The sequence below is a fragment of the Canis aureus genome, chromosome 23 (assembly GCF_053574225.1).
Source record: "Canis aureus isolate CA01 chromosome 23, VMU_Caureus_v.1.0, whole genome shotgun sequence".
Lineage (NCBI taxonomy): Eukaryota > Metazoa > Chordata > Mammalia > Carnivora > Canidae > Canis > Canis aureus.
In genome coordinates, this window is record NC_135633.1 from 24,378,486 (window position 1) to 24,666,843 (window position 288,358).

Below are 288,358 nucleotides of genomic sequence, written 5' to 3' on the forward strand. Positions count from 1 at the left end.
GCTATTCGGGGTCTTTTCTGACTCCACACAAATCTTAAGATGATTTGTTCCAACGCTCTGAAGAACGTCCATGCTATTTTGATATGGATTGCATTATATGTGTAAATTGCCCTGCGTAGCGTTGACATTTTCACAATATTTATTCTTCCAATCCGTGACCATGGAATCTTTTTCCATCTCTTTGTGTCTTCCACAATTTTTTTCAGAAGTGTTCTGTAATTTTTAGGATAGAGATCCTTTACCTCTTTGGTGAGGTTTATTCCTAGGTATCTTATGCTTTTGGTTGCAATTGCAAATAGGATGGATTCCTTAATTTGTCGTTCTTCACTCTCATTGTTAGTGTATACAAATGCCACTGATTTCTGGGCATTGATTTTGCAGCCTGCCACACTACCAAATTGCTGTATGAGTTCTAGCAATCTTGGTTGGAGTCTTTTGGGCTATCTATGTACAGTATCATGTCATCTGCGAAGAGGGAGAGTTTGACTTCTTCTTTGCCAATTCGAATGCCTTTGATTTCTTTTTGTTGCCTGATTGCTGAGGCTAGGACTTCTAGTACTATGTTGAATAGCAGTGGTTAGAGTCAACATCCATGTCTTATTCCTGATCTTAGGGGAAAGGCTTCCATGCTTCTCCATTGAGAATGATATTTGCTTAGATGGCTTTTAAGATGCTGAGGAATGTTCCCTCTATCCCTAGTCTCTAAAGAGTTTTGATCAGGAATGGATGCTGTATTTTGTCAAATGCTTTCTCTGCATCTATTGAGAGGATCATATGCTTCTTGTTTCTCTCTTGCTGATATGATCAATCAGATTGATTGCTTTACCAGTGTTGAAACAGCCTTGCATACTGGGGATAAATACCACTTGGTCATGATGAATAAACTTCTTAATATATTGTTGAATTGTACTGGCTAGTATTTTTGTTGAGAATTTTTGCATCTCTGTTTATCAGGGATATTGATCTATAATTCTCCTTTTTGGTTGGGCCTTTGTCTGGTTTTGGAATTAAGGTGATTCTGGCCTCATAGAATGAGTTTATTTTTTTTAATTTATTTTTTATTGGTGTTCAATTTACTAACATACAGAATAACCCCCAGTGCCAGAATGAGTTTAGAAGTATTCCTTCTCTTTTTATCTTTCCGAACAGCTTTAGGAGAATAGGTATGGTTTCTTCTTTAAACGTTTGATAGAATTTCCCTGGGAAGCCATCTGGCCTTGGACTTTTGTATCTTGGGAGGTTTTTGATGACCGCTTCAATTTCCTCCCTGCTTATTGGCCTGTTCAGATTTTCTATTTCTTCCTGTTCCAGGTTTGGTAGTTTGTGGTTTTCCAGAAATGTGTCCATTTCTTCTAGATAGCTTAATTTATTGGGGTATAGCTTCTCCTAATAAGTTTTTTAATCCTTTGTATTTCCTTGGTGTTGGTGGTGATCTCTCCTTTCTCATTCATTATTTTATTAATTTGAGTCTTCTCTCTCTTCTTTTTAATAAGGCTGGCTAATGGTTTATCTATCTTATTAATTCTTTCAAAGAAGCAACTCCTGGTTCTGTTGATCTGTTCCACAGTTCTTCTTGTCTCTATTTCATTGAGTTCTGCTTGATGTTTTATTAAATCTCTTCTTCTGCTGGGTGTGTGATCTATTTGCTGTTTTTTTTTTTCTCAGCTCCTTTAGGTGCAAGGTTAGCTTTTGTATTTGGGTTCTTTCCAGTTTTTGGATGGATGCTTGTATTGCGATGTATTTCCCCCACGACTGCTTTTTCTTTATCCCAAAGATTTTGAATGGTTATATCTTCATTCTCATTAGTTTCCATGAATCTTTTTAATTCTTCCTTAATTTCCTGGTTGACCCTTTCATCTTTTAGCGGGATGGTCCTTAAGCTTCACGTGTTTGAAATATTTCCAAACTTCTTCTTGTGATTGAGTTCTAGTTTCAAAGCATTATGGTCTGAAAATATGCAGGGGACAATCCCAATCTTTTGGTAGTGTTAAGACCTGGTTTGCAACCCAGTACGTGGTCTATTCTGGAGAAAGTTCCATGTGCACTTGAGAAGAATGTGTATTCAGTTGCATTTGGATGTAGAGTTCTGTAAATATCTGTGAAATCCATCTGATCCAGTATATCATTTAAAGCTCTTGTTTCTTTGGAGATGTTGTGTTTAGAAGACCTATTGAGTGTAGAAAGCACTAGGTTGAAGTCACCAAGTATAAGTGTATTATTATCTAAATATGTCTTAACTTTGGTTATTAATTGATATACTTGGCAGCTCCGACATTCTGGGCACAAATATTCATGATTGTTAGGTCTTCTTGTTGGATAGATCCTTTAAGTATGATATAGTGTCCCTCTTCATCTCTTACCACAGTCTTTGGGATAAACTTCATCTGATATGAGGATGGCTACCCCTGCTTTCTTTTGAGGACCGTTTGAATGGTAAAAGGTTCTCCAACCTTTCATTTTCAGGCTGTAGTGTCCTTACTTCTAAAATGAGTGTCTTGTAGACAACAAATAGATGGGTTTTGCTTTTTTATCCAGTCTGAAATCCTGTGTCTTTTGATGGGATCATTAAGCCCATTCACGTTCAGAGTTACTATTGAAAGATATGAATTTAGTGTCATCATAATACCTATTTAGTCCATGTTTTTGTGGGTTCTTTGTGCGTCCTCTTTCTTTTATAGAGTCCCCTTAATATTTCTTGTAGAGCTGGTTTGGTGGTCATAATATCTTTCAGTTTCTGCCTATCTTGGAAGCTCTTTATCTCTCCTTCTATTCTGAATGAAAGCCTTGAGGATAGAGTGTTCTTGGCTGCAGGTTCTTCTCATTTACGACCCTGAATATATCCTGCCAGCTCTCTGGACTCCCAGGTCTCTGTGGTGAGGTGTGCTGTTAATATAATATTTCTCCCCATAAAAGTTAGGGATCTCTTATCTCTTGCTGCTTTAAGGATTTTCTCTTTATCTTTGGAATTTGCAAGTTTCACTGTTAGGTGTCGAGGTGTTAAACAGTTTTTATGGATTTTGGGGGGGGGGGGCTCTCTCTATCTCCTGGATCTGAATGCCTGTTTTCCTCCCCAGGTTAGGGAAGTCTCAGCTATGGTTTGTTCAAATACACTTTCTTTCTGGTTCTCTCTCCCTTTGGGCTCCCTCGGGAACCCAAATTAAACGTAGATTTTTCCGGCATCCCAGGGTGGCGCAGTGGTTTAGCGCCTGCCTTTGGCCCAGGGCGTGATCCTGGAGACCCAGGATTGAATCCCATGTCGGGCTACTGGTGCATGGAGCCTGCTTCTCCCTCTGCCTATGTCTCTGCCTCTCTCTCTCTCTCTCTCTCTCTCTCTCTGTGTGTGTGTGTGTGACTATCATAAATAAATAAAAATTAAAAAAAATAAACGTAGATTTTTCCATCTGAGGCTGTCATTTATTTCCGTTAACCTATCCTCATGATCTTTTTCTTTAATTTTGATTTATTTATGATAGTCACAGAGAGAGAGAGAGAGAGAGAGAGAGAGAGAGAGGCAGAGACATAGGCAGAGGGAGAAGCAGGCTCCATGCACCGGGAGCCTGATGTAGGATTCGATCCCGGGTCTCCAGGATCGCGCCCTGGGCCAAAGGCAGGCGCCAAACCGCTGCGCCACCCAGGGATCCCGTCCTCATGATCTTTTAATTGTTTTTCTCTTTTTCCCTCAGTTTCCTTCCTTGCCATCAACTTGTAATCTATGTCACTCACTCGTCCTTCTACGTCATTAACCCTTCTCGTCGTTAGGACCTCCAGCTTGGATTGCATCTCATTTAATTGATTTTTAATTTTGGCCTGATTAGATCTAAATTCCGCAATTATGAATTCTCTTGAATCCTTTATGCTTTTTCCTAGAGCCACCAGTAGCTTTATAATTGTGCTTCTGAAGTGGGTTTCTGACATTGAATTTTAACTCTGTGACAGAGAGGACTATTTCTAATTCTTTCTTTTGAGGTGTGTTTTTCCTTCTAGTCATTTTGCTCAGTGCAGAGTAGCCAAAAACAAGTTGTACTGGAAAAAGGAGAAAAAGAGAGAAAGAAAGAAAGAACGAAAAAAGAAAATAAAGGGGAGGGGAACAAACAGAAAAGAAAAAACAAGGGGGAGTATCTTCTGATTCTATGTACTGTAAATCCCTCGACTTCCCCTGGAACTTTCCAGTGCTGCTTGGTCAATAACTTGCTTTTCCCTTGTCCTTCTAGCTGGCCTTCTGTGGGAGGGGCCTTCTGTGCTGATTCTCAGGTGTGTGCACCTGGGGGAGCTGCTCAGCCCCCTGCCAGGTGCACAGCTCAGTGGGTGCTGTTTATCCTGTGAGGCCCCTGCTCAATCCCAGGTACAAGACAATACCAGGAGGAACAACAGTGTCGGCGGCCAGTTGTCCATCCCTGGAGTCAACTCCTGTAGTAACTACCACAGCTCCCAGTCCACAGGGGCCTGGATGCTCCGGGGGCGAGGGGCGCCGATCTGCACAGCTCTGGGGCCAAACGGCAGGAGCGCCTTGCTGTCCTGTGTCCTCCCGGCCTCTGCCTGTGGAGCGCAGGATCCTGGGCTGTGTTCCCCGGCACCCTGGGCTCTGCAGCCTGTGCCGCTAGAATCGCGCTCTTGGGCCATGGAACCCCCTCTGTGTGGAGCCACCACCCAAGCTGCTCCTGGGAAGGCGGGCGTGGGCTGCAGCCCTTTAGGGAGCTCGTCCACAGGGTGTGGTGCGCTCTGCCCAGGGCACAGGTCCTCTGTTAGTGCCCCTGGGAGCCTGAGGGCATCCCTGCCCCTCCTGGGATCCTGCCTGAGCTCTCCACGAGCGCCTTTCCATCGGGAAGATTGGTAAAGCTCCTGCTTCTCATGGTAAATTTTATATCACGTGCATTTGATCAATTTTTTTTTAAAGGAATAAAGAACAAACCAAGTAGGCACTGCATTATAATGCTCTCACACAACGCTCCACCTATCTCCCCTTTTGCCACTTATCTTCAAGGGTCAGTGGAAATGCTGATCTTCATCTTTTTGAGGGCGAATTACTATCATGCTCCATAGTCAGCCACCTACTACTTTCTTAATGAGTTTTCTATACCAATTAATCTGTAGTGTTCTATATTTTCCATCTCTCACTATCTTCTATAACTTTTCATTTATCTAAGTCTGTTCAAGCTTGTAAAAATCCTTCATCCATCTATGGTCTTCTTAGTGATGGCCTATTTCTCTCCCTGCCTTCACTGAGGAGTTTCCAGAAATAATATACACTGTAGCTCTACCACTTATTTGTCCCTTTATCCTCAAGCCACTGTAGCAGGTTCTCAGCTTTCTTCATTGGACTTCAACTGTTTTTTCTAGGGCCACTATGCTCTTGGCTGCGTTTGAAATTTTTAATCCTTAGAGGACCTGGGCACTTCAGTAATTTGACATTGTTGTTCATGTAACACCCAGTCATTACACCACCTCTCTTGGTTTTAATAGTTTCTGTAAAGTTCTCTAGGTTCATCTTGCTTTAGTGTATGTAGTTCTTTCCCATAACTTCTACAGAGTTTGTCTTTATTGGTTTTCTCTTGTAAATGTACTCTCTGAGGTTGTTCACTCACACTGTTAGACTAAAATGGCATGTATACATTGATAACTTCAAAATGTTCAGGTGACTTTTGCCTGGAAATTCACACCTATGTGGGCACTTAAGATTCATGGAAATCTTTAGGTGGTTTTCCCTTACTCATTTCATATACAACATATTCAAAACTGAATGCTTTGATTTTTATTATTATATATTATCTATTCATAGAATCTTATGATATAATGGTGCTTAAAAGTCTGTCAGTGTAGGAAAAATTATCAAAATGTATAAGATTAGTTGAATTACTTTGAATTTGAGAGTAAAAATGTTTATATATGTGTGTGTGTGTGTGTGTGTTTTGTAGAGACACAGAAATGCTTAAAATAGAGTAAAATGTATAGAACTACTATAAATATTCTTTGACGTTTGGTGCATACTTAAAAAATTTATTTCAGGTTCTAACTAGAGGTGGAATTGCTATGTCAAAAAGGTGCTCACCTTTGTTAAAAATTGCCAAAAGGGTTGCAATGTGGCTGTACTCAGTCCTGGGTTCTCCAAATGACCCACATTTTCACCACTACTTAGTGTTGTTACTGTATTTGATTTTAGTTATACTAATAAGTTTTTATTAGTATCTCATTCTGATTTTTTTCTTATGAATAATAAGAAATTGTATTAACCATTAATGGTAATTAGGTAAAAGCAATAGATAAATGGTTAATACCCATGGGTTAATACCCATTCATCTACTGCCTTTAGTCAAGTGCTTGCTCATTTTTTTTTCTTTTTTTTTTTCAAGTGCTTGTTTAAATCATTTCCTTAAATTGTTAGTGAATTACTTGTCTTTTCATTAAATGATTGTGGGACTTTATTTTTCAGTTACATGCATTGTGAATATTTTCTCCATCTGTGACTTGCCTTTTCAAATATATAAGGCTGTCATTTGAAATTGATGTTTTTTATCTTGATGATCAATTTTTTTCTTTTCTATCTAATGCTTTTTGCAGAGTAAGAAATCTTTCCATTTCTCAAGTTCATAAAAATATTCTATTTTTTCTTTTAAAAAAATCTATACAGCTTTGGCTTTTTTTTCAGGTTATTATAACTCAAAGGTTTTTCTTTGAGGTAGGACTAGGAGGTGATACCCTTTCATTGAGGTAGGAGTTGAGGTGCATTTTGTTTTCATACAATTAGTTTAGTGCCATGACATTTTTCTGTCCCTTAATTTCATTGATCTCCACTGCAAATGAACTATGCTTGGAACTACTTCTGCTTTCTTTATCATTTTTCAATAATGTACTGATCTATCCTAATATAAAAACAAGGCCACAATGTAGGATGCTGCTGGATCCCTGTCTAGATAAAACATTTATTAAAATTATATTTAAAATCCATGGCTTATGTAGAGACATTTATAGATGAAGACTTGAAATAATGGATAAAAATGTGTTTAATGTTGTATTAGTTTTCTAAAGCTGCCATAACAAAGTACAACAAACTAAATAGATTTAACAACAGAAATGTATTGTGTCATAGTTCTGGAGTTTAGAAGGCCAGGATTAAAGAATCATCCAGGTTGGTTTCTTCTGTTGGCTATGAAGATGAATCTGTTCAATGCCTTTCTCTGCCTTCTGGTGGTTTGCTGGAAACTTGACTAGAGACACATCATCTTTTTTTTTTAAGATTTTAATTTTATTTATTTAATCATGAGAGACACAAGGAGAAAGGAAGAGACATAAGCAGAAAGAGAAGCAGGGTCCCTGCTGGGAGCCTGATGCGGGACTCAATTCCAGGACCCTAGGATCATGCACTGAGCTGAAGGCAGACAGGCAACCACTGAGCCACCCAGGCCTCCCTGGAGATACATCATCTTGATCTCTGTCTTCTTACCCTCATGGCATTTCCTCTCTGTTTATATGTCTCTGTGTCAAATTTGCCCTTTATAAAAGGACACCAGTCACATTGGAGTAGGGCCTACCCTACTCCACTATGACTACATCTTCACTAAACTACATCTTTAATGACCCTATTTCCAAATAAGGTTATATTCTGAGGTACTAGGGATTAGAACGTCAACATGTGAATTTGAGGGGGGAACACAATTCAAACCATAACAATTCTCCAATCAATGCACATACATTTTCTTGCCTTTATGTAGTGGTTAGGACCTTTGTTATAATGTTGACATCAGTAAGGTACTCCCTGAAAGATTGAGGAAGCAGAGCATAGACCAAATTATTTCCCCTCTACCCAGATTTGATTTCCTTATTTGAATGTGGTAATGAACCATTAATGCTGGAGCAACTGGCAGTGAGAACACCTGGCTCAGGTATGTAAGAAATGAGGCAGGCAAAAGCCATCTGGTGTTACACCTTCTGAGGCCCAACAGAAGGAGGTTTCCTCTTCAACATTATGGTTGGAAGTTCTGCTTCTTGAGGTGATGCAGAAAAGAAAAAAGATTTTAATTATAATTAGGGGGCAGAGTCTGAACTTAGGGAAGTCAGTTATTATAGTTTCCTAGTACCATGTCTCAGGACAATTAAAGTGAGAGAAATGTGAAAATAGGGCTGTTTTGGAAGCTCAGATAAAGTCAGTTACTATGAAATTTAGATGGCTCCAATCTGATTGTTACTACTTCCTGAAGTTGCTCTGTAGTGCAGGGGTAGCAGGAGACTATCACACTCGGAGTAGTAGCTGTGATGCATAGATAGGTGTTGAGATTATTCATATGAGTATGGTTGAAATGATGAACTATGAGGACTAGATTTCATAGAAAAGAAAAGAGGGCTAAAAGGATTGGAACAAATATATAGGGTTTAAAGGATTTGTTGATGTAGAAAATATGGAATGAGTTTAAAAAAAACTAGAAAGATAATGTGGTTATTAGATGCTCGAGAATTCAGAGATTGAGTAGCTCTGAGCTGTGACAAGGTACAGTCCATGTCCATACACGATTGAGTACTATGTAGATAAAGATCAACACAAGTGAAGATATAGAAGTTATGAAGTTATGAATGTGGATGAGTTTTCAACATAGTTATATTGAACTGTCCCAGAATTCTCATGTCTATATTCTCAATAAGTTTTCTTCCATCAAAACTTCCTTTCCAAACATTTTTCTCTGTCTCTCCCCTCACAAGGCTACCAAACATAATTCACATGTGTGTGCCTAGTTTATAGTAACCAACTGTAACTAGTCTCTTAATACAGCCCACAAAACTTTGCACATTCTACTGGAGACTGAGGTTTAGAGCAGGGCTATGAGTCAAGTGCCCAAATCTTCAATGCATCCTGCAGAGATACCAACTTTTGTGATAATAACCATGAGGAGAACTTTAAGAGGATAAATCAGGAAAGGACTCATCTGGCTACAGTGCACTCATTTCAGCAATTCATATCCAACTACACTTGATAAACAATGTAATTATCCCAACAATAACTTCCACAAGAGCTTGGATGTCATGTGTGTTTGGAGCCACCATGGCACTTGCAACTGGGGAAGATTCAAGAGATAATGACACACAGGACCTATCCCTAGATATCACATTTTATTTGAGGATAAAAGTTCCTCTAGTTAAGAAGGAGGAGGAGGAGGAGGAGGAGGAGGAGGAGGAAGAGGAGAGAAAGGAGAGGAAGAAGAAGGGGGAGGAGAAGGAGAAGAAGGAGGAGGAGGAGGAAGAGGAGGAGGAGAGGAGGAGGAAGAGGAGGAGGGGGCAAGGGGAGGGAGAGGAGGAGAGGAGGAGGAGGAGGAGGAGGGGGAGAAGGACCCAAAGGAGGATAAGAAGGAAGAATATTCAAAGGAGAAAAAGGAGGAAGTTGGGGATGAAGGGGAGAAGGACAGAAGAATAGGAAGGCAGGGGGGTAGGAGAGAAAGAAAGGGTGGAGGGAGTTGCAGAGGGAGAGAAGAAGAAGGAGGATAAGAAGCGAGAAGAAGGGAGACTGGAATTCTTTTCCACGTTCCTAAAACTGAATTTTTAATCTACGAGGAATAAAAGAAGCAGACAAAGAAAAAGAATTTGCAAGCAGAGATAAATCTATAATACCAGCCTGATCCCCCAAATAAAAAAAAAACCTTGAATCTGTCCTGTAAACCTGGACTCTCTCACAAAAACAGTTCTATCCCAGATTTTTGTTATGGTGGTATCTTAAAATAAATCCTGACTTTGTGAACATGATGATGGCAATTCACCATAAACAGATTACTATAAACCTAAAAGTCATGGTAAAATTCTGAATGATTTGTTTCCCTATAAATGTATGTGGGGTTGTGGATTTTGTGAGGCATAGCTTCTGAAATCTGACAGTTTTGAATTCTACACATAAATTCTTACTTTCTGTTTTTATATACTTTTCTTCTCAAATCTTCATTTGACATATCAGACATCAGGGACTGCTGAGAAAAAAAGAAGAAAGAGATTCCAGGAAGGCCCTATATGGGGAGTGAGTGAGAGGAAGCTCTGCATAAGCTTAACTGTTCAGGCTGAGTGAGGAGGGCCTTCCAACTTCACTAAGTTTCAAAAATAACTATGGCAAGTCCTCCATCTGGAAGTCCTCCTGCCTCTCCATGTTCGAAGAAAGAGGACATCAAAACCAGAGCTACCTAGGTACATATGATATCACCAACAAATTGTCAACACCTCTTCAAACCACACAATTTGTCTATACATGCCCATGTATATACACACACTGATGTATAATCTCACACTGTCAGCTTTGGAGCTCAGCATATGTCTTCACAAAGTATGTGTATGCAGTGGCCTTGTACTCACAGAGCCATGCTATCCCACTAAATGTGTATACTTACCACAAATGATTATTCACACCTGCACAAACACACAAGGTTATGCACATACATTCACAGGCAAATCCAGGCTTACACACATTTATTAATTTTTTTAATTTTTTTTAAATTTATTTATGATAGTCATACAGAGAGAGAGAGAGAGAGAGAGGCAGAGACACAGGCAGTTGGAGAAGCAGGCTCCATGCACCCGGAGCCCGACGTGGGATTCGATCCCGGGTCTCCAGGATCGCGCCCTGGGCCAAAGGCAGGCGCCAAACCACTGCGCCACCCAGGGATCCCCCTTACACACGTTTCTTAACACATCTCTCAGGTATACACATCAACAAGCATCAACATGCTTTCACATTGTATAAAATATCTCCTCAATTGTAAATACTCTTTAACAAAAATACATGCATAGCGATAAGCTCACAACTGTGTATTCTCAACAATACACATTCTTGGCCATGCGTTCAATTCCCCACCCTTTGCATTTGTGTACACAGAGGACAGAGGAAAGTTAGGGGTTAATGCTTCTAGCTTCACTCTCTGGTCTCAGAGAAAGCCAGAGTGGGAGGCAGGGGGGCGTAGCAGGAGGGGGAAAATTAATGCTTGGGGAAGGGAAAGGCCAGACTTTAAAGGTCTTTAAATAGGTCCTAATCTACAGTCTCTGCTAAAAGCTGAATCACAGGAGCCAGTTAGAGATGCTCATGGTCAGAGGTGAAGCAGAATTCAAGGTGAGTGCTTTCCCTGTGCCCCAGTCACTTCTGCCCTTCCCAGAGAACAGCAAGACTCACGGAGGTTCAAGAAGCTGGAAGACAAGGCAATACTTTGTGGAGAATGGCCTGCCTCCGTTGGCGCTCCAGGTCCAGAGATCTCTGACTGATGGATTTCCTTTTGAGATGGAGAGAATATCCGCTGTTCACACTGTGTCCTCCAGGGAAATTCTGGAAAAGTAAGAAGGCGGCCTCCACACACAGTCCCTCCAGGAAGGACACTGTATCTGAAACCATGCTCCAGCATCATTACTCTGTGCCTTGGGTTTAGATACCCCAAAGTGAGAAAACAGACTAAATGTCTCTGAAATATTCCTTGGCAAGCTCTCAGTCCACTTTATCCTCCACCCTTTCAGGCTTGAGCAACATGGTTAAAACGATGGACATAAATAACTCCACCTAATGAGTGGAGTACTTGAAGGCCAATAGAGCCAGTGGTACCAGCACTGGATTCAAACCAACACTCACAGATGAAATGAGCTCCTTCAGTGTAAGAACATCCTTCTTGCAACGGTATTTCCTCAACCAAAAGCTATGCCAAGTTTGCACAAGTTAGCCTGTACTTTGGAGAACAGAAAAATTGACTCTGAAGTGCAATGTGTGATCACCCTAGCTTTAAGACCAAAAAAAAAAGATAATTTAATTTTTCTTTCACTAGATATGGGACTCAGAAGTCGTCTAGCCCCTGAGGGGCAGGGACAGGTACATACATAAAAGCAAGGAAAGAGGGAAGGAATATTGGGCAAGAAGGGAAAGTATACTGCTCTTCTTTTCCTACTCTTTAGGGAATGCACATTTCCATCCCTCCCCCCAGCAGCAAGTTGATAACCTGTGCCTCCCTCAGAAATACTATTGCAAATCTCACACACTATAGAGAATGATCTAACATTGGTTAACTCCCTCTCCAAGCCACATGACTTGCAGTTCTTACTCTACACATGTTGGGTTCATAAGTCTGAGGGGGAAAAAGGCAAAAGGATTGCTGATAGTGAGGATACCATATTCCATGGTATTATAAGTGTAGAGAAGAAAGAAAGGCACCTGTCAAGAGCCCCCATCTCCTGTTTCAGACTTAGGTCCCAGCTCACCACCTACAAAGACTCATTACTCCAAAAGGAGTATGGAGAACAGGTGAGTTCTCCATTAAGGCTCATGGACAGAAACTTGGTGTGAGTTAAAAACAATAAATGTAAAAGCTTACAGTGTTATATTTACAAAAACAGCAATGTCTTCCACAATTAATTAAAGAGATTATTATGGACTTTGAGAAATTGTAGGTTTATCCAGCACCTTCACCAGCACCCAGTACAGGAACAAAGATGGTCTAAGTAGTTTTTCCGGTGCCCATGAGTCTCAGTGACCATGTCCTGACAAATGGAGGGTGACATACAGGGGGCAGAGGGAGATGAGATAGGAAGACTCTGGTTCAAAGGGAACATCCAATTAGAAGACCAAGCCAACAGAAGGGGTAAAGCTCAGCTGCAGACTCTAGATAATGCATGTCTGAATTTTCACCATATTCTAGAGAGAAGTATTTGTTTTGAACAAGCCTATAGCTATTTTCAAGATAGGATAGTAAACTTTCCAATTTACAACAAGATTGATAAAGCGTAAACTCCATTTCTCTCAAAATGTTATAGAGGTAGGGAAAATCAGAAAGAGGTCAGGTTTATTTGGGATCTCAAAGATAGCCATTTTAGGAAGCATTAGGTCTGGTTGGATGAAACATTTGTTAGTCAAAAGAGGTGATTTGTTAAGGGGGATTTGAAAAGATACTCCTCTTGTCTGAGTGTTTCTCCTATGGAGGAGACTCATACAAAGGAGTCAACTAAGATGACATAGTGAAAATGTGTTGAGTAAGAACCATGTAAACTTTTGTGTCATTGACTCTTACGTAAGTGATAGTCACCAGAGGGATTAGACAGGTTCAATCACGTAATGAAAGCATAGGCAGAGGAGGACTTTCATTTCTTTCACTGGCCAGCAGGGCAGAGTTTGGTATAAAAAATATATACAGTGGTCTAATGGCATGCCATCAAGGTAGTGTTTAGAGAGTTATATCAGGATATTTTTAAGATATGGCTCATCAGGGATCCCTGGGTGGCGCAGCGGTTTGGCGCCTGCCTTTGGCCCAGGGCGCGATCCTGGAGACCCAGGATCGAATCCCACATCAGGCTCCCGGTGCATGGAGCCTGCTTCTCCCTCTGCCTGTGTCTCTGCCTCTCTCTCTCTCTCTCTGTGACTATCATAAATAAATAAAAAAATTAAAAAAAAAAAAAATAAAAAATAAAAAATAAAAAAAAAAAAAAAGATATGGCTCATCAGTTAAAAAGTCCATTGCTACTGAACCATGACTTTTATTTGTTATTTGGTTCAACAAATATTTATTATATCCCTATTCTGTGCCAAGCACAGAGGTGCTAGGAATGGTGCACTGCTCAGGGCTCACCTCATAAAAATTATCATCTAGCATGGGAATTAGAAAACTATAGCTTGCAGACCAAATCCAGCCTGCAGACTTGTTTTATAAATAAAATTTTATTTACATATAGCCACACTCACACATTGCTGTATTGACTGTGGCTGCTCTCATGCCAGAGTGGCTAGGCTCACTAGTTGCAACTATAGTTCACACAGCCTAAAAAAATGTATGATATAACTTTTAACAAAAAGAAAAAAGTTTGCTTGCCTCTAATCTCGGAGGACATACACTAAGGATAGTAGGATTAATTAGAGGTGTACAATCGTCAGTTATCCTCCAGCCCAAATTCTCCTGGTAACTCCTAGAGTCAGAGCAAACTTGGCATCACTATATACATTATTACTATGAGCCTTTAAGACTTTGTCTTAAAGTGTTTTCCAATTGGCTTCCAACCCTGAAAAAATGCCTAACTGACTTAAACAGAGAGATGAAAAGAATCTATGGGAAGGTTAAACAAATCTCTTAGTTCTGAAGAATAGAAGAGCAAGAATGAATATTAGTGACTTAAGTGTCAGAATAGTTTTCTGTGGGAAGATTCTACTTTCAAGGAACATACTGATTGTTCCACAAAAATCACACAGCTAGTGTGTTCTGATCCTATTTTGATGACATAAATATAAATGAGGAAAAAAGTATCATAACTTTTGTTGTAAAAATTATTAATTAAAACAGTTGAAATTATTCCATTAATGTCAAATGCTTCACTGTTCAATTGATTCTTTCAAATATTAAAAATAATAATTACTTGCTTATTATCAATGACAGAGAGTAGATTGCCTTTGCAATGGAGAACAATTTACCCATCGTATGATACTGGCTTCAGGGAACAGCTCTTCACATCCTGTGTTCTTGATCCTACTTGGAATCCCAGGACTGGAGAATTACCAATTTTGGATTGCCTCTCCTCTATGTGCCATGTATTTCATAGCTATAGTTGGCAATATCATTATCCTTCATATAATCTGAACTGACCACACCCTGCTTGAGCCCATGTACCTTTTTCTAGCCATGCTGGCTATCACTGACCTGGCTCTATCCTCTTCCACGCAACCTAAAATGCTGGCTATACTCTTGTTTCGTGCTCATGAGATTGAATACCATGCCTGCCTCATCCAGGTGTTCTTCATCCATGCCTTTTCCTCTGTGAAGTCCAGGTTGCTCATGGCTATGGCCTGGACCATTATGTGGCTATCTGCTTCCCACTCCACCACTCTACTTTCCTGACCCCAGCTGTAGTGGGTAAACTGGGAGTAGCTGTGATGATGAGAGGATTGCTATGGGTGAGCCCCTTCTGCATTATGGTCTCCAGGATGCCCTTCTGCCCCAAACACATCATTGCCCAGTCATACTGTGAGCACATGGCTGTGTTAAAGCTGGTGTGTGCAGACACTAGAGTAAACCGTGCATATGGGCTCTTTGCGGCCTTCTCTGTGGTTGGCTTTGATATAATTGTCATCAGTATATCCTATGTGATGATTCTGAGAACTGTTCTGGGGTTGCCCTCTGATGAAGCCAAGTTCAAGGCTTTTGGCACATGTGCTTCCCTTATCTGTATCATCTTGGCTTTTTATATCCCAGCCCTCTTTACTTTCCTCACCCACTGCTTTGGACACCATGTGCCCCGAGTGGTACATATCATGTTCGCCATTTTCTATCTCCTGGTACCTCCCATGCTCAACCCCATCATCTATGGAGTCAGAACCAAGCAGATCAGGGACAGGGATATTCAAGGTTGTTGTGGAAAAGATCCCTAAGCCAAGGGTCACCGCATTACAACCAACCCCATCACCCCACTGATCTAGGAACCTAAACGCAAAAAGGTTGCCAGGCCATCGCATTCAGCACAAAGTCATTTTTGTGAACAAAAGGCCCAGAGGTTAGAAATCCCCACAGCAAAAGGAACAATTTTCAGAATGTCCAGAACAAGAGCTCTCTGAGGCATGTGACTGATCATAAACGCTGAGTGGACAAACGTTCATCATCACAAAAACACAATAAGAAATATGTCCATCTATCAAATTACTGAAGATTTCAACAGAATGCCATCTTCTACAGACTATTAAAGGGAAAATGATCTTTATGTCACCAGGAGAATTATAAGTTGCTACACCTAATTAAACAGGAGATTAGAACTTGTCACTAAGACAGCTAAAAAGTATACATATTTTCCCATCTTGGAAACTCATTATAAAAATAGAATTGAGGGAAAAAGTACAAAGACATGTATAGATTGGTCATTTATAAAAACAGGGAAACGTCCACATATTGATCTGTAAGACCCAGATGAAGAATGAACAATTGAGTATCATGTATCATTTAACTAATGTATTTGCAAAGAGTATTTATAGATGTGAAAGATGATCAAGATATAATGGTAAAGAAAAAAGACACATAACATTTGCCCATAATGCTGATAACAATTTGCATAGAAAAAGATTCTGGGAATACATCTAAATCGTATAATAGCAACTCAGAGTAATGAGATTTGTGGTATTTCAATTTCCCTTTTGCACTTTCATGGATTTTTTAAAAATTACCCTTGATTTAGCAAGTTTAATTTTTGTATGAGGAAAAAGTAACTGACACAACAACAAAAGTGTACAGAACAGGTTAACTCAGTGCCAAGGCCCAGGGGAACGGAGGGGGTAATCTGAGAAGATGAAGGACTCCTGAATACAGCAAATTCCAGAAAAGCTTGAAAATCTTGATTAAGAGTCCTGACAGAATCACAACTCCTTGAGACTGCTGACAGTGAGAATTAGGGATGTTGTGTGTTGATCTCTCTTTCCACAAATGGCCTATTCCCTGTTGCCAAAAAATTTCACAATGAAGAAGTTTTGGAAAGGAAATAAAAAGGAGATTGTCTTCTGAAGATATATTGTATGGTTACGGGTAGTGAGAAAGTCACTAGAAATTTGAGTATTTGTTAATATTTAATTTCCTTTTAAATTAAAAATTTAAGGGATCCCTGGGTGGTGCAGTGGTTTAGCGCCTGCCTTTGGCCCAGGGTGCAATCCTGGAGACCCGGGAACGAATCACACGTTGGGCTCCAGGTGCATGGAGCCTTCTTCTCCCTCTGCCTGTGTCTCTGCCTCTCTCTCTCTCTCTGTGTATGACTATCATAAATAAAAATAAATAAATAAATAAATAAATAAATAAATAAATAAATAATTTAAATTAAAAATTTAAGCTGTTTTATAAAACTGTATTTTTTCTTATTTTTTCAACTCTATTGAGGTGTCCTTACACAAAAAGTTGCACATGCTTAATGTATTCATTTTGATGAATTTGGACATATGCATACACACGATAGCATCATCACAAGCAAGGTAAAAACCTTCCATCACAATTGTTGCATTTGTCCTTTTATCCTCTTTCACCATTCTCCTGTCAAAGCCAATAGTGAAGAAGGTTCTAGACCTCAGGCTCTCATGTTAGTAAAACCAACATCAGATGAAGATGCTTGAAGAGGAATCAGGACCATGTTTGCTTCTCCCAGGAGAAACTATTAGAGCCAAAAAGTGTCCCCAGAAATGAATGGGTATTCTGAAGGAGCATTTTCATGATTCCCAAATATTAGAGATCTAAAGGGACCATGACCCTGTTATCAGCAAACCAGTAATGACTGTGACATCAGCAAATCTGTTACCGATTGTGAGGCTCTCTTTTTCTTTTTCAAATCATTTTGGTTGCTGCATAACTGTGACAATAAAATATAAATAGTTTAACACCCACTTTGAAGAGTTCTGATACATACAGCATGCCTCTGTAGCTACCAGCCCGATTAATACATAGAACATTGCCATCACTTCATGAACGTTTTCTTGCCTCTCTGGAGTCAAAACCCCTTCTGCACCCCAACCAGGCAAACCCTGATCTGATGTCTTTCACTATAGATTAATTTTTCTCTCACTAGCACTTTGATAGATGACAGAATAAGTAGTACATTCTTTGAGTCTGGTGTCTTCCACTCAGTATACAGTTTTTCAGATTCAGCTGTGCTGTTGCATGTATGAGAAGTAGGTCCTTTCCTGTTATTGCTGCGTAGTCTAGTCAATGTTTTCAACACACTCACTGAGGTATTGTTACCATACCAATTGTTACCTTTTTCCTTGGCTACAGCCCTTCTGGCCTTCTTCCAAACATATCCACTTCTTATCTGCCTACAGCTTTGCTCTACATCTTCCTTCTTTTCTCAGCTGTTATTTTCTAAAGCATACGATATTCCTCTTGACATCCTTTAGGTCTCAACTAGTACCCTCCTTTACAGCGAGATGTTTCTTAATTTCCTCATCTCATCTAGTTCTTGCTCCTGTAATTTTTGTCAACGCAAATATTTCATTTCTTCCCTCTCTTAACACAATATGTAATTATTCAAGTTACTTATTCACCATCTGTTCCTCTGACTTGAATATAACTTCCATAAAAGCATAGCACAGGTGTTCACTATCCAATACTCAACCCTAGCTCACTAGAAAACAAACAAAGAAAAACAAAACAAAACCTACTTCCATGAAAGAATGACTAAATGGTTACAGTTGCCTGGTACCATTGTCACAACAATTCCATTGCTGACCACAAGATGGCATGTGCAGGTATTGTGGGATGCCAAGTGGGATACCAGACTTTTTCATTATTTCATGGAAACTTGAAAGGATATTGTTGTCAAAGAAGGTAAATTTGATATATAAAAAACAATTTCTCCCTCACTCACTTCTTTTTATTAACAAATATCAAATATTTGGAACATTTTAAGTTTCTATCCAAGAAATATCTATTGAAAAATTATGTTGCACCAAACATTCTCTAAAAGTATGGGAGAGCATAGTGAACAAGAGAGACTGGCAGAGAACGTAGTTAGTATCAAATGACCAAAAGAAGGACACTGGACAGCTACGATTCCAGCTCTAATATGAAAACTAATTACTTAAGCCATGCAGCTCTGTCATGATTAGAAGTATCCTCAAGTATACTGAATCAGTGAAAACAATTGATTGCCTTCATTAAAACCTGAAGAACCAGAGGGCATTAGGTCCAGGACATAAATTCTGTAACTGACTCCATCATGTCTGTATTCATCTCCAAAACCTTTTAAGGGAGTGCTTTGAGTTGGGACTGGACTTCCCATTTGTGAGTTGGTCAGAGTCATCACAGTGTGTCTCTTCTCTCAGAGAGCACACACCTCTAGGTGACCTACTGACTAGGAGAGGCCAGGAAATATTTAACGAAATCAGGTTAGCTTCTCCTGGATTTTAAATAGTACTCAGAGTCCAACTATGCCTGCCTGGAGTCAGTTCCAGAGTAACTTCAAAAGGAGAATCATGCATTTTCAGTATGACTACTCTGCACAGAGCCAAACACCTTGTTATTAGTATGGCATTTTACACCAAAATTCAGCAAGCATTACTTCATCACTTAGTATGTGCCAGCACTGTGTTTGGTGCTATAGTTATGTACATAACAAGTTCATCATCCTAAAAACCCCTTCTCCAAGCTCTCACAGCACCTGCTACAATCTGCTATTATCATAAATTTATCCCTAATGATCTGATTGTGTTTATTGATTCTCAGTCTGCTACTCCTGAAGTTACTGACTAATGCAACTCTTTTTTTTTTTCTTTTTGAGGCTAAAACTCCCATGCCCAGAGAAAGAAGAATGGCCCAAGTAGGTATTTTGTCTTACTTTGCAGAGCCTTCACCTCATCTCCATTCCAGATAAACCTGGAGTCTCAGTTTTTGGGTTCCCAAAGGACCACCACAGAAAAGATACAGGATTCTCGGTAAATACTGGCCAGGATATTTCTTATAGGGTTTTGCATCTCTGCAGGTACATATGTACAAGTAGGTATAATTATCCGGTTACATTTTGTACATGAAAAAAACAGAATCCAAACAATCTAAGTAACATCTTGGGGTATATTTAGGAGCCAAAATATATAGCAGAGCCAAGAAATGGGGATGGGAGGGAATAAACAAGCTAAAATTTAAAAAAACAGATTCCTAGGTAGGAGTTGACCCTTTTTAAGAAATCACCTATAGGTCTTAGTCTGACAAATAAAGGGTTGTGGATTAGAAAACTCTAAAGAGGAATTTACATGATAATCCATATTATTGACAGCTTTGGAGTTGTACAAAACTACACCTTAAGAGAAAGATTTAAAAAGAAATTTGCCCATTTCCATTTCTTGAATGTGGCAGCTTCATTTTAAACCTCACATATTTAAAAAAAGACTCAGCCTGGAGGGGAGGGGATAGAGATAGGAAAGCTGTGGAGTAGTTCCCCATTTCAACTGGCTTCCTGAATGGAGTATAAAAGGCTCCATGGGTGTCCTAAACCAGATCTGTAGCAGTGGTTCTCTTACCACAAGAAACAGCAGTGATACAAGCACAGTGACTGGGGCAGGAATGGGTAGGCAAGACATCAAGAAGGAAAGATCATTGGGATGTCTGGGTGGCTTAGCAGTTGAGCATCTGCCTTTGGCTCAGGGCCTGATCCTGTGGTCAGGTATTGAGTTCTGCATCTGGCTCCCTGCAAGGAGCCTGCTTATCCCTCTGCCTTTGTCTCTGCCTCTCTGTCTCTGTCTCTCTCTGTGTGTGTGTGTCTCTCTTGAATAAATAAATAAAATCTTAAAAAAAAAAAAAAAAAGGAAGTTAAAACCTTTGAGGGAAGAGAAAGAATGAGTCTGAAAAAGGAATGGAGAAGTCTAGCATGAGACAATGTAGCTTCTGACCCAGTTGGGGTAGTGGCCTTAGTGTTGAAGTCAGTTTTTCTTGTATCCACATGGGAGAAGCAGTCATTCATTCATGGCCTTATTTATTCAGTAATTTTTCAATAGTTACTTTTCTCTGTCTTCTATCTTACTACTCCTCCACAGCTAGGTTTTTTATTTCAACTTTTAACTGATTGAGATTTCTTGAGGGCAGACACCAAATATTCTTACTGATGCAGGCCCAACACTCAGTTTCCTCCAAAGAGACAATACTTAAATATTAGTTAAATGAACAAAAAAGGGAATGATGAATATGCATTCTGAAAAGCCTCATGTTGGATTCTAAAACACTGTTTCATATAAACTGTTTTATGGGTTCTCTGGGAGTTCTCACTTTCATAAGGCACACTGGCTCCTGGCAATAACAATGCTTCAAGTAGAAGCTACTGAAGAAACTAGCCCTGAGGCAACATCCCTTTCCCTGAGTTTCCCAGAAATTAGGCCCTAGATTTCCCTTGAAATAACATGGGAGTGAGAGAAGCACTACCTAGAGTCAGTAGACCTGGGATCTTGACCCAGCTCTTGCCTCTTTCTTCAGGGTGACTGGGCAAGCCTCCACCCTTCCCCAGGTTAGAATAGGCAGTTAAACTTTAATAGGATACCTAGAGGCAAAGAAGAAATCATAATCTGCTATTGGAAAAGTCAGAAGGCTGTCTTAGTAGCAGTCCACAGGAAGCCAGATCAATCAGACCCAAGAAAGAGAAGGCCAGAGACCCTGACCAAAGCTGGGAGAAAAGGCGCTAAGCCCTGCTCCCAAGAAATCCCCTCCCCAAGAAATAAATATTCCACCCCCTAGTTAACAACTATCAATGAAAGACAGAAACCCAAACCCTGAGTTGCATAGCTGTCCCTTGAGAATGCCTATTCTCACAGCTGCAGAGTGTGCTTTCTTTCATAAACTGTTCACTTGAACCTCTCAACCACTGTGTCTGGTCAATCCTTAAATTATTTTCTTTCAATAAGACTAAGACCTCCCCCACTCACACAAGGTCCTGAGGACAAACCAGGCAGAGGCCTCAGGCCTCAAGGTCTCCCTAGTCAACCAGGCAACAGAAGGAGAAGGATGGGCAAGACTGATAGTTAGGTCTCTCTCTTTCTCTCTCTCTCTCTCTTTCTCCCTCTAAAGGGATATTCCATGGCCAAGTTCCAGCGTGTATGGGGTACACCACATCAACAAGTAATTTTCAGGACACCAGCTGGGTTTCCTACAATTCAGTTCAGGAGATGGCATAAGATTCCACAACTTAATGATTCAGATCTACAAGAGTGCACTCTCCACCACACTTCAGATACCAATCACGAGAACAAATTGTTGTTACCTGTGTTCCTTACTACTGGCTATAAATCAGAGGTTCCCATGTCCTGCTCCTAGTGCTCCATGAATTTGCTAGAACAACTCATAAAATTCAGATAAACATTTTACTTACTAGCTACCAGGTTATTATAAGGATATAACTCAGAAACAGTCAGAAGGAAGAAATGCCTAGGGCAAGGGATTGGGAAAGGGCATGGAGCTTTTTTGCTCTCTCCATTGTGCTAGGCCCCCCAGTCTCCATATGATCACTAACCCAGAATCTCTGGGAACCTTGTCCTCCTGGGATTTTTATGGAGGCTCTATTATATACCCATGCATTAATTAATCAAATCATTGGCCACCTGGAAGTTGATTCAACCTCCAACCTCTCTCTCCCTTTCCTGGGTGTCTGGGTTGAACTAAAACTTCCAACTCTCTTGTCACAAGGTTGGTTCCTCTGACAACCAGCCACCATCCTTGGGTGGGATACAAAAGTTACTTCATTAACATAACAAAGGACACCTTAATGGTTCTTATCACTTAGGATATTCCAAGAGTTTTAGGAGCTCTGTGCCAGAAAAGAGGACAAAGACCAAATATATATATATTTCTGATTCTAAATCACATCACACCCTCCCTCCCTCTCCCCATTCCCTTGATTTTTCAAATTTACCTCATTTAAACCTATGTGAAAGATCAATGTTCAGATACCTCCATAGGCATTATGAAGGAGTAATTTCTTTCTTTAGATGCAATTGACTTTTGGGAGTAGAAAAGGATGAAGATCGGGGGAGGAGCAAGATGGCGGAGGAGTAGGGTCTCCAAATCACCTGTCTCCACCAAACTACCTAGAAAACCTTCAAATTATCCTGAAAATCTATGAATTCGGCCTGAGATTTAAAGAGAGACCAGCTGGAATGCTACAGTGAGAAGAGTTCGCGCATCTATCAAGGTAGGAAGACGGGGAAAAAGAAATAAAGGAACAAAGGCCTCCAAGGGGGAGTGGGCCCCGCGAGGAGCCGGGCTGAGGCCGGGGCGAGTGTCCCCAGGGCAGGAGAGCCCCGTCCCGGAGACGCAGGAGCTGCACCGACCTTCCCGGGCGGAAAGGGGCTCGCGGGGAGTTGGAGCAGGACCCAGGAGGGAGGGGATGCCCTCGGGCTCCCGGGGACAGTAACAGCAACTGCGCACCCAGGAGAGCGCCCCGAGCTCCCTAAGGGCTGCAGCGCGCACGGCGGGACCCGGAGCAGCTCGGGGGGGCTCGGGCGGCGGCTCCGCGGAGGGGGCTGCGCGGCCCCGGGAGCAGCTCGGAGGGGCTCGGGCAGAAGAAGAGGCTCCGTGCGGAGGGGGCTGCGCGGTTCCAGGAGCAGCTCGGAGGGGCTCGGGCGGCAGCTCCGCGGAGGGGGCTGCGGGGCGGGAGCGCGAATCCACCAGCGCAAGCTCCGGAGCACAGGACGCCGGGACACAGCCCAGGATCCGGCCTCCCTCGGGACAGGCAGAGGCCGGGAGGGCCCAGGACAGCGAGGACGCTCCTGCCCCAGCTGAGCAGATCAGCGGCCCCGCCCCGGAGCCTCCAGGCCCTGCAGACGGAGTTCCTGCCGGAGCTGAATCCAGGTTTCCAGAGCTGCCCCGCCACTGGGGCTGTTCCTCCTGCGGCCTCACGGGGTAAACAACCCCCACTGAGCCCTGCACCAGGCAGGGGCACAGCAGCTCCCCCAACTGCTAACACCTGAAAATCAGCACAACAGGCCCCTCCCCCAGAACACCAGCTAGACCGACAACTTCCAGGAGAAGCCAAGGGACTTAAAGAACACAGAATCAGAAGATACTCCCCGGTGGTTCTTTTTTTGTTTGTTTGTTTTTGTTTTTGTTTTTGTTTTGTTTTGCTTTTTGATTTGTTTCCTTCCCCCACCCCCTTTTTTTCTCCTTTCTTTTTCTTTCTCTTTTTCTTCTTTTTTTTTTTCGTTTCTTTTTCTTTTTCTTCCCTTTTTTTTTCTCTTTCTCTTTTCTTTCCTTCTTTCTCTCCTCTCTTTTTCTCTTTTTCCCAATACAACTTGCTTTTGGCCACTCTGCACTGAGCAAAATGACTAGAAGGAAAACCTCACCTCAAAAGAAAGAATCAGAAACAGTCCTCTCTCCCACAGAGTTACAAAATCTGGATTACAATTCAATGTCAGAAAGCCAATTCAGAAGCACTATTATACAGCTACTGGTGGCTCTAGAAAAAAGTATAAAGGACTCAAGAGACTTCATGACTGCAGAATTTAGAGCTAATCAGGCAGAAATTAAAAACCAATTGAATGAGATGCAATCCAAACTAGAAGTCCTAACGACGAGGGTTAACGAGGTGGAAGAACGAGTGAGTGACCTAGAAGACAAGTTGACAGCAAAGAGGGAAACTGAGGAAAAAAGAGACAAACAATTAAAAGACCATGAAGATAGATTAAGGGAAATAAACGACAGCCTGAGGAAGAAAAACCTACGTTTAATTGGGGTTCCCGAGGGCGCCGAAAGGGACAGAGGGCCAGAATATGTATTTGAACAAATTCTAGCTGAAAACTTTCCTAATCTGGGAAGGGAAACAGGCATTCAGATCCAGGAAATAGAGACATCCCCCCCTAAAATCAATAAAAACCGTTCAACACCTCGACATTTAATTGTGAAGCTTGCAAATTCCAAAGATAAGGAGAAGATCCTTAAAGCAGCAAGAGACAAGAAATCCCTGACTTTTATGGGGAGGAGTATTAGGGTAACAGCAGACCTCTCCACAGAGACCTGGCAGGCCAGAAAGGGCTGGCAGGATATATTCAGGGTCCTAAATGAGAAGAACATGCAACCAAGAATACTTTATCCAGCAAGGCTCTCATTCAAAATGGAAGGAGAGATAAAGAGCTTCCAAGACAGGCAGCAACTAAAAGAATATGTGACCTCCAAACCAGCTCTGCAAGAAATTTTAAGGGGGCCTCTTAAAATTCCTCTTTAAGAAGAAGTTCAGTGGAACAGTCCACAAAAACAAAGACTGAATAGATATCATGATGACACTAAACTCATATCTCTCAATAGTAACTCTGAATGTGAACGGGCTTAATGACCCCATCAAAAGGCGCAGGGTTTCAGACTGGATAAAAAAGCAGGACCCATCTATTTGCTGTCTACAAGAGACTCATTTTAGACAGAAGGACACCTACAGCCTGAAAATAAAAGGTTGGAGAACCATTTACCATTCGAATGGTCCTCAAAAGAAAGCAGGGGTAGCCATCCTTATATCAGATAAACTAAAATTTACCCCAAAGACTGTAGTGAGAGATGAAGAGGGACACTATATCATACTTAAAGGATCTATTCAACAAGAGGACTTAACAATCCTCAATATATATGCTCCAAATGTGGGAGCTGCCAAATATATAAATCAATTATTAACCAAAGTGAAGAAATACTTAGATAATAATACAGTTATACTTGGTGACTTCAATCTAGCTCTTTCTATACTCGATAGGTCTTCTAAGCAAAACATCTCCAAAGAAACGAGAGCTTTAAATGATACACTGGACCAGATGGATTTCACAGATATCTACAGAACTTTACATCCAAACTCAACTGAATACACATTCTTCTCAAGCGCACATGGAACTTTCTCCAGAATAGACCACATATTGGGTCACAAATCGGGTCTGAACCGATACCAAAAGATTGGGATTGTCCCCTGCATATTCTCGGACCATAATGCCTTGAAATTAGAACTAAATCACAACAAGAAGTTTGGAAGGACCTCAAACACATGGAGGTTAAGGACCATCCTGCTAAAAGATAAAAGGGTCAACCAAGATATTAAGGAAGAATTAAAAAGATTCATGGAAACTAATGAGAATGAAGATACAACCGTTCAAAATCTTTGGGATGCAGCAAAAGCAGTCCTAAGGGGGAAATACATCGCAATACAAGCATCCATTCAAAAACAGGAAAGAACTCAAATACAAAAGCTAACCTTACACATAAAGGAGCTAGAGAAAAAACAGCAAATAGATCCTACACCCAAGAGAAGAAGGGAGCTAATAAAGATTCGAGCAGAACTCAACGAAATCGAGACCAGAAGAACTGTGGAACAGATCAACAGAACCAGGAGTTGGTTCTTTGAAAGAATTAATAAGATAGATAAACCATTAGCCAGCCTTATTAAAAAGAAGAGAGAGAAGACTCAAATTAATAAAATCATGAATGAGAAAGGAGAGATCACTACCAACACCAAGGAAATACAAACGATTTTAAAAACCTATTATGAACAGCTATACGCCAATAAATTAGGCAATCTAGAAGAAATGGACGCATTCCTGGAAAGCCACAAACTACCAAAACTGGAACAGGAAGAAATAGAAAACCTGAACAGGCCAATAACCAGGGAGGAAATTGAAGCAGTCATCAAAAACCTCCCAAGACACAAGAGTCCAGGGCCAGATGGCTTCCCAGGAGAATTTTATCAAACGTTTAAAGAAGAAATCATACCTATTCTCCTAAAGCTGTTTGGAAAGATAGAAAGAGATGGAGTACTTCCAAATTCGTTCTATTAAGCCAGCATCACCTTAATTCCAAAGCCAGACAAAGACCCCGCCAAAAAGGAGAATTACAGACCAATATCCCTGATGAACATGGATGCAAAAATTCTCAACAAGATACTGGCCAATAGGATCCAACAGTACATTAAGAAAATTATTCACCATGACCAAGTAGGATTTATCCCTGGGACACAAGGCTGGTTCAACACCCGTAAAACAATCAATGTGATTCATCATATCAGCAAGAGAAAAACCAAGAACCATATGATCCTCTCATTGGATGCAGAGAAAGCATTTGACAAAATACAGCATCCATTCCTGATCAAAACTCTTCAGAGTGTAGGGATAGAGGGAACATTCCTTGACATCTTAAAAGCCATCTATGAAAAGCCCACAGCAAATATCATTCTCAATGGGGAAGCACTGGGAGCCTTTCCCCTAAGATCAGGAACAAGACAGGGATGTCCACTCTCACCACTGCTATTCAACATAGTACTGGAAGTCCTAGCCTCAGCAATCAGACAACAAAAAGACATTAAAGGCATTCAAATTGGCAAAGAAGAAGTCAAACTCTCCCTCTTCGCCGATGACATGATACTCTACATAGAAAACCCAAAAGTCTCCACCCCAAGATTGCTAGAACTCATACAGCAATTCGGTAGCGTGGCAGGATACAAAATCAATGCCCAGAAGTCAGTGGCATTTCTATACACTAACAATGAGACTGAAGAAAGAGAAATTAAGGAGTCAATCCCATTTACAATTGCACCCAAAAGCATAAGATACCTAGGAATAAACCTCACCAAAGATGTAAAGGATCTATACCCTCAAAACTATAGAACACTTCTGAAAGAAATTGAGGAAGACACAAAGAGATGGAAAAATATTCCATGCTCATGGATTGGCAGAATTAATATTGTGAAAATGTCAATGTTACCCAGGGCAATATACACGTTTAATGCAATCCCTATCAAAATACCATGGACTTTCTTCAGAGAGTTAGAACAAATTATTTTAAGATTTGTGTGGAATCAGAAAAGACCCCGAATAGCCAGGGGAATTTTAAAAAAGAAAACCATATCTGGGGGCATCACAATGCCAGATTTCAGGTTGTACTACAAAGCTGTGGTCATCAAGACAGTGTGGTACTGGCACAAAAACAGACACATAGATCAGTGGAACAGAATAGAGAATCCAGAAGTGGACCCTGAACTTTATGGGCAACTAATATTCGATAAAGGAGGAAAGACTATCCATTGGAAGAAAGACAGTCTCTTCAATAAATGGTGCTGGGAAAATTGGACATCCACATGCAGAAGAATGAAACTAGACCACTCTCTTTCACCATACACAAAGATAAACTCAAAATGGATGAAAGATCTAAATGTGAGACAAGATTCCATCAAAATCCTAGAGAAGAACACAGGCAACACCCTTTTTGAACTCGGCCATAGTAACTTCTTGCAAGATACATCCACGAAGGCAAAAGAAACAAAAGCAAAAATGAACTATTGGGACTTCATCAAGATAAGAAGCTTTTGCACAGCAAAGGATACAGTCAACAAAACTCAAAGACAACCTACAGAATGGGAGAAGATATTTGCAAATGACATATCAGATAAAGGGCTAGTTTCCAAGATCTATAAAGAACTTATTAAACTCAACACCAAAGAAACAAACAATCCAATCATGAAATGGGCAAAAGACATGAACAGAAATCTCACAGAAGAAGACATAGACATGGCCAACATGCATATGAGAAAATGCTCTGCATCACTTGCCATCAGGGAAATACAAATCAAAACCACAATGAGATACCACCTCACACCAGTGAGAATGGGAAAAATTAACAAGGCAGGAAACAACAAATGTTGGAGAGGATGTGGAGAAAAGGGAACCCTCTTACACTGTTGGTGGGAATGTGAACTGGTGCAGCCACTGTGGAAAACTGTGTGGAGGTTCCTCAAACAGTTAAAAATATACCTGCCCTACGACCCAGCAATTGCACTGTTGGGGATTTACCCCAAAGATACAAATGCAATGAAACGCTGGGACACCTGCACCCCGATGTTTCTAGCAGCAATGGCCACGATAGCCAAACTGTGGAAGAAGCCTCGGTGTCCAACGAAAGATGAATGGATAAAGAAGATGTGGTTTATGTATACAATGGAATATTACTCAGCTATTAGAAATGACAAATACCCACCATTTGCTTCAACGTGGATGGAACTGGAGGGTATTATGCTGAGTGAAGTAAGTCAGTCGGAGAAGGACAAACATTATATGTTCTCATTCATTTGGGGAATATAAATAATAGTGAAAGGGAAAATAAGGGAAGGGAGAAGAAATGTGTGGGAAATATCAGAAAGGGAGACAGAACATAAAGACTGCTAACTCTGGGAAACGAACTAGGGGTGGTAGAAGGGGAGGAGGGCGGGGGGTGGGAGTGAATGGGTGACGGGCACTGGGTGTTATTCTGTATGTTAGTAAATTGAACACCAATAAAAAAAAAATAAAAAAAAATAAAAAAAAATAAAAAAAAAAAAAGAAAAGGATGAAGATCAACACAGCATTTACTGTGACTCATTCCCATTTAGAGATTTAATGCTTGAAATGTATATTCCTCATTCTATAAATCTGGGCCTGTGATGGATAAACACTGCCATCAGGAATAACTGGATATAACCCATTTTTTTAAGCGTACTTTAGGAGAAAAAGGTATATTTATAACATATGATAAGTGGGTTCTTGTTAAGACAATGTTCTGATCACTCAGCTCTCATAGTTCCCAGCCTTCTCAAAAACAGCACAGATTTATGACTTGATTAGACCCTTCAGAAGGTAGGTTCTTTCCCCAGGAGCAGTGATCCTCAGCTGCTACCACCAGGGACTGCCTCCCACCCACTTCCTGTGTCTTTCCAAGGCATGAGGAGTCACAATTCTGGATCTGGGTCCTGCTCTATATCAGCTATGCTGTGGCTGTTGTGAAAAATAGCTCACTTCTCCAATGTGGCCAGCTCTGACTACTTCTATGAGCCATGTATTTCTTCCTGGCCCTGCTAGCTTGCATGGTAAAGGGCCTCTTACATCTACCTCACCTAAGAAGTTGTCCATTTTACTGGTTGCAAGCCCATAAAATAAACCAAGATAACTGCCTCTACAATGCTGGTTGGCTTCGTCCATACTTTGTCATCTGTCACTCAGGGGTGGCCATGTGCTTTTGGGTACTAGATGTACCAATCTCCTTTCTACTCCACCATGTTCATTTTCTTCCAATAACTGGAAGCACAGCTGGGGGAAAACTGTGATAGCACAAAGCGTGCAGTATGTGAGCCCCCTTTTCTTCATGATCTCCTGGTTGCCCTTCTGCCTCAAACAGATCACCTCAAAGACATACTGTGAGCATATGGCTGTGCTAAAAGTGGCAAATGCTGACACCAGACCATATCTATGGTCTCTGGTGGTCTTCTTTGTGGTTGGATTTGATGTATTTGTCATTACAACACCATATATTATGACACTGCAAGCCATGTAGCTGCTCTGTGGAGAAGCCCTGCTCAGGATAGTTGGCATACATGCCTCTCACATTTCTGTCCTTCTGTCCCTGCATATCTATCTCAGTGCTCTGCTTTCTTTTGTGTTTTCACCAGAATGGCTCCAACATCATTGCTCAGTGCCTCCCCCTGGTGCCTTCCATTTCAAAACTATTCCATGTTGATTGGAATATGTTGTGATCTTGGAGTACCTCAGAATATGGCTTTATTTGCAGATAAGGTTTCTACAAAGGTACCTTAGTTCAAATGAGGTCATTTTAGTGTGCTCCAGCCCAATGTGACTAATAAACTTATTATAAAAAAATAAATTTGAACACGGAGACATACACACATGGAGAACATGTGAATACAAAGGCAGAGATTGAAGTGATGGTTCTGTAGGGGGAGAAGAAAGAACATTTCCTAACTTATTTTGTGAGGCCAAAAACCTTGAAAGGATATTATAAAACAAGAACAAATGAAATTAAATCTCTGCTGAACACAGAGACAAAAATACCAAATAAAATATTATTAAAAATAACCTAGAAAGAATACAGAACAATCATTTAATATATTTAAGCCATTAACAGAATAGAGAGAAAACAACTATGTGATTCCATAATAAATTTGTAAAAAGTGATAAATTCCAATAGTAATTCATGATAACTTAGTAAACTGGACAGAAATTTCCTATCAAAAATCACGATTATTGTGAACATACTGAAAATATTCTCTCTGAGTTTGGGCACAGGATGATGATGATGATAACTACCATCACTATTTTACTTGATTTAGTAAAGAGATGTTAACAACTACAATAAGGCAAGAAAAGTAAAAGACTGTTTAGCACTGCGAAGGAAACAAAACAAATTATTTGCAGATGACATGATTGTGCATTCACATAATCAGAAACAATAAGCAAGCACAGTATTATATAAAATAAGTGACATAAGTGATTATTAGTGATTAGTATTATAAAGCAAGATAACTGGATATAAGAACATTATTAAAATATTGATTGTATTTCTATATATCAACAACTATTAATTAAAAAGTAAAGTGCTCACATGATATATAATAAAATACCACCAGAAATCCCATAAGTTGGATTACATCAAAAACTTTGTGAAAGGTATCTATAGGAAAATGATTAAACATCAGCTGGAGATATTAAGAAATTAAAGATAATATCCAAATACAGGCATTTATCATGTTCATGAATTATAAGGTTCTATGGTTTAGTCTTCCAAAAAGAGCCAAGAGATCTTATTCGATCCTAGTGAACTCCTAGGAGGTGTTCCTGTGGAAATTATGCTAATATTTACATGGAAAGGTGAAGGATCTAGAATGTCAAGGCACTGTTGCAAAATAAAACTGAAGGACTGATACTACTGGACATCGAAGCATGTTATAGACAGTGACGTATCAGCACAAGGAGAGGAAAATGGACAATAGGACACAACAGAAAACCTCAAAGGAAACATAGTCACTTGACTTGTACTAAAAGTGATTTCATGGTGATGACATAAGAATACTTACTCCAGTAACTGCTGCTTGATCTCTGGAGAGCCATATGGAAATGAAAGCATGAATGAGTAATGAGGAGGTAAAAGAACATCACTGGGTAGAAAATAGGCAAAATATTTGGGAAGGCCAGGCTTTGGTCAGCAACCACAGAACAAGGAGCTTTCTGTTGTGGGAATAAGTTACAAATAGCACCTATCTCTTTGCTTTCTCACCATTCTAATTGGCCATTTGTATTGTTTGCAAGTATATCCTATAGAAAATTAAACTTGTCTTCACAAAAACACAAACTTGGAAGGGCATTTCCTAAAAGGAGATATCCAAACAAGACAATATATATCAGAGGGTCTACTTGATTAGCCACAAAGAAAATGCAAATTAAAACCTTAGTGAGGTGACACCTGGGTGGCTCAGTGGTTTAGTGTCCCAGGGCGTGATCCTAGAGTCCAGGAATCCAGTCCCACATCAGGCTTCCTGCATGGATCCTGCTTCTCCCTCTGCCTGTGTCTCTGCCTCTCTCTCTCTTTCCTTGTCTCTCATGAGTAAATAAATAAAATCTTTAAAAAAATAAAATAAAACCTTAGTGAGGTACCAGTAAACATCCACCAGAAAGCAAAACAAACAAAAAAATCTAAGCAGTTCCACCTATAGAGAAAAATGTGAATTAAGTTCACCTTCTTTGTCCAGCTGGTGCGGGTGCTAATGGCTAAAATGAAAACCCCTTAGTGAAAGGGAATAAAAGGGAAAGGAGAAAAAATGAGTGGGAAATATCAGAAAGGGAGACAGAACATGAGAGACTCCTAACTCTGGGAAAGGAACAAGGGGTGGTGGAAAGGGAAGTGGGCAGGGGGTGGTGATGACTGGGTGGAAGGAAGTGGGGAGGGGCAATTGGTAGGATGAGTGCACTGGGTGTTATGCTATATGTTGGCAAATTGAACTCCAATAAAATAAATAGATAAATAAATAAATAAATAAATAAATAAATAAATAAATAAATAAATAAAAGAAAACCCCCTAGTCATGTCTACTAGCACTTAGCTCAACAATTTCCCTCTCAGGCTTGCAACCATGGGCAGTGCATGCATATGTTTCCTGAATGCCAAGGAGAATGATGCTCACAGCATAATTATTGGCAATTGCAATTATTGGCAATTATTGGCAAAAAACAAAAAACAAAAAAACAGAAATCCCAACAAATACCCAGTAATAACCAATGGATGAATTAATTGAGGAGAAGTGAGGCCACAGGGTGGAACATCATAGAGCAACGAACATGAAAGAACTATAATTAGACATAACTGTATGGATAAATTCCACAAACATAATGTGAAACAAAAAATAACAATAAAACATTTAAAATCCAGATTTAAAAGATTACATTTAAATATAGTACTAATCTATTCACTTACAGTCAGAAACAGGCAAAATTAGTTTTTTAAATTTATTTCTTTATGAGATACCACCTCACACCAGTGAGAATGGGGAAAATTAACAAGGCAGGAAACCACAAATGTTGGAGAGGATGTGGAGAAAGGGGAACCCTCCTGCACTGCTGGTGGGAATGTGAACTGGTGTGACCACTCTGGAAAACTGTGTGGAGGTTCCTCAAAATTAATCTTTTTTAATTGAAGTCCTGATAGTGGTCGCGTCTGAGGAGAGAGAAAAAGACCTGAAAGATCTAGAAAGGTGGCTTCTGGGGTGTTATAATTTTCTATTTCTGTACCTGGCTAGTAGTGACACCGTTATGTTCAAATGCGCAAATCTCAGCTGTACAATTGTTAAGTGGTGCACTGCAATGTATATCACACTTCAATAAATGGTGTACTTAAAATAAAACCTTACCATTAAACTTTCAACCTGTGCAAAAGTTTTAGAATTTTTAGACATAGCTGTGTTCAAATTTTACCTTTGATACTATCTAAATAAACTTTGACAGGATCTTAATTTTTTGATTCTTCATTTCTTAACATATGAAGTGAAGATATTGCTGTTTACTTGCATGCAGCTATGGGAATCAGATAATTAAATCACTTTGGTGCTCAGTAAATGCAATTACTATTACTATGCCCTACCTTCACTTTAAGAAGGTAAGATCCAGAGAGGTAAATCAAGTTTTTGAAGAACTGCAAATAGCTATTGGAAAAAATCAGGATGGGATGTCCCTAGAATTCCACTCTGCACTCTTAGATGTTAATAGTAATTCTCTGTTTTTATTTGACAACAAAATCATACAGGGGTCACCAGGGTGGCTTAGTCAGTTAAGCATCTCCCTTTGACTCAGGTCATTATCCCAGGGTCCGGATGGAGTCCCAAGTCTAGTGTCCAGCTCCCTGCTTAGCAGGAAGTCTGCTCATCCCTCTACTTCTGCTCCACACCCCTTTGTCCCTTTCTTTCAAATAAATAAAATATTTTAAAAAATCAAATAGAACTCAGATCCAAAAGTGCCAGCTTCCCAGTTGATACTAATGTGAAGATTGAAAATGACTGCATTCTAATCAACACATTCTACTTTGCCAGTGTTAATACAGTTATTATGAAATTTAGAAAATTTGTAATAAAATTCTTCATTTGTAATAAAAGATTAGTATCCTTATTTGTAATATGTTAACATGAATTTGTTTATACACCTAAAGTGTATGAATTAAGAATGTATTTCACAATCAGCATATATAACCACTGTATGATTTTTCTTTTCCTAAAACATATTAATAAATCAATGTGTTTCTCATAATTGATTGCAGTAAATTCAATTACCTATGGTATTACAAGAAACACAAAGACACACACATAAACACATTCAGAGAATAAATAGAATGGAAAAATTACAAATAATTTTACTTATAGGAACAGTGATAGGTTATGCATAATATATTAAAAATCACAAACTTTTCAATTAAGAAAAGGATGTAGCAAGATTGGTAACACAATGTCACCATACAGATAGCTCTTTATATTTTTTAACAAACACTTAGAAGAGTCTATTTAAAGGGTTACCATTTAAAATACATAAAAATCTATTAATAAATTTTACAACGATATAAATCATCTCTACTCTGGAAACTGTAAAACGGTATTGAAATTTTAAAAATCCTAAAAAAGGGAGAGACAAAGTATAATCAATGACTGGATAATTTAGTATGTTTAAGTTTGTGAAATATTCTCCACAAGACAATTTATAGGTTCAATGTAATCCCATCAAAATCTCAGAATTTCTCTGTGGATTTGTGGGTGTGTTGCACGTGTATTTGTGAATTAACAAGATGATTCTAAAATTCATAATGAAATTTTAAAAATTGTTTGAAGTCTTACTCAATTCAGTAGAGAACTATTACAAAGCTACAATGATTAAGAGAATTTGATTTTTGCCTAGAATTAGACAAATGGAAGAAGCAGAGTAGAAAGTCCAAAGTGGACACAAGGAACATATGGACACTCTATAATAAATGTACAACCACACAGCAATGTAGGAAAGACAATCTTCCCAATGAAAGTTGGAGTTAATTTTATGTTCATATAGAAAAAATAAACTTGACCTCCCTATTATACCACAAACAAAAAGCTATTCCAAATGAATTATTGACTTAAATGTGGATAATGAAACAATTAAGTTCCCATTTGGACAATAGGTTCCTATTGTCCATTGAACAAGATATTTTACATTGTTGGAGTAAAGCAAACAAGTGTTTCTTAACCAGATCATAGAAGTCACTAAATATAAAGGGAAAACAGCTTGCTCTAAATTAAAACAGGAAATCTACTCATCAAAAGATACTTTCAAGAAAGTTAATATTAAAAAGAGGATTTGTGTCCTTTTATATACAAGGAAATCTATAAAAATCAAAAGAAAAAGCAAACAAGCCAGTGAAAACATGGGGAAAAGCCTGGAACAGGCTTATAAGAAACTACACTCAAAGTACCATTAAACATATGAAAAGGTATATGATATCATTAGTTAGGAAAATGCTAACTAATACTAAAACCAGACTACAAACTCACAGGAATGCCTGACTTTTAAAATACAGATAATATCAAATATTGGTAAAGATATGAATCAACAGAAACTCCCACATGCTGCTGCTGATGTGAGTGTAAACTGGTACAAATTCTTACAAATCCTGTTTGGTAGTACCTCAAACTTGACCCAGCAATTTAGCGCCTGGAATATTCACCAGCAGAAATGTTTATGCGTGCTCTGAAAGATATAATAATGTTTATAGCAGTATAATTTTTTATAACCAAAACCAAACATAATGAAAGTGTCCAGGAAAAGAACATTGATAACTCTTGGTATTGTTCATACAATTACAATAATTAAGAAGAATGAACAGGAGTGCCTGGGGGAATCAGTGTGTTAGCATCTGATTCTTGGCTTAGACTTAGACCATGGTCTCGGGGTCCTATGATCCAGCCCAGAGTCAAGCTTTGCACTCAGGGAGGAGTCTGCTGAAGGTCGTCTCCCTCTCTCTCTGCTCCTCCCCCTGATCATACTTTCTTTCTCTAAAATAAATAAATAAAATCTTAAAAAAAAAAAGAAAAAGAATGAAACAGCTGCCATATACAACATGGAAAAAATCTCATAAAGGTAATGTGAAATGACTCAGAATCACAAGTATACATACTGTATTATTCAATTCATATGTTAATATTATATTATAAATGCAAGTTCTAGGCAAAACAAATCTAGAATGTTGGAAGTCAGCATAGTAGTTACTTTGGATGTAGGAGGGGACAGTTATTGGGATAGGACAGAAGAGTATATGTAGTAAGGACCAAAATTAAACTATAGCTGGCAAGCCAAATCTGGCCTGCCACCTATTTTTATAAAAGAAGTTTAATTTGAACCCAGCCATACCAATTCAAATTATCTATTTCTATGCTACAGTATCAAAATTGTATAGTCAAGACAGAGAATATATGGCCTGGAAAAAAACTAAAACATTTACAATCTATTCCTTATATTAAAGAAAAAAACATGATGGCCTCCATTCTATATTATTATGTGGGTGCAATTATATGCGATAAATCATTGAGCAGTACACTCATATGGATAGTCTGCTGAATGTATGTTATTATCTTTATTTTAGACTTTCATCTCCAATTCAACAATCTATTATTTTCTTCCTGTGTGTAAACTGTAAAAAGCCCAAGCTTTTCCTCAGTAACCTCAAAACTTCCATAAAGAGTCATGCCATATCACTCAGGGGATAAGTAAATGTCACTCTATATGTTAGTGCTTTAATGCTCATGAGGAACCCCAAGATAGTAAAGCAGTGAAAAGCAACTGAAACAGATTTCTTTAGACCTTATCTAGAAAATATCTATTGCTGGGGATCCCTGAGTGGCTCAGAGGTTTAGCACCTGCCTTCAGGCCCAGGGCGTGATCTTGGAGTCCTGGGATCGAGTCCCACATCAGGGTCTCTGCATGGAGCCTGCTTCTCCCTTTGCCTGTGTCTCTGTCTCTGTCTCTGTCTCTGTTTCTCTCTCTTTCATGAATAAATAAATATAATCCTTAAAAAAAGAAAAGAAAATATCTATTGCTGCATAACAAATTACCACAACTGTTGTGTCTTCAAAAAACTCAAAGTATTTATCTCACAGTTTCAGTAAGTCAGGGGTCTAGGTACAGGTTACCTGAGTCTGTAAGACTGTAATCAAGGTAGGGTTGGATCAGGGTCTCACTTGAGGCTCAACTGGAGATGGATACACATTCAAGATCACATGGTTATTGGCAGGATTCAATTCCTTGTGGCCTATTAGATTGAGGGACTCAGTTTCTTGCTGGCTGTCAGCTAGAGGAGGCCACATTTAGTTCTTGGCTGGTTGTTGGCTACAGTTGGCCCTCAGTTCTCTGCTATGTGGTAAAACAACATACCATCATTTCATCAGAGCCACATCTTAGGTAACACAGGCATGAAAGTATATCCTATTACCTCTGCCCTTATTCCATTGGTTAGAAGCATATCACAGGCCCTATCCATATTCAAGAGCAAAGGATTATACAAGAGTTAAGGAGGCAATGATAATTGGGGACTATTTATTATTTTATAATCTGTCCATCATAGAAGAATTTGGATTGAAACCCTAATTAGATTGTAAGCTCTTTGAAGGCAGCAGTGATAAAACTAATTTTTTTTACACTGACTCATAAAATTTGGTGCCATGATTTGCTTATAGTTCACTTTTTGTGGTTGAAGTATCAGTCTAAGTATCAGACACTTGACAGGGCTTCCAGATAGAGTTATAATACTTGAATTGAACCCCTTACATTCTCTGTCATTAAGAGTCTCAACCAGGAACCATAGGTATAATAGAAAAATAGAATAAAGAAAAATGGCCAAGTGCATAGCAGATTACTGATTTTATTGATATACAGGTAAACACAAGACTCTCTTTGCCAATGTGGGACTTCTCTATAAAGGAGAAACATAATGTTCAGATCTGGGTCTTCTTTTTTCCCATGAATCTAGAATTGCTAAGTCTGAAAAGCAACCTTCCTCCATTATGCAATTGTCTACATTGACAACAATGGGCAAACTTCCCCAAGAATCTTAGGTCCTTGAACTTATTACCACAGAAAAATAGCAAGGTGAGAGCAAATACACATACATATGAGAACTTATCATTCACCCACAGTGACCCAGCCACTAGCTAAATAGGGCCCAATTAATATATAAGGAGCTGACCTATTTCTTGGGGAAAAGCTAGTGAATGACTGGACAATGATGGATCGGGGAGTAGATGTATCATCTTTCCCACGTGTCAATGTGATAATGTAGAACCAGGGGCTTGGAAGCTGGGGTGCATATTTTCTCTCTTCATTGTCACCATAATTATTATTCCAGTGAACACTGGTTTGCATTACTATCTTTCCAGTGAACTGATAATCCATAGCCCATAACATGCATCTCTCTATTCCACAATGTCTAGAACATATCTAAACTTTCCATTTATATGGATAATTTAGGCCTTTTGCTTTGCATTTAATGCCTGTGGATCACTAGTCACTTGAGTTAGTAACTAAAATCCTTCTGAGATTATATAGCATTGTCCTATATTTACAGATGGAGAAAGAGGGATTTCAATTTTTCTCTGAATATGGCCCAAGGGAGATGCACATTATAACGATGGCCCCACAGCTCAATCCCACTTTACTATAAAGTCCATGGCTCCAGATCTGTAACTTGTTCTCTCTCTGGTAGTATAGACAAGGAAGGCTTCTCTTTCCACATAAAGCTGGTAAGAAGATGGAGAAAATTGTTCATTTTGTTGACTTTATGCTTTGATTGTTACCTATTAACAAATATTCATATGAACTTCCAGAAAATCAGGTACATTAGGATTCAATGTCTTCAGGGATCCACATAACACAGATATCTGACTCTGACTAGTTTATTGTATATATTGTAATAGTTTTTCTCAGATTGAATGAAAACCCCAGAAGTGGAGTTTAAAGAGGAACTAGCCTAAAAGTATTGATAACATATATGCTAACTACAGGGTATTTACCCCCCAGGTAATACATTTTACCTAGTATTTTTAAAAGCTTGTTTGAAAAATATTAATATTACAATAACTAATATTCCCATTGTTTGGTTTAAATCTTTACAATATAAATGTATTGCTTTCAAAATTATTTTTAACATTTTACTTGAACAACACTTTATAACATTTATAACATTTCTGTTTGTACTTGGCTGCCTCTTTTGTTCCCTATAATATCTATTGAAAACCTCTATCATGTCCTCAAACCAGCATCCATCATCTCATACTCCTTGAACAGCAGTAAATTCCCCCTCTGAACTCATAAAGGGGCAGGAGGGAGGGAGGGAGGGTGGGAGGGAGAGAGAGAGAGAGAGAGAGAGAGAGAGAGAAAACAAAAGAAAAAGAAGAAAGAAAAAGAAAAAAGAAAGAAAGAAAGAAAGAAAGAAAGAAAGAAAGAAAGAAAGAGAAAGAAAGAAAGAAAGAAAGAAAGAAAGAAAGAAAGAAAGAAAGAAAGAGAGAAGGAAAGAGAGAAGGAAAGAAAGAAGGAAGGAAATTCTTTTTTAAAAATTTTATTTATCTATGAGAGACAGAGAGGTAGAGACATAGGCAGAGGGAGAAGCAGGCTCCATGTGGGGAGCCTGATGTGGGACTCGATCCCAGGATCCCAGGATCCTGACCTGAGCTGAAGGCTGACTCTCAACCACTGAGCCACCCAGGTGCTCAGTTTTGACATATCATATCAGTTTTGACATATCATACGACGCTGATGACTGTTGAGGATACTACACTAAGTGAAATAAGCCAGTAACTAAAGGACAGATACCGTGTGATTCTACTTATATGAGATATTAAGAGTAGTCAGAACTCTAAATAGATAACCGGGAATGAGGAATGTTTAATGGGTATACAGTTTCAGTTTTACAAGATGAAAAGAGTTATGGAGATGGATGGTTGTGATGGTTAAACATTATTTATGTATTTAATACCACTGAACTGTACACTTAAAAAATGCTTACCATAGTAAATTTTATATTAGTTGTGTTTGACCAACATTTTTAAAAAAGAAAAAAAAGAACAAACCAAGTAGGCACTGCATTCTAATGCCCTCACACAACTCTCCACCAATCTACCCATTTGCCACTTATCTCCGAGGGTCAGTGGAAATGATGATCTTCATCTTTTTGAGGGCTAATCACTATCATGCTCCATATTCAATCACCTACTACTTCCTTAATGAGATTTCTATACCAATTAGTCTCTAGTGTTCTATATTTTCCATCTCTCACTATCTTCTATAACTTTACTTTTATCTAAGTCTGTCCAATTGGTAAAAATTCTCCATCCATCTATGGTCTTCTTAGTTATGGCCTGTTACTCTCCTTGCCGTCACTGATGAGTTTCTAGAAATAATATACACTGTAGCTCTACCACTTATTTGTTCCTTCATCCTCAAGTCACTGTAGCAGGTTCTCAGCTTTATTCACTGGACTTCAACTGTTTTTTCTAGGGTCATTATGCTCTTGGCTGCATTTGAAATTTTTAATCCTTAGAGGACCTGAGCACTTCAGTAATTTGACATTGTTGTTCATGTAACACCCAGTCATTACACCACCTCTCTTGGTTTTAATAGTTTCTGTAAAGCCGTCTAGGCTCATCTTGCTTTAGTGTATATAGTTCTTTCCCATAACTTCTACAGAGTTTGTCTTCATTGGTTTTCTCTTGTAAATGTTCTCACTGAGGTTCACTCACACTGTTAGACTGAAATGGCATGTATACAATGATAACTTCAAAATGTTCAGGTGACTTTTGCCTGGAAATTCACATCCATGTGGGCACTTAAGATCCATAGAAATCTTTAGGTAGGTTTCCCTTGGTCGTTTCACATACAACATATTCAAAATTGAATGCTTTGATTTTTATTATTTATTATCTATTCATAGAATCTTATGATCAATATAGGAAATAATTATCATCAAAATGTATAAGATTATTTAGATATATTTTTCTTGAATTTAAAAGTAAAATGTATATGTGTGTGTGCATTTTATTTATATAAATAATTAAAATAGACTTTGATCTGTGTTTTCTCAATAATAGAATACTTATCCATGACTAGATAGCTCTCCTAACTAAAAAGAAAATTTCTCTGAATATTTATGTGTGACGATGTAATTCATTATCTCTATAGGATGTGAGAATAGAGAGGACAAATGCTACAAATCCAGGAAAACATGCAGATCTTAAGCAACCTGACATCTAAATTTCCAACCTTCTTGTTGGCTGGCATTCCTGGCCTAGAATCTGCCCATGTGTGGATCTCTATCCCCTTCTGTTGTCTCTATACCACTGCCCTCTCCGGGAATAGCATGATCCTGTTTGTCATCATTACCCAGAAGAGTCTCCATGAGCCCATGTACTATTTTCTCTCCATGCTTTCAGCTGCTGACTTAGGCTTGACTGTTTCTACAATGTCAACAACATTAAGTATCCTCTGGTTTGATGCAATTGAAATCAATCTGGATACCTGCATTATCCAAATGTTTTTTCTTCATGGATTTACCTTCATAGAATCTGGGGTGCTGGTGGCTATGGCCTTTGACCGCTATGTGGCCATCTGTGATCCTCTGAGGTACACTACCCTTCTCACTAATTCTAGAATCATTCAGATGGGCCTGTTAATGACTATACGCACTGTAGTATTAGTAGTACCACCACTTTTGCTCCTTAAACCCCTCTATTTCTGTAGAAAAAATGTCCTTTCCCATTCCTACTGCTACCACCCAGATGTGATTAAATTAGCATGTTCAGATACTTGGGCCAATAGCATCTGTGGATTAATTGATCTCATCCTGACAACAGGAATAGATACACCATGCATTATCTTGTCTTATATTTTGATCATTCATTCTGTCCTCAGTATTGCCTCCCCTGAAGAGAGACATAAGGTCTTTAACACTTGTATCTCCCACATTGGAGCAGTGGCTGTTTTCTATATCCCCATGATGAGCCTGTCTTTGGTGCATCGTTATGGTCCATCAGCACCCAAAATAGTCCATTCGATGATGGCCAATATATATCTGCTTTTGCCTCCTGTGCTCAACCCCATCATCTATAGTGTAAAAACAAAACAGATTCGCAAGGCTATATACTCAGTCTTCTCCTTACAAAATAAACAGATGATTGCCTGAGGAAAAAAGTGACTTTCACTGTAGAACAGCAACTCTGGTAGGTTACTGTCTATCAGATACCTTTTTTGTAATTTTATTGCTTTATTCAAAAAATATTTAGAGAGCATTTTTGTATTTTCAGTCATAAAATGTTATGTCTCAATAGTTTTATAGTCCAATAAGGGAAATATAAAAACTTTAATAATGAAATAATAAAAATATTAAGAGTAATTAACATTGAGCGACCACTTTATACTATGTGTTCTTTTTTTTATAATAAATATATTTTTTATTGGTGTTCAATTTGCCAACTTACAGAATAACACCCAGTGCTCATCCTGTCAAGTGCCCCCCTCAGTGCCCATCACCCATTCACCCCCACCTCCCGCCCTCCTCCCCTTCCACCACCCCTAGTTCGTTTCCCAGAGTTAGGAGTCTTTATGTTCTGTCTCCCTTTCTGATATTTCCCACACACTTCTTCTCCCTTCCTTTATATTCCCTTTCACTATTATTTATATTCCCCAAAGGAATGAGACCATATAATGTTTGTCCTTCTTCGATTGACTTAACTTCACTCAGCATAATACCCTCCAGTTCCATCCACGTTGAAGCAAATGGTGGGTATTTGTCGTTTCTAATGGCTGAGGAATATTCCATTGTATACATAAACCACCTCTTCTTTATCCATTCATCTTTCGAATACTATGTGTTCTATTAACAGCTTTTAAGACATACTCCATTTATTCTTCAAACAACTCAGTGAAATATTTTTCCATCTCTTTCTGTCTTCCTCAGTTTCTTTCAGAAGTGTTCTGTAGTTTTTAGGGTATAGATCCTTTACCTCTTTGGATAGGTTTATTCCTAGGTATCTTATACTTTTGGCTGCAATTGTAAATGGGATTGACTCCTTAATTTCTCTTTGTTCAGTCTCAGTATATAGAAATGCCACTGATTTCCGTGTATTGATTTTGTATCCTGCCGCACTCCCAAACTGCTGTAGGAGTTCTAGCAATCTTGGGTGGAGTCTTTTGGCTTTTCTATGTACAGTATCATGTCATCTGCAAAGAGGGAGAGTGACTTCTTCTTTGCCAGTTTGAATGCCTTTGATTTATTTTTGTTGCCTGATTGCTGAGGTTAGGACTTCTAGTTCGATGTTGAATAGCAGTGGTGAGAGTGGACATCCCTGTTGTGTTCCTGATCTTAGGAGAAATCCTCCCAGTGTTTCCCCATTGAGAAGGATATTTGCTGTGGGCTTTTCGTAGATGGCTTTTAAGATGCTGAGAAATGTTCCCTCAATCCCTAGTCTCTGAAGAGTTTGGATCAGGAATGGATGCTGTTCATTTTGTCAAATGCTTTCTCTGCATCTATTGAGAGGATCTTATGGTTCTTGTTTTTTCTCTTGTTGATATGATCTATCACGTTGATTGCTTTATGGGTGTTGAACCAGCCTTGCATCCCAGAGATAAATCCCACTTGATCATGGTGAATAATCTGGTACAACCACTCCGTGTTGTGAAAACTGTGTGGAGGTTCCTCAAAGAGTTAAAAATAGAACTGTTTTACGACCCAGCAATTTCACTACTGGGGATTTACCCCAAAGATACAGATGCAGTGCAAAACCAAGACACCTGCACCCCAATGTTTATAGCAGCAATGTCCACAATAGCCACACTGTGGAAGGAGCCTCGGTGTCCATGGAAAGATGAATGGATAAAGAAGATGTGGTCTATGTATACAACGGACTATTACTCAGCCATTAGAAATGAGAAATACCCACCATTTGCTTCAACGTGGATAGAACTAGAAGGTATTATGCTGAGTGAAGTAAGTTAATCAGAGAAGGACAAACATTATATGGCTTTGTTCATTTGGGGAATATAAAAAATAGTGGAAGGGATTAAAGAGGAAAGGAGAGAAAATGAGTGGGAAATATCAGTGAGGGTGACAGAACATGAGAGACTCCTAACTCTGGGAAACGAACAAGGAGTGGTGGAAAGGGAGGTGGGCAGGGGGTTGGGGTGACTGGATGACAGGCACTGAGGGGGGTACTTGACACGATGAGCACTGGGTGTTATACTATATGTTGGCAAATCGAACCCCAATAGAAAAGTATACAAAAAAAACCCACAACCCAATTGATATATAATAATATTAATATTAATTAATAATAATATTAATTACATTTTGGAGATGAAGAAACTGAGGCCTAAGGACATGTAGGCCATCAACCAGACATCTAACATTCATCTGAATCCAGGCTTTCTGCATGTTAGATGCCATGCTCTTCACTAGTGTACTAATACTCTAATGCTCCAAAAGCATCTAGGAAAAATGTTATGAGATCAAAAATAAGAACTGAGTCTTGTTCATACATCATGCCTTTTGAAAAAGTGTGTTGTCTTCCTAGAGAATACTTCAGCTTGTTTCTTCATTCACAGTTAATATTTCAAAAGGTAGAAATAGATATGTCATGCCATGTAAGCCACAGATCAGTATCTACTATTGGATAGTCAATAGCATGGCTTCAGTGATTAGGGGCATTTGCTAATTTATTATAGGAAATGGGAACTTTGGAGCACTGGAAAAAGTTTGAAGCAGAGCTTCTTAACCCCTTTTAAGCATAACAGTTCCCTTGGAATCTAATGAAATCTATTAGTCCTTCTCCACAGAAAAATCACATATAAACACATTTAATGTTTGTCCTTCTCCAATTGACTTATTTCACTCAGCATAATACCCTCCAGTTCCAACCACGTCGAAGCAAATGTGGGTATTAAAATAGTGAAAGGGAATAAAGAGGAAAGGAGAAAAAATGAGTGTGAAATATCAGGGAGGGAGACAGAACATGAGAGACTCCTAACTCTGGGAAAGGAACTAGGGGTGGTAGAAGGGGAGGTGGGCGAGGGGTGGGGGTGACGGGCACTGACAGGGGCACTTGATGGTATGAGCACTGGGTGTTATTCTATATGTTGGCAAATTGAACACCAATAAAAATAAATTTATAAAAAAATAAATACATTTATATTTTCCTTAAAATTTCAGAGGTTTCACAAATGCCACAGAGGACCTACTATAGCTATCTTAACCAACCAAAGAACAAAGTTAAATAATTCATAATGCTCAGCCTATAAATGGCTATACTTAGTGGGACCTAAAATATGGTTCCTTAAGAAAATAATTTTTTGGTAACCAAATCAAATTAAGAAGCAAGCAGAAGCTTAAAACTCAAACTTAAAACTTAAAACTTAAAACCAAATCAAATTAAGAAGCAAGCAGAAGCTTAAAACTCAAACTTAAAACTTAAAACTTAAAACCAAATCAAATTAAGAAGCAAGCAGAAGCTTAAAACTCAAACTTAAAACTTTTTTTACCGTATAAAACGGTAAAAAAAAAAAAAAAGCATTAGAAAGTGGAGGTTGTGGACACCTGGGTGGCTCAGTGGCTGAGCTCCTGCCTTTGGCCCAGGGCATGGTCCTGGAGACCTAGGATCAAGTCCCACATCGGGCTCCCTCCAGGGAGCCTGCTTCTCCCTCTGCCTATGTCTCTTCCTCTCTCTGTCTCTCATGAATAAATAAATAAATAAAATCTTTAAAAAAAGGAAAAGAAAGTGGAGGTGGAAAGCTGATGGTAATCACATCAATTATTTTGCAGTTGGAAAAGTAATCAAAAGGAGGGATATTTCACAAATCCCACAAACACTGGAGGCAGCAATGTGCTATAGCCAGCACATATCAGCTTTGCAAGTAGCCATACTGTGCATCTCATCTCAATTCTTATGTTCAATAATGTCATATTGGCAGCCTGAAATCACCATTTATACTTGGGAACTGACAAATGCTACAAATGGGGAATTTTTACTTTTCAGAGATTCAGTTTACCAGCATACCAGTGACTGGGAGTCAACTTTATGTTTGGCTTTGTGAGAAGCAACAGAAATTAAAAGTTCAAAAAAACATATTCCCCCTGCACTAGAAGCTTAAAGTCTAGTGTATGAAGCAATGACATAGACAAAAAAATTATAAAGTAATGTATTAAGTGTTGTGATGGTTGGTAATACAAAATTATACCCCTTGTTTTTGTTGTCATCTAAGTTGAAAATGTTCCCAAAGGTAAATAGAGGAGATGTGCATTTCGGAAGCAACTCTGTTCTGTAGAAGAATGTGAGAAGTACTTTATCACCATTTTACTCTTCACAGGAGAATACTCTTCTGAGTTTCAAATTCATTAGTCCAATCTGGATATAGTGTTGAAGAATATAAAAACACAAAACTTTACTTCCTTTTTTCCTCTCTCTTCTCTATCCATCAGATTCTTTTAAGTGAATTTAGACTGCAGAGTTTTTATTAGTTGCTAAAAGAACATCTTTTGCTTGAACAATACTATTTTATGAAGGAGTTGATTTGTAGATTTGGTTTAGAAATTTGGATGTGCTACCTGAATGTATGGGGGACTTCTGTTCTGGTAATTCCACATGCCTGTTAGGTGCTTAGAGCTTCAGAAAGATAGAATACATGATAATATTAAAGTTGAGGGACTTACATATTGAAATATTCAAAGGGCTACAATATTACAAAGCTTACTCCTAACAGTCTGCCCAAGAAAAGACTCTAGATATCTCTGGAAACCTACCTGCAATTGAGTAAGAGAACAAGGTAATAGCAAAAGGGACACATTTTGGGGGAACTTTATGAGGTCCAAGCAAAACATTGGATAATCTTATTTAGTTTGAGTTGTACTGTTGATCTCCAAAATGTCTAGGATACTACATATACATGTAACTTAGTGTAATTCATTAAAGAGGATAAACTAGTGCTTGGCTTAGTGTATAGAGTGGGATTTAGGTAAATTTATTAAATTAACATTCTAATAAAGTTCAGTAGTTCAAAGGGGAACTATTAAAAAGATTCTCATAGGATGGGATGCCTCAGTACTGCAGTTGGTTGAGCACTGACTCTTGGTTTTGGCTCAGATTATGATCTCAGGGTCGTAAGATTGAGCCCCGAGTCAGGCTCAACATCAAGTCTGCCTGGGTTTCTCTCTCCCTCTCTCTGCCTCTTTCTTCCACTCCCTCTCTCTCTAAAATCAATCAGTCAATCAATCAATCAATCAATCTTTTAAAAAGAGATTTTCCCAGGAAAGTATTGAGGATCTGAATAGGTCATCTTATAGGTTACATGTAGAAACAAAAGCGACTGGCAAGAAAGAAAAAAACAAGTCCTCTGCATGTGAAGGCATTTGATTATTTTCATTATGTTTTTCCATACACTGTATACACTGTATATGTCCTGATTCTTTCATTTGTGTACATCTACTGTGTTCCTTGCCTTTTTTTCTCTTCATTTGGTCCATCCAGTAAACTGTCATCTGTTCAATTATGGAAAAAATGGAATAAAAATATTTCCTTCAGAAGGATGGATCAAGTCTCTCAGTTTTGAAGTAAAACATGCTTGCTTATCTACTTCATTAGCCAGGTATTCCAACTGACTTGTATTCTTACCATTCGTCAAATTTAACTTCAAGTTAAATCATGCTTCTTCCCACGCTAAAATACCACATTCCTTCCACTTTTTCTTTTAATCCACATTGTATTCATGATTCTACTTTTATGAATAATTCTTTAGAATTATAAAGTAGCTGAGGAAAGTGAGCACATTGGGATGGATAAATCATACAAGGTCAGAAGACCTATCCTAGATGGCATTCCATAAGAAGCCTAGAGGATACAGTGGTCACAAAGCTAATTAGGAATGAGCTGCAAAAATGATACTAGCATCACTGAGAGTTGAAAAGTGGCTCTTCTCTGCTGACAGGGACAACAAGAGATGCAGTCACTGAGCCAAGCTTATTAGTATCCATACATGTGATGAGGTCTGGACATAACAGAGGTTATGTAACCACCAAACACTGGAGGACTGCAGTTATCATACAAACAAACAAGACCCAAAGGGCATGCAAGAGAGTTTAAACTTCAAGCAGTTATGAGTATGGTTAATAGAGCATGACATCCCTGAAGCAAAATAGACAAAGAGCCAACAAGGTGCTAGGTAACAAGGAGACAAGAATGGATAAGAAGAACTGTCATACATTGATATAAGCTTCACCTTGAGTTAGGGAGAAAATAAGGAAAGAGGTTTTGGTACAAAGAAACATCTGAGATTGTCAGGCAGTTCTAAACAGTTATTCAAGGCCGTTGGCTATCCTCAAGTCAAAGTCATCTATCAGAAGTGTCCTGCACCTTCTATGAATGGGCCTGCCCTAGTTTCCCGACTACATTCAGTCATTAGCTGAAAGCAGTTCATGGAAATGTGACCTCTGGGGAATGTGATGATGAATTAAGAGATGAAAACTAGGACCACTGAGTTAATCAGAAATTTGAAGGGCACATTTAACAATAACCATATCTATTAAATTAAGAGGAAACTATGTAGGGCAATACAAGGAGCCAAAGAATCACACCTTGAGACAGAGAAGCCAGAGCAGCTCTGGGCTGCTCAGGAGAAGTTTAACAGTCTGCCATTTCTCAGGATCATGGGCTTCCCTTGAAGTTTCAAATACTCAGAAAATTGAATACCAAAGTGAAGGATATGAAAATTTTAGTATTGTTTTTGCAGCTTTTCTATAACCCAGAAATTATTTTGAAATTCACTGTTAAAAATTCTCATAAGAAGGCATGCCTGGGTGGCTCAGTCAGTTAAGCATTTGACTCTTGATTTTGACTCATATCATGATCTCAAGGTCATGAGATCAAGCCCCATGTTGGCCTCCTTGCTGGGCATGGAGCCTGCTCAAGATTCTCTCTCCCCCTCACTCTGGCCCTACCCAACCCCTGCTTGTGCACTCTCTATCTCTCTCTATAAAATAAAAAATTAAAAATTCTCATGAGAAAATATTTGATTGACCCTTCTTGAGTCAGGTATCTAAGTCCCTAGTATTACTTAATCAGGTTCATGTGTACAGGACTATATTGGGCCTACTTCTATGTTTGGGTCTACCAGAAAAGGGAAAATATTTTACCAAAGAACTACCCAACACCACTCAAATACCTGCCTTTTATCCAAAATAGTGCATTAAGAACATTTGATTAATGACAAATATCCTAAGAATTAAATGGTTGACTAAGCAGAAGAATATTTTATTTTTTTTAATTTATTTTTTATTAGTGTTCAATTTGCCAACATACAGAATAACACCCAGTGCTCATCCCGTCAAGTGCCCACCTCAGTGCCTGCCACCCAGTCACCCCCACCTCCCATCCTCCTCCCCTTCCACCATCCCTAGTTCGTTTCCCAGAGTTAGGAGTCTTCCATGTTCTATCTCCCTTTCTGATAATTTCCACTTATTTTTCTCCTTTTCCCTTTATTCCCTTTCACTATTTTTTATATTCCCCAAATGAATGAGAACATATAATGTTTGTCCTTCTCCGACTGACTTCTTTCACTCAGAATAATACCCTCCAGTTCCATCCACGTCGAAGCAAATGATGGGTATTTGTCATTTCTAATGGCTGAGTAATATTCCATTGTATACATAAACTACATTTTCTTCATCCATTCATCTTTTGATGGACACCGAGGCTCCTTCCACAGTTTGGCTATTGTGGACATTGCTGCTAGAAACATCGGGGTGCAGGTGTCCCGGCGTTTCATTGCATCTGTATCTTTGGGGTAAATCCCCAGAAGTGCAATTGCTGGGTCGTAGGGCAAATCTATTTTTAATTCTTTGAGGAACCTCCACACAGTTTTCCAGAGTGGCTGCACCAGTTCACATTCCCACCAACAGTGCAAGAGGGTTCCCTTTCCTCCGCATCCTCTCCAACATTTGTGGTTTCCTGCCTTGTTAATTTTCCCCATTCGCACTGGTGTGAGGTGGTATCTCATTGTGGTTTTTTTTTTAATAATAAATTTGTTTTTTATTGGTGTTCAATTTGCCAACATACAGAATAACACCCAGTGCTCATCCCATCAAGTGCCCCCTCAGTGCCCGCCAACCAGTCACCTCCACCCCCTGCCCTTCTCCCCTTCCACCACCCCTAGGTCGTTCGTTTCTCAGAGTTAGGAGTCTTCCATGTTCTGTCTCCCTTTCTGATATTTTAAATGTGAAAATTTCCCTTTAGCAAAACTCCTCAAGGCAAAAGTACCAAGGATTACAAAATCACCGATTAGATGAATAACAAGACAGTTATGTAAATTTATAAAATGTAAGTACATATATTAGCATGTCATATCTTTCCTTCAGGGCAGAAGAGACAGATTCAGATATTCTGAAGCAATAATTAAAAAATGATCAAGATTAAAAATCTACTTTGTTAGACACAGAAACAATAAAATGTCCCTCATGTCTACATTTAGATTCTTCATGAAATTTTCATGTTTACTATATTAAAGAATTACTTATTCTGACAATTAGTGTTTTATAAATTCAATATAATGCCAGATGCTTTGCTATTAATAATAAATAATACTATATACCATTAAACCTTAAGAAAACATAATTCTTAGGGACACCTGGGTTGCTCAGTGGTTGAGCAACTGCCTTTGGCTCAGGACGTGATCCCGGAGTCCCAGGATTGAGTCCCACATCTGGCTCCCTGCATGGAGCTTGTTTCTCCCTCTGCCTGGGTCTCTACCTCTGTCTCTGTGTCTTTCATGAATAAATAAATAAAATCTTTAAAAATAAAAGAAAGCATAATTCTTAGTCTGGGAAAATTTATGAAAATTGAAGAAAATATGCAAAAACAATTACCAAATGTCCATAGCATCTTAACTCTATGTTTCTGTACTCATTGCCCTACATGAAGCAGACAGAAAAATCCGTTACACAAAACTAATTTCCACAAAATTGTAATTTGTTCATTATTAATTCAATGAATATTTATCAACACCTACTACATGTAAGAACAAATAAAACATGATCTCCAAGGACATATACTCTCATTAAACATTTCTTTTTTTTAAAGTTTGTTTGTTTGTTTGTTTGCTTATTCATTTATGAGAGACACAAAAGGCAGAGACATAGGCTCCCCTGGAGAGCCTGATGTGGAACTCAATCCCAGGACCCTGTGATCACCACCTGAGCCAAAGGCAGAGGCTCAACCACTGAGCCACCCAGGTGTCCCTCATGAAACATTTCTTCCTACCAAACTGATCCATGAGTCCTTTCAGTATCTAAAATTTAGCAAGTCCAAAGCCAAATTTATTTTGTTTCATTTACGATCTGATCCTTCTGTTGATGAGTGAAATCATACTTGATAGTGAAGAATGTAAAGTGACTAAAAGTTTTACTTTGCAAAAACCCTACCAGCCTCCTCCCACCCTTGGCAACATGTCTTTCCACACTGAAAGTGGTAACATAACATAAATGTAACTTCTTTGCTGCTGCACTTAGTATACTTTTCTCATTTCCAACTCCACTATTCAGTATCTTCAGAATCTGCCAGTACTATAAGCACACTCTACCAGGTGGCCCCACTTTCAATCTCCCTTGATTCTAATTTACCTTCTATGCAAATATCAGATCAATCTTTTTTTTTTTAAATGAAACATTTTTTTTTAATTTTTATTTATTTATGATAGTCACAGAGAGAGAGAGAGAGAGAGGCAGAGACACAGGCAGAGGGAGAAGCAGGCTCCATGCGCCGGGAGCCCGACGTGGGATTCGATCCCGGGTCTCCAGGATCGCGCCCTGGGCCAAAGGCAGGCGCCAAACCGCTGCGCCACCCAGGGATCCCCAGATCAATCTTATAATAGAATCACAACATTGCTTAAAATCTTCAATAGCGGGATCCCTGGGTGGCGCAGTGGTTTGGCGCCTGCCTTTGGCCCAGGGCGCGATCCTGGAGACCCGGGATCGAATCCCACGTCGGGCTCCCGGCGCATGGAGCCTGCTTCTCCCTCTGCCTGTGTCTCTGCCTCTCTCTCTCTCTCTCTCTGTGACTATCATAAATAAATAAAAATTAAAAAAAAAAAACTTCAATAGCTTCTCTTGCTGTCCAAGTTGTACATGAATTCTGCCAACCAGAAAAACATTATATTCTATTCCTGGGTACTTTTCTTTAAAATTTTCAAAGATAATCTAGTTCATCATTCTATGGTGTGTTTTTTTTTTTTTTTTTCATTATTAGCAGAGCAAAGTTTTCTGGTTGCATAATATAGGAGTTTTAGAACTCTACTACCCTGCTTCTCTCAAAAATGGAGATGCTTCAACTATTTGCCTGCCATATTTGATGAGTTTCTTTTTCCCCCTGTGTTTCCACTTTTCTAAAAATGTACAAAAAATTTTAAGTATAAAGATTTCTATGCAATAATTATGGGAGAGCAAATCTCACTTTGAGATCCTGATTTCAATTCCTTTGGATAAATACCCAGAAATGGAATTGTTGGATCATATACTAGTTCTTTTTAAGTTTTTTTGAGAATCCTCCATACTATCTTCTATAGTGGCTGTGCCAATTTAAATTCCCACCAATAGTGTACCAGCATTCCCTTTTCTCCACATATTCACCAACATTTGTTATCTTTTATTTTTTGCTGCTTTTTTCCCCAATGGTAGGCATCCTAATAAGTGTTAGATGATATCTTATTGTGATTTTGATTTGTTTTGATGATTATTAATGTCAAGCATCTTTTCACCCACCTGTTGTGAAAAGGTATTATGTGAAAAGGTAGGTATTGTGGTAAATGTTTTACCACATACATACATACACAAAATAATACTAAAAGGGGTGGGAGAAAACTTTTGGAGGTAACATATTTTTATGGCCTTTATGATGATAATGGTTTCATGGTTGTATACTTATTCCCAAATCCATCAAGTTATACATATTAAATATATACAGCTTTCTATATGTCAATCAAACCTCAATAAAATGGTTTAAAAAAAAGATTTCCACAAAAGTTCTACTGAATAAGATTGCTAAATCATACAGCAATATGTATTCCCTCTATAGAACATACTGAGTAATGCTAGTAGCCAGTTGAACACTCATAGCTCTTTCTCCAATTAGCAAGTAATATAAAATTGCAATTTGCAAAACTACATTGAAAGGCCCTAACTCTACATAAACAATGATGAATAAATTACACATTTAAGACTCAGGTTAAAATAAAATGTTTAACGTACTTTAAAATTACTTTTATGATTCCTATATTTAACCAACTTTATTAGCTAATTAGCCTAATCATCAATCAAAATAGAGTTGAATAACATGGCTTCTATTTTGCTTATTTATGATTCTTTTTCCTAGACTGTGAAATGGATCTGCAAGAGTGAGGGATAAATTAATTTGATAAACACTATTGACCACTGATTTTGTGTCAAGTACTATGTTTATCAGTATTTGTCAGATAAATTACAAATGTTTGTTTTAGACTGAACAACTAAGACTAAATAAGATAATGTACCTGAAATTACTCGGAAAAATCAATCACTATACAGATGTTAATTAACATAATCCCTGAAGAAGAGCCAATCTACCTTTTTTTTTTCCCTCAAATGGAGTTGCTTCCATTTGAGTGGTTATGCTGACAAATCTTCCTTCTATTGAAAGGGTAACCTTCATGGAACCCCTTGACTTTGCAATTCTATTTTACTGTTGGTTTCTGAATGGTAGGAATCCATTTACTCGTTTTAACAAATACTTCATTCATATGTACTATGTACTTGGCACTATGCTATTATCTGGAGATACTTTCAAAGTATTTGTTATTCCACTTAGTTGTACACAATAATCTATATAATAGACTATTTTCAAGAAACATAGAATAAAAGTCAAGAAGAAATATTGGATCCTCATCTTAAATGTTGTATCCATGTTCAAAGTAATGATTCAATTTCATTTTTTAATTAAAACACATAAACACAGAGTTACCATGTCAATGTTTATTTTTCTTTGGTTCTTTGCCTGTTGGAGCATCCACAGTCCCTGGTGCCAGTTAAATAACTTGGCGGCAGAGAGGTGAAGCATAATAGAATGGCACTGAAATCCCCCAAGGGTATATTTATCCTAGTTGGGTAAATTATTACACCATTAACGTTCTTTATAAAAATTTTCCATACATAGAGGTAAATAGGTGACCTTAATATACCCCACTCTATATAAGAGTAAGAGAAGCTCCTTTCCTTGTCTAAAGGCCAAGTCAAGCAGCTGCTCGGATCAGAACCAGTACTTCATTGTGTCTATAATAAAATATCTGAGGACTTTCAGCTCCATCATGAGTAATTTAGCTTAGATAAATATAAGGAAAGATTTCTTGGAAGTGAAGTTAAAGACAATAATTCATTTAGTCTCTGGCATTGCTCCTTCAACATCTTATTCGAATCCTTTCTAATTTTCCACATCTTGAAGGTAAGACTCTCCCCACTTACCCCTGGCCTCTGATCTCCAAACCCTCAGAGCCACTGATTACATTTACTCTCCAATGTTTGGCTCATTTCCAGGAACCTGACTGATACATATTCAGAAATTACAAATTCCATAAAGACATTTTGTCCTCATCTGTTTAGCTAATCATAGCAAAACTGAGCTTCTTCTAATGTATATATTTTCTGACACATATAATAACCAAAGCCCAAAATCACTGGTATATCTATTGTTTTACTTATATTTCTAATTGGTTTACACTTAACTATAACATGACTATTCTACTCAGTTTCTCAAATCTGCAGCAATCTGATTTGTTTCTTTTTAATTTTGACTAGACACCAGAAGCAGTATGACATGGTGAAATGAGTATACTTAGAGAATCAGACAGACCTGGATTAACACATAGGCCCTATTATCCTGTCTAGGGGAACCTTCACTCTGAACCAGTCTTCTCACCAAAAAGCTGAGAATGTTAGTTATAGTCTATTAATGGTGCTATGGAACTACAGCAACAACAGGCAGAGAACCTGGTTCAGTATTTTCTCTTCTCACTAAGAATACTACTAGGGCTACCTTCTCACTGGTCTTCCAACCTTTCACTTAGAGCATATTTCAGCCCAGGCTCTAGACATGGAGACTACAATACCTCTCAGGTCAGCATGTTCACAGGATACAGGAACTGCTTACTCTCTGTGTAAGTGGTTAACTTTGTAACATTCCTAAATTCAGAAAGATACAATGAAGGACTCTCTCAAATGGTTCTCTGAATGGATAAGTAAATTAACTGAATCCAGGCATTTTCAATGATGGCAAAGCATTTTGCCTTTCTAGGGATATTGTATTGTTATTCATTGTTTTTGACAGACCATCATGTGATGGTAACTGATTTTCCTCAGCAGCAGGATATAACTCCAAACTTTTCTTTATATGAAATGACTAGTACTCTAGAAAATCAGACTGTAATTTTCCTTCCTAAAAGAATAGAGGTGTTTTACTTTTCCTTGATTGCTTAAGTGCTGTCCTGCATTTTGACTCAATAGATCTCCATATTCCTCAGTTAGGAGTTAATCACCCTCAAAATATCTTGGATATAGGACTTCAGTTTTAGCATTTGTACTTCTTTGGTCTTTTATCTTTTATCTTTATCAAAAATGTACAGAAAGTTGGGGAAAACTGTTTCAGGTAATACTGGCTAAAATTACTTTAAAATGGAAGTGTATCTTAAATCTTTGAAAGAAAATTCTGAAATAAATGTGCTGTATAAATTACAAACAATTGCAGTACAGACAGAAATTGATGATTAACAAATGTGAGGTGAAAGCACATTTAGATTTCTGGGTCAGACAATCTGAAAAATCATGCTATCACAGATCTATAGCTCTTCTATTGAAATGAGGAAAACAGAACATACAAGTTGTGGGGGTTCTGGGGGCTAATTCAGACACAGTCATGTTGTGCTCAAGTTGACATTAAGCTATTTAAGCAAAGGGGATCCCTGGGTGGCTCAGAGGTTTGGTGCCTGCTTTCGGCCCAGGGCACAATCCTGGAGTCCCGGGATTGGGTTCCATGTCGGGCTCCCTGCATGGAGCCTGCTTCTCCCTCTGCCTATGTCTCTGCCTCTCTCTCGCTCTGTGTCTTATGAATAAATAAATAAATAAATAAATAAATAAATAAACAAACAAACAAACAAATAAAATCTTTAAAAAAAGATATAAGCAGAAAAATCAAAGAGATACATGGATCTAATATTTAAGGGATTAGCCTGGGATAAATAGAAGTATACTAAATTAGGAAAATAAATGAATAAAAACATTGTACATAGAATGCCTACAGAATTGAAAGAATGCAGAAATAGACAATATGTTTATTGAAATAGTCAAACTAATTTTTATCTATATCCATAAGTGAGTTATGTAGCCAATTAGATCATAAAATTGTAGATAAATGGGCATACTTAATAGAAATTATCATGGATGGCTTCTAAAGGAACAATGGAGATCCTAAAGAGGTTTTTTTTTTAAGGATTTATTTATTTGAGAAAGAGAGAGAACATAAGTGGGAAGGACAGAGGGAGAGGGAGAGAGAATCTCAAGTAGATCTCATGCTGAGTATGAAGCCCAAGGTGGGGCTCAATCTCACAACCCTGAGATAATGATGTGAGCTGAAACCAAGAGTTGGACGTTTAACTGACTGAGCTACCCAGGCACCCCCACCATGGGTTAATGTAAATTATAGCATCCAATGGATTAATTTAAATTAGCATCTGATAATATCCTTAAGAACTTACAATTTGCTAAAATTAAGTCTCATTAGTTTATTTATGTATCATGCAATATGTATGCTACTCTGAAATAAAATTGTTTTGACTCTGAACCATAGAAATGTTAAATAATTAGGAGATTTGCAAACATAGATATCTCTAACACATTTTCCTTATTTATTGCAAACATAGATATCTCTAACACATTTTCCTTATTTATTGATAGGGTATTATAATTATTATAGTAGAAATAGAAGTAGAATTATATCATTATTATTGTTACTATATCATTATTATTATTGAAAAGTGCAGTGTAGTTGCTAATAGCACAGGTTCTAAAGTCTTATTTTCTCTGATTCCCAACATCAGTACCTTCAAATTTTATGATCTTCAGCTATTTAACCAAACTTCTAAACTTCACCTTATACATCTAATAACAAATAAAAATACTTCTCCCTTAGGTTTTCCAAGAGTCAAATGAATTATCTAGCAAAATACTTAGAACATTATATGGAACATCTTATCATTCACATAATATATATATTTTTTCACATAATATATATTCAGATAACCCAATAAGAAATCAAAAGTCAGATTAAAGACCAGGGTATACAAAAGATCATCATTTTCCTCATTGATATTTACCACAACAGAGGCAGGTTACATTATGGTAAACAAGCCAGTATTTTAGTTTACTAATTAAGAAGAGTATTAAGCTTCAGATCCATAGAAACTGAAGCAACTTCCTTCACTTCCCTCTAGTAATGAGGGTGAGACAGCATGAACTGGCATTATCTAATGTGGATTTTTAGGTTATCCATGAAAAGAGATGTTTTCTGGCTAAGTTAAAATAAATTTTCATTTAGAAAATTGAGTTTAATAATTCTAAAATTCCAAGACAAAACTAATTACTTTTTTAGGATTGGACCTACTCATCATTAGAGTATTTAAGGAAAAGCAAATAAAACAGAAATTAGCAAAAACATATTTACTACCTTCTATGAGTAAATAATTCTACTAAGCAAAGATTAGCTAAAAATAAACTCTTATTCTCATAAGACCATATTAATAAGTATAAATTCATAATCCAGTTGAAGGATAAAAATTTAACAAAAAATACTGATAAGAGTCCAAATTAGTGATAAACAACAAATTTAGCTAAGTATGAAATTAAATTGAACTTAATTAAATATCTTATTTCAGTGATGAATCCTACAGACATAATATTGAGTGAAAGGAGCCAGATGAAATTAGTACATACTGCATGATTCTGTTTATATCAAGATCAAGAACAGGGAAAAGTAATTATGGTAATCGAAGTCAGACTAATGATTATAACAGCAGAGGATATTGATGAGGATGAGGCATTAGGAAGCCTGGGTTGCTGGTAATGTTCTATCAATTATCTTGAAAGTGGTTATACGAGTGCACACAGATACATTAAGCTGTACTAATTAAGCTGTATTCTAAAGTTTTGAGCACTTTACTAAATGTGTACTAAACTTTAAAAGTAATTTTAAAATTCTAAATTTAGAAAATCAAGATATTACAAGAGAATTCAGCTTCTGCAGATCATAATGCCAATTTTCTATAATTCTACTTTTCCTACTTTCCTCTTGACTGGGGTCCCTGGACTTGAGTGGGCCCATGCCTGGATCTCAATCCCCTTCTGTTGCCTCTATTTAACTGCTCTTTCTGGGAATACCCTGATCCTGTTTGTAGTCCTCACTGAGCCAAGCCTCCATGAGCCCATGTACTATTTCCTCTCCATGTTGTCCACCACTGACATTGGCTTATGCATCTCTACACTGGTGACAGTACTAGGAATATTCTGGCTCAATGCCCGGGAGATCAGCTTTAATGCTTGCTTATCACAAATGTTCTTCATTCACCTCTTCACGTTCATGGAATCTTCAGTGCTCCTGGCTATGGCTTTTGACCGTTTTGTGGCCATTTCCAACCCCTTGAGATATGCTACCATTCTAACTCATGCAAGGATCACACAGATTGGTTTGGCAGTCATTACCAGGGGGACTGTCATTCTGACACCACTAGTCTTGCTTCTTAAGCGTCTATCATTCTGCCGAAGTTATGTGCTCCATCATTCCTACTGCTTCCATCCTGATGTAATGAAGCTCTCGTGTTCAGACACAAAGATCAACAGTGCATTCGGACTAACTGCGATTATCTCTACTGCTGGAGTGGACTCTATCTTTATCCTACTTTCCTATGTCCTGATCATTCGCTCAGTTCTCAACATTGCATCCCTGGAGGAAAGGAAAAAGGCCTTTAGCACCTGCATTTCTCATATCCTGGCCGTGGCCATATTCTACATCCCTTTAATCAGCCTGTCTTTTGTTCATAGATTTGGAAAACATTCTCCACCATATGTGCCCACACTGATTGCTAATATTTACTTGCTCATTCCCCCTGTGATGAATCCCATCATCTATAGTGTGAAAACAAAGCAGATTCAAAAAGCTGTGCTCAAACTTGTATGTTCCAAGGGAACTCGTATTTAACAATTCCTGACCCATAAAGACCTATTTCAAAGTCTGACGGTTGATCATAAATTGGAGTTATAACCCATGCAATTTTAGAGTTGGGTTAAATTAGGTGCCATCCAATTCTATGAGTCCTACCTAAGGCAACCTTACCTTTTCTCCCACCAAAATACTAATTCAGATTTTCAGTACCTCTGTTATCCTATTCCTATAGATGACTGACTTCCTGTCTTTCTACTGTTTCTACCTAAAACCACACATAACTCACTTTGAATTAATTTTCCAAATATCCAGCACAAATAAAATTTAATCACAAATCAATAAGCATCTCTTCCATGTTTATTTCTCATACACCAACTACATGAAGTAACCATTCCTATCTCTGACAATGTCCTCCACAACTTGGATTCAACTTTCCTTTAAAACTTAATCTACCTCTTTTTCTTTTCATATACTCCACAGTCTAAGAAAACCAGTCTTCTACCTATTCCTTCATGAACATGCAGCTATCCTAAAAGCAAGCTTCACTGTTGACTACACTTCAACCATGACACCCACTTTCCACCTTGAAATTCTACTTATATGTCAAGTCTTGTCTTTAAATATCCTCTTCATTAAATTTTTCATGATTTCCCCAATGACACTTGACCTCTCCTTTCATATTTTGTCTTTTTTAAAAAAGAGATTTTATTTATTCATTTGATAGAGAGAGCATGAGTGGGGGGTGGGGGGAAGGAAGAGGAAGAGGGAGGAGGAGACTCCCTGCTGAGCAAGGAGTCTGATGCAGGGCTTGATCCCAGGAAACTGAGATTACGACCTAAGCTGAAGGCAAATCTTTAACCTTCTGAGCCACCCAGGTGTCCCATATTTTGTCCTTTATACTGTTTTGCCAAGATCCTTTTTTCCCCTTTATGTACTTTTGACTATATAAAGATATAAATAAATATAAATATAGGCTGTCACAAGCTTCTAAATTCCCTAATTAAAAAAGCCTTACAGATAGGTGGGCAGGGCAAAATGGTGGAGGAGTAGGGTCCCCAAGTCACCTGTTCCCACCAACTTACCTAGATAACTTTCAAATCGTCCTGAAAACCTACTAATTCAGCCTGGGATTTAAAGAGAAAACAGCTGGAATGCTACAGAGAGAAGAGTTTGTGCTTCTAACAAGAAAGACGAAAGAAAGAAAAAGAAAGAAAGAAAAAAAAGAAAGAAAGAAAGAAAGAAAGAAAGAAAGAAAGAAAGAAAGAAAGAAAGAAAGAAAGAAAGAAAGAAAAGAAAAGAAAAAAGAAAAGAAAAAAAGAAAAGAAAAGAAAAGAAAGAAAAAGAATCAAGTGGGGGAGGGGCCCTGCGAGGAGCCCGGCTAAAGCCAGGTGGCAAAAGCCTCCAGGACTGGAAAGCCCAGTCCCAGAGAAGCAGGAACTTTTAAAAATCCACACGAGATTCTTACAGGAGGGAAAGGCATTCACAGGGAACTTGGGCAGGATCCCAGGAGGGGCAGTGGAGCCTCCAGATTCCCAGGGTCACTAACAGAGGAAGTGCGCCCCGGAGGGGAACGCGCCACACACCCGCGGAGCAGGCTGAAGGGCTGGAGCGAGTGTCCCACGGGACCTTGGGAGAAGCTCAGGTGGCAGCTCCGGCCAGAAGGGGCTGCACACTCTGGGAGCACGATTCCAGCAGCACAGGCCCCGGATCCCAGGGGACACATACCAGAATCCGGCGCTGCCTTTGGGACAGGTGGAGGCAGGGAGGGCACAGGACAACCAGGACGCTCCAGCGCCCAGCGGCCCCGAGCTGTGCAGATCAGCGCCCCACCCCCCGCCCCCAGAGCATCCAGGCCAGTGCGGAATGGGACCTGCAGTATTTACTGCGAGAGCTGACTCCAGGGCTGGAGACCTGGCTTCCAGCACTGTTGTTCTTCCTCCTTGTGTCACCCTCTGCCTGGAACAGAGTGGGCCACCAGGGAACAGAGGCCTCACAGGATAAACAGCTCCCACTGAGCTGTGCACCTGGCAGGGGGCTGGGCAGCACCCCCAGGTGCACACACCTGAGAATCAGGACATCAGGCCCCTCCCTCAGAAGACCAGCTGGAAGGACAGGGGAAAAGCATGTGCTTGACCAAGAAGTACTAGAAAACTCAAGGGGAAGTCAAGGGATTTACAGTATATAGAATCAGAGGATACCCCTCCTTCTTTGTTTGTTTGTTTTTCTCCTTTTTTTCTTCCTTTTTCCAGTACAACTCATTTTTAGCCACTCTGAACTGAGCAAAATGACTAGAAAGAAGAAAACACCACCAAAGAAAGAATCAGAAACATCCTCTCTCCCATAGAGTAACAGAATTTGGATTACAATTCAATGTCAGAAAGCCAATTCATAAGCACAATTATAAAGCTACTGGTGGCTCTGGAAAAAAGCATAAAGGATTCAAGAGACTTCATGACTGCAGAATTTAGATCTAATCAGGCTGAAATGAAACATCAATTAAATGAGATGCAATCCAAACTGGAGTACCTAACGACGAGGGTTAATGAGATTGAACAAGTGAGTGACATATAAGACAAGTTGATGGCAAAGAAGGAAGCTGAGGAAAAAAGAGAAAAACAATTAAAAGACCATGAGGAAAGGTTAAGGGAAATAAATGACAGCCTCAGAAGGAAAAAATCTACATTTAATTGGGGTTCCAGAAGGCACCGAAAGGGACAGAGGACCAGAAAGTGTATTTGAACAAATCATAGCTGAGAACATCCCTAACCCAGGGAGGGAAACAAGCATTCAGGTCCAGGAGATAGAGAGATCCTCCCCTTAAAATCCATAAAAACTGTTCAACACCTTGACACCTAATACTGAAACTTCCAAATTCCAAAGATAAAGAGAAGATCTTAAAGCAGCAAGAGAAAAGAGATCCCTAACTTATATGGGGAGAAATATTAGGCTAACAGCAGACCTCTCCACAGAGACCTGGCAGGCCAGAAAGGGCTGGAAGGATATATTCAGAGTCCTAAATGAGAAGAACCTGCAGCCAAGAATACTCTATCCAGCAAGGCTCTCATTCAGAATAGAAGGGGAGATAAAGAGCTTCCAAGATAGGCAGAAACTGAAAGAATATATGACCACCAAACCAGCTCTGCAAGAAATATTAAGGGGGACTCTATAAAAGAAAGAGGACACACAAAGAAATAACCACAAAAACATGGACTAAATAGGTATTATGATGACACTAAATTCATATCTTTCAATAGTAACTCTGAATGTGAATGGGCTTAATGATCCCATCAAAAGACACAGGGATTGAGACTGGATAAAAAAGCAAAACCCATCTATTTGTTGTCTACAAGAGACTCATTTTAGAAGTAAGGACACTACAGCCTGAAAATGAAAGGTTGGAGAACCATTTACCATTCAAATGGTCTTCAAAAGAAAGCAGGAGTAGCCATCCTCATATCAGATAAATTAAGTTTATCCCAAAGACTGTAGTAAGAGATGAAGAGGGACACTATATCATACTTAAAGGATCTATCCAACAAGAGGACCTAACAATAATGAATATTTATGCTCCTAATATGGGAGCTGCCAAGTATATCAATCAATTAATAATGGAAGTTAAGACATACTTAATAATACACTTATACTGGGAGACTTTAACACAGCAATTTCTACAAATGAAAGATGTTCTAGGCACAACATCTCCAAAGAAACGTGGGCTGTAAATGCTACACTGGACTAGATGGATTTCACAGATATTTACAAAACTTTACATCCAAATGCAACTGAATACACATTCTTCTCAAGTGCACATGGAACTTTCTCCAAAATAGATCACATACTGAGTCACAAATCAGGTCTCAACAGATACAAAAAGATTGGGATTGTCCCCTGCAATTTTCAGACCATAATGTTTTGAAACTAGAACTAAATCACAAGATGAAATTTGGAAGAAATTCAAACACGTGGAGGTTAAAGAGCATCCCACTAAAAGATGAAAGGGTCAACCAGGAAATTAAGGAAGAATTAAAAAGATTCATGGAAACTAATGAGAATGAAGATACAACCATTCAAAATCTTTGGGATACAGCAAAAGCAGTCCTGAGGGAAATACATGGCAATACAAGCATCCCTCAAAAAACTGGAAAAAACTCAAATACACAAGCTAACCTTGCACCTAAAGGAACTGGACAAAGAACAGCAAATAAAACCTACACCAAGCAGAAGAAGAGAGTTAATAAAGATTTGAGCAGAACTCAATTAAATAGAGACCAGAAGAACTGTGGAACAGATCAACAAAATGAGGAGTTGGTTCTTTGAAAGAATTAATAAGATAGATAAACCATTAGCGAGCCTTATTAAAAACAAAAGAGAAAAGACTCTAATTAATAAAATCATGAATGAAAAAGGAGAGATCACCACCAATACCAAGGAAATACAAACAATTTTAAAAACATATCATGAGCAGCTAAACACCAATAAATTAGGCAATCTAGAAGAAATGGACGCATTTCTGGAAAACCACAAACTACCAAAACTAGAACAGGAAGACAGAAAACCTGAGCTGGCCAATAACCAGTGAGGAAATTGAAGCAGTCATCAAAAACCTCCCAAGACAAAAAAGTCCAGGCCCAGATGGCTTCCCAAGGAAATTCTATCAAACATCTAAAGAAACAATACCTATTCTACTAAAGCTGTTCCGAAAGATAGAAAGGGATGAAATACTTCCAAATTCATTTTATGAGGCCAGAATGGTCTTAATTCCAAAACCAGACATGGGCCCCACCAGAGAGGAGAATTATAGACAAACATCCCTGATGAACACAGATGCAAAAATTCTCACCAACATACTAGCCAATAGGATCCAACAGTACATTAAGAATATTATTCACCATGACCAAGTGGGATTTATCCCTGGGATGAAAGGCTGGTTCAACACTCATAAAGCAATCAACGTGATAGATCCTATCAACAAGAGAAAAAAACAAGAATCATAGAATCCTCTCAATAGATGGAGAGAAAGCATTTGACAAAATACAGCATCCATTCCTGATCAAAACTCCTCAGAGAGTAGGGATAGAGGAAACATTCCTCAGCATCTTAAAAGCCATCTACAAAAAGCCCACAACAAATATCATTCTCAATGGGGAAACACTGGGAGCCATTCCCCTAAGATCAGGAACAAGACAGGGATGTCCCCTCTCACCACTGCTATTCAACATCGAACTAGAAGTCCTAGCCTCAGCAATCAGGCAACAAAAGATATCAAAGGCATTCAAATTGGCAAAGAAGTCAAACTCTCACTCTTTGCAGATGACATGATACTGTTCATAGGAAACCCAAAAGACCACCCCAAGATTGCTAGAACTCATACAGCAATTCGGCAGTGTGGCAGGATACAAAATCAATGCCCAGAAATCAGTGACATTTCTATACACTAACAATGAGACTGAAGAAAGAGAAATTAAGGAGTCAATCCCATTTACAATTGCACCCAAAAGCCTAAGATACCTAGCAATAAACCTAACCAAAGAGGTTAAGTATCTATACCCTAAAAACAACAAAACAGTTCTTTTTTTAAATAAATTTATTTTTTTATTGGTGTTCAATTTGCCAACATACAGAATAACACCCAGTGGTCATCCCCTCAAATGCCCCCCTCAGTGCCCGTCACACAGTCACCCCCACCCCCCGCCTACCTCCCCTTCCACCACCCCTACTTCGTTTCCCAGAGTTAGGAGTCTCTCATGTTCTGTCTCCCTTTCTGATATTTCCCACTCATTTTTTCTCCTTTCCCCTTTATTCCCTTTCACTATTTTTTATATTCCCCAAATGAATGAGGCCATGTATGTTTGTCCTTCTCTGATTGACTTATTTCAATCAGCATAATACCCTCCAGTTCCATCCACGTCAAAGCAAATGGTGGGTATTTGTCATTTCTAATGGATAAGTAATATTCCATTGTATACATAGACCACATCTTCTTTATCCATTCATCTTTTGATGGACACCGAGGCTCCTTCCACAGTCTGGCTATTGTGGACATTGCTGCTGTAAACATCAGGGTGCAGGTGTCCCGGCATTTCATTGCATATGTATCTTTGGGGTAAATACCCAGCAGTGCAATTGCTGGGTCATAGGGCAGATCTATTTTTAACTCTTTGAGGAACCTCCACACAGTTTTCCAGAGTGGCTGCATCAGTTCACATTCACACCAACCGTGCAAGAGATTCCTCTTTCTCCACATCCTCTCCAACATTTGTGGTTTCCTGCCTTGTTAATTTGCCCCATTCTCACTGGTGGGAGGTGGTATCTATCTCATTGTGGTTTTGATTTGCATTTCCCTGATGGCAAGTGATGCAGAGCATTTTCTCATGTGCTTCTTGGCCACGTCTATGTCTTCCTCTGTGAGATTTCTGTTCATGTCTGTTGCCCATTTCATGATTGGATTGTTTGTTTCTTGGGTGTTGAGTTTTATAAGTTCTTTATAGATCTTGGATACTAGCTCTTTATCTGATACGTCATTTGCAAAGGTCTTCTCCCTTTCTGTAGGGTTGTCTTTTAGTTTTGTTGACTGTATCTTTTGCTGTGCAAAAGCTTCTTATCTTGATGAAGTCTCAATAGTTCATTTTTGCTTTTGTTTCTCTTGCCTTCATGGATGTATGTTGCAAGAAGTTACTGTGGCCAAGTTCAAAAAGGTTGTTGCCAGTGTTCTCCTCCAGGATTTTGATGGAATCTTGTCTCACATTTAGGTCTTTCATCCATTTTGAGTTTATCTTTGTGTATGGTGGAAGAGAGTGGTCTAGTTTCATTCTTCCGCATGTGGATGTCCAATATTCTCAGCACCATTTATTGAAGAGACTGAACAGAACAGTTCTGAAAGAAATTGAGGAAGACACAAAGAGATGGAAAAATATTCCATGCTCATGGATTGGAAGAATTAATATTGTGAAAATGTCAATGCTACCCAGGGCAATCTACACATTTAATGCAATCTCTATCAATATACCATGGTCTTTCTTCAGAGAGTGGAACAAATCATCTTAAGATTTGTGTGGAATCAGAAAAGACCCCGAATAGCCAGGGGAATATTAAAAAAGAAAACCAGACCCAGGGGCATCACAATGTCAGATTTAAGATTGTGCTACGAAGCTGTGATCATCAGGACAGTGTGGTACTGGCACAAAAGCAGACACATAGATCAATGAAACAGATTAGAGAACCCAGAAATGCCCTCCTCAACTCTATGGTCAACTAATATTCGACAAAGCAGGAAAGACTATCGAATGGAAAAAGGACAATCTCTTCAATAAATGGTGCTGGGAAAACTGGACAGCCACGTGCAGAAGAGTGAAACTGGACTATTCTCTTACACCACACACAAAGATAAACTCAAAATGGATGAAAGATCTAAATGTGAGACAAGAATCCATCAAAATCCTAGAGTAGAACACAGGCAACACCCTTTTTGAACTTGGTGACCGCAATTTCTTGCAAGATCCATCCATGAAGTCAAAGGAAACAAAAGCAACAATAATATTGGGACTTAATCAAGATAAAAAGCTTCTGCACAGCAAAAGAAACAGGGCAGAAAACTAAAAGACAACCTACAAAATGGGAGAAGATATTTGCAAATGACATATCAAGATAAAGGGCTAGTATCCAAGATCTATAAAGAACTTATTAAACTCAACACCCAAGAAACAAACAATCCAATCATGAAATGGGCAAAAGGCATGAACAGAAATCTCACAAAGGAAGACATAGACATGGCCAAGAAACACATGAGAAAATGCTCCGCGTCACTTGTCATCAGGGAAATACAAATCAAAGCCACAATGAGAGACCATCTCACCCCAGTGAGAATGGTGAAAATTAACAAGATAGGAAACAACAAATATTGGAGAGGACGTGGAGGAAGGGAAACCCTCTTGCACTGTTGGTGGGAATGTGAATTGGTGCAGCCACTCTGGAAAACTGTGTGGAGGTTCCTTAAAGAGTTAAAAATAGAACTGCTCTACGACCCAGCAATTGCACTGCTGGAGATTTATCCCAAACATATAGATGAAGTGAAACTGCAGGACACCTGTACCCCAATGTTTATAGCAACAATGTCCACAATATCCAAACTGTGGAAAGAGCTACGGTCTACTGAAAGATGAATGGATAAAGAAGATGTGATTTATGTATACAGTGGAATATTATTCAACCATCAGAATGGACAAATACCGACCATTTGCTTTAACGTGGATTGAACTGGAGGGTATTATGCTGAGTGAAGTAAGTCAATCGTAGAAGGACAAACATTATATGGTCTCATTCATTTGGGGAATATAAAAAATAGTGAAAGGGAATAAGGGGGAAAGGAGAGAAAATGAGTGGGAAATATCAGTGAGGGTGACAGAACATGAGAGACACCTAACTCTGGGAAACGAACAAGGGGTGGTGGAAAGGAGGGTGGGCAGGGGGTTAGGGTGATTAGGTGACGGGCACTGAGGAGGGCATTTCAGGGGATGAGCATGGGGTGTTATGCTATATATTGGCAAATTGACTTCCAACAAAAATATATACCAAAAAATCTCCTAGGATTCACTTTTAAATCCTTTCATATATACCATACAGCAATACTAACTATAGTTATCATTATATACATTACATCCTTAATAGCTATTTATCTTATAAACTTTGGATTCTAGAAGGTTAAGCACAAACTAAACAATGAGTATATTCTTTCAACTTTATAATTTTATGATAGTAAAGTCCAAAGAAGGAATTTTGGGAAATAATCAAAGCTTCTCTCCCCCTTCCCAGTCTGGAATTCTGGCTGTCAGACAGCAATCTATATATTTTGCACTAGAGAAAATATACCAGGTTGTGTACCCAGATTCCCACAGACCAGCCAGCCAATATGTCAGATGTCTACTCCATCCAACTTTCTGGTCCAGACCCTGAGAGGATGTAGAGGAAAATCCTATATTACCCTCTATGTCTAGGAATCACCATGGTGGGACTGGACCTGGTTTCTTCTATGTGTCTGAAGCAAGGCTCTTGGTACTAAGACCTGGAATGAGAGGCTCAGAAAAAGGCATTACTTTATGCCTCAGGTGACAAAAAGATTAATTAGTACCCATCTCATGCATCTCATACTCAAAACTGACTTATAAATGAAGTTCAAATAGAAGCAGTATATCCAGACAGATCAAGGAGCCATTATCTTCGCTCATTAAAGACTACATATCAGTTACAGAACCACCAGGAAACAAAAACTACATGGATAACTTAAATGAAGAGACTTTAATGAAAGTTTTAATTACAGAAAGGAAGACGGGGTTAAGGAGACAAACAGGGGATGCTGAGAGATCTAGAGACCAGGGAGAGTGAGAAAACATTACTAGCCCAGGAGCCAACAGGATAAAAGATATTTATCAAAGTAGGACCTCTCCTCTCACCCTTCCTTCTTCTCTTCATGCCCTCCATTTTATAACCCAATTAGAAGTCAGTATATAAGAGAAACTGGACCATATCAGCACATTTAAGTCAACATCTAGAGCATCAAGAAAAGCACAGAAGAATGAGCAGATCTATGTCACCGGGAAGGGAAGTGAGAATAATGAGCACAGGTTTCCAATCAAAATCTATCAATGAGAATAGATATGGCATATGCTCAGTCTTCAGAAATTATCCAAAGTTAACAGAAGTGAAAGTAACTGGGAAAAGATGACAAGTGTCCTAAAAACAAAGAGCATGTAAAATTTTGCAGAAAACTCCATGAGTAGCCAGCAAACCAAATTAGAAGCTGACACAGGCAAAGCCTGGAACTCTACTGTTCGTCATTGAACAAACACCTGGGTGGTCCTAGAAGAACTAGAAATTTGTTTTTTTTTTTAAAAGGAGCAAAAGCATCCCCCCTTTGTCACCTATCAGTCTTTCAGAAGATTGAATGTAGAAATACTTGGTGAATTGTGGAAGCACTTGTATAGCTTTTATTTACTAGACACTGTTGCTATGATCAACAGTCTAGATTAGAGCAACTAAGAAAGTCCTTGTAATGGCTATATAAAACTTAACTGTGTAACATGCATGTTACCCAACTGTGCTGGCTATGAAAATACTGAACCTCAGCTCTAAAATCAATATTCTCTACTCTGTTTTGATAAGTAAGCTGGGAATCAGGAAACACAATTATCCTCTGCCAGCTGTGTTAACTGAAATATTCGAGAAGGAAACTGGAAGCTACTGGAAGGATAAGTATCCCAGCATGTTTGCTTGCTATTCCTGTCATTGCCACATAACCATGCCAACATTACTGGTTCCACTTTCTACTTTTATTTTTTCCAACACTCCCAGGAAATTTTCATCATGCTCCCTTGGAAAAAACAGAACCACACACCAGTGGGATGCTTTTTCAGGGGTCTGACTTTCAGGTCCATGAGCAGTCCTCCTCTGTGCTCCAGTGGCATGAGCTCCAGCTACAAAGTGCCCCTTCCCTGAGATTTGGAGCTTGGATCCCTGTGGTCCATTTTCTCACTCCTTAGGTACTACAACCAGTAGGATAGCACCCCCTCATTATAGGTATGAGTGTCAGCTCTGGGAAGAGCTTCCACCAAGTTTCTAGATTTTCATAACATCAAACTCCTCTCTTCGTCCCACAGACATACAGGTGGAAGTGACATCCTGTAGTTATTATCTCTATTATTTCTGCATTCCATTTGTGCCATCAGTTCACCTAGACTTTATCAGATTCCTTGGATTAAATCCTCCCAGTGTTAACCACTGGTATGATTTGTCTTCCTATCTAGAGACGATTAACATACCGACTTTAACATTCCTTGAAGAGAAAGTCCAAATAAAGCATTGCATATCCAACCAGATTAAAATATCTCTGCATTTGGTTCCTGGTACTCTTGAATCTTCAAAGAAAAACTATTTTGAGTTGATATTTACCAAAACCAAAAACAGACTTAATAAGTGTTAAGCATGACATTAGTACTTCTGAAAAAAAAACATACAGATTGGAGTTGAATTAAGCAGAATCATTTTTCACAAAATGCTTGTGCTATAAATCTTCCCTGAAGAGTTGGGGGAAAGTAAGTATATCTGACCAAAAAGGGTTAGGTTGATGACAAAGCAGTACAACATGTATTGATGATGATACTACCAATTATATTAAAGGTCAGGGAGAGCAGAAGGCCAAGAGGAAAATTAAGAATATCTGGAACAATCCTAAAACCATAGAGAATGTGCAAATTTAGATGATAAAATTCAGTGATTTGCAATCAATACACTTTTTATTCCCTTTTTCAAAAAAAAAAATTCCACATATGAAACTGAAACTGGCTCACTGGTGTCTAGGTCACTGAAAATATTTTATCCTAAATGTGTAAATGTTAATAATATTGTGGCTATTGAGGAAAGAGAGAGCAAGAGAGAGAGAGAGAGAACTCATAGCTTATACTTAAAGCTAAAATGATCTTTTGGAATTCTTTCAGCTCAAGCATGAGTCAACATTTTAACTTCTCTGGATGGCATTGTACTTACCTACACAATGACCAGAATTGGAAAATTCAAATTTCTAGTCCAAAATTCAATCTACTTTAAATCCAAAACAAATTTCAAGCTTTTAAAAGTAGACTCCATCTATTTCTTTGTTGTACTGGGATGGAGAACTTTGAACACAGCTCTGCGTATCTGTTGGTCTTCATGCTATAGAGGATGGAGTTCAACACAGGGGGATTAGCAGGTAAGTGCAGGCAATAAGAGTACATACATAAGGTGGGGCCCATTTCCCAAACCTGTGAACAAAGGGCAGTCTAATCAATGGAATACAGAATACAGCAACAGCCTCAATATGTGAGATGCATATGCTGAAGGCTTTCTTCCTCTCTTCTGGAGATGCAATGCTGAGGACATCCTTAAAGATTAAAACATAAGAAAAAATAAAGAAGATGGAGTTCACTCCAGCAATGGTGTGAACTTCAGGGCTGTCAACCCAACTACACTATTGATCCTGGCATCTGTGCATGAGAGCTTCATCATATCAGGGTGGAAGCAGTAGGAGTGGTGGAGTACGTGGCTGTGGCAGAAGGACAATCATTTGAGAAGCAACACCATAGGAGTCAGTATTAGTGTCCCCCTGGTGATGACTGCTACTCCAACCTGTGCTATTTTAAGGTCAGTTAAGATAGAAGGATATTTAAGAGGACTAGAGATGGCCACAAAATGATCAAAGGCCATGATCAACAGCACTGAGGATTCCATGACAGTAAGGTGTTGAATGAAAAATATCTGTGACAAGCAGGCATTAAAGCTGATCTCCCTGGCATCAAACCACAATATACCCAACATAGTGACCAGGGTGGATATGGATAGGCCAAGGGGTAGACAGCATGGAGAGGAAATCATACATGGGTTCATGGAGGCTGGGCTGAGTGACAATGGCAAAGAGGATCAGACTGTTTCTCGAGAGGGTGGTTATGTAGAGAAAGCAGGAGGGAATGGAGATCCAGATGTGGAAGGCTTCCAGGCTGGGAACACCAGTTAGCAGGAAAATGATGGAAGAGGATATGATATGATATGATATGATATGATATGATATGATATGATATTCTGAAAGTTTGGCATGTTGAACTCAAACTGCTGAATCTTAAACTCAATATCCTGCAATGATAAACTTTATTTTTAAAAATATTTTATTTATTTATTCATGAGAGATACAGAGAGAGAGAGAGGCAGAGACACAGGCAGAGGGAGAACCAGGTTCCATGCACGAAGCCTGATGTGGGACTCGATCCCAGGACTCCAGGATCACGCCCTGAGCCGAAGGCAGATGCTTAACCACTGAGCCACCCAGGTAACCCACTATATTTCTTTATAATGAATTCAACCTGAAAGTAATTATTTCACTAGGTAACTATTTATAAAAACCAACCTCTGTAATATAGATAGAGTTTATGAATATTGGTTAAAAAATAAAGAAAACTAAAATCACATCTAATAAAGAAGAAAACAGGAACAATTATGAAGTTTGAACAATTATGTGAGGGTACAGAATTTATATATAAACAAATCTAACAATGACCATTTTATTTTAATTCATTGTTAAGTAGCTTGCACCCTTCATTTCCTCACTTTACATAGTAGGCAGTCAATAAATATTTTTTGAAATGTGTATATTGAGTTGTATGAAATCATAGATGAACAACAAACTATATGCAGGGATTCTGATAACTATATCAGTAAAGTAAACTAGCTTTGGAGGCCCAAAAACAATGCTCTCCTCTTTTCCTGGACACCTCCATTCAAGCAGGTTGAATATCTCCAGGCATAATAAATAACCTACATTTGCTGAGCGCCTACTCTTAGTAGCTGTGTTAATATCTTGTATGGATACAGTTTATTTGTAGTGTCATAACTTGAACTGTATCTATGTAACTTTCATACCACATAACGAGTAAGCCATCAAGACAATTACAAACAGAACTATTTGAGCATAAAGGGCCTCAAAAGTAAATATGGATATTTTGATGTTATAAATTTTTATTTGGCATCTCAAATCAATTTTTTTAGGATTGCATGTTCTACATGCTGATGCATTCAAGCATGGACTGATATATTTATTGGCTAAGTTACCCACATGATAAGTTCCTAAATTATGTGTGCCCTGAACTTCTCCATCTCTAAAGTAATAATGACATATAAAGCCCATAGAATTACTATAAGGATTAAATTAGTTAATGTATATGAAGGTCACTAAGTACTAGCTATTATATGTTTAAAAATAAATTTAAAATATCATAATTTCTTTTCCTTCCTTTCCCATATCTATTTGCATCCCATCTTCTAATTCACAGGTCTTACTGTCTGAGTTGAGGCAAAAGATGAAAATATGATATAAGTATGATTTGGGCAATGACTACTGGTTAATAACTTCTTCATGTGGTCCCTTCTTCCACCACAGCTGATTTTCTTCTTTATTCTTTCCTGATTCAGAAGAAGAACTCATGCTCACTTCCAAAGACAATGCAGCTTCTAAATCAATTATGGATATTTGTTTAGTTTAACATTAAATTACTGAGTGCATGCTGTAATACTACAAGGATACAGAACCAAGTTAAACATGGTACCCACCCTCAAATATATTCAGGAAAGGATAAAATATTTAGGAAATCAAACATGTAAACAAGCAAATAAAATGCAATCTTATATATACAATAATGAGCTTGTGTTTAAAATACACAGGTGGACTATACTAGAAAGTCATGTAGGGGGAAAGGTCAAGAAGGGCTTCCATGAGCACAGGAAGAAATTTTCTTGATCAGGGAAAGATAGGTAAAAATCACCATGAAGATACTCTAAGCATATCCAAGGTATATTGTTTCAGATATTTTGCCACTGAAGATCTGAGATAATACAAAGTGCTAAGAGTGTTTAAAGGTAACAGGAATCCATTATAGAATTATTTTATCACCATCAAAGGGTAAGGAATTTGGATGTTTTCTAAACACTGAAAAAATAGAGAATACATAGATATTTTTCTATACTGTGAAATAATACCAATGATTTTCCTTCTTTTTTTTCGATTTTCCTTCTTTATTAAAATTTAGACAATTTCATTTGTACCATAACCACCGTCTATAAGTATTTCAACTTCTTTCTCAACCTAAACATAACACTGCCCCCTTCTTGATGCACATATCTCCTTCATTTCACCAACAACTTACTAAAAATTTGTCTGTTCTCATTTCCCTCGTAAATGGTTCACAACTATCACTGAAATTTACTTCTTCTTGGTCTGAAGCATACTCGGTTGCATTAATTGTATACTTCTGCATTAAAAACTAGCACAAATTCATGGTTCAAAAAAACAAGACTGTATCTCATATTTCAGCAAGTCAGATGTCTGAGCATGGCAATAGCAGGATCGTAACTCAAGATCTCACGAGGCTAAAATCAGCATTTCAGCCAGGACTGTGCGCTCAGCCAGAGGTCAGTCCCTTCCAAACCCAAACAGGTTGTTAGCAGCATTGTGTTGCTTGCACCATAGAAGTGAGGTCTCCGCTTTCTGGCTGGCGGTAGACTGGACATTGCTCTCAGCTCCTGGAGACTGTCCTCTACCCAGTCACATGGACCTCTCACAACATGACACATGACATCTTCCAATCCAACAGAGGAATCTCTCTGTTGCTCCTTGTCTCATTTAAAAGCTCACATGATTGGAACAGGTCTACCCAGCATACTCTCCCTTTTGATTAACTCAAAGTCAATCATCACAAACCCTACTGATATCTGCAAACTCTCTCTGCCATACATACAATGCAACATATCCCATCACATTCATAAGTCCACTCACTCCAGGCTTGGGTTTCATACTGTACTGTGCTCATAGGGGACAGCAATCCTGAGGGCCCTTTTAGAATGCTGCCTACCACAGCTGTCTAGGTCAGCAAATTTACAAACGTTTATGGTTTGACTTCTAAAGTATCTTTTGACTGACCATCCTTACCCTCCACTTGTATCACCTCTATTTTATATAACATTAGTTTTTTGCAGGAACTACAGCAATCTTCTCATAAGTAATTTCCCTGCCCTGAGTTTCAAATGTTTACACACTTTCTCCATATGTATGCTAGCATGAGCTCTCAAAAATACCACTTCATGGCCCTCCTCACACAGAACTCTTCATTGCCTTCAGCATGAACTAAAAATTCTTTCCCTCTTTATTATAGCAGTCAAGGATCTTCCCAATCTGACAAAAATCTACTGTTCTTGCTGCCCAATCACCTACCCCAGGGACCTTTTGCCAGGGACCTTTTGATATGATCAGCCTGGACCTTTCCTACCTCACCAAACTATCAAAGATAGCAAGTTCTTTCACTGTGCTGTGCTTTGCTTATTAATTCATGTGCTTCCCACTCTTCTTTGAATGAGGCTACATTCTTTAGACTTATTGTTTGCTCCATGGATCCATTTATACATTCAACATTAATTTATTTTCTCTATTAAAAATTTTGTGGCATTTCCTTCTCCATGTCAAGTCAGAAGGAATTACTTCTTCCTCTGGAGTCACATTCTTTTTAATTTATACATCTAGAAGAGTGTTAATGCCATTGCATTGGTCATAAGTAATTGGTCATAAGTAATCCAAAAACATGCCTCTCCAACTGAAATCAGCTACTAGCAAGTGAATCACTGCTCAGTCATCATTATATTCCAAATGCTCTGTATTATTTTCTGTATAGTGGGAAACAATAATATATACTTACAGGTATAAATTAAATCTATGAGTTGTAAATCATGGATTTGGAAATATATCATTACCTAGTTTTGTCCATTTAAAGCATGCTGTGTTTCCTGAAATTACAATATAACTGTTGGAATTATCTTACTGAGCTCTCCCTCATTCCCACAGACTGAGTAATATCTGTGTTTGTGCCTGTGTATGTGTCCATGTGAGTGCATGTTAAATTGGGAAGTTTATTGTAGTTTGACAGAACACTGTGTCTTTTTATTGTAGGGTAAATGTTTGTATGCCCATCCCCACACACACATTCTTTGATAGTAGTTTTCTCCTTATGATATTCTAACTGCACTAAGAGCATTTGCAGGTTCTGTGTGGGACTCTACACAGAGTCACCTCTCTCCTCTGATTATGGAAATTCACCAGCATGGTTATAAGGTCCAGCAAAACTAGTTTCAAATGCTAGATCTGTCATTAACAGCTAGAGTTCTCAAATAATAATTTTACATTAGATTCTACTTCTGTGAAATTAGTAGCTCACCAATACCATTAATTTATACAGGTTAAATGATATATCATTTTTAAAGCATTTGTTATGTAAATGCTGTTACATAGGCAGCATTTAATAATGGTAAATAAGGATGAGAATGAGGATGATAGTGGCGGTGGGCAGTAGTAGTATGCCAGCTGACCTTAAGCAACAGTTTGAAATGTAGCATAGCTAAAACCCATATCCAATTCATTGCATAAGTATGCTAACAACCTGTCCAAGCTGCAAGACGTATGGCCCATAGATCAACTGTATCACATCAATTATAATAGAATGTTCACAGAAATAGATTTCAGGAAAGAGATTTCCACAATTTTCCTTGGGCTTTTTGCAGTTAATAAATCTTCCTCGTTCTCAAAAGAAACCAGATGTGTGTAAAGCTTGATGTTTTCCCTGAATGCAGCATTATTACTTACAAAACATGGAGATGTGTTCTTTCTTGCCCTGTTTGCCAGGAAGGGACTGAGGAGCTGGGGAGATTTTTTTACTCAGGGATATGTAGCATATATAAAGGAGCCAAGACCGAGGCTGCATAAAATCTGTACATCAGAAAACTCCTAGTGGATGTTTTTGTGGTCCCCAGAGTATGAAGTTTCTGAAGGGTTCATTCTACTTCATGATTCCTTCCCTTTTTCACTGCACTTACTTTTGTAGGGACTGATGCCATAGCTCACTGATCTTATATCTCTTTTCTTAAGATTTTATTCACTTATTCATGAGAGACTGAGAGAGAGAGAGGCAGAGACATAGGCAGAGGGAGAAGCAGGCTCCCTGCAGAGAGCCTGATACAGGACCGATCCCTGGACCCGGGATCACGCCCTGAGCTGAAGGCAGATGCTCAACCGCTGAGCCATCTGGGCACCCCACTCATTAATCTTATATCTTGATTAAATTTTGTTAAAAGTAAATTTGTAGGTATAAACCAGATAAAAATAATTATATATAATTATAATAATATAATTATATATAATAAATTATTATAATTTATAATTCCAGATAAAAACACCTGCTCTATGCATGAGCTCATTCCTCATCCCCACACTACCTCAAGCCAGCTGGCAATTCTATCTTCCACCAACATTATGATGAATTTTGTACCTTTTATTTTTTAAAAAATATTTTATTAATTTGACAGAGACAGAAAAAGAGAGAGCAAGCACAAGCAGGGGGAGCAGCAGAGGGAGGGGGAGAAGCAGGCTCCCCACCAAGCAGGGAGCCTGATGTGGGGCTCATCCTAGTACCCTAGGATCATGACTCTAGCCAAAGGCAGGCGTTTAACCGACTGAGCTACCCAGGCATTCAGAATTTTGTACTTTTTAAAGAAATATTTTCATTGATGCCCCCCAAAAAGGTTCATTGATTCTTTCATAAAACACTTTGATCATTGATCACATTCCAAGGGTTTTGCAATGATATTACAGAAAATAGAATAGTCACTCAAAATCCACTAAAGAAACACTCATAAAACTCAGTGATTAAAACAGGTCATATTTATGATAAGGGCATGTATTTATCCTGTAGAAAGATTAGCACCAAGAAACAAGGGAGCACAGAGCATATAAGGAACGGAGACTAATAATATATTCAGCTTGCCTGGAATCCTGGGTGCAAGTGGCAAGTGATGATGAAGCTAAACAGATCCATGTACCCAAGTACTGGCATTCAAAGACAAATGAATCTAAATAACAACAGAGATTGCTCAGCATGGAATTTAATCTTTCTCCTTTCTTAGAAACACACATTTCTGCAGCTTCTTGTGAAGCAACTGAGGGAGTTGGGAACCTTATTTGAGGGCCCATAAGCTATTGTGATTCCTTACTTGGCATCAATATAAGCCTGAATATTAATAATAGCAAATGTATTTTCCTCTCAGCCACAATACACTGATTATACAAAAATATCAATGCAGAAAACACTCTCAAACAGAATCTTGATGTACTAGTAAGGTCTTAGCAGATACTCTATTACCTACTCTTCCAAATTCTACATCAGATTGGCCAGATTTATTTTCAGCATTAGCTCAGACAGTCTTAAGCATTGTTTCATAGGTCTAGATATCTTTAAAAATGTAAAAATATATAGACTTCTGTAGTACAAGTCTTGACAGCTGTTTTTTCTTCTTGTTATGCAAGTGCCTGATTTAAGCTTTGATCACTGAGGCATCATCCACTTCAAGAGAGTATTTCAGAAAAAAATTTAAAAACACATTGCCATCTGTTTTGTTTCTTAAATTCCACATATGAGTGAAATCATATGGTATATGTCCTCCTCTGACTGACTTATTTCACTTAGCATAATACCCTCTAGATGAACATAGGTCAAGGGAAGGAAAAATAAAATAAGATAAGAACAGAGAGGGAGACAAACCCTAAGAGACTCTTAACTATAGGGAACAAACTAAGGGTTGCTAGAGGGGAGGTAGAAAGGGGGATGGAGTAACGGGGTGATGGGCATTAAGGAGGGCCCATGATGGAATCAGCACTGAGTGTTATATGCAACTGATGAATCAATAAGTTCTATCCCTGAAACTAATAATACAGTATATGTTAATTAAATTGAATTTAAATAAAAAATAAAAAATAAACACATTGCCAGCCACAGGACTAGATAAAGAGCCAGGCCACCCTCTCCACCCCCATATTTCCTTTGCTTTAGAGATCAATTGATTTAAACAATTGAATATTTAGCTACTTTTTTCTTTTCTTTCTGTGCTTTAGTTCTTAAACTTATGTTTTAAATTCACCAATAAAAAGTGAACCCACAAAACCCTAGGCCCTCACCCCTGACCTCAATAAAAGCAGAACCCCAGGCCCCTACTTTCTCTCTGTAATCTCACTGTGTGACCCCAGATGTGCCATGTACTTTCCAAGACTTGTAAGTAATAAACCCTCTCACTTTCTAAGTTTCCTGATGGCCTTCACTGAAGGATGCCTTGCAATCATAATAAAAACCAGTTTATCCATATGTTGGTTATTGACAGGTTCAGACCAGCATGAAACAACCTCCATAATGGATGGTGTTGAATTTACAGTGTAACACAGCTAGTGAGGAGAAGTAAAAAATATAGCTTGTAAGATTTAAAAAAAAAAAATTGCTTATGCACTTTCTGTAAATAATATCACTTTATAAAGAAGGAAAAAGGATGTATTTTAAAATGGCTTTTATTAGTGTATATGTGGCTATACTATGCAAAATTGTATGTAAGTGACACTTCATGAATCATCTTTCTTACTGCACCAAAAGTCAGAGGTGTAGCTTTCATAAGAATATTTGTTATATATTTATTTTAAAGCATATCCCAAAAGATAGTCGCCCCATCCTCAAAACCCTCCTTTTTCAAAACAATTCCTGCACATTCATGAAATTGGAATCATGTTTTGTTTGTATTGCTTATGTGTATTATACCTCCTCTGTTATTTTTTTTAAAGATTTTATTTATTCAAGACAGACACACACACAAACACACACACAGAGAGAGAGAGAGAGAGAGAGAGAGAGAGGCAGAGACACACACAGGCAGAAGCAGAAGCAGGCTCTATGCAGGGAACCTGAACGTGGGACTCGATCCCGGGTCTCTAGGATCATACGCCCGGCGGAAGGTGGTGCTAAACTACTGAGCCGCTGGGGCTGTCCAACCTCCTCTGTTAAACAGTAAATTTCTAGAAGCTATATTATTCTCACCAGGCTATGAATTTTTTAGGTTGATGATTTTCCCTTTAGTTCAAGCTTTGCCTGGAAAAGTGAGAAATCACCATCTATGACTCCTTTTAGTATCTGCCACAGTGTTTTATTGACTCTTATTCAAAAGAAACAACTGCAAAATATGTCAATTTAGATGTGTTTTGTCAGATTGTTACTACTTTTAAGAATAGAATCTATGTCATCATTGTTCACTCTTTCATCCCCAAGTACCTCTGACAGTGTTTGCCAAAATGAAGATGCTCAAATATTTAAGAATATCTGCAAAATTATGTAAACACACTGTTAATTCAATAAGCATATATTAAGTTAGCTATTATTAATAAAGCACAGTTCTTGGGTCTCTGCAAGATATACCAATCTCCCGAAAACACTACAGTGAGTTTACAGAAAGTTTCAAGTCAGTAGGAAACTAAGAGCCTACAATAAAAGATTCACTAAGGACTCCTAGTGAAATGAAAGCAAATAACAGAAGAGAAAAAAACAGGTAGATAATAAATTTATTTTTTATTGGTGTTCAATTTGCCAACATACAGAATAACACCCAGTGCTAAAACAACAACAACAACAACAACAACAAAACAGGTAGATATTTCAGTTAGAGAGGGCAAAATGATAAAAGACTCGGCAAGATATTCATGGTGTTTTTCAAATGTAGGTCTTAGCCTAGACCCCAGAAGAGTGTTACTCTAATCTGTACAATCTGTAGGTAGCTTGTTAAAATTCAAATTCCTGGGTTCCACCTAAAAAGTTTCTGATTAAGCAGTTCTGGGATGAAGTTGAGGAATCTGTGCTTAAGAAAAAAAAAAAAAATTGGGGAAGTCCAGGTGGCTCAGCGGTTTAGCGCCGCCTTCAGCCAAGGGCGTGATCCTGGAGACTCCGGATCGGATCGAGTCCCATGTCAGGCTCCCTGCATGGAGCCTGCTTCTCTCTCTGCCTGTGTCTCTGCCTCTCTCTCTCTCTCTCTCTCTCTCTCTCTCTCTCTGTGTCTCATGAATAAATAAATAAATAAATAAAATCTTAAAAAAAAATTACCAGCTGAGGTGCCTGGGTGGCTCAGTCAGTTAAGCATCTGCCTTCAGCTCAGGTGATGATCCTAGGGTCCTGGAATTGAGCCCTGCATTCAGGTCTCTGTTCAGTGGGGAGTCTGCTTCTCCCTCCCCTGCTCTTGTGTTCTTTCTCTTTCTCTCTCTTCCTCTCAAATAAATAAATACATATTTTTTTTAAAAAATACCAATTTGGATGTACTGGTGCTGGACCACACTGAGACCAGTGATGGATAAAAATGGAAAGAAGGTAGCATGAAGACTCAAAGAAATGAAGATCTTGAGGAAGGTGAAGAGCAAAACAAAGCTGGGGGTGGGGGAGAAAAGCTGTGTTGGGGAATTGAGGGGGTTATTAAATGGAAATTATTTCAATATCTGAAAAACAATTTAAGACATTATCGAGCTTTTCTTTAAAGACATTATTTAAGAGACATTATTATTTTTAAACTACAGCAAAGTATAAAGAAAATATAAGTGGGACTCCTGGGTGGCTCAACGGTTGAGCATCTGCCTTTGGCTCAGGTCATGATCTCAGGGTACCAGGATCAAGTCCCACATAAGGCTCCCAAAGGGGAGCCTGCTTCTCCCTCTGCCTATGTCTCTGCCTCTGTGTGTGTCTCAGGAATAAAATAAATAAAATAAAATAAAATAAAATAAAATAAAATAAAATAAAATAAAATAATAAAATAAAATAAAAATATAAGTAAACCAATATCTATTAAAAGATAAATGCTTTTAACATTTGGTTTATGTTATTTATCTTTTTTTGTATATGATAAAAACACTTAACATGAGATATACTCAACAAATTCCAAGCACACATTACTGTGGACTACAGATACAATGTTGTAGCACAAATCTATGTATAGAGTTTTATTCATCTTATTTATACTGAAACTTTCTGCCTATTGATTAATAATTCCTTTCCCCCCCTACTACCCATCAGCTCCTGGTAACCAGCATTCCAGTCTTTGACTTTATGAACGTGACTATTTCAGACACCTCATATAAGTGGAGTCATACAGTAGTTGTCCTTCTGTGTCTGGCTTGCTAAATTTAACATAATGTCCTCAAGGTCCAACCATGTTGTCATATATTGCAGAATTTCCTTTTTTAAAGCTAAATAGTATTCCCTTTTGTATAAGTCATCCAAATTGTAAAGGAAGAAGTAAAATTATCTGTTTGCAGATAACATGATCTTTTGTATAGAAAACCCCTCACTGAGGTGGGCACTTGACGGGATGAGCACTGGGTGTTATTCTATATGCTGGCAAATTGAACACCAATAAAAACAAATTTATAAAAAAAAATAAAAAATAAAATAAAAAAGAAAAAAGAAAACCCCTCAAAATCACAAAACTGTTAGAACTAATAAAAAAAAAGTAGGGGTAGTGGAAGGGGAGGAGGGCGGGGGGTGGGGGTGACTGGGTGGCGGGCACTGAGGGGGGCACTTGAGGGGATGAGCACTGGGTGTTATTCTGTATGTTGGCAAATTGAACACCAATAAAAATAAATTTATTATTAAAAAATACAGTGTTGTCTACATATCTGTTTGGTATTTCTTATAGTTCTATCTCTGATGAAATTCTCAGTTTATTCATGCATTATTCTCTAGATCTCAGTAAGCCTTTTTATGACATGTATTTTGAATTCTTTGTCAGGTAAATCATATAGGTCCATTTCATTTTGGTCAGTTTCTGAAGATTTTTTCTTGTTCCTTTGTTTGAAATTTCTTTGGCTGATTTTCCTTTTTCCTTGATATTTGCGCATTAGATGAAGCAGACTTCTTTCCCCGTCCTCACAGACTGGCCTTATAGAGGAGACAACCTCCACCAATATGCCTAGGGAACGAGTCTGGGGCCCTATCAGCTCTCCCTCTCTAGGGAGGAGCAGGTGGCTGGGGGACTTTTCATGTCACTCTGTGGGGAACCAGGAGGTGGAGCTATGGCCTCTAAGAGCCCAACCTTATGGCTTCCTTCTCCCCCATGCTATTAGACTCTGCAAAACCCATCTGAGTCCTAAGACTGACAGGACAGAGGGCAGTCCTGTGGAGGATCCCCTTAGAGAAGCTTGGACACTGTACGTACAGCTCAACTCTTCCCCAACCCAGAAGAATGCTGAGAGGTCCCTTTTTTATCCGCTCATTCTGTGATGAGAAGGATCGGGGCTATGGTGTCTTCGAGCCCAAGATGCTCTCTCCATTCTCCCCCCAGGTTATCAGGCTGTGGTCAACACATTCAGGTTCCAAGAGTGGCAAGACAGAGGCCAGTACTCTGGAAGGCCTCTTGGGGAAACTGCAGTGCTGTATGCATGGCTCTACACTTTGATTCCCCAAGAGGAAGCTGACAGCTAATTTTTTTCATCCGTTTTCTGTGTGTTGACCAACATGCAGAACTATGGAATCTGCGAGCCCAAACTGAGTTTCCAGTTTTCCACAGACTGCTAGCCTGTGGTAGGCTATAATTTTTTTAAAAAATATTTTATTTATTTATTCATGAAAGACACACAGAGAGAGGCAGAGACATAGGCAGAGGTAGAAGCAGGCTCCCTACAGGGAGCCTGATGTGTGACTCAATCCCAGGACTCTGGGATCACGACCTGAGCCAAAGGCAAATGTTCAACTTCTGAGCAACCCAGGCATCCTTAGACCATACTTTTTAATGTGTGTGTGTGTGTGTGTGTGTGTGTATGTGTGTATTCACATGAAATTTATATACAAACAGTATAAAGTACTCTGTATACTAATCTATCTCTTAATCATTTATCATGTATATTTATATCAGTTTTAGTTTTTTTGCATGATAGTTTATATCTTATTTAACCAATATCCTAAAAGTAATTGTTTAAGCAGTTTCCAAATTTTCATTACAATGTATAATGATATATTGAACATCATAATACAACTCTGCATTCCTGCCCATTTTCCCCTTTTAGACATATATCTAGATTATGAATCAATAGATATTGGATAATAAAATAATACATTTACCAAACTAATCTGTAGGACTCTTTAAAGAATTAAGAAAGTACCCTTTTCATTCACATTTCTTCTTATTTATTGTGCTTATTCATGTTCCTCAGCCTTGAATCATCTATTTTGGGGGATAGTTATCATTATGGCACTCCCACAAATAACTGCACCTGGCTTAGAATAAGGCCATGGGTAAAATATGCCTACATGCATAGACAAGTGATGTCTTTCTTTGGGATTTAGACAGTTTTGCCATCTCTAGCGTGTGTAGCTATCCAAGGAATGTCTGATATAAATATTTTATTATTTATCTATATATTTGAGAGAGAGAGAGTTCACGAGTGGAAGGGCAGACAGGGAGGGAGAGAGAAAAAGAATCTGAAGCAGACTCCCCACTGAGCTCAGAGTCTGATTTGGGGCTTGATCCCAGGACCTTGAAATTATTCCCCAAAATAGATATTTACGAAGCCTAGAATTTGCTACTGATCTAAATTATATCAGTGGTGACTGAGCCTGGGAGGTTTAGTCAGCTGAGCTTCTGACTCTTGGTTTCTGCTAGGCTCTTGATCTCAAGGTCATTAGATCAAGCCCCAAATCAGGCTCCGGATCAGTGGGGAGTCGGCTTCACATTCTTTCTCCCTTTCACTCCCTTTCTGCCCATCCTCGCTCATGCTCTCTCTAAATAGATAAAGAAAATCTTTAAATTACATCAGACATTCCTTGGGTAGGTACATACTCTAGAGCTCCAAGGAAAGACCTCATTTATCTATGCATGTAGGCATATTTTACCTATGGCCTTATTCTAAGCCAAAAGCAGTATTTGTGGGAGTGCTAGAATTACATAAGACATGATCTCTGCTCTCAAAATGTTCACACTCTAGAACTGTATGAGTCATAATTTTTTTAAATTTTTTTGTATGAGTCATAAATTACTGGACTATCAGAAAAGAGTGAAATCCTGTATAAACATGCTTTCTCATGGTATAGTTGTAACTCACACTAGTAGAAAATCAAAATGAGTGAGAAAGACTATATAAAGAAGAACGTACTGAAAATTTCCTAAATCAGCTTAGAAATGAAAATTTTGAGCACAGCCTTACGAATTTGCTTGGTCTTCACACTATAGATTATGGGATTCATCACAGGAGGGATGAGCAGGTAAACATTGGCAATAAGGGTGTGCACAAGGGGAGGGGCATGCTTCCCAAATCTGTGTACCAGTGACAAGCTGATCATGGGGATGTAGAAGATGGCAACGGCACTTATGTGTGAGACACAAGTACCAAAGGCCTTTTTCCGCTCCTTTGGGGAGGCAATGCTGAGCACAGAGTGGATGATCAGAACATAGGAGAGGAGGATCAAGACAGAGTCTATGCCAGCAGTAGAGATAACAATAGCCAAACCAAATGCACTGTTGATCTTGGTATCTGTGCATGAAAGCTTCATCACATCAGGGTGGAAACAATATGAATGGTGCAGAACATGGCTACGGCAGAAGGATAGACGCTTTAAGAGCAGGAGTAAAGGTACTAGAGCCGTTGTCCCTCTAATAACAATGGCAAAGCCCACTTTGATGATCCTTGAATTGGTTAAGATTGTGGCATATCTCAGTGGGTTACAGATGGCAATGAAGCGGTCAAAGGCCATCACCAGAAGTACAGAGGACTCCATGAATGTGAAACCATGGATAAAGAACATTTGGCTAATGCAGGCATCAAAACTGATTTCTTGAGCATTGAACCAGAAAATACGCAGCATGGTGACCAATGTGGAAAGGCACAGCCCTAGGTCCGTGAAGGAGAGCATGGAGAGGAAATAGTACATGGGTTCATGAAGGCTTGACTCAGTGAGGATGACAAACAAGATCATACCATTCCCAGAGATGGCAATGGCATAGAGACAACAGAAAGGGATGGAGAGCCAGGCATGGTAACTTTCAAAACCAGGGATGCCAGTAAGAAGGAAGACTGCAGGGTGGAAAATGCTTTGATTGAAAAATGGCATAATGAGTAAAGGGAGCCAACTTCCCTGGAGAAAAAGGACCATGTCCTGTAAAATAGGCAAAAAAGACGTTTTCACTCTCTTCTACATATCATATAATTTAGTATCACTAGGGAGCCTTGTCTTGTCTTCCATGGAAATGCAGGCCCAGTAAGTCCTTTTCTTAGATGTAGAATTGATCATAGTGAACTAGGAAAAGAGACAGAATATTAAATTGTATGAGGACAATTGTACAATTGTACAATATTTAATTGTATGAGGACACTTGGTTTTAGCAAAAGTAACATGCTATATCTAGGCTTCAGTATAGTCTCATATAAATGTATAAAACAGAAGGTTAGAATAGATAATGGTAACATATTTTCCAGTTCTATGATTCCTTGTACATGGACAGACAGGACTCTTCTGTGCAACCCTGCCAACTCATCCTGCTTTTCTTTACTTCTCAGTTGCCCTTAAGAGCCCTTTAAGACTTATAAGGCCTTATGCACCCAATGAAAATAGGATCATAAATATTAAATATTTTCTAGAAAAACACCACTCATTAAATTAATTCATAAAATTACTATTCATAAAACTAAATATTATAAAAGAAATATAAAAGAACAAGTTCAATCTGGCAAATAGACTATAATGGGTGACAGTTGGTAAAGTGTTTCATTATGCAAGTAGTAGTTACAAATCTGATACTTTTATTATTATTATTATTATTATTATTATTATTATTATTCATGAGAGAGATGCAGAGAGAGAGAGAGGCAGAGATACAGGCAGGGGGAGAAGCAGGCTCCATGCAGGGAGCCTGACGTGGGACCCGATCCCAGGACTCCAGGATCATGCCCTGGGATGAAGGCAGGTGCTAAACTGCTGAGCCACCCAGGGATCCCCAAATCCCCTTTAAAGGAAAGGTTAACCTTAAGAACAAAGGAACTATTCATTGCAATGAACGAACAGTTAATAACTGGGCAGGATTATCTGATTAAGATTCTTAATATTCCATTATTGCAAAAAGATAAGAAAATGAATGGAGGGTTTGGGGGTGTTGTCCCTTCAGAAACCCTCATGAGTCTGGATTTATTTCTGTTCAGCTGGAGGATGATGACTATGAACCATCTTCTCTCTGAGGATATGAGCATGTGGTCACCCAGATCAAGACATCTGTAGGATTAAAGTAGCTTTTCTGTACTGATTCTTATTCTAAGTTTCCTGACACCCCCTATTTTTGTATATAGAAATAATGCTTGGTTTTTAAGGTATGTGCTCCTTTTCTATTCATTCATGCATGCATTCACTCAACAAATATTTGAACATCTACAAAATGCCAATATGTGCAGTGAACAGAATTAGAATTAGATCTGGTTGCAATGAAACGCCAGGACACCTGCACCCCGATGTTTATAGCAGCAATGTCCACAATAGCCAAAGTGTGGAAAGAGCCTCAGTGTCCATCGAAAGATGAATGGATAAAGAAGATGCGGTTTATGTATACAATGGAATATTACTCAGTCATTAGAAACGACAAATACCCACCATTTGCTTCGACGTGGATGGAACTGGAGGGTATTATGCTGAGTGAAATAAGTCAATCAGAGAAGGACAAACATTATATGGTCTCATTCATTTGGGGAATATAAAAAATAGTGACAGGGAATAAAGGGGAAAGGAGAAAAAGTGAGTGGGAAATAGAACATGAGAGACTCCTAACTCTGGGAAACGAACAAGGGGTGGTGGAAGGGAGGGTGGACGAAGGGTGGGGTGACTGGGTAACGGGCACTGAGGTGGGCACTTGATGGGATGAGCACTGAGTGTTATTCTATATGTTGGCAAATTGAACACCAATAAAAATTTTTAAAAAAATAAAAAAGAAAAAAGAATTAGATCTGGTACACCAAGAAGATCTGTCTGTAACTCTGGGAAAGAAAATATCTAAGTGTAAGTCAACTTGGTGAGTTTCATTCTAACCACTATATGAACAAGCAGTAGCTTTGGCTAGAGTAGAAATAATTCATTACATGAAGTATGATGAAGATAAAACACAGCCCATGAAAAGAAGAAAAGAAAAAAATGTTCAATATAGGACACCTCTTGAGAACTCAAAGACACAAAAAAATTAATGACTGGAAAATCTGAATTGAGGAGCAATGGATAACAAAATTAAATTCATGAGTTTTGTTTCAATGCTTGGACCTCAGTTGGAAAACAAACCTTACTTTTTCACCTGTTACTTACATGCAATGATTGGAATATATATTTATCTTTGCTTTCCTAACAAAGAGACTCCTGCCTCGACAGTAAGGCTTATGACTTGTCTAACTGATGGCTGGTTAAAGTCACAGGAGCAGTGAAAAGGTCAGAGGAAAGAGCACTAGGGAATAGTAGTATTTTCAAAAAATACAGAAGAGGCACCTAGTGATGAGATGGCATAGGCCTGCTACTAAGGTGAAAATAACTCCCAGAAAAACACAAGGCCCTCATCAGTTTTTCTCAGACCTCTGATCTCAGAGCCAACATTGGCACAACATTGTCTAAGAATATCTGTTGAGTGAATTAACTCATTGTATCTGATAGCAGTGATAGACCCTAGACACTTAACTTCAGCCATATATTGTGATTCCCAATAGACAGCTCCTTCAAATGATGAATAAAGTTCATGACAATATTGCCATATATTAAAGTAGGAGATCAGCTAACATTTTTCTGATTAATCTGGTATTCATTCTTGATACTAGGACTTTGCTCAAAGATAGACTTGGTGACAAAAATAAATGTTTCTATGTGAAGTTGTAAGGACCTTTAAATCATATCCTCTTTAAAGATGAGAAAGCAGGCTCTCAAGTTAATGCTCTTTTTATCATAGTTAAATAAATTAAGAGATCCCAATGGATATTTAAGTATACAAACTAGCCTTCTATTTAATAATAGTGATAATGTATTAAATGCCTACTATGTAACAATTTACTTATATCTCCTTTGCCGAATCCTCTTTCCACTGCTTTGCATGCTTCTAATGGTCTCTTTTTTCAATCAAAGGGAAACTGAGTAGAACTATTCTAATGCAGGAAACTCCATTAGTAAAGCTTATGGGAAAAGAATACCTTTTTTTAAAATTCCCTTTTTTTAAATTCTATGATTCTTAACCCCCTTGGGTCTTCTTGCACTAAAACTACAAGCAATATTAAATAACTATCCATGGAAAGATATACTTAAATTTCTCTTTCTCCCCAATGGAGAATTCTAAGAAAAGGTCTATGACTTACACAACCTTGTAACCAGACAACCAAGAATATATAGACTGCTCCCACTATAAAGCTTTCCATCCATCACTATCACAACATGCACTGGTATTATGAGTTCCTTTTAACAAATGGGAAAATTGAAGCTAAGGTTAGAAAACCAAGGCTCAGAAGAATCATATTACTTTTTCACATTTATCTAACATGACAATGGTGGATCCAAGAATTAAACTTTGTTCTCTCTGACTTCAAATGCCAGGATTTACCACTACTATTTTAAAAGGAACTGAATTTTTAAAATATGTTGAATGAACACATTGTGATGGCTTTATGACTTTAATGTATAGCGTATTATATCAATTGTCTTTAAATTTATATAATGCATGAATATACATAGTATATGAATTTGTTGAATATATACAACTAAGTTTACCAATTTTCTCTGTTGGTTTCATAAACTATCTGAAGATTGAACAGTCCTTGATGTATTCAGAAAAGTTTTCAATGCACTAAAACACTGACCTCATGTAAAGAAGAAATCTTGAGTCTGGAAAGGGAGGTCATTTGCTCCTACCCCCTGCTCTTTGAAGAGTCATCTCAGCCAGCAGCAGAGTCTTTTAAAGCCAAAGGTAGAGAGATTATCTCAATTTCAAACTTACGGGCAGAAAGATCCTTCTGTCCTAAGGCTAGGGAAACACTCCCCATCAGTCCTGCCCCCTTAAACTATCTCCAAAGAGGTTCTCTTTTGCCAGGAGAACTCACAAAGACTATTTAGGTATCAGATCTCAAAAAAGAAGCCTATATAAGGGGCCCAGCAGCTGCCTGGCAAGAGCCATTTTCCCAATGGAAAATCAAATTCCTAAGAGAGAACTCTAGGCACCTGTGTCCCACTAACCCTTTGTTCTATGAAAGACAGACCAAGAGGGGCAATTTCTTTGCAGTCTAGCTTCACTCTTACAGGACCAAAATAAAATCCTGGAGATTCCAGGAGTCCAGTTCTCATTGAAGAGCTTTCTGACCCCTGAACAGCTAGCTATAAGTCAAAGCTTTCCACAGGGTAAAAGTAAGGGAGAAGTAGTATTAATGGATCACCAGTCATTCGCCAATATCACAGCAATCATAAGACATTGAACCAGGTAGGAAAAGCATTGCTGAATAACTATATTCACTGAGGCTAGTGTAATAGTATCTGGTTCAGAGCCCATGACTGTTCCTGGGCATTCTGAATATCTTGGGAGCTGTTGCTAACTTGTACGCTGGCATACAAAATATTAACTTAAAAGAAAGTGATGCAGCAAACAAGAATATGAAAGATGCTGTGAATCATATGTCATCAGGGTAATGCAAATTAAAACAATAATGACTAGAATGGCCCAAATCCAGAACACTGACACCACCAAATCCTGGCAAGGAAGTGGAGCAATAAGAACTCCCATTCATTGCTGGTGGAAATGCAAAATGGTAGAGACACTTTTGAAGACAATTTGGCAGTTTTTTATAAAACTAAACATATATTCTTACCAAACAATCTAGCAATTGCATCCCTTATATAACCAAAGGAGCTGGAAACTTATATGTACACAAAATTGCACATGGATATTTATAGCAGCTTTTATTCAGAACTTGGGAGCAACCAAGGTGTCCTTGAATAAGTGTGGATAAATAAAGTATGATACATTTACACAATGGAATATTTTAGGTGCTAAAAAGAAATTAGGTGCTAAGCCATGAAAAGGCATGAAGGAAACTTAAACACATATTACCAAGTGAAAGAAGCCAGTCAGAAGAGGCAATACACTGTGTAATTCCAACTATGTGACATTCTAGAAAATGCAAACTATGCAGACAATAAAAAATAAGTGGCTTGCCAGGGGCTAGGGAAGAGTGAAGAATTAATAGGTGGAATGTTAAGGATTTTTAGGGCAGCGAAAATACTCTATATGATACTATGATGTTGAATAATATAGTCATTATAAATTCATCCAAACTAATAGAATGCACAACACCAAGAGTGAACCCTATGTAAACTATGAACTTCAAGTGGTAATGATGTGTCAGTGAAGGTTCATCAATTGTAAGAAATGAACCACTCTAATCAAGGATGTTGGTAATGGGGAAGGCTATCGATATGTGGGCACAGGAGATATATGGGAAATCTCTGTCCCTTCCAGTCAATTTGCTGTGAATCTAAACTTCTCTAGAGAATAGTCTATTAAAAATTTTTTTATTTATTTTTTGTTTATTTTTTTATTGGTGTTCAATTTACCAACATACAGAATAACACCCAGTGCTCATCCCATCAAGTGCCCCCCTCAGTGCCCGTCACCCATTCACCCCCACCCCTCGCCCTCCTCCCATTCCACCACCCCTAGTTCGTTTCCCAGAGTTAGGAGTCTCTCATGTTCTGTCTCCCTTTCTGATATTTCCCACACATTTCTTCTCCCTTCCCTTATATTCCCTTTCACTATTATTTATATTCCCCAAATGAATGAGAACATACAATGTTTGTCCTTCTCCGATTGACTTACTTCACTCAGCGTAATACCCTCCAGTTCCATCCACGTTGAAGCAAATGGTGGGTATTTGTCGTTTCTATTAAAAGAAGCAATTAAAAAGACTACAGAGCTTTGTGAGTCCTTTGTATGTCCCTTGCAAGCTTACAAAGGCACGAGGCTGCTCTGATAACTGTTCTAAAATTGACACTAATCCATTCACCTCTGTGGTGGAGACATTAAATATGTTTGACAGATAGCTTCTGTTAAAACTGTGGATACTCATAAGTGGCCTTCAGCCTTTGGCCATTAATATAGCCTTTGACAATTAGTGGCAAATTGCGAGGGCTGGTAGTTTCAAGAACAATAACTAATTAAACATACTTCAGGCCTTAGCTGTCCTGTTTAAATTTTTTAAAAGATTTTATTTATTTATCCATGAGAGACACACAGGCAGAGGGATAAGCAGGCTCCATGCAGAGAGCCCGATGTGGGACTTGATCCCGGAACTCCAGGATCATGCCCTGGGCCGAAGGCAGGAGCTAAACTGCTGAGCCACCCAGGGATCTCCATCCTGTTTAATTTTTTTTCCTTCTGTCACAAGATTCTAGATCCCAGGAAAGCCTGGGAAGACACAGTTCTTTCCAGGAGTTCATCAAAAGCCTGAAAAAAAAAAAGCCTGATAAATATGCTATCAATTTAGATATCTTCAGAATTAAGAGAAACACAGTGTTCCCACAGAAGGCGCTTCAACAGATGGGGCAGACATCTTCATAGTGCTGGATAAGTCTGCCATGAAATGACTGAGACTCAATGGGAAAAAAAATGTACTGAAAATTCAAAGAGATGTTTCCAACATGTAGAGTTGACAAACATTAGTTAAAATCAAAGTATTTAGAACCAGATAGCCAGGCTCCAAAGCTCAGCTCTGTCACCAAACGTATGACCTTAGGCTAATTATGTAACCACTTCACTTCCATTTCTTCATTTTTACATGGGGAAAATAATTATATCCACCTCATACATTTACTTTTTGTAATAAACAAAGTGACTCAGTATCAATCCATAGAAAAGTCACCACAGTATAGTTTGTGCTCACTCATAATAGGTTATTAACAATTGTTAATATTGGGGCACCTGGGTGGCTCAGTTAGTTGAGTGTTTGCCTTCAGGGTCACGATCTCAGGGTCCCGGGATCCAGCCCCATGTCAGGCTCTCTGCTGAGCAAGGAGCCTGCTTTTCCCTCTCCCTCTGCCTTCTGTCCCCCTGCCTGTGCTCTGTCTCTCAAATAAATAAGCAAAAATCTTTTTTAAAAAAGCAATTATTAATGTTTATTGTTATTACTTATCATTACAATTATTTTTTCATTAATATCAGAAAGGGAGACAGAACATGAGAGACTCCTAACTCTGGGAAACCAACTAGGGGTGGTAGAAGGGGAGGTGGGCAGGGGGTGGGGGTGAATGGGTGACGGGCACTGAGGTGGGTACTTGATGGGATGAGCACTGAGTGTTATTCTGTATGTTGGCAAATTGAACACCAATAAAAAAATAAATTTATTATTTAAAAAAAAGAATAAAATAACTCTGATAAATAAAAAAAGAATAAAATATTTCAGGCCAAGATATTTTCTGTGGTGAAACAGACTGGGTAATAGGGAGAGAGAAGGATGGAATCAGGGAGAATAGTTAGGAAGCCACTGAAACTATCCAAGTGAGAGATAATGGATCCTTGGAAAAGGGAGGCACTCTTGGGGGTGATGAAGAATGATTACATTTCAGTTATAGTTTCAAAGATATTAAGATCTGCAGGCTTATATAAGAGTATAAGAGTCAGAAATCAAGGGTAGACTCTAAGACTCATATGCTCTAGAGTAGTCCAGAAATGGTAAAACATCTGAGGACCTAAAGAGTCCGTAAGTAGAGAATATGGACAGTCTATAGCAATCTGTGGGTACTCTATTTTCTCAAGACTAGGGGGAACAACTGTCACCTGTTTAGCTTGCAACACTGGCCAGATCCATCATCCACATACTTAAAGCCCTTGGTACAATGCAAGATCCTCAAAATTTAAACACAAGTGGAGAGAATCCCAAATTATTGTTGTTAGTTTCCTCCCAGCTAGTAGGCTTGGACTCAAAACAGAAAACAGGTTAAACTATGAAAAAGTAATTAAAAATGTATTTTCTGCACACCTAACTGTAGACTGAGATTTTTAACTATGATGTTCTCCAAGTACTTGGTTCATGCCGCTAGAAAACATTATCATTGATTATCAGTATTGGTAATTATCAGCTAACAGTGTGTTTCTAAACTAAACTAAGAAACCCTGGACAGTAAAAACTATGTTGTATCCCCCCCCCTTTTTATTTTATTTTATTTTTTTGTAAATTTATTTTTTATTGGTGTTCAATTTGCCAACATACAGAATAACACCCAGTGCTCATCCCATAAAATGCCCCCCTCAGTGCCCGTCACTCAGTCACCCCCACCCCCCACCCACCTCCCCTTCCACCACCCCTAGTTCGTTTCCCAGAGTTAGGGGTCTTTCATGTTCTGTCTCCCTTTCTGATATTTCCCACTCATTTTTTTCTCGTTTCCTCCTGTCATTATTCCCTGTCATTATTTTTTATATTCCCCAAATGAATGAGACCATATAATATTTGTCCTTCTCTGATTGACTTATTTCACTCAGCAAAACACCCTCCAGTCCCCCCCCCATTTTTTTAAATGTCCAGCACTTAGGATGATGTTTGGAATACAGGATACTCAAAAAAAAAAAAAAAAAAAAAAGGAATACAGGATACTCTTATGCAAGAGTTGAAAGAGACAAGCTGCTAAGAAGCATAGGTAGGTTAACGAAATAGGACAGTTATGAATAGTAATAGATGCTAAGGATCTATGGAGTAGAGTATGATTTACATACAACAAAGGAAATGCCTTTTACCAATTTAGCATAGAATTTCATTTTTTAAAATCATCTTCAGAGTGACTGCTCACGGGCATGAGATTTCTTTTTATGGTAATGAAAATTTTCTAAAAGTAAACCATGATGATGCTTGTACAACTTGGTGAATTTACTACAAATTATTGAATTGTACATTTTAAATGGGTGAATTTTATGATATGTGAATTATGTCTCAAAACTGTTTTTACAAAACACACTTCAATAAAAGGGCACAAGGACAAAAAAAAATACATCAGCCTATAAAGCACTTTGCTACAATAAGTAAATGCGTAATGGAACAGACAGACAAAGACTGTATAAGGCAAAAGAAGTCCTCTGGGAACCAGCATACCCCTGGAGGCACAGTGAGTGAAACCACCACCAGGAACGGGTCTCTCAGCTCTGTGCCTGTCTCCATTCAGGCTGGACTAAGTCTCCTCATAAGCTCAGTCCTCTCCTGGAATCTAAAATCTCCTCAGCCTTCTGAGTAGCCTGAGAGTGACAAGCAGAACTGCTGTACAAACTCTGTAAGTAAAACTTTTATTCAGTGAAAAGGCTTGACTCTAGGTGAGCTGAACTTTCTTATTCACAGGAAGACTTTCCTCACAATGTGCAGAATTAGGATAGATACCACGGGATGGTGGGCTGAGGTGGGAGGCAGAATTTGTAGAATTATTTGTTCTCAGGAAACCTGCAGAAAAGGGCATGTTATTCTGCCCAGTGTGGGTTGGATAGCCTATGGTTTGTTAAGAAAATGACTCAGGCTGCTATGTAACTTATAATAGTGGCTTGGTGCTTGAGAAAACCAAAGAGGTTAACAGGAGCCAAAGATCTCATTTCTAATCCCAATTATTCTTACTAAAAATTAAAAAAATACAAATTTGGAACACCTACTGCATGCCAGGAACTGTATTAGGTGCAGAATATAATCTACCTTATAGATAAGGAAACTGGATCAAAGAAAGTTTATACTACTTATACATGAAACCATAGTTTTGGGGATTATGAATGTGGGAATTTTTTTTAAGTTGGGTTTAAAATCTGACATTCACTAGCTGTGTGTGATTCTCAATATGTTTCATAATCTCTCTGACACTCAGTTTATCAGAAAAAGGGAATCAAAATGAATTTAATAATACTTTCCAAATGATGTTGTAGTGAGAATTTTTTTTTAAGATTTTATTTATTTACTCATGAGAGACACACAGAGAGAGAGGCAGAGACACAAGCAGAGGGAGAAGCAGACTCCTCGCAGGGAGGCCCATGTGGGACTCGATCCCAGGGCTCCAGGATCATACCTTGGGCCAAGGGCAGGCACTCAACCGCTGAGCTACCCAGATGTCCCCGTGTGAGAATTAAAAGAATGTTTCTCAAATCTTAGCTCTGTTCACAGAACAAATTCCAATAATTGGTAGCTGTTATTATGACTAATATTTTTTGATTATTATTGCTGTAAAAAGTCTCAAAACTGGTTAGTGGTTGAACAAGGATCTGAACCCAGATCAGTCACACATTACAGTGATGCCATTAGCAATGGTTTGGACAATATTGATAATGGTGTATAATCTGTTCAGCAGTAAAAGACATAGCCATGAACTATAGCTCATAACAGTGCAACGAAACAAGAGCATTATTGTGATCTGAGAGGACAGGAAAATTAATTAGGAGACTATACCTTATATCTCACAAGAGAGAAGAAAGGTTGTACACAGATTGGAAAGGATGGATTAAACAGATTCCAGGGTGATGGTAGCACAAAGAGTAGTTTGGGGAATTTTAGTACCTCTCCCTGATAAATCCATTAGCCCTTCTTTATTCTTTGATATGAGCGGGTATTTTTGTTTTCAATTAAGAGAAAGACAATAAAGTACAACTTCAAACACCCACTCTGAATCACATTGCTATTACTTGGTCCTCAAATAGAAACCTCCTGATTTTCCAGTTTTTGACACTTTAGAAGTAAATTAAAAAAATATTTTATGAACATTTGCATGTAGTAGATGAGAGAGAAGGAGAAGAGTGTATGTGTGTGCATGAAGGCAGTAACTGTGTTAGATGATTTGTTAGTTCGATGTAATTTACTGGAAAATGAGGCATAGGAGAGAGAGCCAGGTTTGGAATGGGAGAAGGAATGAGTTCTGTCTGGCTCATATTGAGGCTGAGCTGTCTGATGGATTATGGGTGGGAGTATCCCTCAGGGGTAGATAAAGTAGTTTATTCACCTTTTGTTCACTGGCACTAAGCAGAGAACTTTGTCCTGTTCTCCAAAGTGCTGCCTATTAGCTTTCCAAATTGTCTATTTGATCACCTCACTCTAGTTCCAGGATTCATTACTGCCTTCAAGTTTCATGCCAGACATTTTGCCATGGCTTCAAAGATCCTGTTAACTTAAAAAATAAAGAACCAAGGAGAATCTATAATTAGATTTCAGATTTGCTGTCATCTGAATATAAGTGCTATTTAAAGCCATGGGAAAAACTAAGATATCCCAAGGAGAGTATATCAGAGAGCAAAAACAACAAAACAAAACATCAAAAACAAAAACCAGGGGCTTCTTGAAAGAAAAAGACTCTTAAAGAATACCACAACTGAAAGACAGAAAAATAAATAAAAAAAAAACATAGAATAACCATCATTGAAATTAATGAAGGAGAAAGTTTCAAAGAAACGGTGCCTAAAAACTGCAAAAATTTGAAATGAAGGAGAGGAAAACAAATCTAAAGATAAACTTTAAGGCTTGGTATTTAGAAAGTCATTGGTGACCTAAGTTGGAGAATTTCCTGAGAGTCATTAGAGCAAGAACCCAGATTATTACCGAAGGTGAAGGAATAATAAACACAGGCAGACTGTCCTTCAAAGAATATTTGTTGTTGTTGTTACAAAAGAGAAGGCAGGAAATTGAGGGAGAAAAAATGGTTCGTCTCTTATTTTCCTTACTAGCAAAGCCCAGGGACCAATTAAGAAAGATGGTCAATATATCTTGGTTGAATTGAATGTGTTGAAAACATCTGTATAAATTTGTGGGAAGTTTTCATCAATGGTTTGGGGCAAAACCTGAGAATTGAAGCTGCAGAAAGGGAGCCACTGGTACTATCTAAGATACTAAAGAAGGAAAGGAATTTTGTTAGAGTTAAGGGAAAAGAAATGAAGAATGATTTGTTTACTTATTCATAAAATATTTTTGAAATGCCTAGCTCTTGATGCTCTGCAGCTAAAATTGAAGTTCCTTCTCCTTTCCATTGAATGCAAGATGTTCATGTCCTGGCTCTGCTGATTTCTCTAGATCATCTCCCATGTCACCCAGCATCATATTTAAGGCTCCAGTATTTAAATTTTATTGTAGCTGTCTAACAAACCATGTTATTACTTCATTTGGTTTCTGCTCACTTTTTTATTTATGTCAAGAACATCCTTTTTCTGCTTTTCATCCTTATAAACTTATATCCACCCATCAAAACATTACACAGTTCTAATTCATTTATTCAAGTAAGAGTTCTTGGAACTAATTCCTCTTGACACACAGGCACATTCATGTATACACATACTCAGAATCTGTCATTCCACACTATTCTGTCTTTTTAACTTAGAAAAACTTTATCTGATGTACTTTTATAGCTAGTGGTATTTCTTTATCTTTGATTCCTCTTATATGCAGTGCCTAGCATGTAGTAGGTGTTCCAAACTGGTAACTTTTCGTTTTCATAGGAATCACTGGGCTCTTATTAGAGATAAAGTTTTCAGTCTTAAAAAGATGAAGTGTTGACAACACTTTGGTTTCTCAAGCACCAAACCACTGTTATTTTATTTGCTTCATATCCTTAGTGCTGACACAATACCCAATCAGCTCCCAGTTTGATGATGAAATGAACTAAGTGTTGATGATGGATGATCAAGAGCTTAGATAGAGTTACTAGCTATGGAAAAGGAATAAGGAATATTCTACATCTGCACCCAGCATGGATGAGGAGAGGGTACAGGAAGACTCAGTTGTACAGCAATGGAAAGGAGGGAATTTGAGGGAATTCTCTTCTGCCAGACTCAGATCAGTTCAGCCTACAATTGTTTTTCTTCTGATCTCTCTCAACAAGAAAGGGAAGGGAAAAAACTGACAAGAATGAAAATGTGTAATGAATAAATTTCTTAAAATAATAAGGGAGCCATGAAGAAGTCAGGATGAAAGAGAAATTGTTCTGATAGCAACTTAAAAAAAGATTTCTTTATAAAATTTCCTAGCACTCAATAACAAAAGTTACAACTCAATCAGTGCATGTCATAGTGATAAGCATTGTGAAAGTCTTCATGATAGCCAGACTTAAGTGACACATATGGAGGCACTCTGTACCCCTAATAACCCTTTTTGTCATTCACCACTGTATACTAGATGTTAAAGTTATTTATAAATAACTATTTATAATTCTTTCTCCCTCACTTGATTTTAAACTAAGAAGGGTTTTGTTGGCATATGCCTTAGCTTCTAACACAACACTATGCCCAAAGTAGGTGCTCAGTTAAAGTTTCTGAGCGTATAAGGCAAGAACAAAGGAAGGGATATATATTACAGGTTCATTCTGGCTCAATACTTTCACATATACCATTCTAGAAGCCTTGGAATAATTTATTTCTATTTACACAAAACACAGCAATCTTTCAAGTACTAGTTTCTCTAAAAAGATACCTCAACCCTTTTAACACACAATTGAACTGTTCCCTTTTTCATAAATACTCTAGCTGCCATGGAATCCAGGAAGTTGTTAACTTCAAAAGCTGAGACCCAGGTTCTGGAAATTAACAGTAAATAAACAGATCAAAGACAAGGGGGACACTTGATGGGATGAGCACTTGGTGTTATTCTATATGTTGGCAAATTGAACACCAATAAAAAATAAATTTATAAAAAAATAAAAATAAAAATAAAAAAACTTATAGAGGGGGATCCCTGGGTGGCTCAGTGGTTTAGTGCCTGCCTTCGGCCCAGGATGTGATCCTGGAGACCTGGGATCGAGTCCCACGTCGAGCTCCCTGCATGGAGCCTGCTTCTTTCACTGCCTGTGTCTCTGCCTCTCTCTCACTCTCTCTGAATGAATAAATAAATAAATCTTTAAAATAAATAAATAAATAAAATCTTTTAAAAAAAGACTTGTGGAGAGATGAATCCATTCATTTGAGAGGTGAATCCATTTTTAAGTATTATAAGTACTATTAATTTAATAAGTAGAGTTTTTTTTTTTTTTTTTTTTTTATTTATTTATGATAGTCACAGAGAGAGAGAGAGGCAGAGACACAGGCAGAGGGAGAAGCAGGCTCCATGCACCGGGAGCCCGATGTGGGAATCGATCCCGGGTCTCCAGGATCGCGCCCTGGGCCAAAGGCAGGCGCCAAACCGCTGCGCCACCCAGGGATCCCAATAAGTAGAGTTTTAATTTGCACTTCTGATCAATATGTATTTTTAAAACTATAGTTACTAAAAATATTTTTCAGAAATCAATATATTTATGAAAAGGGCTAACAGAACTTGTTAAACATCAGATTTGTTAAACTTATCAACTCTCAAACTTTCATAATTAACTGAAATGCATGCCATTTGAGCAAGTCTGTATCGAATTCATTTCAGCATAATGTCAGTTGTATTCATGACAATCAATAGTCACTAGAAACAGTGACCACAAGAAAATATTCCCCTTTTTTTTAAGACTTATTTATTTTAAGGAGAGCGAGAGCCAGCACACACAAAGAGAGGGAGAAGCAGTCTCCTCACTGAGCAGGGAGCCCAAGGTGGGGCTTAACCCACTGTGCCACCCAGGTGCCCCAAAATGTGCCCTTTCTTAATGGTTCCTTTCTGTCAACTCTTACTCCCATTAGGAGGTTTGATTAAACATTTCTGATAGTAATTTAATTGGTTCCCTGAGGACATTCTCAAGACTCTAAACTATAGAGTCTAAAGTTATGGTTTACTTATTGGGTCAATTCATGTAACTTTGAACATCTTTTCCCTCTAATTTTTCATTGATTTCAATTTAAAATTTCCCAATTTTTTAAACTAAGATTTCTTTAGTGAATCCTTGAGGCACTTTATCTGGGTGAATTTGAGTGGTCTGGAAAATACTTAGGTTCTCCTGAGGAATAGTTACTTTGCTGACTGAACCTCTCCAGTCACAGCCCCAATGTCTGTTTTTCCAAGACTCCCTCTTCCAACTCATACATACCCATCTGAATAGTCTGTAATTCTGTACTCAATAAAAAACAAAGTGTGATGTTCCCAGAAAAGGTATCTTTCTCTCCAAGGCAAAATAGTAAAATTCTATTAAATATCTCCTGAGAAGTATGTCTTCACAACACGGAGAACAACTATTCTTTAGGCAGATGAAGAGCGAACTCTAACTGAATATGGCAGTATCCTATATCATATGGCAGGCAGAGGCCTCTATCCCTGAGGCAATAGGTCTGTGTTCTAACTCCACCTCCTAAATGAGACACTAGATGCTACATTGCAGGTGTCACTTTCAAGGTTAGATACCTTACACATCTGCACATGACTGTACTGGTGCCTAGGCCATCTATTAGCATTTCATATGTGTTACATTGTATTATAAGTATCCCTTTCTCAATATTTTCTGGCTTCCCAACTTGTTTGTAAGCTTCTCTGCTTTCTATACTTGAGGCTGATGTAATATTGCTGTTCCACAGTCCCAGTCTATTTTTCTCTGATGCCAACCATACGGAAAAAAATAACCTACTACCTCCTTATCACAATTTGAAAATCCGGAAAGGATGAAATATAATTGTCCAATCTCAGGTAAAGTGTTTTCACTTTGTCCAGTCATCTCTGGCTAGAGAAGTGGAAGGAAAGGTCACATAGTATAAACATAACTACCAGCAAGGGGTCACAGAAAAAAAAAAATGATGGGCTGGGGCACATATAAGAAGGAATGGTTGGAACGCCTGGGTGGCTTAGCGGTTAAGCGCCTGCCTTCAGCCTAGGGCGTGATCCTGGAGTCCTGGGATCGAGTCCCACATCAGGCTCCCTGCATGGAGCCTGCTTCTCTCTCTGCCCCTCTCTCTCTCTCTCTCTCCCTCTCTCTGTGTCTCTCATGAATAAACAAATAAATAAAATCTTAAAAAAAAAGAAGGAATGGTACCTACTACGGCAGTTGAAAACTTACAATTCCTTTATCAATTTAAATGAGCAATTCATTTTTACATAGCATATAAATATTTATCTTTGGTCAGTTTTTAGTTGAATAAAATTATTCATAATTGGATTAATACAAAAAATATAGTTTTGTTGTTGTTCCAGAGTTTCATCTTGGAACTCTATATTTTTAATCCAGCATGCCAAACTTCCAGAATACCACATCTACTTCCATCATTTTCCTGCTAACTGGTGTTCCCGGGCTGGAAGCCTTCCACACCTGGATCTCCATTCCCTTCTGCTTTCTCTACATAACCGCCCTCTCAGGAAACAGCCTGATCCTCTTTGCCATTGTCACTCAGCCCAGCCTCCACGAACCCATGTATTATTTCCTTTCCATGCTGTCTACCACTGACCTCGGCCTATCCATATCCACCCTGGTCACCATGTTGGGTATATTCTGGTTCAATGCCAGGGAGATCAGCTTTAATGCTTGCTTGTCACAGATGTTCTTTATTAAACTCTTCACTGTCATGGAATCCTCGGTGCTGTTGGCCATGGCCTTTGATCGTTTTGTGGCCATCTCTAATCCACTCAGGTATGCCACCATTTTAACCGATTCCAGAATAGCTCAAATTGGAGTGACAATTGTCATCAGGGGAACACTAATGCTGACACCAATGGTAGCACTTCTTAAAAGACTGTCCTTCTGCCGCAGCCACGTGCTCCACCACTCCTACTGCTTCCACCCTGATGTGATGAAGCTCTCGTGCACAGACACCAGGATCAACAATGCAGTTGGGCTGACAGCCATGATCTCTACTGTTGGTGTGGACTCAATCCTCATCCTCCTTTCTTACATTTTGATTATTAAGACTGTCCTCAGCATTGCATCCCCAGAAGAGAGGAAGAAAGCCTTCAGCACATGTATCTCCCATATTGGGGCTGTTGCTATTTTCTATTTTCCATTGATCAGTCTGTCCTTTGTTCACAGATTTGGAAAACGAGCTCCAGCCTATGTTCATACAATGATTGCTAACACTTACCTCTTGATCCCTCCTGTAATGAACCCCATCATCTACAGTGTGAAGACAAAACAGATACGCAGAGCTGTGATAAAAATTCTCTATTCCAAAGACATGTAGAATCAGAGAATTCTAGAGATGGCCTACGTTATCAATTTAAAAATAAAACTGGTGACATAAAACAAAAATTTTAAATTAAAGCTGGCATATATTTAGAACATCAGTTAGCTTGACATTTTACAGATGAGATAGAGACATAAGAATAGAATAGAATTTGGGGAATATTAAAAAAGAGTGAAAGGGAATAAAGGGAAAAGGAGAGAAAATGAGTGAAAATATCAGTGAGGATGACAAAACATGAGAGACACCTAACTGGGAAACAAACAAGGGGTAGTGGAAAGGGATGTGGGCGGGGGGTTGGGGTGACTGGGTGACGGGCACTGAGGGGGGCACTTGGTGGGATGTTGGCAAATTGAACTCCAATAAAAAAATTAATTAAAAAAAGAAGGGATGAATAGAAGAGATGAAGACATAAGAATAGAAGGATGAATAGTATAAAGCCCCAAATCTAGCATTTATCTCACTCATCATTGTTTATTCTAAACTGTTATTTATCCTGCCAACAAACTGTATCTCCTGACTTTGTCCACTTTAGATCAGTTAGAATGACACATTATGAGAAAGCCACTCCTTTAGTTAGTGCAGTTAGTATTTTTCTAGCTGCAATAATTATTTTTTCTAGCATGTATTACTTCCTTTGACTAGCCATGGTTCTTAGTGTTTTTTACATGTATTAACACATATCTAAAACAACATTGTAAGGTAGCTTCTTCTTTGATAAATGAGAAAATTGAGGACAAAAATGTTAAGTTACTTGCTTAAATAGCTCATAAACAACAGAGCCGTATTTCACATGCACGCAAACTGACTCCAGGGTCCCCCAACACTCTTAACTTTAGCTATATTGCTATCTATAATGTAAACTATGTATAATTATACATGAATATAATTTGTATATATACATATATATGGGTCATGTAATTTGTACTAGGGAATATAAAGAAGCAAAACAAATAAATAAACAAAAAAACCCACAACTCTATCCTCTAGAAATTTTTGACCAAATTATGGAGAAAAAGCCCAAAACAGAATTTTCAGACCTGAAAATACAAGTGTATTTCTACCTGATGTTCTCTCCCAACTAAACATATTCTAGAATTTCTCTCTGCCTTCCATGAACTTTCTGTCCTAGCAGAAACTCAAAAATGATTGAGAATTGCAAATGAATTTCACCTCATGTCATTTACTTGACAATATTTAATCTGTGGCATATGCTTCAGATAATGGCTTAATCCAGCAAGTAAATTATTTTTTTCCCACCTGCGTATGTCCATTAACTCTCAAATATTTAAAGTACGTATTTCAATGACATATTGATATCATTCAGTAAAGATGGACCCTATAGGTGGTATCAGATCCAGCAAGGAAGGAGTAGTAGTCAGTCATATCTACAGGAAGTTTATTAAGCGACAATAGTACTAACTATTTAGTAACCAGGATGACATCAAAATTCTCAGTTTGCTTGACAATAACATTTTCGTCTCAATACAATAGTTGGTCTTCCTTTCCCTGATCTTTGTATGTTGGAATGTTCCACAATTTTGTTCTCAGACCTGTTTTTTCTTCATTATATTCTCATTTTTCATTATCTCATCTAGCATCATAGATTTAAATCTCATCTACGTGCTGGTAAATCCCAAACTAATATTCATAGTCCAGATTAATATATTATGTATCAGTAATCCTACTCGAATGTTTAATAGTCATCTCAGACTCATCATATCCAAAAACATATCCCAGGGATCCCTGGGTAGCGCAGTGGTTTGGCGCCTGCCTTTGGCCCAGGGCGCGATCCTGGAGACCTGGGATCGAATCCCACGTTGGGCTCCCAGTGCATGGAGCCTGCTTCTCCCTCTGCCTATGTCTCTGCCTCTCTCTCTCTCTCTCTCTGACTATCATAAATAAATAAATAAATAAATACATACATACATACATACATACATATCCCAATATTCATATCAACCATGTCTTCCCTAACTCTGAAACTCTATTTTTCATGTTGCTGAGATAGAACTTTTGGAGTCATTACACACCTGTCTGTCTCTCCCACTCCACATTCAACCTATCAGCAAATCCTGATGACTCTTTCTTTCAGATATTCCAGATATTGATACCTAGAATTTAACTTTCTATCACCTCTGCTGCTACCACCATGTGTCAAGCCATCATCATCTTGAATCTGAAATCTAATAGTCTCCTGGCAGATTTCCTTCATCTACTTTTGCTTTACTTTCCCCATGGCAGTTAGAATGATTATTTTAATACATAAAACAGATCATGCCACGTCATTTGTTCAACATGTTCCAGTGTCTCTGTCTTGCCCAAGGAAAATTCACAGTCATTATAATATCTCACAATGATCTACGTGATTTAACTCCCCTCTATCATCCCAACTTCATCTCCTACTTCTGTCCTCTTTATTCATTCTACTATACCTGCACCAGCCTCCAAATATTTACTTAAACTCACTAAACCATGCTTCATCATCAAACCTCACACTTTCTGTCCACCTTACTTTGATGTTCTTCCCCCAGACACCCTTGTGACTTACTCCTTCACCTTATGCAGGTCTCTGCCTAAGTGTTACCTTATTTCAGGGCCCTTGACTTAAAAATAACAACACCTCTCCTTCAATTTCTGTCTGCATTCACTGTCTTCCTTACCTGTCTCATTTTTAATATTTGGCACTCCCTTTTCCCATCAAAATATTACATACCCATTATTTCTTCCCTAGTTTCCCCATTACCAGATAAGTTCTTTGAGAATAATTTTGTTTCATTCATACTGTCTTCCAGACCCCAAACTGGGGTCTGCCACATAATAAAATAATAACAACCCTGAATGAGCTGGCTCTCTGTACCTCTCAAGCCTCATTGCTTGCCCTCTGTTCAGTTCTCCAGACACAACTAACCACTTGCATTTCTTAGCTGTGATTGCTCTGGATCACCTCCCTCTTCAACACGCTCACTATCTCCCTTCTCCTGACTCAGAATAGAAATGACTTTCTCTCAGAAACATCTCCTGGCTTCTCAGTCCTTTCCAAGTGCTTCTGCAGTACCTAGTGCTTTTTTCTCAGGACATCCCATTTCAGATTCTCCTGTAACTGTTTCCTCACCATAGACTCTTATTCCCAGGATCAGGGAATGTCTATGACTCATTCATTCACTGTTGGAAAGAAGTGAAAAGTTAAGATGCTGTAGATTTACAGTCTAAATATTTGTGTTTTTTTGTGGGAGAGAAGGATAAACATAGAGAAAAATGTTGGGGAACAGAGTCCTAAAAATCAGAATAAGAAGGAACTTTAGACTAAAGAACCAGACAGCCAAGATGTTCATACTACTTCTACAGATGTTTCTCTCCTACCTCACCACCCCCTACACACATCCTAACCTATGGGTGGCCCCACTATCCTGAAAATATGCAAGCTTTCCTCATGAGGGAGTGGGTATTTTGGACAATTTTGGAATGGGTGGTTTGCAGGATGGATGTCACCTCTCACCAAGGTGGACAAGCTTGCAATGCCTTGGAGACTTTCCTGAAAGCCAGAGCAGTAGTAGAAACATGGCTGCTCTTGTAGCTACCTGAATGCAGACTCTAAGTAAATCCTTAACTGTCCTGTATAAAGTTCCATAAAGCCCTATATGATCCAATTCCCTATTATGTATCTGATTCTCTCTATATATTACTCATCCCTTTTTTCTCTCTACTCAGGCACACTGGCCTCCTTGTTATTCTAAACATCCAGATACATCCCTTCTCAGAAGATTTGTAGTTTCTGTTCTTCTTTCCTTGAATTGTCTTCCTCAGTGATCACATGGATATATTTGTTACTCCCTGTAGGGCTCTCAAATGTCTCCATTATGTGAGGCATTCCCTGGCAAGTTCATTTAAAATTTCAACCACCCACCCCAGGATTTAGTTGTTCTCTTCTTACCTCTATTTTTCTCCTTAGGTAGTCATAAGGAGAAACTATTGTTTCTCATGTTAACCATGGACTGTGTGTTCCTCTCACCAGGATGTATAATCCATGAGGGTGAGCTTTTAAAAAAATTGCATATTTTATTACACTGTAGGTCCCTAATAATATTTGTTAAATGTTAATAAATATAGAATCAGAATACCTAGTTCTCCAACCAATATTATCACTAATAACTCTGTAACTGAGGCAAAGAGCCTTCATGTTATCCATTCCTTATCTGTAACACAGGTTACAGAGAGTGGCTTTCCTACCTCAAAGTCTATTTCATCAATGGAAAGTAAAGCCAAGAATGAGAAACTGAAGAAGTGCCTGCCCTTTTTCTGAGTTCTGGGAATTACTGGTTTTGTGTACCTATCTTGTTTTTTTTAAGATTTTATTTATTCATAGAGACACACACACACACAGAGAGAGAGAGAGAGAGAGGAGGGCAGAGACACAGGCAGAGGGAGAAGCGGGCTCTATGCAGGGAGCCCGACGTGGGACTCGATCCTGGGTCTCCAGGATCACGCCGGACTGCAGATGGCACTAAACCGCTGTGCCACTGGGGCTGCCCACCTATCTTGATTTTTAAAAAGGATGTGAACTTCTAGAGCTCAAGGACATAACTATACTTCCATGATGTCTGTCATGCAAAGTGGCTAATGATGAAAAGCTCTAATCACTGTTGCTACCTGGGGAGTTTGAGTTATATTTAAGAGTGGGGATAGATCATCATAATCACCCCTCTACAACACATATACCAGACAGAAATAGTGAGAAGCCTGTAGGAGTGACACACAAGTGAACATAGAGATGCTGTCCCTTGCCTGTCAAGCCCCAGGGGCCTCAGTCCATAGCTTGTTCCCAGGGGCCTCCTAGGCAGTGTTATAAATAGGCCTGTGCTTGAAAGGATAAGCCAGCTCCAGCTGCTCTCTCTCAGTAGGACTGCATGGTTTGCAAGTGAGTGCAACTTCACCTAGGGCTGGGAAAGGCAAATCCCTGCCATCTTAAGAGACCTTGAGGACCCCACAACTGTCTCATGGCAGGAGGGAGAAGCCCCCTTGTGTCCCACACACATCTTCATGGGCTGAGAAGAAATGTCCCAGAGTACTAGTGGACAGTCCAGAAAGGCAAGTTAGAATGAATGCAATAGCCACATTTAGACCCAAAGAGAAGCTGAAATTTGGTCTAGCCAAGAGTTACTTTAGGTAGAAGGCTGGACAACATGGGATAGAGACTTGAGTTCTTCTGGGATAGGTGACTGGGGAGACAAGATAATGGCCCAAAATCTTAGACTGCTACCAGCAAAGCAGAAAAAGGTGCTTTGCAGAAAAAGAAGTGGGGAAAGAGTCCAACTCTGTGGCCAAAAGAGACTCTTATATCTGTGGGTACTCATGCAATATAATGGGTGAGAGGCTTTGGGAAAGGGGGAATACATTACTGTGCTCTCCCTGTAACACCCCTCCCCACATCTTTTCCTTCATTCTGGGCCCCATTTCTCTTGGACACAGAGATCCAGTGAGCTGGCCTCCCTCCGGGGAACTTTCCTTAGCATTACTCATACCTTTCATCCTGACTTGCTTAGATTTCTGACTCTCCTCAAGCTACCTATGATAGATACATGGATGGTTGAATGGATGCAAGACATAAGTTATTTTTATCTCACTGAAGGATGCAATTATCTGCCTATGAAAAGGGTTTTTCATTCTCTGATGGCAACTTGGGGCGAAATTTGTGATATCATATTTGTCAAGGAGAGTAACTATTTTCTTTGCATAAGATCTGAGGATAGGGAGAAGAGCAAAGAGTGGTCAAAGGTGTGAATTTTGTTACCTTTGAATCTTAGATTTATTCTTCCTTGCTTATCCAATGATGGGGATAGTCCAAGTCAAATCTCTTAGTTCCCATTTTATCACACTATATTTTAAGACTGCTGGTCTCCAACCCCTCCCCCCTCTAAAGTCAAATGAAAGAGCATCTTCTAGTTGCAGTAAGGACCCAGATTAGTAGTAAAGAAGAATCCTGGGGAGTTGAACAGGTTTACCTTACCACCACTAATGAAGACACATGCAGATTTATTTCCAAGATTCAGAGGTCCTTCTTATTAAAGCCAAGCCTTTGGCTCTTTAGAGACAATTAGCTCTAGAGACCAGAGCGCTTAAGGAGCCTAGCAGGGAAAGTGTTTGATGAAGTCAAAGCCTAAGTGTTTGGGTGGGAGGGTGGGAGCAGAGTAATGCTGGGCTTCCAAAAACAAAAAGCTTTCCCTAACATGAATGGCTTGTTGCCAGAGATTCCAGAAAAGAGAAAGCCCTGGGAGTATCAGGACTCGACCCAAGTTCTCTTTGGGGTAAGGAGTGTGGGCTTGGAGGCAGATTTCAAGTGTGGAGAAACATCAGGAGCAGAGAGAAGAGCCTTCACAAGGGACCATACAATGCAAGTAGGATCTGCTGGAGGCCACACACCCTGCCAGCACCTTCATCTCTGGATAAGTCACTGGAGAGATCTACTCTCTTTCCTCAGAGGACCTCAAAAGAGTTTCTTTTTTTCACTTAATAGATTGACTTGTCGCTTTTTTTCTTATTAGTTTTTTTTTCCTCTTTTAAAAATTGTTGTTTTGTGTTTCTTTCTCCCCTTGCTAGGCCTGGAGACCTAGAATCCTGAAAATCTGAAGGAAACAAAACAAAACAAAACTCCCTAGCCCCACTGGCTCAGTATACCCATTTTCCCTTTCTCTAATTCCTACTTATGTTTGAAGACTGAACAAAAAATCATTTCTGTCAAGAAGATTCCTCTGATCATGCCTCTCCCTGGCCCATGCATTAAATGCACACCTTAGGCTAACACTTATCCCAAAACTCAAAGAATTTGGTTACTTGTCTATCTTCCACCACAGGTAGGGCATCTGAAGGGCAAAAGATGTGTCTTTCATCACTGTATCATAGATCATATAAGTAAATGCTTATAAAATGGCAGCCAATGACTTGGCCTTGTCCACATCCACCATGCCCAAGATCCTCGCCCTAACAAATAGCCTTGTACATAGATCATATAAGTAAATGCTTATAAAATGAATGAATAATTGGAGGAAAGAAAGGAAACATACCTGGAAAGGGTTTTCAATAGGGTATCTCATACCTATCTGAGAAAAGCACCACCCAATATCCAGGTAATGAAGGTGCAGGCCAGGCGGAGTCTGAAGGAATTTGGAAAGGATACATTTTTCGGATAAGCACTATTCTCCCCAGCTTCCCTTTTAAAAATGTAAATGGCAAGGGGTACCTGGGTGGCTCAGTTGGTTGCGTATGCAACTCTTGGTTTTGGCACGGGTCATGATCTTGGGATCCTAAGATTGAGCCCCGAGTTAGGTTCTATGCTCAGGGCAGAGTCTGCTTCTCCCTCTCCTCTGGTCCTCCCCCCATATAAGCTCTCTCTCAAACAAATATAAAAAAATTTTTAAATGAGATAGATCTTGAGAGTAGCAATTGATAAATGAATTTGAGCTATCATTTTCCCTTTGGAAGAGGGCTTCAGAGTTTATGAAAGAGCTTAAATGGCTTACAAGAGTGGAAAGAGAGAGTAGGAGAGGGAGAGCTAAGGTTCATCCAGTTCCTAGGTTTCCAGGGCTGGCCTCTCTGATTGTGCTCCATGTCCTAGCAGGCTAGCAGGCTGCCAGGGTGACCTCACCCTCACCCCTTCTCGATGCCAGCTATGAGTTCCTGCAACTTCACACATACCACCTTTGTACTTATTGGTATCCCAGGATTAGAAGAAGCCCATTTCTGGATCGGCTTCCCCCTGCTTTCAATGTATGCCGTGGCACTATTTGGAAACTGCATCGTTGTCTTCATCGTAAGGACAGAGCGCAGCCTACACGCTCCCATGTACCTCTTTCTCTGCATGTTGGCAACCATTGACTTGGCCTTGTCCACATCCACCATGCCCAAGATCCTCGCCCTCTTCTGGTTTGATTCCCGGGAGATTACTTTTGATGCCTGCATTGCCCAGATGTTTTTTATTCATGCTCTTTCAGCTATTGAGTCCACTATCCTGCTGGCCATGGCCTTTGACCGTTATATAGCCATCTGTCACCCACTGCGCCATGCAGCAGTGCTCAACAATACAGTAACAGCCCAGATTGGCATGGTGGCCGTGGCCCGTGGATCACTCTTCTTTATCCCACTGCCTCTGCTCATCAAGCGGCTGGCCTTCTGCCATTCCAATGTGCTGTCACACTCCTATTGTGTGCACCAGGATATGATGAAGTTGGCCTATGCAGATACATTGCCCAATGTGATCTATGGTCTTACAGCCATTCTGTTGGTTATGGGTGTGGATGTCCTCTTCATCTCCTTGTCCTATTTTCTGATTATACGAACAGTTCTACAACTGCCTTCCAAGTCAGAGCGGGCAAAGGCTTTTGGAACCTGTGTGTCACACATCGGTGTGGTATTAGCCTTCTATGTTCCTCTCATTGGCCTCTCAGTGGTACACCGTTTTGGAAACAGCCTTGATCCCATTGTGCATGTTCTCATGGGTGATGTCTATCTACTTCTGCCTCCTGTGATCAATCCCATCATCTACGGTGCCAAGACCAAACAGATCAGAACTCGGGTGCTAGCTATGTTCAAGATCAGCTGTGACAAGGACCCTCAGGCTGTGGGGAGCAGATGATCCTTACCATTCTACTTTACCTTATCTTTAATGCCTTCACATAATGGTTTCCTAATGCTAGCTTAATTCTAGTTGCCTATCATATCAATGATTTTCTCTGCTGTGGCCTCCAAAGTCTACCTCTGCTTGGGGTGAAAGTTTGGAAGCGATCATGATTTCCTTCCATAGGTCAAAATGTTATTGATATTATTATTGTGCAAAAAGGTTAAATTAGAAAATCCATCAATGCCCCAGTATGTAGTAAAAAGAACATAAAGAAGAGTGACAAAAATACAACTGACTTTTTAACAAGGGAAAAATTATTCTACCTGACTAGTAATCTGAGATACCATTTATTAAAATAATAATTAGGCAGCATTTTTGTCTATTAGCAGTTTTTATTAATGAAAATTCATAACGTTGAAATATAAATTCTTGACCACCACAGCTAATGGTGTAATTGGCAATGTGTAGCAAGAATTTTTTGAAAGTTACATGCTTTAATGCTATATTCTCACTTTTGGAAATTTATCCTAACAAAATATCCCTAAGTGCCGAAAGCAGGTTTTTCATAAAATATGTTGTTACATAATCATTTAGAGAAATCATATATTAAAAATCCTAAGATATAATATACAAAAGTAAGGAATAGTAAACTCAAGTATGGTTCACTTATGTAATGGAATGTTATGTGGAATAATCTACATAAAAGGATTATGTGACCTTTAAAGAATCTGCTATAAAATGAAACATGCATATAATGTTAAAAATAAAACAATAAAGACACATGATTGGAACTAACTTGAAAAGCACCTATGCCTTGAGGGAAATGTGCTCAAGTTAGTAGTGACTCATTTTTGTTTTTACTTTCTAAATTTATTTATTATGATCTTGTTTAGCTGATGTGTGACCTTCAAAATGAAGAAATGAAATAGATAATTTACATAAAATGAAGCTTGTCACAGACCTCACTGTTGGTTTATTATTCATTATCTGGGAATTTATCTACGTCCTTGCACATAATGCCATGGAACATGTGTTGAGTGCTTACCATGTTCTAGGCACTATGCTATGTGCTTTAGAGGTTTTATCTGATCTTCACAACAATTTTTTGGAGTAGGTACCACTTTTGTCCTCCATTACAAGTGAGAGAAATGAAGCTTTCATTAACAAGGTAACTAATCCATACAATTTGTGGGTGCGGTGCCAAGATTTGAAATTGAACTTGATAATCAAATACAGTTACTGAATTTCCACGTTATATTGCTTCCTGTTTAACATCTGCCATTTATTTCCTCAGCCTGTGCAAATCCTCTGTTTTCTCTCTAAAGTGTGCCTTGAAAGATGAATAACTATATTTGTGTTGAGAGATAACCCTGCCTTCATGGGCAACAAACCCTGATTACTCTTTATGTTTTATAGTCACCTTTCATGTTCTACAGCCTGCTTCTTTCCAGATTAAGAAAGAATATTTTTGCCTATTTATCTCTTACATCTTCTCAATCATATCTTTTTCATATTTTTTAAGTATATTCTGTACCTGTCAAACATTTTGAATGTCTGGGTTTTAACTTAGGTATAAGATATAATAAATTTTTATTTTAAATTTTGCTAAGTGTTATGCCTACTGCTTTTATATTTATAAAATCCTATAAACTCAGATTTTAAAATACAGAAGGTCCTGTAGCTACTTTTCCACCCCAGCTATTGTTTATAGCTTTGCAAAGAGGCTTAATATGTCAAGGTGAGCTATCTCCATTGTACAGTTGAAATCAGATCTCATGAGAAGCTAAAGTCATTGTGTTCCTTTAGTAGTTTCACTGAACAAATATTGGTGGAGGACTTGAGAAGATAAACCATGGGGAAGACTCTCCAACCTGTGGGCTCTTCTTAGGAAAGTAAACCTCAGACACTTAACCTTTCCCCTGGAGAAGTGTCCTCCTAGGATATGTATCTGTGAACATTCAATTGTGATTCCCTGCTCAGAGGTAGTAAAGTGGCTTCCAAAGTTGGAGCAAATCAACACACATAAACTAAGGCTGAGAGAAAGAGATAGAATGTAGGAAATAGGTGATTTCCTTAAAGAAACAAAGAGATGCCTATATTCTGCAAAAATAGAGATCCGGGTATTAGGACTACCCAAATAATGAGGTCAAGAGTCTCATTTTATGAAACTGAACCTCAATATATCTCTTCCCACAACCTCCATCTTCTTCTATCTTCTGTGCATTACTTAACCTTAAATCACATGCTCCTGCCTACCTCCATGTCTAAAAGCATAGCCAGATCAACAATTTAACAAAGCATGTATCTTTTCCTTTCAAATCTCACAGTATCCCACTGTAGCCCAACTTGTTCATATTCTATTGCCATCTCCCCCACCTTTCCCTGTGCCCTAAGATTTTCATTTTTTTTCTTTTAAACCTCATTTTTAAGTTATTTATTTATTTACTTATTTATTTAATAAATTTATTTTTTATTGGTGTTCAATTTGCCAACATACAGAATAACACCCAGTGCTCATCCCATCAAGTGCCCCTCTCAGTGCCCGTCACCCAGTCACCCCCACCCCCTGCCCAACTCCCCTTCCACCACCCCTAGTTTGTTTCCCAGAGTTAGTAGTCTTTCATGTTCTGTCTCCCTTTCTGATATTTCCCACTCATTTTTTCTCCTTTCCCCTTTATTCCCTTTCACTATTTTTTATATTCCCCAAATGAATGAGACCATATAATGTTTATCCTTCTCCGATTGACTTATTTCACTCAGCATAATAACTCTAGTTAACATACAGTGTAATATTGGTTTCAAGTGTACAATGTTGTGATTCAACAATTCCATATACCACCCAGTGCTCATCATCACAAGTGCACTCCTTAATCCCTAATACCTGTTTCACCCATCCCCCACCCACCTTTCCTCTTGTAACCATCAGTTTGTTCTCTATAGTTAAGAGTTTGTTTCTTGGCTTGACCCTCCCTCTTTTTTCCCTTTGTTCATTTGTTTTGTTTCGTAAATTCCACATATGAGTGAAATCATGGTATTTGTGTTTCTCTGATTGATTTATGCTAAGTGAAATAAGATTTTCATTTTTTAAAAGTAGTTCAGGGGCACCTGGGTAGCTCAGTTGGTTAAACAACCCACTCTTGGTTTCAGCTCAAGTCATAATATTAGGGTCCTGGGATCCAGCCCATGTCTGCTCATCCCTCTCCCTCCCCCTCTGCTCTCTTCTCTTTCTCTCCCTCTCTTTCTCTCTCTCAAATAAATGAATAAAATCTTAAAAGAAAAGGAGTCCAGAGAACTGTTTGTCAATATCCATAGCAACACTATATTCACAATGCCAAAAAGTGGAAATGACCCAAGTGTTCATCAACAGATAAACATAAACAAAAGGTGGTATATACATACAACAGAATATTATTCTGACATAAAAAGTAATAACATTTAGATACATTTGACAATATAGATAAACTCTGAGATATTATGCTAAGTGAAGCAAGCTACATACAAAAGGGCAAATTGTATGTGATTCCACTTATTTGAAATATGTAGGGCAGGCAAATTCAGAGAGATAAAAAGTACAATAGAGGTTACCAGGGGCTGGGGCTGGGGTAGGATGAGGTGTTATTTAATGAGTATATAGTTTCAATTTGGACTGATGAGAAAGTTCTAGAAATAGTGGTGAGGGTTGCACAACAATGTGGGACTAATTTAATATCACTAAATTGTACAATTAAAATGGTAAAAAAATGGTAAATTTCATGTTATGTTTATTTTACCACAATAAATTATCACCAAAGAAAAAAGGTAAAATTATTATTATTATCAATTCTTTTATCAAGAACATGTTGAGGACCAGCTGGGTAGCTCAGTCAATTAAGCATCATCTGACTCCTGATTTCAGCTCAGGTCATGATATCAGGGCTGCGAGATCAAGCCCTGTGTCGCCTGCAGCACTCAGCGCAGAGTCTCCTTAAGATTCTTTCCCCCTCCTCCTCCCTCCCCCTCTGTTCCTCCCCCAGCTCATACTCTAAATAAATAAATAAACAAACTTAAAAAAAATATGTTGGGAATGCCTAGGTGGCTCAGTGGTTAAGCATTTGCCTTCGGCTCAGGGCATGATCCCAGGTCCGGGGATTGAGTCCCACATCAGGCTCCCAGGGAGGAGCCTGCTTCTCCCTCTGTGTCTCTGCCTCTCTCTGTGTGTCTCTCTTGAATAAATAAATAAAATCTTTTTTAAAATCTTGAAATGGTTATATTTTGGATATATTCGATTAAAGTAAATACCCTTTTATAAAAGTACCCAAATTTAATCTGTATTAAGGGAAGGAAAGAGCCCTAGGATGGGATTTATGAGCTCCGAGCTATAGTTCCTATTCTGCCTCTAGGTGGGTGACCTTGTCTAATAAACATAATCTCTCTGAATTAACTCTACAAAATGTGGTGATTAAATTAGATAATCTCCAAATTCCATTCAATTCTGAATATTATGTGCTCTGAACATTGAGAAGCCTCGAACAATCCTAAAGGTTTTCAAGGCTGGAACCCCACAGGAATTCCTGGAAACTGCCTTCTGCCACACATGAAAGCCAAGCCCCTTCCCTGAGGCCACATTGGCCATCTGCCCAAACACAGTATTTATCAACTTGCTCTCCTACCCCTGATTCTGCAATTAAGGATCTTCTAAAACTCAAATCTACTCTCAAAAATGGGGATTTTCCCCCCAAAAAAATGTTCACAAACTCTCTAAAAGGAAGCTCAATCCAACAGAAATAGCAAACAATCAATTCACCCTCTGTGAGGCTTGTTTACCTCATCTGTTTATTAGGGATGGATGATAACATTGTTTGCCCCTCAGGGTTTTGTGAGAATTATATACAATAATCCACACATAATGCTTAGCACAGAATTTTTAGTACATGGTACAAACTCAATAAATACTCATTATTACCATGGAGGGGATAGCAGGCGATAATCCCTGCCTCATAGTGATATTGAGGGGATAGAGATGTGAGTTTCTGACCATGGCAAATAAGCTACAGATTTGTCTTAAATATTCATCTAGTCACATCAACTTGGAAGCCTGGAGTCTAAGAACTGGGTCTGTCTTTCTCTCTCACCTACATTAGGACTAAGTGTGGTAAATGGGGGAAGTAGGATTCAACTGGAATTCACATGGGATGGAAATGACTGATCTTCTGCACAAAAGGAGGAAAAACAACAGAAGGCCATAGTTTTCAAAGCTATCTCAGTAAAATGTGATTTCATTCTAGTAGGTGACAAACTAAAAAGGGGGTGTTATGGCCATTCCTTGTTCACATAGGACACAGTTCTGGGAGAGTGTTTGCCTTGTGGTTCCCATTGATCTGGAAGAGCTTCAAGGAGGAGGCCCTCTGGGTACTTGGTGAGGTGAGTCAACTCACAGAGGTAGTCCCAGGCAGTCCCTGCTGTGAGAGGCCTCTGGGTCTCAGACAAGTAGTCACGAAGTGAGAGTATCTTTCCCAGTGAACAAGGGTCTCCAGGGACTGAGGATCATAAAAACACTGCTGTTCCCAGTCATGTTTATGTTGGCCTGGTCAATGGAAGGCACTAGTTTAGGTAGCCAATTCCCCTTGAGAGCCAGAGTCGGAGGTTGCCCAATAAGCAGGACAGCTCCCACCTCCAGTAATTTCATTTAGCCCTCATCTCTGAGCAGCAAATCATTTACTCCAGATAAACTGACAAGAAATAAAGATAGAACATAAATATGTTTCTGGGACAGAGATTTCCCCAAGCTTTTTTTGTCATTAGAAGAAAAGATTTACTGTCAATACATATTTACCAGCAGAGATTACCAGCATCACATTTCTGAGATTCTTTCCGATGATGATCATGACCAGTACTCCCAGCCCATGATAAAATTCATCCTCAATGTTCATTTTTTTATATCATTCAATGTTAAATGTTCAAGAATCATTTACAATGTTCCAGGCCCTGTAAGAGGTGAAAGGAATACAAAATAAACAATAGAAGATATTACAGTGGGTGTCAGATATTATCCAAAATACAAGAGATATCAAGCATTGACAAGGATGTGAAGAAAAGGAAACATTTGTACACCTTTTGGTGGGAATGTAAATTGGTACAGTCTCTATGAAAAACAGCATAGAGTTTACTTAATAAATTAAAAATAGAACTACCATATATGATTCAGCAATTCCACTTCTGTCTCGATATATATCCAAAGGAACTGAAATCATTATCTCAAGGAAATATCTTTATTCCTATATTCATTACAGTATTATTCACTATAGCCAAGGCATGGAAACAAGAAAAGGCATGGAATATTCAGCCTTAAAAAAGAAGGAAGTCCTGCCATTTGCAACAAGATAGAGGAATCTAAAGGGCATGATGTTACACAAAATATGCAAGACAGAAAAAGACAAATACAGCATAGTACCACTTATATGTGTAATCAAGAAGAAAACAAGTGAAACTTATAGAAACAGAAAGTAGAACGGTTGTTGCCAGAGGTTGTGGATGGGGAAACAGGAAAGTTGGTAAAAGAATATAAAATTTCAATTATAAGAAAAATGAATTGTGAAGATCAAAGTATAACATGAACACTATAGTTGATAATATTAAAATTTTCTGAGAGGGTAGAACTTAAGTGTTCTTAGCAGAAAGAAGGAAAGGAAGAAAGGAAGGAAGGGTGGAAGGACAGAAGGAAGGAAGGAAGGAAGGAAGGAAGGAAGGAAGGAAGGAAGGAAGGAAGGAAGGAAGGAAGGAAGGAAGGAAGGAAGGATAAATATGTGAGATGATGGATGTGTTAATTAACTCAATGGTGGGAATCCTTTCACAGTGTATATAGATACCAAATCATCACATTATAGCCTTCAAATATATTACAAATTTATTTGTTAAATGTACCTCAATACATATGTAAACTAAAAATTGACCACCAACTTGAATGTAAAAAAAAATCAATGTAAGCATAAATCTAAGACTTTTTTTAAAACTAAGGAGAAAGTCTTCAGGATCTAGAGCAAAGTGTTCTTAGTCTTGTCACCAAAAGCATGATTCCCTCAAGGAAAATTTGATAAATTAAACTTATTAAAATTAAAAACTGCTTCTGTGTCAAAGATTCAGTTGAAAGGACAAAAAAAAAAAAACCTACAGAGTGGGAGAATATATTTGCAAATTACATATCTATCCAAGGCCTAGTATCTAGAATAAAGAACTCTGAAAACTCAACTAGAAAAATATCTAATTAGAAATAGTAAAAGACTTGACAAGATATTTCATAGAAAAAGAAACAGATGCAAACAAATATATAAAATGTTAAAAGTTATTAGCTGGAAGGAAATAAAAATTAAAACTACTGTAAATATCACTATATATCTATCAGAATGGCTTTTGAAAAATTTTAATGTAATTTTTTAAAGATTTTATTTATTTACTTGAGAGCAACAGTGAGAGAAGCATAGAGGGAGAGAGAGGGGGAGAAGCGACTCCCCACTGGGTAGACAGCCCTATGCAGGGCTTGATCCCAGGACCCCAGGATCATGACTTGAACTGAAGGCTCAACTGACTGAGCCACCCAGGCACCCCCAGAATGGCTTTTTTTTAAGTGAAAACATCAAATGGTGGCAAGGATATGGAGAAAGTGGATCACTTATACACTGCTGGTTGAAATGTAAAATGATATAGCTAGCCACTCTAGAAAACATTTTGGCAGTTTCTAAAAATACTAAACATACAACTAACATATGGCTGAGCATTTGTACTCCTGGGCATTTACTCCAGATAAATGAAGAGTTATGTTCACAAAAGCTTGCACACAAATGTTTCTAGCAGCTTTATTCATAATAGCCCCAAACCGGAAACACAGGTGTTCTTCAACAGGAGAATGCTTAAACAAACTGTGGTATAGCTATGCCTATAGCACATAAAAGGAATGAACTCTTCACACACAGAATAAGTTGGATAAATCTCCAGAGAATGATGCAGTGAGGAAAAAAAACAAACAATCCCAAAAGATTACGTATTATATGATTTCATTTACATGATGTTTTTGAATTGACAAAATTATAGAGATATAAAATACATTAGTGATTGTCAAAGACTAAAAGGAGGATGAGAGGGAGAAAAGTTGATGAAACTATAAAAGGACAAGAGGGAATCTTGTGGTTCTGGAAGTGTTCTGTATCTTCACTGTAGTAATGTTTATATCTTTATTTTGATACTGTACTACTGTTTTGCAAGGAGGAATTGAGTGAAGGGTACATGAGATCTCTGTATTAAATCTTGTAAGTGCATGCAAATCTACAAACATCTCAAAATAAAAACTTTAAAAAATCTTGAAGAGTCCATAAGGGGCACCTGGATGGCTCAGTGGATGAGTGTTTGCCTTTGGCTCAGATGCTGATCCCGGGACCCTAGAATCAAGTCTCTCATCGGGCTCCCTATGGGGAGCCTGCTTCTCTGTTGATCTATGGCTCTGCATCTCATGAATAAATAAACAAAATATTTATTAAAAAAAGAATTTATAAGGTGTCGAAGTAGGACCCTAGATGCACCTCATCCCACCAACAACTAGATAACTATTAACTCATCCTAAATACCGCAGGAATCAACCTGAAGACTGGTGGAACAAGCTCCCTCATGGCTAATGCAGGGGGAAGGGAGCTGCAGTCACAGAGAAGGGCAAGAGACAGACTAGCACAAGAGGTGCACACAGGGGGAAAATGAATTCTCGTAGCGGTTGGCTTAGAGATTAACAGAGGGGCCAAATTTAAGGAGTTCTCACAACCAGAATGGTTTAAAACCAGGAGTTTTAATGGTGAGTATGTTTGGCTTAGGAGGAGCCTGGAGGGCACTGGGGGTGCTCTTATAGATGAAGCAGGCAAACAGCCCACAGACAGACAGCATGGAAACAGGGATCTGAAAAGCACCTGGGGCGCACAGTGGGGAGGTTATTTGCTCTTCTCAGATCATAGCCCAGAGAGACAGCAATCTTGGGGAGACCCCAGCAGGAAAAAAAGGAACTGGTCAGCACCATTTCCCTCCCCTACCCCTCAGCATAAGTATAGGGCCACCAGTGGGAACCAATGCCATGCTGACAGAATACTTGCTTAGACCAAGCCCCACCTGCAGTCCAGCAGAAGTGCCCCTCCCTGTCACACTTGCCTCAGTCCCAGAGTGGTGGGTCACTTCCCCCAGAAGTCCTGCCCAAATCCCTGCTCATATCATGTCTTCCAGTAAGGGAGTTTTGCAGAGCCATGGTTTCTATAGCTGTGGCAACAGGCCTCATTTCATACATAGACAAAAATACACCTAAGTTGGGCAGCCCAGGTGGTTCAGCGGTTTAGCACCTGCCTTTGGCCCCGGGGCATGGTTCTGGAGTCCTGGGATGGAGTCCCACATCGGGCTCCCAGTGTGGAGCCTGCTTCTCCCTCTGCCTGTGTCTCTGAGACTCTCTCTCTCTCTCTCTCTCAAGAATAAATAAAAACTTAAAAAGAATACACTTAAGTTAAAATGCACCACATTCAGGCCAGGGACCCAACACTGGCCACAACAGGCAAAGAGAGCCTCTGCAAATGACTGGCCTGAAGGATAAAGGGGTCAGGACACAACAGCAGAGCACATGCAGCACACATTGGAGACACTCCCAGAAGTACCAGACTCTGGGGAATAAGGAGCACTAAACTGCAGGGGACTACAGGACCTCATCTTGAAGATAGCAGATCTATCAAGAAGATAGAACAATTTTGGCAGCCCGGGTCACTCTAGCAGTTTAGCACCGCCTTCAGCCCAGGGCCTGATCCTGGAGTCCCGGGATCAAGTCCCGCATCGGGCTCCCTGCATGGAGCTTGCTTCTCCCTCTGCCTCTCTCTCTCTCTCTCTCTCTCTCTCTTTCTCTCTCTCTCTGTCTCTCATGAATAAGTACATAAAAAATAAAATCTTTAAAAAATATTTTTAAAAAAGAAGATATAACAATTGTAAATATTTATGTACCCAACAGGGGAGTACCCAGATACATAAAACAGTTCATAATAAAGATAAAAGAACAAATCAATAATAATACAATAATTGTAGGGGACTTTAACACTCCATTTACATCAATGGACAACAAAAATCAATGAGGAAAAATGGTTTTAAATGACACATTGCTAGAACTGGATTTGACAGATGCATTCAGAATGCTCCATCCTAAAACAGCAGAATATACATTCTTTTCAAGTACATACAGAACATTCTCCAGAAGAGATCACATATTAGCCCACAAAACAAGCCTTGACAAATTTAAGATAATCCCAATCATACCATGTACCTTTTCTGACCACAGTGCTGTGAAACTAGAAGTCAACCACAAGAAAAAATCTGGAAAGAGCAAAAATATATGCAGGTTAAATAAAATGCTACTAAACAATGAATGAGTCAACCAGGAAATAAAAGAAATTAAAAAGTACATGGTAAACAAATGAAAATGAAAACATAATGGTCCAAAATCTTTGGGATGCAGGAAATGTGATATTAAGAGAGAACTTTATAGCAATATAGGCCTACCTCAAGAAGCAAGGAAAAATTTCAAACAACATAACCTTATACCTAAAGGAGCTACAAAAAGAAAATCAAACAAAACCTAAACTCAGCAGAAGTAAATAATAAAGATTACAGGAGAAATAAATGATATACAAACTAAAAATCAAAACAAAACAATAAAATAGATCAATGAAACCAGGAGCTGGTTCTTTGAAAAAAATGAGTAAAATTGTAAATCTCTAGCTAGACTTATCAAGAAAAAAATATAAAGGACTCAAATAAATAAAATCACAAATGAGAGAAGAGAAATAACAACCAACACCACAAAAATACAATTATAAGAGATTATGAAAAGCTGTAAGTCAACAAATTGCACAACCTATAATAAATTCCTAGAAACACAAACTACCAAAACTGAAACAAGAAGAAATAGAAAATTCAAACAAATAAACAACCAGTAAAGAAACTGCATCAGTAATCAAAAAAAAAAAAAAAGTCCAAGACCAAATAGCTTCACAGATGAATTCCACCATTTACTTTTTTTAATATTTTATTTATTTATGAAAGAGACAGAGAGAGAGAGAGAATGGCAGAGACACAGGCAGAGGGAGGAGCAGGCTCCATGCAGGGAGCCCAATGCAGGACTCGATCCCAGGACTCCAGGATCAGGCCCTGGGCCAAAGGTAGGTGCTAAACAGCTGAGCCACCCAGGGATCCCCTCCACCAAACATTTAAAGAAGAGTTGATGTCTATTCTTCTCAAACTTTTCCAAAAATAGAAATTATAGGAAAACTTCCAAATTCATCTTATGAAGTCAGTATTACCCTGATACCAAAAAAAAAAAAAAAAACCCAAAAACAACAACAACAAAAAAACCCAAACAGATAAAGACTCCACTAAAAAAGAGAACTATAGGCCGATATCCCCAATGAACAAAGATGCAAAAATCTTCAACAAAGTAATGGCAAACCAAATTCAACAACACATTTTAAAAAATCACTCACCACAATCAAGAAGGATTTATTTCTGTTACACGGTAGTTCAATATTCATAAATCCACCAACATGATACACCACATCAATAAGAGAAAGGATAAGAACCAAAATGATATAATCATTTTGACAGATGCAGAAAAAGCATTTGACAAAGTACAACATCCATTCATGATAAAAACTCTCAATAAAATAGGTTTAGAGAAAACATACTTCAACTTAATAAAGGCTATATGTGAAAAACCCACAGCTAACATCATCCTCAATAGAGAAAAACTAAGAGCTTTCCCCCTAAGGTCAGGAATAAGGCAAGGGTGTCCATTTTCACTACTTCCATTCAACATAGTACTAGAAGTCCTAGCCACAGCAATCAAACAACAAAAAGAAATAAAAAGCATCCTAATCAATAAGGAAGAAGTAAAACTTTTACTAGTTGCAGATGACATCATATTCTATATAGAAAGTCCCAAAAGATTCCACCAAAACAACTGCTAGAACTGAAACTAATTTAGTAAAGTTGCAGGATACAAAATCAATATAGAAATCTGTTGCATTTCTATACACCAATAATGAAGCAGCAAAAAAGAAAAATTAAGAAAACAATCCCATTTACAATGGCAAGCAAAATAATAAGATACCTAGGAATAAACCTCACCAAAGAGGTGAAAGACCTGTTCTCTGAAAACTATAAAACAATAATGAAAGAAATTGAAGATGACACAAAGACATGGAAAGGCATTCCATGCTCATGGATTAGAAGAATGAATATTATTAAAGTGTCTATACTACCTAAAACAATCTACACATTTACATTTACTGCAATTATTATCAAAATACCACCAGAATTTTTCACAGAACTAGAAAAAACAATTCCAAAATTTGCATGGAACCACAGAAGACCCCATATAGACAAAGCAATCTTGAAAAAGAAAATCAAAGGTGGAAGCATCAAAATTCCAGACCTCAAATTACATTATAAAGTTGTAGTAATCAAAACGGCATGGTATAGTGCAAAAACAGACACATAGATCAATGGGATAGAATAGAAAACCCAGAAATAAACCCACTATATGGCCAATTAATCCTCAACAAATCAGGAAAGAATATCCAATGGGAAAAAGTCTCTACAACAAATGGTGTTGGGAAAACTGGATAGCAATATGCGAGAGAATGAAACTGGACCACTTTCTTACATGATACACAAAAATGAATTCAAAATGGATTAAAGACCTAAATATGAGACGTGAAAACATAAAAATCCTAGAAGAGAGAGCACAGGCAGTAATTTCTCTGACATTGGCCATAGCAACATTTTTCTTTTTTTAAATAATAAATTTATTTTTTATTGGTGTTCAATTTGCCAACATACAGAATAACACCCAGTGCTCATCCCATCAAGTGCCCCTCTCAGTGCCCGCCACCCAGACACCCCCACCCCCTGCCCTCCTCCCCTTCCACCACCCCTAGTTCGTTTCCCAGAGTTAGGAGTCTTCCATGTTCTGTCTCCCTTTCTGATATTTCCTACCCATTTCTTCTCCCTTCCTCTCTATTTCCTTTCACTATTATTTATATTCCCCAAATGAATGAGACCATATAATGTTTATCCTTCTCCGATTAACTTATTTCACTCAGCATAATACCCCCCATTCCATCCACGTCGAAGAAAATGGTGGGTATTTGTCATTTCTAATGGCTGAGTAATATTCCATTGTATACATAAACCACGTCTTCTTTATCCATTCATCTTTCAATGGACACCAGGGCTCCTTCCACAGTTTGGCTATTGTGGACATTGCTGCTAGAAACATCGGGGTGCAGTTGTCCCGGCATTTCATTGCATCTGTATCTTTGGGGTAAATCCCCAGCAGTGCAATTGCTGGGTCGTAGGGCAGATCTATTATTAACTTTTTGAGGAACCTCCACACATAGCAACATTTTTCTAGATAGGTCTCTTGAAGCAAGGTAAACAGAAGAAAAACTAACTATTGAGACTTCATAAAAATCTTTTACACAGGGAGGGAAACAATCAACAAAACTAAAAGGCAACCTACAGAATGGAAGAATTTGCAAATGACGTATCTGATAAAGGGTTAGTATCCAAAATTTATAAAGAACTTACAAAACCCAACACCCAAAAAAAGATCCAATTAAAAAAATAAGCAGAAGACATGAACAGACATCCAAAAGATGTCTCCCAAAGAAGACATCCAGATGGTCAACAGACACATGAAAAGATGCTCATCACCACTTATCATCAGGGAAGTGCAAATCAAAACTGCAATATCACCTCACACCTGTGAGAATGGCTAAAATAAAAAAAATACAAGAAACAACAGGTGATTGCAAGGATGTAGAGAAAAAGGAACCCTCTTGCCCCATTGGTGAGAATGAAAACTGGTGCAGCCACTGTGGAAAACAATATGGAGGTTCCTCAAAAAGTTAAAAATAGAACTACTCTATTATCCAGCAATAATCATACTACTGGGTGTTCACCCAAAGAAAACAAAAAACACTAATTCAAAGGGATATGCACCAGATGTTTATGCCAGCATTATTTACAATAGCCAAGATAAGGAAGTAGCCCAAGTGTCCACTGACTGATGAATGGATAAAGACAATGTGGTGGCTATATATATACATATATATGTGTATATATATGTATATATATATGTATATATATATACATATATATATTGAAATATTACTCATCTGTAAAGAAGGATCTATACCCTAAAAACTATAGAACACTTCTGAAAGAAATTGAGGAATACACAAAGAGATGGAAAAATATTCCATGCTCATGGATTAGCAGAATTAATATTGTGAAAATGTCAATGATACCCAGGGCAATTTACACGTTTAATGCAATCCCTATCAAAATACCATGGACTTTCTTCAGAGATTTAGAACAAATTATTTTAAGATTTGTGTGGAATCAGAAAAGACCCCAAATAGCCAGGGGAATTTTAAAAAAGAAAACCATAGCTGGGGGCATCACAATGCCAGATTTCAGGTTGTACTACAAAGCTGTGGTCATCAAGACAGTGTGGTACTGGCACAAAAACAGACACATAGGTCAATGGAACAGAATAGAGAAGCCAGAAGTGGACCCTCAACTTTATGGTCAGCTAATATTCACAAAGCAGGAAAGACTATCCACTGGAAAAAAGATGGTCTCTTCAATAAATGGTGCTGGGAAAATTGGACATCCACATGCAGAAGAATGAAACTAGACCATTCTCTTACACCACACACAAAGATAAACTCAAAATGGATGAAAGATCTAAATGTGAGACAAGATTCCATCAAAATCCTAGAGGAGAACACAGGCAACACCCTTTTTGAACTTGGCCACAGTAACTTCTTGCAAGATACATCCATGAAGGCAAGAGAAGCAAAAGCAAAAATGAACTATTGGGACTTCATCAAGATAAGAAGCTTTAGCACAGCAAAAGAAACAGTCAACAAAAGTAAAAGACAAACCTACAGAATGGGAGAAGATATTTGCAAACGACCTATCAGATAAAGGGCTTGTATCCAAGATCTATAAAGAACTTATTAAACTCAACCGCAAAGAAACAATCCAATCATGAAATGGGCAAAAGACATGAACAGAAATCTCACAGAGGAAGACATAGACTTGGCCAACATGCACATGAGAAAATGCTCTGCATCCCTTGCCATCAGGGAAATATGAATCAAAAGCACAATGAGATACCACCTCACACCAGTGAGAATGGGGAAAATTAACAAGGCAGGAAACCACAAAGGTTGGAGAGAATGTGGAGAAAGGGGAACCCTCTTGCACTGTTGGTGGGAATGTGAACTGGTGCAGCCACTCTGGAAAACTGTGTGGAGGTGCCTCAAAGAGTTAAAAATAGACCTGCCCTACGACCCAGCAATTGCACTTCTGGGGATTTACCCCAAAGATACAGATGCAGTGAAACACCAGGACACCTGCACCCAATGTTCATAGCAGCAACGTCCACAATAGCCAGACTGTGGAAGGAGCCTCAGTGTCCATCGAAAGCTGAATGGATAAAGAAGATGTGGTCTATGTATACAATGGAATATTCCTCAGCCATTAGAAATGACAAATACCCACCATTTGCTTCGACATGGATGGAACTGAAGGGTATTATGCCGAGTGAAATAAGTCAATCGAAGGACAAACATTATATGGTCTCATTCATTTGGGGAATATAATAAATAGTGAAAGGGAATAAAGGGGAAAGGAGAAAAAATAAGTGGGAAATATCAGAAAGGGAGACAGAACATGGAAGACTCCTAACTCTGGGAAACAAACTAGGGGTGGTGGAAGGGGAGGAGGATGGGGGGTGGGGGTGACTGGGTGGCGGGCACTGAGGGGGCACTTGACGGGATGAGCACTGGGTGTTGTTCTGTATGTTGGCAAATTGAACACCAATAAAAAATAAATTTATTATTTAAAAAAAAGAATGAAATCTTGCCATTTGCAGCAACACAGAAGGATGTAGAGAGTATAATGCTAAGCAAAATAAGTCAGAGAAAGGTAAATACCAAATGATTTCACTCCTGTGTGGAATTTAATAAACAAAACAAAGAAACAATGGACAGAGAGAGAGAGAAATCAAGAAACAGATTCTTAATTATAGAGAACAAATTGATGGTCACCAAAGGGGAGGTGGGGTGGATGGGTGAAACAGGTGATCAGGATTAAACAGTGCACTTGATGTGATGAGCACCAGGTGTTATATGGAAGTGATGAATCACTATATTGTACACTTGAAACTAATATAACACTGTATGTTAACTAACTGGAATTAACATAAAAACTTAAAAACCTTAATAAATAAGTAATGAAAAATATCTTAAAGCGTCTTAGGTTACATGCTATGGCATTTGGAATTTTTTTCTTTTGGCTGTAAGTGATGGGTTCCCCCAAAATGAAGTGGTTAGAGGATGGAGAGGGCGCTGACGTGAAATGTCATCAAATGGTCTCTCTGGCAGGATGTGGATGTTGGAGTGGAAGCGGGTAAGAGAGTAGATGGGATGGGCAAGAACCTTAGAGAAAGCACACATGACAGCCTCCATTTCCCATGGGAAGTCAGGAGGAATGTCAAATTAGCTGCTAGGAGAAGATCAGCAGGTTGAGTGAAAAGCTTGAAAAGAATGGTGATAATTTAAAAACTGAAAGAAATTACAGGGGGATGCAAAAATCTCTGCTCAGGTTAATAGCCATGAATTTCTTTTGATACAAGATTTCAGGGGCAGCCCGGGGGGCTTAACAGTTTAGCTCCACCTCCAGCCCAGGGCGTGATCCTAGAGACCAGGGATCGAGTCCCACATCAGGCTCCCTGCATGGAGCCTGCTTCTCCCTCTGCCTGTGTCTCTGCCTCTCTCTCTCTCTCTCTCTCTCTCTCTCTGTGTGTGTGTGTCTCATGAATAAATAAATAAAATCTTTTAAAAAAGAAGATTTCAAAGGTGTGTGATTTTCCCCCCAGTTTATGTATCATCTCAGGGGGAGAAAAGTAGACAGGCTGGGCCCAGTTCAGATGGGCAAGTACAGACAAAATCAAAACAGAAGAGTCAGTGTATCCCTAGAAAGCAGCTCCAGGTGAATGACCACAATCCAAACTGATTGAGGCAGGAGCTGAGGTAATTTTGTGGCAGAACTTTCCAGAAAGTGAGAAAGAATAGAGAGAGAGCTTATATGTAGTGAGGAAAACAGAGCAAGAATTCAAATCCTGGCCTGCCTAGCTCTGTGGTGTATGTTCTTTCCATTGTCCAAGTTCCCTCCTTTTTGAACATTAATTCAGTAGGTCAGTTCCAGGCTAAGTGTGGGAAGAATATGTGTCAGTCCCAGTCTGGAGCTGCAAGCCAAAAGTCCTAGTGTCTGTCTCAGAATGAGTGCCAAGAGTTTGTAACAGGGTCTGTAGGCCTTTCAGAAGTCCACTCCCTCTCCTCCAGGAAGCCTTCCCCAACTTCCTCAGGCTGGATTAGGCCATGATTTCGAGGCTCCATATCTCTTCCCTCTGCAAAGACTAAGAGCTTCCATAGGACTGATCCTGGAGCCTGGTGAAGAGGATGATTCAGGAATATTGTCTTGGAAAGATCTCAAATGCAGATGGGCAAGTGAAGCTGATAGTCTCTGAATATAACCATCTAAATGTGGTGGGATATTATAGATTCCATGATTGTGTTTCTCCCTTGCCCTTTTATTATTTAGTTCTTCAAACACTTCCCTTGATTCCAGGCTAGCCTCGACTTTTCTATTCCCCAGGGACTCAAGCATAGTGACTCCACTGTGGGCCAAGCCTGGCCTCCCCTGGAGATAGGCACTGTTGCCAAGACATCCCATGTAATGGGATAAAACTCAATCCCCCTGCCACAAAGACATCTTGGGCTCTTGTAGGATGTGGAGTGGCAGAGCAGGCTGGAACAATAGCCAGGGTGAGTTCTTGGAGCCCCAACACATCCCCTTCTCTGCTTCCCCAGATGGGTGATTGCCAGCACCTTAGCCTCCGATGGAGATATCGGTGGAAGGTCTGAAAATATCACAGAAGATAGAGAAGTAATCAGTCATGGACTATGCAAGGTACTAGTCCCATCTCCTGCTTAGAGAAGAGGACCTGAAGGGGGCTGCCTGCCTGAGGTTCAGGGAGTTTAAAGCTCAGAGATGAACTGGAATCCCAGACCACATTTCAGGGAAAGATGTCCCTCATAGTCTCTCCAGAGAGTGGATGAGAAAATGTGCTAAGTTCTCTTCTCCTCTGGCATTCTGAGGTCATCTGAGCTCTGGTTCAGCATCTCAGCTATCATTCTCCTTATCCAGACTGGCATTTCTCCATAGGCATTCTTTGTCACACTGGCCTGGCTTCCCACAGTGGCCCTATGGTGGTACAGAGTAATCTTGATTACGAGGACTCTGGGAACCAAGTGGCAAAAGAGAGCTGGGACGTCTACCTTTCCTCAATTCATTTGTTTACAGTACTGGCCATCTTTCATTTCTGTCTAGCATCTCTGAATCCAGAGCCTTGCTGGGACAATTTTTCCAGAAAGTAATCTGTCTTCTGCAAGAATGCAGGGGACAGGAGAAGAAATCTAGAGCTGCTCCCTAAAAAAGTCATTGTTTTCAATCCCCATTGCTTAGTCTTACCTTTATCAACTCTAACTCCTTAGTTTTTTGAAGTGGATATGTGGCATAACCTTCTCTCTAAGAACTTAACTTTCTATTTCTGCCTGTTTCTTTCCACTCTTCCTATGATTACTCAGATAATTTATTTTATTTTTACTATCATTTATTTTTTTAATAATAAATTTATTTTTTATTGGTGTTCAATTTGCCAACATACAGAACAACACGCAGTGCTCATCCCGTCAAGTGCCCCCCTCAGTGCCCGCCACCCAGACACCCCCACTCCCTGCCCTCCTCCCCTTCCACCACCCCTAGTTCGTTTCCCAGAGTTAGGAGTCTTCCATGTTCTGTCTCCCTTTCTGATATTTCCTACCCATTTCTTCTCCCTTCCCCTCTATTCCCTTTCACTATTATTTATATTCCCCAAATGAATGAGACCATATAATGTTTGTCCTTCTCCAGTTGACTTACTTCACTCAGCATAATACCCTCCAGTTCCATCCACATCGAAGCAAATGGTGGGTATTTGTCGATTCTAATGGCTGAGTAATATTCCATTGTATACATAAACCACATCTTCTTTATCCATTCAGCTTTCGATGGACACTGAGGCTCCTTCCACAGTCTGGCTATTGTGGACATTGCTGCTAGAAAAATCGGGGTGCAGGTGTCCTGGCATTTCATTGCATCTGTATCTTTGGGGTAAATCCCTAGCAGTGCAATGGCTGGGTCTTAGAGCAGTTCTATTTTTAACTCTTTGAGGAACCTCCACACAGTTTTCCAGAGTGGCTGCACCATTTCGCATTCCCACCAACAGTGTAAGAGGGTTCCCTTTTCTCCACATCCTCTCCAACATTTGTGGTCTCCTGTCTTGTTAATTTTCCCCATTCTCACTGGTGTGAGGTGGTATCTCATTGTGGTTTTGATTTGTATTTCCCTGATGGCAAGTGATGCAGAGCATTTTCTCATGTGCATGTTGGCCAAGTCTATGTCTTCCTCTGTGAGATTTCTGTTCATGTCTTTTGCCCATTTCATGATTGGATTGCTTGTTTCTTTGCTGTTGAGTTTAATAAGTTCTTTATAGATCATTTAAATGAGATTTTAGAGAAAGCAGAGATAAAGGCTTGTATGCAATTCACCATTTTTAATTGGAAAACTCTTCCCATTAAATGTTGTTACTTTTTCCAGAGTAAAAGTATTAATATTTTATTATGAAAAATCAAATCCTCTCTCCAAATTAGAGAAAGGGTAAACTTGATCTCTATATTCCCATACCCAGCTACCAAAATCATCCGCTCATAGCCACTCTTGGCAGCTTGGCTCTACACGATTCCAGCCACAGGTGGCCCCCACTCTCTCAATTATTTTGAAGTCAACATAAGATCCTTCTTTATTTTACAAATATTTTCAAATCTTAAAATACAGCCATAGTTTCATAATCACACCAAAATAAAAGATCATCATCAGGAACTCAACCAGTATTTATATTTCCCCAGTTATCCCATGGAAGTATTTCTGAATGCTAGTTTGCTCACTTTGTATGTTTGATTTGTTCAGAACAAGATCCTAACAAGGTTTCTCTATTGTCTATTGATTTAGTTGCTATGAGTCAAATCTCTCTTAATCTATAGGTTTTAACCCTTTCCTGTTTATTTTCTTGTAATTTTTTTGTGGAAGAAACTGGAATTATGTCCTGGAAGGTTTTGTTTTTGTTGCAGTTTGGATTTTTTTTTCATCACATCTCTTTATGTCTTTTAACATACCTGCTTACCTGGTATCTCCTATATTCTCTAGAAGTTGGTAGTCAGATATGAATCAGGCTTGTTATTTTGGTAAAATACAGTATCTAGTTTTCTCTCATTTGTAATGCAATCAGCTCCTGATATTTTTTTTTTGCCATTATTTCATTGGGTTTGTTAAAAGGTAACACTTCAGTTCTATTACTTCTTACTAGTTGGAATACTTCTGTAAAAAGAAACTTTCCTCCATCAGTTCCTTTCTTAACTTCATGTAGAAGAAAAGTAGGTTATTTGCCAGTTTTCAGAATACTGAATACTGAATACTGAATAGAAAAGTAGGTTATTTGCCAGTTTTCAGAATACTGAATACTGAATACTGAATGCCTAGCCTTGCTGACCTCATTTTTACACACACACACACACACACACACACACACACACACACATTCTCTCTCTCTCTCAATGTGTTTCCATCTGTACCAGTTATAATTCTCACTGATGCTTCGTTGACCCATATTTGGAAAGTGGAAGCCTCTCTGAGTTGACTTGTCTTTTAAAAATAATCTCAGTTGTCTTTGGTTCCCTGTTTTCTATTATTAAAAGATATCTAAGGTCATTTGGTATATTTCCAGTGGAAGACTTAACAGCCATTTATGAAAGGATACCTGAAATTGGGGAAAAAGATATTTAGAGACCACATCTAAGCATTAGGTGTGTTCCTTGCTACTGAATTGTTCTGGTTTGTAGGTATTTTCTATAAATAAAGCTAAGAGATATGTATTATTTAAAGGAGAAATATTTCTTGAGTTTATTCTGATATTCCCAAATTGATACTCTCAAATTTATGATTATAGCATTTTAACTAACTTGTTTGAATTTACATATCCTCTATTCCTACCCTTAAAGTTTTGCTTCCCAAATGCATTAAAATAACGACTCAAATGATGTGCCCTATAGTTTTCTGCAACTCTCCATACACACTGATCCATTTTTTGTGGTCTAGTGGTCTTAAAAGATTCTAGAATAAGTGACTTTTTTTCATTTTAAGATTTATTACTTTTATCAGAACACTTGTATAGGTTTGCTTATCCTTGCAATATAATTATCATACCTAAATACTCTAAATTTGCTTATTAGTATTTATTTCTTAGTATATGACAAGCACTTAAATGTAGACAGGTTTTCTTTCATTTTTCAGAAAAAAAAACTTTATATTTTAAGATCTTTCTGGTTTTTGTTTTTATTTTACTTTTCTTCGGGAATATCTATTATATTTAAAATTCCACTGTTTTACATGTCTATTCTTTTTATTTAAATTCAATTTGCCAACATATAGTATAACACCAAGGGCTCATCCCATCAAGAGCCCTCCTCAGTGCCCGTCATCCAGCTCTATTATAGTCTAATTACTTTTATCATTGTCTTCATTTTAGTTCATTATTCTCAGTTCTATTCTCTGAGTGTTTTAAACAGTAGTCCTTTTGTAATAAAAGTATTCTCTATTTTATACTAGCTTTTATTATTTTTCTCTTGTTATTTTCTTTGGTTTACCATTTTGATATTTGTTTTCTTTTTATTATCAAGTCATTTTTATACCCTAATACCAAAAATTTTAGTTTGGTTCATGATTTCTTTCATTTATTTATTTACAAAATTTTTACCCAGAATTTTCCTCTTCTTCCTTAATAATTCCTTATCTCTCTCTCTTTTTAAAGATTTTATTTACTTATTCATGACAGACATAAAGAGAGAGGCAGAGACATAGGCAGAGGGAGAAGCAGGCTCCCTGCCCAGAGCCTGATGTGGGACTTGATCCCAGGACCCCCGGATCACACCCTGAGCCAAAGGCAGACCCTCAATCACTAAGCCACCCAGACATCCCAATAATTCCTTATCTCAAAGAGTATTTTTACATATCTATAACAAGTTTTAACCCTTTTAATTTGACATAACATGTCTGCACAAATTCTATGTTGGAATTTTTCTGCTACTCATCTTTGAATGTGGTGAGCTCTACCACAGATTAATATTTGTTCAAAATAGTGTCTGAGAAAGAAGAAATAGAGGATGACAAAACTGACACTGTCAAAAATTTATTTCATTATATTCTCTTTTAAAATACTCTACTAGAATATGTGCAATCTGTTTTAAAAAACCCAATTCTAAAAGCAATTCACCTCCCCCAAAGGAAACAAAAGGCCACTCTTACCTTCAGATTGAGCTGATTACTGGCTAGCAATAGCATAACTGTATACCCAGGGTTCATATTAAAAGCCATTTTAGCTCACAGATTTATTTTTAGTGTTTTTTTTTAATCTTTGCTAAAAGGTATTTCAGTAGCTTTTCCCCTTATGTCATTTGTTATTGACCTATCTTTAGAGGGTTATTTATTTATTTACTTGTTTATCTGGGAATTTTGAAGGTGAATTCAAGAAAATAAAGATAACAAGCTCATGCTGTCAAGCCTTCAGGCTTCCACCACATGTTTGCAATTTATTTCCATGAGACCATGTTTCTACAGCATTTCTGATGAGACCTTTTAGGATCATCACATATTCTTAAAGAAAGCTCTGCTTTCTTCAATACATGAAGAAATCAGTGTTTTACACTATAAAATGACACTTGTCAACAGATTTAAATTATAGTTATTCTCTAATTGGCCTTTAGATGAATACATTTCTAAATCCCTTCACATTTCATATTTTCTAATATGTAGGAACCAATGTCACCTAATATCAGAGCTGGTATATTTTCCAATGATTTTATCCTTATTTTTCTTCCCAGATTGAAGAGGTCACGTCCTTCTGGAGACCTCAACTGCTTTCCAAAGATGCTCCTTTCCCACTCCTATGTCAACATCTCCTTCTTCCAGCCACATGCCTTCCTGATGATTGGCATCCCAGGGCTGGAGGCTGTTCATGGATGGATCTCCATCCCCTTCTCTTTCATGTACACTGTGGCCCTCACTGGAAACTGCCTGATTCTCTTGGCTGTGAGGAGAACTCCCAGCTTGCACCAGCCCATGTACTACTTCCTGTCCATGCTGGCCCTCACTGATGTGGGCCTCACTCTGTCCACACTGCCAACCACCCTGGCTGTGCTCTGGTTTGATTATCGGCACATAGGCTTCAATGCCTGCCTGGTTCAGATGTTCTTCCTCCACTCCTTCTCTGTGGTGGAGTCATCAGTGCTCCTGGCCATGTCATTTGACCGCTTTGTGGCCATCTCTAACCCTCTTCGCTATGCAGCTACCCTCACCAATAATGTCATTATTAGGATTGGGCTGGCCATTATGGCTAGAGCCACTGTATCCCTCTTTCCAGGGCCCTTCTTATTGAAGCGACTGAACTTTTGCCCTGACAAGATCCTCCTGTCCCATTCCTTCTGTTTCCATGCAGATGTCATGAAACGGGCTTGTGCTGACATTACTGTCAACATCCTTTATGGGCTATATGTAGTTTTATCCACAGTAGGTGTAGACTCTTTGTTTATTGTCCTGTCCTATACCCTTATTCTTCATACAGTGATGGGTCTGGCCTCTCCCAGGGAGCGTGTCCGAGCCCTCAACACATGTGTGTCTCATATATTAGCTGTTCTGATTTTCTACATCCCAGTCATAGGAGTGTCAATGATCCACCGTTTTGGGAGGCACCTGCCTCACATTGTACATGCTCTGGTTGCCTATGTGTACCTGGTGGTGCCCCCTGTGCTCAACCCCATCATCTACAGTGTGAAATCCAAGCCCATTAGGGAGGCTATGCTCAGACTGCTGAGAAAGAAGAGGAAAGGCTGATGAAACCAAGAAATAACCACAGAATCTGAGGAAAAACATAGCCAGTCTTATGTCCAGAAAGCCCTTACTCAGATACCTGACCAAGACACATTATCAAGAGTATGACAAGCAAATAGATCCCCTCAGACTGATGGGTGGCAGTCTTCTTTTTTTTTTTTTCAAAATTTTATTTATTTATTCATAAGAGACATGGAGAGAGAGAGGCAGAGACATGGGCAGAGGGAGAAGCAGGCTTGCTGCAAGGAGTCTTATGTGGAACTCAATCCCAGGGTCCTGGGATCACACCTTTAGCCAAAGGCAGATGCTCAACCACTGAGCCACCCAGGTGTCCCAGCGGCAAATAGTCTTGATTCTTTCCTGCACTCATGTACATCTTTTTAATTCAGTATTTACCTGTGTGAGAGAGTCTGTGCTCATTACTAGAGATAGTAAAATGAATTATACATGATCTTGTCCCTCCACTATAGGACATAAACTTCTAAATACACAATTATAATTAAGTGTAATGAGATTATGATAGATATACACAAAGTGCTATAGAAACCTGGAAGAGGGTTTCCTGTCTCATCAAGAGGAAATGAGAAAAAAGTCAGGGAAGAAGGAGGCTGAAAGGTGAGTAGGAGTTTGTCACAGAAAAGGTGGGCAAGGGGAAGGCAAACTTAATAAAGGTATAAGAATGTAAAAAACAGAAACAATGAAGTGTGAGGCACCTGGGTGGCTCAGTTAGTTAGCATCCAACTCATGATTTCAGCTCAGGTCATGATCTCAGGGTCGTGAGATCAAGCCCATGGTAGGTTCCATACCAGCAGAGTCTGCTTGGGATTCTCTCTTTCCTTCTCCCTCACCCTCTGCCCCTTCCACCCCTCCTCTAAAATAAATAAATAAATCTTTAAAACAAAAACAAAACACTAAGATGTGGAATTATCTGGTGTGTTTGTGGAAAGGTGAGCAGTCAGGCAGATGTGGCTCAGCATAATCAGTGTGTATGTTGGAGGGAGATTGACAGGAGATGAGATAGAAATGATGAACATTCCTTGTGCTTCTAGGGGCCTTTCAGACCTCATGGAAATATCTGCCCTCATTCCTTATTTAAGACTCAGTCATGGAAAGCCTATTGCTTTGTAAAAGGTTATATAGGTTTAACTATGTGCTACAAGTTTGAAAGGTGAAAGTGGAGAAAAAGAATACAAGGAAAGCATTTAAGAGATTTTTAAGAGTCTAGGGAAAAAAAAAGAGTGGAAGCTAGAGTTAAGTCGATAATGGGAAAAACTAAATGTATTCTTTAAAATTTTATCTCTATATTTCTCTTCTCTGTCCTCTGAAAGTGCTGGAAGCAATGAGCAAAGCTAGGGCCTATGTATTGGTTTTTACATACCATTCCCCACCACAAATAACCTAAAATCCTTTGAGCAATGGCTAATTCTAGGTACGAACCAGAAAAAACATAAAATGATAGTGGAATAGCTTATGATCCAAAGCAATATAGAACACAAAGACAGTAAGCTCACTTAAAAAGAATACACAGAATCTCATTTGAAAGGGCTACCAGTGGCTAGTGGCTACAGATGGATCAAACAGAACATTAAAAATAATTTTGACAGCAAACAGTTGTAACAAATTGAATTTTTAAAGAAAGTGTGAGTTCATAGTGATATTCTAAACAAAGAGGGAAAAAAGGAAAAAAGAACTCTTCTTTAGAAAGTATTGATAGATTTAAAAAATTACTTTTCTGTAGTTTTTAATGTAATTTTAAGATAACCAACAAAGCCTTAAAAGTATTGGAAAATAATATTCAAACAGTCTGAAAGTATCACTGTACATACCATTTACTAAATAGAAAAGGATGAATATGCCTTTACAATAAAGAGACCTCCAATTGCCACCTGAAGCAAATGATCAAATTTAGCTTAACCAATAATAAGAATTTGACCTTATGTACCTTCTGATTTGAAAATAAGGACACAAAAATCACATATGTAAAATTCTTATCAAAATGTTCAACCTGGGGCAGCCTGGGTGGCTCAGTGGTTTAGTGCTGCCTTCAGCCCAAGGGCCTGATCCTAGAGACCTGGGATCAAGTCCCAAGTCAGGCTCCCTACATGGAGCCTGCTTCTCCCTCTGCCTGTGTCTCTGCCTCTCTCTCTCTCTCTCTCTCTCTTTCTCTCTCTCTCTCTCTCTCCCTGTGTCTCTCATGAATAAATAAATAAAATCTTTTAAAAAATGTTCAACTTGAATCTAACCATGAGAAAGTAATAGAAAAATCTTGAATATGGCTACCACCACACACACACACACACACACACACACACACACACACACACACTGGCCCAGTATCTTTAAAAATGCAATTTTACAAAAACAGTGTTGGGTAATTAATCTAAATTAAAGGAGATTAAAGGGACATTACAACCAAATACTAGCACTAACCAGTCATTATTAGGAACAAATTGTGAAATTTAAATATGTATTATATATTGATAACATTATTAGGTTAGCACAATTTGCTTAGATTTGAAAATAGTTTTGTGATTATGTAGGAGGACCTATTTTTAGAAGATGAATGGTTAATATTTACTTTTTATTTTTTATATATTTTTATTGGAGTAACACTGTAATGTTTACGATCTACTTTTTCTGCAGAAAAAGTGTGTAACTATGTGGTGTGTGTGTGTTTGTGTGTGTGTGCATACATGTCTGAGACGGTGTGGAGGGAGAAAGAAGTGAACCCCAACCCCCTGATCCTATAACCTCAAGAAAGATAGTTTAGTCTCTCAAGTAATTATTAAATGAATGCTGAGAGAGATCCTAAAACTAAGCATGGGCATGCTAATCTGTTGGTGTCAAGAATGCAGAATCAGAATGCAAAGGAAGGAAAATAGTTATATTTCTTCTTGGTTAGAATATACCTTCCACTAAGACTTGAATTGGGATTTTGCCCATTCCCATCCCAAGCCAAGTAAGGAGTTTGCTTTCACAGTGATCCCTAAGCACCTTGTGTTTCCTTCAATTGCAGTACTTAATACACTATACTGTAATTATAAATAATTGCATATGAGACTTTGAAATCCTTGAAGCTAGGGAACAGTGATGATGTTCTATCTATTTCTGTGTTCTCAATGCTTAACTCAGGCCTGGCACATAAAAACACATTGCTTAATAAATAATGTTCTAGTGAATGAATGAAGGAAAGAAGATAGTAAAGGAAGGTAGCACAAAGCTTATAGGTCTGGTCAGAAACAAAGATCTCTGGGTGCAGATCCTAGCACTGCTCCCCCAGTTTACGTGCAAATGTAGGCAACAGAGGATGAATGTATAACTATACAGCCCTGGGGAGTGGATCTCCCAGCTTCATCTACTGCTGTAGTGGTCAATACTACTTTCTCCATCTTAACTGGAACACTCTATCCTTCCAGGAAGAGATTAAAGATTCTGTCTTCTGGGATCCCTGGGTGGCTCAGCAGTTTAGCACCTGCCTTCAGCCCAGGGTGTGATCCTGGAGTCCCAGGATCGAGTCCCACATCGGGCTCCTTGCATGGAGCCTGCTTCTCCCTCTGCCTGTATCTCTGCCTTTTTCTCTCTCTTTCATTAATAAATAAATAAATAAAATCTTTTAAAAAAAGATTCTGTCTTCTGTGTTTTATTCCTTAATCTCTCTTCCAAGCTCTTTGAAGCTGGCACACACCTCTTTCAGAGAATTTATCACTTGCTATTGAAATCATCTTTTGTACTGATCTATTCCTGTTCCTAGAAGGCAATTACTGATTGACTCATTCACACCGAATGCCTTCATTACCTATAAAAGGGACTGGCCCAGACATTGCTTCAGGGACATTATTTGAATAAATCTATGTATAAATCAAAATTCCTGAACAAATATCCTGATGTTTATTTAATAACTAGTTACTAAGTTCACACCACCCTCCAAGCAATGGAAGCTATAGATTTAGTTCTTCACAGCTGTGGAGCAAATGGGCATCCTATGCTCATAAAGGGCTCCTTCTTGCTCAAAAATGGCTTTCCCCTGGCCTTCTTGGTTGCCGGAGATTATAATATCAGAGACTAAGCTTTAGCTATGCATCGCTATTTTGCCTCAGCTCTTAAATTTCAATGTCTCTGGGATAGACACACTTTTATTCCAAAGTCATCCCAAGGGACCACTGAGGCAGGCACTTTCTTCACTGGCAGGCACACTGGCAGAAAATTGAGGGAGTTGTCAAGTTGAAGTAGGATTTGGAGGCCAATGTTTGGAAATATAAATGTTCTCTTCAGATGCTTCTGTAAATATCTCTTTGAATCCTGATATTAATTCTTTTGGATGTACATCCAGAAGTTGAATTACTGGATGATACAGTAGTTCTACTTCTAATTTTTTGAAGACCTGCATACTGTTTTCCATAGAGGCTATACCAGTTTACATTACTGCCAACAGTGCACAAAGGCTCCAATTTGTCCACATCCTTATCAATATTTGTTATCATTTGTTTTTTCTTTCTCTTTTTTTGGATGATAACTACCTTAAATATTATGTGATGGTATCTCATCATGGTTTTGGAAACCATGAGATCACTTTGGGTTATTTTTGATTTGCGTTTTGCTAATAATTAATGATGTTGAACATCTTTCATATACCTGTTGGCTATTTGTATGTTTTTGGAGAAATGTGCATTCAATTCCTTTGCACATTTTTTAATCAGGTTATTTGGTTTTTTGCTACTGAGTTTTAAGAGCTCCTTATATATATTTTTATATTAATCCTCTAGCAGGTACATGGTTTACAAATACTTTCTGCCTTTTTACTCTGTTGTTTCCTTTGCTGCGCATTAACTTTTTAGTTTGATGTAGACATACTTATCTAATTTTGCCTTTATTGATTGTGTTTTTGGTGCTATATCTAATAAAATATTGCCAAGTTCAAGGTCATCAAGATTCTTCTCTGTTTTCTTCTAGGAGTTTCATAATTTCAAGTCTGTTTTTTGTATATGGTATAAGATAAGAATATGACATCATTCATTTGCATGAGGATACCCAGTTTTGCCAAGCATTTATTAAGGAAACTGTCTTTTCTCCATTGCATATTTTTGGGACTCTTATCAAAAATCAGATGACTGTAGGTATGTCATTAATTTCTGGGTTCTCTATCCCAAATATCAGTTTTTATACCAGTACCATACTGATTTTTTTAAATTTTTAAAATAATCTCTGCACCTAGCATGAGGTTCAAACTCATGACCCTGAGATCAAGAGTTGCATGTCCTACCAACTGAGCCAGCCAGGTGCCAAGTACCAATACTGTTTTAAATTACTGTAGATTTACAAAGTATTTTGAAATCAGGAAATGTGATGCCTCCACCCTTGTTCTTCTATCTCAGACTGCTTTGACTATTTTGGGTCTCTTGTAGTTCCATATGAATTTTAGGATTATTTTTTCCTATTTCTATAAAAAAAATGCCATTGAGATTTTCATAGGAATTGCACTGAATTCACAGATCACTTTGGGTAAGATGAATATTTTGATAATATTAAATCTTTCAACTCAGGAACATGCAATGTCTTTTCATTTATTTGGGTCTTAATTTCTTTCATCAATAATTTAGTTTTTTGAGTATAAGTCTCACCTCCTTGGTTAAGTTTACTCCTAAGTATTTTATTCTTTTTTTTTAAGATTTATTGATTAATTTTAGAGAAAGAGAGAACACAGCAGGGAGGGTCAGAGAGAGAGAGAGAGTCTGAAGCAGACTCTGCACTGAGCATGGAGCCCATCATGGGGCCCAATCTCAAGACCCTAAGATCACAACCTAAGCTAAAACCAAGTGTCAGACACTCAACTGACTGCACCACCTAGAGGCCCCTTTTATTTTTTCTAAAGATTTAATTTATTTATTTGAGGGAGGGCAGGGGAGGGGCAAAGGGAGAGGGAAAGGGACAAGCAGATTCCCTGCTGAGCACAGAGCTCAACATGAGGCTTTATGTGGGGCTTAATCCCAGGACCTTGAGATCATGACCTAAACCAAAGTTAGTGGCTTAACCAATTGAGCTACCCAGGCACCCCATCTAAGTACTATTCTTTTGGATGTTACTGTAAATGGGATTGTTTTATTAATTTCTTTTTTGGATTGTTCACTGTTTGTATATAGAAACACAACTGATTTTTGTATATTGATTTTGTTTCCTGTAATTTCTAAATTGTTTTATTAGTTCTAACAGTTTTTTAATGGCATTTTGGGAGTTTTCTATATATAAGATCATGTTGCCTCCAAGGAAGAATAATTTTACTTCTTACATTACAATCTGAATGCTTTTATTTCTTTTTTTTTTTTTTGGATGCTTTTATTTCTTTTTGTTGTTTAATTGTTCTTGTTAGGACTTTTAGTTCTGTGTTTAAAAAAGTGGAAAGAATAGGTATCATTGCCTTGTTCCTGATCTTAAAGGAAAAAAATCTTTTAGTTTTTCATTGTTGAGTATGATGTTAGCTGTGGGTTTGTCATGTATATCTTTTTTTATGTCGAGATACACTTCTTACATACCCAGTGCTCCCATTTTCATTGCAGCATTATTCACCATAGCCAAGATCCAACAATCCAAATGTTCATCAAAAGATGAATGATAAAGACAATGTAGTATATACATATTGTAGAATAGTAGTTAGCCTTAAAAAAAAAAGGAAATCCTATCATTTTTAACAAGGAAACTTTTGGAGTTGATGGATATGTCTATTACCTTGATTGTAATGATAAATTTATGAATGTATGCATATGTCCAAATTCATTAAACTGCATACATTAAGTGCCATTTTTTGCACATCAATTATACCTCAATAAACCAGCTATGCACATACATACACACAGATACTTTTGCATTTCAGATCTGTGGCCTCTTCATGTTTTCAATTTACTTCACTCTATTAGAAAAAAGATAGCAAAGAAAATTTCCTAGGTTGGAAGACATTCTGTATCTTTAAAAACATAAAAATAGAGATGCAGAAGCTCCCAGTAAACATTGGTGCTCCCATTCATCTCTCTCTCTCTCTCTCTCTCTCTCTCTCTCTCTCTGCCTTGGGCCATTTATTTCCCATCTATCATCTCAGGTCACTTGATACACATTTGCTGTGCAACAGAATGGGGCTTTAACAATGATGTTACATGAAGAACAGACAGGAAGTAAAGGTACTTAACCTGCATGAACAACCCTAGGGGCCACAGACAGAGTGGAGGGAGATACAATGAACCCTGAGTCTCTGAAAGGTACTACTTGGAGAGGCCAGAAAGCATTCAATGTGACTCCAGATGCCTGATTTAATATCATTAAAGAGCACAGTAAGTAAAGGGGAAAATTGAAATGCCCAATAAAACTTCCTGCAGATTGTGGTAAAGAATGGCTAAACCTAGAGATGATGATGATTCTAAACCTCTCCTCCACAATTCAGTTACTCAAATATCTCACTTGCCTTATAACTCTCTATCAACACATATATCCCCATACATTTTCTATTGCCTGGGAAAAAGTAAGCACAGACTATTATTCTCTGTGGCTGTGGCTTGGACATCCCTGGAGAGTAGCAACTCACTAAGGCATCTAGCCAGTGGTATAAAGGGAGTATCTTACTTGCAGAGTTTGCCTGGGCTTCTTAAGGATCTGGAGAGGTAGAGAAGGCTGTAACAAGTAAGGTGAGTATGTTAGGCCCTAGATACAATCCCTTATACACTATTTAGAAGGATAGGGGCCTGGTTAATTAGTGTAAGATCCCCTTTCATCAGCTGCTGCCAAGAGGAGGAGTCAATGGGATGCGGGTGAACAGATGTCAGAAGCAGGAAAGAAAGGAAGGAGGCCAGGACTTCCAAAGACAGCACATCTACATCCCTAGATAATGCAAAGAAAATGTAAGTGGCTATTTTCCTAAAGCACAGAAATTTCCTGATTCAGATAATTATTCAGAAACCCAGACTTGGGGCACCTGGGTGGCTCTGTGGTTGAGTGTCTGCCTTCAGCTCAGGGTGTGATCCTGGGGTCCTGGGATAAAGTCCCACTTCAGGCTTCCTGCAGGGAGCCTGCTTCTTCCTCTGCCTATGTCTCTGCCTCTCTCTCCATGGCTCTCATGAATAAATAAATAAAATCTTTAAAAAAAGGACTAAGAAAATTTCTAAAAAAGAAAGAAAGAAGAAAGAAAGAAAGAAAGAAAGAAAGAAAGAAAGAAAGAAAGAAAGAAAGAAAGAAAGGAGAAAGAAGAAAAGAAAGAAAAGAAAAGAAAAGAAAAGAAAAGAAAAGAAAAGAAAAGAAAAGAAAAAGAAAATAAATGAAAGAAAAGAAAAGAAAGAAAAGAAAAAAGAAACCCAGACTCAGTGTCCAAGCAGATTTGTATCCTTTTGCTTCTCTAAGTAGGGCAACAGCATAACAGTATATTAAAATCCTATCCCAGAGAGCATCCTGCAGGTGATCTCAATGTTTGCTTGGTGTCCCAACTCTCCTTATAAGATTGACCTTCAAAATCTTCTGAGTAAGAGCCTTTTAGAAAAGCACTAGGTGTATATATTGCAAAATCATTACAGCATAGCATTACATAGCACCTCCCTCACATCACATGATTGTCATTTCTTTTTTGTGGGGGAAAAAAAGGAATGGACTTGGCTTTGGGTTAAGAAAGCATGGTGGATTCAGCCCTTTGTTTTCAGGCAACTTGACTTTCCCAGACACACCCAGTAACAAGTTCACAGAATCCCAAAGTGTTCAAACAGAAATTATTTATTTCCTTAAGGGAGAGCTATAATTTGTAGTATCTTTGACCCTTTGATGTCCTGGAGATAATAACAGAAGACCAAACCCAGTGTGAATTCCAGGTTTAAGTAATTTAATATAATGTTTTTGGACTTCATGAGAGCCACAAAACATGTCAATCCAACCTGGCTACTAAAATGAGCAGGAAAAAAAAAAACTGTCCTTTTTTTTAAGATTTTATTTATTTATTCATGAGAGACAGAGAGAGAGAGAGAGAGAGAGAGGCAGAGACACAGGCAGAGGGAGAAGTAGGATCTATGCAGGGAGCCTGACACAGGACTCGATTCCAGGTCTCCAGGATCAGGCCCTGGGCTGATGGTGGTGGTAAACTGCTGAGCCACCTGGGCTGCCAAAATCTGTCCTTTCACCACAGAGAATCCCTTCTCAATGTCAGGCTCTTCATAAAACTATAATATTCCCAAAACATGAAAAGGGATAGAAAGGGTGAAATTGGCTTGACTGTTTAAGTATTGTCCTTAATTTTTGGCAACTTGTCTTAAATAGTACCCTCTAATTTTCCCTTGTGAGCTCTAGGCTTCTTGTAATATTGTTTAATTTAGCATTTGGATACTTCCACCACAGTCAAGAGCAATAGATCACATAAATTCCCAGAGTAGCATAGGACCCACACATATCAATGAGCAGACAAGGGCAATTTCTACAATAAAATGGAGGATTTGCCACTTACTCAGTATTAGATAGATCAACGCAGGATAAAACAAGAGAGAGAATGGTGATATTATTCTTAGATATAATTAATTCTCAGATTCCTTCAAATTAAAGAGAGAGCACAGAATTCATCCTCTATTCTGATTTAAGCTACCAATGACAAAGAGTATTTCCTGGATTGATCCTAAAATAGTAGTATAAAAGTAGATACTAATTGCATTAATCTAAAGGAGTCATGTATCTTTACTATATATAAATCATATAGTATAAATTATGAATATATGCACATAAGAGGTGCTGTATTAAGGTTTTGGGTAAAGGAGAACTGAATTATAAAATTAAGGAACCTTCACTCAGTTATTCATTTTCTTATTCATTTATTGATTATCCTTGAAAAATTTTTAAAAATAAAATTTGAAAAGAAGAAATTAACTTTGAAATCATCAAAATCAGAACAATGAGACTTAATGAGAATTTTGAAGAAATGTGACTTAGATTAGCAGAAATAAAAGCAGGAATAAAGAAATAATTAGCACAATAAGAGGCAAAGGGCTTTATAAGAAGGACACAAAGGGTCACAATGAGGAGTAAAAGAATGATTTTGTAGATTTTGTGAGAAATAAGAAAGTGCTTTATTTGCAGGGCTCCAAAACATGTAACCATGAAACATCAGAAGAGAACAAGCTCTTCCAAATAATCTGGTCCAACCTGCCCCACACTTTATAAATCTCCACCATGTAGGACAACTCATGGCCAATACAAGCAATGTAAAACCACTGAAAGTGTATAAGCCAAACAGTCCTGACTTTGGACTCATTTCCTGAATGGCCTATAAGAACTCATTAAGCCTCTCCCCTCCAGTTTTATTTTTTTGATATTATCATTATTATATTATTTATTAAAAAGATATAATACTTAACTTATATGGTTCTTTTTTAAGATTTTATTTATTTGAAAGAGAGAGAGCATGAGCAGGAGGGGCAAAGGGAGAGGGAGAGAGAATCTTGAGTAGATTCCACACTGACTGAGCACAGAGCCAATATGGGGCTTGATCTCATGACCCTGAGGTCACCACCTGAGCAAAAACCAAAAGTCAGACACTCAACCAACTGTACGACCCAGGGGCACCAAACTTATATGGTTCTTTTGAGACCAAGAGATATTATTTACAAACAAACAATAAGTGAGGGGTCTAATATCTGAAACATAATAGATATTCAATAATTGGTAAATTTATTTGTTCAGTATTAGATACTAAAATTAGTGACATTAATAGGACAGATCCTACTAAACACTAAAGGAGACTAAATTTATGTCTTTGATTCATGTTTTCAGTTGATGTCTATGGATATTCTAACTCTTGGAAAAGTATCTCAGGTCCATATTCCCTGGGGCTATGGCCCTCACAGCTAGGTCAGGTCTCTCTGCTGACTGATTTACAGGAAGGCACACTCAAGGACAAGTCAAGACCTCAAGGTGGGTGTGCTGAGAGCTGAACAAAATGTTTGGCTGGATTTCTAAAGGATGTGGAGACTGCTGAATGAATGGAATTAGGGGATTATTCCTGAAAAGCAACATGTAGCCTGGATTACAAGGACATCCAATTACCCAGGCTGAATACTCTGGACAAGGCATAGATGAACCACAGATATTTAAGTGTTTTCAATGACCTGGGGAAAATGAAATGTCTCTTCATTTACCAAAACTTTCCTAGTACTTATGTTAATTTTCAGCCTGGGACTTTATCATTACTGGGACATAATTAAAAGAGTATGTCCTAGGATTTATATTCAAACCCTCCAAACACAAAAAGACCTTGAGTTCTAATAACTGGCTCAGGGGAAAGCTGCAGTATTTTCTTCTTTAGATGGACTTCAGAATTTTTCTTTTTTTACTTTAGCTAAAATATTTCCCTTCTCTTTCAGCAAGGTAATTATGAGACAACAATGAGATAATTATGTGAAGGTACTTAGAATACTGCAAAATGCATTATCAATGGGATAACAATAATGATCAGGACACATCTAGATAAAGATGGTGATGATGACAATGATTGATGATGATGAGTACTTAAAGTGCTTTACATATTAAAGAGTATTAACAAACATCACTTCATGTAATGAAGACAGTGCTCGCTAGGGTGGAAACAGTATAGAATTTACATTTAGAAACAACTAAATTCTAAGTCCATTTCAGTCATTTATTTTCTGGTAATCATGAGGAATTTAAAGTATCCCCTACATTCTACATTTGTTTGAGGACATATTAGCTAACATATGTACATTCCTGGAACAGTTAATAATACAGAGAGCTGAGAAAGTGGGAAATAATTAATGAAAAGACCTATAGAGCATAAATAAATGTCTTCCTAATAACAAGTGTCCTGTCATTGTCTTTCTGTCTGTCCAGACTAAAGAGGTCACATCTTTCTGGAGACCTCAACTGCTTTCCAAAGATGCTCCCTTCCCACTCCTATGTCAACATCTCCTTCTTCCAGCCACATGCCTTCCTGATGATTGGCATCCCAGGGCTGGAGGCTGTTCATGGATGGATCTCCATCCCCTTCTCTTCCATGTACACTGTGGCCCTCACTGGAAACTGCTTGATTCTCTTGGCTGTGAGGAGAACTCCCAGCTTGCATCAACCCATGTACTACTTCCTGTCCATGCTGGCCCTCACTGATGTGGGCCTCACTCTGTCCACACTGCCCACCACCCTGGCTGTGCTCTGGTTTGATTATCGGCAAATCGGCTTCAATGCCTGCCTGGTCCAAATGTTCTTCCTCCACTCCTTCTCTGTGGTGGAGTCATCAGTGCTCCTGGCCATGTCATTTGACCGCTTTGTGGCCATCTCTAACCCTCTTCACTATGCAGCTATCCTCACCAATAATGTCATTATTAGGATTGGGCTGGCCATTGTGGCCCGTGCTACCCTGTCTCTCTTCCCAGTGCCCTTCCTGCTTAAACGTCTGAACTTCTGCCCTGACAAGATTCTCTTGTCCCACTCATTCTGTTTCCATCCTGATGTGATGAGAAGAGCCTGTGCTGACATCACCATAAACATCCTCTATGGGCTCTATGTGGTACTGTCCACTGGTGGCATAGATTCTCTGTTCATCATCCTCTCCTATGCTCTCATCCTACACACAGTCCTGGGACTGGCCTCCCCCAGGGAGCGCATCCGGGCCTTCAACACCTGTGTCTCTCATATCCTGGCTGTCTTTGTCTTCTTCATCCCAGTCATTACTATGTCCATGATCCACCGTTTTGGGAGGCACCTACCCACTGTTGTACATGCCCTGGTTGCCTATGTGTACCTGGTGGTGCCCCCTGTGCTCAACCCCATCATCTACAGTATGAAATCCAAGCCCATCAGGGAGGCCATGATTAGGATGCTAAAGAGGTAAGGCCAAGGTTGATGAAACTATGAAATATAGCAGGGTCTGGGTACCATAAAAGAAACTTCCTGTACCTTTCAGGAATCTGCTACCTCAGCAAGTACTGAAAATTCCTAGTCAAGGCTAGTGGGAAGATGATCAGGATTATTCATGTTGCAAACTTACATTTACCATTACTTCGTACTGGAAATAGTGCTGAGGATTAAAGATTTAAAATATATTAAACATGATCCTTTCTCTCCACAAACACACAAAGGCAGGTAAATCCAAAACTGGAATACAAGTACCGTAATAAAGTTCTGTGTAATTGATTATTAGAGGGACTGCAAATAGTAGTTGCCAGAACTTATCTGGGAAGATCAGATATACCTCTACAAAGGAGAGAATACTTTTTACTTATTTTTGAAAAAAAAAGTTAGGGTTTTTCTAGGCAAAATAGGAATTCAGTAAAAAAGAGAAAAACCTAGGAAGAAAGAGCAAAATGAAAACAAAAAGACTCCATGTTTCAAAGAAGTAAATGTGTTTGTGTAAAGATAAGCATTCCTGCACTTCTTTATATCTCTACCACTTGTTATATCTGTATAGGTGTGACTGTGACATAGAGTTTGAAGAGGGAGTGGTATGGGACGAAGCCAGAAAGAAAATGAAACAATGAAAGTGGTATGGTTTGGGCTGCACAAACTGTATAGAATTGTACAGAATTGCACATACTATGCTGAGTAGTTTGGTTTGTCCAAAAACATATGAATCATTTTTAAATATTTTTACTATAAAATAAGTTAGGAGTATGAATTGCAGGATAGAAGTGTGTTGACAGGGGTACCTGGGGAGCTCAGTCAGTTGGGCATCTGCCTTCAGCTCGGGTTGTGATCCTGGGTTCTGGGATTGAGCCCCATGTCAGGCTCCCTGCTCAGCAGGGAGTCTCCTTCTCCCTCTCCTTCAGCTCTTCCCCACTGCTCCTGTGCCACTCTCTCTATCAAATAAATAAATAAAATCTTAAAAAAGAGACGTGTGTTGACATACAAGCAAGACTTAAGCCAAAAAGACTTATTAGTTTAAGCTCTTATCTGGTCTCAGGGTCTACTCAGACACCATTTACTCTGCCTGTAATGTTCTCATCTCCCCCCCTTATATTTCCAGTTTCACTTCTCATTAGTCAAGTAGAAACCTAATTTCTCAGAAAATCCTGCCCAATTCTCTTTTCCACATTATTCACTGAACTGTGTCGCTATGTGAAATATGCACATATGTAATATTCCATAGTCTGTCACTTAACTAGTCACTTAACAGTTACTTAACTAGACTGTAAACCCCAAGCAAAGGTGCCAAAATATATTCAGTTTCTAGTGGCATCTGTGGAATAATAGCTACTTAATAATTCTTTTGAATGTATACATGAATTTGAATGGGGAAAAGGGCAATAGATTAATTAAGAGATAACCTGGAGATGTTTACTCCAAGGAGCCTCTAGTCTCTCAGAGAAAATATGTATTGACCACTGAGCCCAATGTGGGGCTTGAAATCATGACCTGAGCTAAAATCACAAGTCAGACACTTAACCGGCTGAGCTACACAGGAGCCCCTTGAGTGTACCTTATTACAAAGTGAAGATAAAAGGGGATGTGTCTTTCTTCTTACCCACCCCCTACTCCTCCCAAAAGTATGAGGTTCAGTATTTTAAGATCTTAGTATAATAGTGTCTGTACTGGGTAAGAAGGCTCATGTGTTATAGTGGTTAAGAACACAATCTTTAGAGTCAAGAAAGAAATCTTATTCAAAATCACTCAAACCTGTCTCTTACATTTACCAGCTATCTAACTTGGGAGCTTTTTGCCTTTTATGTATTAACAAAAAGAAGTTTTTTCTTTAGTGACCCCCATGTGCCAGGCACTCTACTAGGTAATGAGAATACAGAGGTACCAAAATCAAACTTTATTCTTATGGAAGGAATACTATAAATTCCCTATATTAAACTCAACTGTGCCATTTAACATAACACAATCATAGGAGAGGCATTTTACCATATTCAATGGTTTGGGGAATTAGAGTAAGTATTGATGCAAATAAATGTAATTTAGTATCTAAAACAACACCCATTTTTTATTTCACATTCTGCAGGTCAGAAATATGGATGGGCTTGGCTAGGTTCTCTAACTGGGAGTCCCATAAGGCCATAATCAAGGTGTCAGCCAACTGAGTTCTTATTTGGAAGCCCTAGACAAGAATTTGTTTCCATGTTCATTTGGGCTGTTGGTAGAAGCCAGCCAGTTCCTTGAGTTTGTGCAGCTGTTATCTATTGCCCTTCCTCAGCTCCTAAAGGCTGCTCATATGAGCCCTTTCATCATCAAACCATCAACAATGCATCACAGCTTCTTGTATTTTGAATATCTCTGTTTCTTCTGTCACCAGCTAGTTGCAGAAAAGTCTCTTCTTTTCTACGGACCCATGTGGGCTCAAGCCCACCTATCTTAAGGTCAGCTATGCCATATAATAACACAATCACAGAAGTGATATTTCACATATTCAAAGGTTTTGGGAACTAGAACAGGATATTTTCATGGGGTGTTAAAATTCCACCGACCACAGTGACAAAATAAATGGGTTATTTAATGGATAGTTCTATGAAAGTACACAATAAGGGTATCTGGCTTTTCTCAAAAAGTGGTAATTATGGGGATATCCAAATTTTGAAGAGAAGTTAACTAGGAAAAAAGAGAGTGTTTAGGGAAAGGTATATTAGGCACAGAAACCCCTGTCTCGGGGGGAGGAGCAAGATGGCGGAAGAGTAGGGTGTCCAGATCACCTGTCTCCACCAAATTACCTAGAAAACCTTCAAATTATCCTGAAAATCTATCAATTCGGCCTGAGATTTAAAGAAGACCAGCTGGAATGCTACAGTGAGAAGAGTTCGCGCTTCTATCAAGGTAGGAAGACGGGGGGGAAAAGAAATAAAGGAACAAAGGCCTCCAAGGGGGAGGGGCCCCGCGAGGAGCCGGGCTGAGGCCGGGGCGAGTGTCCCCAGGACAGGAGAGCCCCGTCCCGGAGGAGCAGGAGCTGCACCGACCTTCCCGGGCGGAAAGGGGCTCCAGGGAGTTGGAGCAGGACCCAGGAGGGCGGGGGTGCCCTCGGGCTCCCCGGGACAGTAACAGCAACTGCGCGCCCAGGAGAGTGCGCCGAGCTCCCTAAGGGCTGCAGCGCGCACGGCAGGACCCGGAGCAGCTGGAGGGGCTCGGGGGGCGGCTCCGCGGAGGGGGCTGCGCGGCCCCGGGAGCAGCTCGGAGGGGCTCGGGCAGAGGAAGAGGCTCCGTGCAGAGAGGCCTGCGCGGTTCCAGGAGCAGCTCGGAGGGGCTCGGGCGGCAGCTCCGCGGAGGGGGTTGCGCGGCCCGGGAGCGCGAATCCACCAGAGCAGGCTCCGGAGCACAGGGCGCCGGGACACAGCCCAGGATCCGGCCTCCCCCGGGACAGGCAGAGGCCGGGAGGGCCCAGGACAGCGAGGACGCTCCTGCCCCGAGCTGAGCAGATCAGCGGCCCCGCCCGGAGCCTCCAGGCCCTGCAGACGGAGTTCCTGCCAGAGCTGAATCCAGGTTTCCAGAGCTGCCCCGCCACTGGGGCTGTTCCTCCTGCGGCCTCACGGGGCAAACAACCCCCACTGAGCCCTGCACCAGGCAGGGGCACAGCAGCTCCCCCAACTGCTAACACCTGAAAATCAGCACAACAGGCCCCTCCCCCAGAACACCAGCTAGACTGACAACTTCCAGGAGAAGCCAAGGGACTTAAAGTACACAGAATCAGAAGATACTCCCCCGTGGTTCTTTTTTTGTTTTGTTTTGTTTTGTTTTGTTTTGTTTTGCTTTTTGATTTGTTTCCTTCCCCCACCCCCTTTTTTTTCTCCTTTCTTTTTCTTTCTCTTTTTCTTCTTTTTTTTTTTTTCGTTTTTTTTTCTTCCCTTTTTTTTCTCTTTCTCTTTTCTTTCCTTCTTTCTCTCCTCTCTTTTTCTCTTTTTCCCAATACATCTTGCTTTTGGCCACTCTGCACTGAGCAAAATGACTAGAAGGAAAACCTCACCTCAAAAGAAAGAAACAGTCCTCTCTCCCACAGAGTTACAAAATCTGGATTACAATTCAATGTCAGAAAGCCAATTCAGAAGCACTATTATACAGCTACTGGTGGCTCTAGAAAAAAGTATAAAGGACTCAAGAGACTTCATGACTGCAGAATTTAGAGCTAATCAGGCAGAAATTAAAAATCAATTAAATGAGATGCAATCCAAACTAGAAGTCCTAACGACGAGGGTTAAGGAGATGGAAGAACGAGTGAGTGACATAGAAGACAAGTTGATGGCAAAGAGGGAAACTGAGGAAAAAAGAGACAAACAATGAAGATAGATTAAGGGAAATAAATGACAGCCTGAGGAAGAAAAACCTACATTTAATTGGGGTTCCCGAGGGCACCAAAAGGGACAGAGGTCCACAATATGTATTTGAACAAATCATAGCTGAAAACTTTCCTAACCTGGGAAGGGAAACAGGCATTCAGATCCAGGAAATAGAGAGATCCCCCCCTAAAATCAATAAAAACCGTTCAACACCTCGACATTTAATGGTGAAGCTTGCAAATTCCAACGATAAACAGAAGATCCTTAAAACAGCAACAGACAAGAAATCCCTGACTTTTATGGGGAGGAGTATTAGGGTAACATCAGACCTCTCGACAGAGACCTGGCAGGCCAGAAAGGGCTGGCAGGATATATTCAGGGTCCTAAATGAGAAGAACATGCAACCAAGAATACTTTATCCAGCAAGGCTCTCATTCAGAATAGAAGGAGAGATAAAGAGCTTCCAAGACAGTCAGGAACTGAAAGAATATGTGACCTCCAAACCAGCTCTGCAAGAAATTTTAAGGGGGACTCTTAAAATTCCCCTTTAAGAAGAAGTTCAGTGGAACAGTCCACAAAAACAAGGACTGAAGAGATATCATGATGACACTAAACTCATATCTCTCAATAGTAACTCTGAATGTGAACGGGCTTAATGACCCCATCAAAAGGCGCAGGGTTTCAGACTGGATAAAAAAGCAGGACCCATCTATTTGCTGTCTACAAGAGACTCATTTTAGACAGAAGGACACCTACAGCCTGAAAATAAAAGGTTGGAGAACCATTTACCATTCGAATGGTCCTCAAAAGAAAGCAGGGGTAGCCATCCTTATATCAGATAAACTAAAATTTACCCCAAAGACTGTAGTGAGAGATGAAGAGGGACACTATATCATACTTCAAGGATCTACTCAACAAGAGGACTTAACAATCCTCAATATATATGCCCCGAATGTGGGAGCTGCCAAATATATAAATCAATTATTAACCAAAGTGAAGAAATACTTAGATAATAATACACTTATACTTGGTGACTTCAATCTAGCTCTTTCTATACTCAATAGGTCTTCTAAGCACATCTCCAAAGAAACGAGAGCTTTAAATGATACACTGGACCAGATGGATTTCACAGATATCTACAGAACTTTACATCCAAACTCAACTGAATACACATTCTTCTCAAGCGCACATGGAACTTTCTCCAGAATAGACCACATATTGGGTCACAAATCGGGTCTGAACCGATACCAAAAGATTGGGATTGTCCCCTGCATATTCTCAGACCATAATGCCTTGAAATTAGAACTAAATCACAACAAGAAGTTTGGAAGGACCTCAAACACGTGGAGGTTAAGGACCATCCTGCTAAAAGATAAAAGGGTCAACCAGGAAATTAAGAAAGAATTAAAAAGATTCATGGAAACTAATGAGAATGAAGATACAACCGTTCAAAATCTTTGGGATGCAGCAAAAGCAGTCCTAAGGGGGAAATACATCGCAATACAAGCATCCATTCAAAAACAGGAAAGAACTCAAATACAAAAGCTAACCTTACACATACAGGAGCTAGAGAAAAAACAGCAAATAGATCCTACACCCAAGAGAAGAAGGGAGTTAATAAAGATTCGAGCAGAACTCAACGAAATCGAGACCAGAAGAACTGTGGAACAGATCAACAGAACCAGGAGTTGGTTCTTTGAAAGAATTAATAAGATAGATAAACCATTATCTAACCTTATTAAAAAGAAGAGAGAGAAGACTCAAATTAATAAAATCATGAATGAGAAAGGAGAGATCACTACCAACACCAAGGAAATACAAATGATTTTAAAACCATATTATGAACAGCTATACGCCAATAAATTAGGCAATCTAGGAGAAATGGACGCATTCCTGGAAAGCCACAAACTACCAAAACTGGAACAGGAAGAAATAGAAAACCTTAACAGGCCAATAACCAGGGAGGAAATTGAAGCAGTCATCAAAAACCTCCCAAGACACAAGAGTCCAGGGCCAGATGGCTTCCCAGGGGAATTTTATCAAACGTTTAAAGAAGAAACCATACCTATTCTCCTAAAGCTGTTTGGAAAGATAGAAAGAGATGGAGTACTTCCAAATTCGTTCTATGAGGCCAGCATCACCTTAATTCCAAAACCAGACAAAGACCCCACCAAAAAGGAGAATTACAGACCAATATCCCTGATGAACATGGATGCAAAAATTCTCAACAAGATACTGGCCAATAGGATCCAACAGTACATTAAGAAAATTATTCACCATGACCAAGTAGGATTTATCCCTGGGACACAAGGCTGGTTCAACACCCGTAAAACAATCAATGTGATTCATCATATCAGCAAGAGAAAAACCAAGAACCATATGATCCTCTCATTGGATGCAGAGAAAGCATTTGACAAAATACAGCATCCATTCCTGATCAAAACTCTTCAGAGTGTAGGGATAGGGGGAACATTCCTCGACATCTTAAAAGCCATCTATGAAAAGCCCACAGCAAATATCATTCTCAATGGGGAAGCACTGGGAGCCTTTCCCCTAAGATCAGGAACAAGACAGGGATGTCCACTCTCACCACTGCTGTTCAACATAGTACTGGAAGTCCTAGCCTCAGCAATCAGACAACAAAAAGACATTAAAGGCATTCAAATTGGCAAAGAAGAAGTCAAACTCTCCCTCTTCGCTGATGACATGATACTCTACATAGAAAACCCAAAAGCCTCCACCCCAAGATTGATAGAACTCATACAGCAATTCGGTAGAGTGGCAGGATACAAAATCAATGCCCAGAAGTCAGTGGCATTTCTATACACTAACAATGAGACTGAAGAAAGAGAAATTAAGGAGTCAATCCCCTTTACAATTGCACCCAAAAGCATAAGATACCTAGGAATAAACCTAACCAAAGATGTAAAGGATCTATACCCTCAAAACTATAGAACACTTCTGAAAGAAATTGAGGAATACACAAAGAGATGGAAAAATATTCCATGCTCATGGATTGGCAGAATTAATATTGTGAAAATGTCAATGTTACCCAGGGCAATATACACGTTTAATGCAATCCCTATCAAAATACCATGGACTTTCTTCAGAGAGTTAGAACAAATTATTTTAAGATTTGTGTGGAATCAGAAAAGACCCCGAATAGCCAGGGGAATTTTAAAAAAGAAAACCATATCTGGGGGCATCACAATGCCAGATTTCAGGTTGTACTACAAAGCTGTGGTCATCAAGACAGTGTGGTACTGGCACAAAAACAGACACATAGATCAGTGGAACAGAATAGAGAATCCAGAAGTGGACCCTGAACTTTATGGGCAACTAATATTCGATAAAGGAGGAAAGACTATCCATTGGAAGAAAGACAGTCTCTTCAATAAATGGTGCTGGGAAAATTGGACATCCACATGCAGAAGAATAAAACTGGACCACTCTCTTTCACCATACACAAAGATAAACTCAAAATGGATGAAAGATCTAAATGTGAGACAAGATTCCATCAAAATCCTAGAGAAGAACACAGGCAACACCCTTTTTGAACTCGTCCATAGTAACTTCTTGCAAGATACATCCACGAAGGCAAAAGAAACAAAAGCAAAAATGAACTATTGGGGCTTCATCAAGATAAGAAGCTTTTGCACAGCAAAGGATACAGTCAACAAAACTCAAAGACACCCTACAGAATGGGAGAAGATATTTGCAAATGACATATCAGATAAAGGGCTAGTTTCCAAGATCTATAAAGAACTTATTAAACTCAACAGCAAAGAAACAAACAATCCAATCATGAAATAGGCAAAAGACAGGAACAGAAATCTCACAGAGGAAGACATAGACATGGCCAACATGCATATGAGAAAATGCTCTGCATCACTTGCCATCAGGGAAATACAAATCAAAACCACAATGAGATACCACCTCACACCAGGGAGAATGGGGAAAATTAACAAGGCAGGAAACCACAAATGTTGGAGAGGATGCGGAGAAAAGGGAACCCTCTTACACTGTTGGTGGGAATGTGAACTGGTGCAGCCACTCTGGAAAACTGTGTGGAGGTTCCTCAAACAGTTAAAAATATACCTGCCCTACGACCCAGCAATTGCACTGTTGGGGATTTACCCCAAAGATACAGATGCAGTGAAACGCCGGGACACCTGCACCCCAATGTTTATAGCAGCAATGGCCATGATAGCCAAACTGTGGAAGGAGCCTCGGTGTCCAACGAAAGATGAATGGATAAAGAAGATGTGGTTTATGTATACAATGGAATATTACTCAGCTATTAGAAATGACAAATACCCACCATTTGCTTCAACGTGGATGGAACTGGAGGGTATTATGCTGAGTGAAGTAAGTCAGTTGGAGAAGGACAAACATTATATGTTCTCATTCATTTGGGGAATATAAATAATAGTGAAAGGGAATATAAGGGAAGAGAGAAGAAATGTGTGGGAAATATCAGAAAGGGAGACAGAACGTAAAGACTGCTAACTCTGGGAAACGAACTAGGGGTGGTAGAAGGGGAGGAGGGCGGGGGGTGGGAGTGAATGGGTGACGGGCACTGGGGGTTATTCTGTATGTTAGTAAATTGAACACCAATAAAAAATAAATTAAAAAAAAGAAAAAAAAAAGAAACCCCTGTCTCCAAAGAGTTTGTATAAGGATAAGCATGGCACAGTGAAGGAATGGAATTTAAATCAGTGTGACTGGAAGTCAAAGGGCAAAGAGCCTATGGTTCAAGGCCAATATGAAAACATAAATGAGAACCAATCGGATTTATGAGAAATTATTAATATGCTAATCGTGGATGAGGGTGGTTTCAACATGATCACATTTATTTTAAAAATAGCATTTTATGTTGTGCTATAGAGAACAGATTAAAGTGATAAGGCATGCAAATTTATCAGTTAGAAGGCTATTGAAATAGTTGGGATGAAATTTAGTGGAAACTTGGACCAGTGGTATAGAGATAAAAAGAAAGAAAAAAATGATGGGCTCAAATTTATATCAGTAGAAATTATATAACTTGATTTTGGATCAAATATGAAGGGTAAGAGAAGAAAAAGGAATGGCCAAGCATGACTGCTAGTTTGGAATACTTCAGGGTAAATGGTAGTGTGATTAACTGAAATATGAAACATGAATAGAGAAACTTAGTTGGGTAAAGAATATTATGAGCTCAATTATGGACACTCTGAGCCTGAACTCCCTTAAAAGCATCCAAATGACTAGATTGCATAGGCCATTAGACTTATAGCCCAGTACTCTAGATTAGCCAAATGGTCTGTCTAGAGATAAAATTTAAGTCATGAAATACAGATGGCAATGAAATCCATCAACCCAAGTATGACTGCATAACAATTAAAGGGTTGATTCCAGGATCTCTTATACCATGTTCTCTCATAAGGCAGAGTAGAAAGTATATAGCAAAGGAAACTTGGAAGTACTAAATGATATTAGAGGAAAGCCATTAGTGTGATGCCATGGAGGCCAAAGGAAGAAAATGTATCAAGAAAGAGAGAGCGGTTAATTGTGTTGAATGTTGTTGAGAAGCCAAGGAAGATAAGGACTTAAAATATTAGATACATAGAGATAGTTAATGATGATAGTAAATGCTCTTTGGTAGTTTGAGGCTAAAGTTATACTGGAGGAATGAAAGAGTTAGATAAAAGATGAATACATGGAGATAAGTTATAGATAACTTCTCTAAGAGATCTGGCTAAGAAAAAAAAGAGAACCGGGATCTGGGCAGGTTTATACTTGTTGCTTTTAATATGGAAGAGACTTGAGCATAATGAATAATGAATGTGAGAAGTGATTGAGATGGTAGGTTTGAATGACCAAGAGAGAGGAGGAACAATAATCTAAGCTTCCTTACATTAAATTGATAAAGTCATACTTCCAATGTCTTCTCTGGCAGGATAAATAGCAATCTAACCTTAGTTCCTCACTTTCCAGGTTTTATTTTCATTAGTTTCTAAGCTATTTATTCAATAACTATTTATTCAGTGTTGTATTTACAAGGCTAAACTAAGAACAACAAAAATAAGTTCAGAGACTTGACACATTCAGTTTTCATCTATTAAACTGGTGCAAATATAGGTTGGTGGGAGAAAGGTGTGGCTCTACATAACTTTTTAGTAACTCAGGCTGCTGGTGATTTACTTGGGTTCCCAAGTCACATGTGATACCAACATGGAAGAATGCATAGAGAAGGGTTTTCAAGCCAAGCCTAGAAGAGGCACATGTCACTTCCACTCACATTGAAAATAATGGCTAGAATTCAATCATACTCAACTCACAGGAGGCTGGAAAATGCCTCTCTGTGTGTCCAGGATGGGGAGGAATTAGATCTGGGGAACAACAGTCAATGTCTGTCATAAGCACCTACTATGGCCCAGGTACACTGTGGAATACTAAGGATGCAATGATAAAGGGGTTCAATGAAACTGTGTCCTCATAAATTCACATACAACTCAGTAGCAAATATTGTATTAAATAAGCATTTCCCAAACATAATGAGTGTTACAAGAGAAAAAGGAAGTGTGTTGTGGGAATACCTATCAGGGAACCTGAAGATTGAGAAGCAAAATGAATCTGAATCACATAGAAGATCATGTTTCAGAGGTTGTTATTTGAATTCCTTGGTTAAGACTGTTTTCACATCATACTGAAGACAAAACCTGTTAAGCCTTGGAAATAGCACCCTTAGAAGCAGAGCTGATTCCTATGCTTCTATAGCCAGATTGTCTTTTTGTTCCATACCACACAAGACCTCAAATAAACTGAAGTCCTGAAAGATCTCTCATCAGCTACCAGTCATCCTCAAATGGCCAATGTTATCTCCATCTGCCATCTCATACTTCCCATCTTAGCTGGTGACTCCCAAATCTTGCTAACTATTAGAATCATTTATGGAGTGTTTTTAAATTTATAGCTTTCTGAGCCCTATGCCAGACCTCCTGGACACAGAATCTACAATAACTATAGGTCAAAGCAAAAATGAAATGGGGAATTACTAATTTTTTGAACTGAATGAAAATGAAATATATTGAATTTGTGATATGCAGGCTGAAGCAGTACTTATAAGGAAATGTATAACAGTACAGGACCTATATAAGAAAAAATATCCCAGTAACTTCAGCTTCCACCTTAAGAATCTAGAAAAAAAGAGGAAGTTAAAAGCAATATAAGCAGAAGAAAGAAAATAATAAAGAGAGAAAAATCAACAAAAAAGAAAACAATAAAGAAAATCAATGAACTCAAAATCTATTTCATTGAGAAAAGAATTAAGACTGATAAGCCTCCAGCCAAACTGAACAGAAAAGAAAAAAAGAGAGAGAAGACACAAATTATCAATACTAGGAATGAGAGTGGTGACCTCACTACAGATGCTGCAGATATTAAAAGGATTATGAGAAATATTATGCTAATAAATTTCACAACTTAGATGAGATGGAAAACTTCTTGAAAGACCTAAAACATCCTAAGTCTGGATCATCTTTCACTCTTTCTTAGAGTCTTCCTTCCCATCACTCATCTTTTCTAAAGATACTTTTTCTGGTGATTTTCACTAGACGCAATTTTTACTCCCAAATTCCATACTTCTTACCTTTGAAAGTGTGGCTTCTCTCTAAATTTATATGTCTATATTTTAACATAAAATAACTCACAAGAACAGCTTAAAAATAAAGGGAAGGAACAGATTTCCTAGAAATTATGGTGGGGGAAGGCAGCCCCAGTGGCTCAGCGGTTTAGTGCCGCCTTAAGCCTGGGGTGTGATCCTGGATACCCGGGATCAAGTCCCATGTCAGGCTTCCTGCACAGAGCCTGCTTCTCCCTCTGCCTGTGTCTCTGCCTTTCTCTCAATATCTCTCTCTCTGTCATGAATAAATAAATGAATTTAAAAAATAATTATTATTATGGTGGGGAAAAAGACGAAAGGAAGAATAAGAAAAGGAAGAGGAGGAAATGGGTTCAGAAGTAAATCAGGGCTCTGGACATGTCTGGGAAGAAGACTCTGGAAGAAAAGCAGATCTACTTCCTATACAAACTACCCTGGAACCTATGATTTAAAGTGGACTTTCTCTCATCCACCTCAATTCTGCTCTAAGTGACAGATATTATAAAGGATACTTTGGGGTCAAAGAAAAAGCCCACATGGGTATTGCTAAGAGAATATGTAGTAAATGAAAGCTCCCTAAGGTCAGGTTCTCTGTCTTATTCTTCTGTATTGTTTTAAACCCCCCCTCCCAAAAAATAGTTCTTACTTTATGCTGAATAAGTAAATACATAAATGTGTTAATTAGTTGATGCTGGCTCATGACATGGTGATATGGTGCCACCTGCCTCAGCACTAACTCTTCCTGTAACCTTTCTCAGGAATGTCCATTTTTCCAAGAGACTCCCTTGCCTACCAGTTTCCATGGTGAAGTCTAACACCCCCATTAGCTTCCACAGGAGTGGAAAAGGCAGACTCCAATCTGACTCCCCATTAGTTTCATTCTCTTTGGATCAAGTCTAACATAAAGAAAGTTATGAGATGTCAGGGGAATGGACAAGAAGCTACTACCCCCACCTTACCCATGGTTTCACTTTCCATAGCTTCAGTTATCTGCAGTCAACCACAGTCTGGAAGCAGACATAACATTCAGACACATCATCAGAAAGTCAATAGTTGCCTAATTCTACATTATAATGCCTATATCAATCACCTCACTTCATCTCATCTTGTAGACACTTTATCATCTCACATCATCACAAGAATAAAGGTGAGTATGATACAATAAGATATTTTGAGTAAGAGACACCACATTCACATAACTTTTATTATGGTACATTATAATTATTCTATTTTATTATTAATTATGTTGCTAATCTCATATGGTACCTAATTTATAAATCAAACCTAGGTATGTATAGGTATGTATATATAGAAAAAACAGAACAATATATATATAAAGTTCAATATTATCTGCAGTTTCCAGCAACCACTGATGGTTTTGGAATGTATCCCCTGTGGATAAGAGGGGACTACTGTACCTTAAGAGATAAACAATAAACATCAACTCTGAGATCCTAAACCAATGGTATAACATGGTCATTTCCTAAATTCGGTCTGTTTATCTTAAAGACAAACAAGTAGAGGGTTAAACCTTCACATGTATGTTCATTGCACCCAAGAGAGTCTTATCTCAACTTAATTAAATTAAATTAAATATTGGATATCTTATTAATATGAACAAGTATGATGCAGAAGTCTCACCCAAACTTTTCTGAACTGTAAATGGTCCTGTTTTAAAGTATGAGCCAAGAGGTCTGGGGGCAATGAAGGGAAAAGGCTTCTTTTGGCCCCAAAAAATGATAAACAGCTTCATTTTATAACGTGTTACAGAATGCGGTTTGAAGGGCAAGATGGTGGAGGAGTAGGTGCCTCAACTCACCTGGCCCCACCAATGTACCTAGATTACTTTAAAATCATCCTGAAAACCTATGAATTCGACCTGAGATTTAAAGAGAGAATAGCTGGAACGCTACAGAGAGAAGGGTTTTTGCTTCTAACAAGGTAGGAAGGGGGGGGGGGGAATAACCAAAGAATCCAGTGGGGGAGGAGCCTCCCCCCCCCCCCCCCCGCGAGGAGCCAGGCTAAGGCCCGACTCAGGGACAGAAGGCCCAGTCCTAGAGAAGCAGGAACTTTAAAACATTCTTCCCGGACTTTAAGGCACTTAGCAGAGAAATTGAGGAGAATCGCAGGAGGGGCAGCGGAGCCTCCAGTCTCCCAGAGTCACTAATAGAAGTGCGCCCCTGGGGAGAGCGCACCACACACCAAGGGCAATCTCGGTAAAGGGTTGGAGCGCGCACCAGCAGGGCCTCGGGAGCAGATGGTCGGTCCGCCGGGGCTCCAGGCGGAGGGGGCTGCGCCCTGCTGCCTTCGGAAGCCACGGCCGGGGAGTGCGATTCCAGCAGCACAGGCTCCAGATCCCAGGGCATGGGGGACACAGCCCAAGATCCTGCGCTCCCCTGGGGCAGACGGAGGCGGGAAGGGCACAGGACAGCAAGGACTCTCCTGCCGCTGGGCGCCCCCAAGCAGGGCAGGTCAGTGCCCCCCACCCTCGGAGCATCCAGGACAGTGAGGACTGGGAGACTGCGGTAGTTATTGCAGGAGCTGACTCCAGGGATGGAGACCTGGCCACTGCCAGTGGGGTTGTTCCTCCTGGTGTCAGTCACCCTGTGCCTGGGACAGAGTGGGGCCGCCAGGGAACAGAGGCCTCATGGGGAAAAGAGCTCCCACTGAGCCCAGCACCAGCAGGGGGCAGGGCAGCTCCCCAAGGGCACACACCTGAGAATCAGCCCAGCAGGCCCATCATCCAGAAGACAAGCAGAGGAACAGGGGAAGAGCAAGTTCTTGGCCCAGCAGTGCTGGAAAGCTCCAGGGAAAGTCGAGGGACTTACAGTATATAGAACCAGAGGGTACCCCTCCTTTTTTTCACCTACGTTTTCCCAGTACAACTCGTTTTTATATCAGACTGTAAATTTCCAATTTTTTTCTCTTTTCCCACCTTAACTACATTATTTTACCACCTCTTGATTTTTAATATTCTTCCATTTTGACTTTCCTATTTCTATAATAACAGGTCCTAGATATATTTTCCACTTCTAGATTCCCTTCAACATAATCAGTTTAATTTTGGGAGATATACAAAATATGTTTTTTTGTTTTTTGTTTTTTGTTTTCTCTGCCTCTTTTTGTTCTACAATGGTGGAAGTTAATACCTTCTAAAACATGACCAGTATGCACCCAGAACCAAGTGGTATACTGTACTAGTTCATTCTGTGAGGTTCCTCATTCCCATTCTGCCCCCCTCTTTTTTTAAGATTTTATTTATTTATTCATGAAAGACAGAGAGAGAGAAGTAGGCTCCATACAGGGAGCCCTATGTGGGACTTAATCCCAGGACTCCAGGATCACGCCCTGGACCAAAGGCAGGCACCAACCCACTGAGCCACCTAGGGATCCCCTGCCCCCTCTTTTATCTCATTTATGTTATGGTGGTCAATGTTGAGGCCCTCCACAAGTATTTCTGGCTTATATAAATTTGGGACTGAGCATCTTATAGCCAACAGAACTTCATATACTCATAAACAAGAAGATCACCATCTAGAACCCCTCAGGTAGACTACATTCTCCCTCCACAACAACTTAATCACCACCACCACCTCCCAGTCCCCCCATTTTTCTCTCATTTTTTAATAATAAATTTATTTTTTATTGGTGTTCAATTTACCAACATACAGAATAACACCCAGTGCTCATCCTGTCAAGTGCCCCCCTCAGTGCCCACCACCCAGTCACCCCCACCCCGTGCCCTCCTCCCCTTCCACCACCACTAGTTCCTTTCCCAGAGTTAGGAGTCTTTATGTTCTGTCTCCCTTTCTGATATTTCCCACACATTTCTTCTCCCTTCCCTTATATTCCCTTTCACTATTATTTATATTCTCCAAATGAATGAGAGCATATAATGTTTGTCCTCCGATTGACTTACTTCACTCAGCATAATACCCTCCAGTTCCATCCACGTTGAAGCAAATGGTGGGTATTTGTCGATTCTAATGGCTGAGTAATATTCCATTGTATACATAGACCACATCTTCTTTATCCATTCATCTTTCAATGGACACCGAGGCTCCTTCCAGTTTGGCTATTGTGGACATTGCTTTATAATTGTCTTTCTGACATTGAATTGTAATCCAAATTCTGTAACTCTTGACAGAGAGGACTGTTTATGATTCTTTCTTTTGTCACAAGTTCTTCTTTCTAGCCATTTTGCTCAGTGCAGAGTGGCTGTATAGTGGGCTGTGTCAAGAATATCAACCACGACCTAAATAAATTTCACCCTAGGTGATTCTGCCAAGTCAGAGGCCAGATATTGGAAACTTAGATCAGAAAGAAATGAAAAAAAAAAGGACCACAAACATGTAAAACAAAATTTAAAACAAAGTAGTAAAAAAATAAAAGGCCAGGAATCCTAAAGAAGAAGAGAGATAATAAAAGAATAGAAAGAAGAAAGACAGTCTCTTCACAAATGGTGCTGGGAAAATTGGACATCCACATGCAGAAGCATGAAACTAGACCACTCTCTTGCACCATACACAAAGATAAACTCAAAATGGATGAAAGATCTAAATGTGAGACAAGATTCCATCAAAATCCTAGAGGAGAACACAGGCAACACCCTTTTTGAACTCAGCCACAGTAACTTCTTGCAAGATACATCCACGAAGGCAAAAGAAGCAAAAGCAAAAATGAACTATTGGGACTTCATCAAGATAAGAAGCTTTTGCACAGCAAAGGATACAGTCAACAAAACTAAAAGACGACCTACAGAATGGGAGAAGATATTTGCAAATGATGTATCAGATAAAGGGCTAGTTTCCAAGATCTATAAAGAACTTCTTAAACTCAACAGCAAAGAAACAAACAATCCAATCATGAAATGGGCAAAAGACACGAACAGAAATTTCACAGAGGAAGACATAGACATGGCCAACAAGCACGTGAGAAAATGTTCCGCATCACTGGCCATCAGGGAAATACAAAATCAAAACCACAATGAGATACCACCTCACACCAGTGTGAATGGGGAAAATTAACAAGACAGGAAACCACAAATGTTGGAGAGGATGTGGAGAAAGGCAAACCCTCCTGCACTGTTGCTGGGAATGTGAACTGGTGTAGCCACTCTGGAAAACCTTGTGGAGGTTCCTCAAAGAGTTAAAAATAGATCTGCCCTAACACCCAGCAATTGCACTGCTGGGGATTTACCCCAAAGATACAGATGCAATGAAATGCCAGGACACCTGCACCCCGATGTTTCTAGCAGCAATGTCCACAATAGCCAAACTGTGGAAGGCGCCTTGGTGTCCATCGAAAGATGAATGGATAAAGAAGATGTGGTCTATGTATGCAACGGAATATTACTCAGCTATTAGAAACGACAAATACCCACCATTTGCTTCAACGTGGATGGAACTGGAGGGTATTATGCTGAGTGAAACAAGTCAATAGGAGAAGGACAAACATTATATGTTCTCATTCATTTGGGGTATATAAAAAATAGTGAAAGGGAATAAAGGAGAAAGGAGAAAAAATTAGTGGGAAATATCAGAAAGGGAGACAGAACATGAGAGACTCCTAACTCTGGGAAATGAACAAGGGGTGGTGGAAGGGGAGGTGGGCAAGGGGTGGAGGTGACTGGGTGACGGGCATTGAGGGAGGCACTTGATGGGATGAGGACTGAGTGTAATGCTATATGTTGGCAAATTGAACTCCAATTAAAAAAAAAAGCTACTGGTCGCTCTGGAAAAAAGCATAAAGGATGCAAGAGACTCCATGACTGCAGAAATTAGATCTAATCAGGCCAAAATTAAAAATCAATTAAATGAGATGCAGTCCATACTGGAGGTCCTAATGACGAGGATTAATGAGGTAGAAGAACGAGTGAGTGACACAGAAGACAAATTGATGGCAAGGAAGCTGAGGAAAAAGAAAAACAATTAAAAGACCATGAGGATAGGTTAAGGGAAATAAATGACAGTCTCAGAAGGAAAAATCTATGTTTAATTGGGGTTCCCAAGGGTGCCGAAAGGGACAGAGGACCAGAAAGCATATTTGAACAAATCATAGCTGAGAACTTCCCTAACTTGGGGAGGGAAATAGGCATTCAGATCCAGGAGATAGAGAGGTTCCTCCCCCCTCCAAAAAAAAACAATAAAAACTGTTCAACACCTCGACATTTAATAGTGAAACTTGTAAATTCCAAAGATAAAGACAAAATCCTTAAAGCAGCAAAAGACAAGAGATCCCTAACTTATATGGGGAGAAATATTAGATTCACAGCAGACCTTTCCAAAGAGACCGCACAGGCCAGAAAGAGCTGGCAGGATAAATGTCAAGACATATTCAAGGTCCTAAATGAGAAGAATATGCATCCAAGAATACTTTATCCAGCAAGGCTCTCATTCAGAATAGGAGAGATAAAGAGCTTCCAAGATAGGCAGAAACTGAAAGAATATGTGACCACCAAACCAGCTCTGCAAGGAATATTAAGGGGGACTCTGTAAAATAAAGAAGAAGCCCAAAGAAATAATCCACAAAAATAGGGCCTGAATAGGTATTAAGATGACACTAAATTCATATCTTTCAATAGTAACTCTGAACATGAATAGGCTAAATGATCCCATCAAAATATGCAGGGTTTCAGACTGGACACAAAAGTAAGACCCATCAATTTGCTGTCAACAAGAGACTCATTTTAGAAGTAAGGACACCTCCAGCCTGAAAGTTAAAGGTTGGAGAACCATTTACCATACAAATGGTCTTCAAAAGAAAGCAGGGATAGCAATTCTCATATAAGATAAATTAAAGTTTATACCAAAGACTGCAGTAAAAAGGAAGAAGGACACTATATCATACTTAAAGGATCTATCCAACAAGAGGACATAACAGTCATGAATATTTATGCCCGTAATGTGGGAGCTGCCAAGTATATCAATAAATTAATAACCAAGGTAAAGACATACTTAGATAATAATACACTAATACTGGGAGACTTCAACACAGCACTTTCTGCAAATAACAGATATTCTAAGAACAGTTCCAAAGAAACTAGAGCTTTAAATGATACATTGGACCAGATGGATTTCACAGATATTTACAGAACTTTCCACCCAAACTCAACTGAATACACATTTTTCTCAAGTGCACAAGGAACTTTTTCCAAAATAGACCACATAGTGGGTCACAAATCAGGTCCCAAAGGATACCAAAAGATTATCTTGCCCCCTGCAAATTTTCAGATCATAATGCGTTGAAATTTTAAGTAAATCACAAGAAGAAATTTGGAAGTAACTCAAACACGTGGAGGTTAAAGAGCATCCCACTAAAAGATGAAAGGGTCAACCAGGAAATTAGAGAAAAATTAAAAAGATTCATGGAAACTAATGAAAATGAAGATACAATGGTTTAAAATCATTGGGATACAAGAAAAGCAGTCCTAAAAGGGAAATACATCACAATACAAGCATCCCTCAAAAAATCAGAAAAAAACTCAAATACACAAGCTACCCTTGCACCTAAAGGAACTGGACAAAGAACAGCAAATAAAACCTACAACAAGAAGAAGAGGGTTAATAAAGATTCGAGCAGAACTCAATGAAATAGAGACCAGAAGAACTGTAGAACAGATCAGCAAAACGAGGAGTTGGTGCTTTGAAAGAATTAATTAGTTAAAAAAGAATTAATTAGATAAACCATTAGCCAGTCTTATTAAAAACAAAAGAGAAAAGACTCAATAAAATCATGAATGAAAGGAGAGATCACAACCAATACCAAGGAAATACAAATGATTTTAAAAACATATTATGAGTAGCTATATGCCAATAAATTAGGCCATCTAGAAGAAATGGATGCATTTCTGGAAAACCAAAAACTACCAAAACCGAAACAGGAAATATCAGAAAGGGGACAAAACATGGAAGACTCCTAACTCTGGGAAACAAACTAGGGGTGGTGGAAGGGGAGGAGGGCGTGGGGTGGGGGTGACTGGGTGGTGGGCACTGAGGGGGGACTTGACAGGATGAGCACTGGGTGTTATTCTGTATGTTAGCAAATTGAACACCAATAAAAAATAAATTTATTATTTTAAAAAAAGGAAGAAATAGAAAACCTGAACAGGCCAGTAACCAGGGAAGAAACTGAAGCAGTCATCAAAAACCTCCAAAGACACAAAAGTCCAGGGCAAGATGGCTTCCCAGGGGAATTCTATCAAACATTTAAAGAAGAAACAATACCTATTCTACTTAAGCTTTTCCGAGGGATAGAAAGGGACAGAATACTTCCAAACTCATTTTATGAGGCCAGCATCACCTTAATTCCAAAACCAGACAAAGACTCCACAAAAAAGGAGTATTGGAGACTAATATCCCTGATGAACACAGATGCAAAAATTCTCAACAAGATGCCAGCCAACAGGGTCCAACAGTACATTAAAAATATTATTCATCATGACCAAGTGGGATTTATCCCCGGGATGCAAGGCTGGCTCAACACTTGTAAAGCAATCAATGTGATAGATCATATCACAAGACAAAACACAATGATCCTCTGATTAGATGCAGAGAAGGCATTTGACAAAATACAGCATCCATTCCTGATCAAAACTCTTCAGAGTGTATGGATAGAGGGGAAATTCCTCAGCATCTTAAAAGCCATCTAAGAAAAGCCCACAGCAAATGGGGAAAATGGGGAAACACTGGGAGTCTTTCCCCTAAGATCAGGAACACAACAGGGATGTCCACTCTCACCACTGCTCTTCAACATGGTACTAGAAGTCCTAGCTTCAGCAATCAGGCAACAAAAAGAAATCAAAGGTATTCAAATTGGCAAAGAACTCAAACTCTCCCTCTTTACCAATGACATGATACTGTATATATAAAACCCAAAAGACTCCACCCCAAGATTGCTAGAACTCAGACAGCAATTCAGGAGTGTGGCAGGAAACAAAATCAATGCCCAGAAATCAGTGGCATTTCTATACACTAACAATGTAACTGAGGAAAGAGAAATTAAGAAGTCAATCCCATTTACAATTGCACCCAAAAGCATAAGATACCTAGGGATAAACCTAACCAAAGAGCTAAAGGATCTATACCCTAAAAACTACAGAACACTTCTGAAAGAAATTGAGGACACAAAGAGATGGAAAAATATTCCATGATCATGGATTGGCAGAATTAACATTGTGAAAATATCAATGTTACCAGGGCAATTTAATGTTTAATGCAATCCCTATTAAAATACCATGGACTTTCTTCACAGAGTTGGAACAAATATCTTAAGATTTGTGTAGAATCAGAAAAGACCCTGAAGAGCCAGTGGAATATGGAAAAAGAAACCCAAGCTAGGGGCATCACAATGCCAGATTTCAGGTTGTACACAAAGCTGTGTTCATCAAGACAGTGTGATACTGGCATAAAAACAGACACATAGATCAATGAAACAGAATAGAGGATCCAGAAATGGCCTCTAACTCTAGGGTCAACTAATATTCCACAAAGCAGGAAAGACTATCCACTGGAAAAAGGACAGTCTCTTCAATAAATGGTGCTGTGAAAATTGACATCCACATGCAGAAGAATGAAACTAAACCACTCTCTTGCACCATACACAAAGATAAACTCAAAATGGATGAAGGATCTAAATGTGAGACAAGATTCCATCAAAATCCTAGAGGACAACACAGATAACACCTTTTTTGAACTTGGCCAAAGCAAATTCTTGCAAGATACATCCATGAAGGCAAGAGAAACAAAAGCAAAAATGAATTTTTGGGACTTCATCAAGATAAAAAGCTTCTGTAGAACAAAAGAAACAGTCAACAAAACTAAAAGACAACCTACAGAATGGGAGAAGATATTTGCAAATGACCTATCAGATAAAGGGCTAGTTTCCAAGATATATAAAGAACTTCTTAAACTCAACATCAAAGAAACAAACAATCCAATCATGAAATGGGCAAAAGACATGAACAGAAATTTCACAGAGGAAGACACACACATGGCCAACAAACACATGAGAAAATGTTCCGCATCACTGGCCCCAGGTGAAATACAAATCAAAACCACAAAAAGATACCACCTCACACCAGTGAGAATGGTGAAAATTAACAAGACAGGAAACAACAAATGTTGGAGAGGATGCGGAGAAAAGGGAACCCTCTTACACTGTTGGTGGGAATGTGAACTGGTGCAGCCACTCTGGAAAACTGTGTGGAGGTTCCTCAAACAGTTAAAAATAGACCTGCCCTACGACCCAGCAATTGCACTGTTGGGGATTTACCCCAAAGATACAAATGCAATGAAACGCCGGGACACCTGCACCCAGATGTTTCTAGCAGCAATGGCCACGATAGCCAAACTGTGGAAGGAGCCTCGGTGTCCAACGAAAGATGAATGGATAAAGAAGATGTGGTTTATGTATACAATGATTCATCTGTTTATTATCCACGTCTCCAATAGGCTTTCAAATATAAAAACAGATACACTCATCATATGAGTGTATTCATCATATGTCCGTACAGAAGCATGCATACATTCATTCATCATATGTCCATACAGAAGCATGCATACAAACATGTATAAAAAATCTGGAGAAGCGTGCCTCAAGAAGCTCAGTTAATTAGGCATCCAGTTGTTGATTTCAGCTCGTCTTGATCTTGAGGTGGTGGATTCAGGCCTGGAGTGGGTTCCATGATGGACTCCATGCTGGGCATGGAACCTACTTAAAACAAAAATCTGGACAAATAATCACCAAAATTCTAACAGTGTTTGTCTTTTTTTTAATTTTATTTATTTATTTATTTATTTATTTATTTATTTATTTATTTATGATAGTCACAGAGAGAGAGAGAGGCAGAGACATAGGCAGAGGGAGAAGCAGGCTCCATGCACCGGGAGCCCGACATGGGATTTGATCCCGGGTCTCCAGGATCGCGCCCTGGGCCAAAGGCTGGCGCCAAACCGCTGCGCCACCCAGGGATCCCGAGTGTTCGTCTTTTAATGTAATAAGTTTACATTTATATCTTGAGAGTGTAAAAGTTTATTTACAGTGATCATATACTGCTTTCCTAATAAGAAAGAGGATCTGTCTCTTTCTCTTTCATTCTCTTTCTCTCAATCCCAGTATCAGGGTACTACTGGGTAAGAGGCTACTTCTCCATCTAAAACAGCCAAAGTCTGCACTGACTCTAGTTTATACTCCTAGTCCTGCTGGCCACCACACATCTGAGCATATCAGATTCCATATGGCTCACAATTCTCATCTTTTAGTTTCCAGTTCAAGAAATCAGATGTGTTCTCTCCATACTCTCTCTACCAAGCAATCTTCCAGCTATAGCCAGGAATTTCTGGCTGGCTCTGTACTATGCTTTCTACTATACTACCTGCTTCTCACACTCATGTACTTCTCTTTGGACCTGCTATGGCACCCTCATGGGTGGTAGTCTCATTTCTGCCCCGTCTATTCCCACTGCACCCATACCTTCTCCTTACCATTCTGCTTCCTTCTAGAAGTGTCGTGTCTACCTTATGAGGCTCATACATAGACCTCTGGGACCATATTCATGCTAAGTATAGCTAGCACTTCTCCTACAGTCTTGTTTTACAAGCACTAATGCTTGGGCTTCCCTGGCAGGCCATTCAGAGCCTAGGAGATATGTGGTGTCCATTTATATGAACTACTCAGTTTCTTTGGAGCCATGCTTGTCCTAATCTTGATTTCTGGCTAGCCACATGGGCCACTGGCTTTGCTCAGCCTCATGATGCTTCCTGCTCTTGGTCCTGGTCTGTGAGAGACCCACCATTTCTGACATGTGCTTCTAGGTGTTCTCAACTGCATTTCTCCATAAAGTGTCTCTCCAGGTATCCAGTGAGTTCCTCCACTTCTAACTACACTATTTTCCAAACTAGCCACTTTTTGGGAATGACCCAAACATACTTCTGCTGCTGCTACCCAGGTAGGTGGAAAATAACAGGAAATTCCTATATGCAATGCTAAATGAGTTAGGAAGGAAATTAAATACCTCCTCTAAAAAATACAAGACTCTGGAAATGTCTAACTTACTACCTCATGGATTTCTCTGATAGTCCCTCCCCACAGTATGGGATTGAGCATCAAAAGACAATTCTTTGTGACCTCATATAATCCACTGATCCCCGTTAACAGTTTCCCCACTAGCATAATAGTGATACTAAACATATTACTGCCTAGATCAAAAAGTTGATAAGGAAAATAAGCATAGAAAAGTGTCCATGAGCTGTGAAAACTCTCAAAACAGAGTTTTGTAGGTAACTAGTCTTTTCAAGGTTCCATTTCTAATTCCCCTCTTAAGGGCTGGTGCCCAAGAGAACAGAAAGTATTTATTCTCTGTGAAGATTATCTTGAAGAAGGAGATCAAGCTATATTTCTTTTCCTAGGATCCAATATGGTTAGGCATTCTGAAGAAGAAATAACAGTTTTAAGCCAGATTATCTGACTGTATTATGCTCTTGTGTTTATTTTACTTTGCCATGCTTAATCCTTTGATCAAAATCAAAGATGTGCCATCTTCATCTTAGAATGCCATCTTCAACTTAGAATGCTAAGGACTATCAGTGAAAGCAATTAGAGATCTGTACTAAATGGTTAAGTGGGAAATAATAACCCTCCAGCTACAACTACCTCAGGGTTCTAATAATTATATAGAGAGAATTATAAAGGGAAAATAATATTTTAAAATGGGGATCAGTAGTATATAGTTCTGCCCCTATCCTATAGAGAAATTCTCCAACCAGTTTCATATTTAAAGAATCAGTTGTAAAAAGAAAAAAAAAAGAATCAGTTGTGTTTCTACTAGGGAAGATTTTTTTCCTAATACTGTCTTCCAAAATGTTGATATTAAAATCTGAATTGAAAAACTGAGTAAAAAGGAAGTTTTCATTGACACCTAGAGATCTGAAGTATGGTTGGTCACATGGAAAAGACGAAGGATACGCTGCCGGATCTCCTTTGTCTTGACTCCATAAACAATGGGGTTGAGCACAGGAGGTACAAGTAGGTAGGTGTTGGCCATAATGATGGGCAGGAAGGAGTCATGTCTCTTGCCAAAGCGGTGCACCATAGATAATCCAATGAAAGGTACATAGAATATGAAAACAGCACATACATGAGAGACACAAGTGCCAAATGCCTTTGCCTGGGCTTCACGTGTCAAGCCCAACACAGTCTTGAGGATAAGTAGATATGACAAGGAGATGAGAAGTGAGTCCAGGCCAATGGCAGAGATGATGACAATGAGGCCATAGATGATATTGACACGGATGTCAGCACAAGCCAGCTTCATGACATCTTGGTGTAGGCAGTAGGAATGGGAAAGAATGTTGGAGTGGCAGAAAGGCAGTCGTTTGATAAAAACAGGCAGGGGTGCCATAAGTGCAGTACCCCGTACCACAGCAGCCATGCCAATCTTCATAACACGAGGCAATGTTAGTACAGTGGCATGGCGTAGTGGGTGGCAAATGGCCACATAGCGGTCAAAGGCCATGGCCAGCAGTACTGTGGACTCCATGCCAGATAAAGAATGGATGGCAAACATCTGTAGTAGACAAGCATCAAACTGGATGGTAGTGGAATTGAACCAGAAGATGGCCATCATTTTGGGCATAGATGAGGTGGAGATAAGGATGTCAAGGCCAGAAAGCATGCAAAGAAAAACATACATGGGTTCATGTAGGCTGTGCTCAGTCCGCACAATGTAGATGATTGTCAGGTTACCCAATACAGCAATAAAGTAGAGGGAGCACAAGGGGAAGGCCAACCAGAACTGAGCTTCTTCCAAGCCTGGGAGGCCTATTAAAATAAAATATGTGGCACTGGATTCATTGCCATTGGGGTCCACCATAGTGAAGAAGCTGAGCCTCAACCAGTGCCAGGCAATTAGACACTGGAATACAAAAACAAGCCATTGTCAGATGCTCCAGGATCTCAATATCATGCTTTTTCCCCTCCAACTTGATGTCCTATTCTCTGACCCAAACTAACTTCATTGCCTATCCACACTCTGATTCTATTCTAAACTCAATTTAACCACCATTTGTAACTCAAGACCCAGTTCTAATTACTAATCCTACCTCTAAAGTCAATTCTAAAAACAACAGAAATACTAGGACAAAAATTCTAAGTATATTTTAAGTCATTTAATTCACCAAAAATGGTTGTTGACTATTGACTATACTGACTGAGTATACATCAGACTTAGATGATAACAAATCCCATCACTTCCTCTACCCTTTCCTACCCATATGCTCCTCTATGCTCAATACCAACTGTAATTCTATAAAACTAATTCCAATCCAAATGTAGCAGTACTAACACAGAGCAACACTGTAACCTAATTTTATCATTAATATTAATGATGTTTCCAATTCTAACCTTTACCCTAACTTGAACATTAATCTAACATTTAATTCTGGTAGCTATTTCAAACTTGATCTAAAACTTAATACTACCTATTTTATTATGATAAACCCTAATCTACAGTTTTAAACTGACATACTAACTTTATTCTAAACTCTAACTCTACATTTTACTCTTGCCCAAATGTCCATCTGGAGTCTTACATTGTCCAGACTACCCAGTTTATATCACAAAACAAACAATGGCTGCACTGGATGCCACTGGTATCCCACTAAATCCCCATCACCAAACCTATATATATATATATCCATTTGAGTGATAAAGGCTCACAGTTCTCCCTTTCCCCACAAAATTATCCTTGATCAAATGAGAGACACTTCACCCAGAAGTTATACTATCCTCTAGGACAAATCTAGAGGTCAGTGATTGTCTGACTCAAAGGGCCAAAAGGCCAACTGCTTTGCCTTTAGGTAAGACCAAATCTTGCACTGTGTTCTTCAGAACTTCCTGAAGAACCAGACCTTGCTGAGACCACAGCCTTGCTTAGCTTTCTTCCTCTCCTCTATCCTGCTTCTCTCACTCCTCTTCTCAAGACAGTCATTTGTCATTGTATCATTTAAAAAAGAATCACCATCTCAAGCTCTGTTTCTAGGGGATCCACCAAGTGTAAGAGTAGGACTGACACAGGAAACTAAATCTGAAAGATGGTAGCATTAGAAGCACTGCAGGAAAAACCAATCCTATAGCAGATCCCTGAATCTGGCTACAAAAGTGATGGATCTAAGTAGATACTGTTGAGATGGAAAATATCAGACTTGAGTTTTCTCAGATCCTTTCTCTCTATTGAAATAATTATAGAGTTAACTTACTTCTTCCTTTCCATTTTTCCATCCATAAATATTCATGTACTTCTATGATTTATTATATTATGATTATATAGATTTATACTATACTCATTATATACATGAAAATAATAATCTGGGAACAAGATATCTCCTCTTTCCATTATGGATATAATGTCACTTACTGCTAGGATATATCTAAGATAATCTTATCTTGGGAAGAAAAAAGAAAGGTCAGATTCCTAAGATCTTGACAACTGGGATGGGAATTGCCAGAGAGCAGTTGTGCGCATGTCATTCATAACTCAAGGCCCAGCCTAATCACTAATATCACTAAAATCAATCCTGAAAACTAGCGAAATACTGAGACAAGTTGCCAGAGAGCAGCAAAGTGTGAAAAAGAACTTATGGCCAGCATCAGGAAAGATTTATACCATTCACTGGGCTTAGGATGTGTCAGTAATCTCTGTGTCACTATTGAGCTATTATGCAGAGGTCTCCTCAAACCATCCAGAGAGCAAAGCACTGGGAACATGAGTTTTAGAACAGATAGTGAAAGTTTAATCCAAACTGCTGGAGAGAGATGGTAGAAGGAGCCATATTTAACCTAGAATTTCAGGCAAAGAAGCCAAAGCCATCAGTGTCTTAATCTTCCTACTGACCTCTCTGTAATCTATGACACTATGAGCAGTTCCCTCCTTCTCAAAAATTTCTCCCTCCTCTTCCTGCTGCTCCTAATCTCTCTCTCTTTACCAGTTCTTAGTCTCCTTTATGGATCTTCAGCCTCCTCTCCTTGACCCTTAAGTATACTTTTAGATAATAATGCTCTCAGTATTTTATCCCTCATTCTCCTCTTGTTACATACCCTCCACCTTGGCCATCTTGTTTCTTTTGATAAATCCATTTGTTATATATGAACTACTGATTCCCAAATTTGTTAGCAAGCTTTGAATTGTCTGTTGTGATCCAGATTCATAATTCTGGATCACAGAATTTATGCTCTACATAAATGCAAAGTAGACATGCAGTAAAGTTTACGCTCAAAAGGTGAGGTGACCTAGGATCCCTTTTCTGCAGACATCAGCAAGAATGCTCTGCTACGCCAGAGGGGCAGATATCTATGCCATCCAAAAATTTCACATGAACACACATGGTAGAACAGGATCACAATGTGCCAAGTCTTACTGAAAGGAATCACCTTTCTGTCTCTCAAACACATCAAATTCTCCCTGTCCAAAAAACAACTCTTCCAGAGGCAGTATTATGTGGTTGTTAAGACTATGAACTTTGAAATTAATCCTGGATTCATATCCTAGTAGACAATTTCACTAGCTGTGCCATCTGGGAAAACCATTTAATCTTTCTAAATCTCAGTTTCCCCATCATTAAAATGAGGAAAATAGTTGCTGCCTAACAGAGCTCAATGTAAGGATTCAGTCAGATGATGATTATAAAGCATTTAACACAATGCCTGACACACAGTAAATGTGCCAATAATTACATATGTTGTTTACTGTTTTCTTCTAGCATGTTCTTTCTTCTGTAGGGGTGGCCTGAACAGCCACACAAGCTCAGATGCTCTGATTCTGTCTGTCATGCCTCCAGTGCATCCTTCTTCATCTGCACAATTCCAACAATCTTCCAACCAAATGAAATCAGCTCACTATCTATTGTATAAAAAAATACCTCTCAAAGTTCCAAATTAATTCTAGAAAAAAAGATTAAGATTGTTGCAAAAACTCTGTCTTCCAATATCTGGCCCTAGGCTTCTCTCTCGCCACTGCTGACCATGGCCTCTGTGCTCCAGCCACAGTAGAATGCATGCTGTTTCTTGAAGGTGGCATTCAGTCTCATGCTTCTATGTCTTTTTGTCCTCTTTACTTCTCATACCTTCAAGATATTCCTAAATCCCCTTTCTTCACTTCCCACTGAGCAAAATCTTACTCATCTTTCACAACTTGGTTTACTGTCTTTCTCCTATGCTGTTTTGCTAACCTTCTACCCCTGGGTATAATTAAATATTTACTGCCCTGTGCTCCCCAAGAATGTGTTTTAGGTCTCTTTTCAAGCATTTACATTCCTGAACTATAATCATTACTATGTTTGTTTTCCCCTGAATTATGGATTCTTGAATGGCAGGAATCCTACCATATTTATTAATTAGTATTTAGTTAACATTTATTGAAAATAAAAGTGAGTTTTATCAAAAGAAGAATCCTTCAACAGACATCTAATGAGGATGGCACAGACAAGGAGGTAGGAAGGACTGCCAGTTGTATGACCTATAGAGACTCTGGAGAATGAAAGAATGTTTAGAAGGTCAGTGCAGAGTAGCCTTAATTTTGGAACAAGAATATTTAGGGTCAAACAGAAAAGGCCTTTCTTACCCAAGGAGCCAGAAGGCATGAGAGAATACACAGAGAATGGGGCAGGTACAAAGCCTTGGCTCTACATAAATAGAGACAAAGTAGTGTCTGCAAAGTAGACATGCAGTGTAGTTTACGCTTGAAATATGGGGTGACCTAGGATCCCTTTTCTGCAGACATCAGCAAGAATGCTCTGCTACTCCAGAGGGCCAGATATCTACACCATCCAAAAATTTCACATGAGCACACATGGTAGAATGGGATCACTATGTGCCACCTTAGGAAACACTGGGAAAGAATCATGGATTGGCATATTCCACCCTATTACTTCTCAGGGCCAAGTGATGTGGTTAGCAGAATTCTGAGGCTGGAAATTCAAGTCTCAGCTCAGAATAAATGCAGAAGACAATAACAACCTTATATTGCTGATGCAAAATTATGTGGTAAGGCATGTCAAAGGATGTTGCAAAACTGTATCACAATGTACAAAGAAAGCACTTTTTACATTTTTTTCCATTAAAATGGGGAACAAGGTCCCTGAGTATGTACAAAGTTTCCAAAAACTTCATTTCCTCCTATTCATCACCTAAACTGCCACCCCACCCTGGGCATATACTCATACACACACACACACACACACACACACACACACACACACACACGGTAACTAGCAGTTGATCTCTCACAATGGCAAAGACTAAGCACTGATGTGGAGAAATCAGACAACAAGAAGAGGACTCAGTTGTCTGGGAAGAGAGGCACTTCAGTGTTATAAAGTGGGTTCCTACTACTGGTGGAAAATATCAGGCTAGGCCACAGAACACTCCAGCAAAAGAAAAATGAAAGAGTAGTAGGGGGACCAGCCAGAAGGCACAAGCCCTGAAGCATCCCAATCTCCGACAGTCCTGCCAGAAGGCACGCAGAAGAAACCAATGTTATCCAGTCTAAATGGGCTGTTGGATTGTACCCAAAAGCATAAGATACCCAGGAATAAACCTAACCAAAGAGCTAAAGGATCTATACCCTAAAAACTACAGAACACTTCTGAAAGAAATTGAGGAAGACACAAAGAGATGGAAAAATATTCCAAGCTTATGGATTGGAAGAATTAATATTGTAAAAATGTCAATGTTACCCAGGGCAATTTACACGTTTAATGCAATCCCTATTAAAATACCATGGACTTTCTTCAGAGAGTTGGAGCAAATTATTTTAAGATTTGTGTGGAATCAGAAAAGACCCCACATAGCCAGAGGAATATTAAAAAAGAAAACCATAGCTGGGGGAATCACAATGCCAGATTTCAGGTTGTACTACAAAGCTGTGGTCATCAAGACAGTGTGGTACTGGCACAAAAACAGACACATAGATCAATGGAACAGAAGAGAGAATACAGAAGTGGACCCTCAACTTTATGGTCAACTAACATTCGACAAAGCAGGAAAGACTATCCACTGGAAAAAAGACAGTCTCTTCAATAAATGGTGCTGGGAAAATTGGACAGCCACGTGCAGAAGAATGAAACTAGACCACTCTCTTGCACCATACACAAAGATAAACTCAAAATGGATGAAAGATCTAAATGTGAGACAAGATTCCATCAAAATCCTAGAGGAGAACACAGGCAACACCCTTTTTGAACTTGGCCACAGTGACTTCTTGCAAGATACATCCATGAAGGCAAGAGAAGCAAAAGCAAAAATGAATTTTTGGGACTTCATCAAGATAAGAAGCTTTTACACAGCAAAAGAAACAGTCAACAAAACTAAAAGACAACCTACAGAATGGGAGAAGATATTTGCAAATGACGTATCAGATAAAGGGCTAGTTTCCAAGATCTATAAAGAACTTATTAAACTCAACAGCAAAGAAACAAACAATCCAATCATGAAATAGGCAAAAGACATGAACAGAAATCTCACAGAGGAAGCATGTCTATACATGGCCAACAAGCACATGAGGAAATGCTCCGCATCACTTGCCATCAGGGAAATACAAATCAAAACCACAATGAGATACCACCTCACACCAGTGCGAATGGGGAAAATTAACAAGGCAGGAAACTGCAAATGTTGGAGAGGATGTGGAGAAAGGGGAACCCTCCTGCACTATTGGTGGGAATGTGAACTGGTGCAGCCACTCTGGAAGCTGTGTGGAGGTTCTTCAAAGAGTTAAAAATACATCTGCCCTACGACCGAGCAATTGCACTGCTGGGGATTTACCCCAAAGATACAGATGCAATGAAACGCTGGGACACCTGCACCCCGATGTTTCTAGCAGCAATGTCCACAATAGCCAAACTGTGGAAGGAGCCTCAGTGTCCACCGAAAGATGAATGGATAAAGAAGATGTGGTTTATGTATACAATGGAATATTCCTCAGCCATTAGAAACGACAAATACCCACCATTTGCTTCAACGTGGATGGAACTGGAGAGTATTATGCTGAGTGAAACAAGTCAATCGGAGAAGGACAAACATTGTATGGTCTCATTCATTTGGGGAATATAAAGGATAGTGAAAGGGAATAAAGGGGAAAGGAGAAAAGATGAGTGGGAAATATCAGAAAGGGAGACAGAACATGAGAAACTCCTAACTCTGGGAAACGAACAAGGGGTGGTGGAAGGGGAGGTAGGCAGGCAGTGGGGGTGACTGGGTGACGGGCACTGAGGGGGGGCACTTGATGGGATGAGCACTGGGTCTTATTCTATATGTTGGCAAATTGAACACCAATAAAAAAATAAATAAAACGTGTGAAAAAAATAAATGGGCTGTTGGTAATTAAAACCATTTGCACACACTCAGAGAGAAATCGGAACTACGTCACTCTATTTTGAAATAAAAAATACTCACGGAAAATAAACAAAGTTTTTTTTTCTTTCTTTGTTTTCTTTTTTTTCTCTTTCTTCCTTTTTTTTTTTTTTTTTTTTTCCTGAAAGCTTGCACTCCCCTAGCCCCAGGGAATAGACCTGGGATTTTCTCTGAAAAAGTTAAACTATCTCAGCAAGTCCCAGCCATATACCTTGGAGAACTATGAAGGACATCTTGGATCTTTCTTGAGGATGGAGGGAGCAGAAGCTGTCAGCTACACAGGGTAAAAATACACTTTGAGTCCTTCAATCCTCATTCCTTCCTCCTGGCTTCCAGGACTCTGTCCCCCAGTGGCAGCTCAGCCCTTATGACCAGTCCATCCTCACATTCTTCTCAGAGACTGATGGAAAGGCAGTCAGGGAGGTTGACCAGGGCTACAAACTCTACTTCTTCTGATCCAAGAGAATAATAATGAGGTCATTCTCAATGCTGATTTTATTGCTTTTTATGATAACAGAAATAACTCAATGTCTACAAAATGTTGGACACTGTAAAAAGATTTTCTCTAAACTAAGAACAATTCTACATGATAGGAATTCTATTCTCTATATTAAAGCTCAGAAAACAGGGTCCCAAGGGATTAAATAATATTCCCAGAGTGTTATTAACAGTTGACTAGTAAAGCGGAAATTTAATCTGGACTGTCTAACATCAAGGCCTGTACTTTTTCTACTATTCTGGGCTGCCCTTAATTGTGCTGCACTTTCTGAAAGTAATAAAATCTTCCCAAGAGGAAGGGTAGAAGAGCTTAGTAAGTAGGACAGCTGGCCCTGGTAGATGCTTGGAAGGGAACTCAAGAGGGCAGCAAAAAGGACCTCCCTGAACTAGGACTTGGGAACTTTCCTTTCAGCCCCAATTCCTCTGGCTGACTCTGGGTAGGTCCCACAGTGGATATTAAAAAACTTTATCCTCTACCAAGTACTTCCTTCTTATATAATGAGTCTCTCATCAATCTGATAGGCAGGTATTATTAATCCCATTTGACTAATAAGGATGTTGAGGGCTAATTAGAGCTCTCCATGCCAAATCCATATGCTTTCCAATAGACCAGGCTACTGCCCTGTCCTTTCCCAGTCTCCTTAAGAATGGACCGATGTTTTATAAGGATTATTTTCATGTAAATCTCTAAGAAATCTAAACTCTGAGAACCTATGAGTCGAGAAGGCCTCTCCAGGATTCAGGATACCTAACCAGCTCTCCCTGTTTAGGTGCAGCAGGGAAGGTAAACAAGCATAGAATGGAAGAAGGGATTCATAGTTATTGCCATTGTCTGGGCTAAACACACAGAATGCACCATGCATTGAGACAAATTATGCAGCAGTGTAGGGATCTCTGGTGCCCTTGCCAGCCTCTGTGGGAACATCTAGAAGAGAATATCCTTTGAGGGATCCTGGAATATCTGGAAGCTTCTGACTCCTACTCCCAGGCACAGAGAGGGAAGGCTGACTTCAGGGGCAATGAAGCCAATACTGTGGTGGACAAGAACTATAGAATCTCATCACTCAGTTCATGAGAGGGGGGCGCTTTCCTTAATACTTCATGAGTGTGGGATCCCTGGGTGGCGCAGCGGTTTGGCGTCTGCCTTTGGCCCAGGGCGCGATCCTGGACACCCAGGATCAAGTCCCACGTCGGGCTCCTGGTGCATGGAGCCTGCTTCTCCCTCTGCCTCTCTCTCTCTCTCTCTCTCTGTGTGTGACTATCATAAATAAAAAAAAAATTTTTTTTTAAAAATACTTCATGAGTGTGGTAGCCCTAGAATCACTTCCACCCCAAATCATCCACATCCTCAGTTCCCCCCTACCTTGTTTGGATTTGATAAAGCAGATGAACCCTTGTAGGGCCTTGGCCACTCATTTTAGAATAGCCAAAATGAGAACAGAAATTCTCTCTTTTCCGAACTCAAAAAAAGTAGAGTGAGGTTCCCTGTCCCACTCTATTCACTCAAGTCAGCCTGCCCCCAAAAACCACCCCTAAACAGAGCTCCAGGGATTCAAGTCCCTGCCCCTCCACTTCCCACATAGGACCAGAGTCAATAAAAGTCCCACAGACTTGCAAAGTTTGAACTGGTAATCAGTGCCCATCAGAGCTACTCTGCTGCCTTCACCTGGGGAAATGCAGTGCAATAAAAAAGTGTGATCTTGGATTTTGATTGATATACTGATGTTTTTCCAGTAATTATTGATTGAGTGATTGCCATGTGCCAGATCCTGTGCTAAGCACTGGAGATAATAAGACACAGAATAAACAAGGCACAGCTCAGAATTTCAGGGGTGGGGAGAAATTGAGACAAAACATGCAGCTATTACAACATGTGATAAATGCTAGGACAGGGTGAAGTATGGGCCTCAAGAGCAAAGAAGACAATATCTTATCAAGTTGTCAGGCTCAGAGGGCTTCTCTGAGGAGGTGACCTCTGAACCAAGACTTGTGGAGCCAATCACAGTTAACCATGCATGATTGGGAGTACAGGAACAGCAGCACTCAGTTAGACTATAAAAACATATTGAGTACCTACCAGTACCCAAAATTGGAGTTAAAACAGAGGATGAAACAGAAAAGATCACTGTTTTCATAGAGCTCATGTACTAGGAGGGAAATAACAAAAAGTAAACAAATAAATAAGCAAGAGCATATCAGGTAAAGATAAGTGCACTGAAGATAAAGTGGAGTGAGAGGTCAGAAAAGGACAAGGAGGGCACCCATATTTGAGAAGGAATCAGTGACAGCCTATCTGAGGAGGTGACATAGGAGCTGACAACTGTATGATAAAAACATGCCAGCCATTCTGAGATCTAGGGAAAGATCAAAGGAGACAACGAAAGGAAGAGGTTTTCTGTTCTGGGGATTAACAGAACAGAAAGAATGTCAATATAGCCAGAGTATCAAGAGCACAGGAGAGGTTTAGAAGATGAGGTCAGAAAGGAGGACAAAGGCCAGATCATGTAATAGCTTATAGGACATGGTGAAGGGCTTTGATTTAATTCTGAGTGATGTGGGGGGAAGTAAAGCAACAGACTGGATGTTATTTGTTGTTAAAAGTGTACACTGGCAAATTTGAAGACCCAGAGAGAACATACCTTGTTTGGAAAGCTGCAAGTAGTTCAGTGGGGCTGGGAATGGAATGCACAACAGTGGAAGTCATAGTGTAGGTGGGAATCCACTTTTTATATGGGATGAAAACTGGACCCTGATCCTAGGCACAGACTGAGTCAGGACCACAGCCCCAGAGGATTGTTAAATTCCAATATCAGCCATAGTCTGATGCCTGATATAGGTTACAGAATGAGCACGATCCCCCAATCACAAACTGAGCTTCCACCACACTAACAACCTGGAACTGGTCCTGTTAACACACAAACCCTAATCTAACTCTAACCCAATCCCAACCCAGTCTGTTCTCTGTCGCCATTTACCTTAATCATTTAGGCCAACTCCTGTAAGACCTACATGAGCACTCCAGGAAACTGATAGTTAAAAAGCTGCTTAAAAACTACCCATAGGCAGCTTCTACCACTGTCCATGCTTCCCTTCATTCCACATAGAAACTGCTAACACTGTCCTTTGAGTCAGGAGCCTCTTCATGCTCCCTGGCTCCATTCCTATACTTCTAGTTCATCACAGCCTGGTTTTTCCTTCACTGGGCAGGTCTACCGGGAAATCCCTTAGCTGCAAAAAATCCACACACCTATGCATACCCCCTGGTCTCCTGCACTCACCTCAATGGCCTAGAAGGAATGTGTCTTTTTCTCCAGTCCTCTTCCCAAAGAGGTTTGGCAGACTGCGCTGAAGTACAGCACTCTCTGTCCCCAGCCCCTCCTTTGGGCCAGCCTGATCAACATTATTTATTCCCTGTCTTACCTCCTCCCTTCTTCTTCTTCTCCCTTCTGGGGGAGTGGAGGTACTGCCCAGAGGGTCTATTAGCAGGTACTCCTCAATAGCCAACTGTGGATCTGGTGTTCTTTTTGGCTTCTGTGTCCTGGGAAAGTATACGCTGGGTATGGGGAAGGGGGGGCAGTGGGTAGAGAGGGTCTCTGGAGTCCTCCCAAGATGGGCCCTGTGCCAAGCTGGATATTGGCCAGTTCCCAGTGTAAAGTTAGACAGGGGGATGAGTAAGGAAAGGCTAGAAGAAATTCATTTGTGTTACCATGAACTTTATGAGGGGCTTTTTTCCAAGTTTCTTCCCAGGCTCATTAAAATCAGCCAGAGGAAAAACAGAATAACCTTTCAGTGAGGCCCCATAATTAAGTGCCAGCCCCTCTTCTTCCTGGAGCTTTCTCTGTCCTCTGCCTTCTTCCTGTTGGTGTCCTCTGCTTGGGTCCTTGCTGAGTTTGGATCCCAATGGACCCATTTGCCTTTCCTCAAAGCTCTAGGGCTGCATTATCTTTGTCTCCCAGGCTCTGGGCCCTGTGTCTAGCTAACTCATAACATGGATCCCTGGGGACCATGCTATCTTCTACTCTCTGGCCTTGGGTTTCTGAACTTCTGGCTGAGGAAGGAGGATGTGGTTTCCTTAACCCTCCCCTGCCTCCAACACTAACCATATAAGACCAATGCCATCTGGTTTCTCTTTTAAGAGAAAAAGTAGTGAGAGAATATTTTAGAGAGCTAGAGAACAATTTTAATGTAAAACTAAATCCCTTATGTATTTGAGTAAGCTTTTTAAAAGTCTATAAATAAAGCAAGCGAATTTTAGTTGGCTTCTCCTTGTTGTCTACTTATCAGTTTTACAACTCTTAAGTTTTGTATTTACAACCCAGAGCACACTAACTCAAACTATGCAAAAATAGACCATGTCAGATAAGGCCATTCCATCTCAAACCATGTCAAAACTAGTGATGACAGGAGCTCTAGGTACCTGCAGAAGTATAGCCTGACACTCACTGCCATCATCCTTGAGCTATCTCTGTTGTTTCCCTAATCCTTCCAAACAGCTAAAATGGAGTAGCAAGAAGTAAAATTCCCCTGAAAGAACCAAGAAAGGGACAATATACATAAACAATGGTATGCAAGACAGTGGGCATCAGGCAAGAAAGTACAGTGAGCCCTGAGATAAGGGAAACAAATAGTTTTGTTTGTGGATTCCCAGCTTACTGTCCTAAGAAAGCTTCCATGTTACAGTACAGGGAAGGAGAGTCCAGGTAGAGTCCAGAAGACACCCTAAGTTAAGGACATGAAGATGAAGAGTTCAGGAAGATCAAGCCAGCTAGATTTGAAGAGAGTATCAAAGATGAGAGATCTACAGAGAGAGAGAACTCCAGAGATGTAGAGGGCCCTCCTTCAGCTGAGGTACCAATCAACACATGCATGTGAACAAGCTACCTAAAGCTGGGGAAAGGGCCACCTGAAAAGATGAAAGGTAACACTATCCAGTGCTCACACAGGGCCAAGGACAGTGACTGTTTCCACTAGCCAGACTGGAAAACTTCAAGATTCACATAGCTTTAGAGAATGCAGAAGGATCTTGTCTCAGTAGCAGAGAATAATTAACCTTAGAGTGAGCATGGCTCTGGTTCCACCTAACAAATCTTAAAAGCAAGACCCAAATGACCTAACTATGTAGAGGTAACTTGACTGATTCCCTGAACAAAGCAGAAGAATATCTAGAGGGATGCAAAACTATGCAGCATCAAAATAAAATCTGTAAGGTCTCATAGTTGATCAAATTGCCAAATATGCAAAGAAGCAAGAAAGAATTACCCATAATGAAAAGAATAATTAAGATTAATCCAGAACTAAAACAGATTATTAGAGCTATAAGATAGATATTAAGATGATAATCATAATAGCACTAAATAGATTAAAAAGTTAAGTAGAGACATGAAAGATATTTTTAAAAATTGAAATCAGGGGCATATGGGGGGTTCAGTAGGTTAAGTGTCTGCCTTCAGCTCAGGTCATGATCCCAGGATCCCAGAATGGAGCCCTGTTCAGTGGGGAGCCTGCTTCTCCATCTCCCTCTGCCCCCACCCCATTTATGTTCTCTCTCTCCCCACCCCCATCTCTTTCTCAAATACATAATACCATTTATAATATCATCAAAATATGAAATTCAGGTAAGTCTACTAAAAGACATGAAAAACCTGTACAGGGATCCCTGGGTGGCGCAGCGGTTTAGCGCCTGCCTTTGGCCCAGGGCGCGATCCTGGAGACCCGGGATTGAATCCCACATCGGGCTCCCGGTGCATGGAGCCTGCTTCTCCCTCTGCCTTTGTCTCTGGCGCGCTCTCTCTCTCTGTCTCTCAGTCTTTCATGAATAAATAAATAAATAAAATCTTAAAAAAAAAAAAAGAAAAACCTGTACAATGAAACTAAAAAACATTTCTGAAGGAAATTGAGGGAAACCCTAAAATGAAGAGATATACCTTGTTTGTGAGTTGAAAAACTTAACGATGTTAATTCTTTCTAAACTAACCTATATCAATTCAGTACAATTCAAATCAAAATTCCAAAAGACTATTTTGTATAAATTTTAAAACTGCTACTAAAATTCCTATGAAAGTACAAACATTGAAACCACCCTTGAAAATGAATAACAAAGTGAAAGGATTGACAATACTGATTTCAAGACTTCTTATAAAGCTACAGTAGTCAAGACAATGTTACTGACATAAAAACAGAAAAATAGGTCAGTAAATTGAAGGAAGAATCAGAATGAAACCGACACATATATAGATAACTGATTTTCTACAAAGACACAAAAACAATATAGTTGACCACGGATAGTCCAGTAGCATTAAAATAACTAGATACCTATATGAAAATAAATTAACTTTGATCCATACCTTGTGCCAGATACAAAAACTAACACAAAATAGATCACAGAGCTAAATGTAAAACCCAAAACTATAATGCTTCTAGGGGAAGAAAAAAAACGTGGATTTTTTATGTGTGTGTGATTGTGGTGATGAGTTTTTACACAGCATGTGCTATGAAATAACAACTTGATAAACTGGACTTTATCAATTAAGAATGTTTTATTTTTTTAAGACCATTAAGAGGAGCAAAAGACAAGTCACAGACTGGTGGGAAATGTAAAGTATATATCTGATAAAGTGGTTATATGCAACATATTTTTTTAATTCAAACTCAATAATAACAAAAAACAATAGAAAAGTGGCAAAGACTTACAGGCAAATAAGCACATGAACAGATGTGACTTAGGTACATTTTGAAAGTACAATGAGATACTACTATAGACCTATTAAAATGGCTAAAATTAAAAATATAGACTACAACCAAATGTAAGCTAAGATGCCAAAAAATTGTAACTCTCATATAATATCAGTGGAAATGTAAAATAGTACAACCACTTTGGAAAATGGTACAACCACTGTGGAAAACAGTTTGGCAGTTAAAAAGTTAAACACATACCTCCAGTATGATCCAGTCATGTCATTCATAAGTATTTACACAGCAGGAAAACACACACACACACACACACACGTCCAACAAAGACTTACATGTTCATAGCAGCTTTATTTGTAACAGTCAATTCAGAAACCTCCTAAATGTCCATTAACAGACGAATAGATAGACAAATTATGATATAATTACAAATAGAATGCTATCTAGCAATAAAAAGAATTAAATTACTTATATATGCTACAGCATGGATGAATCTCAAAATAATTGTGCTGAGTAAGATAAGCCAGGCAAGAAAAGGAGTACATATTGTATGATTATATTTATTTGAAATTCTAAAAAATGCAAACTCATGTAGCAAAAAGCATTTCAGTGGTTGTCTGGGGACTGGAGCGGGGGTGGGGGGTGACCAGGAGAGAGAGATGTGAGAGATTGTAAAAGGGTATAAGGAAACTTTTAGGGGTGATGAATATGTTCATATCTTGATTGTGATGTGATTTTATGGTTATGTACATGTCAAAACTTATCAAACTCTACACTTTAAATGTGTGCCCTTTGTTGTATGTCCATTATACATCAGTAAACTATTAAAGATTAAACTAAATACACCCAGGGGCTGAAGGCAGAAAATACCTGAAAATACCTAAGTCCCCATTCCACAGGTCTTAAGTGGTTGAAATGTCTAAGGTCAGATGCTGTAGCAGCCATGGAGGTGTGAAGTTCATCTCCTTCACAAGAGCCTGCTGCTGGGAGCACAGCTGATTGACAGTGCCAGCTGCTGCTTCCCTGGCTCTACCACCATATTAGCAGGAAGGCCACACTTGCCCAGGCTACTCCCCCTCCCCTGCTAATGACAGTACTGACCCATTCTTGCCAATGTAGGAGTCTTCTGATGAGAAATTTTTGCTTGGGCCTGCTTCTTTGGCCTGGCCAAAACCTTCTCAGAACCATACTTCTGTATTAACACATTCCTGGAAAGAGGAATCCAAGATCTATTTAGATATCTGGAAACAGTCCAGTGGGTTGGATGCTCCAATCACTAAGACATTGAACAAGATCCTAATCCTCTCAGCTCTGGCAGGGACTGAAGGCATTGGGGACGTTATTCTGTTCACCTACCACCCTGTGAGAAGATATGGAGGACCCGTGAACGGATCTCCTTGGTCTTGGCTCCATAGACAACAGGATTGACCACAGGTGGTAGCAGAAGATAGATATTAGCCATAACCACATGGAGCATGGAGGTAGGACCCCCCAGCCTGTGCACCACTGAGAGCCCAATGAGGGGCACATAGAAGACCAGGACAGCACAGAGATGGGAGACGCATGTGTTAAAAGCCTTGAGTGCTGCGCCCCGAGAAGACAGATCCAATACAGTCTTCAGTATGAGGATGTAGGAGAGGCCAATGAAGAGGGAGTCCACACCCATCACTGAGAGGATAATGAAGAGTCCATATACTACATTAACCATGGTATCAGTACAGGACAACTTCATAATATCTTGGTGCAAACAGAAGAAGTGTGTGACAGTATGTGTTTGGCAATATGACAACCGCTTCAGGATGAAGGGCAGTGGGAAGAAGAAAACAAATCCCCTGGTAAGGGCAGCTAGTCCAATCTTGGCCACAGTAGGCCCTGTGAGCACAGAAGCATGCCGCAGTGGATGGCAGATGGCCACAAAGCGGTCAAAAGCCATGGCCAGCAGGACAGCTGACTCCATGGCTGACAGAGCATGGATAAGGAACATCTGAGCCAGACAAACATTGAATCCTATCTCCTGGATGCCAGTCAGGAAGAGGCTGGCCATCTTGGGCATAGTGACAGAAGAGAGGACTAGGTCAATGGTAGAAAGCATGGCCAGGAAGAGGTACATGGGCTCATGCAGGCGCCTTTCCACACGGATGATAAGGACAATGGCCAGGTTCCCCAGGGTGGCCAAGGCATACATAAAACACAGTGGAAAAGCTAGCCAAAAGTGTATGTTAGGCCCCAGGCCAGGAATGCCCACCAGCAGGAAATATGCTGGGTGGACCAGAGTTCCATTTGGAGTGGCCATGACAGGAACCATGAGCTGAGGCTTCTGCATGCCAAGTCCAGGGTCTATGAAGGGGAAAAGGAGAAACACCATTTAGTCACAGCTCAGAAGAGAGAAAGGACTTACAAGGAAAAGGCACTGGAGTCATGATGACAGTAGCAAATAGAAAATTAAGTATTTGTGATTCTGAACTTCAGCCTCTCTGTGCTCTGATTCTCCTTATACACACTTCCTAGAAGTCCCATTAATCTCAGTGTATGACAATAGCTCTGCTTTTCCAGAACTGAAGCTGTGGATCAGGGCATTGCTCTTAACTTCTTCTTCAATACAGTGGACCTGCCCAGAACGTTTCACACTGACCCCAGCTCTTCTAGTGCATGTGAGTTCAAAGTTGGTTTGGGACCAGAGTATAAGACTCTGACTGTGGTTGCTAAGACCCACTCTAATCTGATTTAGGGCAGAAAGCAGGGGTTTGGTCTGGCATTAGGTTTCAAGAGACAGGTTTGTGTTTAGGCCTGAGGAACATTCCCAAATTTCCCTGATAGAATCATCTGAAGCAGTTACTGAAAACACTATCCCTAAGGTCTGACTCCATGCCCACAGTATCAGAATTTCCAGGGTAGAGGGTCCAGGAACCTAATTAAAAAACAGTAATTCCCCTCTCCCCAGGTGATTTTTGTTTTTAATCAGGGAGATTTGTGAAAAGCAGTTCTGGTGTTCTGGGAGGTGGGGAGATGGGGGTGAAGAAAAATGATCTTTTCCAGCCCTCAATAAACAGCATTTTTCATCAGGATCTCTGGAGAGCCACATGAGAGTCAGTCCCAGATTGTGCAGGGCTGGGGTATGACATGGAAAGGAGATACAGCTAAGACATGGAAAGAAAAGCAGTCTATGCTGTTGCTGGTGCTGTGTGGTATCCACAAGGCATCGCCCCCCTCTGCCACTCACTACTCTCCCCAGTGATCACATAACCACCAGGCTCAAATTCCTTTGTCTCACATACCACTCTGTTCTAGGTTTCTGTTCTGAGATCCAACCTTATAATCTGTTCCCTCTTCATATTTCTACTTGGATAGCTTATAGACCTCACACTCATCTTGCCCCAAATAAAACCCCTTCTAAATGGTACCACCCATTCACCCAGGTTATCCAGGTCAGGGCAGCTAGTCTCATCTTGACTTTTCTGCTCTTTTAACTCCACACTGGGATTTTACTTTTCCAACAGCAAAACTAGACATGTTTCTCAGTCTCCTTTTTCATTATCGATCACCACCACCACTACCACCACCGGACATGTATTTGTCCCACACGTGTAATTTCCCTGGATAAATTCATTCCCCTTGCCTGTTTCTTAGGTGAAGGGTAGGAGGCTGGAACTGAGGAATCCTTATTGGCTCTAAGACATAGTTTGGAATGGGCCTCACAATGTTTGAAGAAACTCCACTTTGGTAGATGGCTGAACAAGGTCTGGGATCCAGGCCGCTGTAATCTGGGACGTGTGCTGCAGACAGACCTCTCCAAGCAATCCAGTGAGCTGAACAGAAGCTGGGCTTCTCCTGCAGTGATTCCTGGCTGGATCTGGGGGCAAGCCTCCCAGCCACACCTCTTCTCCCCTCCCCTCCCCTCCCCTCCCGTCCCGTCCTCCCCTCCCTGGGCTGAGCCTGGCTCACTCAACAATAGTGCCTCTGACCTAGGTCCCCACATGTTTATAGCTTCTCCCGGGCCCTAGGGAGTGTGAGGGATGATGAAGAATAAATTAGTCTGAGCTAGTGAAAGGGAATAGAAGGGAAGGGAAAAGAAATGGGTAGGAAATATCATAAAGGGAGACAGAACATGAAGACTCCTAACTCTGGGAAACGAACTAGGGGTGATGAAAGGGGAGGAGGACGGAGGGTGGGGGTGAATGGGTGACGGGCACTGAGGGGGGCACTTGACGGGATGAGCACTGGGTGTTATTCTGTATGTTGGCAAATTGAACACCAATAAAAAATAAATTTATTATTAAAAAAAAATTAGTCTGAGCTCCCTGGTAGCCACACTCCACTCAAGTGCCCAAGAAAGGCTGAGCCCTGACCCTACCCAAAGTGGCTGTTCTCTGTTACTACTATTGTTGTGCCCATGATTACGTATCAGAGAAACCACCAAGGAGCCGACACCGATGCAAACATACGAGGGTTTATTTACAAGCTCGAGTCTGGGTCCAAGTATACTCCACACAGCAGAGCAAGGGCTTGGACCCCGAAGTGGGTTACAGCTGGGTTTTTTATGGGCTGGTCTAGGGGATTTTCAGAAGGGGTGGAGGAATTTTTCCCATTCCAATATGGGGGAAAGGGTGGGGGAGTTTCTTAAGATCTGATATGGGATTCTCTGCCGAGGGCATTCTGAGCTCTGCTGTCTTTCTGATATGGGATTCCCTGTCAAGGACATTCTGCAGTTTTTCTTGTAAAGTTCAGGTCTTATTCACAGGGGCCTAAGATGGCTGTACTTGTGCTAATGCTAAACTTGAGGTGGAATGGTCTTTTCTTGGCCTCCACACTATTCTAAGGTTCAGAAGACTAGAGGAAAGGTGAATGCCATGAGGCAGAGAGAAGAGGGATTACCTGCACTGGAAGAAAGGCGTGGACATGCACAGCCAAGGATACTTATGCTCACACTCCCCAACAGTGCTATCCAAGGGGATCCAGACTGTGCTCAATAATAGCCTCTTTTGGGATCCCCGGGTGGCTCAGCGGTTTAGTGCCTGCATTCAGCCCAGGGCGTGATCCTGGAGACCTGGGATCAAGGCCCACGTCAGGCTCCCTGCATGGGGCCTGCTTCTCCCTCCGCCTGTATCTCTGCCTCTCTCTCTCTCATGAATAAATAAATACATTCTTAAAAAAATAAAAATAACAGCCTCCTTTTTTTTTTTACCTTGTCCCCTTGTGGTCATGTTGGGAAACTGCAGTCTCATGGCTAATGGAGCCTTAGCTCTGAGACTGTCTCTTCCTGGACCTAACTCCATGGTCTTGAATTTGAACTCCTTCCATTGCAGTATACTGCCCCTTAGCTCTTCTTCCCTCTCAAGTCAGCTCTTTCTTCGTTGGGCCGTTAATCCCAAGGCTGTTGTAGTACCAGAAATGGGACAGTGTACAGTGGTTATTTAGATGTGGGGCTCTGTCAGAAACAGAGGTCTCCAAATTGAAGTCCAAACACTTGTTCATCATATGACCACCTCAGCCTCAATTTAATGTGATATTAGCAATTCTCCAGTGAATGTGTTCATTTTTATTACTTGAAACAACTGGAAGACCCAAAGAAATAGGAAATCCAGTTGAGATAGTGCTACAGCAGCCAGAGGGAGAAAATACATTGGGAAGGAAAAGCAGACAGCAGTACAGGAGGCTGCTGAGGGATCAAGCACTACAGGAACTGAAAAGAAAAGATTACTTGCTACCTAGAGAAAGGCTTGTGGGAAGAAAATCTTGAATGCAGCAAGTGAGTCAGCATGTTGGGAAGAAAGGGAGAAAGTGGATGTAGATTACTCCGAATAAGTTTGCATATGAAGAGAAGTGACATGGGCAATATGTGAAGAACTGATAGCTTTCAGGAGTTTTTAAGTGTGTTTTTTGGAGCTACAAGAGACTGAACACAAGTATATGTGACGGAGTTAATAGAGAATCTCCCTGTTCTCCCCACATTCCTGGTGGGGGTCTTCAAGGCTATGACCCTTCAGCCTCTATTTAGTAACCATGAGGAATCTTGCCTATTCTTAGTTTCTATTTCCAAAACAGACCAGAACCAATATTCTGAACTGCAGACACGGTAATGTCTATTGGAAATCACTATTTTGATGCTCCCTAGGCACTACAAACTCAATGCATCAAGCTAAGCTCATTATCTCTGATCCCCAGTCTATGCTCCCAATCTGTTTTCTGTTGCCTGTCACAAAATAACTGTTACCCAAGCCAAAGACCTAGAAGTCATAATCTCTGCTTTCTCCCTCCCTCTCCTTGCTTCTCTCTCTCTCTCTCTCTCTCTCTCACACACACACACACACACACACTCATACCTCCCTCTCTAGCCACATACAATCATTTACCAAGTCCTCATTTTACTTTCAGGAGAGCTTATGAAACAGATGATCTTTCTCCATCTCCTTTGCCTTCAGTCCAGTTCAAGCCATGATAATCTCTCACCTTGATGATCAGAATAACTTTCACTGACCAACTCCACTTAAGATCTTTCCTACCAATTACTGTCCACACTGTGGCTAGCACGATCTTCCAAACATGAATCACTCTGTAGCGCCTTTCCATTGAGATTAGAATGCAAAGATGAAGTTCATAATGCCACCATGCCATCTCAGTGCACCTCACCATCTCCATCTCCAACTACTCTATCTCCATTTTTTGCCTACCAAGTCCCAGATGCACTGAAATTATGTCATCACTCCAATGTCCATGCTTTTTCTCATCCTTCAGCTTTCATGTGTTTTTTTTTTTTTTTTTTCCCATGGTAAGAATACTCACACCACTCCCTGTTCTGATGAACTCTTAGCCTTCAGATCTTCCTTTCTTAGGAAGATTTTTATTGACCCCTAACCTTGGTGAGACTACTTTACTCTTTTCTCTTTGTTTCACTTAGAGCATTTAGCATTATCAGATTATTTTCATACTTATGAGTAGATCTTATCATCCTTTTCTTTGTAGGGGGATGGATACTGATGCACATGTTTAAGAAAATATTTAGTCATTCTTCATTCACTTGTAATAGTGGTCCTCTTCTTGATGTTCATTAATAACTCTCAACTCTATACTTCAACTGAGGCATGTTTAATGGGCAAGACCCCTTTAATTTTTGGTAACAACATGAAGGAACAAGCCAGCACAATTTTAGAATAGAGATTTTTCACAGGAACTTTTCAAACATTTTTTCACTCATTACAGTAATAAGAATAGTATCTTTCTAGTAAGGTGGGCCATGGTATGACTTTTTTTTTTTAAAGATTTTATTTATTTATTCATGATAGTCACAGAGAGAGAGAGAGGGGCAGAAACACAGGCAGAGGGAGAAGCAGGCTCCATGCAGGGAGCCCGACGTGGGATTTGATCCTGGGTCTCCAGGATCGTGCCCTGGGCCAAAGGCAGGCGCTAAACCACTGCGCCACCCAGGGATCCCCATGGTATGACTTTTAAAATAATAGCATATCCCTGTATTTTTTCTATATTTTTCACAAGAAATAAAGAAAAAATCATTTAATGAAAACAGTGTTAAAAGATCCATCCAATAGTGGAGAACTCTGGCCAAGGAGTACTCAAATTCTTGGCTTAGGAGGTCCTAAATGATAGGAACTCACCAATAATATTTCCCCAGTCCCATCTCATAACACTCTAACTGTCCATAAATATGGACCTGCACTGGCATTCTCATTCTTTCAGTTCCTCAAATGCAACTTCTCTTTTCTTACACCCATTATCAAGCATTCGCTCAAACTCTAGCTTTGTCTGGAAGGTCAATCCCTTTGTTTCTCTCCTCTATATACTAACCATTTTCAGTAGCAACCATTACATTTTAGGTGATGCTTCTACAAGGAAATCTCTCCTTAAGAAAATGTACTCTTACTTCCAAGGGTATCCAAATTCCATTTGTAGATGAATAAAGCCATTCATTTTTCTTAAAAGATACTGATGGATGTGTTGATACAAAGCTACAAATGCTCACCATGAAAGGAGAGCATGATTTTACCTGAATATAAAAATGATTTCTTGCATTAACAACCAATAATCAGGCAAGAAAAAGAAATATATGCTGAGATTTAGGAAAAAATATTAATCATTATTTATGGATTAGTGGTTGTATATGTATAAAAATCCAAAGAATCCATCGACAAGTAATTTAAATTAATAAGAAAGTATATAAAGGTTGCTGAACACTGATAATTTGAATTAATAATATATAAAGGTTACTGAATCCAAAGTCAATGTATAAAATTACACTATATTTCTTTATAAAATACACATGATTTTTTAAAACATGTACAATGGTATAGAAAAATCACGTATCTAAGAATAAATCTAGCAAAGGATACAGAGGACCTTCTACACAGAAAACCAGAAGGCATTTAAGAGAAACTGAAGAATAAATGGAAGAAAAAAAACTATGTTCTTTTATAGGAAAATTCAATAATGTGAGTAATTATCTCCAAAAATTTTTCTACATATTCAATGCAATCTTAATAATATTTAAACAGCTCATTTTGTAAGATTTGTTAAGATTAACCACAAATTTATTGCAAAATATAAATGGCTGAAAATAGCCACAACTCTCTTGAAGAATGCAACCAAATGGGAAAACTTGATATATCAAATAGCAAGACTTACTTTAAAGCTATAGTAATTATGAAAGTTTGATACTAGTGCAGAGTAGACAATTGGGCCAATGAACAGAAATAAAAGCCCAGAAGCACACCTACTCATTTACAAGTTGGGTTTTTCCGTTTTCATTTTTGTTTTCTACAATTTATTTATTTGAAAGAGATAGAGAGCATGTGCAACCCCACAAGTAGGAAAGGCAGAAGAAGAGGGAAAATCTCAAGAAGACTCTGCACTGAGTGTAGAGCCCAACACAGAGCTCAATCTCACAACCCTGAGATGATGACCTGAGCCAAAACCAAGAATCAGACCCTTAACCAACAGCGCCACCCAGGCACCCCAAGGACCAGTTGTTACAGGACAATGGTAGTACAACAGAACAATGAGGAAATGGTATTTTTAATAAATGATACTGGAATTGCTGAATATTCATATGAAAAAAATTAAATTTGAACCCTCAGGTTATACCACTCACGGGTATCAATTCTTTATAGATTATAAATGGAATTATAAAAGGCAAAGCAATTCAACTTTTCAAAGTAATATAAAAGAATATTTTCATGACATCAGGTAAAGATTGATTTCTTAATGCCAGCCAATTCATTCATGAATATTTATTTATATGTGACAGGAGCTCATCTAATTGATGGAAATACATCAGTGAACAGAAAAGATAAATGCTTTTGTGGAACTTAAACACTACTTACTCTGATTTAGCATTACTTTGTAGGTATATCTGTCTAGATGTATGCCAAATAGTCTACTTTTCTTAGAGTTCAGAAATTTTATCTGAAATTAAGTATAGAACTTTCATTTTATGAATGAGAGAGTATCTTAAGATTTGAGTCTTTATGGAAATTTTTCCTAGTTATTTCCTTGATTATTGATTTCATTCCATCTACTCCAACCCCTCTTTTTCTTTCTTCTGGAATGTCTATATTTGCCCTCCACGTGTATTGTCTTTTTTTTTTGCTCAAGTCTATGTATTTGCTGAAAAAAAAAGAACTATATGCATGATCAACTTGAGAGATTTTCCCAGAATACTGTGCTAAAAGACAATGGCTACTCTGTTCCTATTTAGTTTCTCTCTCTCTTTTTTTTTTTTAATTTACACCTCAGAGTTTTAGGGATTCAAGAAAATGTTCCTATCTCTTCTCCCTCTTCGTTCCAAACAACCAAACTTTGCCCACAAAATTTGCACACTATGCTTTATGGTTATTATTATTTCTAATTGTTTGCACATTGCTTTTCTTCTGTAGTCATCTTCTTGTTTTAAGACAACAGGATTGGGATCCCTGGGTGGTGCAGCGGTTTAGCACCTGCCTTTGGCCCAGGGCGCGATCCTGGAGACCTGGGATCAAATCCCACGTCGGGCTCCCGGTGCATGGAGCCTGCCTGCTTCTCCCTCTGCCTGTGTCTCTGCCTCTCTCTCTCTCTCTCTCTCTCTGATGTGACTATCATAAATAAATAAAAATTTAAAAAAATAAGACAACAGGATTTTTTCAGTCTAACTAATGTTATGCATTTGTTTTTGAAGGTTCTCTCACTTGTTCCCTGTTTTTTACTGGGCCATTTGATTTGATTTCTCATATTTGTTCTTTTTTTAAGCTCTGATATTTTTCAGAACATTATTAGGAACATTATTAGGTTCCTTTGATCTGTTCATGGTTATGAATTATGGTTTGACAAATTACTCTTCTTAGCTGACTTAGGTTCTCATAATGTTCTGCCTTTTCAATGAATTGTCGATTGGGATTCTTCCTAGAAGGGTTATGAGGAATAGTGCATATGAGCTGGCCAGCCCCTACTCTAAGACCTATAGAGACATGAGGCAGAGCTCTTTCCACAGGTGCCAAATACTGGAGGCTTTGAAGTGAGGGCCTTCCTACATGGTCTCATGAGAGCTTTCCCTCTACCTTATTCTCAACAGATTCACATTAATTCCAAACTTTAATAAATTTTGCTCTCTTTTATGTGACAGGATTATACATTCTTGATAAATTTTATCTTCTTAGTTGAATTTTTGGACACACAAAATTAGAAAGCAGAAATCAAAATTAAGTTGCCAACTTCCCAAAATGCTCCTGAGTGCAATGTTGAATCTTGACCTTTCCTTAGCATTATTTCAAAATGGCCTTCTTTTTTCCCTGCATAGAAACAACAGTGGCAGTTGTACGTTCATCTTACCACGTAAAATTATTATGGTTTGTATTCATGACAAGACAGAGAGATACCTATGAACTTTAGAAGTAATAATAAACAAAAAAAAGAGAAAGTAATAATAAACAAACTAAGGGTATGTCAGAAATTGAAGGAAAAGAGGCCTCAGGAGTTGAGTTGAAAAAGCAAGTGAGGGAGCACTGGAAAACATTCTGATCCAGTAAGTGTATTGCTTCTACAAGTGGTAAAAAAAATATGGAACTAATGTTAGAAGCTTTTTAAAAATGCTGTACCTCCTTGAACTGACAGGAAAAGAAAGAAGGAAATGCAATAGTAAAGTCAGTTAGAGTCATATCTTACTAACCAAGAAAAGGTGACAATATTTATAGAAGTCCCAGAAAATTTAAAAGCTCAACGAGAAGGAGCAAGAATATAGGAAGACGAAGCTAGACCAGGATAGGCCACTCTGGGTCCCTGAAGACTTAAGCTCTGGAATAAAACAGCATCTGGCTCAAGAATGAGCTGATCATGATTTTTCTAGCACATGAATATTAAAAAACAATGGGAAACCTCACAAGAAGAACAGATTCACAGATATAAGGAAGTCCAGCACAGTAAGTAGCTGTGATAGCCACTTTGGCAAGAGTGGGAGTCCTTGTAATCCCACAGTAGATACAGAGAAACACAAAGAAAAAAAAAACAGGTAATAAGGAGTGTGGAAAATGTTTAGCCCTAACCTATGACTGAAATTTGTTTTTGTTGAATATTATACATCCTGCTCGAAAGAAAGTAGATGTTGTATCCTCAGAAAAAGTATACTCTCCATGCTGCATTTGGGATGATTGGAAAGTATGGGGACAAAGAGGAGATGGAAAGGAAAATGTAGAGGTTTTATAATACGCATAATAATACTTAGGGGAAGAATGGGATATTGGAAATTTCCAAATTGAGAAAACAAGTCTTTCATAAACCATTCTCAAAAAAATTGTTTATATAAATAAGTTTTGTGTTTGTTTGTTTTCTCACATTGTGTAGGAATCATAGCATCACTCCTAACTTCTTAGAGACACTCTTGAGTCTGGCTCTAGACAACAAACAATGGGCACAAACTAACAAAGAAAATTTTCAATTTCAAAAACTTGAAACCATCAATCCTTGTTTTTCCTTCCTTGCCCCTCCAAAGATGACATTATATTTCTGTTTAAGAACTATGGCCTGTGATGGCAATGTGCATTTGAACTTCTTTTCGACAAGGGAAACGCTATTGTACAGTGTGGTAGCCACACTTCGTTCCGAGAGCTTATGTGTGTTTTCTAAATTTTATGAATATAGAGTTAGTGTATGTGGTGGGTATTTGTCATTCACTGCAGCCATTCAGCATTTGGATTGATCTTCTTGTTTGAGGAACTTCCCTCCTTATGATCCTACATCTCCCCAAGATAGAAGCCATAAACTCAAGTTCCTGGCTAATTGATCAGTTTTTCCACCATAATAAAAACTCCAAAATCATAGGGGCTTTCCACAAACATTTTTCATTTATACATCATGTTCTTAGCTGCAGGTAGACTGCTGTGACTCTTATCCACAGGTTTTCTCACCTGGGACACTAGCTTAAGGAGGAGCTCCTCTTTCTAATCTGTTTTTACTGTGGCAGAGGGAAAATATAAAGAAGTGGTGCAAGCACATCTCACACATCTTCTGTAGGGAACTGAAACACTTCCTTAGCTCCCATTCTAATGATTCAAGGCAGTCACATAGCCAAGTCTGTTAATGGCCTAGGGACATATCCTCCACCTATAGGGAGGCACTATGAGTCATAAGGCCATGGATGAGGCTGGACATTGCCTTTACAAGAAAATAGATGGAAACAATAATCCAATCTACTACCATGGGTGAAAGTATGTGATCTAAATGCAATCAATAAGGTAAACCAGCAAGAAGAAGACTCAGAAGCTAATAACATAAAAAAAAAAAAAAAACAGATGCCACATTGAATCATACTGGTGAAAATCATTAATAGAAGAGTCCATCTTCTAGAGAAAGTAGAGATAGAGATTCTAGTGATAGCTTCTAGTGCCCTTGTTTGGGAGTAAGATCTGAGTTGACCTTGCTCAGTGGAGGGAGCAGTGATATCTCTACCAGAATGAACCTACAGAGTAATTTGATGATGTTCCTGCCTGCATCATCCATGAGCTACCTAATATTCCTTAATAAGTCCTTTTTCTGACTAAACTACGTTTCCAGAATTTTCAACTCTTATTATTATTTCTTATCTTATTTCTTATCTTTTTTCTATACCTTATCTCAACTCTATGATTTTCAACTCTTATTATTTTGGCTGCCTGGCACCTGACTCAGTCTTCTGCTACCCACGTCCAAGGCACTAACTTTGGCCAAATATGTCTAAACTCTATCATGCTTTGATAAAGAGACTATACTAATTTAATATTTTCTAGAAATATACCTTTTTCCATCACTTACTGAATAAACCTGTAATTATATAGTTAGCACAAAATATTTTCCCAAAGCAAGATTGTAATTGTATTTTAAAAATAAATTTTTATGCATTGTGGTCATAAAATAATAGCAAGCCTTAAAAAAATTACAGTTGACCCTTTAACAATGTAAGCATTAAGGGCACTAGCCACCCTCTAGGGTTGTTGTATGCACATACAGCCTGCACAGTCAAAATTCCACATTTAACTTTCGACTCCCCTCAAATTTAACTACTAATACCCTACTGTTACCCAGAAGCCTTACTGATAAACAGTCAACCCGTGTTTTGTATATGTATTATATACTGTACTTACAAGAAAGTAAGCCAAAGAAAAGATTATTAAGTAAATCATAAGGAAAAGAAAATACATTTATAATAGTGTACTCTAAAAAAGTCTGTGTATAAGTGGACCTGCATAGTTCAAATCTGTGTTGTTCAAGGTCTCCTGTACTTATATATTTAAAACTTTACTTGTGGTAACCATGGCATAACATATAGACTTGTGGAATCACTATGTTATATACCTGAAACTAATGTAACATTGTGTGTCAACTATGCTCCATTAAAAAAACAAAAACAAACAAACAAACAAACAAAACCTAACCCAACAACTTCTGGAGAAAACTAAGTTCAAAACAGCTTATTTAATACAATAAGAGTGCCATTACAATGTACAATAAATTTAGAGAAAACTTTACACTCCTCAATAAATAAACTGAAAAGTAATGCAAGAAACAAGGGAAAAAAAAGAGAATGACCAAAAGTAAAATAAAGAAAAATACAGTGAGGATAAAATCAGGGGGGAAAAAAAAGCAAATTAAAATAATCATAAATTAACAGATTCCTTGAATAGAACAATAAGTACCTTTGGCAATAAAGATAAATCTCTCAGAAAAAAAAATAGTGGTAAACACATAATATTAGAGATCACAATCAAGAAAAGGCCTAGAAATGGAGAAAAATAAGTTATACTTTTAATTTGGGTTGCTGGACCCAATTTATCCTGTGAAGGAGTGGGGGTGGTGAACAAGCAATTCTCAGACATTAGCAGAGTGAGAATTCAACTCAATTCTGACACTATTTACCCCAAAATTGCATCAGATCCACAGGTTAAGCATTCAGTCCTACAAGACTGCTGCCCCCGATCTCCACCGCCCACACACACACCACCCTCCACACACACACCAACAGGTTGTTACCTATACTTCTACCTACTGGCTATAAACCAGAGGTTCCTCTTTGGATTCATTTAATTTGCTAGAGGGGCTCACAAAATTCAGGGGAACATCATACTTACTAGATTACTGGTTTATTATTAAAGCATACAACTCAGGAACAGCCCTATGAAAGAGATACTTGGGGTGAGATACAGGAAGGAGTGCAGAGCTTCCATGCCCTCTCTAGGTGTACCACTCACTCTCCCAGCACCTCCACACAGTTTCTAATCCAGAGCTTTCCCAACCCTGTCCTCTTGGGTTTCTATGGAGGCTTCATTACATAGGCATGACTGATTAAATCACTGGCCATTGGGGACTGATCCAATCTCCAACCCATCTCTCCTCCCCTGGATATCAGAGGCAGGGGGAGAGTATGACTGAAACTTACAACCCTCTAATCATAATATGGGTTCTCCTGGCCATAAGCTCCCATCCTTAGGTGAGGCCCAAAAGTGATCTCATGAACACAACAAAAGACAACCTCACAGCTCTCACCACATAGGAAATTCCAAGGGTTTCAGGAGCTCTGTGCCAAACACAGGAAAGAAGGCCAAATATATATATATTTCTTATTATAAATCACAATTTTACAACTTTGCATACTTATACTTTTATAAATCATAGAAACATTGACATTCTGAGGATAATAACTTACTGAAAGAGGTTAAAAGTTGAAAGAAATCTAAATAGCTATCAATACAATGAACTGTAAAGCTATTTCTTATTTTTTTTAATCCAACATAACACTTAATATCAAAACCAATTAACAGTATTTATCTGGCTCAGTTCCTCACCCAACCATCCAGATACCCTTCTGTTAACATATAACTATTTATATAGTTATAGTTATATAACTATTAACATTTGCTATTGTCACATATAGTTAAATTTTCATATATAAATACACAAAGCTATAAACATATCTTGGTAACTATAAATAAAAAATAATATACTACATATTTATTTAGTTTTGAAAATATCTCACCCATGTATACATACTGCTATATTCCCATCCATGGCATTTCACAGTGAAGCCACATTGAAGTACATCTTCTTCCTACTACTGCTCCTTTCTTAACCTTCTAAACTTGCTCCCTTCTCTCTACTCCCTGTTCTCAGTCTCTTGGGACAGTGACTCCCCAGTCACTTTCACTTGCCTCCAGTGACATAGGAGCACTTCCAAAAAGTCTCTCCACGTCCTCTAGACAGAATTCTAGGTTTTAGCTTCTAGGCTCCCCATGCTCCTCTATCCCTGACTCTCTTTCCCTGCCTAAGTGAGAGAATTAACAAAGGCCTGTGGCTTTGCTGTTCTATGCTGAGATTTCTTCCCTCTTAGTCTGGGCAGATGGGGGAGGGAGGCCCTAACTTCCCCTACTTGGACTCTGAGGAAATATCAGCCTTGCTTTCTGGAAACTGAAGACCATCTAGAATACTGGAAGAACAGGAAGTCTTATTCTATCATAAAAGGTCCGTAAAGAGACCTTTGAGGTAGAGAGAGTAACTACCCATTGCCTGAGCTGCACTCCTCCTAGCCTCCACGCCTTGCAAATTTTTCTTCCAACTGTTATCCCATTACCATGGGCAACTCTCTCCTACCCTCTAAAGTTTAAGCCTAAGTTTGTATGAAGCTTAGTGAGGCCCCAGGGTTTGTACCAACTTCCTACCCATTCCTTGGCCTTACTTCTTCTATGCCCTCACCTTCTTCCCTGCTTCCCTAATCAGTTCTCAGTCTTTACTTCTCTTATGGTAACATTCCTCACCCACAGCACAGATATCATCTCACAGCTAGCCACTCACCTCATTGTCCTGGTCTGTCTTGGATTCAGGTAGAGGGTTGTGATCTGCAGTTACTGCCCTGGAATGTCTCCAAAACAGAGCCTCGCCTGCACACACATGTCTGCATTTCACAGCAAACAAGGCACCATACGTGAGGCTGGGAAGGACAGCTTCTCTGCAGAGGTGATGGGCTGATAGGCCTTCAAAAGCTTTCTGGCTAGCCTTCCCTTGGTGAACACGAGCCCTCTTCCCCAGCAACTCTGAGCTGCTCCTTTGTCTGGGCCCTTGAGAGTCACTCATGGTCATAGACAATTGGAAGTTACAAATGAAAATGATCTCCTCATTAACTATTTTAATTTCACAGAAGCTCCAGAATACAACCAACTTCATCTTGAGTTCTTGCGAGCAGAGACTGAACGAATGGCTCATAGTTGTAATTCCAACAAAAATAATGTTTAAAATGGCTTCTTTCATTTAGCCCTCTTCTGTTGCAGCAGCCATTTCCCCTGATCAAGGTGAGTAAGCTGATCCGACTGAGACAGCAGTTACCTCTTTTCTTCTTCCTTTGCTCACTGTCCCATTTTTTGCAAGAATTTTCTGGTCCTCACTCTTCAGAATTTCAACTAGGGACTGAGCCCTGACATTAGCATGAGGATCCAGTTATCAGTCCCAACAATGAAATTGTTCAGAACTGGGCTTCAATTGGAGCATTTCCTGGTTTTTCTCCACATGGACAGGATATGCCTTTGCTTATTCAGTAAACACCTAAGTATTAGAAAAAGCACAAGGTGCTGTGAATGCAAAGAAAAACCCAAATCACTACCTTAAGTAGCAGTTTGTGTGTGCACAAGACTAAGCGTATGTCTTTAGGCTAGGGAGGGGTACCAGTCATTTAAAAATTTAAAAATACGTATTTAATGACAGTTTGTGACCAGGCAGTCCACTTCCACTCTATCATATCTCAGGATCTGTTTCTAACCTTTTTGAAAAGTTTTTTACTTCCAGCTAGTTAACAGTGTTATTATTTCAAGTGCACAACATAGTGATTCAACCCTTCCATACAACACCCTGTGCTCTTCAGGAAAAGTGCACTGTTTCTAATTTTTTTTAAAGATTTTTATTTATTTATTCATGAGAGACACAGAGGCAGAGATGCAGGCAGAGGGAGAAGCAGGCCCCATGCAGGGAGCCCGATGTGGGACTCGATCCCAGGTCCCCAGGATCACGCCCTGGGCTGAAGGTAGGCGCTAAACCGCTGAGGCACCCAGGGACCCCTTCTGTTTCTAATTTTAAAGTGGATTGTGGCAATAAGTGATGAGAAGCTGCCTGCTTAAGTATTAAAGGATAAGAGCTTGCCAGGAAAATGCAGGGGAGTTTTTTCCCTAAGAACCCAGTACGTGCAGCCTGAAGCCGAGAGGTCACTCATCTTACAGAAACTGCATGTGTGCCCAGGCCCGCGGCTACACTGGGACACAGAACCAAACGCGACTGACCTCACAGGCTGCTGAGTTTAACACAGAAAACTGTCAAAGGAACAGCATTAGGTCCGGGGCTATTCCCTGGAAGGAACAAGGCTCGCTCTGCAGACTTTAGACAGCCAGAGCGGAAGCCTGAGACCCAGGGCGTCCCTTGGGTCAAGAGTCAGCAGGGCCTCTCCTAATGCAGGGCTCGAGCGCTCATCGGGGAGCCGAAACGCTTCCGTTTGTCGTGGGACTAAGTCCCGGGACCCTTCACAGCTTAAGTGACTCCGAGCCGCAGAAGGAGCCAGAAAAACCCACGTAGCAGAGAAAAGGTATTGGCACGCCGAGAGCCAATCTCCGATTGGCTAGGGTTGTCTTGATCCCTGTCTGTGATTGGCTGCTCCCTCAAAGACGCCGGCGGGCGAGGCCAGTGCCCCGCCCTGCCCGCTGCTCATTGGCTCCGGTCATGTGGGCGAGGCCTGGGAGGCCTGAGGGAGAGGCGGAAGAGCCGGCCGTGGGGAGCCCTCGCCTTCCGGCAGACGGTAAGCGCTGCGGGGTTTTGGCCGGGCGCCTAGGCCGCCGGGGCGCTCGGCTGTGGGAACCCGGCGTCCCCACTTTCGGTTTCCGCCGCTGAGGCGGGAAGTGCGTTCTGAAGTCGGAGGTCGTGCAGGCTCACTCTCTTCTGCTCCCCGTCGTGTGGCGGGGAGGTTACCATCCCCCCGCGCCCCGAACCCCCGGGGCCACCGCCTCCCTCGCCCCTCTCTCCGCGGCGGTCTCCTCTCGAGGCTTTTCCCCACGCCGTCTCCTGCGTCAGATGTCTTTTCCAGACGAGCCCCCCACCCTGGCAAAGGCAAGATCGAAGCAATTAAACGTTTAATAATTACGGTTTTGTCAAAGTAATTTATGTATAATAATAGTAAATCAATAAAGCTGGTCTTATATGGAATAGCAATAGTAGCTACCAGCCCCTAAGTTCTTCTTGCAGAGGCCACCACTTTGAACTTTTTCATGTTTAAATCTTTGCCTCAGAAACCTAAAAATACGCTTTTGCTGCATTTCCTGATTTATCATTTTAATGTTTCTTTACCTCACCTCCCTACTATCACCGTCTTCGCAGTTTTCGGTTTCTAGTCACATTCCCTTACTGATGTTTGTAGCTTTAAATCACGGATATCAACTTCTCTCATGTCGACTTTATGTGGTAGCTCTTGGTGCCCTGCTGTACTAACCTACTATCAGATCTCAACGTTTATGCTTAATTCTTTCATATTCAAAAAAAAAAATGCTAAAGGAACCCTTCTCCTTGATGTTAGGGATATAGTAGTGAACAAAGTAAGAGAATAGCCTTATCATGAAGCTTCCAGAGTGGGAAGTGAGATAATAAACGTGTGTCTCAAATGATGTTAAGAGCAGGATCACGGAGAAGTCATTTCAACCTGTGAAAACAGCAGGAACCCGGTTGGAGTAGAATAAATGGCCGTGGGGTCTGCAAGAAAGTGGGGAAGTTTCTCTCCTTGCTTAACTGGGCACAGTTGCTGTTTTAGGATTGAAGAGAGAGAGCTTCCCTATTGGACTGATGGCGAGGAACCAGGTGAGGCCCTCAGTAGGTTAGGCATTTCACAAAACTACTTTTTAGGACACTGGATCCCACAGTTTGGCAGTGATAGTGAGAGGTGGAAAATCAGGGGATAGGTCAGTGAGAAGGAATGACCTGCTGCTGGCCTGTAACAGAGCCTTGCAAAATCTTCATACTACTCCAGTTTCTTCAGGAAGCCTATTGGATTACCCTAAATTACAGTGATTTCTCTCTCTTGAATTTTTATTCTACCTTGAAGCTAGAGAGGTTAAGTAATTTGCCCAAGATACAAGGGTAAAGCCCAGGACCAAGAATCTGTAAAATGAAAACAATACAATAATGGTTTCCATTGAGGGTTGTGAAATAAACTGAGTTAATCTGTATTAAGGCCGCAGAATAGTGCCTGCTGCACAATGTAAGCGCTTAAGGAATCTTTGCTATTGTTGTTATTACTGTATAATATGCTGTCAGTTACCTAACAAGTTTTAAAAGCATTTTGGGTCTAGAAGCTATCTCCTATGTTTAGGTGGTTTATTCATTCAACAGATATTCGACAACAACAGCGTGGCAGGCACGCTGTTTAGGTGCAGAGGATGCCTCTGTGACCAAGACCAATATGGCTCTTCCCTTTATAGATTCTAGCAATTTAACACAAACTTGGAAAGTGAACAAAGAAATATTGTCTACTGAGCCAAGAGTCTGCTATTGATCATTCAAGTTCCACATTATGTCTGTCCCTGGCAAAAATCTCAGGTTTCTTGCTGGGGTAATGACTTCATCAATGTGGGTTTGACTGTGATCAGTTGACCTGTGTTTTTATTTTCCAATGGGTGTTATTTCATCTCTGCTTTTGAATATATCACTGAAGGCTGAGGAGAGTGTCTTGGCATCTTAGTGAATGTTAGTGCCAGGAAATGGGCAGGGGTTTAGAGCATGTGGAGGAAGTATTGCTAGTTCCCTTATACTATATACTTAAGTGTGCAGCACAAGAAAACAAACAGCATATGAGCAATGGACTTCTGGCATATTACCTTTTCTGAACCTTAAAGTATATAAACATATAAGCATACTAGAGAGTAATGCTAGGGGTATTCCTGGCCTTATTTTGGATACTGAAGCACCACATTTTGTGAGACGTTTCCCAAGCTCAAGAGAAATAATGCTGATTTGGAGAGTGTGATTAAAGTAGCATGGGAATGGTCTGGTAAGCAAACTCAGGACAGTCAGAGATAACCTAGTTGATGAAAACTGAAAACTCCTAATATCCACTCATGTAAGCATCCCCAGATGTCTCTACAATGGTATGAATAATATGACCCAGTCAGAACTTCAGCTGGGGGGCCACCTGGGTGGCTCAGTGGTTGAGCGGATACCTTTGGCTCAGGTCATGATCCCTGGGTCCTAGGATTGAGTCCTGTATGAGGCTCCCTGTGGGGAGCCTGCCTCTCTCTCCCTATGTCTCTCATGAATAAATAAACAAAATCTTTAAAATATATATACATAAGTGCTGGCCTTCCCAACTGAAGTTCTTTTTTTTTTTTTTAAGATTTTATTTATTTATTCATAAGAGATACAGGGAGACAGGCAGAGACATAGGGAGAGGGAGAGGCAGGCTCCCCACAGGGAGCCCCATACAGGACTCAATCTTAGGACCCAGAGATCATGACCTGAGCCAAAGGTAGATGCTCAACCACTGAGCCACCCATGTATCCCCAACACATATATTAAACAGAGTCAGTAAAAGATCCAAAGGAGAAAGTTGCTTTTTTCAGTCACTAATTATTCCTTTGCTCTTCAACAGAAGAACATTTTTATCTTACTTGTTTTTGTTTTTGTTTTCTTCTCAGCCTTGACTACTTCTGCCTGGCTTTATTCATGTTTTGAGGAAGGAGTAAGAAGGAGCCATGGATCCTGCAGCATTGGTGGAAGCCATTGTGGAAGAAGTGGCCTGTCCCATCTGCATGACCTTTCTAAGGGAGCCTGTGAGCATCGACTGTGGCCACAGCTTCTGCCACAGCTGTCTCTCTGGACTATGGGAGGTCCCAGGAGAATCCCAGAACTGGGGTTATACCTGTCCCCTCTGCCGGGCTCCTGTCCAGCCAAGGAACCTGCGGCCTAATTGGCAGTTGGCCAATGTTGTAGAAAAAGTTCATCTGCTGGGGCTGCATCCAGGAATGGGGCTGAAGGGTGATGTGTGTGAGCTCCACGGGGAACAGCTGAAGATGTTCTGCAAAGAGGATGGCCTGATCATCTGTGAGACCTGCAGCCAGTCCTCTGAGCATGAGGCCCACAGTGTTGTGCCCATGGAGGATGTCACCTGGGAATATAAGGTGGGAGATGGAGGCCAGCCACCCCAGTCTCTCCCCTGCCCCGTTCTTGGCTATCTCTAAATCAAGGACTTGACCAGGAATCCCAGGGACTATAAATGAGAGCTGATTCCTTTGGCTCCTCATACCCACAGATCCTGGGGACCTGATGCAGTGAGCCACACCTCTCCTTGCATTTCCTTCTTTCCCACTTCACACCCCTTCCCTGATCCCAGGATGGCTTAACGTATAATCCAAACATGCTTTCCATATTGAGAATTTGAAGGAAACCAACTTGGTTTAGCTGGGGTTCTTAGTGCCATGGATGAGTTCATGCTACTCTCATCAGCTTCCAGCTTGCTCTTTTCTCAGATGTCCATACTGAATATCTTTATCAGATTCATTATCCCAGTGATTCCGTGATCCCCTGATCTAGTACTTACTGGTCTTAATTCTCTTTCTCAAAGTTGAGAATAGAAGGTCACAGTGTAAGACAAATTCTTTGAATTAGGTGTTTTCCTATGCAAGAGTAATGTTTAAAAATTTAGATGTATTTACTTATTTTATTTCAAGTTTTAAAATAGGGAGGCAGTGAAATATAGGTATAGCAGTTAGAGAGCTGGGTTAAATCCCAGTCCAACCATTAACTAGCTGAATGACTGGGTAGTTCACTCACTAAGCCTCAGTTTCCTTATCTATAAGATAGGGATAATACTCAAGGGATTGTGAGCACTAAATGTAGTAGTTTAGTGCTAAAGCTACGTGTGGCACCTGGTAATTCTTTAATGAAATAGTTAATATTTTTATCAGAACACTTTATGCTTTCCAGCAATAAACTCTTGTAGTATTCTAGGATAGTGCTTCTTTAATACATGTGTGGACCACTGGAGGGTCTCGCTAAGTTCAGGCTCTCATTCAGTAGGTCTAGGGTGAGGCTGGGGTTCTGCATTTCTAGCAAGCTCTCTGGTAATATGGATGCTGTTCACTCACTTGGACCACACTTTGAATAACAAGGTATAAGAGGCCATGAGATAACAGGGCAGGTAAGGATAAAAATAAATGTGGAGGGGCAGCCCGGGTGGCTCAGCGGTTTAGTGCTGCCTTCAGCCCAGGGCCTGATCCTGGAGACCAGGGATCAAGTCCCATGTCAGGCTCCCTGCATGGAGCTTGCTTCTGCCTCTGCCTGTGTCTCTGCCTCTCTCTCTCTCTCTCTCTCTCTCTCTTTCCCTCCCTCCCTCCCTCTCCCCGCCGTGTGTCTATTAATAAATAAATAAAATCTTTAAAAAATAATAATAATAAACATGGATGGGAATATCTAAGATTGGAAATGGACCTTTTCTTCTACTTTACAGAAACTTAGAAACTGTGGAAGTTGAAATGATTGTGGAGAGCCGCCCTGGATGTCATCTGGGCAGAAATCACTCTCCTCTGTAGCACTCCTTTTTCTTCCAGCATTCATTCTGACCCATTGCCCAAGGGACACTTGTTTTCCCATCGCCTGCCAACACTAGGAAGCCTCATCATCAACCTGGGCTGACTAAAATGTCCTCACAAGGTGTTTATTTCTTTCAGTGGAAACTCCACGAGGCTCTGGAACATCTGAGGAAAGAGCAAGATGAGGCCTGGAAGCTGGAAGTTGATGAGAGGAAACGAACTGCCAGCTGGAAGGCAGGTTGCCACCTGGGGGAGGGAGGCTATATGGTCCCTGTGTTCTCCTGGAGCTGGCCTGTGGTAGCTTCCTCTTCTTTGTCTCTGTAAGAGAGAATATGGTGTTGAAGTCAGAGAGCCCAAGGTTCTCCAGCCAGTATTCTCTATCAAGTGCATGGCCTTAGGAAGCTATGTGCCCTCTCAGTTCCAGCTGCTTTTTAATGATAAAGGGATAACCTCTAGGTTTATGTCCTCATATATGAGAAAGGAGAACTATGTGATTCAGGTATACATTAGCTCACAGTGGTAACACTTAGGTAATGCTTAGTAAAACGTGGTTTCTGTTTCACTTTCCCCAGGTGGATCATTTTTACTAAAAGTTAAGTTATTAAAATATTGGAAAATCAACTCTGTAATAAATTTCAGGACCATAATTGCCAAACCATCAGACTTTGATCCATAGAGGATAACATAGAGCCAGTCTAATTAAGCATATTGAATTGATATGATATCAGTAAGGAACAAAACTCACAGTGTAGTTAAGTTACATTGCCTTAGAGGCTTACGTGTCATCCTTCTGGTCATTGTTCTAACAATAGAATATATGATTCTGAAAATAGAAAATAATCTAGAGCATATAGTACCAAGATACTATCCTGGGCCTTACTAGGGTCATTAAGAGTAGTGATAGGGACCCAGAAGTATGTACTGGAGCTCTGGGAACAGAGGTAGGCAAAACAGTATCTTTTTCTTGGCTTCTGTGGTGCTGGATACACGATTGGTACCAAAACATTCCAGAGTGTGTGTGTGTAAGCAAGTGCCAGTGTACTCAGTCCTGGGTGGCTCTTACAAGTACAGTGTCAGTGCTGATTTCTGGCCCTGGCTCTACAGATACAGGTAGAAATCCGAAAGCAGAGTATTACATGGGAGTTTGAGAAATACCGGAGATTACTAAAGAAAAAACAGCCACCAGGTCGGCAACTGGAATTAGAAGCAGCTGCAGCTCTGGCCAGCCTGGAGCAGGAAGAGGGGGAGACCATGCAGAAACTAGAGCAGAATCACAATGAGCTCATCCAGCAGAGACAGGCGCTGTGGAAGATGATTGCAGAGCTGGAAGAGAGATCTCAGAGGCCTGTCCACTGGATGCTACAGGTAGATGGTGTGTTTTTCTGAGAACTCTTGGATGAGAGCTGAAGATGGTATGGGACTTCAGGAGAGGATTAGCTAGTCTTTGGTGGGGTCTGTCAGCACTCTGCCCACCAGATAATGGTCCCATATACTGCCCCCTGCTCTCTCTGCTCTATCCTTGGCATGGCCTTTTGTAGCCTTATGTAGACGAGATGGCACTCGGGCAGCTCTGGCATAAGACCAGTCCCTCCCCTCTGGCCTGGGAGTCAGGCTGAAGTCTGAAGTCAAGCAGTCCAGCCTTGCTCTGTGCCTCTCTTTCCCTCAGAGAAACACCTTCCCAGAGCTCAGTGTTGTCTGGTCCCTCTGACGAATGGTAAATACTCATGTGCTGCTTTTTGTTGTTGTTCTCCTTCCAGGGTATTGAGGAAGTCTTAAACAGGTATGTTCCCATCCTTATAGCCCCTACGCACCCCTATAAGGAATAGTGGGGCCTGACCAGAGGCAGAAATGGGGAGGGAACATAAACCCAGTATGCACAGAAGAGTGGCTACTGATGGATAAGCATCATCTTTCATTGTATTTGCTAAAGATGCTGTGTTCATGAATCTTTTTCCTTCTTTGTATTTGGTCAAATTCATTGCAAGTATCACTCATAAAAATTTCAGGTAAAGTTATAAAACGTGCAGTCTCAAGTAGATTGCCCAAGAAAGGGAAAAAAAGGCCACAGGTATTTCCATTCCTGCTCTAGCTGAGTATGGCCTGCCTTCTTTGTGGCACACTATTTCCTCTCCCATTGCCAAATGCACATCTAACTCTCCCCCCAGCACAGGAATGTGAGTATTCTCGCTGTGCCACACACCATTCAGGCACAGTCAGATGGTCATCACATCTCTGCTTTACCTGGTGTTGCTAGGGATGGGTACCCCATTAACTATCTCTCTGGCCAACCTTGACATTCCTATAGTAAGGGAAGGTCCATGTGGCAGAACCAGGACTTCTGGCCCCAAGACGTTACCCCTTCTCTGCCAGGAGCAAGTCTTGGAGTCTGCAGAGGCCAGAAACAATCTCCCTGGAGCTGAAGACAGACTGCCGAGTGCTGGGGCTAAGAGAGATTTTGAAGACATATGCAGGTAATGAAAGCTAGGAAAGGTTATGGTGGGCAGTGAGAGGGACCTCTTCTAGAGAATGAAAATGGTTCGGTGCCCTTTAGATGCCCCAGCTTTCCCTAGTCCTGCTCATCTGTGAGAAACCTGTGGCTGTGTTTACCAGAAAGACACACCCATGCCCTCTGCTGTGTGTCAGTATCACCAACCGGGGTCTTTTTCCCTAGCTGATGTGCGCCTGGATCCAGACACCGCCTATTCTCGCCTCGTTGTGTCTGAGGACAGAAAATGTGTGCACTATGGAGACACCAAGCAGAATCTACCAGACAATCCTGAGAGATTTTACCGCTACAATATCGTCCTGGGAAGCCAGTGCATCTCCTCAGGCCGGCACTACTGGGAGGTGGAAGTGGGAGACAGGTCAGAATGGGGCCTGGGAGTGTGTAAGGAAAATGTAGACCGGAAGGAGGTGGTCTATTTATCTCCCCACTACGGATTCTGGGTGATCAGGCTGCGGAAGGGAAAGGAGTACCGAGCAGGCACCGATGAATACCCTCTCCTGTCCTTGCCAGTCCCTCCCCGCCGGGTGGGGGTCTTCTTGGATTATGAGGCCCATGATATCTCCTTCTACAATGTGACTGACAACGGCTCCCACATTTTCACTTTCCCTCACTATCCCTTCCCTGGACGTCTCCTGCCCTACTTTAGTCCTTGCTACAGCATTGGAGAAAACAACACGGCTCCTCTGGCCATCTGCCCCTTGGATGGGGAGGACTAAGAGGGACACCATCCTAGCTAGAGGCCGTGAAAGTTTTGCCTGGCCCACTAGGGCCTTGGAGGGCCCTGCCACCAATAAGGATCCCCTTGAACTGAGCTGAGTCTAGGATTCAGGGTGTCCTCTGCCTGACCCCATAGTCTACTGCTACTGGGCCAAGATCTCTCACTAAATTACTCAAGTGAAAAAGCTGAGGCTCAGTCAGATGAGCATGGCATCCCTGGGAGGGAAGCACAATGGGGCTGAGAGCGAGGATCAGAGCAGTGGTAAGATAATATGTTGGTGTAAGAGTCAGGACTCTGTCCTTTCTGTAGCTCATGCTCCTCTAAGCCCAGTCCTTGTTGGGTGCCATGATGAAGTCAGTCAGGACGATTGAAGTAGATCCAGCCTACAGGAGACCCTTTGCATAAGGCTTACCAAAAAGCCAAAAGATAGAACTGTTCATGTCCAGAGCTGGCTGCTGTCCTGATACCAATAAAGGATGCTCTGCCTGAGGTTTGCTGCTATTGAGCAACCCTTTTTGAACCCAACTCTGATCCCCTTAACTAGAGAAATGCCTTGCAACATTGCCCAGGCCACCTCAGTGTGCATCTTCTCTCTGAACAGAAGCTGGTAAAATCACTCTCTCTCAGACTCTTAAGAAACCTGTGTTCTGGCTTGCCCTTTTCTCCAAGTGTCAGGATCAGAAAACCCATGAGTCTTATTGTTGTGTTCATTTTACGGATGAAGAAACTGAGGTGGCCTTAGTGCAGTAAGTTACTTCTCACAAAACTGTTGAAAGAAGATTCAAATGAAACAGGATGGACAAACTTGCTTCTCAGGTCCCCTGTCTGCGTATCATTCATTGTGGTTGGGTCTGAAACATCCCACATGCTGGAAGGGTTTTAGGTGTCCTCAGTGGGAAAATTGGTATAGTAATTGCAGACTCTCCTACCTCACAGGATTATTGTGAAGATCTCAGATCCATCCTGTACTTTTGTCCCTTTCTCAGGGATGAAGGAAGGTAGGCTGTGGATTTCACCTGCGGTAGCCTTCCTGCCTCACCTTAGAGCTAGCATATTTAGAGCAGTGCCTTTGTTTCTTAGAACTTCTGCGGACAGTCTCAGCCATTTAGAGAGAAAGGTGCCCATGCCAGTGGTAGGCTCTGGGCCACAGTGATATGTTGTACAACTGTTATATGTGTCTGTGTTTAGATTAGAATGAGGACTGTGACATCAGGCTAGATAATGGAAATAATAAAAAGGAAAATGTAAAACAGGTGCACTGGAAAGAAGGCTCATCCACAAGCTAGTTGGACTAAACTTTGGATCTTTTTGTCACCAAGGAAATCTTCATGGCTCTGGTATCTATATAATATTCTGCCTTTCTCTCTTCTAAATCTATGACAGAAGAAGAACAAGACACAAAAATCCAGCTTAGGAGCCATACGTTATAATGAAAGGGAATTAAAACTATATCTGGGCTGTTGGCCTTAAGAGTGACAGTTATGTGTGCCAAAAATAATTCATTACAGGATTTAAGAGTATGACGTCAGAATGCTTGTGCCTGGAGACAAATTGCAAGGCAAACATGTGGAAACCAGTGGCCTTGCCTGTTGCGAGGGGCTATGATGGGTACATCACGTGTTGTCACCATGATGCTGTGGAACACAACTTCTGATGTGGTTTAAGCTTGAAGGTAGTGACTGTTGAGTCAGGATTGAGCAGCAAAATAGATACTAGGTCAGCTACAGGCAGAAGCAAAGTAATTCCTGTAATAAAGAATAGCAGAAATTGTCTTTCTACTTTAATTGTATTGGTTGTTCATCTTTGGAGGAAATAAAACAGGCTAAAATGAAGAAATAAATTCATTCTGCCCACCATCCTTCCAAGTTGCATTAACAAAGGGGGAGAAGCATTAACAAAGGGGGAGAAGTTTCCATTTTCTGCTTCAAGAAGAATGAACTGGTAAGTCACAGACCTGGTCTTGGCAAAAGGTTGAGCTGAGCTAACCTACATTAAAAGGACCACTCTGTATGGGGAGACACCCTGGGGAATTATTTATAGACTTGAGAAATCGATTTTTTTAAGATTTTATTTATTCATGAGAGATGCTCAGAGAGAGGCAGACACATAGGCAGAGGGAGAAGTAGGCTACCTGTGGGGAACCTGATGTGAGACTAAATCCCAGGACCCTGGGATGATGACCTGAGCCAAAGGCAGACACTCAACCACTGAGCCACCCAGGTGCCCTGAGAAATCCAACTTTTATGAAGTTCTCCCAGTTATGTCCATGGACACTTAGCGGAAGAGGCTAGGGACCAAATCAGTGTTTAGTATGGTTTTACTAGGACAAATCCTGGAATCTCTTAGAAAAAGGATTATTAGGTTTTTGGGGAGGGTTTTTTGTTTTTGTTTTTGTTTTACATTTATAAGCTGATGGTGCTATGATTACTTGTGAGAAGTACAAGGTTAAACACTGTTTATTTCATATTGCCTGATTTTTAGGACCAGGCAACAATCTTGAAGTTCTTAAGTATATGAAATCTGTTTCTCTAGAATAGTTGCTTATACTTCCTTTTTAAGAATCTTATTTGTCTGGTGTGTATAAATATTTAAGTGAGGGACCTTTCATTCTCATGCCTAGAATCAAAACAAAAATAAGCTCTTCTTGTCTCATAGGGACATGAACAACTGGATGGTACTTAATTATATTTTTGTTTAAAAAAAATGATTCAGGGGCAGCCCGGGTGGCTCAGCTGTTTAGCACCTGCCTTCAGCCCCAGGGCGTGATCCTGGAAACCCGGGATCGAGTCCCACAAGCGTGAAACCTGCTTCTCCCTCTGCCTGTGTCTGCCTCTGTGTGTGTGTGTGTGTGTGTGTGTGTGTGTGTGTGTGTCTCATGGATAAATAAATAAAATCTTTAAAAAATAAAAATAAAATACTGATTCAATGGGTAATTACAAAAGTGTTCCAGAAAGGGAGGAAGCAAGTGGTCATGCAGAGGGTAGAATGTCTGCACCACTCCCTGGAATACTTAGGGTATCTCCTCCATCTTGGTGAGATCACTTGCTACAAGGCAGGGATGAGCTTTGCCCATCCTTATTTCACTAGCAGAAAAACAAGGTGTGCAATGCCTGAGCTGTGAGGTGAAAGACTGTGAAAGGAGAAAATAAATAGTCCTGCAGAGAGACAGGGAAAATTCTTGGACTCTCCATAGGAAATCCAGTCTCCCATTTTTCAAACAAAATTGATTTTAATCTAAAATCCAAACACAGAATCTGTGTGAGTCCCAGACTCTGGGATATATTACTTAGTGTAATAGGACTGGGGTGGTATCTGATCTATTGGGAGAGGCACAGGATTTTCTGTCTTGGGATAGCCATGGCAGGAAACTAGTTTACTTTGGAAGTATGTAATTCAATATCTGAGTGCTAACAGTGGGTCCCAGCTAGTTTCAGGGAATACCAGTGTAAATGAAACACAAAGCAGAGCAGATTTCTGAGGGAAATACTGGGAAGGAATTTCTGTTTTGAGTGCAGGGTGAATTATGCCTTTGTCACTTTACATCAGATTCTTTAATACATCTAATATTCTTGTATTTGATGAACATAGTCAATTATTTGGGTTGCTTATAGGGAAAGGATAGTGTGACTTCCCAAAATGGAAATCTTACTAAATGCACTTAACCAAATCTCACGATCTTGATTTCTTTTTTAAAAATAAATTTATTTTTTATTGGTGTTCAATTTGTCAACATACAGAATAACACCCAGTGCTCATCCTGTCAAGTGCCCACCTCAGTGCCTGCCACCCAGTCACCCCCACCCCCTGCCCACCTCCCCTTCCACCACCCCTAGTTTGTTTCCCAGAGTTAGGAGTCTTTCGATCTTGATTTCTTTTTCCTACTCATTGGGAACTCAGTGCATCACTATTAGATTTTTTGAAACTGATTCCTACTTCACTTGTATTTGGAAATAGAATACATACTAGGTAGGTAAATAATGTTAGTACTAGCAAAAGGTATGGATGCCAAGTTGCTAACCTACTGTTTTGAACAGCTATCACATGAATGTTGACCTACACAGGAATACATTTTCAGTAGTGCCTAGAACTCCTTTAAAGTATGGAATTAGAAATTTGAGAGGGATATTTTTAAGCACAGACTATGTCAGATGTTGTGTTATGTGGTTTCTATTCATTATTTTCTTTAATATCCTCTATGAATTAACATTGTATCCTCCATCAGTAGTAGCAAGGAAATAGTAAGACTCTGATATAATAACTTGTTAAGAACACTATTAGGAAATTATCTTTTATTAAGAATTTCAAATGTAATATATGTATCTTTTACATTTGAAATTTTTTCTTTTAACATATACTGGTTATTCAGTTTAAGATTTTCTGAAGGGAAAATAAAAGCAAGTACAAAATACATATCTGGTGAACTAGAGAAGAATAGGGACATTGCAGCTTCATTATTGATACTGTTTTATATTAACTTTCCCATTCTAGAGCACAGTTCCATGGTGGTGTCCAGACAGAGACCTATGTTATATTTGATCCCTTTCTTTTATGCCTTACAGTTAAGTTATGCAGAACAGAATGGAAGCAAAGAGAAAGATGTCCACAATGAAACTCACATTGCTTTAGCTTCTATTGCTTCAAAGCAAAAGGCTGATGATTATGAGTACACTGCCTCCAACTAGCTTAACAATAGGGAATAAATTAAAAGGACATAGAGGTATCTTACAGAACTTAATAACAGGGATGCACCTGGGTGTCCAAAATGAACTGGAATCAGAAAACCAGAGACTCTTGTTTCTTTATCCCATCTTGCTAATCTGGTTATCTCACTGTGGAACAGATTTCATTATAAATTCATGTGTTAGAAAATGGTCACAGACAATGATCCCAAGTTTATATCTCCTCAGATAAACTGGGATCCAATTTGGCTAGAGAAGAACTTTGGTCTGGGTATAAGCACATGACCCAAGTTGAGTGGATTCATCACTGGGCCAGAAGGCAGGGTTAGATAAGAATAGTTCCTTCCATAATAATCACATGAGTAAATGAATAATTCTGAGAAAAGCAGCCAGGTGTCAGCTGGGAGACAAAAAAATTGATTTATTCTGTGGAGTGGGGGCAGGGGATCAGGTACTAAGTTGAAAATAAAATTCAGAAGCCAAGGAAAGAAAATCCGCAAATCTATATTCTCTGCCCAGACTTACCTCGTATACAGATATTAGTTGATTGAAATCATTAAAATACTATCAGAAAATCATTTAATATGTATTTTGCTAGAATTTGGAAAATTCGACATGAATACTACAACTTCATCTTAGAACTCTTTACGGTGCTAGGCAAACCAAACCAGCTCTACAGATTTCTAAGGCATCTCTGAATGCTTGACCTTGAGTCCTCTTGATTGCTCAAGATTCGAATAGAATGTGTGTTTATGAACCCAGCTTGGAGTGGTCAAAGAGGCAGTTCATCAGCAAGTTCCATGTTCGCTTCCGTATTTGTTTGGTCCTCAGGCCATAAATGATAGGGTTTAAGGTGGGTGGAATGATCAGATACAAATCAGCTAACAGTACTTGAGTATGCAGAGGCACTGTATCCCTCCCTAGCCAGGCCACATAGATTGATGCCATCCCAGGTAGATAGTACAGAGCCATAACCCCCACATGAGAGCCACATGTGCTTAATGCTTTCAGCTGAGCATTCTTTGAGGCCAGACCACATACTGCCCGGAGAATTAGGTGATAAGAGGCAGCAATGAGGGCTACATCAGAGCCCACAATAATGGAGGAGCCAATTACACTGTAGAGACTACTGGGCATGGGGTCAGCACATGCCAGCTTGGCCACAGCTATGTGTTCACAGTAGGAATGGAGAACCACATTGGAGCCACAAAAAGGCAGATGACTTAACATCCAACTCAATGGAGTCATGAATATGACAGCTCTGATGGTGATGGCCACACTCATTACCAGCATCAATTTAGGTGTGAGAATTCTCTTGTAGTGTAGGGGCTTACAGATGGCTATATAGCGGTCAAAAGCCATGGCTAGCAGTAGCCCCGTCTCCACAGATGTAGCTGCATGGACAAAATACATCTGAGTGAAACAAGCATTAAAGCTGATGGAGCCATCTCCTGAGAAGAAGATGCTTACCATCTTGGGTACAACAGAGGAGGCCATAACAATGTCAACGGCAGCCAAAACATACAGAAAGCAATACATGGGCTCTTGTAGAGTGAAATCCATCCAGATAACAGTCATTATGAGTGTGTTTCCTAACAGAGATATGATATACGTTGCACTCAGTGAAATAGCCAGCCAAAGATGTGAAGACTGCAAACCTGGGATACCCACAAGGAAGAAGGTGGCAGGGGTTTCCATTGTGTGGTTATAAGGTATCCCCAACATTACAGATGAGACTGCATTCCTGTTAACACACAAAATGATGTAAGAAACGTATGCAATCCCATAAGACTTATTCCCAACTGTATAGTGCTAGGAACACCTGGTGGCATTTTCAGCTCAGTGGATCAGGAAACTGACATCTGTCAAATTTATCCTGTTTCACTTTCCATATTCCTCAGTATTCTTTGCCTTATTAATTTATGTTTACTATTAAAGTATCAGCTCATGGCCTGCCTCTCTCTGGAGTCTTCTCTTCCTCCTTCCCCATCCCAGGCTGAGACTAAATTAGGTATCTTTTTTTTTTCTGAGCTTTCATGGAATCTCCCATGTTGACCTCTGAAAGACCTAACTGACAATCCTAATATTCTACCTATGACTTCATTGTATGAGGTCAACTATGTTGTCTTGTTCATGGCCTTATACCAAGTGTGTGACCCATAGCTAGAGTGCACAGGTCCATTAAAGGAAGATATTTGGGGCAGCCCCGGTGGCTCAGCAGTTTGGCGTGGCCTCCACCCCGGGGCCGGATCCTGGAGACCCCAGATCGAGTCCCACGTCGGGCTCCCTGCATGGAGCCTGCTTCTCCCTCTGCCTGTGTCTCTGCCTCTCTCTCTCTGTCTGTCATAAATAAATAAAATCTTAAAAAAAAAAAAAGGAAGATATGTGTACTCATAGCAAACAGTTTCCATAGAATGAATGAGAAAACAGAGGAGTTTGTCTTCTTTGTATGTTCACTTCCTGATACTTAATAATTATTGAATGAGACAATGAACTTAAGATTGCACATGTCACATTTTGTGTCCTCAGTATAGTGCCTTGACAATAGATAAATGAAGCATCCTTAAAGAAATAGATTGATGGATTCAGGGAAAAAAGCAGAACAATATTACCACTTAGAGATTACCATTTACCATGAGAGAACAGTATTACCACTTTCCATAGGAGATAATAAACTGGAAATATTTATGATCTCTACCTTCCCCTTTAATTTCTCATCAGGGATGTATCCCTAAATAATTGGGTATGTCAGATTGATGAAGAGTACTGGCTCCAGAATCCCAGACTGTAGTAGACATATTCTCTATTAACCAAGCAGTAGACACTTACCTGATTCCCAGTCCTAACCATAGAACATACATTTGCTCTTTCCATTTACCCGCCCTGGAGAATCTAGCACTAATTGACTTCACACCCAGGCACCAATAGCAGCTTGATGGGAGTCTTCAGAAGTTTTCTGAAAATCCAGGTTTCTGGGATGATTGCTATCTAATCTTTATTGAAACAGACAAACTATCATCACCACCACCAACAGCAAAAATCCCTAAACATAGAAATGTCTTGTAATGGAACAGATTGAATAAAGTGCTGAGCTCTGCTTCATAGTCAGATTAAAAGAACTTTGCTCTGTATAGCCACTGGGTAGGTCATCTTCGTTGTCTAATGAGAAGACAATGGGAAGCTTTTTGAAGTAGAATGGTAGCAAAGAATGGGAAAAATTTATAGTTCAGCATATCCTTAAGATTGTCATGTTTTTTTCCGGATGCCACAAACTCATTGCTTAAAGAGCCAAAGAGCCTGAGGAACCAGAATGCCTTCTCCTATCACGCCACTCACCTCTAATCCAGGATCCTCCTCTCCTAGCACAATGCCCTATTTAAATGCACCTTTCTTCTGAGGGCAACCTTAGCTGGTACCCTGCTCATCTCTCCTCTGTCTAGCCCTCACAACTTGTAGCTGGTCATACCCTTCATTCCTTTGAGGGTTTTACTATATATCTTTTCCTTAATTAGCATAGTTGGAAGTTTATATATTTTATTAGTATTTCAAAGGACAGGTTTAGTCATCTTTTTTCACTTTTATTTCACTTTTTATTGCTACTGAAAATTTTCTTGCTAAGATCAACAATGGTCCCCATCAATCATGTGTAGCCAATCCAGTGATTTTTCCTTCTTATTTTACTTGCCCTATCTAAAACATTTAACATAACTGCCTGCTCCTCATTTGAGATGAGACTCTTTTTTTTTTTTTTTTTTCTTTTCTCTGTGTTCTGGTCTCTGGGACTTTCCAGATTATAGAAGGAAGCAGATGCTCCTCATTTGCTAACTTTTTATTGAAGAAGTATAACATACATATTGTAAAATGCATAGATTCAAGTATACATCTTGATAAATTTTTATAAAGTTAGCACATGGACACACCCACATAGCCACTACCCAGAGCAATATACAGACACAATTGCTTCCTGATTGTTGAGATGCACTATTCAGAAAGCTCTGGTCAAGCTCTCCTAAGACATTTCCAGCCCAGAATCTATCTCTTCCTTCAATCCTGCAAACATTTAAATGAATACATGGAAGCCAATCACTAAAGAAAAGTTTACACAAGTCAACTTTAATAACTAAATCAGAGGATATGTGAGGATTTTTTATTCCTATTTAAAGAGTGGAAAATACACAACTCAAATTGAAATTGTCTTAAAGGTAAAAGCAGTAATGCATACCTTATTTATGAGGCTTTGTGTTTATGATAATCCTATGCCTCCCCTCTACAACCAAATAAACCTGCTCCAAATCCGTTCTACTGCTCAGTTTCTTTTCTCAAAATTCACTTTGGACCCTGAAAACTGTCTCTCCTCTATCAAAAGGTAAGACTTACTTCTTCCTTTCTCAGCTTTGAAGTTCTTTGTTCCCTCTTTCTCCCTCTGTCCTCTCATCATTTCCAAGAGGTGATCTTATCAGCACTACCCATCAGACCTGGCTAGCCCTTTACAGTATGATGAAGGACTTACATCCTCCTTTCTAGGATGACCCTGGCCTTGAGACTCCATCAGCCCAACGCACGGTCAGTTACCCACATTCCTGTTGCATTCTCTATTCAGCTTCCTCTGATGTGTCCACATTTCTTTCACTCAAAATAAAGGAGATTTATTCAGTACCCTTCAGGTAGAGCAGGAAGAGCAAAAAAATCAAAGATGAACAACATAGAGTCACGATGAGAAATGTTGTCACTTTCAAAGACCTCCCACTGGAGTCTTCTTTTCCCCTTTAGATTCTCTATCATCCTGCTTTTCCCCTGGACACCCCAGCTTCCCTTAGCCTCTGCCAACAGCCAAATACTGCGACTCCTCCAGAGACTCTTTTTTTTTTTTTCTTTTCTCTGTGTTCTGGTCTCTGGGGCTTTCCAGATTATAGAAGGAAGCAGATGCTTAGTGGATGAAGAGTCTTTGTTTCAAGTGCTCAGAGGATATCTCAGAGAATACAGAGTGAATCCTGAAAAGAAAACAAAAGGCCCACAATGAGTTAGATTTGTGAAAGCCTGCTTTGTGCCAAGTGCTCTTCTTAAAACTTAGAAAGATGGTCTTGTTCCATTTACACAATCCTCTAAAGCAGCTGCCATCATCACATCTACATTTTATAGATGACACTGAAGTGCATAGAAGGTCATAAAGCTTGTAAACTAGAGGATCAGGATTCAAATTCTAGCAGTCATAATTCATTTTACTTTGTTGTAGAATTCTTCATGCTATAGAATACTTAATCTTTTAAAGTCCCTTTCACTGTTTCTTAGTTCTGCCTGGGGTCTTGGGGTGGGCTTTACTGGCTAAATATATCTCATGTCACTGTGTTATAAAGTTTTATTTAAAAAGAGAAGGGAAAGAATATAAAGTAGACCAAGGAAGATAAGCTTTTCAAACTAGGGGAAGGGCATGGACCTTAGCACAAAAATAGGAAAAGACAAAATATTCTCCAAACAGACAAAAAAACAGAGAAGATAGAGTGCAGGGTACTTGAAAGAGAATGAAAATAAATGAAGCTAGATGGCTGAACGGGCCATGTTTTAAAGGCCATGACTTCTGCCTAGGCATCATCGTGAGGCAGGATGGAGAAGAAAGAAGCCAATAAAGAAAAAGAGATGCCAAGAGGCACAAGTTATAATTTTTCTCTTTTTTTAATGGCAAAGGATACAGAGATATATGGAAATACAAAAAATCAAGAGACAATGCTACATGCTCCCAGCTCCCCAATTCCTCATCAGAGACAGAGTTCTCAGTAATGTGAATGGTGAGAGGCATTCTGTTGCCTTTGACAGTGGAAAAGGTGCTTCATGCCTTCCTCAGCCTGACCTAGCATATTCCTAATAATGATGTAGGGTGGTTTAAGTTCAATTTACTAGGTTTAGCATCTATTAGAAGGTCCAGTCTTCACACCAGCAAGAGAACTAGTCTGCTCTGCTTAAAAGTTTAAACTCTAAAACCTGTGGGTCCCCATTTTCTACAGGATAAGTCAGAGAACAGGCGAGAATGTAAATCTAAACAGCAATGTGGAATATAGGTAGGAAAAATGGACGGGCAGTGAAATGCAGGAAGCATTTCAGAAGGGATGATAATGCAAGTAGCCCCAACATGAGATGAGGCAGCCAAGCTGCAACAGTGCCAATGGGGACAGATGGACTGCTTTTCCTGGGGATTCACCATGGCTCCTGCTGAGGCATCAGTGGCAGTAGTGGATCCACAAACAAGGGGTGGCCTTCAGCTCATTGTACCCAGTCCCATGCAGAAGAGTTCCAAGAAGGAGAATAAGCACTCCCCAAAAGGCAAAGACCCAAGGTAATGGAATATGATAAAGGAAAGGTATTCTGTATAGAAGCAAGAGTTTTCGGCATCTTTTTTTCCCTACTTTCAGAATGTCATAGACTACATTATATGGAAGAACACCCAGCACTTCGTGAAATTAATTATTGAACAAAACTGTCATACATAGCCTGAAAAGGAATAAAAAGAGCAGAAGAACTCATGTGGTAGAGAATTCTGTGTTGATGATCATTTAATTAGAATTTTATATCGATGGGCAGCCCGGGTGGCTCAGCGGTTTAGTGCAGCCTTCAACCCAGGGCCTGATCCTGGAGACACAGGATCGAGTCCCACATTGAGCTCCCTGCATGGAGCCTGCTTCTCCCTCTGCCTGTGTCTCTGCCTCTCTCTTTCTCTGTGTCTGTCATTAATAAATAAATAAATAAATAAAATCTTAAAAAAGAATTTTATATCGATACGAGGAAATTCGTTTTTAGTTTTCCTTTTTTGTACAATTTTTATCAGGTATTGCCATCAATGTAATCCTTTGTAAGAAAAAATAAGAATTTTCTTTCTCTACAATTCTCTCTCTCTCTCTCTCTCTCTCTCTCTCTCCCCTCTCTGTTAGTCAGTTAAGACCCAATTTGTGACCCAGTATGTGGTCTATTCTGGAGAAAGTTCCATGTGCATTTGAGAAGAATGTGTATTCAGTTGAGTTTGAATGTAAAGTTCTGTATATATCTGTGAAATCCATCTGGTCCAGTGTATCATTTAAAGATCTTATTTCTTTGGAGATGTTGTGTTTAGAAGACCTATCGGGTGTAGAAAGCGCTAGATTGAAGTCACCAAGTATAAGTGTATTATTATCTAAGTATGTCTTAATTTTGGTTATTAATTGATTGATATATTTGTCAGCTCCCACATTCGGGGCATATATATTGATGTTTGTTAAGTCCTCTTGTTGGATAGATCCTTTAAGTATGATATAGTGTCCCTCTTCATCTCTCACTACAGTCTTCGGGGTAAATTTTAGTTTATCTGATAGAAGGATGGCTACCCCTGCTTTCTTTTGAGGACCATTTGAATGGTAAATGGTTCTCCAACCTTTTATTTTCAGGTTGTAGGTGTCCTTCTGTCTAAAATGAGTCTCTTGTAGACAGCAAATAGATGGGTCCTGCTTTCTTATCCAGTCTGAAACCCTGCACCTTTTGATGGGATCATTAAGCCCGTTCACGTTCAGAGTTACTATTGAAAGATATGAGTTTAGTGTCATCATGATATCTATTCAGTCCTTGTTTTTGTGGATTGTTCCACTGAACTTCTTCTTAAAGGGAAATTTTGAGAGTCCCCCTTAAAATTTCTTGCAGAGCTGATTTGGAGGTCACATATTCTTTCAGTTCCTGCCTGTCTTGGAAGCTCTTTATCTCTCCTTCTATTCTGAATGAGAGCCTTGCTGGATAAAGGATTCTTGGTTGCATGTTCTTCTCATTTAGGACCCTGAATATATCCTGCCAGCCCTTTCTGGCCTGCCAGGTCTCTGTGGAGAGGTCTGCTGTTATCCTAATACTCCTTCCCATAAAAGTCAGGGATTTCTTGTCTCCTGCTGCTTTAAGGATCTTCTCTTTATCTTTGGAATTTGCAAGCTTCACTATTAAATGTCAAGGTGTTGAACGGTTTTTATTGATTTTAAGGGGGGATCTCTCTATTTCCTGGATCTGAATGCCTGTTTCCCTTCCCAGATTAGGAAAGTTTTCAGCTATGATTTGTTCAAATACATATTCTGGACCTCTGTCCCTTTCGGCGCCCTCGGGAACCCCAATTAAACGTAGGTTTTCTTCCTAAGGCTGTCATTTATTTCCCTTAATCTATCGTCATGGTCTTTTGTTTGTCTCTTTTTTCCTCAGTTTCCCTCTTTGCCATCAACTTGTCTTCTATGTCACTCACTCGTTCTTCCACCTCGTTAACCCTCGTCGTTAGGACTTCTAGTTTGGATTGCATCTCATTCAATTGATTTTTAATTTCTGCCTGATTAGATCTAAATTCTGCTTTCATGAAGTCTCTTGAGTCCTTTATGCTTTTTTCTAGAGCCACCAGTAGCTTTATAATAGTGCTTCTGAATTGGCTTTCTGACATTGAATTGTAATCCAAATTTTGTAACTCTGTGGGAGAGAGGACTGTTTCTCATTCTTTCTTTTGAGGTGAGTTTTTGCTTCTAGTCATTTTGCTCAGTGCAGAGTGGCCAAAAACAAGTTGTATTGGGAAAAGGAGAAAAAGAGAGGAGAAAGGAAAGAAAAGAGAAAAAGGAAAAAGAAAAAAGGAAGAAAAAAAGAAAAAAGAATAAAAAGAGAAAGAAAAAGAAAGAAAGGGAAAAAAGGGGGTTGGGAAGCAAACAGAAATCAAAAAGAAAAAGAAAAAAAAGGAAAAGCACGGGGGAGTATCCTCTGATTTGTTTACTGTAAGTCCCTTGACTTCCCCTGGAACTTTCCAGTGCTGCTTGGTCAATAATTTGTTTTTCCCCTGTCTAGCTGGTCTTCTGGAGGAGGGGCCTGTTGTGCTGATTTTCAGGTGTTAGCACTTGGGGGAGCTGCTCTGCCCCCTGCCTGGTGTAGGGCTCAGTGAGTAATGTTTATCCTGTTTATCCGGTGAGGCCACTGTGAGGCTCAGTGGGGGTTGTTTACCCCATGAGGCCCCAGGAGGAACAACCACAGTGGCAGAGGCCAGCTCTGGAGCCCTGGTTTCAGCTCCCGCAGTAACTACAGAGCTCTCAGTCTGCAGGGGCCTGGATGCTCCGGGGGCGGGGCCACTGATCTGCTCAGGTTGGGGCAGGAACGTCCTTGCTGTCCTGTGCCCTCCTGGCTTCTACCTGTCCCGGGGGGAGGCCGGATCCTGGGCTGTTTCCCTTAGCCCTGTGCTCCCGGGCCTGCGCTGTTGGATTCGTGCTCCCGGTAACGCAGACCCCTTTCTGTGGAGCCTCCGCCCAAGCTGCCACCGAGCTGCTCCCAGGCCGCGCAGCCCCCTCTGCGCAGAGCCTCTTTCTCTGCCGGAGCCGCCTCGGAGCTGCTCCCGGGTCCAGCCGTGTGCACGCGCTGCAGCCCTTTAGGGAGCTCGCGCACTCTCCCTGGGGTGCAGGTGTCTGTTAGTGGCCCAGGGAGCCTGAGGGCATCCCCGCCCTCCTGGGGTCCTGCTCTAACTCCTGCTTCTTCGGGATGGTGCTTTCCTGTCCTGGGGGCACTCACCCCGGCCTTAGCCTGGCTCCTCGCGGGGCCCCTCCCCCTTGGATGCCTTTTGTTTCTTTATTTCTTCCCCCCCCTCCTAACCCACCCCAGGTCTTCCTACCTTGATAGAAGCGAGAACTCTTCTCACTGTAGCATCCCAGCCGTTATCTCTTTAAATCTCAGTCCGAATTCGTAGATTTTCAGGATGGTTTTAAGGTTATCTAAGTAATTTGGTGGGGACAGGTGACTTAGGGACCCTACTCTTCTGCCATCTTGCCCCTCCCCCTCTATCCATTCATCTTTCGATGGACACCGAAGCTCCTTCCACAGTTTGGCTATTGTGGACATTGCTGCTAGAAACATCGGGGTGCAGGTGTCCTGGCGTTTCATTGCATCTGAATCTTTGGGGTAAATCCCCAACAGTGCAATTGCTGGGTCGTAGGGCAGGTCTATTTTTAACTCTTTGAGGAACCTCCACACAGTTTTCCAGAGTGGCTGCACCAGTTCACATTCCCACCAACAGTGTAAGAGGGTTCCCCTTTCTCCGCATCCTCTCCAACATGTGTGGTTTCCTGCCTTGTTAACTTTCCCCATTCTCCCTGGTGTGAGGTGGTATCTCATTGTGGTTTTGATTTGTATTTCCCTGATGGCAAGTGATGCGGAGCATTTTGTCATGTGCCTGTTAGCCATGTCTATGTCTTCCTCTTTGAAATTTCCGTTCATGTCTTTTGCCCATTTCATGATTGTATTGTTTGCTTCTTTGCTGTTGTGTTTAAGAAGTTCTTTATGGATATTGGATACTAGCCCTTTATCAGATATATCATTTGCAAATATCTTCTCCCATTCTGTGGGTTGTCTTTTAGTTTTGTTGACTGTTTCTTTTGCTGTGCAGAAGCTTTTTATCATATTTCTTTAAAAAACTCTCCCTGACCTCTCCTTGGGAAATCTGCCTGAGGATTCTTTCCTTTGTGCTGCCTCCCTTGTGTGCTAGCATAAACCCAATAAAGCCTTGCTTGAAACTCCCATTTGGCCTCCTACCAATTTCTATTGTTTATAGACCCCAAGGGCTCAGTTTGGTATCAGAAGTAATTCTTAACTTTATTTTTTTTAAGTGCAAATTTGTGCTTTCTACTGAGATCAATTTTGGTAGAATGCATTGCATTGTGCAGTATCAATTTCATTTAGGCTTTCTAATTTATTTGCATAGACTTGTGCAAAGTGATCTCTAGTCATTTTTATTTAACCAGCTTCAGTGGTTATTTCCTCTTGTCATTTTTAAATTTTTTTTTATTTGGGCTATCCCTTTTATCCTTGGTTAGATTAGCTATGATGTAGGAAGGCTGGGTCCAAATACCCAGAGGGGTCCCACAGAACCAGCCAGACTGTCTATACAGAGGATGGAAACCAAACATGAGCCCAGAAGGAGTGAGAGCAGTTTACTGAAGATATGAGGTGAGAGGGTGTAGACACAGACAGAAATGAAACAAATACAGACTCAGAAAGGAAAAAGAGAGCTCCTCTTTGCTTGGAGCTTGGGGTTTTTATTGAGGATGGTGGCCTGCTACTGTATGTGTCTTCTCAGACATCCAGAAATCAGTTAGAACAAGGAGAAAGGTCCAAGTGTCTTTCATAAGTTATTTATTCCTTGGAGCCGGGGAATCTAGACATCTTGATGTCTAGTGCCACTGGTCTGTAATATGCATATGATGATCATTCCTTAGATGTTATCTATTATGCTGGAAAATTCCAAATAAATTATTAATTCTTTGTCCCTTACAAGAAGGACATACATTACTCATATGTATAGAGTAGGGGTGCAGGTCCTAGCAAGAACAGAAGTAGGAAAAGGAGCAAAAAAATTTTTATAGAGTCCTTAAGTCTCCCTATCTCAGCTAGTTTATTCTGCTGTGTTTATTGTACTAAATAACCAGAATTTTTATTTATTAGTTGTTTTTAAATTATATATGTTATTTACTTATTCACTAATCCTCATCCTTTTTGCTTTATTTTAGCTTAATTTGTTCTAACCTTGTAAATTTAGTTTAGTTTGGGTTTTTTTCTAAATTTAGTTTTATTTCTTATTTTATTAAAATAGGTATTTGGGGCATCTGGGTGGCTCAGTTGGTTAAGCATCCGACTCTGAATTTCAGCTCAGGTCATGATCTCAGAGTTATTAGACTGAGCCTTGCATCAGGCTCCATGCTGGGTATGGAGCCTGCTTAAGATTCTCTCCCCCTCCCTCGACCCCTACCTCCTGACTCTTTCCCTCTCTCTTGTCTAAGGAAAATGGAAATTTAAAAAAATTAAGGTTTTTTTCTCTGACTTCTGCTTTTATTATATATATTCTGATGTGAAGTATCTTCAGTGTAAACCATTTTTTGAAATACAGCATTTGTTTAGTTCTTCCTTTTCACCCAGAGTTGTTTAATAAGAGTTTCAAAATTTCAAGATCGAAGAGTTTATATACTATATGAAATGATTGGGGTCTATTAAATTGTTGCTACTCAAAAGGATGATCCTCAAACCAGTAGTACAAGTATCACCTTGGGAGCTTGTTAAAAATGCAAAATTCCATCTTTCACTTCAGACTCATTTAACCAGAGTCTGCATTTTAACAACACCTCCCAGGTGATTTACATGCATATTAACATTTGAGAAGCTCTAGTATGGACCACTTCTTTTTTAAAAATCACACCAGGAGTATGGCATTAAATCCGAGTACAGCCAGGAAGGAGAATTTAGAGGCTAATACTCTAGCTAATAACTTTTTTAAATGGCTAAAATCAAAAACACAAGAAATAGCAAGTGTTGGCAAGGGTGTGGGAAAAAAGGAACACTCATGCACTGTTGGTGAAAGTGCAAACTGGTACAGCCACTATGGAAAACAGTATGAAGGTTCCTCAAAAAATCAAAAATAGATTTACCCCAAAGATACGAATGCAATGAAACACCGGGACACCTGCACCCCGATGTTTCTAGCAGCAATGTCCACAATAGCCAAACTGTGGAAGGAGCCTCCGTGTCCATCAAAAGATGAATGGATAAAGAGTATGTGGTCTATGTATACAATGGAATATTACTCAGCCATTAGAAACAACAAATACCCACCATTTGCTTCGACGTGAATGGAACTGGAGGGTATTATGCTGAGTGAAATAAGTCAATCAGAAAAGGACAAACATTATATGGTCTCATTCATTTGGGGAATATAAAAAATAGTGACAGGGAATAAAGGGGAAAGGAGAAAAAATGCGTGGGAAATATCAGAAAGGGAGACAGAACATGAGAGACTCCTAACTCTGGGAAACGAACTAGGGGTGGTGGAAGGGGAGGTGGGTTGGCGGGGGTGGGGGGGTGACGGGCACTGAGGTGGACACTTGACAGGATGAGCACTGGGTGTTATTCTATATGTTGGCAAATTGACCACCAATAAAAAATTTTTTAAAAAAATTTAAAAAATAAAAAAATAAATTGAAAATAGAATTGTCATATGATCCAGTAATATCACAACTGGACATTTAACTAAAGAAAATTAAATTACTAATTCAAAAATATAAAGGAAATCCTATGTTTATTATACCATTATTTATAATAGCCAAACTAAGGAAGCAGCCCAAGTGTCATCAGTAGATGAATGGATAGGAATGTGGTATATATACAATAGAATATTATTCCACAGTCTTTTTATAAATGGAAATCTGACACTTAACTAGTATAGGACACATATTAGACAAAGTAGAACTGAAAGGAAGAGAGGGTTTAGTTAACAGGTGGTGGATTTTTGGCAGCCGTGGAAATCTTCACTGCCTGCAGGCATTGAAACCTCAGAAGTTATACTGGAGGAACTAGGGAATTTTGTCTATAATTCATTAGGCCAAAGCTTTATTTGAACATGCAGTTGAGGCATAAGGACAAATAAGTATGCAAAAGATGTATATATGCATGAGTGTTTCTGTGTGCATATGTGTATGCAGGCAAATAAGCATGGATACACAATCCCATTTCAATCACACAGCCTTTTTGCTTGATTGAGATATTAATTAGGACCCTGGTATGTCTTCCAAGGGAAGAATTTCATTTTGTTCCATGAGTAACCAGTCACAATACCACCTAATGAAGAACCTACAAGAATTCAGTTGCTTCTTCACAAAAGTGTCTCTGTATAGAAAATGAAGCAGAATTTTCCAAACAGTAGAATAATCCTCATTAGGGTTGGATCAGTTTATTAAGTCTCTTAAGGTCAGGGTTCTAACTTTTCTAAAGATAGTGTCATCCATTCTCAGACAAAAATCATGAAAACAAAGTTGACTGAGTGGTAGGACAATTTTTTCAACTCCATAAAATCTTTTAAATATGCATTAACATTGAAACAGTACAATGAATATCTGTAAACCCACCATCTAGATTAAATGATTATTAACATTTTGCCATATTTGTTTTAAATGCACATATGGATAGATGTATGAGTGTATATATGTATGTATATATATTTATATATACAAACCATGTGTTATACATACACCTGATACACATATAAGGACAGTGTACCTTTACTTTAATATGCATCTCCTAGACATAAGGACATTCTCCTACATAACCATAGTGATCACTTCATTTTCAAATTTCTCCAATTGTTCTCAGAATTTCTATTACAGCTGTTTTGTGGTAAAGGAGATAGATATAATGGGGCATGAGTAGATATGTATGGTGTAAGGAGTGCAATATATCTAACTCTTTATATATACCACTTTGGGTCCTCTCATCTTCATCTGTCCCCTGGAACTTTGTTTCATTCCACCACTGCTGTGGCAGCTTCTCTGCATGAAGCCTGAAAAAGTTCATTTGGGCACTACCAGACAGTCCTTCACCTCATGCCCAAACTGCTAATTTCTCACTTCCCACCTCTAGTTTTTCTTGTTGACACCGAGTCATAAGATCATGTTGAATCTACTTGGTGCTTATACAGGGACAACCCGGAAGCAGGACCAATTAACTCCTAATGCAACCAACCTTTATTTTTTAACAAGATATGGAAGTTAGCAGATAAATTCTCCTCCTCCTCTCCCAACTCTCAATTGGTTTTCTAAAATGATAAGACGGTGCCATGATGGTAACATTCAGTCACACTTATTACAAAATGGTGACCAGCTTGGTAAAACACTATTATACTGACTTACCTATGTTGTCTAAATCATTTCCCCTTTTCCTCTCTCCTGTGTCTCTGAAATTATGACCCTTAGTAAAGCACTAGTAAATAAGCTATGACTCAGGCTCTCCTTCCAGAAGAACCCCGGCAAAGACACTTCTTAAGCTTCTACTCTAGAATAGTCCTCTATATAGGCAGGTACTGTGTCTTTCTGGTTTTCCCCTTTTCCCCCAGTGAAATTCCTAGCATGTAATAGACAGTTAAATATTTGTTAAATAACTTAAAGAAATATTAATTTTGTGTTAATCCTAGTAACATAATTGAAGGGAAATAGTCTTTCAAGGATGAAAGAAAGAATGAAATGAAAGAAGCTGGAGGTGGAAATATTATTTAAAATCTCACAGAGGAAGACATAGACATGGCAAGCAAGCACAGGAGGAAATGCTCCACATCACTTGCCATCAGGGAAATACAAATCAAAACCACAATGTATATAATGGAATATTACTCAGCCATTAGAAACGACAAATACCCACCATTTGCTTCGACGTGGATGGAACTGGAGGGTATTATGCTGAGTGAAATAAGTCAATCAGAAAAGGACAAACATTATATGGTCTCATTCATTTGGGGAATATAAAAAATAGTGAAAGGGAATAAAGGGGAAAGGAGAAAAAAGGAGTAGGAAATATTAGAAAGGGAGACAGAACATGAGAGATTCCTAACTCTGGGAAATGAACTAGGGGTGGTGGAAGGGGAGGTGGGTGGGGGGTGGGGGTGACTGGGTGGTAGGCACTGGGGTGGGCACTTGACGGGATGAGGATTGGGTGTTATCCTGTATGTTGACAAATTGAACACCAATAAAAAATAAATTTATTAAAAAAAACACAATGAGATACCACTTCACACCAGTGAAAATGGGGAAAATTAACAAGGCAGGAAACCACAAATGTTGGAGAGGATGTGGAGAAAGGGGAACCCTGCTGCACTGTTGGTGGGAGTGTGAACTGGTGCAGCCACTCTGGAAAACTGTGTGGAGGTTCCTCAAAGAGTTAAAAACAGACCTGCCCTAAGACCCAGCAATTGCACTGCTGGGGATTTACCCCAAAGATTCAGATGCAATGAAACGCCGGGACACCTGCACCCCGATGTTTCTAGCAGCAATGTCCACAATAGCCAAACTGTGGAAGGAGCCTCGGTGTCCATGGAAAGATGAATGGATAAAGAAGATGTGGTCTATGTATACAGTGGAATATTACTCAGCCATTAGAAACGACAAATACCCACCATTTGCTTCAGCGTGGATGGAACTGGAGGGTATTATGCTGAGTGAAGTAAGTAATCGGAGAAGTACAAACATTATATGTTCTCATTCATTTGGGGAATATAAATAATAGTGAAAGGGAATAGAAGGGAAGGGAGAAGAAATGTGTGGGAAATATCAGAAAGGGAGACAGAACATAGAGACTCCTAACTCTGGGAAACGAACTAGGGGTGGTGGAAGGGGAGGTGGGTGAGGGGTGGGGGTGACTGGCTGTGGGCACTTGACGGGATGAGTACTGGGTGTTATTATATATGTTGGCAAATTGAACACCAATAAAAAATAAATTTATTAAAAAATAAAATATTGAATATTTCCTTTCAAAAAAAAAGGGAATGGGGAATGGAGTCCTATCACTATGTACTGAGTTTATTTTATTTACTATCAAACTTCAGATTCTAGCCCACTTCTGACAGTTGCAACTTTTTTCCCCTTGTGAATCCTGATAATAAATGCTGGAGAGTTAATTATCATAGAGGTGTCCACACTCAGGGGTCTCCAATTTAAGAAAATCAGCCTCATTCCTGGGCTGCCACTTAACTTATGGTTTAAAAGGCCCAGAAAGCTCATTGGCTCCAGCCTGACCAGTCATATCCAGCTTCCAACTCTGACCAATCATGTCCCCTCACCTTCTATTTAAGTGAGACTTCGTGCTGGACTAGGGCATTATGTTGCTGACTAAAGCAAGGGTTGGTGTTGTGTAGTAGGAGCAGCTATCAAACCTATTCTTGTTCTCTCTCTACACCCTCTCCCTCTTCACCTAGATTTAGTTACCTTTATCTCACTATATCACAAAATTTAGTTGAGACTTAGGCAGTAAACTCCACTGTTTCCTTTCACTAACAAAAGAGAAAAACTTGGTACTGAGCTGAGAGAAAGGCTTTGAGCTGATCAACTAGTAGAAACTATCTCTTAGTCCAGGTGGAGCTCATTCTTCCTACCTAGGCTTTCTTTACTTCGTTATGGGCTTTTTGGAAAACCTAGGACTGGAACTCTCCAAGATGGTGCTAGCTACTGGTTGGGATGAGTAAATTAACTCTTTCATTAGGAAGGGTATTTCTAGCTTGTGGATTTAGTGTCTTTTATGATATAAAGTTGCAGGAAGGACTTTCTTTAGTTGGCCCAAGCTTGGTTCTAACTTTGGTATAATCTCTTCTTAAAGATAACAGCACCCATCCTTGATAGGGTTACAGGCTGTTATCTTTCCTATTGGAACTCAATCCATGTCAGAAGCTAGGTCTGTAGCCCATTATCCTCCTGGTAACTTAAGTAGGCTTACTTTATAGCTACTTTCTGCCTCCAACTCATTCAAATCTTCGAGGCATGATTCCTAGTATCTAGATTGCTTTATAGGATATTTGCTTTGTCTGAGATTCATCTTTTACAAAGCTTTTCTTCAAGACCCCAGGGCTTTTAGTTGAACACTTCTTATTCTTCCTCTCAATAAGGTAGCTTGAAATCTGAGAAATACTTTGTTCATTTAGGTTTGGATTCATTTTGTCTTGCTGGATCTTGAGAGGCAAGCTCTAAGGTAATGGCTTTTACTGGGGGATACCCAAATCTTCAACTTTTTTTTTTTTGTGGGATCCTAGACCCAAGAGTTCCCTTTCCTACTTCCTCATGTTGAACCTAAAGATGCTTTCTTTCAAGAACCCCTGCTGGGAACCCATTTTCTCATAGGGTTTTCTGTTTAGACCTTGCTCCACCTGAGTAACCTGCTGATCTAAGTGACAAGATCCCTGGAATGTGTAGGAATTCTGTATGGGATGGAGTTGGACCAGTAGATGGGATTGTGATGCTGATCCTCAAAACTTTCCTTATTCTCTCATGCTCATGTTTCTATATTCAAGGAAGGAATCCTGATACAAGCAGATGATGCTATGAAATGCTTTGAGCACCTATTAAGGGATGAAATCTAAGTGTTCTTTCCTATAGGTGGACTCCTTTGTCTACCCATTAAAGGGGATTTAAGGGCTTTTTTTTTTTTTCTTGAAGTGTATAAGCAGTTACTCCTGTATGAATGAGCTGTGTCCTTAACTCAGAAACCCAGATGCTGTTCATCACTTACAAGACCACTCAGCAGAGTTGGATAGCCTCACCTGTGGCTGCATCCTCTGGAGTGCTTATGTTGATCCAGTGTAAAATGAAAACTCTTCAGGTCCTGTGCCTCATGATAGGGATATCTTAGGATCTGTTTCTTAGTAATTCTTACAGAACCTTAAATCTAGATAAAGAAGTCATACATGGGCAGCCCCAGTGGCGCAGCGGTTTAGCACCACCTGCAGCCCGGGGTGTGATCCTGGAGACCCAGGATCGAGTCCCACATCAGGCTTCCTGCATGGAGCCTGCTTCTCCCTCTGCCTGTGTCTCTGCCTCTCTCTTTGCTCTCTCTGAATGAATAAATAAATAAATCTTAAAAAAAAAGAGGTCATACAGCAAACCAACCACCTCCTAACAATGTCAATTAGAGTAATAGAAAGTGGCAGCTGACCTCTAGGGCAAGAGAAGGTGGTAAAAACCTGGAATAAATTTTGAAGTTGTCTGCATCAGGGAAAATGAGGGCAGGGGACAGTTGTGACCTGCTGGATCCAAGAGAAGGTACCCCTTGTAGTGTATCATAACTATGAGTAGCCTCAGGGATTCCCTTGAGGAAATGCAGCACTGCTATGGGAGGAGTTGCTGCTCAACCTAACCTGTGTCTTAGCAGCTGGCACTTAAGACCTAATATTACATCCCAATGGAGTTCTCCCTATTTCCTGTTTTGCTAACAGTATTACTTTAGTTTTATCATAGGACGCTTGTCCCTTAATAACTGAAGGTTGATGGTTCAGTGGTGGCTTACTAGATTTATGTACCTAAGTAATGTCTTCAGCTGAAGACTATTCAGATCACCTGGGAGCTTTGTTTATAGTTCTTCCCTGATGGTTCCTGAGTGGAGTTCAATTTAGAATGCTTTAGAACAGACTTACACTTGTGCTGTTTGGTTTTGTGAAAGCAGTCCAGGTCAAAGCAGGGATATTGGTCATTCTCAGAAAAGATCATGCTGTGGTGACTGCATTTTAAGCCCTCATTGTTGTGTTCTGTCACAGACCATCTCAAGCCCCCATGAAAGCCTTCTCCAGGGTTTGCATATATTGCCTGTGTACCAAGATTTCATTTGTAGATGGAGATAGGAAGCGTCCCTTTTGGGAACAGGAAAGCCCAGAATCTCTTACGAAGCTACACTAAAGGCCTTTCTGCAAAGGGATACCTGAATTTCCTGTCCTTACTAATGACTGCAGTTGCACAGATCTGTGAACCTATTCCTACCACCTTCAATTAATTTTGACTATATTTAACTAGAATAGGGGAGAAATGATGCAAGCTATTCTCCTTTTTCCTATAAGAATTATGATTGCCTGCCTTACTCTAAGCTTCTATAGAGCTGGTGGCATCAACAGCCATGAAGTGTGGGGTCGTAAATTGGAACATACAGTTAATACAAAGGTAGTACATGATTTTTTTTTTCCTCCTAGCTGCTGGTCCATGGCCACACTTGTAATCTCCTCCACAATGATTTAATGTGTATTCAATTGATTGTCAAATAACAAGCCACAAACACCCATCCTACTGACAGTGCCTCTTGTAAGCAGTCACCTTCCTCACTGGTGACTAATGTTCAAAAAGGCTTCTTACCCTTCCCCACAAAGATAATTTCCAGACTTATCCAGGTTCCTTTAGAACTTTGGATTTGGTTGCTGAAATTGGAAATTTGCTTAACAGTCCCTAATTTTCTGAATCCAAAAACTCTGGTATACTCTAAGAATCCCATTCCTGCTTGTCTGTTAGATCAATGAAAAGATGACCATTTTGTGGGACTTAATCTCCATGTCCATGAAGTCTGACCAATACACTCCCCATGAAGGGAGCAGCATTGGAAGAAACCCCTGTAATTCTTCATCTCCCACTGACCCTTTCACAAGGGATGTTTATTGATCCATTGGCTTCATAGAGATCACAAAAGCCAAATATTACCTGCATTGTTCTAAGTAGTTGTCTCTAATCTATGCCATCTGTAGCCTGTAGGTGAAAGACCAGTGACTTCTATGAAGTAGGCTAATATCTGCTCAGCCAATCAAACTATCCCCTTGGATTGAGACGTGGACAAGTAGTGAATGGCTTTGGATCTTGGTCCTGTACTCCAGTTTAAGTCAAACAAATACTTCAATTCCTATGGTGAGACGATAGGGTATATTTGTCAAAACCCTGGATTCTGATATTCGACTACCTGGACTTGTTTCATGGCTCTACTACTTATTTGTATGTCCTTTGAAACAAACTAACCTTTGCTCCTCAGTGCCTAGAGAATCAGGATAATAGTACTTAAACCACAGGTGGTCATGAAAACTAAGGGAGTAAACCAATATAAAGAGCTTAGAGTTAGCTAATTGATAGCAGGCACTAAAATATTGACTTGGCTCCCAGGTCTTAATTGTTTACCTATAGGAGAAAGAAATTTGCACTTGAACCCCAGCACTTCAACAGTTGAACCACACCAAGTTTCTATTTCCTGGGAAATACTAAGCTGTGTTCTCCATATCTTTACACTTCCAATTTTAGTCTAGAAGATTTTTTAGCATAGTTATATCCTATGTCACTTAGCTATGAGCTATCCTTCAGAGGAATCTGTTTGAACCATGTTTGAGGCCCTTTCTTCTGCTAGACTTACATTGAGAACATGCTCCCCTTTGTATGACCAATAGCTGGAACATTATATCAGCAAAATATATTTCAACATCTTGACTAAGTGAAAACCAGTGCAGGAGAGTCTCACCAAAAGACCAGAAATGAGAGATAACCTAGATTTAGAAGGTCAAGAATGATCCATGTTTGATGTGATATCTGGGCAGCAGAGTTTGGACTAGCAGGGAAGGCCCAGGAAAGGCTGAGCTATAGCTGCTCTATCCCTTGAGGAAAGGGCTATGCTTGCAGTCCAGAGTTTGCAGTAGTGAAATCTTAAAAGCCTATATTCCCAAGAACTTCTTCCCTCAGGAAGCAACTCAGATCATAACAGCAACAATGTAGTAGTGACTCTACAGTCCACTTAGTAGGAAAACCCAGCCACCTTATAGAACTGATCTAATTAGATAAAATTGATACAGTAAGTTGGATCAGGAGAAATGAAATAGTTAAGGAATTTTATGCACCTAAATTTGGGCCTCCTGCTCCTCAGCCTTCACATCTGTTTATGGGTTCTCAACAACAAAATCCCAAGTACTTTTCCTTGGGGTACATGAAAAATTCTTCCTGAATGTTTGAGGGTCTACCCATGTCATCACCTTCAAACTCCAAAGATTCATAATTGTATCTTGTAGGAAATCGGAGAACCACTCCATCCTTAAATACAACAGCTCACAAATGCCTCTCAACAATCACTAATGCCTAACAACAATCCCTAGCTAGCCCCACAATCCCATTACTGGGGCTAGTTAGACTGTCCTCACCTGCAGCTACTTTCCTTTGGCAAGCTGATTGGGATCCAGTGTAACTCAAATGAAGTCCTCTGAGACAGGCTGTGATGGCCCTTGATAAGGACTACCCTAGGATCCTGCGATTCCTGCCACTTGAGAGTGGAGCAAAGCATAGTCTCCTCTTTGCTACTCCAAGCTCACTGTGCTCCATAACCTGAAAGGAACAGGAAATGAAAACAGTTGAGCAGTCTTCATGAGGGCTGCACAGAGTAAGTAACTTGTTTCTCTAAACAGTTGGGAATAGATGTTATCAGCCCTCCCAAACACAAAACAACTTCCCCTTCCTGAAATTGTCACTAACAATTGAGCAGGCATGAGGAACCAGATCAGAATGGAACATCAGCTTTATTAATACACAATTTTTTTTCTTCCTGGGAAGGAATAAGTCCAAGAAACAAATGTTCATTTCTGGAAAATAAGACAAATTCTCATGGAAGAAAGCAGGAAAGGCAGGAAACAGGGATTTCCTCCTGCTCTCCTGTCCAAAGCTCTGAATTTTTCTCAACTGTTGAGCTTAATATCAATTGTAATTCCATGCTAGTTCGTTTGGGAGGAGCCCAGCTTTGTAACAATTACTCCTGGTTCTAACATGACCTATAGAACTACTTCTTAAACATCCATTGTTACTTTTTACATAATGTTTGATTCCTTTAGTTCCTAAAAATTTCTCAAATCAGGAAATAACTTGGACCAACTAACATAATGCTACCTACTTGTGCATAGCTCTATAAACTTACTAGTCTCTGATGTCCTACCATGGACTTCTAGATCATCTAAAACTTTTTTTAATGATAAATTTATTTTTATTGGTGTTCAATTTGCCAACATACAGAATAACACCCAGTGCTCATCCCGTCAAGTGCCCCCTTCAGTGCCCGTCACCCAGTCACCCCCACCCCCCGCCCTCCTCCCCTTCCACCACCCCTAGTTCATTTCCCAGAGTTAGGAGTCTTTATGTTCTGTCTCCCTTTCTGATATTTCCTACCCATTTCTTCTCCCTTCCCTCCTATTCCCTTTCACTATTATTTATATTCCCCAAAGGAATGAGACCATATAATGTTTGTCCTTCTCCGATGGACTTATTTCACTCAGCATAATACCCTCCAGTTCCATCCACGTTGAAGCAAATGGTGGGTATTTGTCATTTCTAATGGCTGAGTAATATTCCATTGTATACATAAACCACATCTTCTTTATCCTAAGATACAGATGCAATGAAACGCTAGGACACCTGCACCCCGATGTTTCTAACAGCAATATCCACAATAGCCAAACTGTGGAAGGAGCCTCAGTGTCCATCGAAAGATGAATGCATCTAAAACTTTTTAATGGTTAAACATAAAATGTGATCCTGGCTTAGAAGTAACAAGGAAAACTAAGCTGTTAGCAAAAATGCCATCTGCCAATGCCTTAAGACACCTGTATTGAAGTTTCTAGGCTACTACTCCCCATGTGGGACTCAAAGCTCTAGGAAAGTATGGCTGCCCATACTTACATCTGAAGGGGGGTTCCTGACCCCAGGAAATGCTTTTCTTTTACTCCAGATTCTTCTTACCTTGGAAGGTAATGATCATTTCTTATACTTCAGCTTCAACCCTCACAAAGTTAACCAAACCACTTGTAATACGTCACTGAGTATCTATTTCATGATGATTACTGGGGACAAACCCAGGATATCCTGTTTTCTAGTTAATTATGGATCAGCGCAGTCTTCCAACCTAGAATTATATAATTGCAGCTTTGAGGTATGTCCCAACCTCAAGTTTTTAAATCCCAGAGTCTCCCATAAGACCCCTACTTACCTCTACCAGTAGTTTGCTCATTTGTGCCCAGGCAGTGTTTATCATTCAGTTCCAATCTACCATTTCTCACACCTTTATCTGTGACAGATGCTATGGGAACCCTCTTTAGAGGGTTACTAGACATTACTAGAGACGCTGGCTAAATCTTGCCAGGCTTGGAATGAACTACTTCAGGGGCAGTGTGTCCCTATTGTGGAGGCTTCTGTTGGACGAAGCCTCTTGACTGAGATAAGTTAGGAAGACTCTTTCCATTATGGATGCTTGAACTTGGCAACTTCATTTAAGTTTGAATTTACAGGGTCCAAGGAAGATCAACGACTGGAAATCGAACAAACCCAGTATTGGGATAATATATATATGGAGTGATTGTGTAAAAGGCATGAAATTAAGCTGTCTATCATCTTTGAGAAAGTATAGATAAACTTACCACTAAGAAAACAGAATTATCCCATTTTCCTACCCACCCGCTCGGTCCTTGTTGGAGAGCATACAGTGTGGATTAAATGATAAAAGTGGACCTCCTTGTCTCATTCCTGATCATAGAGGACAAGCAGTTTTTCACTATTGAATAAGATGCTAGCTGTGTTCTTCATATATGGCCTTTATTATGTACAGGCATGTCCACCTGCCCCAACCCACTTTGTTGGGAGTTTATCATGAGTGAATGTCGAACTTTGAAATGCTTATTCTGCCAATCATGGTCTTTCTGGTTAACCTAGCAGTTGTATATTAATTTATGGTTTATCTTCATATCTATAGAGTTTTACACTCCTGTTTCCTAGATGGGCCTACTATAGACTTCTCTGTGACTCAAACTTTGGAGACACAACAGCAATGTCATGGACTTAGGTCTCATGTAAGTGGCAGTTATCTTAACCTTTCTGGAAACATTGTTCTTTTGGCCTATAGTGATATAAAATGAGATGCCAGTTTCAGAACTGCTAAATATTGCAGGACCTTCATATAGTATCTACTTGTCTTTTTCGATCTTTTCTGATGGATGTTAGTGGGCTCTATAAAACTCTTTGATCTACTCCCATATGCCCACCCACCTATCTCTATTCTATACCAACTTGTCTTCAGTTCTTCTTTCCATGCCTCTGACCAGTAGTCAAGCCATTTGCCACTGCCTCTTAGTATATTTGTATGTATTTAAACCTCACAATGACGTCTCTTTACATAAAATGGGTAACCAGGAGCATTGGCTGTAGCTTTACCCAATGGGAGGACTTAACCCTCTCCACTTTTCAAGGTTACTTTTGAGTGGCATGACTGTGCAGGAGCCATCCATCTTTGGCTTGAAATACCAAGTAGATCTAGGAGTCAAACTTAGGTATGTTCTTAGTATCTCCGATGCTCTAAAGTGTGTGTGTCATCTAAAGCCTCTGACAAGCTACACTTCAAGTACTCAAAAGCCATGTGTGGCTAGTGGATACTAAACTGAACAGCATAGATTATTGATCCCATTCACCATCACAGAACACTGAAGAGCACAGATTTAGGACTGAACTACATTGTAACAAAGTGAAAGTTAGCCTTCAGGCAAAACTATAAATGTGCCCACTGTTGATTTCAGGTGGATGAAAACAAACTATCTGAGCCTCTTTCCCAGGGCTGTAGAAAAGCATTCACCAAATCAGTGGCTGTGTGCCATGTACCTGAGGGTGGTAATATGCTCTAGCAGAGGACATGGTTAAATTGGGGCTAATATTTGAGACTGCAGGCTTATTCTCCAGGATCTAGCTATTTTGGGTGCCATAGTGATGCACTACATGAGGATGTGATGGGAACTACCACCCTTGCATCCTTCAGGTCATTTTATAGTGTCACTAACTTCATCCTTTCAAGTATACAGTATTGTCACTCTCTGATCCAGAGAAAAGGGTAGATTCCAAAGGCTTCTGTTGAGCCTTCTCCACTATACCTCTTGATTCCGAGGCCAAGCTCCTGGATAGATATGTATATCCCTTCTGACTATACATTCAGGTAAGTTGAATGATCATAAGATGCATCCCAAAACCAGAGGACCCACTAAAGCTAGATATACTGCCCAGGAATCCACTCTTTTTTTTTTTCCAGGAATCCACTTATTATCTGGCTCTCCTATGCCTCCTCTCTGACAAGAGGGGCCATAATGCATCTTTGGGTTTCTAGGTATCAAGGTTACCTAGGACTCATGTCCAACGTTCTCTAATGGTTATCCTTTTATCCAGTGGCAATAATCTGAATAAATGGTGTAGGTTCCTTAGGGGAGACAACTGGGGGAATCCTCACCATGCACCATTCCCAAGGCTCTGCTGAGTTTTTCCTCCCAGGAGGGGGAGGTAGTCAATCAGTATATCCTATGTCTCCACACCAGGCAAAGGATTGAGTATTGATTGGGTAAACTGCCCTTAGCCTCCTGACCATCTTGATTTTCATACAGATGGAGTAGTTCTCTTGTGGTCTTCAATCTAGGCTCATATGGAACACATGTTATTAGAGTAACTTTGACAAGTGCCTGCTACACTATGCCAATAAATGTATTACTATTCACCAATACATTATCCCAATACACCATCACTAAAATCTTAATGATCAGACTGCTAACAGTTAACTGTGCTTGTCCTACAATAGAGATGGGGTTTTCATTTACAGACAGGTAGCACGTGTTACAGCTCTAACATCTTACCCTTAGTGTGTACTTTCTTGAATCTCTCCTGTACCAAACACTAGGGTTGTAAAGGATATTTAAAGAGTGCCCCCATGGAAGGGAGTGAAAAAGTTTGCAGAGAAAAAAAAATCAAGCTAGAATGCAGATCCAATGGTAGCCTTGACCAACTCCTCTAAGAGCTGTTTCTAAAATGGCCTTTCAGTTTTAGCCTAAATTGGGCCACATTAAGTTCAGTGTTTCATCCCCTCAGTCACTGTGCTGCCCTAAAAGGGATGTGGCCTTGGAGTTTCTGAGGCTGAGATAATCCCTGGAATAGCCAACAGCAAAAGGCGGTTTGTTCGCAGTTGGGGCAATGTCCTTCACAAGGAAAGTCTGGGTGGCATGTCAGTATCTACTACACTTAAAGGGATATCTGAATATCTCTTGTGTCTTAGGCCTTAAACTTCAAGTTTCCCAGCCTCCTTGAATCCAGTCAAATCAGAATTCTTGATGTTATTTCATGAAATAATATTCAAAACTGATACTTAGAATCCCGACTCAAATAGATTAATCCTTGTATGGCTGGGAAGAGATAAATAATCCATGACCTCCTTTATGGGTCAAGAAAAATAAAAATAATAAAACTTGTGCTCTTTAAGCTAGGGACTCAGTCTCTGGTCTTTTATTATAGAGCCTTATGAAGCTCCTCAAAGAGGACTAAATATGGACTCTGCCCAATTCAATTCTCAAAGTAATCAACTCCTTGGTCTATAGAAGGCCCACCCTTCTATATCCATAAACTAGCCCCTTCCTTCTCCTTTCCCATATCCTCAGCTCAAGTGGACAAACAGCCACAGGCAGATGGTGTTTCAAGAGGGTTAATGGTAGGACCATGGATAGGTTTAGGTGAGAAGTGACTACTCCTGGCCTCTCTTGCCTTGAGAAACCAGCCATCTCCAGATCCCCACCTCACTTTGTCCCAGAGCTTTTTATCAGTCTGATATAAGGCTTCAATTTGTGTCCATTTGGCAACATTAACCATACCAGACACTTCTGAAGCAGAAATTCTATTGCTGTCCCTTAGTCTTCTCAGGCATGCTACTGGCACTCCTTCAGGATTTGCTTTAATGTCCTTCTATTGGTAGTCATTTTACCTGAAAATTCAACAAGCTTATGCTTGCCTACTAGTGACTTTTTTCCCCCTAGTGAGGTACCCAAAGCCATTTTGAGCAGGTTTTTTGATGGGCAGCAAACCTCTCCACCTTAGGAGCTGGCAGAGCAATACCCAAACCCTTGGGTTGAGCACTTGGTTTGCAATCTCCTGGAGAATTTTCCACCTCCTATCTTGTTTTTGAACCTGTTAAAGAAATCCTAAAACAAGAACATTCTCAGATGAACATTAGAAGTATGGTTTCTTGCCTCCTGAAATGGCATTGGTCAAGGATATTTCAGCCTAAGGTGAACTTTTTGTGGTAGTAAAATAAGTTCTTTCCTTGCCATTTTTTTTCTCTAATGGGGATTATGACCATTAAAGATCAGTTACTAAACACCTGTTATTTGATAGAGGCCTAGGTGTTTTGTCTAACTTACATAACACTACTAAAATATATCCTTCTGCAATGAAGATAAGGATACTGAGGCTTAGAAAGGTTAAGTAAATTTTCAACGTTGTTAAAAGAAAGAGTCCCCAAAGTAGATCTTTGCAACCCAGGAGCCATATTGGCAAATTCTCAACGTCTGACACTGAAATTTTGTACAGACTATTCCCTTAGCCTAAAATGTTCTCCAACTACCTTTTCCTACAGAAGAATATTTCTCGTTGAGCTGTTTTTTTCTAAAGGGTTCATTCTTCATATACAGTATCCACTTATATTGTATCCAATCACCTTTCTAATTGTCCTGATGTACTTATCAGTCTGATTATCTCAAATGTGTTTTTACTTGGGAAATATGTTTCTACCTCTTGAATGAAAGCTTTATGAAGCCTGGGACTGGACCTTTATTTTCCCTCTATTCTACCAGAACTGAGCACACGTCTCAATAAATGCTCAGTAAATGTTTGTTAAATTAACAACTGAGTCCTGACAGAAAAAAGGAGTATGGATGGGCTGTAAAGCCAAAACAATGAGTGCCCCTACCCAGGATGTGAACAAATGGGTTATTCACACACAAGGTGAAACACCCCAAGTAAAGAGGATGGCTGAACAAAAAGCTGGGTTTTCTTAACTATTTGATCAACTAGCTTTGCTTGTGAAAGTCAGCCTTCTGTTTGTAGGACTATCTAACCATGTAAACATGAGATGAGCAGGCTCTGAAGTTTCATGCCACATGAAAGTTCATTGCATGAGCATTTGTTTCCCAAAATGAACCCCCCATGTCAGGATGCATAGCAGTTAACCAGTGAGCAAGTAGCAAGCTGAAATTCTTTTTTTTTTTTTAATTTTTATTTATTTATGATAGTCACAGAGAGAAAGAGAGAGAGGCAGAGATATAGGCAGAGGGAGAAGCAGGCTCCATGCACCAGGAGCCCGACGTGGGATTCGATCCCGGGTCTCCAGGATCACGCCCTGGGCCAAAGGCAGGCACTAAACCGCTGCGCCACCCAGGGATCCCGCAAGCTGAAATTCTTGAGGCTCACTCCTACCTGTATTTGGACTCCCAATAAGTCTCATGAGACCACCTGTTTGAGCTATCACCCATATGGCTCAGTCAGGAGCAGTATACATTTAAATAACATAGTCCAGGTAAATATTACTAGTATTAATAATCACAATTTTCATCTCTACTCAGGTCTTTCAAAGGGCATTAAAGGAATGTAGGTCCTATTCCACACTAATATTTGCCACTATTTCTAGTTTTTATATTCATATTAACATAGTGAATTATTAGTCTAAATTAGAATGTAGTAATTCATCAGTTGCATATAACATCCAGTGCTCATCACATCAAATACTCTCCTTATGCCTTTCACACAATTACTCCATTCCCCTACCCACCTCCCCCCACCCCAACAACGCTATTTGTTTCCTGTATTTAAGACTCTTATGGTTTTTTCTCTCTGATATCCTTTTGTTTGGTTTCTTTCCTCCCCTCCCCTATGATCCTGTTTTGTTCTTACATTCCACATAGGAGTGCTATTTAAGTCCTTTGTGTATATTGAGTTTTCATTTTCATTTATAACGTCTCAATTTAAGGCATTTCCTGAGAATTTAGTCAATTTCTAAATTTTTTGCTGAAGCTCAATTTGCCAACATATAACACCCAGTACTCATCCCATCAAATGCCTCCTCAGTGCCCATCACCCAGTTATCCTATCCCCCTCCACCTCCCCTTCCATAACCCATTGTTTCCCATAGTTATGAGTCTCTCATGGTTTGTCTTTTTCCCCACTCAGTCTCCCTCCTTTCCCTTATAATCCCTTTATTATACTCCCCATATGAGTGAAACCTTATGATTGTCCTTTTCGAATTGACTTATTTCACTCAGCATAATACCCTCCAGTTCCATCCATGTCAAAACAAATGGTGGGTATTCGTCCTTTCTGATGGCTGAGTAATATTCCACTGTGTGTATATACACTACATCTTTATCCATCTGTCAAAGGACATCGAGGATCCTTCCACATTTTGGCTATTGTGAACATTGCTGCTATGAACATTGAGGTACAGGTGTCCCAGCATTTCACTACATCACTATCTTTGAGGTAAATACCCAGTAGCACAATTGCCAGGTCATAGGGTAGCTCTATTTTTAACTACTTGAACTTCTGCACTGTTTCCCAGACTGGCTGCACCAGTTTGCATTCCCAACAACAGTGCAAGAGAGTTCCCTATTCTCCACATCCTCTTCAAAATGTTTCCTGTCTTGTTAATTTTTACCATTCTCACTCACGTGAGGTGGTATCTCATTGTGGTTTTTTGATTTGTATTTCCCTGATGGCAAGTGATGCGGAGGATTTTCTCATGTGCTTGTTGGCCATGTCTATGTCTTCCTCTGTGAAATTTCTGTTCATGTCTTCTGCCCATTTCATGATTGGATTGTTTCTTGAGTGTTGAGTTTAATAAGTTCTTCATAAATCTTGGAGACTAGCCCCTTGTCTGACATGTCATTTGCAACTATCTTCTCCCATTCTGTAGGTTGTCTTTTAGTTTTGTTGACTGATTTTGCTGTGCAGAAGCTTTTTATCCTGATCAAGTCCCAAGACTTCATTTTTGCATTTGTTTCCATTGCCTTTATAGATGTAACTTGCAAGAATTTTGTGGCCAAGTTCAAAAACAGTGTTGCCTGTGTTGTCCTCTAGGATTTTGATGGATTCTGGTCTCCCATTTAGATCTTTCATCCATTTTGGTTTCTTTGTGTATGGTATAAGATAATGGTCCAGTTTCATTCTTCATGTGGCTGTCCAATTTTCCCAGCACCATTTATTGAAGACACTGTCCTTTTTTCAGTGGATATTCTTTCCTGCTTTGTTGAAGAGTTCCCAATACACTTGAGGGTCCACTTCTGGGTTCTCTATTCTGTTCCATTGATCTGTGTCTGTTTTTGTGCCACTACCACACTGTCTTGATGATTACAGCTTTGTAATACAGCTTGAAATCTAGCATTGTGATGCCGCCAGCATTGGTTTTCTTTTTCAATATTCCTCTGGCTATTGGGGGCCTTCTGATTCCATACAAATCTTATGATTTGTTCCAACTCTGAGGAAAGTCCATGGTATTTTGATAGGGATTGCATTGGACATGCAAAATGCCCTGAGTAGCATAGACCTTTTCACAATATTAATTCTTCCAATCCCTAAGCATGGAATGTTTTTCTATCTCTGTCCTCCTCAATTTCTTTCAGAAGTGTTCTGTAGTTTTTAGAGTATAGATCCTTTCTTTTGTTAGGTTCATTCCTCGGTACCTTATGCTTTTGGTTGCAATTGTAAACGGGATTGATTCCTTAATTTCTCCTCAGTCTCATTGTTAATATATAAAAATGCCACTGATATCTGGGCATTAATTGTATCCTGCCACACTGCTGAATTGCTGTAGGTGTTCTAGCAATCTTGAGGGTGGAGTCCTTTGGGTTTTCTATATACAGTATCCTCTCATCTGAGAGGAGGGAGAGTTTGACCTCTTCTTTGCCAATTCGAATGCCTTTGATTTCTTTTTGTTGCCTGATTGCTAAGGCTAGGACTTCTAGTACTATGTTGAATAACAGTGGTGAGAGTGGACATCCCTGTCTTGTTCCTGATCATAGGGTAAAGGCTCCCAGTGTTTCCCCATTGAAAACATTCGCTGTGGGTTTTTTTTGTATATGGCTTTTAAGATGCTGAGGAATGTTCCCTCTATCCCTACACTCTGAAGAGTTTTGATCAGGAATGGATGCTGTATTTTGTCAAATGCTTGCTTTGCATATATAGAGGATCATATGGTTCTTATTTTTCTCATCGATCTGATCTATCACATTGACTTACGAGTGTTGAACCATGCTTGCATCCCAGGGATAAATCCACTTGGTCATGGTGAATAATTTTCTTAATGTACTGTTGGATCCTATTGGCTAGTATCTTGGTGAGAATGTTTGCATCCGTGTTCATCAGGGATATTGATCTAGAATTCTCCTTTTTGGTGGGGTCTTTGGTTTTGGAATCAAGGTAATGCTGGCCTCATAAAATGAGTTTGGAAGTACACCATCCCCTTCTGTCCTTAGGAACAGCTTTAAGAATAGGTATTAGTTCTTTAAAAGTTTGATAGAATTCCCCTGGGAAGCCATCTGGTCCTGAACTTTTGTGTCTTGGAAGATATTGATTTTTAAATATTTCTTATTGGAATTCAATTTGCCAACATCTAGCATAACACCCAGTGTTCATCCCGCCAGGTGTCCCCCTCAGTGCCCATCACCAGTGCCCCCAAACCCCCGCCCACATCCCCTTCCACTACCTCTTGTTTGTTTGCCAGAGTTAGGTGTGTCTCATGTTTTTTCAACCTCACTGATATTTTCATTCATTTTCTCTCCTTTCCCCTTATTCTTTCACTAATTTTTCTATTCCCCAAATGAGTGAGACCATATGTTTGTCCTTCTCCGACTGACTTACTTCACAGCATAATACCCTCCAGTTCCATCCACGTTGAAGCAAATGGTGGGTATTTGTCGTTTCTAATGGCTGAGTAATATTGCATTGTATACATAGACCACAGCTTCTTTATCCATTCATTTTTTGATGGACACCGAGGCTCCTTCCACAGTTTGGCTATTGTGGACATTGCTGCTAGAAACATCAGGCGCAGGTGTCCCGGCGTTTCACTGCATCTGTATCTTTGGGGTAAATGCCCAGCAGTGAAATTACTGGGTCATAGGGCAGACCTATTTTTAACTCTTTGACGAACCTCCACACACTTTTCCAGAGTGTCTGCACCAGTTCACATTCCCACTAACAGTGCAAGAGGATTCCCCTTTCTTCACATCCTCTCCAACATTTGTGGTTTCCTGTCTTGTTAATTTTCCCCATTCTCACTGGTGTGAGGTGGGATCTCATTGTAGCTTTGATTTCTATTTCCCTGATGGTCAGTGATGCGGAGCATTTTTTTTCTTAATAAATTTATTTTTTATTGGTGTTCAACTTGTCAGCATACAGAATAATACCCAGTGCTCATCCCATCATGCCCCCACCTCAGTGCCCGTCACCCAGTCACCCCTACCCCCGCCCACCTCCCCTTCCACCACCCCTAGTTCGTTTCTCAGAGTTAGGAGTCTCTCATGTTCTGTCACCCTCCCTGATATTTCCCACTCATTTTTTCTCCTTTTACCTTTATTTCCTTTCACTATTTTATGTATTCCCCAAATGAATGAGACAATATAATTTTTGTCCTTCTCCGATTGATTTATTTCACTCAGCATAATACCCTCCAGTTCCATCCACGTCGAAGCAAATGGTGGGTATTTTTCATTTCTAATGGCTGAGTAATATTCCATTGTATACATAAACTACATCTTCTTTATCCATTCATCTTTTGATGGACACCGAGGCTCCTTCCACAGTTTGGCTATTGTGGACATTGCTGCTAGAAACATCGGGGCGCAGGTGTCCCGTCGTTTCATTGCATCTGTATCTTTGGGATAAATCCCCAGCAGTGCAATTGCTGGGTCATAGGGCAGATCTATTTTTAACTCTTTGAGGAACCTCCACACAGTTTTCCAGAGTGGCTGCACCAGTTCACATTCCCACCAACAGTGCAGGAGGATTCCCCTTTCTCCACATCCTCCCCAACATTACTGGTTTCCTGCCTTGTCAATTTTCCCCATTCTCACTGGTGTGAGGTAGGATCTCATTGTGGTTTTGATTTGTATTTCCCTGATGGCCAGTGATGCAGAGGATTTCCTCATGTGCGTGTTGGCCATGTCTATGTCTTCCTCTGTGAGATTTCTGTTCATGTCTTTTGCCCATTTCATGATTGCATTGTTTGTTTCTTGGGTGTTGAGTTGAATAAATTCTTTATAGATCTTGGATACTAGGCCTTTATCTGCTCGGTCATTTGCAAATATCTTCTCTCATTCTGGAGGTTGTCTTTTAGTTTTGTTGACTGTTTTTTGTTTTTTTGTTTTTTTGGTTTTTTGGGGTTTTTTTGTTTTTGTTTTGTTTTGCTGTCCATGGCTTATCTTTTTTAATATTTTGGGTTTTTTTTTGTTTTTCTTTGTTTTTGTTTATTAACTCATCACCTTCCTTTTAGTTATTTATTTTTATATAAAATTTTTTATTGGTATTCAATTTGTCAATATAGAATAACACCTAGTGCTCATCCTGTGAAGTGCCCACCTCAGTGCCTGTCAGCTAGTCACCCCCACCCCCCGCCCACCTCCCAGTCTACCACCCCTAGTTCATTTCCCAGAGTTAGGAGTCTTTCATGTTCTGTCTCCCTTTCTGATATTTCCCACTTACTTTTCTCCTTTCCCCTATATTCTCTTTCACTATTTTTTATATTTCCCAAATGAATGAGACCATATAATGTTTGTCCTTCTGACTTATTTCACTCAGCATAATACTCTCCAGTTCTATCCACGATGAAGCAAATGGTGGGTATTTGTCATTTCTAATGGCTGAGCAATATTCCATTGTATACATAAACCACATCTTCTTTATCCATTCATCTTTCGATGGACACCAAGACTCCTTCCACAGTTTGGCTATTGTGGACATTGCTGCTAGAAACATCAGGGTGCAGGTGTCCCGATGTTTCACTGCATCTGTATCATTGGGGTCAATCCCCAACAGTGCAATTGCTGGTCATAGGGCAGCTCTATTAACTCTTTGAGGACCCTCCACACAGTTTTCCAGAGTGGCTGCACCATTTCACATTCCCACCAACAGTGCAGGAGGATTCCCTTTTCTCTGCATCCTCTCCAACATTTGTGGTTTCCTGCTTTGCTAATTTTCCCCATTCTCCCTGGTGTGAGGAGGTATCTCATTGTGGTTTTGATTTGCATTTCCCTGATGGCCAGTGATATGGAGCATTTCATCATGTACTTGTTGGCATGTCTATGTCTTCCTCTGTGAGATTTCTGTTCATGTCTTTTGCCCATTTCATGATTGGATTGTTTGTTTCTTTGGTGTTGAGTTGAATAAGTTCTTTATAGATCTTGGATACTAGCCCTTTATCTGATACGTCATTTGCAAATATCTCTCCCATTCTGTAGGTTGTCTTTTAGTTTTGTTGACTGTATCCTTTGCTTGCAAAAGCTTCTTATCTTGATGAAGTCCTAATAGTTCATCTTTGCATTTGTTTCTTTGCCTTCGTGGATGTATCTTGCAAGAAGTTACTGTAGCCGAGTTCAAAAAGGGTGTTGGCTGTGTTCTCTAGGATTTTGATGGAATCTTGTCTCACATTTAGATCTTTCATCCATTTTGAGTTTATCTCTGTATGGTGGAAGAGTGGTCTAGTTTCATTCTTCTGCATGTGGATGTCCAATTTTCCCAGCACCATTTATTGAAGACTGTCTTTTTTCCAGTGGATACTCTTTCCTCCTTGGTCGAATATAGTTGACCATAAAGTTGAGGGTCCACTTCTGGATATTCTATTCTGTTCCATTGATCTATGTGTCTGTTTTTGTGCCAGTACCATACTGTCTTGATGACCACAGCTTTGTAGTACAACCTGAAATCTGGCATTGTGATGCCCCCAGCTATGGTTTTCTTTTTTAAAATTCCCGTGGCTATTCGGAGTCTTTTCTGATTCCACACAAATAATTCCAAAACCAGACAAAGACCCCACCAAAAAGGAGATTTATAGACCAATAGTCTTGGGAGGTTTTTGATGACTGTGTCAATCTCCTCTCTGGTTATTGTCCTATTCAGGTTTTCTATTTCTTCTTGTTCCAGTTTTGGTAGTTTGTGGTTTTCCAGAAATGCATCCATTTCTTCTAGAAGGCCTAATTTATTAGCATATAGCTGCTCATAATGTTTTTATTTTTTTGTAAATTTATTTTTTATTGTTCAATTTGCCAACATATAGAATAACACCCAGTGCTCATCCCATCAAGTGCCCCCCTCAGTGCCCATCACCCAGTCACCTCCGCCCACCTCCCCTTCCCCCACACCTAGTTCATTACCCAGAGTTAGGAGTCTCTCATGTTCTGTCTCCCTTTCTGATAAATAGTGACAGGGAATAAAGGAAAGGAGAAAAAATGAGTGGGAAATATCATAATGTTTTTAAAATCTTTTTTATATCCTTGGTATTGGTTGTGATCTCTCCTTCATTTGTGATTTTATTAATTTGAGTCTTTTTTTCTTTTTAATAAGGCTGGCTAATGGCATTTCTAACTTCTTTCAAAGAACCAATTCCTGGTTTTGTTGATCTGTGCTACAGTTCTCCTGGTCTCTATTTCATGGAGTTATGATCAAATCTTCTCTTCTGCTTGGTGTAGGTTTTACTTGCTGTTCTTTCTCCAGTTCTTTTAGGTGTGCGGTTAGTGTGTGTATTTGAGTTTTTTCCAATTTCTTGAGGAATGCTTGTATTGTAATGTATTTCCCTCTTAGGTCAGCTTTTGCTGTATTCCAAAGGTTTTGAATGGTTGCATTTCATTTTCATTAGTTTCGATAAATCTTTTTAGTTTCCTGTTTGACCCATTCATCTTCTAGTAGGATGCTCTAACCTCCATGTGTTTGAGTTTCTTCCAAATTTCTTGTTATTGAGTTCTAGTTTCAAAGCATTGTGGTTTGAAAATATCCAGGGGACAATCCCAATCTTTTTGTATCAGTTGAGAGTTTATTTGTGGATCCAGTATGTAGTCTCTTCTGGAGAAAGTCCCATGTGCAGTTAAGAATATGTATTCAGTTGCATTCAGATGGAAAGTTCCATATATATCTGAAATCTATTTGGTCCAGTGTATCATTTAAGGGCCTTGTTTCTTGGTGACATTCTTATATTGTCATTTGTTAAAAGTACCAGGTTGAATTCTCCTATTAATGTATTATCTAAGTATCTCTTTACTTTGGTTATTAATTGATATACTTGGCAGCTCCCACATTAAGGGCATAAATATTCATGATTGTTAGGTCTTGTTGGATATATCCTTTAAGTATGATGGTGTCCATTTTCATATCTTACTACAGTCTTTGGTATAAACTTTAATTTTTCTGATGTGAGAATTGCTACTCCAGCTTTTTCTGAACCATTTGAATGGTAAATGGTTCTCCACCCCTTCATTTTCAGGTGGGAGTTGTCCTTAGTTCTAAAATGAGTCTCTTATAGACAGAAGATGGATCTTGACTTTTTATCCAGTCTGAAACCCTGAGTCTTTTGACTTAGCGCATTCATGTTCAGAGTAACTATTGAAAGATATTTAATGCCATTGTATTACCTACTCAATCCCTGTTTTTGTGGATTTTTTGGGGGCTCCCTCTTTTACAGGGTCCCCCTTAATTCCTTTTTTTAATAATAAATTTATTTTTTATTGGTGTTCAATTTGCCAACATACAGAATGACACCCAATGCTCATCCCGTCAAGTGCCCCCCTCAGTGCCCGTCACCCATTCACCCCCACCCCTGCCCTCCTCCCCTTCCACCACCCCTAGTTCGTTTCCCAGAGTTAGGAGTCTTTATGTTCTGTCTCCCTTTCTGATATTTCCTACCCATTTCTTCTCCCTTCCCTTCTATTCCTTTTCACTATTTATATTCTCCAAATGAATGAGAACATATAATGTTTGTCCTTCTCTGACTCCTTTCACTCAGCATAATACCCTCCAGTTCCATCCACGTTGAAGCAAATGGTGGGTATTTGTCATTTCCAATGGCTGAGTAATATTCCATTGTATATATAAACCACATCTGCTTTATCCATTCATCTTTCGATGGACACAGAGGCGTCTTCCACAGTTTGGCTATTGTGGACATTGCTGCTATAAACATCAGGGTGCAGGTGTCCCAGCGTTTCATTGCATCTGTATCTTTGGGGCAAAAGGAATAGAAGGAAAACCGCTTAATATTTCTTGCAGAGCAAAAGGACTAGAAGGAAAACCCCTTAATATTTCTTGCAGAGCTTATTTGGTGATCACATATTTCAGTCTGCCTATCCTGGAAGCTCTTTATCCAGCAAGTCTGTCATTGAGAATAGAGTTTCTTTGCATGTTATTTAGTACCCTGTATATATCATGCCAACCCTTTCTGGCTTGCCAGGTCTCTGTGAAGTCTGCTGTTAATCTGATATTTATCCCCATATAAGTCAAGAATCTCTTGTCTCACACATCAGCAAATTTCAAAAAGAAAATTCTTCGTTTCACTAATAAATGTCGAGGTGTTAAGGTTTTTATTGCGGGGAGTCCTCTCTATCTTAGATCTGAATGACTGTTTCCTTCCCTAGATTTGGGAAGTTCTCAGCTATGATTTGTTCAAATATACTTTGTGGTCTTCTCTCAGCCTCTTCTGAAATACCAATTAGAATGTATATTCTTAAGCTATCATTTATTTCCCTAAGCATTTCCTCATGGGCTCTTAATTGTTTTTTTTTGTTGTTTTTGTCTTCTTTGTCACTCATTCTTCTACCTCATTAACCCTAGCATTTACAACTTCCAGTTTAGATTGCATTTCATTTAATATATTTTAATTTTGGACTGATTAGATCTCAACTCTGCAATAAGGAAGTCTCTAGAGTTCTTTATGCTTTTTTTCTAGAGCCACCAGTAGCTTTAATTGTACTTCTGAACTGAATTTCTAATGTCATATTGAAGTCCAAAGTATGTAACTCTGTAGCAGAGAGTACTGTTTCTGGTTCTTTGTGGTGAAAAATTCTTGTCATTTTGTCCAGTGCAGAGTGGCTGTATGAATGGGCTGAGTCAAAAACCAACCACAACCTTCGTAAAATAAAACCTAGATGACCCTGAAGAAGTCAGAGACCAGAAAATAAAAGAAAAAGAACAGAACAAAACAAAAGGACCACTAAAGTGAAAAACTTTAAAACAGAGTAGTGAAAATAAAATGCCAAAGACCAGGAAAAAAAGACAAAAGTAAAAAGAAGGAAAAGAAAAGGGGGATGGTAATGGTGAGGAAGTAGTAGTGAAGGTAGTCTAGCCTTAGGGGTCCTAGAGGATGATCCTGTTGGTTCTGTGTGTATTTTGTTCTGTATGTTAGAAGATGCTCAATCCCCAAATTTATATAAACCAGCAATACTTACTTAAAACTCCAACACTGACCACAAAAACATAAACAAGATAGAAAACAGGGGCAGAATGGGAAGGAAGAGAGAATATAATCTCATAGAATGAACCACCACGGTGTTCCACTTGGTTCTGGCTGTATGTTGGTCGTGTTTTAGAAGGTACTAACTTCCACCATTGTGTAAAAAAAAAAAAAAAAAAAAAGGGGGGGGGGCAGGAAAAAAATGAACAAAAACTCATATCTCCTATATCTACCAAAATTGAATACATGGAAGGGAATCTAGAAGTGAAAAATATATCTAAGACATGTAATTATAGGAACATGAAAGTCAAAAAGGAAAAACTTAAAAATGAAGAGCTGGTAAAATATCGTAGCTAAGGAGGGAAAAGAGGAAAATATTGGAATTTTTAGTCTAAGAGTCCTAGAGGAAAGAGGAAAAGGAAAAGGACCTTCTAGTTCTATATACTATTTTCTCTCAGTCCTGGAGATTTCCAGTGCTGCTTGTTCAGTAAACTTGCTTTTCCCTTGTACTTCAGCAGTTCTGGGAGAGGGGTCTGCTGTGCTGATTCGTAGGTGTCTGTGCCTGGGCAGAAATTCCCCAACCCTTGCCAGGTGCTGAGCTGTTTATCCTGTGAGGCCTTTGTTCCCTAGAGGCCTCCCAGGCACAATTCGAAACAAAGGGGAAAAATAACAATGGTGGTGGCCAGATTCCAGCTCTGGAATCGAGCTCCCCACAGGTAACTAACCAGTCTCCCAGTCCTCACTGGCCTAGATGCTCCTGGGGACAGGTGCAGGTGCACTGATCTGCACAGCTTTCTGGGTGCCCAGTGGCAGGAGAGTTCTTGCTTTCCTGTGCCCTCCCCACTTCTGCCTCTCCCAGGGGGAATCTGGGATTTCTACTCTTGTCTGCTTGGGTTCCCTGGGATCCAGGGCCCTGTGCTGCTGGACCCATGATCCCAGGAACCCCCCACCAAAGGCAACAGGGTAGAGCCACCTACATCTGGAGCCAGCCCGTGTAACTGACTGGCTTCTCCCAAATGCCCTGGAGGGCTGCAGTGTTTCAGTCCTTTACCCATATCAGATGGGGGTTTGTGGTAAGCTTTCCCCCAGGCACCTCTCCTCTTATAGTGACTCCGGGAATCTTGAGGCTTCACAGCCCCTCCTGTGATTCTGTCCCATTTCCCTGCTAAGCACTTTTCTGTCAGAGAAAACTCTGGCATTGATTTTTAAAGTTCCTGCTTCTCCAGGGCTGGGCTTTCCTGCCTCAGAGGCTTTCCCCACTCTGCTTTAGCCCTGCTAGTTGCAGTTCCCCTCCCCAACTTTTTTTTTCTACCTTCCTACCTTGTTAGAAATAAACTTTTCTCTGTAGTGTTCCAGCTGTTCTCTATAAATCTCAGGTCAAATTCGTAGGTGTTCAGGATGTTTTGAAAGTTATCTAGGTAAGCTGGTGGGGCCAGGTGAGCTGAGGACCCCTACTCTTCCACCATCTTGCCCCTCCCTAATTTCTAACTTTCTTGAAGATTTTGTTTTTAAAAATTCATCTGTCCCAGGCCTAAAATGTATTCATCCATATTTCATTACCAAGAATTAAAACGTTAACTCTCACATATAAGTCCTTAATGTGTTTATTTTTTTAATTCAGAGGAATTTTATATTTTCATAAATTTTTTTTATTGGTGTTCAATTTTCCAACATATAGAATAACACCCAAGTGCTCATCCCATCAAGTGGCCCCCTCAGTGCCCGTCACCCCCACTCCCCGCCCACCTCCCCTTCCACCACCACTAGTTCGTTTCCCAGTTAGGAGTCTCTCATGTTCTGTCTCCCTTTCTGATATTTCCCAATCATTTTTTTCTCCTTTCCCCTTTATTCCCTTTCACTATTTTTTATATTCCCCAAATGAATGAGACCATATAATGTTTGTCCTTTTCTGATTGACTTATTTCACTCAGCATAATACCCTCTTTTATATATGGAATAAGGTAGGCATCTAGTTATCTCCTGTGTGATTTTTTTTTTTTCCTTTCCGGCTAGACTAATTGAACTGCCCTCTTTTTTTTTTTTTTTTTTTTTTCAGTAAGTTATCTTACAGGGTTAAGAGAATGTTGTGTACAAAGAGCTCATGATCTTAGGGTTCTGAGGCTAACTATTCCTGGATCTTAGAGTCTGCTGGTCTGTGAGACTGTTCCTGGGCTTGGAGCATTGGGACATAGGTCTTAGACTTCTATAGTTGAAATAATTGGACTCCCATAGGAAATCCATGCCATGATAGATACCAACACAGACTATAACACATTTTAGCATTCTTAACAATCCTTCACATCTCTGTGGGATGAGGGATCCAAGGAGCTGCAGTTGTAGAATGTCATAATGGGATTGAGGATGGTAAGCTGCTGTTTCCTGTCTTATATACTTCTATAAAGTCAAATTTATGCCAGGTTAAAACCTATTTTGTCTTATGAACGTATTAATTCAAACATGTAACTGATGCTAATAGTGGTTCATCTGTTCTAATAACTCATTTTCTGAAATGGACTTCAATTCATGGAGTTGTTTTCCTTCTGAAATAATGGTTTCTTAAACCTCTTCTGCCCTGTGAGTTCATTTCCCTGATAGTATTGGGTACTACCAAATGATGCACATGGCACTGCAGATTCCCAGCACCAATAAGTATATGAGCCCTAGAACAAGAGCCCAAGGCAACAAATATAGATAGCAAATCTTTCCATTCCACACAAAAATTAAAACCTTCTCTGATCCCTAGAGAATATTTAGAGGTAAAAATCTCCTTGGGTCACTTGACAGTTTTGAGAATGTCAGAGGGTGGAGAACTGTTTCTTGAAGTTGTACCCTGTTTTTCATGTAACTTCATCAGCACAGAGCTCTCTACTACTATGATGGGACTTGAGAATAACTAACTCCACACAAACAAGTGTTAACTAGGCACTGCTTATTCCAACGCAATGCAGGGCAGAAACAAGACCCAAGCTCTTACAGTCCATTATCTATTGCATTTTCCCACAGCAGTGCATGGATGTCCTGTCTCAGACCAAAGCTACTGACAAACTTTCTGGTCTCTTCCCTTTCCAGTGTTCCTCAGAGTTTCAACGTCTTTGAGTACCCATAGAGGATACCTTTGAGATCAATCTTGGGGAAGGCAGCCGGCAGTTCCACTTGCGTACCATTTGAGTTTAAGAGCAATGTGGGGGAAAAAAAAGAGCAATGTGGCCTCACATCTGGAAAGACCTTTAAAGATGATCAATCTTCAACAGTCTTTCACAATTACCCTTGTGATACTAACAGGCTTTTCTAGGACTTCATGTTGGAGGTACTTGCGTGTGATACTATGTTGCAGAACTTTGAAAAATATTCTTACTTGTGTATATATTTACCTACAACCACGCTGAAACCTTAACACAAATCTTTCAATAACACTCTGTGGATAGAGGTAGAGTCTGAGTAGGAAGCTATTTTGTATTGTATTTGAAACAGAAATCTCATTGTATGTCACAAAGGCTGTGGAAAAACTTAGCTATGAATGTTCTAATAGTAAATCCTTGGTTTGGGGCTGAGAATGTCCCTTTAGGTAACAAATAACTGCCATTCTCTTAAGAGTGAGTATAGAGGAGAGCTGAGGGGAAGACAGCTTTGGGGAACAGAGATGGATAATGGAACCTCCACACAAGAGATCCTAACAACTCAGATCCACACAATGAACACTTAGCTGAGTGGCTACCATTCTTCCAGGAAAATTGCTTTTTCTGCTTACTCTTAGAACCCGAAGTTGTTCAGAATTTTATCCTTGCAAGGGCTAGGCAGTTGGTAATATATCCCTTATATTCTCTTCTATTCTGATTCCAGGAGTTGAGAGGGAGAGAGAGAGAAGTAGCTTAGAGTAGAAACCTAAATTCTCTATCCATAACCAGACTTCACATAAAAACAAGCTGCTACAGAGAAATTGGGAAAACTGGGTTCCAATCGTGTCTTTAGAGCAGTCTTAGGCTAGTCTTGCACTGTTGCCATTCCCATAAAACGTCACTGATTTGTGAGGAGTGCCTGTATTAACATCAAGAGTGGCTCTGCCTTTAGGCTGCACTTTGAACTCAGTTGGTATAAGACCCATTTGACACTAGGTCTTTCAGATTTACATTGGCACTAGAATGGCCCCCATATCTTCTGTTCTAGAATAAGAAAGAAAGGCACTGCTGAGCTGCATACTGAAGATCATAAAGGTTATGTGGCCTTCATTCTCAAATGTCTGAGCAGTCTCTAGAAAATCAGTTTTCACAGAAGGCTTTATATTCCTTAGAGGTATTAACTCTTCCCACAGGACTGACTTGGGAATGTGAATTGAAGATTTTTCAGTGAGATTCCCCATAATTGAATTAGAATAGGTTCTCCAAAGAACAGATGCCAAGATGGAACAGATGTGTCAGAGGTTGCTTCATTCAGGGGGAAATGCCTGTGAAGGAAAGTACAAAGTCATTTGTACTTGAGACTAGAGCCATGAGATTACAGTGCGAGTCTGATCTGAGAAGGAGGTAAGAAGGAAAGGAAGGTCTTAGACTTTGTGTATTTCTAAGAACATCTTGGCAAGGCTATAAGGAATTCTTGTGCCAACGGCATCCATAAGGAGTCCACTGTCTTTCAAAAGTGGGTCTGCCTTTTAGTGCTATGCTCATTCATTGATTGGAAGCCACCGCTGAAAGTGGAACCTAGGCAGTACCATGGATTTCTGAGCATAGTGATAGAGGCTTTCAGTCAAACTCTCCGCAGTCAGATCTGAGCAGCACATTTTCATGGCTGCCATAATCCATTCTTGTACTGTACAGCTGCCCTTCAGATTTTGGAAGCAACATCTCCATTGTTCCCATGGGCCCTTGCTGAGGGTAAATTAGAACAGGAAGGTTGGAGGGAGAACTGCAGCTCCAGTCTCTAAACCTATCTGAACCACAACTGTCCCTCACCTCCCACTGTCTATTTGGAATTCCTTTTACCCTCAGCTTTCACCACTGCAAATCTTGGCTTACCTGATGAAAGAACACAATTCTTCATCCCTGAGGAGGCTAAACCCTTGGTAATCATACTCTTCTCATTTGGGGATCATTGCATATGTACATTCCTGCTTATAATATGGCATGGGTACTAGAAAATGCCCAAATGAATCCCCCAGCTTCTCATTTAGTTTCTTCCTTTATGCATTGCATAATGCAGCTGCCTTTTCAATTAGATCAATTACTCTTGTCAGTATGGGAATGCCTCTTCTAACCTGTTGGTCCCTAAGCACTAGAGTTCAACACAGACTGATGACAACTGTAACTTATAGTTCAACAGAACTCTTGCTGTAAACTTCTGAGGGTCAGGACTTCCAATACAGCCGAACCAAGAGTTTCTGGGACAGGAAGTGAAAGTCCTCTAGTAGATCGAAGGCTATAGAATATTCCTGATTCTCCCCTCTTGTTCCTGGACTCCTGTATTCTGCTGGGGACTTAGCACCAGTTAGATGTGATTTACTACAAATAGGCATCTTAAAGTATGGTACTCTACTTTTGTGAAGTGTTGCCCGAGTTGCTTTTTAGCTATCTTTAGAAGACTGCTCCAGGGTTCTGAGGCTAACTATTCCTGGTTGGTGAAGTATTGTTAATTCTTCCCGTGGATACCCATGGCCATGAGCCCTATCCTGCATATCCTTCAGTGAAGAATGTCCACTCTTGTTACTATGTCATGCAGGATTGCCTGCTTGTAAATCAGGCATTCATGAAGCCCTCAAAATAGTGCTGACCAAGGCTCTGTGGACAAGAAAGGCAAAGCCACACCCAAAAGTACATCTCACTAGAAATACAAACATTCAGTGTATTAGACTTGCTATCAAGTGGCCTCTTTGAGGAATAATTGTATGTCTGGGTTTCAGCATTGATCTCTATTGCTGACCTTCAGAGGCAGCAGTAGCTAGTCAACCTTGATCAGTGGACCTCTACTTAGTTAGGCTCACACAGTCTCCTTTGCTGTTATTGCTGCCACTCTAATAACCCATCATACCAGTTCTGAGCTAACCACTGAATGTCAATTGGCACAATCAATGGCTTAGTTGTTCAGAGCCTCTTCTGATGTGTGTTTATACAGATAGAAAAGTCTTCCATTTGGGCCTAACTCCCATATGCCCATCTTTATACCTCTCAGACCTCTTTGCCTTAAATCTCCTCTCTTACTTTCTGGATCCCTGCCTAAAGACTTAGGTCAAGTGGTTCAAGAGGAGAATCTTTCACAGAGCATGAATTGACCCTGAAGTTGTCCCAGTTGGGAAAATTGATCCTCTACTCCTTCAAAGCCTCAGGGATATTCCTGTATATAACTCTAATGTGTCTGCCATTTTAAACTATGCTGTGCTGTATGGATAGATACTTTTGTGATTTGTCCCACATAACTGACCACCTGTAACTGCATGTACACAAGCAGGCTAAGGACTGTTGAGACTTGTGCTGTGTGAATAACCTTGGGACCCTAACTGTTCAAACTATATTATCCAGCCACCAGGTCAGAACTGGCCCTTATGTTGTCTCACATCTCTTCCTACTCCAGGCTCAGTTGGGCCCCTGGAATGGAATCTGAGAGGGAGGAAGACCCACATACCCCAGGCTCCTTGAAAATATAGAAACATGGTAATGTGGAAATGCAGCTCACTCCAAAATTGCACATAGGTGAACAGATATTTCATTTCAAACCCTATTTGCTCTAAAAATTTGGCTCTTTTGAAGATGGTCTATTGGAAGACACCGCTGAGGGGAGGAGGCTCTCTGCTCAGGCCTCTCCCCTTTTAATTTTTTTGTATATTTTTTATTGGAGTTCTATTTGCCAGCATAGTATAACACCCAGTGCTCACCCCATCAAGTGCTCCCCTCAGTGCCTGTCACCCAATCACCCCATCACCCCACCAACCTCCCCTTCCGCTACCCCTTGTTTGTTCCCCAGAGTTAGGAGCCTCTCATGTTCTGTTACCCTCGCTTATTTTTCCCACTCATTTTCTGTTTTTTTTTTTTTTAAATTATTTATGAGATACTGAGAAGTAGAGATACAGAGGGAGAAGCAGGCTCCTCGCCAGGAGCCCAACATAGGACTCAATCCCCTGACCTGGGATCATAACCTGAGCCAAAGGTAGACATTCAACCACTGAGCTTCTGCCCAGACCTCTTAGTCAGTCAGGATGCCAGCCTGGCTGTTTCCACGGTGCTTCCCCAGCTAATGAGGTTAGCGGTGTTAAGTACCTGATTTGATGTAATGTTGCCTTATTCTCATTTATTGTCTATTACTTTCTATGTTAGATTGCTTTCCCCTTCTATTAGACTTCTATAACAAAGTTATTTCCTTTTCTAAGATAAAACACTGCTATTAAAATCTCTTGTGCAGAACCCATGTCTTCCTAACTCTTAATGTAAGCCAATCTCTGGCTTTTTTCCTCTTTCAGTTTAACCAATGCCTTCATATGGCCACTGATGTGATCTGGGGGAGAAGGACTGATGCAAATGCCAAAGAGGACAGGAGTCTGGAATACCGGCTCATGCAGTTTATGCCTTCTGGTCTTTCTAGGTTTGACCCTAGATGAACCAATTCCATCACTCACTGATGCTGGACTTGTCCAAGTTTGACTTTGTGGATCTGACAGACTCAACTCACAATGGGCAGTTCTGGATGCACAATCAATTTGTCCTATGGTCAAGTTCTGTCTCGACCAGGGTAGAGACCTACCAGGAGTTATCAGAAGTTAGATAACTTTGCTATGACACGACCTGACTCAAATACCGTGGGCATGTGTTATGGTAGTAATTCCATAAACTTTGGTTTTTCTTATTACTGATACTTTTGAACATCTGAGTCTGCCAGGTCCTAAGGCCTAAGTGGCAGCAATGTGAGCACCACAGCCTAAACCTGCAATGGAGCCTTTTCCTGCTCTGGGCCCACTCAAAGCGGGAAGCCTTCCATGTCTTCTGGTACATGAGACTAAGCAGGATTCTTTACCATTGAACCCTCTGAAAACCTTCACTGAAGTGCTAGGTTCCTAAATAATAGTATCTCCTCCTCTGGAGCGTATGTATCTTACTAAGGCCTCATTGTCTACTTCTTTGCCCAATAAACACAACATGTCATTGGTGGATCATTCTGATGTTCTATGGGATGTCTAGTCCTCTTAGATAATAGTATGGTACAGAAAGAGTTAAGATGCCCCTGAGGGAAATAGGGATTATTGCCTATTCCATGTGAATGGAAACTGTTTTTAGCCTTTCCCTATAACTGGACCTAAAACAAACATATCTGCTACTTTTTACAAATTCTCTACCATGGACCTGGAAAGCAATTTTTAAAACTTTAGAGTTTTTGGAGACTTTCATTCAGCCTTCCCCTCTGCTCACTCATGTCTCACAAGTCAGGCATACCATCTAGTAGTTATTCTAACTCCAGTGTTGTAGTTGTAATCAGTAACCTAAGTGGTTGAATAAATGACTGCCAGGTGGGTTTGTGGAACAGAGCATACTGAGAACTGGACTTTCTCCAGGACTCCCTTACTAACTGGACTCTACAACCTTGAGTAGAGCCCCAGTTCTAATGAAGGTACTACAACTATGCTTTTAGTTCCTCAGTATCCATGTCAATTCAAACTGTTCAATAATCCCTAATGTATGGGTATTTTCTCTTCCTGGTATAAAACAGCCTAAACAAATGGCCATATTTACCTTTAGAGAAGATCTCAGAGGATCATAGAATAGAATCATGATTTTTCAGAGACCTTCCCTTTGGGAACCAGGTACTTCTTAGGTTAATGAGTTCTAGATCTGCAAATTCGCACAGTTTTGGGAATTGAGTAAGAGATTGACTATTGCAGTAACAATCCCCAGCTTCATATCCATTTTGCTTGTTAATAACCCTCAATCTTACTATTTTAAAAGGTATCAGTGCAACTTAGGAAAACCAAATACCAGGGTCTTTGTAGGCTGTATCCTCAGGTTTTTCAAATGCTGTCATCATGCCTGCAACAATGTTTTCCCGTACTAAGATGTTGTTTTAGTTTGCCACCAGTGAAATCTTTAGCAATTGGGCCACCATCTTGTGTGAAGGACTACCTATACCGTACACAAAGTAGGATGGCATCATTACCTCCCAAGGCAGTTAGTGAGCCAGTCAGATCCCCATCTTACCTTCTACTTGCTCTGCACACTTTTTGTCCTCCAAAAAGCAAACCACAAGATAGGATTAGACAGGTGAGATTTATTGGGAAGCTATATCTATGAGGGGAAATGCATAGGGACCCAGATGCTGGGAAAGCTGTCAGATGCAATGCCAGTCTGATCTCTGTAAAAGACTGCAGGAGACTAAGGAAGGAAAAGGATCAGACTTCATGGTCATCAGCAAGGCCAGCAAAGAGACCTGGAACCATAGTTACCTATCAGAAGGGTTGAATCTTGGAATTGGGCCTACCTTACATTCCTAGTTGTAATGCCTAGTTATTGGCTTAGAGGGTAACAGTGAGGAAATGGTGACCTTGGCAGAATATGGTGATGGATTTTAGATAGCAAAACCTAAGGCAGTCGATCATACTCCTACCATTGTAAATCTGGGAGGCATATTTAGAAGCTGCCACAACAATCTCCATGGTTTCTGCTCTCTAAACCACTTAGTCTTTCTGGTTAGGTAGCCAACCTAATGCCTCTTAGGCTACATCTAGGCTTCACAATAATAAAATACCTAAGACCTCACGGGCACCGGGGTAGCTCAGTAAGTTAAGTGTCCCACTCTTGATTCCCCCCTCCCCCCCACTCTGGTCATTATCTCAGGGCCATGGGATTGAGCTTTGCGTTGGGCTCTGTGCTCAGCAGTGAATTCACTTGAGATTCTCTCCCTCTCCCCTTCTGCCTATGTGTGTGTTCTTTTTCTTAATAAATAAATAAAATCTTAATCTAAGTAAGACCTTAGAATTGAGGGAGAGACTATGGTATTCCATAGCCAGTCTGACAGAACTCAGTCTTTGGAGTATAAAGGCAAATTCATGTGCTAGGCTAAATTCTGAAGGTTAGGTGCCATAAATTGGGTCCAAGTTTATGACTAACTCACTTGAGCATATTTTCCTTCAGAAAACCTAAATGTTCTGCACTGAAGAAACGTTAGAATTCTTGTTTAGTCTCCAATTTTTAATCTGGTAGTTAAATGCTAGAGCTTCAGGAATAGTGGAGTCTTTGGGCTTTGCCCTTTCTTGGATTCCTTCAATGAGATGGCCTAAGAGCCAGTGATAACATACTTAGAACTAACTTTAAACCTCTTTCCTTGCTCACCATCCATGGTGGGGATGGGCAGAATAGGACTTTGCTTATGATTTGCTTTTTCCATTCATATGGAGAAGAGTACTTGACTTCTTCCCAAACTTGGACATAAGGTTCAAGAAAGCTAAACACCATGATGGAAGTATGGAATGGGATAGAAGTTAGATATATTAGAAGAAATATGAATATAATCAGAACCCTAAATGATCACACGACACATTCTAGATATCACAATAGTGAGGCAATTAACTGGAATAGCCAAAGCAAACTGAGAAGTCCTTTTGTCTGGTTGTCATGTAATGATCTTTCCCTTGTACTTGACTATTTCCCTTCATGCTAAGCTCTGTGATTATTTGTTGTACACCCGAAGCTTCGTATACTCAACATCTTCCATCCAGTTATAGTTAAGGATTTGTAATTGAACTTAGATTGAAATGCAGCTCTACCCGTGGGAGAGGAGACTGATCTGTGCATTCCCAGGTGGGAATAAGGAGTTTAGTATCTGCTGTATAAGGAACATGAAATGCAAAACCATTCAGACCTTGGAAGACGCTTTTTTGGCTTTTCCATGGCTGACTAAAATGAGGGTCAGAAGGACTTAGAAGCTCTGGAGGTTTAAACTGCTGAATTCTTGACTTTACCTCTTGTAAACTGAGTCACCTTGGACAATTCTATCACTTCTAGGAATGTCAGTTTTTATCATATGTGAAACAGGGAAAATGCCTGCCTATACAGTGTGGTTATAATTACATTAGTAATTATTCAACAGCAGCTACTTAAGTAGCAAAGTGCTTTATACTTCTAAATACTGAGCTAATAATTTAGAAAGAAAAGTCAATGTTCCTAGACACGATAGAATTCATAACTTCACCCTATTTTGTAGTTATTAAAAAGATAACACATCATGAGCAGGGGTCCTACAGATGGACCCAGGGAGAGCTCCTGTGGGAAGGGGAGGCTCTCTTCATGGAGTCGTCACATGCTTCAGGCTACCTGATGGGAGTGGGTCTACAGGAGAAGTACAGGGTCATGTTGAGACTGGTTGTCTTGCCTCATTAAGCTGACATTTTTTTCCAGGCCATGTTCTCCTAGAACACTCCATGCTTGCTTAGTACAAATATTTTTAGCAGCATCTCCTATAAAGGTTTAAATAAAAAATGCTTTATTAAGGCCATTTTAATGAAATCCAGTTTTCTAGAATTTATTTAAAATATACCTTCTACTCAATAAATTTTCTGTGTATCCTATAACACAATGTTATAAATGCTAAAGCATTTGATCTACATGCCTTAGAAACCTTATGCAGTTTATAAAATATATCCTGTCCTCTTCCCAATGCATAAAATGTGAACAATACTACCAACCTTTTAATATGTTAGGACATCTGTAAGAATTACATAAGTGCTAATTGAATGCAAATTGCTACTTGTATTACTGATGTCCTCATGATCTTACCTTGACAGCTCAAATATCCTTTAGTTGTTAAACAAAAAAGTCAACTACCCTTAGAATTGAGTTGTCTATTCTTAGCATTCTATTGGAAACACAAACTGGAGAACACTGGCCTAACATCTCAGACTGCTTGAAGTTCCCATTTGGCAAGGTGCCCCCCATATTTCAATCCCTTCTCTGTGTGCTTACTTAAGAAGGAAGTAACAGTCATTTGATCTTAGTTTCTATCTTCAGGATTTGGAGAAGCCTCTCTCAGATCTGCTTGATGCAGACAGCATAGACAGTGGGATTGAGGATTGAAGGAATGAGGAGGTAGAAGCTGGCCACTAGAGTGTGGATTGGAGGAGGCACCTGGTGACCAAATTGATGAATGAGAGAAGAAACGGCAATATGAACATAAAAGATCAGAATGGTACAGATGTGAGAACCACATGTCCCCAGGGTTTTAAGCCTGGCCTCAGGTGTGGCCAGTCCCACCACAGCCCAGAAAATCATCATATAAGAGGCAGCAATGGCTGTTGGTTCCAGGATCAGGACCAGAAAGCCAAAGCTCAGCCCATAGACATTGTTGACCCTGCTGTCACCACAACCAAGGTGCTCACATCCATGTGCTCACAGTAGGCGTGGGAGATGACATGAGCTTTGTAAAGGGGTAGCCACAGGTGGATTATCAAAGGCAGGGGTCTAATGTAGAGTATACCCCAGAGGAGGGCAGCCACCCCCAAACATCACACCACAGTGCTCACTCATACTGTAGTGGAACAGAGTAGGTTACAGATGGCTACACAGTGGTTAAAAGTTACAGCAAGGAAGATGCTGGACTCACTGTGGCAAAGTAGTGGATGAGGAACACTTGAGCCAGGCAGGCATCCAGGCCAATGTTCCCAGCGCCAAACCAGAAGATTCCCAGCATTTTGGGCATAGTAGACAGAACCAGGTCAATGACGGCCAAAACACACAGGAAGAAATACATGGGCTGATGCAGGCTATGCTCCACCTTTACCACAGCCAGAATGGTGACATTCCCCACCACAGCAACCAGGTAAATGGAGCTGAGGGGGATGGAAAGCCAGATATATAGGGACTCTAGCCAGTGAGCTGGAAGGGACTAGGTATTGAATAGACATTATGAGAAGTGAGCATGATTTATAAATGAACGTCACTCGTGCCCCAAAATGCAGTAGAAACTTTTCTACAAATAAAAAAGAATATTTTTAAGTTCTGCAATAAAGAATAGGCTCACTGATAAGATGCTATAAACCTTCTTAGAAGAAGCTATTCTGTATGTTGGCAAATTGAACACCAATAAAAAATTTATTAGAAAAACTATGGAACAAAGTCCTAGAAGTGTCATGTTATTACTTTCATGGTATTGAAAAAATTTGCCAGGCACATGCTAACTACATATTTGAATGAACGTAAGAGTATCTCTTTGTAATAGGACTCTGAGTAATGTTCTTGCATCTATAAATGAAATGACCTGAGGCAGACTGGTACCTATTTAGTCATTTGACTCTGCAGGTAGGCTATGTAATATCTCCCAGGATTCTATTAGGAGGTCTCAAAATGAGAGCTCCTTGGAAGGAGACCTGTTGATGCTGAAAGCTAGAATGATAGAGTCCTGAGACTGACTAGGTTCTATAGTAAATCAAGATTTAAGCTAGAGGCCAGCATTTGCTAATAGATGAACTGAAACATTTAATCTGAAGGGCAAAAATCACAAAGCAGGGACATGGGCCAGTGAAGAAGAGAGACTTTGGAGGATGGAAACAAAGGGATTCCTGAATGGTGAAAGCTGCTGAATGGTGAAAGCTGCTGAATGTAGATCCATTTGTGTGTCTTAGATATAAGTCCTTGCAAGGGCCTTCACCCTTGATGGAGGCTAAATAGAGGATAAGATTGCAGAAGCAACGGTTATCTCTAGGAAGGAAAACACTTTCAGCTCTGAGTGGCAAGAAGCCTAGAGGATGAGTATTTGGCTGGAGAAGAAATGTCCTATTTAGAACATTTTAGAACCTGGCTTAAGAGATTAATATTTTGAAAAGATAGAAGCAGTTCTGGGTTGTTTTTTCTCCTTTTCCAGGATCTAAAGGAGAATACTAGGATGTGTTTCCTATTTATATTAGAGGAATTTCAAGGACATGGAAAAGCACATAAGCTTTGTTTTCTACATAATGAGCCTTGTTGGGTTGAATATAGCAGGATAGTCAGCAGTCTGGGCTTTGTGGTTTTCCAAATCTGGCTTCAGATTGTGGCTGTAGGAACCTGAGGCAGATGACATTATCCTATCAATTACACGACTGCATTTGACAACAAACTTAAACAGTTGTGGCCTAAAGGAGGCATGAGTATTAAAGGGGAGTACAATGTCTGACACTTTAATACTAAGCATTCATTATCTCTTTTTAATTGTTGAATAATGTTAAAAAATGCATCCAATAAAATTCAAAGAAACTTTGGGATATCTGTCTCTGTAGGAAGCCATGGTACTAGGATGACAACTATAGTAGTGACTTTATCCCACAGAATTTCTCTCCATGAGCTGGGTTTCCCTTCCATCTCAAGGTTCTCCTAGATCATTACAAATGGGAACAGAGTAGTGGCAATAGCAGTGAAAAGGGAAGGTAAGAAGGCTGAGTCAGTGGGGCCTTATCAGCCCCAGCAAGACAAAGCACACAGAAACCAGCAGCCCATGATTGAAGTGATGAGGGGAGCTCAGGTAAGGGGAACCTGTCTTCTTTTTCTCACCCTGTGTGCTAATCATTCTCCATTTTCCCCTCTGAAACACCATCCTAGGACCCTAGAAGCTGATGTTTATGGGATGCATCACCCAGATTCCACTCTCTTGTGTTTTCTAGTTGGTCTTAGCCAATAAGAGACACTAGCAGGAGATAAAGTCAGACTAGAGATCAGGAATTTGTTCCCCAGTTCCCTTCCTACCAGACCTATAGCACAGCCACAGTGTCCTACAAAAGGACCAGCTCCTGAAGAGTGACCCCTCTTGTTTTCTGACAATAGCATCTTCTATTTTGTGGTGAGGCCTGAGTTAGGTAATGCTGTGCAAGGTTGGTCCTCCATAATCCCCTTGTCAGTTTCCTTAACCCTTCCCAGGCCTCTACAGATAGTCCCTTCAATAGCCCTCTTCACCAGGCCAATGGTTTGGATGCATCAGACCAGATCCCAATAGTATAAAATCTTCACTCAGTATTGTCTTTGTAAAGCTGTCGTCTTCCTCAAAGGGGCACATAATCTTTTTGGGGTTTTTATATATTTTTTTTATTGGAATTCGATTTCCCAATATGTAGCATAACACCCAGTGCTCATCCTGTCAAGTGCCCCCCTCAGTGCCCATCACCCAGTCACCCCATACCCCCACCCAACTTCCCTTCCACTACCCCTTGTTTCCCAGTCTCTCAGGCTGTCAGCCTCTCTGATATTTCCCACTCACTTTCTCTCCTTTCCCCTTTAATCCCTTTCACTATTTTTTTAAAATATTTTATTTATTCATTCATGAGAGACAGACAGAGGCAGAGACACACGTAGAGGGAGAGGCAGGCTCCATGCAGGGAGCCTAATGTGGGACTCAATCCTGGGACCCCAGGATCAGGCCCCAGGCTGAAAGGCTACACTAAACCACTGAGCTACCCGGGCTGCCCCCTTTCACTATTTTTTATATTCCTCGTATGAGTGAAACCATATAATGTTTGTCCTTCTCTAACTTACTTCACTCAGCATAATACTCTGCAGTTCCATCCATGTCCAAGCAAATGGTATTTGTTGTTTCTAATGGCTGAGTAATATTCCATTTTGTGTGTGTTTGTGTATATATATCTCATCTTCTTTATCCATTCATCTTTTGATGGACACCGAGGCTCCTTCAACAGTTCTGCTATTGTGGACATTGCTGCTATAAACATTGGGGTGCAGGAGTCCCAGTGTTTCACTGCAGCTGTATCCTTGGGACAAATCCCCAGCAGTGCCATTGCTGAGTCATACTTTTAACTCTGAGGAGCCTCCACACAGTTTTCCAGAGTGGCTGTACCAGTTCACATTCCCACCAACAGTGCAAGAGGGTTCCACTTTCTCCACATCCTCTTCAACATTTGTTGTTTCCTGTCTTGTTAATCTTCCCCATTCTCACTGGTATGAGGTGGTATCTCATTGTGGTTTTGATTTGTATTTCCCTGATGGCCAGTGATGCGGAGCATTTTCTCATGTGCTTGTTGGCCATGTGGATGTCCTCTTTGGTGAAGTTTCTGTTCATGTCTTTTGCCCATTTCAGGATTGGATTGTTTCTTTGCTGTTGAGATTAAGTTCTTTATAGATCTTGGATACTAGCCCTTTATCTGATAGGTCATTTGCAAATATCTTCTCCCATTCTGAAGGTTGTCTTTTAGTTTGCTGTTTCTTTTGCTGTGCAGAAGCTTTTTATCTGACCAAGTCCCAATAGTTCATTTTTGCTTTTGTTTCCCTTGCCTTCATGGATGTATCTTGCAAGAAGTTCTGTGGGCCAAGTTCAAAAATGGTGTTGTCTGTGTTCTCTAGTATTTTGATGGAAACTTGTCTCACATTTAGATCTCTCATCCATTTTGAGTTTATCTTTGTGTATGGTGTAACAGAATGGTCCAGTTCCATTCTTCTGCATGTGGCTGTCCAACTTTACCAGCACCATTTATTGAAGAGACTATCCTTTTTCTGATAGTCTGTCCTGATTTGTCAAATATTAGTTGACTATAGAGTTGAAGGCCTATTTATGGGTTCTCCATTCTGTTCCATTGATCTATGTCTGTTTTTGTGCCAGTATCCCACTTTCCTGATGATCATAGCTTTGTAGTACAATTTGAAATCCAGCATTGTGATGCCCGCAGCTGTGGTTTTCTTTTTCAATATTCCCATGGCTATTTGGGGTCCTTTGATTCCACACAAATCTTAAGATGATTTGTTCCAACTCTCTGAAGAAAGTCAATGGTATTTTGATAGATTTTGTATTAAATGTGTAAATTGCCCTGGGTAGCATTGACACTTTCACAATATTCTTCCAATCCTTGAACATGGAATATTTTTCCATCTTTTTGTGTCTTCCTCAATTTCTTTCAGAACTGTTCTGTAGTTTTTAAGGTATAGATCCTTTATCCCTTTGGTTAGGTGCATTCCTAGGTATCATAGGCTTTTGGGTGCAATTGTACATGGGATTGACTCCTTAATTTCTTTCTTCAGTCTCTTTGTTAGTGTATAGAAATGCCACTGATTTCTGGGCATTGATTTTTGTATCCTTTCACACTGCTGAATTGCTGTAGGAGTTCTAGCAATATTGGGGTGGAGGCTTTTGGGTTTTCTATGAACAGTATCATGTCATCTGCAAAGAGGGACAGTTTGACTCTTTGTGAATTTGAATGCCTTTTATTTTGTTGTCTGATTGCTGAGGCTAGGACTTCCAGTACTATGTTAAATAGCAGTGGTGAGAGTAGACATCCCTGTGGTGTTCCTGATCTTAGGGGAAAGGCTCCCAGTGTTTCCCCATTGAGAATGATATTTGCTGTGGGCTTTTCATAGATGGCTTTTAAGATGCTGAGGAATGTTCCCTCCATCCCTACACTCTGAAGAGTTTTGATCAGGAATGGATGCTGTATTTTGTGAAATGCTTTCTCTGCATCTATTGAGAGGATCATGTGGTTCTTGTTTTTTCTCTTGTTGGATCTATCGTGTTGATTGCTTTACAAGTGTTAAACCAGCCTTGCATCCTGGGAATAAATCCCACTTGGTCATGGTGAATAAACTTCTTAATGTATTGTTGGATCCTATTGGCTAGTATCTTGGTGAGAATGTTTGCATCTGTGTTCATCAGGGATATTGGTCTGTAATTCTCCTTTTTGGTGGGGTCTTTGTCTGGTTTTGGAATTAAGGCGATGCTGGCCTCATAGAATGAATTTGGAAGTACTCCATCTCTTTCTATCTTTCCGAACAGATTTACTAGAATAGATATGGTTTCTTCTTTAAACATTTGATAGAATTCCTCTGGGAAGCCATCTGGTCCTGGACTTTTGTGTCTTGGAAGGTTTTGATGACTGCTTTAATTTCCTCCCTGTTTATTGGCCTGGTCAGGTTTTCTATTTCTTCCTGTTCCAGTTTTGGTAGTTTGTGGTTTCCCAGAAATGCATCATTTCTTCTAGGTTGCCTAATTTATTGGTGTATAGCTGCTCATAATGTTTTTAAAATCGCTTCTATTTCCTTGGTATTGGTGGTGATCTCTCCTTTTTCAGTCGTGATTTTATTAATTTGAGTCTTTTGTTTGTTTGTTTGTTTATAACAAGGCTGGCTAATGGTTTATCTATCTTATTTTTTCAAAGAACCAACGCCTGGTTTTGTTGATCTGTTCTATAGTTCTAGTCTCTATTTCATTTGGTTCTGCTCAAATATTAACCCTCTTCTGCTTGGTGTAGGTTTCATTTGCTGTTCTTTCTCCAGCTCCTTTAGGTGCAAGGTTAGCTTGTGTATTTGAGTTCTTTCCAGTTTTTGGATGGATGCTTGTATTGCGATATATTTTCCCCCTCAGGACTGTTTTTTCCCTATCCCAAAGATTTTGAATGGTTGTATCTTCATTCTCATTAGTTTCCATGAATCTCTTTAATCCTTTCTAATTTCCTGGTTGACCCTTTCACCTTTTAGCAGGATGCTCTTTAACCTGCATGTGTTTGAATGTCTTCCAGATTTCTTCTTGTGATTGAGTTCTAGTTTCAAAGCATTGTAGTTTGAAAATATGCAGGGGCAATCCCAATATTTTGGTATCGGTTAAGACCTTATTTGTGACCCAGTATGTGGTCTATTCTGGGGAAAGTTCTATGTGCACTTGAGAAGAATGTGTATTCAGTTGCATTCAGATGGAAAGTTCTGTATATATCTGTGAAATCCATCTGGTCCACTGTATCATTTAAAGCCCTTGTTTCTTTGATGTTGTGCTTAGAAGATCTATCACCGCAGAAAGTGCAATGTTGCAGTCTCCTACTATTAGTGTATTATCTAAGTATTCTTTACTTTGGTTATTAATTGATAAGCTTGGCAGCTCTCACATTAGGGGTATAAATATTCATGATTGTTCGTCTTCTTGTTGGATAGACCCTTTAAGTATGATACAGCGTCCCTCTTCTTTTACTACAGTCTTTCAGATAAACTTTAATTTTTCTGACGCAGATTGCTACCCCTGCTTTCTTTTGAGGACCATTTGAATGATAAATGGTTCTATAACCTTTCATTTTCAGGCTGTAGGTGTCCTTAGGTCTCAAATGAGTCACTTGTAGACAGCAAATAGATCTTGCTTTTTTTTATCCAATCTGAAACCCAGTGTCTTTTGATGGGATCATTTAGCCCATTAATGTCAGAGTTACTATTGAAAGATATGAATTTAGTGTCACTTTAATACCTATTCAGTCCCTGGTTTTGTGGATTATTTCTGTGGGTTTCCCTTCTTTTACAGAGTCCCCCTTAATATTTCTTGCAGAGCTTGTTTGGTGGTCACATAATCTCTCAGTTTCTGCTTATCTTGGAAGCTCTTTATTTCTCCTATTCTGAATGAGAGCCTTGCTAGATAGAGTATTCTTGGTTGCATGTTCTTCTCATTTAGAACCCTGAATATATCCTGCCAGTCCTTTCTGGCCTGCCAGGTCTCTGGAGAGGTCAGATGTTAATCTAATATTTCTCCTCTTATAAGTTAAAAATCTTTTGTCTCTTGCTGGCTTTTAGCATTTTCTTTATCTTTGGAATTTGCAGGTTTCACTATTAAATGTTGAGATGTTAAACAGTTTTTATTTTTTAGGGGGGACTTCTCTACCCCCTTGATCTGAATGCCTGTTTCCCTCCCCAAATTAGAGAAGTTCTCAGCTATGATTTGTTCAAATATGCTTTCTGGCATCTGGCCCTCTCGGTGTTTTCTAGAACCCCAATTATATGCAGATTCTTCCTTCTGAGGCTATCCTGTATTTCCCTTAACCTTTCCTCATGGTCTCTTAATGGTTTCTTTTTTTTCATCAGCTTCCTTCCTTGCCATCAACTTGTCTATGTCACTCACTTTCTTCCACTTCATTAACCCTCCTTAGGACCTCCAGTTTGGATTGCATCTCATTTAATTGATTTTTAAATTTCAGCCTGATTATATATAAATTCTGCAGTCATGAAGTCTCTCGAATCCTTAGTGCTTTCTTTCCGGAGCCACCAGCTTTATAATTGTGGTTCTGAATTAACTTTCTGACATTGAATTGTAATCCAAATTCTGTAACTCTGTGGCAGAGAGTACGGCTTCTGCTTGTTCCTTTTGTGGTGAATTCTTCCTTCTAGTTACTTTGCTCATTGCAGAATGGCTGTATGAGTGGGCTGAGTCAAGAATATCATCCATGACCTAAGTAAATTTCATCCTAGATGATTGAGGTCAGAGACCAGAAAACGAAAACAAAGACCACAACAAAATAAAACAAAAGGACCACTAAAGTGAAAAACAAATCTAAAATACTAAAAAGTAAAAGGCCAAGAATCCCAAAAAAAAAAAAAGAAAGCTAACATAAAGAGGGAAAAACATAGAAGAAGAAAAAAAGGGGGGACTTCGGAGATGGTGGTAGTGATGAAGTTGTAGTGGAGGGAGAATGTAGTCTACCTTGAGTGGTCACAGAGGGTGATCCTCTTGGTTCTGAGTGTATTAAGTTCTGTATGTTACAGATGCTCACTCCCAAATTTATATAAAACAGCAATACTTGTAGAAAGTCCCAACATTGACCACCAAAACATAAATAAGATAAAATGGGAGGCAGAATGGGAATGAAGATAGAATATAATCTTTTTTTCATAATAAATTTATTTTTTATTGGTGTTCAATTTACCAACATACAGAATAACAACCAGTGCTCATCCCGAAAAGTGCCCTCCTCAGTGCCCGTCACCCATTTACCTCCACCCCCCACCCTCCACCCCTTCCACCACCCGTAGTTCTATTCCCAGAGTTAGGAGTCTTTATATTCTGTCTCCTTTTCTGATATTTCCCACACATTTCTTCTCCCTTCCCTTCTATTCCCTTTCACTATTTATATTCCCCAAATGAATGAGAACATATAATGTTTGTCCTTCTCTGACTTACTTCACTCAGCATAATACCCTCCAGTTCCATCCACATTGAAGCAAAGGGTGGTTATTTGTCATTTCTAATGGCTGAGTACAATATTCCATTGTATACATAAACCACATCTTTATCCATTCATCTTTCGATGGACATCAAGGCTCCTTCCGCAGTTTAGCTATTGTGGACACTGCTGCTAGAAACATCGGGGTGCAGGTGTCCCGGTGTTTCATTGCATCTGCATCTTTGGGGTAAATCCCCAACAGTGCAATTGCTGGGTCATGGGACAGGTCTATTTTTAACTCTTTGAGGAACCTCCACACAGTTTTCCAGAGTGGCTGCACCAGTTCACATTCCCACCAACAGTGTAAGAGGGTTCCCTTTTCTCCGCATCCTCTCCAACATTTGTGGTTTCCTGCCTTGTTAATTTGCCCCATTCTCCCTGGTGTGAGGTGGTATCTCATTGTGGTTTTGATTTGTATTTCCCTGATGGCAAGTGATGCAGAGCATTTTCTCATGTGTGTGTTGGCCATGTCTGTCTTCCTCTGTGAGATTTCTGTTCATGTCTTTTGCCCATTTCATGATTAGATTGTTTGTTTCTTTGGTGTTGAGTTTAAGAAGTTCTTTATAGATCTTGGAAACTAGCCCTTTATCTGATACGTCATTTGCAAATATCTTCTCCCATTCTGTAGGTTGTCTTTTAGTTTTGTTGACTGTATCCTTTGCTTGCAAAAGCTTCCTATCTTGATGAAGTCCCACTAGTTCATTTTTGCTTTTGTTTCTTTTGCCTTCGTGGATGTATCTTGCAAGAAGTTACTGTGGCTGAGTTCAAAAAGGGTGCTGCCTGTGTTGTCCTCTAGGATTTTGATGGAATCTTGTCTCACATTTAGCTCTTTCATCCATTTTGAGTTTATCTTTGTGTATGGTGGAAGAGAGTGGTCTAGTTTCATTCTTCTGCATGTGGATGTCCAATTTTCCCAGCACCATTTATTGAAGAGACTGTCTTTCTTCCAAATAATGGTCTTTCCTCCTTTATTGAATACGAAATCAAGACCAGAAAAACTGTGGAACAGATCAACAAAACCAGGAGTTGGTTCTTTGAAAGAATTAATAAGATAGATAAACCACTAGCCAGCCTTATTAAAAAGAAGAGAGAGAAGACTCAATCATGAATGAGAAAGGAGAGATCACTACCAACACCAAGGAAATACAAACGATTTTAAAAACATATTATGAACAGCTATACGCCAATAAATTAGGCAATCTAGAAGAAATGGACGCATTTGGAAAGCCACAAACTACCAAAACGAACAGGAAGAAATAGAAAACCTGAACAGGCCAATAACCAGGGAGGAAATTGAAGCAGTCATCAAAAACCTCCCAAGACACAAGAGTCCAGGGCCAGATGGCTTCTCTGGGGAATTCTATCAAACATTTAAAGAAGAAACCATACCTATTCTACTAAAGCTATTTGGAAAGATAAAAAGAGGTGGAGTACGTGCAAATTCATTCTATGCGGCCAGCATTGCCTTAATTCCAAAACCAGACAAAGACCCCACCAAAAAGGAGAATTATAGACCAATATCCCTGATGAACACGGATGCAAAAATTCTCAACCAGATACTAGCCAGTAGGATCCAACAATACATTAAGAAAATTATTCACCATGACCAAGTAGGATTTATCCCCGGGACACAAGGCTGGTTCAACACCCGTAAAACAATCAATGTGATTCATCATATCAGCAAGAGAAAAACCAAGAATCATATGATCCTCTCATTAGATGCAGAGAAAGCATTTAACAAAATACGGCATCCATTCCTGATCAAAACTCTTCAGAGTGTAGGGATAAGAGGGATCATTCCTCAACATCTTAAAAGCCATCTACGAAAAGCCCATAGCAAATATCATTCTCAATGGGGAAGCACTGGGAGCCTTTCCCCTAAGATCAGGAACAAGACAGGGATGTCCACTCTCACCACTGCTATTCAATAGTACTGGAAGTCCTAGCCTCAGCAATCAGACAACAAAAAGACATTAAAGGCATTCAAATTGGCAAAGAAGTCAAACCCTCCCTCTTCGCCGATGACATGATACTCTACATAGAAAACCCAAAAGCCTCCACCCCAAGATTGCTAGAACTCATACAACAATTTGGTAGCGTAGCGGGATACAAAATCAATGCCCAGAAGTCAGTGGCATTTCTATACACTAACAATGAGACTGAAGAAAGAGAAATTCAGGAGTCAATCCCATTTACAATTGTACCCAAGAGCATAAGATACCTAGGAATAAACCTAACCAAAGAGGTAAAGGATCTATACCCTAAAAACTATAGAACACTTCTGAAAGAAATCGAGGAAGACACAAAGAGATGGAAAAATATCCCATGCTCATGGATTGGCAGAACTAATATTGTGAGAATGTCAATGTTACCCAGGGCAATTTACACGTTTAATGCAATCCCTATCAAAATACCATGGACTTTCTTCAGAGAATTAGGACAAATTATTTTAAGATTTGTGTGGAATCAGAAAAGACCCTGAATAGCCAAGGGAATTTTAAAAAAGAAAACCATATCTGGGGGCATCATAATGCCAGATTTCAGGTTGTACTACAAAGCTGTGGTCATCAAGACAGTGTGGTACTGGCACAAAAACAGACACATAGATCAATGGAACAGAATAGAGAACCCAGAAGTGGACCCTTAACTTTGTGGTCAACTAAGATAGAATATAATCTTACAGAATAAACCAGCGTGGTATGCCACTTGGTTCTAAGTCCATGCTGTTCATGTTTTATAAGGTATTAACTTGCCATTGTAGAACAAAATAAGGCAGAGAAAATAAAAAACAGAAAACAAAAAAAAAACACCTATGTCTCAAAAGACATAGGAGTATGTCCTTTATGAGTATGTTGAAGGGAATCTAGAAGTGGAAAATATATCTATGACCTGTAATTGTAGCAATACGAAAGTAAAAAAGGAAGAAACTTAAAAATGAAGAGGTGGTAAAATATTGTAGTTAAGGCGGGAAAAGGGAAAAAATACTGGAAAATTTTAGTTTGATATAAAAAGGAGTTGTACTGGAAAAGGGAGAAAAAGGGGTAGGTACTCTCTAGTTCTATACACTATAAATCCCTCGACTTCCTCTGGAGCTTTCCAGCACTGTTTGGTCTAGAACTTGCTCTTCCCCAGTTCTTCCAGCTGGTCTTCTGAGGGAGGCATGCACTGTGCTGATTTTTTTTTTTTTTTTTTTGGTGTGTGTACCTGGGGTGATATCCTGCCCCCTTCTGGGTGCTGGGCTCAGTGGGAGCTGTTTACCCCATGAGGCCCCTGTTCCCTGGTAGCCGCACCTCTCCCAGGGACACAGCAACACAAGGAGGAAAAACAACGTCAGTGACCAGAATTCCAGCTCTGGAGTCAACTCCTCACAGTAACTAATGCAGTCTCCCAGTCCACATTGGCCTAGATGATTCCAGGCCCCCTGAGTGTGCTGATCTGCACAGCTTGGGGGCACCCGGTGGCAGGAGAGTCTTTGCTATCCTGTGCCTTCCCCACTTCCACCTGTCCCCCCAGATTGTGGGCTGTGTCTACCCGGCGCCCTGGGATCCAGGGCCTGTGCTGCTGGAATCGTGCTCCCAGGGCTGTAGCTCCCAACGGCAGCAGGGCACAGCCCCCTCCACCCAGAGCCCCCACCTGACCAACCGGTTTCTCCCAAGGCCCCTCCAGGCGCATGCTCCAGCCCTTTACAGAGATTGGCCCACAGTGTGTGGTGTGCTCTCCCCTGGGCACACTTCCTCTGTTAGTGACTCTGGGAGACTGGAGGCTCCATTGCCCCTCCTGCGATTCTGCTCTATTTCCCTGCTGATCAATTTTCCCACTGGGAAGAATCTGGTGCAGATTTTTAAGGTTCCTGCTTCTCTGGGGCTGGGCTTTCCTATCCTGGAGGCTTTTGCTGCCCGGCCTTAACCCAGCTTCTCATGGGGACGCTCCCCAACTTGATTCTTTATTTTTTTTTTCCGCCTTCCTACCTTGCTAGAAGCTAAAACCCTTCTCTTTGGTATTCTGGCTGTTCTCTCGTTAAATCTCAGGTCAAATTCATGGATGTTCGGGATGTTTTAAAAGTTATCTAGGTAAGTTGGTGGGGCCAGGTGAGTTGAGGACCCTACTCTTCTGCCATCTTGCCTAGGTCCTCGAGTGTGTATTTCCATTATGCATTATGAAACTGGGAGATAACCAAAGGATGGATTTGGATACCCATTTAGTCTGGTGTAAGGTGGATTTGGGATAGAACTCCCATTACTTCTATAGACCCTACTCTGATTGGACCACGGTGACATTTGGGGTGTACTAGAACTGGTGACCACTCAGAGTTAGTGTCTATAGTCTGATTACTTTCCCCCATGTACAATTATCACAATTACAAACAATAGATATATTGGGAAAGACTGGGCAAAAGATTAACAGTATAAACTTCCAGTCGTGTACCATGTATTGTCCCCTGAAGGGCCCCAGACTCCGATTCATTCAAGAGGCTGTGGGTCTGTAAATTGGTTCAGGTCTGGGAATTGACTGAGGAGCCAAGACTGCTTTTGAGATTCTGGTTAGACTTCACCCAGGATTTCCTGCTTCTACAGATCAAATAAGAATTTAATGGACTTCTATCTCAGTTCTAGAATTACCAGAATCAACTAGTCAAGGCCTAAGTCTATACTAGCCAGAATATCCTAATTGGTACTTTGTGCTGTCCATCACAGTAACCATGCCCACCTTGTCTTTAGCAATTAAACCCTACTACTTGGATACTGGGACAGCAGGAAACAATTACAACCATTCCATGTAGACTATAAGGTCTGACCTACAGAAAAGAGCAATCACAGAACACTTCAAAGATGCTGGAGCTCCCTTCACAAACTCTTCCGTCATAATTGTAGTGGAAGGTGTATTCTTTGGATCCTCTAAGGGTATGTGAGCAGACCTTAAGTGACAAATCTACCTTAAAATTCCATCTCCAGTCTCTGAATCCCTTTCTGTACAGTTTTCCAAAGCACACTTGGCATTTCAAGTTAATTTCTGTGGGCCACCATTTGGTCCATGTTTCAGCCCAAAAACCAAACTGTTAAGAGACCTTTTCTAACTCCCTAAGTTGCAATATTAAATCTAGAAACTCTACTTATTGGACTCCCCTCAATAAACTTGACCAGATCGGATTTTATCTTCCTTCAACTATTACCCAACACCCTTTATGTCCATTCCCACACATATTCTCTGGATTTGTTTGTATGAAATAGAAAAGTGGGGTTCTTTTGGAGGGTAGTGCTCTTTCTAATAGGTCACTTTATTCCCCAACTTTTAGAGCTCTTGCTGGGACTTAAGTATAGTAATGGGCCTAAAAGTAAAGTGAGTGGAAGTAGATTCTAAGTAGAATCTGCATTGTCCTTTATGATAGCTGCCTTAGCAGAAGTCAATAGCTTCCTCAGCCAATTCAGGATTAATCCCCTTCAGACATTTGGAGAGGCCACTTCAACTGGCAAAGAAGATTCATAAGAATGAAGGGCCTCAATGTCTCCAGCTTTCAGGGTCTTCTCCTATATCCCCATTCCAACTTCTAGGATCCCATTTCTTCTCAATCAAGACCTGTACTTTCATAGAGACTCTACAAGGCTGAGTTCAACTTGCATTGTGATTTATCCAGCCCTAGGATAAGATTCTGCATCTTTTTTTTCCCTCCAGCAGTCTCAGTTCTGTGACTACAGGGCACACATAGACACCTTCAGTTCACTTATGTAGCTCTTGAGCTGGGAATTTGAACATCTGAGCTCAAATTTTTTCCCTTCTACTTTGTCCATTGTCCATTCTATTCATTAATTTGATAAATGTTTGAAGCTATCATCCATGGTCACCCATAACTTTGCCTCCTATAAGTATTTGATTACAAGTATCCAATGGTAATACATCATATCTATTGCCCTATCATGCCATGAACTGCTCATTCTTTACTGCTGGCAATAGTGGTGTTCTTAAATCTAATCAGAGTAAAGAACTAATTCTAGACACCAAAATCAATTTAGAAAACATATCCTTATGGATCTGTTCTAGTTTCCAAAAACTGAATTAGGGGTTTCCAGAGAAACACAGAACCAGAGGGGGTGGGGTGGGGTGGGTTTGTGTGAGTGTGTGTGTGTGTGTGTGTGTGTGTGTGTGTGTGTAGGAGCAATTTTAAGGAATTGGCTTATGAAATTAGGGACCTGTCAAGTCCAAAATTTGAAGGGTAGGCCAGATTCTCTCTCTTATGAATTCCTCATGAAATTAGGGCAATGAAAATTTACTAACTGAAATAACAAAAGGAGAGAAATCTGGATTCAAAAATAGTGTAAAAATAGTGTTGGAGAATGTGAGTAGAGATCAAAGTAGTCGCTGCTGGTTTTACATGTAGCTGACTTTTAGCTGCCATATTCCAAGTAATTTGTCAGCCATTATAATGCTCCACCAAATTGAACATACAACCTATAGAAATAAAACAACACTTCCTGCCCTACTACCACAGTCTGTCATTGAACTAGAGACACAGTACCAGGGTCATGGTCTCTGTGTTACTTAATAACAAGCCTGCAGGCTGTGCATTCCTTCAGAACACTAATTTGTACAGATCATGATTCAACAGGACTTCTGTAGTTCTTTTTAACCAAAGTGGTCCTTATAAATTGATAGGCTACCAATTTTAATTTCGACTTTAAAGAAGCTAAAATGTTACTAAAATTCAAAACCAGAGTGTGGAGACATGGGATCTCTGTGATTGCTCAATATCTGAAGCAATCCTGAAGTTTCTCTCAATCCACCAATACTTAGGAATTTTAGGGGGAGGAGGGGAAGGTTGGCGGAAGAGTAGGGTCCCCAAATCACCTGTCCCCATCAAATTACCTAGATAACCTTCAAATCATCCTGAAAATCTACGAATTCGGCCTGAGATTTAAAGAGAACAGCTGAAACGCTACAGTGAGAAGACTTCGTGCTTTTATCAAGGTAGGAAGACGAGGGAAAAAGAAATAAACAAAAGGCACTCAAGGGGGAGGGGCCCCGCGAGGAGCAGGCTAAGGCCGGGGCGAGTGTCCCCAGGACAGGAAAACTCCCTCCCGGAGAAGCAGGAGCTGCACCAACCTTCCCGGCGGAAAGGCACTCGCAGGGAGTTAGAGCAGGACCCCTGAAGGGCGGGGATGCCCTCGGGCTCCCGGGGACACTAACAGACACCTGCAGCGCGGGCAGGAGAGTGCGCCAAGCTCCCTAAGGGCTGCAGCGCGCACACATTGACCCGGGAGCAACTCGGAAGGGCTCGGGCAGCGGCTCCCTGGAGGGGGCTGCGCTGCTCCCGGAGCAGCTCAGAGGGCTCTGGCGGCGGCTCCGCGGAGGGGGCTGCGCAGCTGGGAGCGGGAATCCAACAGCGCAGACCAGGAGCACTGGGCGCCGGGACAGAGCCCAGGATCTGGCCTCCCTCCGGGACAGGCAGAGGCCGGGAGGGCCCAGGACAGCAAGGACGCTCCTGCCCTAGCTGAGCAGATCAGCGGCCCCGCCCCGGAGCCTCTAGGCCCTGCAGACGGAGTAGTTCCTGCGGGGGCTGAATCCAGGTTTCCAGAGCTGCCACAGCCACTGGGTTTGTTCCTCCTGGGGCCTAACGGGGTAAACAACCCCCACTGAGCCCTGCACCAGGCAGGGGGCAGAGCAGCTCCCCCAAGTGCTAACACCTGAAAATCAGCACAGCAGGCCCCTCCCCCAGAAGACCAGCTAGACAGACAAGTTCCAGGGGAAGTCAAAGGACTTAAAGTATACAGAATCAGAAGATACTCCCCCGTGTTGTGTTTTTTTTTTTTTTATTTCTGATTGCTTCCCCCACCCTATTTTTTTTCACTTTTCTTTTTCTTTCTTTTTTCTTTTTTCCTTTTTTTTCTTCTTTCTTTTTTCTTTATCTCCTTTCTTTCCTTCTCTCTCTTTTTCTCCTTTTCCCAATACAACTTGTTTTTGGCCACTCTGCACTGAGCAAAATGACTAAAAGGAAAACCTCACCTCAAAAGAAAGAATCAGAAACAGTCCTCTCTCCCACAGAGTTACAAAATCTGGATTACAATTCAATGTCAGAAAGCCAATTCAGAAGCACTATTATACACCTACTGGTGGCTCTAGAAAAAAGCATAAAGGACTCAAGAGACTTCATGAAAGCAGAATTTAGATCCAATCAGGCAGAAATTAAAAATCAATTGAATGAGATGCAATCCAAACTAGAAGTCCTAACGACGAGGGTTAACGAGGTGGAAGAACGAGTGAGTGACATAGAAGACAAGTTGACGGCAAAGAGGGAAACTGAGGAAAAAAGAGACAATAAAAAACCATGGAGACAGATTAAGGGAAATAAAAGACGGCCTGAGGAAGAAAAACCTACGTTTAATTGGGGTTCCCGAGGGCGCCGAAGGGGACAGAGGGCCAGAATATGTATTTGAACAAATCATAGCTGAAAACTATCCTAATCTGGGAAGGGAAACGGGCATTCAGATCCAGGAAATAGAGAGATTCCCCCCTAAGATCAATAAAAACTGTTCAACACCTCGAAATTTAATAGTGAAGCTTGCAAATTCCAAAGATAAAGAGAAGATCCTTAAAGCAGCAAGAGACAAATCCCCGACTTTTATGGGAAGGAGTATTAGGATAACAGCAGACCTCTCCACAGAGACATGGCAGGCCAGAAAGGGCTGACAGGATGTATTCAGAGTCCTAAATGAGAAGAACATGCAACCAAGAATACTTTATCCAGCAAGGCTCTCATTCAAAATGGAAGGAGAGATAAAGAGCTTCCAAGACCGGCAGGAACTGAAAGAATATGTGACCTCCAAACCAGCTCTGCAAGAAATTTTAAGGGGGCTCTTAAAATTCCCCTTTAAGAAGAAGTTCAGTGCAGCAATCCACAAAAACAAGGACTGAAGAGATATCATGATGACACTAAACTCATATCTGTCAATAGTAACTCTGAACGTCAACGGGCTTAATGACCCCATCAAAAGGCACAGGGTCTCAGACTGGATAAAAAAGCAGGACCCGGGGATCCCTGGGTGGCGCAGCGGTTTAGCGCCTGCCTTTGGCCCAGGGCGCGATCCTGGAGACCCGGGATCGAATCCCACGTCGGGCTCCCTGCATGGAGCCTGCTTCTCCCTCTGCCTATGTCTCTGTCTCTCTCTATGTGACTATCATAAATAAATAAAAATTAAAAAATAAAATACTAGCCTCTTGGGCAGCCCAGGTAGCTCAGCGGTTTGGCGCTGCCTTCGGCCCAGGGTGTGACCCTGGATCCAGTCCCATGACCAACTCCCTGAATGAAGCCTGCTTCTCCCTCTGCCTTTGTCTCTGCCTCTCTCTCTCTCTCTCTGTCATGAATAAATAAATAAAATCTTTAAAAAAAAAAAAAAAAAAAAAAAAAAAAAAGCAGGACCCATCTATTTGCTGTCTACAAGAGACTCATTTTAGGCAGAAGGACACCTACAACCTGAAAATAAAAGGTTGGAGAACCATTTATCATTCAAATGGTCCTCAAAAGAAAGCAGGGGTAGCCATCCTTATATCAGATAAACTAAAATTTACCCCGAGGACTGTAGTGAGAAATGAAGAGGGACACTATCTCATACTTAAAGGATCTATACAACAAGAGGACTTAACAATCCTCAATATATATGCCCCCAATGTGGGAGCTGCCAAATATTTAAACCAATTAATAACCAAAGTGAAGAAATACTTAGATAATAATACACTTATACTTGGTGACTTCAATGTAGCTCTTTCTATACTCGATAGGTCTTCTAAGCACAACATCTCCAAAGAAACGAGAGCTTTAAATGATACACTGGACCAGATGGATTTCACAGATATCTACAGAACTTCACATCCAAACTCAACTGAATACACATTCTTCTCAAGCGCACAAGGAACTTTCTCCAGAATAGACCACATACTGGGTCACAAATCCGGTCTGAACCGATACCAAAAGATTGGGATCATCCCCTGCATATTCTCAGACCATAATGCCTTGAAATTAGAACTAAATCACAACAAGAAGTTTGGAAGGACCTCAAACACGTGGAGGTTAAGGACCACCCTGCTAAAAGATGAAAGGGTCAACCAGGAATTTAAGGAAGAATTAAAAAGATTCATGGAAACTAATGAGAATGAAGATACAACCGTTCAAAATCTTTGGGATGCAGCAAAAGCAGTCCTAAGGGGGAAATACATCGCAATACAAGCATCCATTCAAAAACTGGAAAGAACTCAAATAAAAAAGCTAACCTTACACATAA

At 39.8% G+C, this 288,358-nt stretch overlaps 11 protein-coding genes, 1 long non-coding RNA gene and 2 pseudogenes across 20 annotated transcripts; 8 read left to right on the forward strand and 6 right to left on the reverse strand.

Moving 5' to 3' along the window:
• The first annotated feature begins 14,396 nt into the window (after positions 1-14,396).
• On the forward strand, positions 14,397-15,472 carry LOC144295453 (olfactory receptor 52R1-like; annotated as a pseudogene).
• Positions 15,473-18,164: 2,692 nt separating this feature from the next.
• On the forward strand, positions 18,165-42,084 carry OR51F1 (olfactory receptor family 51 subfamily F member 1). The gene is made up of 3 exons (XM_077867851.1): positions 18,165-18,263; positions 19,216-19,369; positions 40,928-42,084. Exon 3 carries the CDS (start codon positions 40,950-40,952, stop codon positions 41,925-41,927), a length of 978 nt encoding a protein of 325 aa, XP_077723977.1. The 5' UTR covers positions 18,165-18,263; positions 19,216-19,369; positions 40,928-40,949; the 3' UTR covers positions 41,928-42,084.
• A 12,672-nt stretch (positions 42,085-54,756) lies between these two features.
• Positions 54,757-59,049, forward strand: LOC144295455 (olfactory receptor OR51C1-like). 2 transcript variants are annotated; one of them, XM_077867854.1, is made up of 2 exons: positions 54,757-54,790; positions 58,133-59,049. In XM_077867854.1, exons 1-2 carry the CDS (start codon positions 54,757-54,759, stop codon positions 59,047-59,049), a joined length of 951 nt encoding a protein of 316 aa, XP_077723980.1. The 2 variants fall into 2 exon arrangements, with proteins under 2 accessions (XP_077723980.1, XP_077723979.1); XM_077867853.1 differs by lacking the exon at positions 54,757-54,790 and adding an exon at positions 55,006-55,055 and having other exon boundaries at positions 58,137-59,049.
• A 5,682-nt stretch (positions 59,050-64,731) lies between these two features.
• On the reverse strand, positions 64,732-91,414 carry LOC144294808 (olfactory receptor OR51C1-like). 3 transcript variants are annotated; one of them, XM_077866771.1, is made up of 3 exons: positions 91,276-91,414; positions 89,270-89,361; positions 82,015-85,703 (listed from the first exon to the last, which is right to left on the reverse strand). In XM_077866771.1, the coding sequence occupies exon 3, from the start codon at positions 85,557-85,559 to the stop codon at positions 84,573-84,575; it is 987 nt and encodes a 328-aa protein (XP_077722897.1). In that variant the 5' UTR covers positions 85,560-85,703; positions 89,270-89,361; positions 91,276-91,414; the 3' UTR covers positions 82,015-84,572. The 3 variants fall into 3 exon arrangements, 2 of the variants coding, with proteins under 2 accessions (XP_077722897.1, XP_077722898.1); XR_013362174.1 differs by lacking the exons at positions 82,015-85,703; positions 89,270-89,361 and adding an exon at positions 64,732-65,886 and having other exon boundaries at positions 91,276-91,398; XM_077866772.1 differs by lacking the exon at positions 89,270-89,361 and having other exon boundaries at positions 91,276-91,403.
• A 3,157-nt stretch (positions 91,415-94,571) lies between these two features.
• On the forward strand, positions 94,572-112,677 carry LOC144294811 (olfactory receptor 51E2). Its single transcript, XM_077866778.1, has 2 exons — positions 94,572-94,712; positions 110,075-112,677. Exon 2 carries the CDS (start codon positions 110,117-110,119, stop codon positions 111,086-111,088), a length of 972 nt encoding a protein of 323 aa, XP_077722904.1. The 5' UTR covers positions 94,572-94,712; positions 110,075-110,116; the 3' UTR covers positions 111,089-112,677.
• On the forward strand, positions 94,573-103,436 carry LOC144294812 (olfactory receptor OR51C1). Of its 2 annotated transcripts, none has more exons than XM_077866779.1 (2): positions 94,573-94,712; positions 101,514-103,436. In XM_077866779.1, the coding sequence occupies exon 2, from the start codon at positions 101,515-101,517 to the stop codon at positions 102,457-102,459; it is 945 nt and encodes a 314-aa protein (XP_077722905.1). In that variant the 5' UTR covers positions 94,573-94,712; position 101,514; the 3' UTR covers positions 102,460-103,436. The 2 variants fall into 2 exon arrangements, with proteins under 2 accessions (XP_077722905.1, XP_077722906.1); XM_077866780.1 differs by having other exon boundaries at positions 94,574-94,712; positions 101,480-103,436.
• A 1,732-nt stretch (positions 112,678-114,409) lies between the features above and the next one.
• Positions 114,410-205,733, reverse strand: LOC144294813 (uncharacterized). 2 transcript variants are annotated; one of them, XR_013362176.1, is made up of 4 exons: positions 205,435-205,733; positions 203,963-204,706; positions 202,246-202,289; positions 114,410-117,037 (listed from the first exon to the last, which is right to left on the reverse strand). It is a non-coding gene; the product is annotated as an uncharacterized LOC144294813 (long non-coding RNA). The 2 variants fall into 2 exon arrangements; XR_013362177.1 differs by lacking the exon at positions 202,246-202,289.
• LOC144295457 (olfactory receptor 51I2-like) lies at positions 134,267-135,229 on the forward strand. Its single transcript, XM_077867855.1, has one exon. It carries the CDS (start codon positions 134,267-134,269, stop codon positions 135,227-135,229), a length of 963 nt encoding a protein of 320 aa, XP_077723981.1.
• Positions 147,123-148,073, forward strand: LOC144295458 (olfactory receptor 51I2-like). The gene has a single exon (XM_077867856.1). It carries the CDS (start codon positions 147,123-147,125, stop codon positions 148,071-148,073), a length of 951 nt encoding a protein of 316 aa, XP_077723982.1.
• Positions 170,915-175,081, reverse strand: LOC144295459 (olfactory receptor 51E1). Its single transcript, XM_077867858.1, has one exon. The coding sequence runs from the start codon at positions 173,949-173,951 to the stop codon at positions 172,998-173,000; it is 954 nt and encodes a 317-aa protein (XP_077723984.1). The 5' UTR covers positions 173,952-175,081; the 3' UTR covers positions 170,915-172,997.
• LOC144295460 (olfactory receptor 51D1) lies at positions 187,824-190,182 on the reverse strand. Its single transcript, XM_077867859.1, has one exon. The coding sequence runs from the start codon at positions 190,032-190,034 to the stop codon at positions 189,018-189,020; it is 1,017 nt and encodes a 338-aa protein (XP_077723985.1). The 5' UTR covers positions 190,035-190,182; the 3' UTR covers positions 187,824-189,017.
• Positions 205,734-205,828: 95 nt separating the features above from the next.
• On the forward strand, positions 205,829-215,797 carry TRIM68 (tripartite motif containing 68). Of its 4 annotated transcripts, XM_077866776.1 has the most exons (8): positions 205,829-205,943; positions 208,825-209,307; positions 210,856-210,951; positions 211,822-212,082; positions 212,475-212,497; positions 213,088-213,188; positions 213,389-213,581; positions 214,878-215,797. In XM_077866776.1, exons 2-8 carry the CDS (start codon positions 208,882-208,884, stop codon positions 215,092-215,094), a joined length of 1,317 nt encoding a protein of 438 aa, XP_077722902.1. In that variant the 5' UTR covers positions 205,829-205,943; positions 208,825-208,881; the 3' UTR covers positions 215,095-215,797. The 4 variants fall into 4 exon arrangements, with proteins under 4 accessions (XP_077722902.1, XP_077722899.1, XP_077722901.1 ...); XM_077866773.1 differs by lacking the exon at positions 214,878-215,797 and having other exon boundaries at positions 213,389-214,430; XM_077866775.1 differs by lacking the exons at positions 205,829-205,943; positions 214,878-215,797 and adding an exon at positions 205,950-206,251 and having other exon boundaries at positions 213,389-214,430.
• Positions 215,798-219,370: 3,573 nt separating this feature from the next.
• LOC144294810 (olfactory receptor 52I2-like) lies at positions 219,371-220,345 on the reverse strand. The gene has a single exon (XM_077866777.1). It carries the CDS (start codon positions 220,343-220,345, stop codon positions 219,371-219,373), a length of 975 nt encoding a protein of 324 aa, XP_077722903.1.
• Positions 220,346-269,136: 48,791 nt separating this feature from the next.
• LOC144295461 (olfactory receptor 52M1-like) lies at positions 269,137-270,072 on the reverse strand (annotated as a pseudogene).
• Between the last annotated feature and the right edge of the window lie 18,286 nt (positions 270,073-288,358).

What these genes read in the sequence shown, in the direction of transcription:
- OR51F1 (XM_077867851.1), top strand. Translation starts at nt 40,950, where the DNA reads ATGCTACAAATCCAGGAAAACATGCAGATCTTAAGCAACCTGACATCT.
- LOC144295455 (XM_077867853.1), top strand. Translation starts at nt 55,006, where the DNA reads ATGAAGGACTCTCTCAAATGGTTCTCTGAATGGATAAGTAAATTAACT. An exon ending in TGGATAAGTAAATTAACTGA is followed by an intron (nt 55,056 to 58,136) that starts ATCCAGGCATTT and finishes TACTTTTCCTAC; the next exon opens with TTTCCTCTTGACTGGGGTCC.
- LOC144294808 (XM_077866771.1), bottom strand. Translation starts at nt 85,559, where the DNA reads ATGGTCCTTTTTCTCCAGGGAAGTTGGCTCCCTTTACTCATTATGCCA.
- LOC144294812 (XM_077866779.1), top strand. Translation starts at nt 101,515, where the DNA reads ATGCCAAACTTCCAGAATACCACATCTACTTCCATCATTTTCCTGCTA.
- LOC144294811 (XM_077866778.1), top strand. Translation starts at nt 110,117, where the DNA reads ATGCCAGCTATGAGTTCCTGCAACTTCACACATACCACCTTTGTACTT.
- LOC144295457 (XM_077867855.1), top strand. Translation starts at nt 134,267, where the DNA reads ATGCTCCTTTCCCACTCCTATGTCAACATCTCCTTCTTCCAGCCACAT.
- LOC144295458 (XM_077867856.1), top strand. Translation starts at nt 147,123, where the DNA reads ATGCTCCCTTCCCACTCCTATGTCAACATCTCCTTCTTCCAGCCACAT.
- LOC144295459 (XM_077867858.1), bottom strand. Translation starts at nt 173,951, where the DNA reads ATGGTGGACCCCAATGGCAATGAATCCAGTGCCACATATTTTATTTTA.
- LOC144295460 (XM_077867859.1), bottom strand. Translation starts at nt 190,034, where the DNA reads ATGGTGTTTCTCCTTTTCCCCTTCATAGACCCTGGACTTGGCATGCAG.
- TRIM68 (XM_077866773.1), top strand. Translation starts at nt 208,882, where the DNA reads ATGGATCCTGCAGCATTGGTGGAAGCCATTGTGGAAGAAGTGGCCTGT. An exon ending in ATGTCACCTGGGAATATAAG is followed by an intron (nt 209,308 to 210,855) that starts GTGGGAGATGGA and finishes TATTTCTTTCAG; the next exon opens with TGGAAACTCCACGAGGCTCT. An exon ending in GATTTTGAAGACATATGCAG is followed by an intron (nt 213,189 to 213,388) that starts GTAATGAAAGCT and finishes CTTTTTCCCTAG; the next exon opens with CTGATGTGCGCCTGGATCCA.
- LOC144294810 (XM_077866777.1), bottom strand. Translation starts at nt 220,345, where the DNA reads ATGTTGGGGATACCTTATAACCACACAATGGAAACCCCTGCCACCTTC.